Raw genomic sequence first — 288,358 nt, 5'->3', positions numbered from 1 at the left:
GGGGCAGGGGGGGACTGGTGTCACATTTGTGAAGTGCCATGGTGGTGTGGAGTGTTTTTGGGGCATCAGGATAGGCTTGGGATGCGAAAACTCGAATCAAAGGGATTTGAAGATGTAATATTTAATACGAAATGCCTGAAAAATGTCTTTAGGGAGATGTAGCGATGTCAGAGAGGAAGTCAAGTAACGTCAATCTGGTAAGCATTGTCATTGACTAGTATACTCTAGAGCTTAAAAGCTAAGGTAGAGACATTAAAGAATTTTTACCGTGGAGGGGTGGGGAAATCTAAAAATTACTCAAAAAACGCTGCATTTCATTAAAAGTCATTCAAAGATATTACCCTTTCCCACCTGACGTGACCTTTATGTCACGCAACTTTAGGAATTTTTCTTTTTTTTTCTACTAAAGACATCTAGCCAAATTTGGTATCATTAAATTTGCTGTTTCAAGAGCTGCAAGATGGTGGGTCGCACGATGGTGGTTGACCATCCTAGACTCATTCTTGCCGGAGAGCATCCAGTAAAACTGAAATAGTCAAATCTGAAATAGTCGCCTATGGTGAGCTTGTAACTTGAGGTAAGGGATTGTATAATAGCTCATTAGAATTCTTATTGTCTGTAGAACATTTTGATGTAAATTTCAAATTGTTTTGTTTTCTCAGTTGACTACAAAAAGCAAAAAACAGCTGTGACAGATATGTCACGTCAGCATCTGCTGATTTCTGACCCGTGACATACATGTCACGTCAGCAAGTGCCGTTTTTTCATCCGTGACATTTACGACCCATCAGCAGGTACTGTTTAGCTACTAGTGGTTAAATATGGTTTTCTTTTTTATTGCTAATCTTGTTAATGTTAATCTTGTTAATCTTGTTAACCCTAGAGGCTTTCTTGGGCCTGGTTACAATAATCTGGACATCAAATCTCTTCTTTCAGGTTACCATGACGAAACGAAGGAACCTTACTGACTCACAAATCTTGGCATACCTTGGCGAGGATATATCTGAAGATAATGGAGGGGACACTGACGTTGACGAGCAATACGACCAAGCAGACAGGGGTCCTGAGCTATTTGCGGAAGACCCTCTCGAAAATCGTTCCTTTCTCAACAGTTACGTAGAGCTACAACCACTGTGTATCAACGAATTCGCTGAAATCGACACATCTGATGTTGTCGTCTCTGACGTATATATAGCAAGAACATCAAGCTCCTGTATTCCTGACAGCGGTTTCGAAATGGCTGAAGATATCCTTGATTCAGTTCCCCCAGAAGTCACTGCTTTACAGGACCAGGGTCTTCTCAACGAAGTTAGTATTGATCCTCCTGTAGGAGATCTTCTAGACGATGCTGATGCGGAGACTTCGTCGTCAAATGACAGTGATGTTGGTGATACTGAATCCCATTCGGACGAACCGCTATCAAACTTGCTGTGGGCTAGAACTAAATGCAAGACACAAGTGAGTGACTTCTCGGAGCCAACTGGAGTTAACGTCGATTTTTTTCAAGATTGCGAGACCTGTTCAGACTACTTTGTCCATATACTTGGGGATGAATTCCTTAACCTTGTGGTTTTTCAGTCAAACCTATATGCAACGCAGCATGGGAAAACCCTGAGGCTGACAAAAGAAGAGCTCCTGACGTTCATCGCCATCAACCTTTTCATGGGCTATCATCAGCTTCCATCGATTCGATCTTACTGGCAGAGCGATCCTGATCTTAATGTCGCCTTCGTTGCTACAGCAATGCCTCGCGATCGTTTCCTGGAAATACTCAGATTATTGCATTGTAGTAATAATAGCAAGCGCCTTAAGGACTGCCAAGACAAACTGTACCTGCTTCGAGAAGTAATAGAACTGCTAAATATGCAGTTCAGCAAAGCAAACCATGAGACTCACGAGCAAAGCATCGATGAATCAATGATCCTCTTCAAAGGGAGGTCATCATTAAAGCAGTACTATCCTCAAAAGCCTATCAAGAGAGGATATAAAATAGAGCAAGCAGCACTGGATTCATTCATCAATTTGAGGTATATCAAGGCAGCAAGGTCGACGCAGACCAAACATTTGCGCGATTTGGTTTAGGAGGCAGAGTGGTTTGTGAAATGACAGCTAGCCTCAAAGGGAAAGGCTATATTGTTATGTTTGACAACTTCTTTACCTCGTTGCCACTTTTGGAGTACCTCTACACAGAAACGATACATGCGTGCGGAACGATACGAGGAAACAGAAAAGGCCTCCCGGTACTAAAAGAAGACAAAATGCTTCTTCGAGGACAGTTTGATTTCAAGGCCAGCTCGAAAAACACGAGAGTATTTAGGTGGAACGATAATCGTACAGTTATGATGGCTTCGAACTACCACGGTAATGAAGGAGGGGAAGTTAGCAGAAAGCAGAAAGATGGAAAACCCATGCTAATAAAGTGCCCTCTCATTATTAAGGACTACAATCGGTATATGGGTGGGGACGACGAGGCAGATATGCTGAGAGCAGTCTACGATCATGAGCATAAATCCATGAAGTGGTGGCATCGTCTTTTCTTTGGCTTCGTCGACATGGCAGTCTGCAATGCTTACGTTTCGTACCGCGAGAACCACTCGATGTCACTTCTAGATTTCAAAAGGCACGTTGTGCAGGCCCTTGTACTTTCAGTTTCTGCGAAGCCATCTAGGAACGGTAGGTCTCCCAGGAGTCCCAGGACGGTTTCGAACACAAAACGTAGAAAGACGATGGAAAGTGTGAGTGCCGACATACGGCTGAAAAACCATGACATTCATTGGCCTCGTCTTAGAGAGAAACGACAAAGGTGTGAGATTTGTTCTCTTAAAGGAATAGAGCGGAAGCCTTTAACTTATTGCCAAGCTTGCAGTGTGACCCTATGTATTAGCAAGGAGACCAACTGTTCCCTGGAGTACCATGAAATCGAGTGAAATGAATCCTTATGGTTAACTTGAAGACTTTCTTTTCTTTTCTTATCCACTTTTTGTACTTTTGAACGCTTTCTTCATTAATATTTGAGTATTTGAATATTTTTTTGGTAAGCAGTAGGCGCTGACAGGCTAGTTATGTCAAGGACTGAAAAGCTTCACTAGCTGAAGGGTCATATCTGTCACAGATCGAAAAACCGCAGTCACTGACGTTCCATCTATGTTACAGTAGAAAATCTCATACTTTGAGTTGAGTGACGTCTTTTTAAACATCAGATTCGTGATCAGGAGCATCAGATTAGTTGAAAATGTGTCTTTGATCATTCTGGTCTTGCAAAAACAAGGTCCTCGGCGCAAAAGGGGACCTTTCGCGCCGGGGGACCTTCTTTAAATGTATCAGTAATATCAGCTTGCCCAGGGGCGAGAAGGTGGGACTCGTGCCAAATGGATTATGGAGGGGGGCGATGCCACGGCAGTGTGGAGTGTTTTGTGGCGCATCATGATAGGCTTGGGATGAGAAACTCGAATCACAGGGATTTAAAGGTGTAATTTTTAATAGGAAATGCCTGAAAAATGTCTTGGGGAGATGTAGCGATGTTAGGGGGTGTAGTATATCATCCATAATTTACCAAGCGGGTATGCATTTTCATTGCCTATTATACTCTAGAGCTTAAAGATAAGGTGGGAGTCGTTGATGAATTTTTCCCTGGGGGAGCGTGAAAAATCTAACAATTACTAAAAACGCTATGTTTCGTTAAAAGTCCTTCAAAGATATCTATTAATATGATTTAAATGTATCAGTAATATTAGCTCACCCAGGGGCGGGGGGACTGGTCTCACATGGGTGGAATGTCATGGTGGTGTGGAGTGTTTGGAAGATTATTATGATAAGTTTGGTTTGCAAAAGCTTGAATCACCCGATTGACGCATAATTTTTAAGAATAAATGTCTTGAATAATCGTCTTGGAGGTGATGATGTGGTGTCAGGGTGGGCAGGGGGGTGGGCAGTCAAGTAATGTCATTGTGGGGTGAACTACAGCTTAAAAGTTAGGGTGGAGGCATTAAGGAATTTTTCCATGGAGGAGATGAAAATCAAACAAGTACTTAAAGAAATGGATATTTTCCTTAAAAGCTTTTAATATGACTTAAATTTGCATCTAATATCAACTTTATTCCTCTGGTATTGCATGCTAGAGGGGGGAAGGGAGCGTATTGTCACGATACTATGAAATCTAATATCCCACGCAAAAAAACGATACATCTTCGTTTTATCGTTATAAATATCTTTCCAGCGATTTTCTCTGAAAAATCAATACCCCCCGCTTCGTGTCAAATGTTGCAGGTGAATGGAAAAACATCGCTTGCTAGGGAACACCAGCGACAACAAGGGGTTGTGTTATTTACTGAAAGTATTTCTTGGAACGGAATATTGGAGAGGGTTTCATGGACGAGTTTATTAAGGCGCAGTTCTATTGGAAGGAAATTGACCTTTCGAGTCCTGGCGGGGTCAAGAACTATAGAAAAAAAAAAAACTAAAGAAAGAAAAACGCGCTGAGCATTTCGGGCGAAAATTAAAATGCCATTAAGTTAAAAGGAGGGAAAAATATGGTTCTCGCGGTACGAAACGTAAGCATGGCAGACTGCCATGTCGACGAAGCCGAAGAAAAGACGATGCCACCACTTCATGGATTTACGCTCATGACCGTAGATTGCTCTCAGCATATCCGTCTTGTCGACCTCACCCATAAACCGATTGTAGTCCTTAATAATGACAGGACACTTTATTAGCATGGTTGTTCCATCTTTCTTTTTTTCTGCTAACTTCCCCTCCTTCATTACCGTGGTAGTTCGAAGCCATCATAACTGTACGATTATCCTTCCACTTAAATACTCTCGTGTTTTTCGAGCTGGCCTTGAAGTCAAACTGTCCTCTAAGAAGTATTTTGTCTGCTTTTAGTACCAGGAGGCCTTTTCTGTTTCCTCGTATCGTTCCGCACGCATGTATCGTTTCTGTGTAGAGGTACTCCAAAAGTGGCAACGAGGTAAAGAAGTTGTCAAACATAACAATATAGCCTTTCCCTTTGAGGCTAGCTGTCATTTCACAAACCACTCTGCCTCCTAAACCAAATCGCGCAAATGTTTGGTCTGCGTCGACCTTGCTGCCTTGATATACCTCAAATTGATGAATGAATCCAGTGCTGCTTGCTCTATTTTATATCCTCTCTTGATAGGCTTTTGAGGATTGTACTGCTTTAATGATGACCTCCCTTTGAAGAGGATAATTGATTCATCGATGCTTTGCTCACAAGTCCCATGGTTTTCTTTGCTGAACTGCATATTTAGCAGTTCTATTGCTTCTCAAAGCTTGTACAGTTTGTCTTGGCAGTCCTTAAGGCGCTAAGTATTATCACTACAATGCAAGAATCTGAGGATTTGAGGAAACGATCGTGAGGCATTGCTGTAGCAATGATGGCGACATGAAGATCAGGATCGCACTGCCAGTAAGATCGAATCGATGGAAGCTGATGATAGCCCATGAGAAGGTTGATGGCGATGAACGTCAGGAGCTCTTCTTTTGTCAGCCTCAGGGTTTTCCTATGCTGCGTTGCATATAGGTTTGACTGAAAAACCACAAGGTCAAGGAATTCATCCCCAAGTATCTTGACAAAGTAGTCTGAACAGGTCTCGCAATCTTAAAAGAAATCGAGGTTAACTCCAGATGTCTCCGAGAAGTCACTCACTTGTGTCTTGCATTTCGTTCTAGTCCACAGCAAGTTCGATAGCGGTTCGTCCGAATCGGATTCAGTATCACCAATATTACTGTCATTTGACGACGAAGTCTCCGCATCAGTATCGTTTAAAAGATCTCCTACAAGAGGATCAATACTAACTTCGTTGAGAAGACCCTGGTCCTTTAAAGCAATGACTTATGGGGAAGCTGAATCAAGGATATATTCAGCCATTTCGAAACTGCTGTCAGGAATACAAGAGCTTGATGTTCCTGCTAAATATACGTCAGAGACGACAACATCAGACGTGTCGATTTCAGCGAAATCGTTGATACACAAGGGTTGTAGCTCTACGTAACTGTTGAGAAAGGAACGATTTTCGAGAGGATCTTCCGCAAATAGCTCAGGACCCCTGTCTGCTTGGTTGTATTGCTCGTCAACGTCAGTGTCCCCTCCATTATCCTCTGATATATCCTCGTCAAGGTATGCCAAGATTTGTGAGTCAGTAAGGTTCCTTCGTTTTATCATGGCAACCTGAAACAAGAGATTTGATGTGCAGGTTATTGTAACCAGGCTCAAGAAAGCCTGTAGGGTTAACAAGATTAACAAGATTAACATTAACAAGAATAGCAATTAAAAAGAAAACAATATTTAGCCACTAGTAGCTAAACAGTGCCTGCTGATGGGTCATAAATGTCATGGATGAAAAAACGGCACTCGCTGATGTGATATGTATGTCAAGGGTCAGAAATCAGCAGATGCTGACGTGACATATCTGTCACAGCTGTTTTTTTTGCTTTTTGTAGTCCACTGAGAAAACAAAACAATTTGAAATTTACATCAAAATGTTCTACAGACAATATGAATTCAAACGAGCTATTACACAATCCCTTACCTCAAGTTACCAGCTCACCATAGGCGAAATAAACAAGGTTATTTGAATATTTCAGTTTTACTGTAGGCCTATGCTCTCCGGCAAGAATGAGTCTGATAGCCCCTAGAATGGTCAACCACCATCGTGCGACCCACCATCTTGCAGCTCCTGAAACAGCAAATTTAATGATACCAAATTTGACTAGGTGCCTTTAGTAGAAAAAAAAGAAAAATTCCTAAAGTTGCGTGACATAAAGGTCACGTCAGGCGCAAAAGGGTAATATCTTTGAATGACTTTTAACGAAATACAGCGTTTTTTGAGTAATTGTTAGATTCCCCCACCCCTCCACGGTAAAAATTCTATAATGTCTCTACCTTAACTTTTAAGCTCTAGAGTATACTAGTCAATGACAATGCTTACCATATTGATGTTACTTGACTTCCTCTCTGACATCGCTACATCTCCCACAAGACATTTTTCAGGCATTTCCTATTAAAAATTACATCTTTAAATCCCTGTGATTCGAGTTTTTGTAACCCAAGCCTATCCTGATGCCCCAAAAAACACTCCACACCACCATGGCATTTCACCTATGTGACACCATCCCCCCCCCCCTGCCCCTGGGTAAGCTGAATTTTACTGATACATTTAAAGCATATTAAGAGATATCTTTGAAGGACTTTTAACGAAATACAGCGTTTTTGAGTAGTTTTTAGATTTTCACTCTCCTCAATGGAAAAATTCATCTAACGCCTCCCGCCTTATCTTTTAAGGTCTAGAGTATACTAGTCAATGACAATGCATACCAAAGTAACATTACTTGAGTTCCCCTCTGACTTCACTACATCTCCCCCTAGACATTTTTAGGAATTTCCTATTAAAAATTACACCTTTAAATCCCAGTGATTTAAGGTTTTCCAACCTAAGCTTATCATGATGCCCAACAAAACACTCCACACCACCATGGCATTCCACCCATGTGACACCAGTCCCCCCAACCCCCTGAGCGCGCTGATATTACTGATACATTTAAAGCATATTAAGGGATATCTTTGAAAGACTTTTAACGAAATACAGCTTTTTTGAGTAATTGTTAGATTTTCCCCCTCCTCCATGGAAAAATTCATTTAACACCTCCCGCCTTATCTTTAATCTCTAGAGTATAGTAGTCAATGACAATGCATACCAACTTGGTAAATTAAAAGATGGTAAACATCACACCTCTGACATGGCCCCCTCTCCCCAAGACACTTTTCCGACATTTCTTGCTAAAATTTTTTACTTCAACCCATTCATTCGAGTTTTCACAAACATTTCACGCCACAGTACCACACTAAAACTACTCTCTAACATCTTTACGACACCCGCCATAATCACTTTGAGTGTCTTCTAACGTTTGAAACACACACACACACAACAAAAAACACACACACACAAAACACAAACACACACAAAACACACACACACACACAAACACACAAACACACACACAAAAAAACACACAAACACAAAAACACGCACAGGTGTAATTTTTAATAGGAAATGCCTGAAAAATGTCTTGGGGGAGATGTAGCAATGTCAGAGGGGAATTCAAGTAATGTCACTCTGGTATGCATTGTCATTGACTAGTGTTCTCTACTGCTTAAAAGATAAGACGGGAGGTGTTAAAAGAATTTTCCCATGGAGGAGGGTGAAAATCTAACAATTACTCAAAATGCTCTATTTCGTTAAGAATCCTTCAAAGATATCTCTTAATATGCTTTAAATGTATCAGCAATATCAGCTCGATAAGGGGCGGGGGGACTAGTGCCAAATGGATTATGGGGGGGTGGTGATGCTATGGCGATGTGGAGTGTTTTGTGGGGCATCATGATAGGCTTGAGTTGCAAAACTCGAATCACAGGGATTTAAAAGGTGTAATTTTTAATGAGAAATGCCTGAGTAATGTCTTGGGGGACATGTAGTGATGTCAGGGGGGTGATGTATACCATCCATAATTTACCAAGGTGGTATGCATTGTCATTGACTAATATACTCTAGAGCTTGAAGACAAGGCGGGAGGCGTTAAATGAATTTTTCATGGAGGAGGATGAAAATCTAACAATTACTCAAAAACGCGGTATTTCGTTAAAAGTCCTTCAAAGGTATCTCCTAATAGGTTTTAAATGTATCAGTAATATCAGGTCGCCCAGGGGCGGGGGACTGGTGCCACATGGGTGAAATGCCATGGTGGTGTGGAGTGTTTTGAGGGTTTTTATGATAAGTTTAGTTTGCAAAAACTTGAATCACCCGATTGACGCATAATTTTTAACATGAAATGTCTAGAAGAATCATCTTAGAGGTGATGATGTGTTGTAAGGGTGGGGGGAGGGGCAGTCAAGTAATGTCATTGTGGGGTGAACTACAGCTTAAAAGTTAGGGTGGAGGCATTAAGAATTTTATTCCATGGAGGAGGTGAAAATCTAACGAGTACTCAAAGAAATGTTTGTTTTCCTTAAAAGCTCTTAATATGTCTTAAATTTGCATCTAGTATCATTCTTATCCCTCCGGTATTGCATGCTAGAGGGGGGGGGGGAGTGTATTGTCACGAGAGTGTGAAATCTAATATCTCACACAAAGAAACGATATATTTTCGTTTTATCGTTATAAATATCTTTCCAGCGATTTTCTCTGAAAAATCAATACCCCCCGCTTCGTGTCAAATATTGCAGGTGCGTGAAAAAACAATGTCGCTTGCTAGAGAACACCTGTGACGTCAAGAAGGTTGTGTTATTTACTGAAAGTTTTTCTTGGAACGAAATATTGGAAAGGGTTCCATGGACGAGCGGATTAAGACGCAGTTCTAATGGAAGGTAATTGACCTTTTGAGTCCTGGCGGGGACAAGAACTATAGAAAAAAGAAACAACTAAAGAAAGAAAAAATGTGTTGAGCATTTTGGGCAAACACTAAAATGCCATTAAGTTAAAAGGAGGAAAAAATGTGTTGAGGGTTTCGGGCTAAAAATATCAAAAAATGTATTATCTGCTAGCGATGGTTGCACAATCATTATGTGTTCTTACGTAAAGTGTGTGCCGCCATTGTGTTACAGAAAGAAAAAAAACGTTGTACGTTTCGGGCGAAAAATAAAATGGCAAAAAAAAGTATTACGTGACAGTTTTGCACAATCATTACATAAGATGTTAGCTGTCGTTACGTTACAAGTGGGGATTTCCCCATGGGTTCCTGACGCAGGGTTATATAAAGTTGCGTCAAGCATATTAGACTTAAACGTTTGAAACGGGGTAAGTCTTGTGACGTCATTGGAGTCCAGAGGAGTGTGTCGTGACCTACATTGAGTAGGCGTGGTGGCTTGAGGGGTTGGTAGATCCACTTCTCTAACACTTTAAGTCGTGAGGGTGTTTGGTGTGACGTCAGAGGGCATGACTTCAAAATCCAATGCTATCTTTCCAATTGCTGCCGTGATGTCAGAGGGCTGTCACAGAAATAGACAGGGCTGTGTCGCGTGACCTAACATGCGTTTGAAACGGGGCTGTGTCGTGTGACGTCATTTAAGTCCAGAGGGGTGTGTCTTGGGAGTCTTGTGTAGGTCTGACAGCTTGAGGGGTTGGTAGCTCTACTTATATGAGCCTTTAGAATCCCATGTTAATTTCTTACTATTATTACTTGTGTATTTTCCAGATCACACTCCAATTAATCATATGTATACACGTGGAATTCCGGGAAGCCGGCCAGGGGTGGGAATCTTGCCAGGGACTGTCATGGGAATCTTGCCAGGGGTGGGAATCTTGCCAGCCGACCGGTAGAAACAGGGCATATTGTAGAAACAGGACATGTTGTGACGTCAGAGGGCATGTTGTAGAAATCCTATGGGAAAAGGGAGGGCATGTTGTAGAATAGATTGACCCCCCCCACTACTTCCTTTATGCTTTATTAATGTCAAAGCCGGACCATTCTCGACTGTATTCGGTATAATATACAAGTTTAATTTAAACAGTGTAGTAAGGTCCCCCAACCCAACCCAAAAGGGTCCCCCGGGCCCCCAAAGGCCCCCAGGCCCCCAAAGAGCCTCCTCCCCTCCCTCCCCTCCTCTTCCTCACCCATCCCCACCCTCCATCCCCCTCCTCTAATCCTCCCCTCCCCCTCCCCCCACTTTCTTTTAAATACTTTTTTGAATTATTTTTTTACATAGTATTTTTTTTCAACCCCTTCTCTAGTTTAGAGGTTTAGTTTGATATTAGCTTACAGTTTTAGTTAGAGTTATAGTTTAGTTTAGTTGTAGTTCAGAGTCTAGAGTTTCAAGTTGGAGTTTCAGAACTTAGAGTTTTAGTTAGAGTTATATTTTATTTTAGGTTTAGTTAAGTGTTTTTGGACTTGTAGTTTAGCTTTAGCTAAACATTTTAGTCTAGAATTTTAGCCTAGAGTCTTAGCTTAAAGTTTTTTCCTTGCACTTTTAGTTTAGTATAGTATTAGGTAAAAGTTTTAGTTTATAGATGTAGTTTAGTTTTAGTAAAGTATTAGTTAAGAGTTTTAGTTTAGAACTGTAGTTTAGTTTTAGTAAAGAGTTTTAGTTTAGAGTTGTAGTTTAGTTTTAGTTTAGAGTCTAGAGTTTTAGCTTAGAGTCTTAGCTTAGAGTTTTAGTTAGAGTTATAGTGTAGTTTAATTTTAGTTAAGAGTTTAGACTTTTAGCCTAGAGTCTTAGCATAGAGTTTTAGTTAGAGTTGAAGTTTAGGTTAGTTATAGTAGGCTTTTTTTTATATCTTTTCAGAACAAGTTCCTTTCTTAATGTCCCTCTTAAACCAATTTTACAACTTGTAGTACTCATCCTTTTCACGCACAACTTGACGTTATGGCTTTTTTAATACCCCAACACCAAGCAATGCGTTTTAAGGCTTTTTTATATCTTTTCAGAACAAGTTCTTTTCTTAATACCTCCCCTAAACCAATTTTACAACTTGAAGTACTCATTCCTTTCATCCACAACTCTACTTTATGGCTTTTTGAATACCCCAACACCAAGTAATACTTTCAAAAGGCTTTTTTATATCTTTTCAGTACAAGTTCTTGTCTTAATGTCCCCCCTAAACCAATTTTACAAGTTGAAGTACTCATTCTTTTCACCCACAACTCTATTTTATGGCTTTTTGAATACCCCAACACCAAGCAATACTTTCAAAAGGCTTTTTTATATCTTTTCAGAACAAGTTCTTTCCTTAATATCCCCCCTAAACCAATTTTACAACTTGAAGTACTCATTCCTTTCACCCACAACTCTACATTATGGATTTTTGAATATCCCAACACCAAGCAATACTTTCAAAAGGCTTTTTTTTATATCTTTTCAGAACATGTTCTTTTCTTAATGTCCCCCCAAACCAATTTTACAACTTGAAGTACTCATTCTTTTCACACACAACTCTACTTTATGGCTTTATGAATACCCCAACACCAAGCAATACTTTCAAAAGACTTTTTTATATTTTTTCAGAACAAGTTATTTTCTTATGTCCCTTCCAACACAATTATACTACTTGAAGCTCACATCTTTCTCAGCCACAACTTTACTATTTTATGACTTTATGAATACCTCAACGCAAACCAATACATTCAAAAGGCTTTTTATATTTTTTCAGGACAAGTTCTTTACTTAATGACCCCCCTAAACTAATTTTACAACTTGAAGTACTCATCCTTTTCACCCACAACTTTACTTTATGGCTTTTCAAATATTATTAATAAAATCACATGTATTTTAAACATGAGCGTTCTTATTTCTGAAAACTAAAACCCAACTTTATTAAAAAATCAAATATTGTTAATAAAATCACATGTATTTTAAATGTGGGCATCAAAGTAACAACATTCTTCTTTAATGCCACTAAATGTTTACTGAACACATACAATTTTCTCTTAGAAATAATATTTTTCATCAGTGAAAACAAATTCTCAATTCGAACTAGCAAGTTTTCTACCAAAGATATCAAATTTTTTCTTAGAAGTAAAATTTTTTTGTTTCTGATAACAGCTTTTCTGTCAGAAGTAGCAAGTTCTGCTTAACACTAACAAACCTTCTAATCAAAGTAACAACATTTTACCTTAAAACTAACATACTTTTACTGAACACACACAAATTTCGCTTAGAAATAATGTTTTTCATGAGTGATAACACTTTTTCTGTTCGAACTAGCAAGTTTTCTACCAAAGATACCAAATTTTTCCTTTGAAGTACCATTTTTTTTATTGTGATAACAACTTTTCTATCAGAGGTATTAAGTTTTGATTAAAACTAACAAATTTTCTCATCAAACTTAGAAATAATATTTTTCATCAGTGATAACTCTTTTTCGGTTCGAACTAGCAAGTTTTCTACCAAAGATACCAAATTTTTTCTTAAGAGTAACAATTTTTGATTGTGATAATAACTTTTCTGTCAGAAGTAGCAAGTTTTGCTTAACACTAACAAATTTTCTTATCAAAGTAACAGTATTTTACCTTAAAACTAACATACTCATACTTAAGAGACACAAATTTCTCTTCATCTAATAATATTTTTAAAATATTATAATATTATATGAAAAATAATATTTTTCATCAGTGATAACACGTTTTCTGATCGAACTAGCAAGTTTTCTGTCAAAGATACCAAGTTTTTTCAGAGAAGTAACTTTTCTATGATTGTGATAACAACTTTTCTGTCAGAAGTAGCAAGTTTTGATTAACACTAACAAATCTTCTCATCAAAGTAACAACATTCTTCATTAATACTACCAAACGTTTACTTAACACTAACAGATTTTCTCTTCAATTCATCAACTTTTCCTTAATACTAACATACTTTTACTTAAACACTCAAATTTCTCTTAGAAATAACACTTTTCGTCAGCGATAACATGTTTTCTGTTTGAAGTAGCAACTTTTCTGTCAGAAGTAGCAAGTTTTGCTTAACATTAACAAATTTTCTCATCAAACTTAGAAATAATATTTTTCATCAGTGATAACACTTTTTCGGTTCGAACTAGCAAGTTTTCTACCAAAGATACCAAATTTTTTCTTAGAAGTAACAAGTTTTGATTGTGATAACAATTTTTCTGTCAGAAGTAGCAAGTTTTGCTTAACACTAACAAATTTTCTCATCAAAGTAACAATATTTTACCTTATCTTCTTTTCAAAGTAACAACATTCTTCATTAATACTACCACACGTTTACTTAACACTAACAGATTTTCTCTTCGAATCATCAACTTTTCCTTAATACTAACATACTTTTACTTAAGCACTCAAATTTCTCTTAGAAATAACATTTTTCGTCAGCGATAACATGTTTTCTGTTTGAAGTAGCAAGTTTTCTGTCAAAGATACTTTTTTTCTTAGACGTAACAATTTTTTTTCGTTATGATAAGAAGTTTTCTGTTCGAACTAGCAAGTTTACTACCAAAGATGCCAAATTTTTTCTTAGAAGTAACAACTTTTGACTGTGATAACAACTTTTCTATCAGAAGTAGCAAGTTTTGCTTAACACTAACAAATTTTCTCATCAAAGTAACAATTTTTTAACCTTAAAACCGACATACTCTTACTTAACACACAGTAATTTCTCTTAGAAATAATATTTTTCGTCAGTGATAACACGTTTTCTGTTCGAACTAGCAAGTTTTCTGTCACAGATACAAAAATTTTTTCTTAGAAGTAACTTTTTCTGATTGTGATAACAAGTTTTCTGTCAGAAGTAGCAAGTTTTGATTAACACTTACAAATCTTCTCTTCAAAGTAACAACATTCTTCCTTAATACTACCAAATGTTTACTTCACACTAAAAGATTTTCTCTTCGAATCATCAACTTTTCCTTAATACTAACATACTTTTACTTAAACACTCAAAATTCTCTTAGAAATAACACTTTTCGTCAGCGATAACACGTTTTCTGTTTGAAGTAGCAAGTTTTCTGCCAAAGATACTTTTTTTTAGAAGTGACAATTTTTTCGTTATGATAACACGTTTTCTGTTCGAACTAACAAGTTTTCTGCCAAAGATACCAAATTTTTTCTTAGAAGTAAAAATTTTGTTTGTGATAACAACTTTTCTGTCATATGTAGCCAGTTCTTAGTAACACAAAAAAACCTTCTCGTCGAAGTAACGACATTTTACTTTAAAAATTACATACTTTTAATGAACACACGCAAATTTATCTTAGAAATAATATTTTTCATCAGTAATAACACTTTTTGTGTTGGAACTAGCAAGTTTTCTACCAAAGATACCAAATTTTTTCTTAGAAGTAAAAATTTTTTGATTGTGATAACAACTTTTCTGTCAGAAGTAGCAAGTTTTGCTTAACACTAACAAACCTTCTCATCAAAGTAACAATATTTTACCTTAAAACTAACATACTCTTACTTAACACACACAAATTCCTCTTATAAATAATCAGTGATAAGTTTTCTGCCAAAGATACCAAATTTTTTCTTAGAAGTAACAATTGTTGATTGTGATAACAACTTTTCTGTCAGAAGTAGCAAGTTTTGCTTAACACTAACAAATTTTCTCATCAAAGTAACAAAATTTTACCTTAAAACTAACATACTCTTACTTAACACACACAAATTTCTCTTAGAAATAATATTTTTCGTCAGTGATAACACGATTTCTGTTCGAACTAGCAAGTTTTCTACCAAAGATACCAAATTTTTTCTTAGAAGTAACTTTTCTTTGATTGTGATAACAACTTTTCTGTCAGAAGTAGCAAGTTTTGATTAACACTAACAAATCTTCTCTTCAAAGTAACAACATTCTTCCTTAATACTACCAAATGTTTACTTAACACTAAAAGATTTTCTCTTCGAATCGTCAACTTTTCCTTAATACCAACATACTTTTACTTAAACACTCAAATTTCTCTTAGAAATAACACTTTTCGTCAGCGATAACAAGTTTTCTGCTTGAGGTAGCAAGTTTTCTGTCAATGAAATTTTTTTTTAGAAGTAACAATTTTTCGTTATGATAACACGTTTTCTGTTCGAACTAACAAGTTTTCTGCCAAAGATACCAAATTTTTTCTTAGAAGTAAAAATTTTGATTGTGATAACAGCTTTTCTGTCAGAAGTAGCAAGTTTTGCTTAACACTAACAAACCTTCTCATCAAAGTAACAACATTTTACCTTAAAACTAACATACTTTTACTGAACACACACACAAATTTATCTTAGAAATAATATTTTTCATCAGTGATAAAACTTTTTCTGTTCGAACTAGCAGATTTTCTACCAAAGATACAAAATTTTTTCTTAGAAGTAACAATTTTTTTATTGTGATAACAACTTTTCTGTCTAAGAAAAAATTTGATATCCTTGGTAGAAAACTTGCTAGTTCGAACAGAAAAAGTGTTATCACTGATAAAAAATCTTATTTCTAAGAGAAATTTGTGTGTGTTCAGTAAAAGTATGTTACTTTTAAGGTAAAATGTTGCTACTTTGATGAGAAGGTTTGTTAGTGTTAAGCAAAACTTGCTACTTCTGAGAGAAAAGTTGTTATCACAATCAAAAAATTGCTACTTCTAAGAAAAAATTTGGCATCTTTGGCAGAATACTTGCTAGTTCAAACAGAAAACTTTTTATCATAACGATAAAAAATTGTTACGTCTAAGAAAAAAAGTATCTTTGACAGAAAACTTGCTACTTCAAACAGAAAACATGTTATCGCCGAGGAAAAGTGTTATTTCTAAGAGAAATTTGAGTGTTTAAGTAAAAGAATTTTAGTATTAAGGAAAAGTTGATGACTCGAAGAGAAAATCTGTTAGTGTTAAGTAACCGTTTGGTAGTATTAATGAAGAATGTTGTTACTTTGAAGAGAAGATGAGGAAAAATATTGTTACTTTGATGAGAAAATTCGTTAGTGTTAAGCAAAACTTGCTACTTCTGACAGAAAAGTTGTTATCACAATCAAAAATTGTTACTTCTAAGAAAAAATTTTGTATCTTTGGTAGAAAAATTACTAGTTCGAACCGAAAAAGTGTTATCACTAATGAAAAATATTATTTCTGAGCTTGATGAGAAAATTTGTTAGTGTTAAGCAAAACTTGCTACTTCTGACAGAAAAGTTGCTACTTCAAACAGAAAACATGTTATCGCTGACGAAAAGTGTTATTTCTAAGAGAAATTGGAGTGTTTAAGTAAGAGTATGTTAGTATTAATGAAAAGTTGATGCTTCGAAGAGAAAACCTGTTAGTGTTAAGTAAAAGTTTGGTAGTATTAATGAAGAATGTTGTTACTTTGAAGAGAAGATTTGTTAGTTTTAATCAAAACTTGCTACTTCTGACAGAAAAGTTGTTATCACAATCAAAGAAAAGTTACTTCTATGAAAAAATTTGGTATCTTTGACAGAAAACTTGCTAGTTCGATCAGAAAACGTGTTATCACTGATGAAAAATATCATTTCTAAGAGAAATTTGTTTGTGTTAAGTAAGGGTATGTTAGTTTTAAGGTAAAATATTGTTACTTTGATGAGAAAATTTGTTAGTGTTAAGCAAAACTTGCTACTTCTGACAGAAAAGTTGTTATCACAATCAAAAATTGTTCTAAGAGAAAATTTGGTATCTTTGGTAGAAAACTTGCTAGTTCGAACCGAAAAAGTGTGTTATGACTGATGAAAAATATTATTTCTAAGTTTGATGATAAAATTTGTTAGTTTCAAGCAAAACTTGCTACTTCTGACAGAAAAGTTGTTATCACAATCAAAAAATTGTTATGTCTAGGAAAAAATTTGGTATCTTTGGTAGAAAAGTTACTAATTAGAATAGAAAATGTGTTATCACTGATGAAAATTATTATTTCTAAGAGAAATTTGTGTGTGTTCAGTAAAAGTATGCCAGTTTTAAGGTAAAATGTTGTTACTTTGAGTAGAAGGTTTGTTTTTGTTAAGCAGAACTTGCTACATCTGACAGAAATGTTGTTAAACAAACAAAAAAATGTTACTTCTAAGAACAAATTTGGTATCTTTGGCAGAAAACTTGCTAGTTCGAACTGAAAATGTGTTATCACTGATGAAAAATATTATTTCTAACAAAAAATTGTGTGCGTTCAGTAAACATTTAGTGGTATAGTGGTTTAGTGGTAAGAAGAATGTTGTTACTTTGATGCCCACATTTAAAATACATGTGATTTTATTAATAATATTTGAAAAACCATAAAGTAAAGTTGTGTGTGAAAAGGATGAGTACTTCAAGTTGTAAAATTGGTTTAGGAGGGATATTAAGAAAAGAACTTGTTCTGAAAAGATATAAAAAAAGCCTTTTGAAAGTATTGCTTGGTGTTGGGGTATTTAAAAAGCCATAAAGTAGAGTTTTGGGTGAAAAGAATGAGTACTTCAAGTTGTAAAATTGGTTTAGGGGGGACATTAAGAAAAGAACATGTTCTGAAAAGATAAAAAAAAGCCTTTTGAAAGTAATGCTTGGTGTTGGGGTATTCAAAAAGCCATAAAGTAGAGTTGTGGGTGAAAGGAATGAGTACTTCAAGTTGTAAAAGTGGTTCAGGGGGGATATTAAGAAAATAACTTGTTTTGAAAAGATATAATAAAGCCTTTTGAAAGTATTGCTTGGTGTTGGGGTATTCAAAAAGCCATAAAGTAAAGTTGTGGGTGAAAAGGATGAGTACTTCAAGTTGTAAAATTGGTTTATGAGGGACATTAAGATAGGAACATGTTCTGAAAAGATATAAAAAAGCCTACTATAACTAAACTAAACTTCAACTCTAACTAAGACTCTGGGCTAAAAGTCTAAACTCTTAACTAAAACTAAACTAAACTATAATTCTAACTAAAACTCTAAGCTAACACTCTAATTTAAAACTCTAAACTCTAAACTAAAACTAAACAAAAACTCTAAGCTAAAACTCTTTACTAAAACTAAACTACAGCTCTAAACTAAAACTCTTAACTAATACTTTACTAAAACTAAACTACATCTCTAAACTAAAACTCTTAACTAACACTATACTAAACTAAAAGTGCAAGGAAAAAACTCTAAGCTAAGACTCTAGGCTAAAATTCTAAACTAAAATGTTTAGCTAAAACTAAACTACAAGTCCAAAAACACTTAACTAAAACTAAAATGAAATATAACTCAAACTAAAACTTTAAGTGCTGAGAGTCTAAGGAGGGGAGGGGAGGGGAAGGAAGTGGAAGGGAGAAGAGGAGGCTCTTTGGGGGCCCGGGGGCCTTTGGGGACCAGGGGACCCTTTGGGGTTGGGGTAGGGGACCTTAAAACACTGTTGAAATGGAACTTGTATATTATACCGAATACAGTCGAGATTAGTCCAAATCATCTTATAAAATGTCTCAAACTGTTTCGCCCAAATCATCTTCTAAAATTTCTCAAACGGTTTCGTCAAAATAATCCCTTAAAAAGTAATTTCTGCGTGTTCCTTTGTTTCGACATCCCTGCGCTGTCACATTTGAAATTCCCAGGAAACCATTTCCCGCCGTTAAATATATTCAATCTGTCTTGAATTTCTGAAAAAAATATCTAAGGTGTTCCTACTCACACTATTATGGCTTCGATTGAATATTAATTCCCGAATTTATCACTAAGCCTAAAGATCAGAGAAGCAATATTTAAAAATAGAATATTAATTTATCTCTGTCACTAAAGACCATTTATCTCTCAGACCTAAAGACCAAAGAAGCCATATTGTTTCTTAATTCCCCTTCGTTGATCAATAATTCCCCGCCGATTATGCAAATCAATTTCTCAGAAATCTACTTCCCCTCTAGCGGATCAATAATCCAGCAATTGTTGATGTGAACTTTTGTTGACATCCAAGAAAACAACAAATAAATTGACCAACACACATAACCTTCAAACAACCATCAACAAACAGATGTCTACATCCAAGTTGATGTTGACATCCAAGATATCAACCAATAAATTGACCAACACACATAATCATCAAACAATAACCAGATGCCAACATCCATCAATTGTTGATGTGAACTTATGTTTACATCCATGAACACAACAAACAAACTGACTAACACTCATAACCATCCAAGAAACATCAACAAACAGATGTCTACATACATCAACAGTGAGAAAAACCATGAAAAAACATCCTCAATGAGAAAAACCATAAAAACATGCATAAATTACGTCCCGTTCGGTACTCATGATAGGTCCCTACTAAAATTTTACACTGGCGGTATTTCCCAAAATTCTTATACTAAAACTTTTAGTACTTTCTCTTTGTCGATTCAATTTTACATGTGGAGATGATAAGCTGAATTGTCCGATGGAAAATTTTACCGTGTTGGAACTGCCAAGAGCAGGCCTTCCTAAACTTTGGGTCGCGACCCCAAATGGGGTCGCGTAGCAAAATCATTTGGTCGCAAGACACCTTAAAGTCAAATATTTAAATATTAAAGTCAAATATTTATAACATACTACAGGAAAAGAAAAATATTTTAAAGTTGATGAATTTTTAAAGACTAAAGGTCTAGAAGGGAAAAATTGCTGTGGAATATGCACAGATCGTGCAAGAGCGATGACTGGCAAAAACATTGGTTTTAAAACTTTTTTCAAGCTACTCATTATAACCATATGACTTTTACTCACTGCCTTGTTCACCGGGAGGCCCTTGCAGCAAAAAAAAATTGCACGATGTGCTTCAGAATACTGTTAAGATTATAAATTTTGTAAGAGCCATGCCCTTGACAGTTACTTATTTTCAAATCTTTGTAAGGATATGGATTCTGCCTAAACAACTTTATTATTACATACAAAAGTAGGATGGTTGTCACGAGGTCAAAGTTTAACAAGATTATCATTATTAAAAGACGGAATTTGAACATTCTTAACCGAACGAAAATGTTAACTTGCTGCTTTTCTTCAAATCGACTTGTGGCTGTGCAAGCTGTGTTATTTGTCGGATATCTTTGTGAAATTAATCGATCTCAACTTGTCTCTTCAAGAAAAAAATTACGATATATTTACTTCTAAAAATAAAATTGAAAGTTTTATCAAAAAGAATAAAACTTGGAAAGATAAGATAGAAAATATCGTTCGAAACATTTTCTAGTGTTGACAATTTTATAATCGAGAAATATCATTGTCAGACTTTCAAAGGTGCTAGAAACATGGTTTCGTACATATTTTATATGAAATATTGATTTTAAAAAGGTGACTTGAATTCTAAATCTGTTTTTTACTGATCTAACTGAGATTGACCACATACCAGTTAAAGCTCAAGAGGAATTTTCTGAGCTTTCGAGGGATTCAAACTTAAAACTACAATTTCCAATAAAGACCTCTACTGAATCCTGGATCATAAGTAGAACTGAATTTTTCGCAGTCGTAGATACGGCATTATATGTTTTTCTGCCATTCAACACGACATACTTATGTGAAGTTACTTTCTGAGCTTTAACACATATCAAACCCCTATATCGTTCATCCCTAAAAAATGTCGAAGAGCTTCAACATTTTTTTAATTTCTTCTTATCATCTGAAAGTAGTTGGCCCAACTTTGATAGCTCACTTTCAGCTACTGTTTCAGATGTTTTTATCTACTTCTAAAGTTCCCGACAGTTTTCTCTGTGGTACAGTCATCTCGGTTTTGAAGCCTAGAAAAACGTCGTTAGAGTGTTGTTCATATCGAACAATTACTATTTCGTGTAATCTAAACAAAAATTTTTGAATATATTCTTCTACCTTTTATTTAAGAAAATTTTAATTTTGGTCAAAACCAGTTTGGCTTTCAAAAGTGGGTGGGATGTCAGCACGCCCATTGTGTTCTAGCTTCCTTCCTGTTGCAATTTGCTAATAATAAATCTTCTCTTCATATCAGTGGTCTTGATACTGTCGATAGCATAGTCCACTCACACGTACTCTATTCACTTTTTTCTAATAATTTTAACCTTTCTATCGTTATTTTGTTACGGTACTGCCATTCTAACCCTTTTATTCGGGTAAAATGTAATGGAGTAGTTTCTGATTCAAAGATTTTTCTTCGGCGTGGGGTCCATCAAGGTGGTGTGCTTTCTCGAACTATTTTTAGGTTATGTATTGCTCCTATCCTTTCATCTTTGCCTTCGACTTTCATTTCTGATGGAATTGATGTCTCGTATCTCGTTTGTGCGGACGATGTGCTCCTTGTCATTCGTTCTAGGGCTGGGCTCTCAAATTCCATCAGCTGGATTTCAGACCAGTTCAGACGGATTGGGGTTATGTTGAACGTTGATAAGAGTAGGGAAGCCATAACGACTCCTGGACGAGATGGCTGCGTCATCTATAATTGAGTCTAACGCTGACAGGCTATAATTTATTCAAAGATTATTGATCGAGTCTAATGGGGTCAATGCCCCCCTTTTCAAGGTCGATTTATTTGTTGTTTCTAGGCGTAATGACTCCGGGGCGAAGTTTGCACATGCGCATTAAGGGGACAATGCATTGATCGATTCGAGGGGAACTGGATGAAGAATATTGAGAATACATAATCTGACGGTGAATTATTGATCCACTCGAGGGGAACTGGATTTCTTCGGAAATTGATTGCATAATCGACTAAGACAAGAGGGGAAGTAGATTTCTGGGAAATTGATTACATAATCGGCTGGGAATTATTGATCCACTAACAGAATTAGAAATGACATCACTTGTTTCCTAGGAATTATGCGGGACTCTAAAGAGATAGAAATTCTATTTTTAAATATGGCTTCTCTGGTCTTTAGGTCTGGGAGATAAATTAATATTCTATCGAAACCATAATAGTGTAGCTAGGAACACTTTCGAGATGAAGAGATTAACGCGGGAAATGGTTTCCTAGGAATTTCAAATGTGACAGCGCAGGGATGCCGAAACAAAGGAACAAACAGAAATTACTTTTAAGGGATTATTTGGGTGAAACCGTTTGAGATATTTTAGAAGATGACTTGGGCGAAACAGTTTGAGACATTTTAGAAGATAATTTGGAGTGAAACTCTATGGTCGTTATAATACACAAGTTACATTTGAAAAATGTTGTGAGGTCCCCTACCCCAACCCCAAAGGGCCCCATCCCCCGGGGCCCCTCGAGCCTCCCAAAGAGGCCCCCTTTCCCTGGGACCCCAAAAGGGTCCCCTGGGGCCCCAGGGCCCCCCCCATCCAATTTTTTAATACTTTTTTTTGCACACTTGAGACACAGAAGGGCCCCTCTCACCCTCAACTTTTTGGCTCCCCCCCCCCCCCCCGAATATATTTTTCACAACAAGTTCTTTTCTTAATGTCCCTCCTAAACCAATTTTACAACTTGAAGTACTCATCTTTTTCATCCACAACTTTACGACTTTTTGCAAACCCCAACACCAAGCAATACTTTTCAAAAGGCTTCTTTATATATTTTCAGAACAAGTTCTTTACGTAATGCCCTTCCTAAACCAATTTTACAACTTGAAGTACTCATCCTTTTTCACCCACAACTTTACTTTACGACTTTTTGAACACCCCAACACCATGCAATACATTCAAAAGGCTTTTTTATATTTTTTCAGAACAAGTTCTTTTCTTAATATCCCTCCTAAACCAATTTTACAAGTTGAACTCGACCTTTTTACCACAACTTTACTTTACCACTTTTTGCATACCCCAACACCAAGCAATACTTTCAAAAGGTTTTTTTATATCTTTTCAGAACAAGTTCTTTACGTAATGTCCCTCCTAAGCCAATTTTACAACTTCAAGTACTTATCTTTTTCACCCACAACTTTACTTTACGACTTTTTGAACACCCCAACACCATGCAGTACATTCAAAAGGCTTTATTATATCTTTTCAGAACAAGTTCTTTACGTAATGTCCTTCCTAAACCAATTTTACAACTTGAAGTACTCATCCTTTTCATCCTCAACTTTACGACTTTTGCATACCCCAACACCAAGCAATACTTTTCAAAGGCTTCATTATATCTTTTCAGAACAAGTTCTTAACGTAATGTCCTCCTAAACCAGTGTTACAACTTGAAGTACTCATCCTTTTCACCCACAACTTTACTTTAAGACTTTTTGCATACCCCAAAACCAAGCAATACATTCAAAGGCTTTATTATATCTTTTCAGAACAAGTTCTTTACGTAATGTCCCTCATAAACCAATTTTACAAGTTGAAGTACTCATCATTTTCACCCACAACTTTACTTTACGACTTTTTGCATACCCCAACACCAAGCAATACTTTTGAAAAGGCTTTATTATATCTTTTCAGAACAAGTTCTTTACGTAATGTCCTTTCTAAACTAATTTTACAACTTGAAGTTCTTATCCTTTTTACCCACGACTTTACTTTAAGGCTTTTTGAATACCCCAACACAAAGGAATACTTTTCAAAAGGCTTTTTTTATATCTTTTCAGAACAAGTTCTTTACGTAATGTCCTTCCTAAACAAATTTTACAACTTGAAATACTCATCCTTTTTACCACAAGTTTACTTTACGACTTTTTGAACACCCCAACACCAAACAATACTCTTCAAAAGGCTTTTTATATTTTTTCAGAACAAGTTCTTTACTTAATGTCCTTCCTAAACAAATTTTACAACTTGAAGTACTCATCTTTTTCACCACAACTTTACTTTACTACTTTTTTCATACCCCAACATCAAGCAATACTTTTCAAAAGGCTTTTTTATATATTTTCAGAACAAGTTCTTTGCGTAATGTCCTTCCTAAACCAATTTTACAACTTGAAGTACTCATCCTCTTTACCCACAACTTTACTTTACGACTTTTTGAATACCCCAACACCAAACAATACTCTTCAAAAGGTTTTTTATATTTTTTCAGAACAAGTTCTTTACTTAATCTCCTTCCTAAACAAATTTTACAACTTGAAGTACTCATCTTTTTCACCACAACTTTACTTTACGACTTTTTGCATACCCCAACATCAAGCAACACTTTTCAAAAGGCTTTATTATATCTTTCAGAACAAGTTCGTTACGTAATGTCCTTCCTAAACCAGTTTTACAACTTGAAGTAGTCATCCTTTTCACCCACAACTTTACTTTATGGCTTTTTGCATACACCAACATCAAGCAATACTTTCAAAGGCTTTATTATATCTTTTCAAAACAAGTTCTTTTCGTAATTTCCGTCCTAAACCAATTTTACAACTTGAAGTACTCATCCTTTTCACCCACAACTTTACTTTATGGCTTTTTGCATACCCCAACACCAAGCAATGCTTTTCAAAAGGCTTTATCATTTATTTTCAGAAAAAGTTCTTTTCTTAATGTCCATCCTAAGCCAATTTTAAAACTTTAAGTACTCATCCTTTTCACCCAAAACTTTACTTTATGTCTTTTTGAACACCCCAACACCAAGCAATACTTCCAAAAGGCTTTTCTATATCTTTTTAGAACATGTTCCTTTCTTATTGTCCTTCTTAAACCAATTTTACAACTTGAAGTGCTCATCCTTTTCACCAACAACATTACTTTATGGTTTTTCAAATACCCCAACACCAAGCAATACTTTCAAAAGGCTTTTTTAAATCTTTTCAGAACAAGTTCTTTTCTTAATGTCCCCCCTAAACCAATTTTACATAACCAAGTGTATTATACAGAACACAGCCACGAAGTAAAGCTAAATCAATTCAAATGTCTCACTCCGTTTCGCCCAAATCATCCTCTAAAATGTCTCAAACTGTATCACCCTTTCTGAAAACTAAAACCCAATTTTATTAAAAAATCAAATATTATTAATAATATCAATGTATTTTAAACATGAGCGTTCTTATTTCCGAAAACTAAATCCCAACATTATTAAAAAAATCAATTATTATTAATAAAATCACATGTATTTTAAATGTGGGCATCAAAGTAACAACATTCTTCTTTAATACCACTAAATGTTGTCTTAACACACACAATTTTCTCTTAGAAATAATATTTTGGTCAGTGATAACACGTTTTCAGTTCGAACTAGCAAGTTTTCTGCCAAAGATACCAAATTTTTTCTTAGAAGTAACAATTTTATGATTATGATAACAACTTTTCTGTCAGAAGTAGCAAGTTTTGCTTAACACTAACAAACCTTCTCATGAACGTAACACCATTCTTCTTTAATACTACCAAACGTTTACTTATTACTAACAGATTTTCTCTTCAAATCATCAATTTTTCCTTAATACTAACATAGTTTTACTTAACACACTCAAATTTATCTTAGAAATAACACTTTTCGTCAGCGATGTTTTCTGCTTGAAGTAGCAAGTTTTCTGTCAAAGATACTTTTTTTCTTAGACGTAACAATTTTTTATCGTTATGATAAAAAGTTTTCTGTTCGAACTAGCAAGTATTCTGCAAAAGATGCCAATTTTTTTCTTAGAAGTAGCAATTTTTTGATTATGATAACAACTTTTCTGTCAGAAGTAGCAAGTTTTACTTAACACACACAATTTTTTCCTAGAAATAATATTTTTCATCAGTGATATCACGCTTTTTGTTCGAACTAGCAAGTTTTCTACCAAAGATACAAAAATTTTTCTTAGCGGTAACAATTTTTTGATTGTGATAACAACTTTTTTTTCTTAGAAGTAACAATTTTTTCGTTATGATAACAAGTTTTCTTATCGAACTAGCAAGTTTTGTGTCAAAGATATCAAATTTTTTCTTAGAAGTAACAATTTTTGATTGTGGTGACAAGTTTTCTGTAAGAAGTAGCAAGTTTTGCTTAACACTAGCATATTTTCTCATTAGGTAACAACAATTTACCTTAAAACTAACATACTCATACTTAACGCACACAAATTTCTCTTAGAAATAATATTTTTCATCAGTGATAACACGTTTTCTGTTCGAACTAGCAAGTTTTCTGTCAAATATACCAAATTTTTTCTCAGAAGTAACTTTTCTATAATTGTGTTAACAACTTTTCTGTCAGAAGTAGCAAGTTTTGATTAACACTAACAAATCTTCTCTTCAACGTAACAACACTCTTAGTTAATACTACCAAACGTTTACTTAACAGTAACAGATTTTCACTTCGAATCATCAACTTTTCCCTAATACTAACATACTTTTACTTAACACACTCAAATTTCTCTTAGAAATAACACTTTTTGTCAGCGATAACACGTTTTTTGCTTGAAGTAGCAAGTTTTCTGTCAAAGATATTTTTTTCTTAGAAGTAACAATTTTTTCGTTATGATAACAACTTTTCTGTTCGAACTAGCAAGTTTTTTCCCAAAGATACCAATTTTTTTCTTCGAAGTAACAATTTTTGATTGTAATAACAACTTTTCTGTCAGAAGTAGCAAGTTTTGTTTAACACTAAAAAATTGTCTCATCAAAGTAACAACATTTTACCATAAAACTAACATAGTCTTACTTAAAACACTCAAATTTCTCTTAGAAATAATATTTTTCGTCAGTGAGAACACGTTTTCTGTTCGAACTAGCAAGTTTTTTGCCAAAGATACCAAATTTTTTCTCATTTTTTTCTTAGAAGTAACTTTTCTTTGATTGTGATAACAACTTTTCTGTCAGAAGTAGCATGTTTTCTGTCAAAGATACCAAATTTTTTCTCATTTTATCTTCGAAGTAACTTTTCTTTGATTGTGATAACAACTTTTCTGTCAGAAGTAGCAAGTTTTGATTAACACTAACAAATCTTTTCTTCAAAGTAACCACATTCTTCATTAATACTACCAAATGTTACTTAACGCTAACAGATTTTCTCTTCGAATCATCAACTTTTCCTTAATACTAACATACTTTTACTGAAACACTCAAATTTCTCCTAGAAAAAACACTTTTCGTCAGCGATAACACGTTTTCTGCTTGAAGTAGCTAGTTTTCTGTCAATGATACTTTTTTTCTTAGAAGTAACAATTTTTTCGTTATAACAAGTTTTCTGTTCGAACTAGCATGTTTTCTGCCAAAGATACCAAATTTTTTCTTAGAAGTAACAATTTTTTATTGTGATAACAGCTTTTTTGTCAGAAGTAGCAAGTTTTGCCTAACACTAACAAATTTTCTCACCAAAGTAACAACATTTTACCTTAATACTGACCTACTTTTACTTAACACACAAAAATTTGTCTTAAAAATAATATTTTTCGTCAGTGGTAACATGTTTTCTGTTCGAACTAGCAAGTTTTCAGCCAAAGATACCTAATTTTTTCTTAGAAGTAACTTTTCTTTGATTGTGATAACAACTTTTTCTCTCAGTAGTAGCAGGTTTTGATTAACACTAACAAATCTTCTCTTCAAAGTAACAACAGTCTTCATTAATACTACCAAACGTTTACTTAACACTAACAGATTTTCACTTCGAATCATCAACTTTTATTTAATACTAACATACTTTAACTTAACACACTCAAATTTCTCTTAGAAATAACACTTTTCGTCAGTGATAACACGTTTTCTACTTGAAGTACAAGTTTTCTGTCAAAGATACTTTTTTTTCTTAGAAGTAAAAATATTTTCGTTATGATAACAAGTGTTCTGTTCGAACTAGCAAGTTTTCTGTCAAAGATACCAATTTTTTCTTAAAAGTAACAATTTTTCGTCACTGATAATACGGTTTCTGCTAGAACTAGCAAGTTGTCCAGCAAAGATAACAAATTTTTCTTAGAAGTAACGAATTTCTTCTAACAGCACCAAGTTTTTCCATCAAAGATAGCAAATCTTGTCTTCGAGGTAACAACTTTTTCTTTAATACTAAGAAAGCTTTACTTAACACACCCCAATTTCTCTTGGAAGTCACATTTTTTTCATCAGTGTTTACAAGTTTTCTGCTTGAGCTTGCAAGTTTTCTCTCAAAGATACCAAATTTTTTCTTAGAAGTAGCAATTTTCGTAATGATGATAACTTATCTGTTAGAAATAACAAGTTTTAAGTCAAACATACCAAATTTTTTCTTGGAATTAACAATTTTTTCGTTGATGATAACAATTTTCTGTCAGAAGTAGCAAACTATCCCTAACACTAACAAATCTTCGCATCGAAGTAACAACTTTTTCTTTATACTAACAAACTTTTACTTAACACTATCAAATTTCTCTTAGAAGTAACAGGTTTTTAACAAGTTTTATTTCAAAGTTAGGTTTCTCTACGTTTAAATTAGTTTCATCTAACCTCCAAAACCATAGGTTAGGTTAGGTTAGGTATAAACGAATATTAATAAATAAATAGAAACATTTCTCCATGTTTAAGTTAGGTTAGGTTAGCTTATCATGGGCGCTAATGATAAGCCAACCTAACCTAACTTAAACATGGAGAAATGTTTCTATGTATTTATTAATTTTTATTTGTACCTAACCTATCCTAACCTATGGTTTTGGAGGTTAGATGAATCTAACTTAAACGTAGAGAAACATAACTTTGAAAGAAAACTTGTTAAAAACCTGTTACTTCTAAGAGAAATTTGAAAGTGTTAAGTAAAAGTTTATTAGTTTTAAGAAAAAGTTATTACTTCGATGCGAAGATTTGTTAGCGGTAGGGATAGTTTGCTACTTCTGACAGAAAATTGTTATCATCAACGAGAAAATTGTTAATTCCAAGAAAAAATTTGATATGTTTGACTTAAAACTTGTTATTTCTAACAGATAAGTTGTCATCATAACAAAAATAACTACTTCTAAGAAAAAATTTGGTATCTTTGAGAGAAAACTTGCAAGCTCAAGCAGAAAAAGTGTTAACACTGATGAAAAAAATGTGACTTCCAAGAGAAATTTGAGTGTGTTAAGTAAAATTATGTTAGTATTAAGGAAAAGTTGATGCTTCGAAGTGAAAATCTGTTAAGTGTTAAGTAAACGTTTGGTAGTATTAAGGAAGAATGTTGTTACTTTGGAGAGAAGATTTGTTAGTGTTAATCAAAACTTGCTACGGCTGTCAGAAAAGTTGTTATCACAATCAAAGAAAAGTTACTTCTAAGAAAATATTAGGTATCTTTGACAGAAAACTTGCTAGTTCGAACAGAAAACGTGTTATCACTGAAGAAAAATATTATTTTTAAGAGAAATCTATGTTTTTTAAGTAAGAGTATGTTAGTTTTACGGTAAATTGTTGTTACTTTGATGAGAAAATTTGTTAGTGTTAAGCAAAACTTGCTACTTCTTACAGAAAAGATGTTATCACAGTCAAAAATTGTTACTTCTAAGAAAAAATTTGATATCTTTGACAGAAAACTTGCTAGTTCGAACAGAAAACTTAATATCATAACGAAAAAATTGTTACTTCTAAGAAAAAAAAGTATCTTTGACAGAAAACTTGCTACTTCAAGCAGAAAATATGTTATCTTTGACGAAAAGTGTTATTTCTAAGAGAAATTTGAGTGTGTTAAGTAAAAGTATGTTAGTATTAAGGAAAAATTGATGATTCGAAGAGAAAATCTGTTAGTGTTAAGTAAACGTTTGGTAGTATTAAAGAAGAATGTTGTTACGTTGATGAGAAGATTTGTTAGTGTTAAGCAAAACTTGTTACTTCTGACAGAAAAGTTGTTATCACAATCAAAGAAAAGTTACTTCTGAGAAAATATTTGGTATCTTTGGTAGAAAATTTTCTAGTTTGAACAGAAAGCGTGTTATCGCTGATGAAAAATATTACTTCTAAGAGAAAATTGTGTGTGTTAGGTAAACGTTTGGCAGTATTAAAGAAGAATGTTGTTACTTTTATGAGTTGTTTTTTTAGTCTACCGAACAACGATAAAAGAAGCACAGAAAAGTTGTTAACACAATCAAAAATGTTACTTCTAAGAAAAAATTTGGTATCCTTGACAGAAAACTTGCTAGTTCGAACTGAAAACGTGTTATCACTGACCAAAATATTATTTCTAAGAGAAATTTGTGTGTGTTAAGTAAACATTTGGTAGTATTAAAGAAGAATGTTGTTACTTTGATGCCCACATTTAAAATACATGTGATTTAATTAATAATATTTGATTTTTTTAAATAATGTTGGGTTTCAGTTTTCGGAAATAAGAACGCTCATGTTTAAAATACATTGATTTTATTAATAATATTTGATTTTTTAATAAAGTTGGGTTTTAGTTTTCAGAAAGGGTGATACAGTTTGAGACATTTTGGAGGACGATTTGGTCGAAACGGAGTGAGACATTTGAATTGACTTAGCTTTACTTCGTGGCTGTGTTCTATATGATACACTTGGTTTGTTAAATTGGTTTAGGGGGTACATTAAGAAAAGAACTTGTTCTGAAAAGATATAAAAAAACCTTTTGAAAGTATTGCTTGGTGTTGAGGTATTCAAAAAGCCATAAAGTAATGTTGTGGGTGAAAAGGATGAGTACTTCAAGTTGTAAAATTGGTTCAGGAGAGACATTAAGAAAGGAACTTGTTCTGAAAAGATATAAAAAAGCCTTTTGAAAGTATTGCTTGGTGTTGGGGTATGCAAAAAGTCGTAAAGTAAAGTTGTGGATGAAAAAAATAAGTATTTCAAGTTGTAAAACTGGTTTAGGAGGGATATTAAGTAAAGAACTTGTTCTTAGAAAATCTAAAAAGCCTTTTGAAAGTATTTCCTGATGGTGGGGTATGCAAAAAGCCATAAAGTAGTAAAGTTTTGTGTGAAAAAGATAAGTACTTCAACTTCTAAAATTGGTTTAGGAGGGACATTACTTAAAGAACTTGTTCTGAAAAAATATAAAAAAGCCTTTTGAATGTATTGTATGGTGTTGGGGTGTTCAAAAAGTCGTAAAGTAAAGTTGTGGGTGAAAAAGATGAGTACTTCAAGTTGTAAAATTGGTTTAGGAAGGGCATTACGTAAAGAACTTGTTCTGAAAATATATAAAGAAGCCTTTTGAAAAGTATTGCTTGGTGTTGGGGTAAGCAAAAAGTCGGAAAGTAAAGTTGTGGATGAAAAAGATGAGTACTTCAAGTTGAAAAATTGGCCTAGGAGGGACAATAAGAAAAGAACTTGTTCTGAAAAATATATTCGGGGGGAGCCAAAAAGTTGAGGGCGAGAGGGGCCCTTCTGTGTCTCAAGTTTGCAAAAATAAGTATTAAAAAAATGGGATTGGGGGGGTCCGGGGGCGCCAGGGGTTCTTTGGGGGCCCCGGGGGAGGCGGCCTCTTTGGGAGGCTCGGGGGGACCCGGGGGTGGGGGGCCCCAGTTTGGGGTTGGGGTAGGGGACCTCACAACATTGTTCAAATGGAACTTGTGTATTATAACGACCGTAGAGTTTCACCCCAAATCACCTTCTAAAATGTCTCAAACTGTTTCGCGCAAATAATCCCTTAAAAGTAATTTCTGTGTGTTCCTTTGTTTCGGCATCCCTGTGCTGTCACATTTGAAACTCCTAGGAAACCATTTCCCGCGTTAATCTCTTCATCTCCAAGGTGTTCCTAGCTACACTATTATAGTTTCGATAGAATATTAATTTATCTCCCAGACCTAAAGACCAGAGAAACCATATTTAAAAACAGAATTTCTATCTCTTTAGAAACCCGCATAATTCCTAGGAAACAATTGATGTCATTTCTAATTCCGTTGTGGATGAACAATTCCCCGCTGATTATGTAATCAATTTCCCAGAAGTCTACTTCCCCTCTTGTCCTAGTCGATTATGCAATCAATTTCTCAGAAATCCAGTTCCCCTCGTGTGGATCAATAATTCACCGTCAGATTATGTATTCTCAATATTCTTCATCCAGTTCCCCTCGAGTCGATCAATACATAGTCCCCTTAATGCGCATGTGCAAACTTCGCCTTGGAGTCATTACATCTAGAAACAACAAATAAATCGTAAATCGACCTTGAAATTGACCCCATCATACTCGATCAATAATCCTTGAATAAATTATAGCGTTTCAGCGTTAGACTCAATTATAGATGGCAGCAGCCATCTCGTCCAGGAGTCGTTATGGCTTCCCTACTGATAAGTGCGAGTAAATTTCGTTTAATTTGAGCGCGAGTGCCCCTTAATCCTGTGCCCCCTTCATAGAAATTTCCCTTCCCCAATGAAAATATTCTCCCACGTTAACCCCCCCCCCTCTGACACCACTCCCCCCCCTACCAGAAACAATCCTTCCTGAAAACGTCTGTATATTTCCCAATAACCAATACTATATGTAAACAATCAGCAGAGTTCATAACTTGTAGCCCTTTCCCTGGGAACTCTGGGGGATTAAGTCATCCTCAAAGACATATTTATTAGATTTTCGACTATGCTGAACAAAATGGCTATAAAAAAATTTGATTGGGTGACTTCAAGAAACAAATTAGCGTGGGAGAGGAGCCAAGTTGCCCTCCAATTTTTGGTCACTTAAAAAGGGTATTAGAACTTTAAATTTTCGTTCGAATGAGCCCTCTCATCATATTCTAGGACTACTGGATCGATACGATCACCCCTGGAAAAACAAACGCATCCGTGATTTTTCTTCTGGCCAAAAATACATAATTCCACATTTTTGCAGATAGGAGCTTCAAACATCTACAGTGGGGTTCTTTGCTACGCTGAATCTGATGGTTTTATTTTCATTAAAATTCTATCACTTTTAGTGGATGTTTTCTCCTTTTTTCGAAAATCAGGTAAATTTTTCCGGCTCGTAACTTTTGATGGGTATAACTAAACCTAAGAAACTTATGTATTTGAGATCAGCATAAAAATAAGATTCTTTTGATGTATCTGCTGGTATCCAAATTCCTTTTTTTTACAGTTTCGGTTACAATTGAGCCAGATCGCTCCCTACTTACAGTTCGTCACCACGAACTGTTTGATTACAGCATTTTGGATGTAATTAAGCTGTGAGTTTAACTTATTTGTTTCTTTCTTTTATTTATTTATATCTATATGATGCGTTTCATTTAATTTAAATTTTTTTTCCGTTGATAAAAGCTCCTGGAAGTGGAGTCGAAATATTCAAAAAAAATTTTTTTAAGTTGGTTGTTGTTTTTGTTTTGTTTTTTTCTACTGCTTTATTTTGTTTATACCTGTTGTTTTCTCTCTTATATTCTGCAAATGACTGGCACCTATGAGAAAATTAAATAAAAAAAACAGTTTTTTAAACTGAAAGTAAGGAGCGACATTAAAACTTAAAAAGAACAGAAATTATTCCGTATATGAAAGGGGCTGTACCCTCCTCAACGCCTCGCTCTTTACGCTAAAGCTTTTTATTGTTTTAAAAAATAAAGTTGTGAGACAGAGTCAAACTTTAGCGTGAAGAGCGAGGCGTTGAGGAGGGGACAGCCCCTTTCATATACGGAATAATTTCTGTTCTTTTTAAGTTTTAATGTCGCTCCTTACTTTCAGTTTAAAAATCTTGTTTTTTTTATTTAATTTCTGATCGGTTTTTAGTTAATGCAGCTTTTATTTTGGCTCACCGTTATTGAATAAGCAAACAAAATTTGCATAAAAATTTTACTTTTCTTTTGCTAGATGGCTGTCTCCAAATTTAGTTCTGATGTAATTTACAAATTAACTTGCGTAACGAACTTCTATATTCCTATATTTTGCTTCTGGCAAAAAATACAAAGTTGCAGATTTTGGCAGATATGAGCTTGAAACCTATGTAATACGGTTTTCTGATACGCTGAATCTGACGGTGTGATTTTCATTAAAGTTCTTTCACTTGTAGGGGATGTTTCCCCCCTCTTTAAAAAATCAGGTAAATTATCTCAGGCTCGTAGCCTTTGATGAGTAATACTAAACCTAATAAAATTTATATATTTAGAATCGGCATTATAAGCCCATTCTTTTGATACATTTATTGACATCAAAATTCCGTTTTTAAAAGTTTCGATTACTATTGAGCCGTATCACTTGTTTTTTGAATTGTGTGTTTTATTACGTATATGTTATTACGTATTTGAGGGGGTTCGACCCTTAGTAAATAACAAGCAATTTAAGTTAAAAGTTAAAAAAAAAATTAATTCACAAACCCCTGAATCACAAAGGCCGTTTAATTAGAATAGACAGCTCTTTTGAAAACACTAAAAAAAACTGTAGCGTAAAGAGCGAGGTATTGACTTGGGGGAGACCCCCCTCATATACGTAATAATTTCTGTTCATTTTAAGTTCTAATGTTGCTTCTTACTTTCAGTTAAAAAAAACTTGTTTGTTTTGTATTTAATTTCTGATCGTTTTTTAAATAATGCTTGGAAATCCGGAGCCCCGTTCATAGAAATGTCCCTTACCCAAAAGAAACATCCTCCACGGAAAGATTCTTCTGAGTAACCCCCCCCCCCCTTCCAGCCCCCCGCCCCCACCAGAAAAAAATCCTTCCTGAAAATGTCTGTATAGGCCTACTCCCCAATAACCAATACAATATGTAAGGAATGGGCAAAGTTCATAACTTAAAGCCCTTCCCCTGGGAACTGTGGGGGATTAAGTCATCCTAAAAGACATATCTATTAGATTTTCAACTATGCTGAACAAAATGGCTATCTCAAAATTTTATTCGGGTGACTTTGGGAAAAATGAGTGTGGGAGGGGGCCTAGTTGCCCTCCAATTTTCTTGTCACTTAAAAATGGCATTAGAACTTTTAGAACTTTTCGTTCCAATGATTCCTCCTACGATATTCTATGACCACTGGGTCAACATGATTACCCCTGGGAAAAATAAAAAAAAACAAAAAAAAACAAAAAATCAAATAAACACGCATCCGCATCACGCATCACGCGTAACTTTTGATGGGTAAGACTAAACTTGATGAAACTTATATATTTGAAATCAGAATAAAAATTTGATTCTTTTGATGTATCTATTGTCATCAAAATTCCGTTTTTTAGAGTTTCGGTTACCACTGAGCCGTCTCGCTCCTTACTTACAGTTCGTTACCACGAACTGTTTGATCAAGAGATCTTATGTTCACACAGATTTTAAAAATATTCAACTTGGATAATCTGAGAAAAAGCTCAGAGGAAGGGGGATCGAGATAAACTCTCACTAAATGTGAGGGAACCAGGGGTCTTTAAGTATTGTATTATAGGAAGAAGTGAAGGGGGGATTAACGGTGTTTATTTAATGTAGGCATAAAATTTAGGCCTAATCTGTTGTTAGATAAGACTGTAATTAGTTTTTTTTTTAGTGGGAAGAAGTAATGGGAAGGCTAATATTATTTATTTTTGTATGAGCCTAAAGGGTTTCTACTGCAATCCCTTTTTTACAGTTCAGAATAAAAGTGAATTGAAAGGTATATGCTCTTATTTACAAAATACTTTATCTGCCACGTCTTGAGAACTAATCTGATAATCAAATTGTAACTATAGGAGGTTCAATGGCTCTGAGAGCCTCAAACTCTAATTCCGAGGTTGGTTGGAGTAGGGGGTTGGAAAAATCAAATAATCTACAAATGAAATAATTGGAAAAAATAATTTTTTCCCATTGCAAAATATTTGGTTGGATGAAAATTCTTTGAAAAAATTCTCCCAATCGCGTTTGTTTATGTCGGAGTCAGTCTTAACATTTTCTCCGAATTTTAAAGAATTAAATTCGAAAAAGCTCTTTTAATGTAATATTTTGCCAATATTCTCTTTGAAGTATTTTTTGAAAACATTTTATACAATTTCAATCAACTACTTAAAATGATAAAATAGATAATTCTTGAAGTGGCATAATTTTTTTAAAGACAAACAAACTTATTATAGATTTTTCGTTTAAATTATTATATCCCAAAGGCCAGATATTAAAATTAAATTTGAATATAAAAACAAGCAATTTTGAAATGTTGATAGGTTGGAAATGGATACTCTTTTCTTGATTCGATACAACTATTCTCAATCTGTGTTGGCACCAGCGTTGCCACTCGGGCCATTTGGGATTTACTTGTTTTGTTTTGGGCGAAGAAATTTACTGATTCGGTCTCCGTTTTACTAGATGTTGCCAAAAAAGATCACGCGTGTCACCGCGACACGTGCATTGGCGTGAGAAAGCTAATAAATACTTTTTGTCATGAAAAAGAAAACAAAACTAAAAAGTAGCTAGGGCGTATTTTTTTTCTGCTTTTGCGACATCTTAATATGATTTCTTTTTTCTTTCTTTTTTTCTGAATATAACTTTTCAAAAATAGTCGAAAGGTCCCATGAAGATGCTTCCAGGGGTAACAACAACGGTGGCCGGCATTTACCCCAACAGAAAATACCCCTCCCACGGAAAATCCCCCCTCCGGAGAATAAGGCTTTCCAAATTTGAGAATTTTATTTCAATTTTTTTTTCATTTTACGTAATGGGAAGTACTTTTGGTACTCTTTTTTTTTCGCCACTTACTCAAGTTAAAGCTTTGTAAAACTCGAGAACAAACTGGTTTCTTCGTTAGTTTCTTTAAGCTTAGCACGAAACAACATAAAGACCAGTGACAAAATAGGTGAGAAATATATAATTTGGCCTATATATTCGCATATAAAGGGTGGGGGTAAAGTGTTTGAACAGTTTGAAGTCAGAAAACAATTCTTACTTCATAATATACAGAAAAATTGTACTTACATCATTTTGTATGCAGGCCCATTATACTTTACCTATCCCCTTAATGTGTAAATATGTAGTCCAATTTTTTTTTTTAAGTAATGGTGAAACCGGTTTGTACTCGAGTTTTACATATAGAGTGAGTGGCGTATAATACACGAGTACCGGAATTTTCCATAGAGAGAGGCGGATCTCCCGGTATTGTTTAAAAACGATTGAAGCAGAAAACGTGTTATCACCGGTGGAAAAATGTTACTTCTAAGAGAAATTTGATAATGTTAGGTAAAAGTTTGTTAGTATTAATGAAAAGTTGATACTTTGAAGAAAAAATTTGTTAGTGTTAAGGAAAGCTTTCTACTCGTGGCAGAAAACTTGAAATCACAACGAAAAAATGTTACTTCTAAGGAAACTTCGGTATCTTTGACTGAAAACTTGTTACTTCTAACAGATGACTTGTTATCATTGACGAAAAATTATTACTTTTAAGAGAAATTTGTTATCATTGACGGCAAGGTTGGTGCTATTAGAAAAAAATTGTTACTGTTAAGAAAATGCCTGTTAATTCTAAGAGAAATTTGAGTGTTTAAATAAAAGTTTGTTAGTATTAAGGAAAAAGCTATTACGTCGATGAGAAAATTCGTTAGTGTTAAGAAAAACTTGCTACTTCTGACAGAAAACTTGTTATCATAAACGAAAAAATTGTTACTTCTAAGAAAAATTTGGTATCTTTGACAGAAAACCTTCTACTTCTAACAGAAAAGTTATTATCATTGACAAAAATAATTACTTTTAAAACAAATTTGTTTTCTTTGACGGAAAAGTTGGTGCTATTAGAAAAATTTGGTACTGTTAAGAAAAACTTGCTAGTTCTGAGAAAAAAGTTGTTATCATAAACATGAAATTGTTACTTCTCACTAATCGCCTAACTACCGTAATTATAAAATGAAAAATTGAGATCCGATAAGCCCAGATCTTGATTCAAAAAACATATTTTAAAAGTGTTGAAGTTCACGCCAATGGACTTAAGCAGTTTGTCGTGTTTTGGGACCACAGGATAAATGTCACAGAATAAATGACAACAGTCAACCGCCTCCGGTACGTTTTCCCAACAAAATGCTTTCTGATGAGAGGGCAAAAAAATTTACTAGATTTTGGCAAATATTTACTAGATTTGATAGATTTTACTAGATCTTACCCCCATTTTACTAGATTTACAAGGTGGATGTGCTTTTTACTAGATTTAGTAAAAACGGACCCGAGTTTGTAAATCGAGGTCAAATTAAGTAAATTTTTGAATATTTGGAAATTTAGTAAGTTTTTTAGTAAATTTGCAAAAAATATGACAAAAAAATGTTTTGATTTTTGTGCCAAGTTTCATTCTGTTGACCCAATTTTGAACATTTTCTCTGTCTGAATTGATATTTTTTGCTCTAGGGCTTCAGTTTCAGTCCTTTCCACCTCTTCATCAACATTAGTGTATCGCGTGAAGCTATGAAAATCTGAAGCATAGATACAACCAACAAATTTCGTTTTTTCAGGAATCAATTCCACAGTCAGTAATTTATTTTTAATCACAGTTTTGTATACAATAATAGGTGTTTTCAAAGCACAAGGATGCATGGTTAGTTTTCGCTCGAAAGGGGTGAAAAACTGAACAAAAAACGATGTACAGAACCCACTGGTGTGGTAAATCTTCATGGGGGAGTAAAAACTGACCCATGAAGTGTTTTGTGCTTTTTTCTAATGGGCCGCAAACTATTGAGTCCTCCAGGCAAATTTTGACGGGTTTGTCTAATGGCTGTTTCCTCCCAATGTTGGTAAAACATACACTAGACCTATTATTGTGATTTACATGGAAAAATGGTTCAAACATAGGGAATGAAGATAGCCTATAGTCCAGTTGCCAATTGACAAAAATATATTTGTTTTCAGGTCCTCTGTCGTCATGACACATTTATTTAATGCTATTTGGAAGCCGTTTCTAGTCATATTGAACCTGCTGATTGCAATAATACCCAGGAATAGGTAGCTCTTAGGGGGGCTTTACCCTTAAAAATGACTTTAAAGGTTAGAAAATACTACCTGGAGAGTTTTCTATACAGTTTTTTTTTTCAAGTTTGTATTGCTACCTGTTACATGGCTCCTGCAAGGCATGCAATTTTTAGAAGAAAAAGAAATTATTGGCAATAGTTTTTAACTTATTGTGAAAAACTTGACCTTAGGCTGTTCTAATCATTCCTCAGCACTGTGCTCTTCTCACGCTTCAAAATTCTTATCTAAAAGCGTGGGAAGAATTTATTAGAGACCTAGTGAACTATAACGGTGCTAGTCCACAACCTGTCAAGGAGAATGAACAGTTTCAAGAGCTTACAAATACTGTCAAACACAGGCTGCTGTCCATCAGTGCAACACGATGGCTGTCTCTTGAAGCAGTGGTTTACAGGATTTTAGAAAAGTAGAGTACCTTTGTTTTACTCCTGGGTGGTCAATCTAACAACGCTGAGACTGATAGGCTAGTAGGGAAAAGGCAAAACTGATTTACCGTTTCATGAACGATCCCTTCTGCAAAGCATATCTATAGCTTCTTTCTTTCACGCTGAAGAAGATCAATGTGTTCAATTTGGCGTTTCAGAGCAGAGCAGTTCACGTTCAAAGTGTTCTGAATAGCACCAGGACTGCATGTACCTCGCTATTGAAGTACTTTATGAAGCCAAGTGTGATAGAAAGGGCTGCACATGAGAAAGTTTTGAAACTCTCCCTTGAGGATCAGACGCTCCAGAGTATAGTTCTTCCCCTGAGCGAGTTGAACCTCGGACCCAACACTGAGTGTCATTTGTTACCGTCGTTTTATGCTGGAGCTCACAGATTTCCGAAAAAACTGAAGGTCACATTATGTAGAGCTCTGAAGGCAGATCGATCAGAGGTTCGACAAAGAAGATGAAACGCTTAAGAACTTCGAGTGCATTGATCCTGCCGTTGCTTTGAGTGGTTCGGTCAGAACTAGGGATATTGACCAAAAGAGGCTTTGGAAACCTCTTTCAAAATGGCCACTTAACATCAAATATAATGACAAAAATCATTTAATACAAGCTCAAAACTCATAAAAAAGTAAACACTAAAAAAGTCGTTTGTAACACTAAAAGTAAACACTAAAAAACTTTAAAAGTCGACAACTAGTCGTTTGCATTAGAAGACAATTGCGTAATTTGGTCTTGATGTTACCAAGTAGCGTAAATTGTCTTTCAGCAGCTGCTGAAGAGTGTGGCAGGTGACATAACGCCAGTAGGAGAAGGATCCCACTTCGATACGTAGTGACGTCACAGCCACAAGCCCTTTTTCTGGACAAATCAGTGGGCTAAAAATACGACTGGGAATGACATCAAACCAAACTTCTGGGAATTTACCTTGAATTTACACAATATACTTTGTCGAAATCAAACTAATTAATATCTGTTCTGATGCAATTTCACCTTGGAACATTGTATATGTTGTTTGCGCTTTAAGCCTAAGGTATCAGTTCCTTTGAAGCATAGTTGCCAAAAATATGGAACCGTCAGAGATTAATTGACATTTTAGGGTGTTATTTGGATTGGAAAGAATTAGAATTTCTAGCTTGTGGTCGCTATAATACACAAGTTCCAATTTCCAATATAGAGGCTCCATTATGAGTTGTAAATGTGTAAGAAAAAAATTATCAGAACATCTTTCAGAACTCATCTTTTGAGAGTTGGACACGCGAACAGATTAAATGTTCAATTCTAACACCTTTTTGCTTAACATTATCAAATATGACAATTTATAATGATATCTTTTTAAAAGTTCCCCATGACCTAAATGATTCCTGATTACGACTTCTAAAAATTAATAGAATTTGATACTTCCATTTCAGCTGTTCATGCAAACATCCAGCAATAAAATAAATATTAAAAGAATATTAAGGAAAAAGTTAGAATTTCTAGGTTGTGGTCGCTATAATACAAAAGTTTCAAATTTCAATATAGAGGCTCCATGAAGAGTAATAAATGTGTAAGAAAAAGGTTATCAGAACGACAAATCAGACTTCATCTTTCGGGAGTTAGACAAGCGAATGGGATGAACATACAATTCTGACACTTTCTTGCTAAACATTATCTTTTTAATAGTTCCCCATGACCTAAATGATTTCTGATTACGACTTCAAAAATTTACTAACCTTAGACACTTCCATTTCAACTGTTCATGCAAATATCCAGCAATAAAATCAACATTAAAAGAAAATTAATGAAAAAGTTAGAATTTCTAAGTTGTGGTCGCTATAAGACACAAGTTTCAATTTTCAATATAGAGGCTCCATTAAGAGCTATAAATGTGTAAGAAAAAAGTTACCAAAAAGCCTTATCAGACCTCACCTTTCAGGAGTTAGACAAGCGAACGGATTGAACATTCAATTCTGACACTTTCTTGCTTAACATTATCTTTTTAAAAGTTCCCCACAACCTAAATGATTCCTGATTAAGACATTTATAAATTACTAACCATAGACACTTCCACTTCAACTGTTCTTGCTGACATCAAGCTATAAATATTAACATTTAAAACAAAATTATCACCATTTTCACAAATCACGCACATCTAAAACACCTATTTTCAAACATATTTTTGAATGACTAATTTAAATGGCTAGATACAGTTTGAACACGTTCATGCAACGTTGAATAGTTCTTTGTTCCTAAGTAATGGGCGAACTTTAGACGCTGAAATTAAATTTTAGATGAATCTACAGAGTTTAAACTTTGTTAATTTTAAGCCTTTTTTCTCATAGTTTTTATTATTTTGCGGATCGAGTTTAGAGGGACATTTGAGGTGAAGTTTTATTTTTAAGGTGGATTTGATAAAATAAAATAAAGTTATTAATTGAAATGAGAACCACTCATGTAAATTTGGGGTAATATTATTTCCTTTCAGGTAGACGAGGAAAGGTAGGGTGTTCTTAGGAATTATCTGTCTATAGACTACAAGTGGTGAAAGACAAGCTTTATTTTTAAATTATTCTTCTTGCAGTTTGGAAAAAAATATTAGCATATTTAACCCTTTATTATTTCCTTTCAGTTAGACATGGAAAGGTAGGGTGTTTTTAGGAATTGTCTGTATATAGACTACAAGTGGTAAAGGACAAACTTTATTTTTAAATTATTATTTTTGTATTTTGGAAAAAATATTAGCATATTTAACCCTTTATTATTTATTTTCAGTTAGACATGGAAAGGTAGGATGTTCTTAGGAATTATCTGTGTATAAAATACAAGTGGTAAAAGACGAAATTCATTTTTAAATTATTCTTTTTGTATGTTGGAAAAAAATATTAGAATATTTAACCCTTTATTCTTTCCTTTCAGTTAGACATGGAAAAGTAGGGTGTTGGGTGTTCTTAGGAATTATCTGTCTATAGAATACAAGTGGTAAAAGACAAAATTTATTTTTAAATTATTCGTTTCGTATTTTGGAACAAAATATTAGCATATTTAACCCTTTATTATTTCCTTTCAGTTAGACATTGAAAGGTAGGGTGTGCTTAGGAATAATCTGTGTATAGACTACAAGTGGTTAAAGACAAACTTTATTTTTAAATTATTCGTTTTGTATTTTGGAAGAAAATATTAGCATATTTAACCCTTTATTATTTCCTTTCAGTTAGACAAAGAAAGGTAGGGTGTTCTTAGGAATTATCTGTCTATGGACTACAAGTGGTAAAAGACAAACTTTATTTTTAAAATATTCTTTCTGTATTTGGGAAAAAATAATAGAATATTTAACCCTTTATTATTTCCTTTCAATTAGATATGGAAAGGTAGGGTGTTCTTAGAAATGATCTGTCCATAGAATATAAGTGGTAAAAGACAAACTTTATTTTTAAATTATTCATTTTGTATTTTGAAAAAAAATATTAGCATTTTTAACCGTTTATCATATCCTTTCAGTTAGATAAGGAAAGGTAGGGTCTTCTTAGGAATTATCTGTGTTTAGACTACAAGTGGTGAGAGACAAACTTTATTTTTAAATTATTTGTTTTGTATTTTGGAAAAAATGTTAGAATATTTAACCCTTTATTATTTTCTTTCAGTTAAACGTGGAAAGGTAAGGTGTTCATAGGAATTATCTGTCTGTAGACTACAAGTGGTAAAAGACAAACTTTATTTTTAAGTTTTTCTTTTTTTATTTTAGAAAAAATTAGCATATTTAACCTTTTATTATTTTCTTTTAGTTAAACATGGAAAGGTTGGGTGTTCTTAGGAATTATCTGTTTCTAGACTACAAGTGGTAAAAGACAAACTTAATTTTAAATTATCCATTTTTTGTATTTTGAAAAAATATTAGTATATTTAACCATTTATTATTTCCTCTCAGTTAGACAAGGAAAGGTAGGATGTTCCTAGAAATTATCTGTGTATAGACTACAAGTTGTAAAAGACAAACTTTGTTTTAAAATTTACTTAACACACTCAAATTTCTCTTAGAAGTAATAGGTATTTTCTTAAAACTAGCAAATATTTTCTAAAAGCATCTACCTTTCCGTCAATGATAATAAATTTCTCTTAAAAGTAACAATTTTTCGTCAATGACAACTAGTTATCAGTTAGAAGTAACAAGTTTTCTGTCAAAGATATCAACTTTTTTTAAAGTAACAATTTTTTCGTTTATGATAACAAGTTTTTTGACAGAAGTAGTAAGCTTTCCTTTACACTAACAAATTTTCTCTTCGAAGTACCACCATTTTCCTTTAATAGTAACACACTTTCACTTAACACAGTCAAGTTTCTCTTAGACGTAATAGATATATTCTTAGCAGTAACAAATTTCTTCTTATAGCACAAATTCTTCCGTCAAAGATAACAAATCTCTCTTACAAGTAACAGTTTTTCGTTACTGATAACAAGTTATCTGTTAGAAGTAAAAAGTTTTCTGTGAATGATACCAAATTTTTCTTAGAAGTAACAATTTTTTCGGTATGATAACAAATTTTCTGTCAGAAGAAGCAAGTTTTTTTTATCACTAACAAATTTTCTCCGTCGAAGTAACAAATTATTCCTCAATACTAATAAAATTTTACTTAACACACTTAAATTTTTTTTGCAGTAACAAATTTCTTCCAATAGCACCAAATTTTCCATCAAAGATAATAAATTTCTCTTGAAAGTGACAGTTTTTGTCAATGATAATAACTTTTCTGTTAGAAGTAGAAGGTTTTCTGCCAAAGATACCAATTTTTTCATAGAAGTGACAATTTTTGTCGTTTATGTTAACTAGTTGTCTGTCACAAGTAGCAAGTTTTCCTTAAGACTAACAAATTTTCTCATAGAAGTAACAAATTTTTCTTTAGTATTAACAAACTTTTACTTAACACACTCAAATTTCTCTTAGAAGTAATAGGTATTTTCTTAATAGTACCAAATTTTTTCTAAAAGCATCAACCTTTCCGTCAATGATAATAAATTTCTCTTAAAAGTAACAATTTTTCGTCAATGATAACTAGTTATCAGTTAGAAGTAACAATTTTTCTGTCAAAGATATCGAATTTTTATTAGAAGTTACAATTTTTTCGTTATGATAACAAGTTTTCTGACAGAAGTAGCAAGATTTCCTTAACACTGACAAATTTACTCTTCGAAGTATCATCATTTTCCATTAGTACTAACAAACTTTTACTTAACACACTCATATTTCTCTTAGAAGGGACAGATATTTTCTTAACAGTAACAAATTTCTTCTAATAGCACCAAGTTTTCCGTCAAAGGTAAAAAATTTCTCATAGAAGTAACAATTTTTGTCACTGATAACAAGTTATCTGTTAGAATTAACAAGGTTTCAGACAATGAAAAAAAAAATTCTTAGAAGTTACAACTTTTTCGTTACGATAACAAGATTTTCTGTCAGAGGTAGCAGGTTTTCCTTATCACTAACAAATTTTCTCCATCGAAGTAACAACTTACTCCTTAATACTAATAAACATTTCCTTAACACACTTAAATTTTCTTTGCAGTAACAAATTTCTTCTAATAGCACCAAGTTTTCCATCAAAGATAACAAATTTCTCTTAAAAGTGACAATTCTTGTCAATGATAACAACTTTTCTGTTAGAAGTAGAAGGTTTTCTGTCAAAGATACCAAATTTTCATAGAAGTAACAATTTTTTCGTTATGTTAACAAATTTTCTGTCAGAAGCAGCAGGGTTTCCTTTAAACTAACAAAGTTTCTCATCTGAGTAACAATTTTTTCCTTAATACTAACAAACTTTTACTTAACACACTCAAATTTCTTTTAGAAGTAATAGGTATTTTCTTAACAGTAACGAAATATTTCTAATAACATCAACCTTTATTTTCGTCAAGGATAACAAGTTATCTGTTAGAAAAAACAAGTTTTCTTAAAATGATGCAAAATTTTTCTTAGAAGTAACATTTTTTTCATTAGGATAACAAGTTTTCTGACATAAGTAGCAAGATTACCTGAACACTAACAAATTTTCTCTTCGAAGTATCAACATTTTCCCTTAATACTAACAAACTCAAATTTCTCAAAGAAGTAATAGGTATTTTCTTAACAGTAACAAATTTTTTCCAATAACACAAACTTTTATTTTTCGTCAATGATAACAAGTTATCTGTTAGAAATAACTATTTACCTGTCAATGATTCCAAATTTTCTTAGAAGTAACAATTTTTTCATTATGATAACAAAATTTTGACAGAAGTAGCAAGATTTCTGTAAAACTAAAAAATTTTCTCTTCGAAGTATCAACATTTTCCCTTAATATTAACAAACTTTTACATAAGACACTCAAATTTCTCCTAGAAGCAATAGGTATTTTCTTAACAGTGACATATTTTTTCTAAGAGCACCAACCTTTCCGTCAATGATAATAAATTTCTCTTAAAAGTAACAATTTTTCGTCAATGATAACTAGTTATAGGTTAGATGTAACAAGTTTTCTGTCAATGATACCTCATTTTTCTTAGAATTAACAATTTTTCCGTTATGATAACAAGTTTTCTGCCAGAAGTAGCAAGATTCCCTTAACACTAACGAATTTTCTCTTCGAAGTATCAACATGTTCCATTAATACTGACAAACTTTACTTAACACCCTCAAAAGTCTCTTAGAAGTAACAGGTATTTTCTTAACAGTAAAAAATTTCTTCTAATAGCACCAAGTTTTCCGTAAAAGCAATTTTTTGTTATGATAACAAGTTTTCTGCCAGAAATAGCAAGATTTCGTTAACATTAATAAGTTTTCTCTTCGAAGTATTAACACTTTCCAATAATACTAATAAGCTTTTACTTAACACACTCAAATTTCTCTTAGAAGTACCAGATATTTTCTTAACAGTAACAAACTTCTTCTAATAGTCCCAAGTTTTCCGTCAAAGCAATTTTTTCGTTATGATAACAAGTTTTCTGCAAGAAGTAGCAAGATATCCTTAACACTAACAAATTTTCTCTTCGAAGTATAAACATTTTCCATTAATACTGACAAACTTTTACTTAACACACTCAAATTTTTCCTAGAAGTAACAGGTCTTTTCTTAAAAGTAACAAAGTTCTTCTAATAGCACCAATTGTTCCATCAAAGATAACAAATTTCTCATAGAAGTAACAATTTTTTATCACTGATAACAAGTTATCTGTTAGAATTAACAAGTTTTCTGTCAATGATACCAAATTTTTCTTAGAAGTAACAATTTTTTCGTTATGATAACAATTTTTCTGTCAGAAGCAGCAAATTTTCCTTATCACTAACAAGTTTTCTCCATCGAAGTAACAACTTATTCTTTAATACTGATAAACTTCTACTTAAAGCACTTAAATTTTCTTTGCAGTAACAAATATCTTCTAATAGCACCAAGTTTTCCATCAAAGATAATAAATGTCTCTTAAAAGTGACGATTTTTGTCAATGATACCAAATTTGTCTTAGAAGTAAAAATTTTTTCGTTATGATAACAAGTTTTCTGTCAGAAATGGCAAGTTTTCTTATCAATAACAAATTTTTTAGAAGGTTTTGAGTCAAAACCTTGTACTTCCATCAGAACAATTTTTAAAAAATTTTGAAAATTGTGAAAAATTGTTATCATAACGAAAAAATTGTTACTTCTCAGAAAAATTCGGTATAATTGACAGAAAACTTATTAATTCTAACAGATAACTTGTTATCAGCGACGAAATATTGTTACTTCTATGAGAAATTAGTTATCTTTGATGGAAAACTTGGTGCTATTAGAAGAAATTTGTTACTGTTAAGAATATATCTATTACGTCTAAGAGAAATTTGAGTGTGTTAAATAAAAGTTTGTTAGTATTAATGGAAAATGTTGGTACTTCGAAGAGAAAATTTGTTAGTGTTAAGGAAAACTTGCTACTTCTGTCCTAAAACTTGTTTATTATCTTTGATGGAACACTTGGTGCTATTAGAAGATATTTGTTATTGCAAAGAAAATTTAAGTGCGTTAAGTAAAAGTTTATTAGTATTAAGAAATAAGTTGTTGCTTTGATGGAGAAAACTTGATAGTGATAAGGAAAATTTGCTACTTCTGACAGAAAAATTTTTATCATAACGAAAAAATTGTTACTTCTAAGAAAAATGTGGTATCATTGACAGAAAACTTGTAATTCTAACAGATAACTTGTTATCAGTTATAAAAATTGTTAATTCTATGAGAAATGTGTTATCTTTGACGGAACATTTGGTGCTATTAGAAGAACTTTGTTACTTTTAAGAAAAGACCTGTTACTTCTAGGAGAAATTTGAGTGTGTTAAGTAAAAGTTTGTCAGTATTAATGGAAAATGTTGATACTTCGAAGAAAAAATTTGTTATGTAACTAGTAACTAGTTGTCATTGACGAAGAATTATAACTTCTAAGAGAAATTTATTATCATTGACGGAAAGGTTGATGGTTTTAGAAAAAATTCGTTACTGTTAAGAATATACCTACTACTTCTAAGAGAAATTTGAGCGTGTTAAGTAAAAGTTTGTTAGTATTAACGAAAAAGTTGTTACTCCGATGAGAAAATTTGTTAGTGTTCGGGAAAACTTGCTATATGTGATAGAAAACTAGTTAACATAAACGAAAAAAAAATTTACTTCTATGAAAAAATTGGTATCTTTGACTGAAAACCTACTTCTAACAGAAAAATTGTTATCATTGACAAAAATTGTCACTTTTAAGAGAAATTTATTATGCTTGATGGAAGACTTGGAGCTATTAGAAGAAATCTGTTACTGCAAAGAAAATTTAAGTGTGTTAAGTTAAAGTTAATTAGTATTAAGAAATAAGTTGTTACTTCGACGGAAAAAATTTGTTAGGGATAAGAAGGACTTGCTTCTTCTGACAGAAAACTTGTTATCACAACGAAAATGTTGGTACTTCTAAGAAAAATGTGGTATCATTGACAGAAAACTTGTTACATCTAACAGATAGCTTGTTATCAGTGACGAAAAATTGTTACTTCTATGAGAAATTTGTTATCTTTGACGGACAACTTGGCGCTATTAGAAGAAATTTACTACTGTTATGAAAATATATGTTACTTGTAAGAGAAATTTGAGTGTGATAATTAAAAAGTTTATTAGTATTAATGGAAAATGTTGATACTTCGAAGAGAAAATTTGTTAGTATTAAGGAAATGTTACAACTTCTGTCAAAAAACTTGTTATCATAACAAAAAATTGCCACTTCTAAGAAAAATTTGATATCTTTGACAGAAAACTTGTTACTTCTAACTTATAATTAAATAGAAAAAACAAGTTTTTTAAACTGAAACTAAGGAGCGACCTTAAAACTTAAAACGAACAGAAATTATTCCGTATATGAAAGGGGCTGTCCCCTTCTCAACGCCTCGATCTTTACACTAAAGTTTTGTATTGTTTTAAAAAATAAAGTTGTGAGACAGAGTTAAACTTTAGTGTAAAGAGCGAAGCGTTGAGGAGGGGACAGCCCCTTTCATATACGGAATAATTTCTGTTCGTTTTAAGTTTTAATGTCGCTCGTTACTTTCAGTTTAAAAAACTTGTTTTTTTTATTTAATTTCTGATCGTTTTTTAGTTAATGCAGCTTTTATTTGCATAAAAATTTTACTTTTCTTTTGCTAAATGGATGTCTTTACAAATTAACTTACGTAACTAACTTCTATATTCGTATATTTTTCTTCTGGCAAAAAATACAAAGTTGCAGATTTTTGCAGATATGAGCTTGAAACCTATGTAATAGGGTTTTCTGATACGCTGAATCTGACGGTGTGATTTTCATTAAAATTCTTTCACTTGTAGGGGATGTTTCCCCCCTTTAAAAAATCGGGTAAATTTTCTCAGGCTCGTAGCCTTTGATGAGTAATACTAAACTTAATAAAATTTATATATTTAGAATCAGCACTATAAACACATTCTTTTGATACATTTATTGACATCAAAATTCCGTTTTTAAAAGTTTCGATTACTATTGAGCCGTATCGCTTGTTTTTTTATTGTTTTTTTTATTACGTATATGTTATTACGCATACGAAGGGGTTCTCCCCGTATTCAAGACCACGCACTATAAGTTAAAAGTTAAAAAAAAAATTTTGTTAACAAACCCAAGAATCACAAATGCTGTTTCATTATAATATATAGCTCTTTTGAAAGCACTAAAAAAAACTGTAGCGTAAAGAGCGAGGTATTGACTTGGGGGAGAACAACCTCACATACGTTATAATTTCTGTTCGTTTTAAGTTCTAAAAACTTGTTTTTTTTTTATTTAATTTCTGATCGTTTTTTAAATTATTCTTGGAAATCCGGCGCCCCCTTCATAGAAATGTCCCTTACCCCAAAGAAACATCCTCCACGGAAATATTCTCCAGAGTAACCCCCTCCTCTAGCCCCCCCCTCCAGAAAAAATCCTTCCTGAAAATGGTTGTATACTTCCCAATAACCAATAAATGATGCTGGTAAGTCTGGCGCCCCCTTCATGGCAATTTCCCTTCCCCCATGAAAACTTCCTTCATGAACAGATCCTCCAACATAACCACCGACCCACCCTTCCCTCCCACTGCGAGAAAAAAAAACCTCCTGAAAACTTCTGTATACTTCCCAATAACCAATACTATATGTTAACATTGGGTAAAGTTCATAACTTTTAGCCCTCCCTCTGGGAACTTCGGGGGATTAAGTCATCCTAAAAGACATATTTATTATATTTTCGACCATGCTGAACAAAATGGGCTATCTCAAAATTTTGATCGGGTGACTTTTGGAAATAAAAAAAAAACGTGGGAGGGGGCCTAGTTGCCTTTTGCCACTTAAAAGGACACTAGAACTTTTAATTTCCGTTCCAATGAGCCCTCCCACGATATTCTAGGACCACTGGGTCGATACGATCACTCCTGGGGAAAAAAAAACAAACAAATAAACACGCATCCGTGATCTTTCTTCTGGTAAAAAATGTAAAATTCCACATTTTTCTAGATAGGAGCTTGAAACCTCTACAGTAGGGTTCTCTGATACGCTGAAAATGATGGTGTGATTTTCATTGAGGTTCTATAACTTTTAGGGGGTCTTTCCCCCTTTTTTTGAAAATCAGCCAAATTTTCTCAGGCGCGTAACTTTTGATGGGTAAGATTAACTTGATGAAACGTATATATTTGAAATCAGAACTAAAATCTGATTCTTTTGATGTATCTATTGGTATCAAAAACCCGTTTTCTAGAGTTTCGGTTACCATTGAGCCGGGTCGCTCCTTACTTACAGTTCGTTACCACGAACTGTTTGACTAGTTATCATTGACGACAAATTGTTACTTTTAAGAGAAATTTATTATCATTGAGAGAAAGGTTGATACTTTTAGAAAAAATTTGTTACTGGTAAGAAAATACTTATTACTTCTAAGAGAAATTTGAGTTTTTTTAAGAAAATTTAAAAAATAAAGTTTGTCTTTTACCACTTGTAGTCTATAAACAGATAATTCCTAGGAACACCTATCTTTCCTTATCTAACTGAAACGAAATAATAAAAGGTTAAATGTGCTAACATTTTTTCCAAAATACAAAAAAGAATAATTTAAAATAAAGTTTGTCTTTAACCACTTGTAGTCTAGAGACAGATAATTCCTATGAACACCTTACCTTTACATGTCTCATTGAAAGGAAATAATAAAGTGTTAAATATGCTAGTATTTTTTTCCAAAATACAAAAAGAATAAGTTAAAAATAAATTTTGTCTTTTACCACTTGCAGTATATAGAAATATAATTCCTAAGAACACCCTACCTTTCCGTGTCTAACTGAAAGGATATAATAAAGGTTTAAATATGCTAATATTTTTTCAAAATACAAAAAGAATAATTTAAAATAAAGTTTTTCTTTTACCATTTGTAGTCTAAACACAGATAATTCCTAAAAACACCCTACCTTTCCATGTCTAACTAAAATGAAACAGTAAAGGGTTAAATATGCTAATATTTTTTCCAAAATACAAAAAAGAATAATTTAAAATAATGTTTGTCTTTAACCACCTGTAGTCTAGAGACAGATAATTCCTATGAACACCTTACCTTTACATGTCTCATTGAAAGGAAATAATAAAGTGTTAAATATGCTAGTATTTTTTTCCAAAATACAAAAAGCATAAGTTAAAAATAAATTTTGTCTTTTACCACTTGTAGTATATAGAAATATAATTCCTAAGAACACCCTACCTTTCCGTGTCTAACTGAAAGGAAATAATAAAGGTTTAAATATGCTAATATTTTTTCAAAATACAAAAAGAATAATTTAAAATAAAGTTTTTCTTTTAGCATTTGTAGTCTAAACACAGATAATTCCTAAAAACACCCTACCTTTCCATGTCTAACTAAAATGAAACAGTAAAGGGTTAAATATGCTAATATTTTTTCCAAAATACAAAAAGAATAATTTAAAAATAAAGAATGTCTTTCATCACTTGTACTCTACAGACAGATAATTCCTAAGAACACCCTACCTTTCCATGTCTAACTGAAAGGAAACAATAAAGGGTCAAATATGCTAATATTTTTTTCCAAAATACAAAACAAATAATTTAAAAATAAAGTTTGTCTTTTACCACTTGTAGTCTATACACAGATAATTCCTAAGAACACCTTACCTTTCCATGTCTAACTGAAAGGAAATAATAAAGGGTTAAATATGCTAATTCTTTTTTCTAAATACAAAAAGAATAACTTAAAAATCAAGTTTGTTTTTTAATACTTGTAGTCAATAGACAGATAATTCCTAAGACCACCCAGCCTTTCCATGTCTAACTGAAAAGAAATAATAAAGGGTTAAATATTCTCATACTTTTCTCCAAAATATATAAAGAAATAATTTGAAAATAACGTTTGTCTTTTACCACTTGTAGGCTATACACAAATAATTCCTAAGAACACCCTACCTTTCCATGTCTAACTGAAAGGAAACAATAAAGGGTTAAACATGGTAATATTTTTTTTCCAAAACAGAATAAGAATAATTAAAAATAAAGTTTGTCTTTTACCACTTGTAGTCTACAGAAAGATAGTTCCTAAGAACACACTACCTTTCCATGTCTAACTGAAAGTTAATAATAAAGGGTTAAATATGCTAATATTTTTTTCCAAAATACAAAAAGAATAATTTAAAAACAAAGTATGTCTTTTACCACTTGTAGTCTGTAGACAGATAATTTCTAAGAACACCCTACCTTTCCATGTCTAACTGAAAGGTAATAATAAAGGGTTAAATGTGCTAATATTTTTTCCAAAATACAAAAAGAATAATTTTAGAATAAAGTATGTCTTTCACCACTTGTAGTCTACAAACAGATAATTCCTAAGAACACCCTACCTTTCCATATCTAACTGAAAGGAAATAATGAAGGGTTAAATAGGCTAATATTTTTTTCCAAAATACAAAAAGAATAATTTAAAAATAAAGTTTGTCTTTTACCACTTGTAGTCTATACACAGATAATTCCTAAGAACACCCTACCTTTCCATGTCTAACTGAAAGGAAATAATAAAGGGTTAAATATGCTAATATTTTTTTCCAAAATACAAAACAAATAATTTAAAAATAAAGTTTGTCTTTTACCACTTGTGGTCTGAAGACAAAAAATTCCTGAAAGGAAATAATAAAGGGTTAAATATGCAAAAATTTTTTCCAAAATACGAAAAGAATAATTTAAAAATCAAGTTTGTCTTTTAATACTTGCAGTCTATATACAGATAATTCCTAAGAACACCCTACCTTTCCGTGTCTAACTGATAGGAAATAATAAAGGGTTTAATATTCTAATATTTTTTTCCAAAATATAAAAAGAAATAATTTAAAATAAAGTTTGTCTTTTACCACTTGTAGTCTATACACAGATAATTCCTAAGAACACCCTACCTATCCATGTCTAACTGAAAAGAAATAATAAAGGTTTAAATATGGTAATATTTTTTTCCAAAATACAATGAGAATAATTAAAAATAAATTTTGTCTCTTACCACTTGTAGCCTATAGACAGATAATTCCCAAGAACACCCTACTATCCATGTCTAACTGAAAGGAAATAATATTACTCCAAATTTACATGAGTTGCTCTCATTTCAATTAATAACTTTATTTAATTTTTCAAATCCACCTTAAAAATAAAACTTCACCTCAAATGTCCTTCTGAACTCGATCCGCAAAAATAATAAAAAATATGAGAAAAAAGGCTTAAAAAGAAACAAAGTTTAAATTCTGTAGATTCATCCAAAATTTAATTTCTGTGTCTAAATTTCGCGCATTACTTATGAACAAAGAACAAGTGAACGTTTCATGAATGTCTTCAAACTGTATCTAGCCGTTTAAAGTAGTCAGTAGAGAAGCAAATCAGAGAACTGTAAGGTAGAGGTTGTCAAGCTTCTATCTGCAAAAACGTTCGTAAATAAAATGAAACAACTTTTGAAAAACTATTTAGCCAAAAAAAGTAAAATTAATATGCAAATTATTTAATTATTCATGTACGGTGAGCCAAATCAAACCCTGCATTAACTTAAGAGTAGGGAGCCAGGTATCACCGCGGAAGGGACCGTCTGCTGCCAACTATAATGGAGTTTAACGGTACAAGATGACATGCCTGTCTATTGGCCAATCAGAGACTTAGAATACTGGACGAGATTTACATCATTGCCAGATAAGAGTTTGGTGGTTATAATGTTTGTAGGTTATATGGTTTGATGGTTCTGTTTGTTGATGGTTATATGGTTTGATGGTTATATGGTTATATGATTTGATGGTTATGGGATTTGATGTTGTTTCATGGTTCTGTTTGTTGATGGTTATATGGTTTTATGGTTATATGATTTGATGTTGTTTCATAGTTCTGTTCTGTTTGTTGGTCAACTTGTTTGACGTTTCTAAGCCTATTACTCCGGGACGAGATTGACATCATTGCCAGATAAGAGCTAGTCTAACTGTACCTAACCACATAGACAATGCTACTGATCTACGAAGGGGACAAGACCAGACTAGATTTCTGGGAAATTGATTTGCATAATCGACGGGGAATTCTAATGTATCATAAGGGGAAATAAGAAACTAAAAGGCTTCTCTGGTCTTTGGTCTGAGAGATAAATATTCATATTCTTTCGAAGCCTTAATAGTGTAACTAGGATCACCTTAGATATATTTTCAGAAATTCAAACAAGATCAAGACAAATTGAATATATTTAACGCGGGAAATGGGTTCCTGAGACTTTCGAATATGACAGTACAGGGATGCCAAAACAAAAGGAACATTCAGAAATTACATTTAGATGATTATTTGAGCGAAACAAGTTAATCGACATTTTAGGGACTATTTGGGTGAAACAGTTCGAGACATTTTAGAGGATGATTTGGGGTGAAACTCTGTGGCCATTATAATATATAAGTTCCATTTGAACAGTGTTGTATGGTCCCCTACCCCAACCCCCAAGGACCCCCCCATACTCTTTGCACCCCGCCACTTTTTGCCCCCCCCCATTTTTTATACTTTTTTGCGCGCTTGAGACATAGAAATTAACAAACAGAAAAGGTTTTTCAGCTAAAGAAGGGAACAAGTTTAAAACTTTTCCAACAACACACACACGATATGAGAAGAAACCTAGCAAAGAAAGCAAGAAACAACAGAGTTTCGAACAAGTAAAATCATGAACCAGCATAATTAAAAATACCAAATCACAAGTTAAGAGTTTTAGTTTAGAGTTTATAGTTTTATTTTAGAGTTTAAGTTAGAGTTTTAGTTAGAGTTATAGTTTTATATAAGTTTTAGTTATGAGTTTAGAGTTTTAGTTTAGAGTCTTAGCTTAGAGTTTTAGTTAGAGTTCTAGTTTAGTTTAGTTTTAGTTAGGAGTTTTAGTTTAGAGCTGTAGTTTAGTTTTAGTTAAAAATTTTAGTTTATAGTTTATAGTTTTGGTTTAGAGTTTTAGTTAGAGTTGTAGTTTTAGTTTAGTTATAGTTAAGAGTTTTAGTTTCGAGTCTTAGCTTAGAGTTTTAGCTATAGTTATAGTTTGGGTTAGTTTTAGTTAAGAGTTTTAGTTTAGAGTTTTAGTTAGAGTTATAGTTTAGTTTAGTTTTAGTTTGAAGTTTTAGTTTAGTAAATATTTTTAGAGTTCAGAGTTTTAGCCTAGAGTCTTAGCTTAGAGTTTTAGTTAGAGTTATAGTTTAGTTTAGTTTTAGTTAAGAGTTTTAGTTTAGAGTTGTAGTTTAGTTTTAGTTAAAAGTTTAGAGTTTAGTGTTTTACTTTAGAGTCTTAGCTTAGAGTTTTAGTTAGATTTTTAGTTTAAAGTTGTATTTTAGATATAATTAAGATATTTAGATTTTAAAGTTTTATTTTAGAGTCATAGCTTAGAGTTTTAGTTAGAGTTATAGTTTAGTCTAGTTAAGAGTTTTAGTTTAGAGTTTTAGCTTAGAGTCTTAGCTTAGAGTTTTTAGTTAGACTTATGGTTTAGTTTAGTTTTAGTTAAGAGTTTTAGTTTAGATTTGCAGTTAGTTTTAGTTAAGAGTTTTAGTTTAGAATTTAGAGTTTTAGTTTCGAGTCTTAGCTTAGAGTTTTAGTCAGAGTTATAGTTTAGTTTAGTTTTGGTTAAGAGATTTAGTTTATATTCTTAGCTTAGAGTTTTAGATACAGTTATAGTTTAGAGTGTTAGTTTAGTTTTGGTTTAGAGTTTTAACCTGAAGTTTTAGTTTAAAGTGTAGTTTAGTTATAGTTAAGAGTTTTAGAGTTTAGAGTTTTAGTTTAGAGTCTTAGCTTAGAGTTTTAGTTAGAGTTATAGTTTACTTTAGTTTTATTTAAGAGTTTTAGCTTAGAATTGTAGTTTGGTTACAGTTAAGAGTTTTAGAGTTTAGAGTTTTACCTTAGAGTCTTAGCTTAGAGTTTTAGTTAGAGTTTAGTTTTAGTTAAGAGGTTTAGTTTAGAGTTGCTGTTTAGTTTTAGATAAGAGTTTTAGTTTAGAGTTTTACTTTGGTATTAAGTTACAGTTTTAGTTAGAGCTATAGTTTAGTTTAGTTGTAGTTTGGAATCTAGAGTTTTAAGTTAGAGTCTCAGTTCTTAGAGTTTTAGTTAGAGTTATATTTTATTTTAGTTTCAGTTAAGAGTTTTTTGGACTTGTAGTTTAGTTTTAGTTAAGAGTTTTAGTTTAGAGTTTTAACCTAGAGTCTTAGCTTAGAGTTTTTATATACGCTTATAGTTTAGTTTAGTATTAGTTAAGAGTTTTGGTTTAGTTTTAGTTAAGAGTTTTAGTTTAGAGTTTTAGTTTAGACTTTAGAGTTTTAGCTTAGAGTCTTATCTGAAAGTTTTAGTTAGACTTATAGTTTAGTTTAGTTTTAGTTAAGAGTTTTAGTTTAGAGTTGAAGTTTAGTTTTAGTTAAGAGTTTTAGCTTAGAGTTTAGAGTTTTAGTTTAGGGTTTTAGCTTATAGTTTTAGTTAGAGCTATAGTTTAGTTAATTTTAGTTTAGAGTTATAGTTTAGTTTAAGTTAAGAGTTTTAGTTTAGAGCTTAGAGTTTTAGTTTAGAGTCTTAGCTTAGAGTTTTATTAGAGTTATACTTTATTTTACTTTTAGTTAAGAGTTTTAGCTTAGAACTGTAGTTTAGTTTTAGTTAAGAGTTTTAGTTTAGAGCTTTTTTTAGTTTAGAGTCTTAGCTTACAGTTTTAGTTAGAGTTATAGTTTGGTTTAGTTTTAGTTAAGAGTTTTGTTTAGAGTTTAGAGTTTTGGTTTAGAGTCTTAGCTTAGAGTTTTAGTTAGTTATAGATTAGTTTAGTTTTAGTTAAGAGTTTAGTTAGAATTATAGTTTAGTTTAGTTTTAGTTAAGAGTTGTTGTTTAGTTTTAGTTTAGAGTTTAGAGTATTAGCTTAGAGTCATAGCTTAGAGTTTTAGGTAGAGTTATAGGTTAGTTTAGTTTTAGTTTAGAGTCTAGAGTTTTAAGTTACAGTTTCAGCTCTTAAAATTTTTATTAGAGTTATATTTTATTTTAGTTTTAGTTAAGAGTTTTAGTTTAGACTTGTAGTTTAGTTTTACTTAACAGCTTTAGCTTAGAGTTTTAGCCTAGATTCTTATCTTAGAGTTTTTAGTTACACTTATAGTTTAGTTTTAGTTTTAGTTGAGAGTTTTAGTTTAGAGCTGTAGTTTAGTTTTAGTTAAGAGTTTTAGTTTAGAGTTTAGAGTTATAGCTTAGAGTCTTATCTTAGAGTTGTAGTTTAGTTTTAATTAAGAGTTTTACTTTAGATTTTAGAGTTTTAGCTTACAGTCTTAGTTTACAGTTTTAGTTAGAGTTGTAGTTTAGTTTTAGTTAAGAGTTTTAGTTTATAGTTTAAAGTTTTAGTTTAGAGTATTAGCGTAAAGTTTTAGTTAGACTTATAGTTTAGTTTAGTTTTAGTCAATATTTTTAGTTTAGAGTTGTAGTTTATTTGTAGTTATGAGTTTTAGTTTAGAGTTTAGAGTTTTAGTTTAGATTCAGAGCTTAGAGTTTTGGTTAGAGTTATATTTTAGTCTGGTTAAGAGTTTTAGTTTAGAGTTTTAGCTTAGAGTCTTAGCTTAAAGTTTTTAGTTAGACTTGTGGTTTAGTTTAGTTAAGAGTTTTAGTTTAGATTTGTAGTTTAGTTTTAGTTAAGAGTTTTAGTTTATAGTTTAGAGTTTTAGTTTCGAGTCTTAGCTTAGAGTTGTAGTTAGAGTTATAGTTGAGTTTAGTTTTGGTTAAGAGATTTAGTTTATATTCTTAGCTTAGAGATTTAGTTAGAGTTATAGTTTAGAGTGTTAGTTTAGTTTTAGTATAGAGTTTTAGTTAGAGTTATAGTTTACTTTAGTTTTATATAAGAGTTTTAGTTTAGAGTTTCAGTTTAGTTATAGTTAAGAGTTTTAGAGTTTAGAGTTTTACCTTAGAGTTTAGCTTAGAGTTTTAGTTAGAGTTATAGTTTAGTTTAGTTTTAGTTTTGAGTTGCTGTTTAGTTTTAGATAAGAGTTTTAGTTTGGTATTAAGTTACAGTTCTAGTTAGAGTTATAGTTTAGTTTAGTTGTAGTTTAGAGTCTAGAGTTTTAAGTTAGAGTCTCAGCTCTTAGAGTTTTAGTTAGAGTTATATTTTAGTTTAGTTTCAGTTAAGAGTTTTTTGGATTTGTAGTTTAGTTTTAGTTAAGAGTTTTAGTTTAGAGTTTTAACCTAGAGTCTTAGCTTAGAGTTTTTAGTTACACTTATAGTTTAGTTTAGCATTAGCTAAGAGTTTTAGTTTAGAGTTTTAGTTTAGTTTTAGTTAAGAGTTCTACTTTAGAGTTGTAGTTTAGTTTTAGTTAAGAGTTTTAGTTTAGACTTTAGAGTTTTAGCTTAGAGTCTTATATTAGAGTTTTAGTTAGACTTATAGTTTAGTTTAGTTTTAATTAAGAGTTTTAGTTTAGAGCTGAAGTTTAGTTTTAGTTAAGAGTTTTAGTTTAGAATTTAGAGTTTTAGTTTATGGTTTTAGCTTAGAGTTTTAGTGGAGCTATAGTTTAGTTAATTTTAGTTTAGAGTTATAGTTTAGTTTTAGTTAAGAGTTATAGCTTAGAGTTTAGAGTTTTAGTTTAGAGTCTTAGCTTAGAGTTTTAATTAGAGTTATACTTTAGTTTAGTTTTAGTTAAGAGTTTTAGCTTAGAGTTGTAGTTTAGTTTTAGTTAAGGGTTTTAGTTTAGAGTTTATTTTAGTTTAGAAGTCTTAGCTTAGAGTTTTAGTTAGAGTTATAGTTTAGTTTAGTGTTAGTTAAGAGTTGTTGTTTAGATTTTAGAGTTTTAGTTTAGAGTCTTAGCTTAGAGTTTTAGTTAGATATAGAATAGTTTTGTTTTAGTTAAGAGTTTAGCTAGAGTTATAGTTTAGTTTAGTTTTAGATAATTTCGGAGACCACACTGCCTTTCCATGACGATAAATAAAAGTTCAAATAGGGATAAAATCCTTTTAATAGACAGTGTTTTTTATAACAGTGATAGAAATTCACAAAAATATCAGATATTTCGGTCACATATACAGTGACCGTCATCAGTAGTAAAACTCCTGATTACTGATGTTTTACCACTGATGACGGTCACTGTATATGGGACCCAAATATCTGGTATTTTTGTGAATTTCTATCACTTTTATAAAAAACACTGTCGATTAAAAGGATTTTATCCCTATTTGAACTTTTATTTATAGTTTAGTTTTAGTTAATAGTTTTAGTTTATAGTTGTTGTTTATTTTTAGCTTAGAGTTTTAGTTAGAGTTATAGTTTAGTTTAGTTTTAGTTTAGAGTCTAGAGTTTTAAGTTAGAGTTTCAGCTCTTAAAGTTTTTGTTAGAGTTATATTTTATTTTAGTCTTAGTTAAGAGTTTTAGTTTAGACTTGTAGTCTAGTTTTACTTAACAGCTTTAGTTTAGAGTTTTAGCCTAGATTCTTAGCTTAGAGTTTTTAGTTACACTTATAGTTTAGTTTAGTTTTAGTTGAGAGTTTTAGTTTAGAGCTGTAGTTTAGTTTTAGTTAAGAGTTTTAGTTTAGAGTTTAGAGTTATAGCTTAGAGTCTTATCTTAGAGTTGTAGTTTAGTTTTAATTAAGAGTTTTACTTTAGAGTTTAGAGTTTTAGCTTACAGTCTTAGTTTAGAGTTTTAGTTTAGAGTTGTAGTTTAGTTTTAGTTAAGAGTTTTAGTTTAGAGTTTAGAGTTTTAGTTTAGAGTCTTAGCTTAGAATTTCAGTTAGAGTTCTAATTTAGTTTCGTTTTAGTCAAGAGTTTTAGTTTAGATTTATAGTTTAGTTTTAGTTAAGAGTTTTAGTTTAGAGTTTAGAGCTTCAGTTTAGAGTCAGAGCTTAGAGTTTTGGTTAGAGTTATAGTTTAGTCTAGTTAAGAGTTTTAGTTTAGAGTTTTAGATTATATTCTTAGCTTAAAGTTTTTAGTTAGAATTGTGGTTTAGTTTAGTTAAGAGTTTTAGTTTAGATTTGTAGTTTAGTTTTAGTTAAGAGTTTTAGTTTAGAATTTAGAGTTTTAGTTTCGAGTCTTAGCTTAGAGTTTTAGTCAGAGTTATAGTTTAGTTTAGTTTTGGTTAAGAGATTTAGTTTATATTCTTAGCTTAGATTTTTAGTTAGAGTTATAGTTTAGAGTGTTAGTTTAGTTTTAGTATAGAGTTTTACACTAAAGTTTTAGTTTAAAATGTACGTAGTTTAGTTTAAGTTAAGAGTTTTAGAGTTTAGAGTTTTAGTATAGAGTCTTAGCTTAGAGTTTTAGTTAGAGTTATAGTTTACTTTAGTTTTATATAAGAGTTTTAGTTTAGAGTTGTAGTTTAGTTATAGTTAAGAGTTTTAGCGTTTAGAGTTTTTCCTTAGAGTCTTAGCTTAGAGTTTTAGTTAGAGTTATAGTTTAGTTTAGTTTTAGTTAAGAGGTTTAGTTTAGAGTTGCTGTTTAGTTTTAGATAAGAGTTTTAGTTTGGTATTAACTTACAGTTTTAGTTAGAGTTATAGTTAATTTTAGTTTTAGTTTAGAGTCTAGAATTTTAAGTTAGAGGGTCAGCTCTTAGAGTTTTAGTTAGAGTTATATTTTATTTTAGTTTTAGTTAAGAGTTTTTTGGACTTGTAGTTTAGTTTTGGTTAAGAGATTTAGTTTAGAGTTTTAACCTAGAGTCTTAGCTTAGAGTTTTTAGTTACACTTATAGTTTCGTTTAGTATTAGTTAAGAGTTTTAGTTAAGAGGTTTAGTTTAGTTTTAGTTAAGAGTTCTAGTTTAGAGTTGTAGTTTAGTTTTAGTTAAGAGTTTTGGTTTAGACTTTAGAGTTTTAGCTTAGAGTCTTATATTAGAGGTTTAGTTAGACTTATAGTTTAGTTTAGTTTTAATTAAGAGTTTTAATTTAGAGTTGAAGTTTAGTTTTAGTTAAGAGTTTTAGTTTATGGTTTTAGCTTAGAGTTTAAGTGGAGCTATAGTTTAGTTAATTTTAGTTTAGAGTTATAGTTTAGTTTTAGTTAAGAGTTATAGCTTAGAGTTTAGAGTTTTAGTTTAGAGTCTTAGCTTAGAGTTTTAGTTATAGTTATAGTTTAGTTTAGTTTTAGTTAAGAGTTTTAGCTTAGAGTTGTAGTTTAGTTTTAGTTAAGGGTTTTAGTTTAGAGTTTATTTTAGTTTAGAAGTATTAGCTTAGAGTTTTAGTTAGAGTTATAGTTTAGTTTAGTTTTACTTAAGATTTTTTGTATAGAGTTTAGAGTTTTAGTTTAGAGTCTTAGCTTAGAGTTTTAGTTAGTTATAGATTAGTTTTGTTTTAGTTAAGAGTTTAGTTAGAGTTGTAGTTTAGTTTAGTTTTAATTAAGAGTTTTAGTTTAGAGTTGTTGTTTAGTTTTAGTTTAGAGTTTTAGTTTAGAGTTTAGAGTATTAGCTTAGAGTCATAGCTTAGAGTTTTAGGTAGAGTTATAGGTTAGTTTAGTTTTAGTTTAGAATCTAGAGTTTTAAGTTAGAGTTTCAGCTCTTAAAGTTTTTGTTAGAGTTATATTTTACTTTAGTCTTAGTTAAGAGTTTTAGTTTAGACTTGTAGTTTAGTTTTACTTAACAGCTTTAGTTTAGAGTTTTAGCCTAGATTCTTAGCTTAGAGTTTTTTGTTACACTTACAGTTTAGTTTAGTTTTAGTTGAGAGTTTTAGTTTAGAGCTGTAGTTTAGTTTTAGTTAAGAGTTTTATATTAGAGTTTAGAGTTATAGCTTAGAGTCTTATCTTAGAGTTGTAGTTTAGTTTTAATTAAGAGTTTTACTTTAGAGTTTAGAGTTTTATCTTACAGTCTTAGTTTACAGTTTTAGTTAGAGTTGTAGTTTAGTTTTAGTTAAGAGTTTAGTTTAGAGTTTAGAGTTTTAGTTTAGAGTCTTAGCGTATAGTTTTAGTTAGGGTTATAATTTTGTTTAGTTAAGATTTTTAGTTTAAAGTTGTAGTTTAGTTTTTAGTTAAGAGTTTTAGTTTAGAGTTTAGAGCTTTAGTTTAGAGTCTTAGCTTAAAGTTTTAGTTAGAGTTATATTTTAGTCTAGTTAAGAGTTTTAGTTTAGAGTTTTAGCTTAGAGTCTTAGCTTAAAGTTTTTAGTTAGACTTGTTGTTTAGTTTAGTTAAGAGTTTTAGTTTAGATTTGTAGTTTAGTTTTAGTTAAGAGTTTTAGTTTAGAGTTTTAGTTTCGAGTCTTAGCTTAGAGTTTTAGTTAGAGTTATAGTTTAGTTTAGTTTTGGTTAAGAGATTTAGTTTATATTCTTAGCTTAGAGTTTTAGTTAGAGTTATAGTTTAGAGTGTTAGTTTAGTTTTAGTATAGAGTTTTACCCTAAAGTTTTAGTTTAAGTTAAGAGTTTTAGAGTTTAGAGTTTTAGTTTAGAGTGTTAGCTTAGAGTTTTAGTTAGAGTTATAGTTTACTTTAGTTTTATTTAAGAGTTTTAGCTTAGAATTGTAGTTTGGTTACATTTAAGAGTTTTAGAGTTTAGAGTTTTAACTTAGAGTCTTAGCTTAGAGTTTTAGTTAGAGTTATAGTTTAGTTTAGTTTTAGTTAAGAGGTTTACTTTAGAGTTGCTGTTTAGTTTTAGATAAGAGTTTTAGTTTGGTATTAAGTTACCTTTCTAGTTAGAGTTATAGTTAAGTTTAGTTGTAGTTTGGAATCTAGAGTTTTAAGTTAACGTCTCAGTTCTTAGAGTTTTAGTTAGAGTTATATTTTATTTTAGTTTTAGTTAAGAGTTTTTTGGACTTGTAGTTTAGTTTTAGTTAAGAGTTTTAGTTTAGAGTTTTAACCTAGTCTTAGTTTAGAGTTTAGAGTTTCAGTTTAGAGTCTTATCTTGGAGTGTCAGTTAGAGTTATAGTTTAGTTTAGTTTAGTTATAGTTTAGTTTAGAGTTATAGTTTAATTTTAGTTTAGGTTTTTAGTTTATAGTTAGTGTTTCAGTTTAGAGTCTTAGCTCAGAGTTTTAGCTTAGAATTTTAGCTTAGAGTTTTAGTTAGAGTTATAGTTTAGTTTTAGTTAAGAGTTTTAGTTTAGAGTCTTAGCTTAGAGTTTTAGTTAAAGTTATAGTTTAGTTTAGTTTTAGTTGAGAATTTAGAATTTTAGTTTAGAGTCTTATCTTAGAGTTTCAGTTAGAGTTATAGTTTGGTTTTGGTTAAGAGGTTTAGTTTAGAGTTGCTGTTTAGTTTTAGATAAGAGTTATAGTTTAGAGTTTTAGTTTGGTATTAACTTACAGTTTTAGTTAGAGTTATATTTTAGTTTAGTTGTAGTATACAGTCGAGAGTTTAAAGTTAGAGTCTCAGCGATTAGAATTTTAGTTAGAGTTATATCTTATTTTAGTTTTAGTTAAGAGTTTTTTGGATTTGTAGTTTAGTTATAGCTAAGAGTTTTAGTTTAGAGTTTTAGCCTACAGTCTTAGTTTAGAGTTTGGCGTTTTAGTTTAGAGTCTTAGCTTAGAGTGTTAGTTAGAGTTATAGTTTAGTTTAGTTATAGTTTAGTTTAGAGTTGTAGTTTAGTTTTAGTTAAGAGTTTTAGTTTAGAGTTAGAGTTTCACTTTAGAGTCATAGCTTACAGTTTTAGTTTAGAGTCTTAGCTTATAGTTTTAGTTAGAGTTATAGTTTAGTTTTAGTTAAGAGTTTTAGTTTAGAGTCTTAGCTTAGATTTCTAGTTATAATTATAGTTTAGTTTAGTTTTAGTTGAGAATTTAGAGTTTTAGTTTAGAGTCTTATCTTAGAGTTTCAGTTAGAGTTATAGTTTAGTTTAGTTTTAGTTAGGAGCTTTAGTTTAGATCTTTAGTTTAGTTTTAGTTAAGAGTTTCAGTTTAGAGTTTATAGTTTTAGATTAGAGTTTTATTTTAGAGTTTTAGTTAGAGTTATAGTTTAGTTTAGTTTTAGTTAGGAGCTTTAGTTTAGATCTCTAGTTTAGTTTTAGTTAAGAGTTTCAGTTTAGAGTTTATAGTTTTAGCTTAGAGTCTTAGCTTAGAGTTTTAGTTAGAGTTATTCCCTCTTCATGTGCAGTGTAGATTTTTCGGCTGCCTTTGACTCGGTTGTGCAGTCCCAGGTACTTCTAAAGTAACTTGAATGTGGGGTTAGAGCACATGTTGTAGTACTTCTGTCGTATTGGTATTCGAGGAGTTTTGTGAAAGTTAAACTGTCCGGGGGTCTTCTGAGTAGACCGATCAGACTCTTCCGAGGTCTTCGAAAAGGATGTGTTTTAAGCCCTATCCTGTTTAACACCCTGACATTTGGAATAACAAAAAATATTGCCGGAGGGTTTAGCATCAATCTCTGCGACCTTAGCCTGCTTTCGTACGCGGAGGACCTGCTAATGCTAAGTTTCAACCTATTTTCTCTGCAAGAGAATATTGACCGCCTGATTACTGGATATGAAAGTATCGGTTTACGAGTTAACGCACTTAAGACTGAGGTTCTTGAATTTACTTCTTCGGCAAGAAAGCAACTATGGAGTGAAAATACATATGTAAAGGTAGGACGAACGAAAATTTTTCCGGGAAACTCTATGAAGTATCTGGGAATAACGTACGGTCAATATATAAGAAGTTCACGTTTATTGATAATAGATAAAATATCCAAAAGTATTCGATCAAGTTAAGGAAAACTTATCTCTTTGAAGTTTAGCCTGAACAGGAAGATTCTTGCAAAGCTTTATGCAGCAGTTGCTCTCCCTCACCTGCTCTATGTATCGCCATTGTGGGATTGGTCCACCCAAACTGATAGACTAAACTCCAGTCAATCTATTTCAAGTATCTAAAGTTTTTACTTAGATATCCGCTCCGTGAAAGAAACACATTCATCCTGCGTTCACAAAATAAGGTTGACCCCACTGACATTATATCATCCTCCGAAAGAAACGCTGAAAAAAGGGCAATGGAAGCTTTTTGCGAATTTCTGCCCCTACATCTTATCTACGAGTGCGAATGAAGAAGTTGTTGTTTGAGTTTATTCTTTGGTGTTGAAGTGTTTTTGTTTTTCTTTTCTCATTTTCCTCACTCCGCTTTCCTGTTTTTTGTATGAGCGGGCACAAATAAATTATGATTATTATTATTATTATTATAGTTTAGTTTAGTTTTAATTCAGAGTTTTAGTTTAGAGTCTTAGCTTAGAGTTTTAGTTACAGTTATAGTTAGGTTTAGTTTTAGTTAGGAATTTTAGTTTAGAGTTGTTGTTTAGTTGTAGATAAGAGTTTTAGTTTAGAGTTTAGAGTTTTAGTAAGAGTTATAGTTTAGTATAGTTTTAGTTTAGAGTATAGAGTTTTAATTTAGAGTGTTAGCTTAGAGTTTTAGTTAGAGTTATATTTTAGTTTAGTTTTAGTTAAGAGTTTTAGTTTAGACTTAAAGTTTAGTTTTAGTTAAGAGTTTTAGTTTAGAGTTGTATTTTAGTTTTAGTCAAGAGTTTTAGTTTAGAGTTTAGAGTATTAACTTAGAGTCTTAGCTCAGAGTTTTAGTTAGAGTTATAGTTTAGTTTAGTTTCAATTGGGAGTTTTAGTTTAGAGCTGTAGTTTAGTTTTAGTTAAGAGTTTTAGTTTAGAGTTTAGAGTTTTAGTTTAGGGTTTTAGCTTAGATTTTTAGTTAGAGTTATAGTTTAGTTTTAGTTTAGATTTGTAGTTTAGTTAAGAGTTCTAGTTTAGAGTTTTAGTTAGAGCTATAGTTTACTTTAGTTTTAGTTAAGAGTTTTAGTTTAGAGCTTTACTTTAGTTTTTAGTTAAGAGTTTTAGTTTAGAGTTTAGAGTATTAGCTTAGAGTCTTAGCTTAGAGTTTTAGTTAGAGTTATGGTTTAGTTTAGTTTTATTCAAGAGTTTTAGTTTAGAGTTTTTGTTTAGTTTTAGATAATAATTTTAGTTTAGAATTTAGAGTTTTAGTTTAGAGTCTTAGCTTAGAGTTTTAGTTAGATGTACAGTTTAGTTTAGTTTTAGTTAAGAGTTGTATTTTTGGGTTTTAGCTTAGAGTTTTAGTTTAGAGTCTTAGCTTAGAGTTTCAGTAAGAGTTAGAGTTTTAATTTAGAGTTTATGTTTAGTTAAGAGTTTTAGTTTAGAGTTTAGACTTTTAGTTTAACCTCTTAACTTATAGCTTTGGTTAGAGTTATAGTTTAGTTTAGTTTCATTTTAGAGTTTTAGTTTAGATATTTGAGTTTTAGTTTCGAATCTTATCTTAAAGTTTTAGTTAGAGTTATAGTTTCGTTTATTTTTAGTTCAGAAATATATCTCATAGCCTTTGCATAGAGTTTTGTTTAGATTTATAGTTTAGTTTAGATTTAGTTAATAGTTTTGTTTTATATGTGTTTTTTAGTTTTAGACAATAGTTTTAGTTTAGAGTTTGGATTGTTAGTTAGAGTTATAGTTTATTTTAGTTTTAGTTTAGAGTATAGAGTTTTATTTTAGAGTGTTAGCTTAGAGTTTTAGTTAGAGTTATAGTTTAGTTTAGTTTTCATTTAGAGTTTTAATTTAGACTTGTAGTTTGATTTTAGTTAAGAGTTTTAGTTTTAGTTAAGCTGTAGTTTAGTTTTAGTTAAGAGTTTTAGTTTAGAGTTTAGAGTTTTAGTTTACCGTCTTAACTTAGAGTGGATTTTATTTATTTTTAAAGTTAAATTAGGCTAGGTTACGCACGCGTGCGTAACCTAAAATTCTAAACTCTAAGCTAAAACCCTAAAGTAAAACTCTTAACTAAAACTAAACTACAACTCTAAACTAAAACTCTTAAGTAAAACTAAACTACAGGTCTAAATTAAAACTCTTAACGAAAACTAAACTAAATTATAACTCTAACTAAAACTCCAAGCTAATACTCTAAACTAAAACTCTCGACTCTAAACTAAAACTAAACTAAACTCTAATTAAAACTCAAAACTCTAAACTAAAACTCTTATCTAAAACTAAACAACAACTCTAAACTAAAATTCTTAACTAAAACTAAACTTAACTATAACTCTAAGTAAAACTCTAAGCTAAGACTCTAAACTAAAACTCTGAATTAAAACTAGATTAAACTATAACTCTAACTAAAACTCTAAGCTAAAACTCCAATCTCTAAACTAAAACTCTTAACTAAAACTAAACTAAAACTATAACTCTAACTAAAACTCTAAGCTAAGACTCTAAACTAAAACTCTTAACTAAAACAAAACTAAACTATAACTCTAACTAAAACTATAAGTTAATACTTTAAACTAAAAGTCTAAACTCTAAACTAAAACTCTTAACTAAACCATAACTCTAAACTAAAACTATTAACTAAAACTAAACTAAAAATATAACTCTAACTAAAACTCTAAGCTAAGACTCTAAACAAAAACTCTAAGCTAAAACCCTAAACTAAAACTCTTAACTAAAACTAAAATAAACTATAACTCTTACTAAAACTCTAAGCTAAGACTCTAAGCTAATACTCTAAACTCTAAACAAAAACTCTTAACTAAAACTAAACTACGGCTCTAAACTAAAACTCTTAACTAAAACTAAAGTAAACTATAGCTCTAACTAAAACTCTAAACTAGAACTCTTAACTAAACTGCAACTCTAAACTAAAACTAAACCAAACTATAACTCTAACTAAAACTCTAAGCTAAGACCCTAAACTAAAACTCTAAACTCTTAACTAAAACTCTTAACTAAAACTAAACTACAGCTCTAAACTAAAATTCTTAACTGAAACAAAACTAAACTATAACTCTAACTAAACTCTAAGCTAAGACTCTAAGCTAATACTCTAAAGTCTAAGCTAAAACTCTTAACTAAAACTAAACTACAAGTCTAAACTAAAACTCTTAACTAAAACTAAGCTAAACTATAACACTAGCTAAAACTCTTAGCTAATACTCTAAATTAAAACTCTAGACTCTAAACCAAAACTAAACTAAACTATAACTCCTACTAAAACTCTAAACTCTAAACTAAAACTCTTATCTAAAACTAAACAAAAAATCTAAACTAAAATTCTAAACTATAACTAAACTAAAGTATAACTCTAACTAAAACTCTAAGCTAAGACTCTAAACTGAAACTCTTAACCAAAAATAAACGAAACTATAACTCTAACTAAAACTCTGAACCATGAATCGAAGATACAAATCCAATATCTAAACTAAAACTCTATACTAAAACTAAAACTATAACTCTAACTAAAACTAAACTAAACTATAACTCTAACTAAAACTATTCACTGGCGTATAAACAAAATCGAATGTTTATATTGATTGGAACACGCCTTCTCACATAATCAATACAAACATTCGATTTTGTTTATACGCCAGTGAATGGATTTGTTTATTTATTATATTTCCATTTATATTCTGTGAGAAGGCGTGTTTCAATCAATATAAACATTCGATTTTGCTTATACGCCAGTGAATGGAATTGTTTATTTAATATATTTCCATTTATATTCTGTGAGAAGGCGTGTTCCAATCAATATAAATATTCGATTTTGTTTATACGCCAGTGAATGGAATTGTTTATTTAATATGCGACTTTTCTTTTCCTATTTATTTATATTTTTTCTTTTGTTTATTTTTGTATGTTTTTTGTGTTGATGTAAGAAAATTTTGTTTGTTTTTTTCCGTTGAGAAAGGCTCCCGGATGTGGGGCCGAAATATTCGGAGTATTTTTGTTTGATTGTTTGTATTCACTGCTTTATGGATATTAAAACCCGTTTTTCTTGTTTAATTTTTTTGTAAATGGAAAAGCAGTGTGGTCTAAGAAATTATTTACTTAACTATAACTAAACTACACTTTAAACTAAAATTTTAGGTTAAAACTCTAAACTAAAACTAAACTAACACTCTAAACTATAACTCTAACTAAAACTCTAAGCTAAGAATATAAACTAAATCTCTTAACCAAAACTAAACTAAACTATAACTCTGACTAAAACTCTAAGCTAAGACTCGAAACTAAAACTCTAAATTCTAAACTAAAGCTCTTAGCTGAAACTAAACTACAACTCTAAATAAAACTCTTAACTAAAACTAAACTAAACTATAAGTCTAACTAAAAACTCTAAGTTAAGACTCTAAGCTAAAACTCTAAACTAAAACTCCTAACTAGACTAAACTATAACTCTAACTAAAACTCTAAGCTATGACTCTAAAATAAAACTCTAAAATCTAAATTTCTTAATTAAAACTAAACTACAGCTTTAAACTAAAACTCTAACTAAAACTCTAATATAAGGCTCTAAATTAAACCAATAAACTCTAAACTTTTACCTAAAACTAAAATACAACTCTAAACTAAAACTCTTAACTAAAACTAAACTAAACTATAACCCTAACAAAAACTCTAAGCTAAGGCTCTAAGCTAAAACTCTGAACTCTAAAAACCTTAACTAAACTAAAACTTTAAACTAAAACTAGACTAAACTATAACTCTAACTAAAACTCTAAACTAAAGCTCTTAACTAAAACTAAACCAAACTATAACTCTAACTAAAACTCTAAGCTAAGACTCTAAACTAAAACTCTTAACTATAACTAAACTATAGCTATAACTCTAACTAAAACTCTAAACTAAAACTCTAAACTAAAACTATAAACTATAAACTTTTAACTAACACTAAACTGCAGCTCTAAACTAAAACTCCTAACTAAAATTAAACTAAACTAGAACTCTAACTAAAACTCTAAGCTAAGACTCTAAACTAAAACTCGAAACTCATAACTAAAACTTATCTAAAACTATAGCTCTAACTAAAACTTTAACTTAAACTCTAAACTAGAACTATAAACTCTAAACTAAAACTCTTAACTTATGATTTGGTATTTTTACTTATGATGGTTCATGATTTTATTTGTGTGAACGTCTGTTGTTTCTTGCTTCCTTTGCTAGGTTTCTTCTCATGTCATGGGTGTTGTTGGAAAAGTTTTAAACTTGTTCCCTGCATTAGATGAAAAACCTTCTTTTGTTTGTTAATTTCTATGTCTCAAGAACTCAAAAAAGTATTAAAAATGTGGGGAGGGGCCCAAAATGTTTGGGGGGATGGGGGTGCCCTTCTGTGTCTCAAGAACGCAAAAAAAAATTGAAAAATGGGGGGGGGGGGGTAAAAAAGTTTAGGGGGCACCTTGGGGGGCCCTTCTGTGTCTCAAGCGCGTAAAAAAAGTAGAAAAATGGGGGGGGGGTGGAAATTTGGGGTTTGGGGTTGGGGACCATACAACACTTTTCAAATGGAACTTGTGCATTATAGCGACCACAGAGTTTCACCCCAAATTATACTCTAAAATGTCTCAAACTGTTTCACCCAAATAGTCCCTAAAATGTCGATTAACTTGTTTTGCTCAAATAATCCTCTAAAAGTAATTTCTGAATGTTCCTTTTGTTTTGGCATCCCTGTGTGTCACACTTAAAATTCTCAGGAAACCATTTCCCGCGTTAAATATATTCAATCTGTCTTGATCTCTTTTGAGTTTCTGAAAATATATCTAAGGTGATCCTAGTTACACTATTAAGGCTTCGAAAGAATATTAATATTTATCTCTCAGACCAAATACCAGAGAAGCCTTTTAGTTTCTTAATTCCCCTCATGATACATCAGAATTCCGCGTTGATTATGCAAATCAATTTTCCAGAAATCTAGTGTGATCTTGTCCCCTTCGTAGATCAATAACATTGTCTATGTGGTTAGGTACAGTTAGACTCACTCTTATCTGGCAATGATGTAAATCTCGTCCCGGAGTAATAGGCTTAGAAACATCAAACACGTTGACCAACAAACAGAACAGAACTATGAAACAACATCAAATCATTTAACCATCAAACCATATAACCATCAACAAACAGAACTATGAAACAACATCAAATCACACAACCATCAAATCATATAACCATCAAACCTTATAACCATCAAACCATATAACAAATCAACAAACATAACCATCAAACCATATACCCAACAAACAATATAACCATCAGACACGCTCTTATCTGGCAATGCTGTAAACCCCCGTCTATATTCTAAGTCTCTGGTTGGCCTAGAAAGAGGCACATGATCTTGTACCGTTAGACTCGATTATAGACGGCAGCAGAGGTCCCTTCCGCTGTAATACCTGGCTCCCTACTCTTAAGAACGTTCAGAAATTAAATAAAAAAGAAGTTTTTTTAACTGAAAGTAAGGAGCGACATTAAAACTTGAAACGAACAGAAATTATTCCGTATATGAAAGGGGTTGTCCCCTCCTCAACGCCTCGCTCTTAACACTAAAGTTTGACTCTCTCACAACTCTATTTTTTAAAACAATAAAAAACTTTAGCGTAAAGAGCGAGGCGTTGAGAATCAATTTTAATTGAGGAATATCGTGCACAGCTGTCTTGGCGGCTTGGTGCTGCAGTGAGTTGTTAGTATTATTACTATTAGTAGCAGTATGCTTATTCAAAAATTGTGTTATTAACAAATATATCTTAAAAACAGTCTAAAATGTTTATTCTCGTATTGAATATTTTTTCATCTGTGAAATTACAAATAGTGAATCATACATGTAAAAGACCCTTAATGCTCCCTTCCAAACGAAAATTTATTTGACCCCCCCCCCCGAACAAAATTCTTTATGTTGTCCTGCCTAATATTATGGGCAATAGGATAATTGCTAGTGGTCATAATCAGGGTCGTCGGTTGGGGGTGGCAAGGGGGCAGTTGCCCCCCCCCCAATAATGTGAAGAAAAAATTATTATACATCCCACGCCCTTTGACTATCCGGATATGGACCCCTCTTGCCCCCCCCCCCAAAAAAAAAATGTTGGAGATTCGCCCCTGGTCATAATGAATGGTCCTGCCAACTTACTTTTAAATACTTTAAAATAAACAATATGAATATTAGTTATACGAGCACAGCCGGTAGTCATTTTCACTTCCAAACAAAGGAATATGTTCATAACAATCAGGTATCATTAGAAATTTTAGCCTGGTGTAATTTACATATATAGGTGTGATAGAGTAACCAAACCCACCTTCTATAAAGCTAATGTTGAAGTGTACCAGCAAGCTTTTGTGATGTGTATCGCCTATGGCAGCCATGGGTACATCGGTAAATAGTTTAAATCAAAAACTCGTCAGTTAATTCAGTCGGTATTCTGCTTTGATAAGTTGAGTAGCTGATTATCTACTGTGAGAGTGATACTGATGTAGATGGATCATGGTGGTGACCTCGGATAATCTTTTTGTTTCTTCCCAAGCAACTTGGGAAGATTCCAGTGTTTATTTAAAGGATTTAAATACTAAAGATTTACCAACAGTTGCCCGGATCGTTAAAGGGCAATATATGGGGCTAGGAGTTCCTTCCTTGCCGAGTCCTAGTTTATCACAAGTTGTTTTGCTGTCCACTCAAGGGCAAAGATGCTACCTATCTGCGCAATGTGTCAAGTTCAAAGAAAAATCACGGCATGCCTTAATTGGGCCGAAGATGGCTATTCCTGAAACGTTTGATGGATATTTTGAAATACTGAATGAGAATGGCCATGCTGTAAAATGTATAGAGTCAGTCGCAGAATTATACAGACGTTTTCCGTACAGTTGTCTTGTCCGAGAAAACACAAAAGGATATTGTGATCCTTCGTGGTCTGAGGGAAGACCTGCCATAGTATCAGCTGATCTAGCCCGGATTTTGTATCCTGGGGAAGTACTGATCTTATGTGGTGAAGTGACTGGTCCTTCAAGGAATTACAGGCAGGAAGGTGCAAAATATTTGCGGTGTTTGGACTCCAAAAATGAAAGTGTGTTTTTACCCCTAGAAATGAGGGGAAAATTCAGTGCCATAGCTAAAGAAGAAAATATAAGTGGTGTACATACTATTAAAACGTTACTTAGTAAACGCCTGCCGTTGATGGTTCGACTTGTTCATGGACGGCCACCTATAACTTCAGGAGTTAAAAACATGCTCCAAAATTTTTGTCCAGAAATGCGGCTGCTTACAGTAGTAAAGGTAAGCACATGATCGATTTACACATCCCTACACTTAGGGAGCAGGGTGAAGTTCACCATATAATCAGTCAAAGGTCCTATAAAACCAATGGTTTGAAACAACCTTTTTCAATGTTTTGACCCTTCCCCCGCCCTGAACAAGAAAAATACTCCCGTCCTCTCCTAGAGACCAGCAATTCTGGAGCCCGTATTTTTTGTAGGCTACTCTTAGGGGTAAAATTGGAAAACAGTAACTTTTTCCAGCGCAAAAAATAAATCACAAAAATAGTTCTCTGATCCTCGCAAAATGTGAATTTCTGGGCACGTTTTATTCAAATTAAAAAATCGAGCTTATTTGTTAACAATGGCCCCCAGCCCAGAAAAAAATTCTTGCGTGCGTTCCTGTGCACTATGAACACCTCTCATGGTGATTAAAGGATAGATATGTGACTATAGGTACTGATCTTTTAGCCAGTACACACTCGAGAATTTGAATCTATAAAATCAGATCATAACCGGTTTATTGCGGTTTTTATACGGAGACAATTAGCTTCGGTTCTGTGGAAAACTACATTGTAACTATATTTCAATAAATATTTAGTTGGTTATTTTTGTTAGGTTAGGTAACATTTTGCATGCAGTCCTGCTATACTTACCCCCTCCCCTAATGTGCAAATATACAGCCCAAATTACATGTATCCTATCTATTCCCGAAGCGTCTCAGCTGTTCCAATTCCGTATCCAAATTCTCGAGTGTGTACTGGCTAACTGATAAGTACACAACTATCTGCTAAAACCGCAGAACAGTAACTTTCGTTAGCTTAAAAAATTGCCGAGATAGGTATATGGAACTTACAGGGATAGGTTTGATAATTTTGGTCCAAGACCCTTTGCTTGTCTCCACTTGGGGAAATGAACTTATTTATTGTTCTATAATTCATCTTTGAAATAAACTTGTCTTCCTCTGGCTAAACTAGCTACAAAAACAGCAAAAGGTAATCCTTTAGGGTTTTTGCTCTTCAAAAGGAAACACCATAATGACAAAAAGCTATTACCATTCGGTTCCCGAGTCAACATTTATTTCCAAATATAATAGTTAATAGTTGCTGTCAGGGGCGGATCCGGGATGTTTTTTAGGGGAGGGGGCAAAATAGGTTGATCCGATAAAAAACTTTTTAGGGGGGCGCAAAATAGGTTGATCCGATAAAAAACTTTTTAGGGGGGGGGGGGGAATAGGTTCGTCCGATAAAAAACTTTTTAGGGGGGGGGGCAGAATAGGTTGATCCGATAAACTTGCGTTAGGAGCAAGTTTAATTAACGCAAATTTGGGTTAATTAAGTAAATTGCACTACTTTAGAATACGCTAGGTGTGGGCGCCCCTCGCCCTCCGGATCCGCCACTGGTTGCTGTCGTGTCAGTGCGCACAATCCTTCGTATGGGGCCCGATACGGCCCTAAGCTACATACAAAACTACAAGATATCTATAATGAAAAGCTTGTATTTTATAACGGGCAGGAAATTTCTGTTAATTGAGTTTTCATGTCTCCTTCGACTTTATTGGCGTTTGAAAATCATTCTAAATTATATTTTATCCAACTGTTCTTACTTCACAATGGTGTGATATAATTAACCAGGTTATGAACACAGATGTGTGTTAACGAACAGATGTGCGATAATTCAAGCAATGAAAAGCAATGAATAAACATATCATTTAGGTCCATATCTTGCACCATTGGGGGAGAGTGTGATTTCACGCTGGAAAGTACGTAATATTTTTTTCGGACGGGGGAGGAGGAATAATAACGTTTTTTATCTGATATTTTGAATTAAAAATACTCTGAAGTTCGGAAAAATCTTATATTTTGGGTTGGAGGGGGGGGGGGTATATTACCAATTTGTAAAAAAACATATTCTCTAATTGTTAAATTCTATATTCTCTTAAACCATTTAACGACAGAGAAAGAGAGGGAATATTTTTGAAAAAACTTATGATTCTAAAACTTTTCGTTGTTTTTACCGGGTCAAATTTTGAACTGGAGAACAAGTCAAGGGGAAGTTAAATTTTTTATTTTTAGTCACTTAAAATTTTTCCCACAGACTTCAAAACTTCCAAAAATATAAAGTTATGAATACTAGGCCTAATCCTAAAAGAACCAAACCTCTACAAGTATCTCTAAAAGTAAGAAACTATGTGATTGGCCTACAAAAATGCGTCACAGATATAAACAAATGAAATTAAAACATATTTTTTACCATGAGATGATATAAAAGCAGTCGGCTAGTAGTTTTTCTGTTTGACTTAACACAACTAAGACTATTTATAAGATAAAACTATAGGTATTAATTAACGAGCCCTAAGGAATTATTCACTAGTGGCGAACTTATTGAGTGACGAATTAACTTAAGTTCCCGGATGATACTTTTTTTTATGATATCTTTACCGGAACTTGACGAATATTTAGATGACTATAAACCTTGCTATTATCAATATACACCTTGCCACCCCCACACTTTGCACCTGTACACATCGGTTGACATCTTTTTCAACTCGGTTTCGAATTTTTTTCGCCTAAACCTAAAATCTGATGTTAAAGCGTACTAAATTACTCTAGATACGAGATACTAGATACGAGATTTCTCCCTCAACTCCTTGCTTATAATATTGAAGTCTAATCTTGTAGGGCCTATATATGATTGGGAAACGATATGCTCCCAAGAGACAGTATATCCTCAAAAACAAATGTGCTATATACAGAACACAGTAGACAGAATATAGATAGAATAAAGAATAAACTGAATAAATAAGACAGAATAAGACAGAATAAACTGTGATACAGGACCTATTGAATGTTTGTACCATTTTGGCTTCTCACATTGTTTATACGTGCTGTTTTGTGGCACAGCATGACCAAAAACAGAATTGTTTTATGGTAGGAACACTTGCTGCATTAAAAGGGCACTTGTACTTCAAATTTCTGTCGAATGAGGATTGTCCCAATTTTTTAAGATTAATGACTACCACTGAAAAATGAAACAAACCAAAGGAATAATACCTTTGGTTTTCCTTAGGAATAATACGGAATTCCACCTTTTCTTAAATTAGAGAGCTGAGACCTTCAATCTATGGTTTTCAATTTGATGGTGGAATTTTACTTCATTGATGTTAACATCACATTAACATCACACATGTACTAAAGAAGCAAAAATTGAAATGATTAGAAAGGGGTTTGGAAAGACTTTGTCAACACAAACTTGCTCACAAATGTTGTGTACTAACACTGTGTCTTTTGTCATTTCTTTTCTTTTTTTTTTTTTTTTTTTTTTTTTTTTTTGATCATCCAGATGGGAAAACTACTGCTACAAGTTTTAAGACCGATTGTATCAAAGCTCTTTTTAAAAGTATCTTTTCTAGTTTCTAGTTTAATCTTTTCTATTTTAAAAATTATGTTGTCTTAAACCTTCACTCTGTTTGGTCAATCAGAAAAATTGCGTTCGGAACTTGAACATCGCTGATATATTATTGACACTATAGCCGTTAATCCTATTTATTTGACATTTTTCTTCGGACTTCACCCATTCCTTTGCGGGAGAGGCCTTGGAGTAACTTTACTCATGGCATTTTTTGTGACCTAAGGATTTTCCCCGCACTCCCCGTCTAGTTTCAGTACCAACGATAATGAGAATTTGAGGTGGAAAACCCGGTTTATTTGTTCTCCCCCCTGTCATTAGTTAAATTTACCGGTTTTTGAGAAATGGCTCAACAAAATTATCCAGAAAATGGTTTTGTAATCCAAAAAAAAGACGGACAGTTTTCCATGTCTTCTTTTGCAAATTGGAGAGAAAAGTTAATTCTTAGGAAATATTCCTAAAGAAAACATTCCATAAAAATTGAGAATTTGACATTTATATGCAAACTTGACCGTCCATACCCCAGTGTGAATGGCATTGCGGTTAATTTTTAGCCATGTAGTTTTTTCTTTCTTATTGGGAAATGACTCACTTGAAAATATCCTGTGAAGAATTCGTGTAAACCAAGTCGCGTGACTGAATTCTGTTCAAATGGTTGATAAAAACCTCGAAGGACTGCTGGAGTAAACCAAGTTAAATAATTAAAACATGATCTTAAAAAGTGCCCTATAATTTGTCTCAACAAGTTTGTGGTTCACTTATAACCCCTGCAGACAATCCAGAATAAGGTAGTAGAAATTCTTGGCTCTTTTTTGTCCTCGCCCTTCTAAACTGCAACATCTATCAGAAATCCAACGCCATTTTATTTCTGGATATTCTCGATCTCAAACAGCTAAAAGAATTACAAACAGCAATTTGGTTTTTTGATGCTCCATCTCCAATAAACTATTTTCATGATAAGGCTAATGGCGGATTTCCCGCTTTTTTCTGTCCATGTTCCGTCCTTAAGCTTCATTTTCCTCTATTTAAATCAGATAGGGCTTAATTTTCTTTAAGGTACCAGATCCCCTATATTGCAAATAAATTTATTCTGGCTGAAGTGATTCCAAAGAATCGTTCATCAATGAAGAAATTTGCTTTGAGGTATGTTCCTTGTCGAGATTCGGGGACTTGCGAATGTTAGATTCATCTTTAATTTTAGTTTAGCTTATAATCGTGCTGGGACGGCCTCTACTTTTTTTCTCTGTTTTTTCGTCTTCTTCTATTTTTGACTTCTGCTGCTTGTTTTCTCGACCCGTTCTTAATTTTTTATGAAGATGTATTGCTTTGAAGTGTTAATCTCTTTATGTTCTATGTATTAAGCTGACACATCAAGCTGTGCTCTTCGTTGGCTAAAGTTGAAATTTTGTTATAACTATTGTATTAATAAAGATTAACCGGTAGTGTTGTAGTAGCCGGAAAACACGCGAGATAGCCACTCGAGAAAAGCAAACATCAAATAGGCATTCCCCGGTGAATCCTATCTGACGCTGTATAAACAAGGGGTTTCTCACTCCGGGAACTATATTTAAACTTTATTTTTTGGGGGTTTTAGGGAGAAAAAAGGTACCTAGGTTAGGTTATGTTGCTTATTTCATATATGCTATGCTTACTCCCACCCCCTAATCTGCAAATATATAGCCGAAATTTGTTTATAAACTATTATATTTTTATCCTATTTTGTTTTATTTCAGTAGCGTTAACCAAACTTCACTTCTCGCGTGTTTTCCGGCTAATAGAACAGTACCGATTAGCCAAACCATTGCATTTTTCGATACATTTTGAGAATGGTTAAGTTTCGTGCTTGAAATTAAAACTCAAATATGACAATTTTCTTTTATTCTTTTCTATTATAATTCTAATTTGACCTTTCGTAAATTATGGTATGGGTGAAATAATTGGACTATAATTTGATATAATTTGAATATGCCTTTTATGTTTATTCCCCAAATATCTTAATAGCCTGTATTAAAAAGACTATAAGTTTTTTTTTTTTTATTCTTGGATTAATACTTAAAATTAACCTAATGCAAATAAACTCAGTAAATAATTAGCACTCTGCTTCAGAAATAACATTAGCTGACCTAGCATGTACTCCTAATTCTTTTCCGGGGGAGGCAATAACAAAATAAAATTTAAATAAGGAATTCTCACAAAACCGGTAAAATTTAGAATTGACGGGGGGAGGTGGCATGTTAAGTTCTTTAATATTTCATCAACCAATGAAAATCTAAAATGTTTTTTTTTCTTTTTTTAGTAGCCTTATCGTAAGGTATTTCATGCTAGGGGTAATTTTTGCCAAGGCTGCCTTTTAAGGTCCCCATCCAGCTGTTCTGTCAATCACGAAAATGTAGGAGGAGGCAAAAATACATTTCTCAAAATACAGTAGGGGGGATTTAGTTTTTTTCATTTCTTTCAAAAAAGTGATTTTCAATGAAGATACCAAAAAATGGACAAAAAAACCTATGCTGGGATGTCCCTATCCCTCTACAATTGATACTACTGCCATTCAGCATATTTGTGTATACTCTGTGGAGGAGGTTTTGTGGAGTATGTTTAGTCTAAAAAACCCGCACATTATGTGAAGGTCAGCATATACTATGGGGCCTGAAACTTGGATATTTGTTGGGATGATCAAATCCCTCTGTTCTTCAAAGGACCGTAAAAGATAGATTTATAGGCATTATAAGGGTAAACTAAATTCTTCCTGGTGTATATTGGGAGACATTCTTTGTTATACAACCGCAAGATCAATATGTCTCATTTTTCTTTATCACCCTAAGAATCTACTCTTTAGTAATCAGATGAAATGTCAAATTCCTCTTCAACGAATTATCTTTTCAAAATTGAATTCATTAAGGTGCTTAAAAGGGGTTTCGCGCTATTTGTCAGAGCTATACCCTGGGTTCACATATATACGATTTTTTTTTTGGTGTAGCAACAATCATTTGGCAAGAAATGTGATAGTTCTGGCTTTGTCTGATTTTATGACCAAATCTACAAAAAAGTATATGATTTTCTGAATTATCGTCTAAGTCAATCAATCCCGACTTCTCCAACAAATCATATCTGAATTACTGGGAAGCTAAAAAGTTAGGATATTGAAAAAATATTTTAACAGTAAGACAGCATTCATTTTGCATGTAGGACAGTTCTAACTGTTTTAACGTTGGCAAAATGGGTGTTGCCTTAATTTTAGTTCGATTCTACGTTTCTTTGCCTGTAGGTTTTGAAAACTAATACCAATGAGTTGTGTATGATATTCAGCCTTTTTCAAATTTGAAGCATATTTTGGTACTTATGCATTGTGCGGTACCCACCTCTATAGACTGTACAAGCAAATACTAATGGAAACCCGTCAAACGGGTATTTGCAAGAGATAAATTGATCGCAAAGCGTGGTTTCTTATTGAGTTTACAATATTTAAACTGTTGTTTTTTGGGGTTTAGGGGGAGGGAGAAGGTACCTAGGTTAGGTTACGTATTTAATATAGGCTATGCTATACGTTACCCCCACCCCACCCCCTAATGTGCAAAGATATAACCCAAATTTGTTACTAAACTATTATATATTCATCGTATTTTATTTTATTTCATTGGCATTAACCAAACTTGACTTCTTTCGTGGGTACCGTATAATGCATAATTACCCAATTTTCTTTTTATTTCTTTAAACGCTACAGGCTGCATTGAATTTTGCCCAAGTTCATCAAAGGTCAGTGTCCCGTAGAGGAGGAAGGGGTGCAGGTAGATACTTGAAGAAACCTTTCCAGGTCATACTTTTCCCCCTTGCAGCAATGATCCCAACCTAGTAAATAGATTGGGGATCCATTACTAAAAGTTTCATTCACTGTATTTGTTTTTTATTGCAACTTAGAAGCACAATTTCCCTATTTTAAAATTTGTGCCACATGAAATGAGATGCGAATAACACTTCAGAGGGAGCCCTTCAATGGTGTCCATTATGCAAATGGAAAATGAGAAGTTTTGTTCTTTCGATTTTTCAATGAAATTACTGACCAAAGGAATTTTTCGAAATATAGGGAGGGGCCATTTACAATTAAATTCGCTTGCATTCTCGTTTTCCGAATTTGCCCCCCCCCCTTAAAAAATGAGTGCATAGCATGGACACATGCAGGGGGCCTTGGACCGTGAGTCTTACCCCCCAAAATTTGTTTCTGAATTTCTTGGTACTTATTCAAATGATAAAATGAGTATTTTTTTAATGTTGCACATCTCTTGAAAAAAATCTTTCGTACGTTTCTGGAGCTTGGAACAGTTTTCTCCTAATTTAAGCGGAGAGGTCTAAGACAACAACTAATGTTGCATTCTTGATCAAAATTACCATATTCCAGTTCTGCACTGTGATGCGCGTAATTTCTGTTACACCCCTTTTCACTCACTTTCACCATTGGTTACGCAACTTGTATAGTTATATGGCATGATAGTAATAAACTTTTACGGATGAAGCATAAAAAAACTGATTGTGTTCATGAAAAATATATTTCTTCGATTTATCAATTTAAAAACACTTAGGCCAAACTTTATTCTAAATGTGTTACGATTCTTGGTGATTGCAACAACATATGGGACGGCTCCAAAATACCCTCTTATCCTCTGCAGGGTTAGAGACAGGGCCGTTTATTAGTGGCCACGGAATTATTAGTGGCCACAGTTTATTAGTGGCCACGGAATTCCTCTATTGTTTTAAAATCACTTTTCTCTGAATAGGCAGCGCAGCGGCAGAGTAATCCTGGGACTGACGATAGATCATATCAGTCTAGTTTTGATTAAGAATAAAATTGCTCGGTGATAATTTTTTGCGTCCCCTGAAATTGTGCACCCCTAGGCCCGGGCCTAGTAGGCCAAATTGGTAAATCCGGGCCTGGTCACACAGCCTATACGAGAAGGCAGATTAGCCTTCCTCCTCACCTATTTCGTTACCATCATAGGCTAAGTGATTGCAGGATTTTAAATCAGAATGTTTACTTTATTAACGAGAGTTAAATTGGTTTACGGTAAAAAAAGCTAGATGCTTATTATTAATTTGTCTTTCATCATATGAATTAATACTGGTGCGCCAGGTTACACGTATGTAGAATAGGGGCAAACATTTTTATCAATCCTCTTAATGAAGATACAAAAAAAGTTAGTTTCCAATTCAATTTGTTTTGGGGGGGGGGCACTTAAACTAATAATATAAGTTATGAAACCAACAATGGGGGTGATGAAAAGAGGGACAGATCAAAATTAGTTTGAATAGTGGTGCAGAACCGTAATACGGCCGTATTTTCAGTTTAATGCCGCTGTGTAGGTTAGTTCCCATTAGTCGATTTATTCCATTAGTCGCAGTGTGGGTTAGCTCCATGCTGTATTTTATCCAATCTTGTTGATAAAACTAAATTAAGCAAAAGTAAAGCGCTAATAATATATCCTGTGCGTAATTTTGGTGAGTTGGGCAATGTTCAGCCTTCAAGCATAATACTTTATGAATGACCAATCATAGAAAAGACTTAGGTTGCAACTTTTTAAATTAAAAATAAATAGAAGCTAGAAGAGCTGTTTTTATCTATATACAAGGCCGTGTCCAGGGGGCTAGGGGGGTTGACCCCCTCCTCCCGAAATGTTTCTCTGACTCGTAAAAACGTAATAAAAATGAATATAAACAAATTTTTGATGTGTTTTTAAAGTTTCTTTTTTAAAGTTTCATCCATCCTCCCCCTCACTGAAAACAAATCCTGGTTATGTGTTTGTCTAAATAAGACAAGATAAGAAATATTTAAAACTTAAACAATGGCCGTTTACACAAAAAGCCCAAATAATGCAAACTTACTTCAGCGATCTCTACTCACCAAATAGAAAATGCATAAGCTAATTTAGAAAACACATGTGTAGAATATCTCATAGAAAACACATAAAATGAATTGCATAGATGGGACATTTTTTTTTTTTTTTTTTTTTTTTTTTCCAAACAACCTAAGATTGCCTTTTAATATACAAATTGTATCTATAATAAATCCACCAAAAATACTAAACATTAGTAAGATATTTCTGCAAACCAAGATTAGAATATTGTTAGCTACAGTAATGACAGTGGTCAAATATGGTTCTGAAGCAAGGGTGCTCCAAAAAACGGATGAAGATTTTCTAGATGTTTTCCAGAGAAATTGCCTACAGATTGATCTGTGTACCCAGCTGACTGACCGCATTTCAAACAGTAGGCTGTACGAAGTGTGGTTCAGTCCCACTTTTGAGGGCTATAATAAGCGAAAGGTTGAGATGGCTAGGGCGTATTCTGCGTATGAAGGATGACAGATTGCCGAAGATTGTCCTTTTTGACCAACCGGTTAGGGCTAAACGGAAGGCAGGTCGTCCGCGGTTGGGGTGGGAGGATGTCATAAAGATGGATTTATGGGAAATAAGAACATCTTGGGAGGGTGTAAATTGGGAGGCTTTGAATAGATTGGGATGAACGAGGGGTGTGCGTTGCTCTGTTGACCTCAGGCGGCTTGGTGCTGCAGTTAGTTGTTAGTAGTAGTAGCTTATGTATCAGAAGGCAGGCGTTAAATCAGAGAAGAATAAAAACTATTCGTAAATCATGTTTTTTTTTACACAAGTGTGACTATAATGTGGCTCGAGTTATCATTTCATTGTTTGTCGCAAAGCGCAAGATTTTCCAGTAAGTATTTACCCTAAGGATTGTAAGCGTAGCAATGTAATTGGAGGTAGAGCGGGGGTGGGCTAATCCAAATTAAAATTCTATTGACGCTTAGCTTGCCTCGGTCGAATGAATTAAGTGAAAATCAATGCCATCTACTCAAAAAAAGTGATAAACTTATTGATTGGCTTTACTAATGCTTAGAATTTCTGTTTACGGTCTTTGCTTCAGATTGAGCCTCCAAACCTGTATTTTTGACATTAATATATTCTCTGAGCTAGTACCTAACCCCTTGGGTATCTGAAAACCTTCAACCTTTTAGTACCTTCATCCTGATTTTTTCTGTCAAACTCCCTCCTACCAAGTAACAAAGGACTTTAAGGAACCCCTGGTGAAATCGGACGTCTATTGTTGAAAAATACTTGATCGTTAACCAACCAGACAAAGAGCAAAAAGTTGGAGTCATTTATCAAATGAGATATTAGTATGCTGCTTTGCAACCACTTTTTATGTCTCCAAAGTCTAGGGAGTTTTTTCGCTGGAATTTTAACGCAAAACTACAGTTTTGTGAAAACCTGTCTGGTATGCGAGTCATTTGATTTATGCTGTGATATTAATGCTGCCAAGAGTCACTTCTCCAATGGCGTCAATTCACGAAAATAGGGGAGGAGGCAAAACCTATTTTCGCAATCTGGGGGAAGATTTGTCGTTGTTTAATTTTTCAATGAAAATAACAAAAAAGGCATTTTTCATAATTTTCACAAAACACCAAAAATTTTACAGAATCTAGAAGGAGGTAGGGGACAAAATCAATGGAGGGTCTTGCCCCCGCCCCTAATCGACGATACTGTACGTCTCTTAAAGAAGAATTTAACGAGAAACATAAACTATAATAAACAAGAGGGTGGGGGCAAGAACGTACATTAGTGGGTTTCGGGGTCCCAGTACCCCGATACCCTATTTCTAAAATTTCTCAAAGTATTTAATAGTTTATTTTTACTCCCCCGTCCTAAAAACTCCCTTTGTAGGCTACATACCTGAGTAGCGTTACTACTTCCTTCAGTAAACATGGCAGGATATGTTCGTCTATTAACTAAATAATAACAGATTTAAAATAAAAAACAGTTATTTTTTCAAGAATATTTTGTTAAAATTCTAAAAGAGCTTTTTCAAAACATGGCAATCCCTTGCCTGGACTACCATCCCCTCATCCCTAGCTTTTATACCTCTTTTGACTTGCGATTATTCAGGCATTGTTCAAGGATTATTTTTTTTCAGTTCAGTTCAATATGGGTTTTAATTCAAAAAAATATATATAAAAATACACTTAACTTAGTTCCTTGTGCATTGATGCAAGTTTGGGCCCGCAATAATTGCACACTCTAAATACAGCGTGACCTCCTGTCCTCTCCAATTTCCACCCCGACCCACCATCAAATAACAATAAATTTAACACAACTTCTCCTCCGCTCACACCCCTTGAAGTATCAAACTAAAATATGATAATTAATAATAATATCGAAAAATTATAAACATAATTATAATAAAATAAATCTAGTAAAAAAATATTTAATCTTTTAGATATTTTTTCACATTCTTTTTAAAGGAGCCGAGAGACCTATATGACCTCAACTTTTGCGGAAGTGCATTCCACTCTCTAGCACACGCAATTCTAGGAGAAAATTCCGACCTAGCTGTCGGTGTCGGGGGTATGTAAATGTCTGATGAAGATCGTGTATTTAAACTATGGATTTTTGATGCTAGTGTGAATAAGCCTCTAAATGGTGATGGGAATGTTCCTGAAAAATATTTAAAACAAAAAACGGTGCAAGATAGTTTGTAAAGTGATGCCATTGATAGCCTGTTCGGTGCTGGGCCTAAAATTTGAAGTGCTTTATTGTGAACTGAGTTTAGTCTCTGTAAATGTGTCTTGAAATTAGATTGCCAAACCGTAGAACAATATTGAATGTGAGGCTTTATAACTGCATTGTAAATCAGGATCAGTATTTTTTTAGGGAAATGGTGACTAACTTTTCTCAAGATTCCAAGGTTCCTTGAAAGCTTTCGTCTCGACACTTGCTTTGTGGTATCTGAATGAGAGGTTTTCGTCAATTAAAACCCCTAGGTAGCGAATATGTCCTTTTTCTGGTCTCTTGATAAGTCGATGAGAGGTTTCAATACCAATCACATCAGGAGCCAGCGAATCTATGCGTGAAAAAAAATAAAACACTCGATTTGTCAATGTTGATGACTAGACGATTTGCGTCCATCCAGAGGTACGTTTCTTCAAGAATGTCTTGTAGCTTCGTTTTGAGAGACTTGATGTTCCATTCTGAGCTTGCCATAAGTGAGTCATCCGCAAATGCCGTTAGTTCTTCCTCGGTTTCTACTTTAGACCCTGGCGTCGTTTGTGGGTGACATAGTTTGCAGCAATAATGACTATGACTTGCAGGAGTCAGTACTTGCTGAAGATCATTTACGTGAACAAGAAACAAGACCGGTCCCTATTTAGAGTCCTCTGGCACCCCGCAATTAACTACGACATCATTTGTATGGTCCTTTCCTGTGTAAATTCGAAGATTTTCCAGGTAAGATTTAAACCAATCTAGGACTTGGCCACGAACTCCAATATGATCCAGCTTTCCTAGTAATATTTCATGGTGCATGCTGTCAAACGCTTTCTTAATATCTAGAAGCACAGCTGCAGGTAAAGCACCCGAATCTAGGATTTTGTTTACAAATAAACGTAGTGAAGTAAGGGCGTCTTCGATTGAATAGCGAGCCCTAAACCCGAATTGGCGGCTGTTAAAAAAGCCTTTGGCCTCTAAATATTGGTAAAGCTGGTTTTTCATTGGCGTTTCAAAGACTTTCGAGAAAACTGATAAGATTGAGATTGGTCTATAATTTTTTGTGTCTGTATGACTTCCACCTTTGTGAAGAGGTATTATCTTTGTCTTTTTTAACATTTCAGGAAAGACCCCTTTATCTAATGAAAGATTTACAAGGTAAGTTAGCGGCTCAGCAATGGTCTTCATCACTGCTTTCAGTGCCTTTGTGTGGACCAGGTCAAAACCTGAAGCAGAAGAGCCCTTAAAATTTTTTACGAGTAATTTGAGCTCACCTGGTGTTACAGGACTCACTGCCATTGATTTCATACACTTTGGGCCAAGGTATTCTTTGTATGACTTAGATGGTATCCCGACGGAATTTGCTATGGTATCGCCAATATTTGCGAAAAATGTACTCAGCGATGCGGCAACCTGTGTAGGTTCTGTAATTTCTTCATCATTAACGACCAATTTCGCTGGTAATGAGGAAGACTTAGTGGTTGGCCGTAGAACCGAGTTGATAATTTGCCAAACTTTTCGACCAATCCTTAAAAAATTGCCAATCCTTAAAAGTAATTAAATAAATTGTAGCATAATCATCCAAAATCAAAAGAGTACGGTAAGTAGGTACTGGTGCGTTAGGGACAATCCCGTTTTATGGGCCTCTCGGCTTAATCACTATAGACTGGCAATGATAAAACCCGTTTTGTGACGTCTTAACTGCTGTAGAGCAGGCAATGATAGCAAGGCTTCCATTGCGTATACGATATTAAACTGTTTTTTTTAATTGTAGGGGGGGGGGCGGTACCTAGGTTAGGTTAGGTTACGTATTTAGCATATGCAATGCTTTACCCCCAACCCCCTTAATGTGCAAATATATATCCCAAATTTGTTTATAAACTATTATATATTCATCCTATTTCATTTTATTTCATTAGCATTAACCAAACTTGACTTTTTAGAGAGGCCCATAAAATGGGATTGTACCGTGCGTTATATGGCACTTCTAAAGAAGTCGAGTTTGGTTCATGCAAATGAAATAAAATAGGATGAATATGTAATAGTTTGTAAACAAATTTGGGCTATATATTTGCACATTAGGGGGGGGGGGGTAAGCATAGCAGGCACGTACGCAGGAATTTGTTTCGGGGGGGGGGGGGCAAATCCTTCAAACCCATTATTCTGTGAAAAAAAAAATCAGAAAATAATAGGAAAATGAAAAAAAATCGAGATATTTTTTTTGGGGGGGGAGCCCCCCCCCCTGCGTACGTCCCGGAAGCATAGCATATATTAAATACGTAACCTAACCTAGGTACCTTTTTCGCCCTTAAACCCGAAAAACAATCGTTTAAATATTGTAATTCATTGAGGAACCACGGCTTTGCAGTCATTTATGTATAGCGGTCTCTTGAGAATAACCTGTTTGACGGCTCTTTCGTGACTGGTTTCCTTGTATAATATACAAAAGTGTCTATATAACGCACCAGTACCGGTAAGTATTTTACAAATAATACTGCATGCCCACAAAACTTGGCATTGAAGACTTTCCGACCTTATTGATGATTAGGTTGTGCATTATATCCTACACGCCGCTATAGACTGTACCAGAAAGTACTACAGTAAACCAGTCAAACAGGTATTTGCAATGGGTAAAGGTAGTGTAAACCGTGATTTCTTTTTGCGTTTATTATATTTAAACTGTTGTTTTTGGGGTTTAGGGGGGGGGGGTACTTAGGTTAGGTTACGTATTTAATATGTGCTATGCTTTTCCCCCCCCCACCCTAAAGTGCAAATATATAGTCCAAATTTTTTTCTAAACTATTTTATTTTAAATTTCATTTTATTTTATTAGTATCAACCAACTTGACTTCTTTCGTGTGTAAGATATAATGCACAAGTACCGATTATTATAAATCAGAGGTTAATACTGCAAGATAAAAGTCCGAAATCAAAAGCATGTATTTCACAGATAGTGTGTGGTTCTCACCACTGCTGGAATTTAAGAATTTTGTTTTCTCGTATCTTGTTTTGTTCTCAAAATTTATAGAAGTTTTACTTTTTTTCACAAAATTTTGCTATATTGTCTTTTTACCTCATATAAATAGTTGGAGAAAAGGGCTTTCGATATCTTCATTATTTCTATCTTATTCTAGATACCAAAATCTATAGCCTACTGTGTAATATACCGCCTTTTGAATTTTCGCTGTCGAGGTACCAACATCACACGATTAACGTTTTTGATGTATGACGAAAGTCTACTAATCTCAGTTTTCGTTTTACCAATTAAATTCAACTACGTTTTCCAATGCTAATTTGTTGCCTAGCGGGTGGATCCAAGGGGCTTTAAGCTTCCAGATCAGTATCCCCATCGTGCGCTAGGCATACAGCGAGGAGAACGAGGCAACAACATGTTTCTGCAGAACTCAATGCTGTGAAGGATTAGAACTATGACAGTGTTTCATAACAATTAACCCGCCCTCCTCCCTTGTTTTTAATTCATAGGCCCCGAGATAATCTAATGGACGGACATACCTTCTCTGCTCAAGACTGAGTTCTAGTTATCTTCTTAGGCATTTCTTCCTATCTACAACAATGACATTTTTTTTTGTAAAACTTAGACATGTAATCTGCTCAAACTAAGCAGGTTAAAGAGAAATACAGAGGCCCCCCCCTCTTGAAAGCGAACGGGTATTACGGGAATAAAATCCACTTGGAAATATTTTTAGGAATCTTTAAAGCAATTAATCCCTCTAGCTCCAACAGAGGGCCATGGAATACCCCCCTGCAGAGAAATATTGTCATATTCTATTTTTTAAGTAAAAATATTGTGCCTGCATAAAGATCATCCCCTTATAGCAGGACCCTTTTCTTAGTTAGCTATGACTGTACCATTGCGTTTTACTTGCAATCAGCTTTCTTACAACCCCCCCCCCCCACGTCTTTCAAAGCCCTTAAACGTATGCCATCAGACCTTAGCTAGATGCAACATCCTCTTTCCTAACTCACATAATTATTTGGAAAATGAACGCGATCAAAATTGGGTGGTATCTTAGATGCGTAAAAAGATTTATTGTACAAACAACTCGGCCTTAAAAGTGGTCAGAGGCCAGACAAACTCAAATTTCCCCGTTCTTGATAAAATTCATGGTATGAACATTCTTTCGAATTACTAGCCCTGCTGCAACTTCTAAATGAATGGAATAAAGGAGATGTTACGAAAATTTTATATTAATTTTTTCGGGGGGGGCGGGTACCTGTATATTGGTCTTTGATTCGTGAATTACCTTTCTTATAGCTCGTTCAAGTTCCAAGGAGTAGTCTTGGAGGATACTGGAAACAGGAACGTTAGCGGGGTGGGGAGGAGCACTAAACCTCCTCAAAGTCCTAGGTGGTCCTGAATATATAGGCCCTTCTTATTCAATTTTTGTACTCATTTATTATATAAAACACAGCGCTATAGACTGTACAAGGAAATACAAATGGAAACCCGTCAAACAGATATTTGAAAGAGAGAATGGATTGCAAAGCGTAATTTCTTATCATGTTTACAATATTTAAACTGTTAATTTTGGGGGTTTTGGGGCGGGGGGAGGTAACTAGGTTAGTTTATGTATTTAATATACGCTATGCTTTACCCCCCCCCCCTCCACTCCCCCTAATGTGCAAATATATAGCCCAAATTTGTTTCTAAACTATTAATTTTCATCCTATTTTATTCTATTTCATTAGCATTAAACAAACTTGAATTCTTTCGTGTGTTATATATAAAGCATAAGTACCTCAATTTTTTAATATTCCCCCAACCGAAAAACTTCCTACTTATGTGACTGGTTGGAAAGTATATGAACTCCAGACCTATGAATACGGAAGTAACGCATCGCTTCATTAATTATTTCTTTAAAAAGAAAGATAAAAAAAATTGGATTCAATAGTTGTATCATGCCTGTTATACAACATTCTTAGCACCGCCTTTTTTTTACACGACTTTCAGCAGAGCTTGAAACTGACCGGACAAGGACGAACATGTAGGGGATTATGCGGTTTGTATTTACTTGTTTCATTTTTTGTCTGATAAAGTCAGTGATCCCAATATTGTGGCTTAGTAACTATCTTTCACTATAGATTTTGCGGTATTATGAATGTGAAAATTTAACTGTTAAATCCTTCTTAATTTGGATATTAATATCGGTCGAAATTTTTTAGAAAGGAACTGGATTTTCTTTAAAGAATTTTTCTCAAGTACGAACTTCAAATATTTATAACTATATCCATCCTTTAAGGAAACCATAAAACATTAATAAAATAAAAAGTAAGAGAGTCAATTGTTTGTAAAGTTAAGGGGGGGGGGGTCCAAATGTATTTTTCATGGTCTAGAGGAGTAATTTTGTTGTTTTTTTCGATTGTTCAATGAGCATAATTAAAGAAACGCATTTTAGAAATCAAGGGGGAAAATACCACCCCCCTCTCACCCGCCAATGATACCCCTGATAAAAGTCGACGGCAGACATCAAAGGCTCTCATAGAATGGGATTTGGGCGCGGGCGCATATTATATGATAAGCAGGGTAACGCACAAAACAGGTGGCAGATCAATTCTGATCAGGGTTGCCAGCTGGACATATTTTATGTCCAAAGGACATATTTCTATGTGCCTGGACATAATGACATAATATGGCAAAAAATGGACACATTTTAGACATTTGGGACATAAAGTGGACACATTCCAAATATATGACGTAAAACAAATTACTTTCATAAAAAAATGTCACTCATCACCAAATGAGTGCTAAGACTTATATCTACTTATTTTTTAAGCTTTGTATTTATTTTCCGGGGTTGCCTGATCTTCCCCGAAGCAGACTTTCTGAAAATGCTTTCTAAGTTTTTTCACCTCTAAATGGTATTATTAGCCCTGATTTTTACACGCCACGGTCAAGATAAAGGACAAACTGCCGCCTTTTTCATATAAAATTACTTCCGGCTTCCGAACGTCACACAAAAAGCTCAATGAAAAGTTAACAAAATGAAACCTTTCGATTGTTGATGGTCTGAAATCAAAACTAAAGCCAAGTTGTCAAACACCCGGGGTAAATTCCTTCCGTAGGAAAATTTTCATCACGGGAAAGGAGCTGAGAGAAATTTAAGTAAGTAAAAATTTAATTTTGGGTGATATAGCTCAATTATATATATATATATATATATATATATATATATATATATATATATATATATATATATATATATATATATATATATATATATATATATATATATATATATATATATATATATATATATATATATATATATATATATATATATATATATATATGTATACATATATATATATATATATATATTTGAGCAGGGGACAGCCCTTTTCATATACGGAATAATTTCTGTTTTAAGTTTTAATATCGCTCCTTACTTTCAGTTAAAAAAAAAATTTTTTTTTAAATTTAATTTCTGAACGTTTTTGAATTAATGCAGCTTTTATGTTGGCTCACCGTACATGAATAATTAAAACAAAATTTGCGTAATAATTTTACTTTTTTGGCTAAATGGCTATCGCGTACTTTTGATTTGACGTAACTTACGAATTAACTTACGTAACCCCTAGTCAACAACTCGCTCTTTACGCCAAAGTTCAAATTTTCTTCCAGTTTCTTAAGAATGGCCCCTTAATCACAAATGCCTTTAATTAGAATAAATAGCTCTGATGAAACTAAAAAAAAAATTAGCGCAAAGAGCGAGGTAATGATTAGGGGGCGAACCCAATCATGTACGTATTAATTTCTGTTTGTTTTAAGTTTTGGTGTTGCTCCTTACTTTCAGTTGAAAAATTGTTTGTTTATTTAATTTCTTATTGTTTTTTAAATAATGCTGGGAAATCCGACGCCCCCTTTATAGCAATGTCCCTTCCTCCACGGAAAGCTCCTCCCACGTAAAACCCGACCATCCTCCCCAATTACCAGATAAAATTTGCCCTGAAAACTTCTGTATACTTCCCAATAACCAATATTATATGTAAACATTGGACATAGGGGGTCATCCTCAAAGACATAGTTATTGTATTTTTCGAACATGCTGAAGAAAATGGCTATCTAAAAATTATGATCCGGTGACTTTGGAAAAAAAGTGAGCGTGGGATGGGGCTTAGTTGCCCTCCATTCTTTTTGGTAACTGAAAAAGGGCACTAGAACTTTTAATTTACGTTCAGAATAAGCAAATCCATCAGTTTTCTGGTCTGCCCTAAGATGTAAGGATGCCAAGAATAAAGAAAAATACAAGGATCTTTGTGATTTTATGCTAACGTTATGTGGCCTACCACACTCTTCAGCAGCTGCTGAAAGACAGATTACGCTACTTGGTAGCATCAAAACCAAATTAAGGAATGGTCTTCTAATGCAAACGACTAGTTGTATGTCAAGCAACTTATTTGGCGTTCTGGAATGTTGCTGGAATCCTGGATTATACATTTTGAAATGCGCAAGAAATACTCCGATTGGCAAATAGCTAGCAAAGGAAGAAATAAGGCTGACTCTCATGCTGAACATAATTTTCAAGATGAATTCTCGCTAGAAGACTAATCTTAAGCCCCACAAATTATTTTTAGTGTTTACTTGTTTTTATGAGTATTGTGCTTGTATTAAATGTTTTTTTTTTGTTTTCAATATATTTGATGTTGACTGGCCGCTTTGAAAGATGTTTCCAAAGCGTCTTTTGGTCAATATCCCAATTGATAAGAAAAATAACCTCTAGGTTCTGAGATTTCAAGATGGACATATTTAAGTCGTAATATGGACATATTTTGGCTAAAAATGACATAATTTTGGATACTCAAGGGACATTTTTATGGACCGAAAAGTTGGCAACCCTGATTCTGATCCAAGGAAAAAATTAGGGACTTTGTAGTATCTAAGAAACCGCGAATTATATAAGGAACATAGGAAATACGGATAAACTATGGGAAATTTGACATTCCAGGAGAGGTGTGGACTATACCTCGCCTCCTGAATACGTACCTACTTTCCCCCGTAAACGTTTTTAAAATGTATCTAGACTAAAATGATATCGAATGCAACACAATGCAGTTTGAATTTGTAGGGTTTTTTTTCCTTTTAAAGAGTGGGAGACATTGAGTTATCAAAAAATATTATAGATAGTTCTAAGGTTTACAGAAGACGTATTTTGAAAATGAATGGATGTAATGGGAATTTAATTAACTTGAATAATTTCTTTTGATTTGTTGGTCGTGGAAGTGCGCTAGAAAAAAAGGGACATGGAGTCTTCATGCTCCTGCAGTCTTACTGAATTTAGCATCTTTGAACCTGTTAAATGTTACAGAAATAATTTACGGTCCTATTGAACGTAAAAAGTATAAGTACCTACGTAAAGATCTTTCGCTTAGATAGACCTTTTCTTTACGTAGTTTTAGCTATAAAACTCGTTGCTTTTTTTGGGCGGGGGAGGTTAAAAGTATATGGAGTATGCTTCTTCCCAACCTTGCCCCCTCCCACCCCCACAAATATTTGATAAGTGCTTGAACTTTGTGCCACCAGCCCATTGGTAGGGGATGAGACCTCAGTTGTTGTTTTTAAGATACGGGATGGTACAAAAAAAGGTGATTTACCAATATCCGTGGATTTTTCCCTTTTTGGCAAATTTTGCAGGATTTTAATGTTTGACGAGCATAATCCTCGTGTCATTTGAAAGGGTTACCTCAGTTTCATGCGAGTACGTGGGTTACATGCAGTTACCTCGGGAATTTTAGCAGCTGAGACTCTTTCGAGAAATAAAAATCACGGAATCATGGTTTAAGTTGTGGGCAAAAAATGTTCTTTGAAGACTGGAATTATATTTTGGTATTTGGAGCTATAAATAGAAGTCAGGAGCATCATAACTGCACTCAGGAGTCAATGTCAGGAGGCGGTGGAAATAGTCGTACTGCTTGGTTTAATCCTCGATGAGTGAAATCTTCAAGTAATATGCGCGTACAGAGGGAGGGGGTAATTCTAGGGTATTTGTTGGGGGGATGTATTGAAAAAATAATCCTGAGAATAGGCATATTGTATGAAAATTTTAAGAAACTTCTGTAGTTCCTGACTCACCTTCCGCTTGGTTCATTCAAGCCTGTTCGGGAACCAGCAGATGACGTTTGCAGTACTCCGGTTTTGGTTTTAGTATGGATGATCTATCATGTGCTTGGCTGCTACTTTTTCCTGCTTAAGAAAAAATAGTGGCAAAATGTCAGCATTCCACATGAAAAAAAAGTCAAGGGCAAGTTTCAGATAAACCACTGGTGGTCAAGGGATGACATTTCCTCCCTATTGTGTAGGAAGCCGTACCATGTCGTTAGTAAATAAGATGCTCACTCTGGCGTGTCCGATAAAACACGAAAGTTCAATGAGCTATAGTGTTGGGTTATTGCTTCTTGTTTCTGTTTTTGCACAAAATTAGAATATTTTGCTATTTATTTAGAAATTTTATCATGCTACTCTACAATACTGTCATAAAACATTTTACATCAGATTGATTTTATAGAACAACAATCCCTGTTTAGTTTACAAATACAAATGCACATTGCAAGACTTTCAAAAGAGCCCATCAGATCCTAGAAGTTCAGAAAGTTCGCTCAAAGAGAAACAGAGGGATTATTAACAAAAAAAAAAAAAATCTTGTGACACTCATAAGGTTTCGATCATTTTATTGGTTTAAAATTTCACACAACAGTACCAATCTGATGCAATATAAAATTCTGTTGTTTTTATCTCTTCTTCTTTTTGGCTTAACCAAGTCTAATGAACAAACAAGGGAGGAAATTCTAAAACTGAATTTTTCTATTGTTATTACTTTAGTGCACCACTATCTGGTGCAAATAACTTCCAGGATTTGTCGATGTTTGCTTTCCTTGTTTAAGGTTTACGTTTCATATGAAACTAGTGATTTAGCGACGAGCCTATAGCTGTAACTTGCACTGATGGGGTAAAATTTTTGTCACTGGATTATTAAAGTCATATCTACCCATTCACCGAGCCCTATGATATATATATATATATATATATATATATATATATATATATATATATATATATATATATATATATATATATATATATATATATATATATATATATATATATGTATATGTATATGTATATATTTGAACGTGAAAAAACAATTAAATCATATTTAAAAAAAAATGCAATTCGGAGGATGGATAGAACTGCATCTCGGCTATCGAATTATATTAAGATTGTCGTCTTACGTCAAAGCATTAAAATCGTAGTTTCGCCAAAAAACAGCATACAGAAAAAGTGCAGTAGGAACATGAACCTTAAAGAACATGTTCTTGAGTAACTATTAGTCCAAGGGCGCCGGCAGAAAATTTTCCAGGAGGGGGTATACCAGATACTAACTATGTCTCTAGGGATATTGGGGATGTCAACCCCGTAAAGTTTCGGTAAAACTTTACCTAAAAAAATGACTGTGGATTGTCAGTTTAAGATACATATACTGATATTTATTCCTTAAAGTTTTATTAATTTTTTATTTATTAAAGTAAAAAACGTGAAAACACTTAAAACATAATTTTTTTTCAGTAAAGGGCAAATTATGTTCTGTTCTTGACAAGGCATGGGGGTTGTCAACCCTACTCATGTGAGTCTTCTCGTTTTGAGTTTGACTCGGTTATTTATTATAATTTCTGTTCGTTTTGGGTTTCATTCATTTATTGATAGTGATTTGTGAGAGTTTTACCCTTAGAAGATCATTTGACTTTATGAAATATCTTAAGCCGAACTGGCCAGTCATGACAAAAAAACAACAAAGAGAAAAATCTCAATGAAAAAAACAACCAACAGACAAGACTGCGGTCAGTGGAGAGAAAAGAACGAAAAATGTAAAACAACACGGGTGTATCACCTGTATCAAAACAAGACGTCTTTAGGACGAAAGAAACACAAGAAGAACAAGATATAAAAACAAGTTAAAGCTAAAAAACCAATAAAACCACCACCAAATATATATATATATATATATATATATATATATATATATATATATATATATATATATATATATATATATATATATATATATATATATATATATATATATATATATATATATATATATATATATATATATATATATACAATTGGCGCAAACTGATCCACGTAGGGAAAAGATGCTACCATAGAGTTACTTCAGTGAAAACACCAGAGTAACTGAGGAAAAAAAAATGGAATTTAATTTAATTTTTCTGTTGCGAAATAACCCTTTTATTGGCTATTCTTGAAGCAAATCGTTTAGGTCTAGTAGGTAAAATAGTCCTCTGGTGACTATTTAAAATCTTAATTCCCTTATTGACTGTTGATTCACTCTTTAGAAGATTATCATAAATTGGGTCAATATTTAAACTACCTGTGTCCATATTTATCGACAGATTAGCAAACTTATGTTTTTTTTAATTTCTATGGCTTCTTTCCCCATTGTGTGTAACCCTTATTATTTGAAATAGCTACGGCCTCATCAAATTTTACAAAGTGATCTGGTTGAAACCAAATATGTTCTGCTGAGGCTGAAACATAAACTTCCGGAAGCTTGCTTAGTTGTAGGGTTTTTTCTATCGAATTTTGATGTTAAATAAATCTTTCAACAAATTGATGGTGCGTCCCGGCAGTACAGGGCTTCACACAAGAACACGGAATTTTATACAACCCACTTACTAAATTTACCCGGGTTAAATCCTTACCAGAACTAAAGAACTACCCATTGGCCTCAACGATTGGAAACGTGTATCAATGTTAAATTTACGCAAAGTTCGTGGAAGTTTCTCACCCAAACAAGGTACATATGGCAATGAAAGGAAACTTTTTGATATATTTAGATCTAAAGACTGAGAAACCTCAATAACCCTACTTTCATGTTTAACACGTCTATTTTCAATTATTTTGTCAATGAAATTAATTGGATAATTGCTACAGAACAAAACATTCCTCAAGTATAGCACTTCCGTATCCAGAAATTCCTTGGAATAAATTCTAATAACTCTGTCCACTAGTGAAATTACAACCCCCCGTTTCACCGACATAGGGTGACATAGGGTGCAAGAATGACAATTCAAATACCTATCATTGTACGTAGGTTTTTTATAAATTGAGAAAAGTAAATGGAGATCCCTTTTAATTAATAAAATATCCAAAAAAGGTAATTTATTATTTTCCTCAAACTCAATTGTAAACTTAATATTGTTATCAAAACTATTTAAATGCTTAAAAAATAGGTCTAAGGAATTCCAATCCATGTTTCCAAACGCAAACCACATTATCTATGAACCTACCGCAGAAACAAGGGGAGATTCGAAAACTGTGTATAGCGGAGGTTTCAATAGAATCTATGAAAATATTTGCCAATAAAGGAGAGAGAGAAGCCCCCATAGGTAACCCAAAAATTTTTCTATAAAACTCCTCTCTAAAAACAAAATAAAAAGAAAATTCATTTACTAGGATAATTAGTTTCTGACTTCAATATCCAAACTGGCTAATGTCATATCTTGGATTAAACCATAATGTTTTTCTAATTTACTTTTTGAAATTCCCTCGCACCTTTTTCAATTACAATTTGAATCCGTGGACACAAAATCAAAGGCACGGAGAACTGAATTTCTCTCCAGCGTGAAACTTCTCAATTTATTAGTAAGATCAGTCGAATTTTTCAAATATGATCTATGTGTTCCCGAAAGTGGACGTAATGCTACCGAGAACCATTTTCCTAATTTCGAAACAGGTGACGGAAAGTTCAATGGGGCGGAGGGGGACTCCAGTCTTATGAATCTTGAGCTGACCATAGATCTTGGATGGAGTTCACTCCCTAAGATAGAGCTTGCCATACATTTGGGTGGAAATACAGAAATTGTTTTTCAATAATTCCAGTTTCCCTCTTGTTGATTTTACTTATTTGTTTCTATGAACAAAATCCAGTTTTTGTAAAAAACAATGTAAGAAATAAATATTTTTGTTTGATTAGTAGTCATCTATTTTCATAATTACAATCGTGTTTTCTTTATCGGCTCTGGTGATGGTAAGGAATTTATCCTTTTTCAAATCAGACAAAAATATTATCAGTGTAAACGATAATTCACATTTCTCAAAAATTTGTCTTAAGGATAATTTAAACGTTTAATATTAAATGGGTGAAAATGTATGGATAATTTCATACTATAAAAAAATGACGTTTTGTTTGAATTCTAAAAAAACTACATGGATATTTTTAAACCAGCTTCGAGGTACTTTTAGGGTAGACTATATGGCAAACCCAAGCTGAACATCATATTGAAGATTTTATTTGGTAAAACTGGAATAAAACACTGTTATATTTCTTCATTTAACAGTTGTTTATTGTCTATTTGCAGGTATACGGTCGTAGATATTTATTTTTAACAGAGAAGGAATTTTATCAAACAAGCCCAGAATAAGTGGAATAAATAATAATTATGGAAACTATTGTGAAAGCCTTAGGATTAAGTTAAGGGATGGAAATTTCATATGATGTGGTTGAGAGTCTTTTAAGTAGTTACCCTACAAAGGCTGTCCTCAACGGCTTTGTGTCCCATGACCAACTGCTGAATTTTTGGGGCTCCTCAGGGTACCAACTCCGATCCCATTCTTCTTTTTTTTGAAAATTAACAAATGGAGAAAAACTTCATGAACCCTTTACCCTAATTTGCCAACAGCACAATGGCTTATACAGTAGTCTCAAAGAACGAGATCCCTGTTAAAGGTTTTTTATTCCTTTGCGGCAACATCCTGGAGATTGAGAAATAGTTTGATGGTTGAAGAGCCAAATTTAGCGCATCTCATGTAAAGGAACTGCTTAAAAAACTAAGGAACCTCCAAATTCATTGTCCCGCACAGCTTTATCCTTTCCAACTTTCAAAATCAAGGTAGCTCTTACCTAACCGATCAACGACCATGATATGCTGGAAGTTGCCATTTAGCCTCAAAAGTCCTTACCCTTAAAAACGAGGTTTTATGCCCCTGACTTTCTTCTAAAGGTATTTCCTAATGTATGTGTGCGTATTTTAAAGCTGGTAAAGCCATATACATTTTCTTCTGCATGTATATCCTAATATATCACTCCGAGGAGCTTTCTCTCCTTGTGCGTTAAGCCCGGATTAACTGACGGAGAAAACATATAGGATAGGGTGCTCGAAGAACAGTGATATATTGTGCAGAACATCCACTTGTAAGTTGCTTCATCGGAATATTATTCTATTAAAGTGATTGGCTCCCTCGGGCGTGGGTTCATATCCGGGCAAACTACTATCGATATATCGTGTGCTATTGATCAGCGTGGTGCAGAAAAGTATAGTGTAAGAAATGTGTATTTTTTTGCCATAAAATATATTTATTAGGTATCTAACACCCACCCCAGCCCTGAAAAATTTAAAGGTAATTTGACTGAAAAGGGTCAACAAAAAATTCGTTTTAAGCAAAGGATTTTCTCTTCATCATTGTCTTATTGTCAGTTTAATATGTTTTGGTTCTTAACGACTATGTATTATCTCTCTCTTGGTTGTTGAAGTCAGATGAGTGCCATTCTATAGAGACTTCACCTCTCCATGATATCTCCGGAAAGATACGACTCTCAGAAAAGGGTTGCATAAACTGAAGGTAAAAATGAAATGGAATTCCTGATAACCAAAACAGATTGAAATTTTAATTTAATATGATATCTTTTACCAAGTCAAAGCTTTTCCTGTTTTCGAAATTTTATTTATTTCTATGATCCTTCGCTGAAGTTAATCAAACTTTGAAATGGTTTTACTGTATTGAAAATGGTTTCCATAACTGCAAATGCTGTATTTCATCCAAGCATACGCCATGCAGGGATTGCCTTATTTGAAAAATCGACCTTGAATAATTATTGAGATTGATGGACTATTTAATGGTTACCTCCAAGCCTTGAGGTCACTCGCTAAATGGAATTTTAACATCTTTTCCTGTTAAATGTAGTGTCAAGAAAATATGGACATATTTAGATGCTATTCTGACTGTGCAACACAAGAATCTGGTGCAACAATTGTAGTAGCTGACACTGGACGAGGTCTTTAAGGGGTTATCCACTTTCCGCTGTTAGTGTAGATGTCCCTGGCCCTGTCTGTACTGGTCCTTCGAAGTTGCATTTTGTTTTACATCAATAGCTCAAACAAGAGAGGCATGCATCCTTGTTCCCATGTTCAATCTACGTGTGACCTGGCTACTAGCCCTTTGACGTTGCATTTTGTTGTCGTCACGCCTGTAGGTCGTATCTGACATTTTTTAAACTTTTGAGATAATTACCAAAGCCTTTTTCTAAGTTGTTCTCAAATGGATTATTAGCTGGACAATGTAGATCTGGATGATCAGAGGGTGACTGAACATGAATTGTCATTCCGGGCCTTCCTTTTAGACCGGCTTAGCAAACGTCTTATGAGAATTATCTTAAAAGAAAGTTTTCACATGCTGACCAATGGTCTGCGTAGCACAGGTAGTGATTTCCTGATTTTATTGCCATCAGCCGCAATTGCAATGCGTGGTTGGGAGCAAATAATCTGGCACTTCTCATCTTTTTCCCCGAGATTTCTCCAGGTATGCATTTAGAGCTGGGTTGACTCTGGCTGAGCTTGCAGAAACACAACCTTGACCTCAGTTCCATTCTAAATAACCAGCTACGCAAGGACTCACACCCCTGTCCTCAGGGTTTTATGTCTAGCGTGCTAACCACTCGGCTATGATGGCTGACAATTGCCGCAGTATTCTAAAATGTTAGATACGACCTTTAGGTGCACAGCGATGGTTTAGTCCAGCCCCAATCAGAATCAAAAATTTAGCAAGTCAGGCGTGATATAAACTGGACAATTTAACTTTACTAGAGAATGAAAAATAGTGGAAGCAAAATATTTGCTGCTCAGCAAAAAGTGGTTCTGGAAGCGAACGTCGGACTCGAGAGCTTGAGAAACATTCTTAAAAGCTACTTTTTGAGCAAAAAAATGTATTCTCGCATTACTATTTGATTAATAAAAAGGCTTAATGCTTCAGTATGAATGTTTAAGTTACCACAAAGCGTGCTGGATTTTCAACTCTTCATGGCTTGAAGGCTTACACTTTTTCTTCTTTTTTTCCACGATAATATGATGTTTTATCACACAAAACCCTCCGACCTCCGCATAACGGAAATATGTTATCACTTATAATGCCTCAGAGACATTACATGCAAATTACTCCTATAACACTTTGAGGATTATATTATCCAGCTACGAGTAAGGGTTAGAGTAAACTTTTAAGACTTCTTTGATAAGATTATCATAATTGATGTAATAAGGGTAATAAGGATTCAGCTCCTTAAGAAGCTTTTGTGGAACTTGTTGGGAGGGCAATCTGCCTTGTCTTGACTTATGTATAAGATTTGGAGAAATCACGCCTTCTTCTTCTTTGGAATCAATAACCATTCCAAACCTGTGATCAAGTATTGCTCGTTGCTTCAATGCCACGGCGAAAAAAAAATTGAACGATATTCTTCTCAGTTACTGGCGCTGTTTGTCTGATTCGTGTCTTTATACAAAAATAAAGCCTACCCAATTAAGAATACCCATTACACAAATCAAGTTGGATTGCGAAAAAAAGGAGTGAAAAAATTATTGGGGTCCTCTTTGCTTGATCAGTCTTTCAAGAGCTTTTTCTATAGACTATGAACAGAATTCAATCGTCTCCCTTAAAAGGGCTTGTTAGGCTATGACTTCCACAGTCAATGGCAGTTGCGTCAAGTCACGAAAATTTAGGGGGGCAAAATGTATTTTCAATATCTAGAGAGGGGGAGAAATTTGTCTTTTTTAATTTTTCAATGAAAATACCCTAAAAAGGCCTTTTTAAATTCAGGAGGACATGAACCGTAGTGGGACAGAGGTCCCCTCAATTGAAGCCACTGATCTGTGGCATGGTGTAAGCTGTACCTTCCTCTTGGAAGACTCAAATAGGAGAAAAAAATATTCAGTTTTGCAATATTCAGAAACGAAATTGCATCGTTCTGGCAACAAACTTCCCAATGTTTTGTTCTGGTGTATACTCATATTTTTGTTGCGTTTTACAAGATAATGTTCCCCAAATAGCACAGATTTCTCTGAGAACTCACATTCTGTTAGCTTGAAATGAATTCTAAAATGATGCATTTGGAGATAGCCATGTTAAAATACTTAAGCACAACCATCAAACTGTCATAATGCTTAAACTTGTGTCAATAGAAATAATAACAAAAATTTAAACGCTTTAGTCTAGAAATAGCCTACAAGTGTTTTTCCTGCTACTTGGAATTTTTTTTTGGAGGGGGGGGGGGGATAAAGTCTAAAAAATGTGATATTTATGTCTTTATTTTACTCAGAGTAGTTTTGTCAAATGCTTCAGAAGGGAAAAGTTAATTATATGATATTTCATCTCAACAATTCACATTCATTCTTTTAACCATCACCGGCAAAATATGATTTTATGACCACGCCTACCTCTCGTTCAAATAACCAATAGTCACTGCTTGTATATGATTTAATGCCTTCTTTTCATTATTTTCAGTCTGTTGGTTTATATTAAAAATTACTTTGTTCATTCTTAAATTTGATGGCTAATATTTTGTCCTTAATTTTCTAGGAGGAGTGTATACTGGGTCTTCCCCTTAGTCGAGAAGGACCTCTTGTGATTCTGCCTCCTACTTTACCTATCAAATTCCATCTTGCTTCTAATTTAAAGGCACTGCAGACAAAAGAATTGACCCGAATCGAGGAGAAGACTAAGCTTTTGTATTGTCAGATTAAGGACAGAATTCAGGTAAGAACAAACGTTTGTCAAGCTAAAACGAATTTTCGAATTTTTTAAATTTGATAAACTGTCATTTTTAGTAGCTATCAAGAGCAAATAATGCCAAATTTATGTCTTTTGTCAACCGTAAAAAACAAAAACAAAAAAAACGCAGAACCACAAAAAGGAAGCTCTAAAAAGTCTATCAATTAAAAACAATAGAATGAAAAAAAAATCTGTGCATTATGCGTATAGGAAAAAACTAAGTATATTTTAAAAATCAGCCAAAGGAAAAAAATAGTCGATGATAAAAACATTTTAACAAAAATTGATTTATTCAAAAGGAGGTAAAACAATTTAATGAGCTGTGGAATTTTAGTTCTAAAAGTAAGGTCAGAAAAAAAGCTCTTCTTATACCTTTCAGCTACGGAGTAAATTGGAGGAATTGTAGGTGCGTTTTAGCCTTTCTCCCTTGGGGGTGGGGACCTTTTGATTGGGCTGCGGTGCCGAGAACAGCTCCTGCATCGGGAAATTAAATAGCAACCGAAATCTTCGTTTTAATTTATTATTTTGATGACATTGACCCTAATGAATACAGCGAAAGCAATGGGAGAACACGGTACCAAATGGAACTATAAAACTCTGCTAAACTTAAAAAATCCAATATTTGAATTTACTTTAATTGGAAAAAAGGAAGGGGTATAATTGCCCCACCGAAATTTGAAAAAAAAACTTTGTAGGTAATTTCATTACAAAAATAAAAAATGATCAGTGTCCCCCCCCCTTTAGATTGAAAAATATTTGTATCGTCATTTAAATAACAAAAGAAAGTTTCTTGACCCGCTTCTTGTATATTTGTGAATTAGCAGCCTTGCTAGTGCATATCTTTAGTTACTTGAGCAGCCTCAAACAGTTCATCGTAACGAATTGTAAGGGAGAAGCAACTCGGGCCAATGGTAACTGGAACTCCAAAAAATTAAATTTTGATAATAATTATAAAAGAATTGTATTTTTACACTGATTCCAAATATATAAGACCAGTTAAGTTTAATATTACCCATCAAAAGCTACGAGCCTTGAGAAATTTTTTCTGATTTAAAAAAGGGAAATAACTCTAAAAAGTCAAGCAATCTCAATGAAAATCACCCCATCAGATACACCCTGTCAGAGAACCGTACTATAGAGCTGGCAAGCTTCTATCTATAAAAATGTGGATGCATGAATGCGTGTTTATTTTTCTTTTTTCCCAGATGTGACCGTATCCAACTAACGGTCCTAAGAAATCTGGAGAGAGATCATTCGGACGGAAATCAAAAGTTCTAGTGCCCTTTTTATGTGACTAAAAAGATTAGAGGGCAACTAGCCATCCTCCCACACCCCTTTTTCATAAGAATTTGATTCAGCATAGTTTGGTCTAATGATTACAGGTCTGGGAGTGACGTGACCCCGACCCCCCCCCCCCCCACAGCTCCTGGGGAAAATTCTGCAATGTATGCAATTTGCCCATTGTTTACATATAGTATTTGTTATTGGGAAATAAAAAGGAATTTTTCGGGAAGTGGGGGGGGATTTTTTTTGCAGGGGCACTTTCCTGTGAGATAATTTTATGTGGAGAGGGAGGTTTCCGGGAATATTTTATGCGGAGGGAAAGCAATTTTCTGGCGTGATTTAAAACTGTCAGAAATTAAATAAAAATGTTTTTTAACTGAAAGTAAGGAGCAATATTATAGCTTGAAACGAACAAAAATAAATCCGTATACGACAGGAGCAGCCCCTTCCTCATCCTTCACTCTTTGCGCAAAAGCTTGACTTTTTGTCGCAATTCTTTAAAAAAAAAAGCTCAAACACAAGGGTCGCTGAATTTGAATGAGAATTATTCTTAAACAACTTGAAGACTTTAGTGTAAAGAGAAGGGAATGAGGAAGAGGCAGTCCCTCTCACGGAAAAAATAAATTCTGTTCATTTTAAGTTCTAATGCTGCTCCTTACTTTTATATGAAAAAGTTTTTTTTAGGTTTAATTATTGGTAAAGATGATGGCCGTAGGGCATAGTAAAAAGTAGAATTGCCAAAATGCAGGTTGTTTTTTCGCAGTTGAAAAAGTTGGAAGAATAGAAAGATGAGTATTAGTGGAATATCGAAAACACGGTGCAACAGTAGTGAAGCATAACTCTGAAATGCAGTTGTATCTAAAATGTCAGAGAAAATATATTAGATATTTTCGAGAATATCCGTGGCGTCATTTGGTGGAGGGGGAGCATTTACCCCCAGAGAATCACCCCATAGACTTTAAAAATACTTTTTATGATATTTTCATTGAAAATAGGTCTTATTGCTATTATGGTAGAAACCCCCTCCCTAGACTTTGAAAAAATATATTTGTCTTCGTCCTGATTTCTGTAAATTGGGAGTGACCCTAAGTGACCCCACTGGGTGCTACCATTTCATCCACTGTATAGCCTATAGATATAATACAGTACGATCATTCCCTATCTCAACCATTCTACAAACCCGGACCGAGATGCAAGTGCTCTGGAGAACATTTAAACAACTATAAACATAAGCGACATTCGATTTTTTCACGGGTAGGAATTCAGATTTCTCTTGAACGCGAAACTTGGCTTCAACACTGTACACTGATCCACTAATGATAGATTAAATGGGAGGAGCTGTTTGTACACGCCGAAGATGTAGTGCCAAAAATCACTCACCCGTGATCTTACTGTTATATTATTTATATACAGTGATTTCATCTAACCGTCTCAAGCACTAAACGTCATTTCGTCGACAAGGAAAATCCGTCAGAACCACTAACAGTCAGAACGTCGAAAGTCATAACATCGACACGTCGGGACTGTTGATGACTGTCGATGAACTGACGTGTCGATGTTATGACTGTCGATGTCCTGACGGTTAGTGGTTCTGACGGAATTTTTTTCGGTGTTATGACGGATTTTATCGATGTCCTGACGGTAGTGGTCGTGACGCGTTATGTCCTGACGCCTTCCCACCCCACTGCCAAAGAATTGTCCAAGGATAGTTATAGATACTTGACTGACTATATCAAGCAATAGGCTGAACAAAGAATGTGGTTTGTTCCCACTTTCTTAGGTGATAATGACAGAAAGGTTGGAATGGCAGACCATCCCCGAATGGGGCGAGAAAAGGTCAACGAAAAATTTAAAGAGAATTTTACTTCATGCAAGGAGATAAATATTGAAACTTTTAATAGATCGAGGTAGAGATGGAGCATATGCAGTTGTGAGTTTAGCAGTAATAATAGTATATGTGACTAAAACTGATGTAACCAGCTCACGTCTTTCGTTTAGTGCGGCCAAATGTGCCTCCTTCAATAGATGACGGTAAGTCCCGTGTGCTTTAAAAATTAGAAGCGTAATAAGACACATGGACATGTGGGGTTCATAGTTTGAAGCCGAATAAAACTCTTGACGTTATTTACTAGTGTTATTAGGGTTAATAGGGTTACTCTTTGTAGCCGCCTGAGGTTGATATGCTGGCTAACACTTCTTCTTAACCACTTCATGCTTAAAGTTAATTGATATTATTGCTTCTCAGATTTTCTATGTAAAAAATGTCATACACATTAGGGTGTTCATAAAGCTTTCTCTTGCAATGATAGGCTACTGAGGTGACATGCTTTTCGGTTTCCCCAAAATGAAAAAATGTTAAGATTAATAGCTGCAGATTCAGTGTACAGCTTGCCCATTGACACACTAATTATAGATTGGGGAACTCTCATGTTAAAGCTCGTTTTCCAGTAATGATTAGTTCCTCCATGCTTTGGGCTCATCTCTAGATTCTCATACTAAGGGAGTTTGTCAGAAAATAAGACATTCACCAGGTTTTGCTCCAGCCACTTTGAAATTTTTGGCATATTTAGTTAATAGTCTTTAATTTCACCAACGGTCTGCTTTCGGAGCCTCAAGTTTTATTTTTCACAACATAAAATGTTCAATTAAGGCTGTTTTCATTTCTTTTAAGGGAGAAAAAAAAATTATATTGCTAATTCTGTTTATGAATATGCAAGGGTATTCGCGGGGTACTGTCCCTAGATAATTCGTTCACTCTAGATGAATAAAAATGTACACAAAAGTGGTGGAACTTCGCAAAATTTTGAAAAAACATGAGACTTTTCCGAATTTTCATCCAAGCCTTATTCACCCCCTTTAAATATCCCCTTGAAAAACTTAGGCTATTTTAGAAAACCATGCCATCTATGCAAAAATATGGGTTGCAGGCCAATTCCCTCACCCCTCATGGCCGATTTTCCCCTGGAAAAATCTCCCCGCTGTAAATTTACCTCGTACTTCCTCTCCAAAACAATTAACCCCTCCCCCTTGAAAATTACTCAGGTAAACTTGAGCGCCCAACCGCTTGGGGGATTGATGTGAGTGGGGCTGTAAATATTAGCCATAATTAACTTTAGAGTTACCAACAAGAAGAAATCGTTGCCATTCATACCAACTGATGAAACATTGCTCTGCTGTGTACTTTTTGAATAAAAATACAAAATTTTGAATTATATTTTTTGAAAATCTGGAATTATGCTGGAAATCTGTTCCAAGTGTTAGTTCCCATAAAAAAAAATTAACCATAGCCCTCTCCCTTTGGTAAATTTATGGGAGTGACATTGTAAAAAATAACCACAATAAAGTTCGAGAAGAAGAAATAGAGAAGTCCAAATCCATGAAAGAAATCAATACACTAGAAGAAACTTGTGTTGTTTATACTAACTGATGATAAACTTTTTATAACTAATTCCTTTATAGTTCACACCATGTGAATAACCGCTGATCGCTTGATGACTAACTTTATCAGAAAACAGAAATAAATAAAAACGACTTGAATTGCTACTTTAATCTATTTTTACAACTTTATAAATAAAATCCCAATTTTTTGGAAAAGAATGAAAGATGGAATTGACTGATCAATAATTTCAACGTCTAATTTTTATTTCTTTTTTCTTGTGAAGTTCATTGGCTTCATCGTGTTAATTTAAAGGCCCGCTGCTCTGTATTGGCTGAAAGCCGAGAAAAATTGGTAATTGCACTTCCTTTAATAGGACAATTTTTTTGTAATTATATTGGTATTCGGTAGCTCAAAACGAAAGAATTCCGTGAAAACACCTCACTCTTTTTTTTTTGTTATTCATAAATTAAGCACCGTTAGGATATTTTTTTTCTTTTTATGGAAGCCAAAATTGTACGGTAATAATAAACCAAAAATAGAATACAAGAATTAAATAAAAAGTTTAATTGAAGCTTAAGTAAAAGAGTTTTTTTTAATCGAAGATTTCGAGAGATGGATGTTATAGATGAGCAGAAATAAAATGATGTATTTGGTCAAACTCGAGACAAACTGAGAAATTGTTATTGTAAGAGTAAAGAATCCAAATATTATTCTTTGTATGTGTAACAACTTAGTATGATCTGAAAGAACAATTCAAGAAACAAATTTAATATAGTATGCCATTTATGACATATTAAAAAAAGCAAAAAAAAAACACAACACCCAGCGTTATCATCTCTAGCTTGGATGGTGAAATTTTGCAGACATGCTACTGGGCTTGCTACTTTTGCTATGAGCTCACTACATCATCAAGCCCCCTGAGGCCAACCCCGATGCTTATCCTCTAACCAAATCTATTCTTAGCTTCACGCTTTACCCCCTCCCACAAAGCACAATTTTCTTTAAATCGTTACTCATAAAATCTTCCTTCTCAAATTGGAGACAACTCACTTCTCGATACCAAATTAAACGTAAAAAAATAAAGCACCAATCCTAAAATGGATTGTTGCTTTATCTTAAAAGGGATTCATAATATTTTTATTCTGTAAAAAGTGTCCTTAATTGGTTTGCTTTTACTTTACCAAAACTCGTATTTTTCCTTAAGTGGATGGCCAAAATGCACAACATTTGGCAATCTGCGATCCTTCGCCAGCGAATCGTGGTTTATTTACAATTTTTGGAAAGCTGTTAATTCGAGAGATGGTGAAAATATAAATTAAAATAAAGACCAATAGTAGAATATGTAATATGACCAGGGCCGTATCCAGGATTTTTTCGGGGGAAAGGGGCAGGGAGTAACAAAAGATTTTTTTTTTTTTGGGGGGGGGGGGGGGTCACCAAAAACTTTAAAAAACGCATCAAAAATTCGTTTATATTCATTTTTGTTACGTTTTTGCGAGTCGGACAAACATTTCAGGGGGGGGGGGCAAACCCCCTAACCCATCCCCCTAGATACGGCCCTGATATGACCTAGAAGGTTCCCTTGCAACTGATCCCTTGTTTAACTTAACCGCATTCATGTTAACTCATTTAACTAAATCCTCGTTCAACCTTAACCCTGTTTAACTCAACGATCGTTTAATTCAACCCCCATTTAACTCAACGACCGTTTAGCTTTACCCTCGTCCAACTCTATCCTGGTTTAAATCGACCTCTGTCTAACTCAAAGTCCTTTAAGTCAACCTCCATGCAACTTAACCCTCATGTAGTTCAAATTTCATTTAGCTCAACTACCCTGCAACCCAATCCCCGTTTACCTCAACCTCCATTCAACTAACTCAACCTCCTTTAACTCAACCCCCATTCACCTTAAACCCCATCGAACTTAACCCTCATTTAGTTCAAACCTCATTTAGCTCAACTACCCTGCAACCCAATCCCCGTTTAACTCAACCTCCATTTAACTCAATCCCCGCTCCTCCTGTAATTTGACCCCCATGTAACTCCACCCCCGTTTAACCCAGCTATGTTTTACTCAACCCATATTCAGCTCCACCCTCCTTAAATCAAGAATATAACTAGAAAATATAATTCAGCCCGTTTTGTTAGAGGGGATAAAAGTTTACTCGATTGAAATAGTCTTTATCCACTGGCTAATTCTTATGTTTTTTTTTTTAATTTTATGTTGCTTTAATGCATAACTATCCCTCTCCCCTTATATATTTGAAATTTCATGCCAAGGACTCGAACATCACCTAAATGTTACCAATTGCACGTATTTGGGATATTTTTCCAACTTATATCTAAGCAATATTACAGCTATTGGGAACTTATTAGAAAAATTTTTGTTTTGTTTTCCCTTTTCTAAAAAAAGGGGAATTGAAACGGTAAAAGTGTCTTCAAGATAAGATAATAAATTTATTTAGGTGAAACACACACGTTTTTTAAGCATATTACATATATATAAGCACAACATCCCATAACCCCCACAAAGTTAGATGGCAGGGAAAGTAGGCAGAAAAAAAACACTAAAGAGGAAAAATGAAAATCACAAGCAGCCGCAGATGAGTTGAGGCAGTTGAGGCTTATGGGTCTTCTGTTAGGGTTATTGCCAAGCCGATCATTTTACCTAAGCCTGAGTGAAGGGGTGGGGTAAATTCTTAATGTTATAAAATGGACATGGCTTAAAACAAATGTCTGACGCTTATTACCTAATACTCTGTACAGGGCCGTATCCAGGAATTTTTTTCGGGGGTGGAGGGGGGTACAAGAGGATTTTTGGGGTGGGGGTTAAAAAAATAACTTTAAAATACGCATTAGAATTTGTTTATATTCATTTCTATTACGTTTTTTACGAGTCGAACAAACATTTCGGAGGGGGGGGGAAAGGTCACTTAAAATTGCGCTTATTTGTGATATTTTCCCACCTTAAATCTAAGCAATAATATTGATGTTGGGTACTTGTTAGAAAAAAAATTGTTTTCCATTTTCTAAAAAAAGGGGAATCTAACCGGTAAAAGCGTCTTCAAGATAAGATAATTCATTTATTTAGATGAAACACACATATTATTAAGCATATTGCTCATTTATAAGCAAAACATCCCATACTCCCACAAACCTAGATGGCAGGAAAGCAGGCAGAAAAAAAAACACTAAAGAGGAAACTTGAAATTGACAGGCAGCCGAAGTCGAGTTGAGGCTGTATGGGTCTTCTAGGCTTATTGCCAAGCTGATCATTTTATCTAAACCTGAGTGAGGGGTGCGGTATTCTTAATGTTATAAAGTGGACATGGCTTAAAGCAAAAGTCTGACACTTATTACCTAATCCTATGTTCAGGGCCGTATCAAGGATTTTTTATTGGGGGGGGGGGGAGTGGGGTTGCAAAAAATAATTTTAAAAAGCGCATCAAAAATTTGTTTATATTCATTTTGCTACATTTTTACGAGTCAGACAAATATTTTGGGGGAGGGGCTCAAGCTCCTTAGCTCCCTAATCCTCCCCCTGGATGTGGCCTTGACTCTGTAGTAACTGGAAATACATGCTTAAAATATGGAGTATAATTGCTAATTCAGGCAAAAGTTTTGTGAAAACCAGCCATTTCGGAGCTTTGGACACAAAATAATGACAAAATACAAAGTAGGCAAGGATTTTTTTGATTAAGTGCAATTTGCTACCAGTTACTATGTGTAGATGTCACTATCCTAATTGCTTTGCTTCATAGATTTGGAAGCATTCGGTATACTAAAGTTTCTCATTGCTAATTTGTCTTTTCGTGATTTTTAGTAGGCTACATGAAAGTGGTGTTTCTCGCTTTCGATGCACAACCCTAACAATATCTATTTAAGTCAAAATATAATCACGTACGGAACAAGTACTGACAAAACCTATCCTCTCCACACAAAAAAAGTGACCCTTTGTCCGCGTCTCCGGAGACGATTCCATACCTATGCGAGCCTGGCAACTAAATACCATAGTTACACAATTCAATACAACTTTCCCGGTCACTCGTCGCCTGAATCACGCTCTGAAATTTATTGGCTCGTAGCAAAGTACTTTGGCTTGGAGCGATTAAGTAGTACAGCACTTAGTGTCTAGAGGCGCTGAGGTACGCGGGGTCACTTTTGGAGAGTTTTGTCAGTACTTGTTCCGTAGGTGATTATACTTTGATTTAAGTCAACTGTCCCAGTGTCCCTCGAAGTAAAAGCTTCCAAATTTATATAAAAGTATGTTTGTATTCGTATATATTAAAGCAATTTGCAATTTGTTTGACGTAGATTGTAATATCATTTTTGACAAATATTAAAATCAAAAATAAGATTTTAAGGTACAAAATCTTTCTCGAATTACAGAATTGCCATTTACAGCATATTATGGTATTAAAATATATTAAAACATATATTTTAAAACCTTTTAAGCCGAAACGATTAGCTGTAACATATATGAAGTGCGTAAAGCTACTGCAAAGATATTATACAAAATGTTTTTTTTCTAATTTTACGTGGTTGGCAGAGCAAGCAGTGGCGTAATTTCTTCAAAATCCTGGGGGTGGGGGCAAAGTTGGAACCAGCTTTCCAAAATCAAGTGAAAATGACAGTAAAAACTAAAAAATAAGCCATTTGATACTATAAAGGTAAATATATATTAAAAAAAAAACTGATCTATTTCTGTTGATGCTTGAATATTGTAGGTTTATCATAGTTTTGACAAGATTTTGGAAGAAACTAAATTTCAGCTGAAGGGGCAAACTGAGATCTTAGGGTGAGGGGCAAATCGAGGTCTAGGAGGGGCAGTTGCCCCCCTGCTCCATAGAAAATTACGCCCTCAGAGCAAGGTCTGTGAAAATGGTAAAATTGATGACCAAAAATTGTTTTGGATGTCAACTCCATTTATCAAAAAAGGGATTTCAGATCTACGAAAGTATCCACACTACCGATGGCATTGTGGTTCAGGGTCTCTGTTCTGTCAAAACCTCCTTCCTTCTTCCCTATAAGGGGGGGGGGGGAGATCCAGGAGGTAGTTTTAGAGGCACATGCCCCCACCTCTGACCCCGCAGGTCAAAAATTGCACTAATTAGAGGGTCAGAGGGGCGAAAACCCCGCGGGGAGCCAAATTTGTCGGTCTCCCCATAACATTGATTGTGTATCCTTCACCTGGTCCCTATCTTCTTATAAGAGACCCAGTTTAGGTGGCCCAATAGTAGGACTGGTGTCAGGAGTCAATCTAGAACAATATCTTGGGAGGGAGGGCAATGTGACAAGGGTGCCAATAATTGACGAATTTACTCTGAAAAAAGAGTGAAAAAAACAAGGAATGATTCCAGAAAAAACATTGGGGGTGCAGATTCCCCCCCTCTCCGTCCCCCGGCATACCCCTGGATCTTCCAGGGGGAGTCCACCCTGATTGGGGTGGACTTTCGACGAATTTGCGTAGCCCGAACCGTGCCTGCAAACAGTAACTAACGGTGACCTTCAGGAGTGACTCCTTTTGAGGAAATTGTAGGCTAATAAATGACACATTATTGCAACTGCGATTTCGATTTTTAATTTTTTTTTGGGTGGGGGGGTAATTAACATCTATTTAGTTATGCCATTAAAATAACTTTTAAAAACGTCTTCTACAAAAGAGCTCTTTCAAAGAAGAATAAAGTATTATATTAAAGCTAATTCGAGCTTAAATAAAGTCATAATAATGCAAGTTCAAACGAAAAGAAATTAACATCGATGGTTAGATGAGACTCAAAACGAACGAAAATTTAAACAAATAAACATATCAAATATAAAGGTATAAGGTGCTGCTTTAAAACATTAAAGACGCCAAGGCAGGGGAACCAATTTGCAAAATTAGGGGGGCAGGTTTTACTTCATTTATTTTAGGGAAGAAACAAAAGAGTATTTTTCAAGATCTAGAGGACAGCTTTACTGTTTTGTTTTTGGTCAATTTTTCAGTGAAAATACCAAATAAGGGAAATTTCTCAAAATATAGGGAAGGCGGGTAATAACTCTTCGATTATGCCTCTGTGTCATGGAAACGGCCAAAAATTTTCGAGCTCTTTAAACGCATTAGTAGGTGATGAGGCCTTCATTAAAATGGTTATTTTTTTTTTTAAATTAATCGGACTTAGGTTTATAAACTCAAGGGCTTATGCCTCAAAGGAAAGTCTGCATTCACTTATTTTTCTTTGCTCCCCTCTCTTCGGCCTCTTTCTGTTAACACCCTTGCCTTTTATACATTTTTTTCTTTGTGAGTAGTATTTTTTGTTAAAATTGAATTACTTATTATTAAAAGGGAAATGTCTATATTTTACAAAATTATTGTTCTGATGATATTAGTCTGCTTGAGCGTAATTCAATACCTTGTTTAACTCAACCCATTTAACTCAAACCTCGTTTCCCCTATCTAATCAAAGCCAGATTATCTCAACATCAAGCAGCTCAACCCCCGTTTAACCTAAACCGTTTTATTCAGAGGTAATTCAAATTGACCTAGTAATAAGCTTGAACTAGCGCTGATTAGAAGCTCAACATTTGCTTCTCGCTTCGCTTGCAGCTTCCAGCTTATATTACACTGCCCTAAACTTGGAGATCTGATGTTTTAATAATTTATCAGGATTTAAGCGAAATGAAGGTTTTTGTGGTAATAAAAGTTTTGGCGGTAAATTATAAAAGTTTTGGCGGTAAATTTCTCAAAGTTAGAGTTAATTTTCTAGATGAAAAATAAACATATCGTTCGAATTACCATCCAACACTTTCTGAATATAATAATGGCTACTGTGTAATTTCGTCCCACCTCTTCTGATGACTGAATAGCCCTAGGCTATACGCGAAACGGTGCAGTTTTTTTTATTGGTATTATTGGCAATATGAAGCAAATGTCGATGAGAAATAATTACAAAAAAGTGCAAACCGAAAAAAATAACATCAAAGTTTTGTATATACATATACTGGGGCTATATAAAGGTATTAGGCCTATCACCAATTCAAGATTTTTTTTTTAAAAATTCCTATTAGTTCGTTCCCAAGATTAGCATTAACAGCAAATTTCTTACGAGACAGTTGTCCTTTTTAACGTGTTTTAAGTATATGTTAATATGACCCGTGGTTTGCTCAGTACTAAGTTTTAGCTATTCTTGCAGCCATAAAACTCAAGTGTGTTCGAGCCCAGGAGATAAAAGGTTTTGTTAATTTCAAATATACAAGGGAAAAGGATAAATCATTGTTTTTTATATAAATGAAGGGGGTGAGTAGTTATGTGTTTAAACAACATTAAACAAAAACAAATAAATAAGGATTAGCCAATGAATAAGGACCATCTAATTCGAGTTAAACTTTATCCCTTTCAACACATTGGGCTGAGTTACATTTTCTAGTTGTACTTTTTATTTAAGGGGGGATGAGCTGAATGAGCTTGATTTGAATCAGTGGCGGATCCAGGGGACGCGCCAGGGAGGGCCCTAACGTTGTCTAAAGTAGTGTAATTTACTTAGTTAACGCAAGTTTGCGTTAATTAAACTTGATCCCTAATGCAAGTATATCGGATCAACCTCTTTTGCGCCCCCCCCCCCCTAAAAAATCCTGGACCTGCCACTGATTTGAATAACGGTTGAGTTGAATCGGTGTTGTGTTGAAACGAGGGCTGAGCTAACTGGGATGAGTTGAACATGGTTAAACGAGGAGTCAGTTCAAGGGGGACCGGTATAATCTTATCCCCAATGAGTTCTGACAGGCTCGTACTTAACTCAATTCTAAGCAGAGTTTCTGTCGAATCCAATTGTCAAGTGTTGGCTGAGAGCCATGTTCGGAATATTAATCTTTTGGCCTCCCTGGTACCCTCCCCCCAAACCCTGAATTTATTCCTGATAATAGTAAAACGCAGTCTGCAAGATATCACAAAAAAAAAACAAATTAAAAGTAAAATAAACTTCAATAAAAACACAAAAAAAATTAAATGAATAAGACACTAAACGGAGGCGCATTTACTTCATAGGCGCTGAAAATCACCATCGTTCGGTTTTCTTATAGCCTATATTTTTTTTTGTTTCGGTCGAACGCTGCCATGTATAGTGTGGTTTTAGAATGTACTGAGAACAGGGTCGCCACCCAGTAAAAACAAATCACCAGATTTTAGTAATATTTTAGAAGATTTAGTGATTTTATGTGCTGATTTAGTGACTTTTTTCTGTCAGCAATATAAAAAAATCACTAGAAATAGTGATAAATTACTGGGGGGTGGTAACCCTGACTGATGAACAAAGAATTATATAAAAAATATAAAAAAAATACTAGAAATAGTGATAAATCACTAGGGGTGGCAACCCTGACTAAGGAAAAGAGAATCAAATGCTAAAAGTTGATTTCTTCGACAGTGTTGCATCTGTAAACAGACAGAACAGCTAATCTTGATTGTAAAAGAAGAAAAAAAAACTAATAGCAGAATATAGCATTTTTACATGGCGTTTAATTTGCCAAAAAGAGAAAAACAATATTGCATTCCCAAAGAAAATCACTTGTCCGACAAAAAAAATTATATAGTAAAATATAAAGAACAAAAAAGGGAAACAGCTCAACTGTTTTTTTTTTTTTTTTTTTTTTTGTTCCCTTCAAAGATTGTTTTTTTTTACTTTGTTAATTAAGCTGTATGGTCCGGGTGATCCTTGAGATTTTAATTTATTTCTACCTCATTATATCTTCTTACTATTTACCTTGCATTTTAAAGGTTAATTACATCTTAAATAGTTTTAACTATGATTGATGTAAATAGAAACTATAGATAGTCTGCATTTAATTATATACCACTTGTGATGCTCAATGACTCGAAGACTCTGATTTTAAGCAACATATTAAAGACAATTTTATTTACATAATATGGTTTCACTTGAATAGATGACTAGCTAGGTGGAACGAAAAGTGTAAACACAAGGACATTTTTTTCCGTCCCAACGAAACTAAAGAAAACTGAATAAAACGTTTGGTTTTACAGTATCGGCATTTTTTTCAACCTGAAAAACGGAAAGTTTCTACTTTTGAAGGAACAAAGATATTTAAGGGGGATTGTCTTGGTATTTTAATTGGTATTCGGTAGGAATACTTTTCGTTCCATTTGTTTTGACACAAAAAACATAATTGAAATGAGAATCGAGGGGTTGAACACCAAGGTATATCAAATAAAAATCGAGGCGTTCTATGTCTTAAAATATTGTATATGACCTGTGGTGACGGCCAAGTCATGTGAAAGTAAGTCGTACGTAATGTGTTTCTAAGGAAAAGGGCTGCTCTTTACTGAGTGGCAGAGACTGGGTAATCCCTAGGTAAAATCACTCGTAAAATTTTAGGAGGGCCGTGAAATATTGTTTCCGATTATTTTTTTTTTCATTTTAAGTGAGATAAATGATAAATTGTCCAGTAGCTATGGTAATTTTCTTTCAAATGGACCCTCTCCCAATGTTCCACGACCACTGGTTTGGACCGACTGCCCCTGGTGATAGAAAATAAAAGAGACACCACTGCTTTTCATGCGAAAAGTGATTTTCTTGCTACTTAAGATGGGGACTAATTTCCTAAATAGAGTTCTCAGCCACCATAATTTCAAAGGTGCAGTTTTGTTTTTTTAATCCAATGTCATATCCGAGGGCTTTCATGCCTCTTTTCGGAATACTCATAAATTTGATTTGAAAGAAATTCGGAAAAAAACTCACAATAAATTCGACAAAATCCCGAGGGATTCAAAGAATATGTAAGTACTGAGTGGGAAATTAAGGGAAAACTTTTATAAATTATTTGAGTCGCAAGATATACATGTTTCCCCAACGGTCGGCACACCCTTTTCAGGGGAAATCTCAGCTCCTGCCCCCAATGGTTATTTTAAAATGAAATATTTCATCTCGAGTTCAAACGTACGATGGGTGGCTGAGGTCTCAGCCCAGAATGGCCGTACTCACAAAGATATTTCTGTGTAGGTACCTCCTCTACTGTTACAGCGTATCTCTCGCTCAAATACGCGCTCAGTACGGTGAAGCCTAAATAAAATAAAAATAAATATATCTGCTTAAGTGCCTATCGTTGGACATCGATACTAGGTATAGTTTACCTCGTATACTTTACAAGATTTGATAGTGTAACAAGAAAGTAACTCATTCACCCCTTAACTTTAACGACTTAAACAAGTAGAAATAGGGGTCCGTTTTCTTAGTCCTGTGTTGATATATATATATATATATATATATATATATATATATATATATATATATATATATATATATATATATATATATATATATATATATATATATATATATATATATATATATATATATATATATATAAATATATACATATATATATATATATATATATATATATATATATATATATATATATATATATATATATATATATATATATATATATATATATACGTATATATACATACTATATATTTATATATATATATATATATATATATATATATATATATATATATATATATATATATATATATATATATATATATATATATATATATATATATATATATATATATATATATATATATATATATATATATATATATATATATATATATATATATATATATATACATATATATACATATATACATATATATATATATATATATATATATATATATATATATATATATATATATATATATATATATATATATATATATATATATATATATATATATATATATATATATATATGTGTGTGTGTGTATATGTATATATATATATATATATATATATGTATATATATATATATACATACATTATATATATATATATATATATATATATATATATATATATATATATATATATATATATATATATATATATATATATATATATACATACATATATATATATATATATATATATATATATATATATATATATATATATATATATATATATATATATATATATATATATATATATATATATATATATATATATATATATATATATATATATATATATATATATATATATATATATATATATATATATATATATATATATATATATATATATATATATATATATATATATATATATATATATATATATATATATATATATATATATATATATATATATATATATATATATATATATATATATATATATATATATATATATATATATATATATATATATATATATATATATATATATATATATATATATATATATATATATATATAGATAAGATTATTCCAAACTTTGTTATATTTGTTATAATTATTGAACTGCTGATTAGTCCTGGAAGACGGTAATTCTGAAATCGGGACTATTAGAATCCTAAGGCCTTTACTAAAATTGTTCAATCCACGTAAGATCGGGCTAGTGGTGAACAGGGTTGACACCATGATCAGTTCTTAAAGTTCAATTGTTGCCCGAATGACCGTGAGATACAGCGATTTTTGGTGTATGTAGGGACACGCGCATGGTCTATTTAAGGGTAAATAGACTGGGTTTTAGGTCAATTTTTAATTTTAATGTGAAATGAAAATTTACCGAGCTGACAAGAGCACTGAATGGGAAAATGTACGCTTACACGCATATCCCTTATTTAAATGTATTTAGATTATTGTCATGCATAAATAAAGTTCTGACATATATTTGGATGTGAGACACATCATGTATTTACATTTTATATGTCTATATTTTCTATTTGGTCATATAAGAGAAAATGTGCTACATTCAATATAGCACGTGTTACAGTGCAACACATGATGAAATTGTGCTAAGATAATACTTTAGTGCTAAAATAGCACTTTAGTGCTACAGGTGGCAACCCTGGCGATAGACGATGATTCGATTAGCTAGTACGTTAATTTGTGATATCGATACTTACGATCAGGTTTTTTATCGGATTAGTGTTGGGTGATAATTTGATTAATCGATATTTTCGATCAAGTTTTGCTCATGTGAACTTCTGGTTTTGCCAAAGTTTAATAGCAAAAATTACAATTAAAGAGTATTTTGCATAATTTGTTTTTCTAAGTTCGAACAATATAGAATAAAAAAGTATAAAGAAACTTCGGTTCCGTAAATAAATATCGCCAAAACCCAGAGTTGAAATTACTCGAACTCAGAACAGAAAGAAAATATACTACTGGCTGTGATAATTGGCTGTTAAAACACCAACATGTCAATATTTTCCTTGATGGTTGGTTCCATTTTCCAGTGACTAACTTACCAACCTTAAAGAACACTCTCAGAAGGGATACTGGTGACGGGCATGGACATTAATTTCGGGGCAACCTCACCATATTACGAGACTTAAGTGGATCAGTTTTTCTTAAATTAAATAAAAAAAAACAAGTTTTTTTTAACTGAAAGTAAGGAACGACGTTAAAACTTAAAACAAACAGAAATTATTCCGCATATGAAAGGGGCTGTGCCCTCCTCAACGCCTCGCTCTTTACGCTAAAGTTTTTTATTGTTTAAAAAGAATAGAGTTGTGAGAAAGTCAAACTTTAGCGTAAAGAGCGAGGCTTTGAGGAGGGCACAGCCCCTTTCATATACGGAATAATTTCTATTCGTTTTAAGTTTTAACGTCGTTCCTTACTTTCAGTTAAAAAAAAACTTTTTTTTATTTAATTTTTGAGCGTTTTTTAATTAATGTAGGTTTTGATTTTGGCTCACCGTACATGACTAATCAAAACAAAATTTGCACATTAATTTTTCCTTTTTTTTGGTTAAATGGCTTTCTCGAAACTTGTTTAATTTTATTTACGAAAGTTTTTATTAGTAATAAATATACGTAACTTACGAATTAACTTACGTAACGAACTTCTATATTATCGGACTTTTAATACGTATATTAGAGGTTTCGCCCCCTAGTCAATACCTTGCTCTTTAAGCTAAAGTTCGAATTTTGTTCTAATTCTTTCAAAATGACCTCTTAATCACAAAGGCCGTTAATTAGAATAAATAGCTCTTATGAAAGTACTAAAAAATCTTTGGCTTAAAGAGCGAGGTATTGACTAGGGGGTGAACCGAATCATATATGTAATATTTTCTGTTCGTTTTAAGTTTTGATGCTGCTCCTTAGTTTCAGTTGAAAAAATTTTTTTTTTTATTTAATTTCTGATCTTTTTCTTTAATAATGCTGTGAAATCTGGCGCCCCCATCATAGCAATGTCTCTTCCCCCATGAAAACTTCCTTCATGGAAGGATCCTCCCATATAACCCCCAGACCTCCCCCCACCTACCAGAAAAAATCCCCCCTGAAAACGTCTGTATACTTCCCAATAACCAATACTATATGTTAACATTGGGTAAAGTTCATAACTGTCAGCCCCCCCCCCGGGGACTTCGGGTGATTAAGTCATCCTGAAAGACATAGTTATTCTATTTTTGACCATGCTGAACAAAATGGCTATCTCAAAATTTTGATCGGATGACTTTGGGGAAAAAATGGGCGTGGGAGGGGGCCTAGTTGCCCTCCATTTTTCGGTCACTTAAAAAGTGAACTAGAACTTTTAATTTCCGTTCCAATGAGCCCTCCCACGATATTCTAGGACCACTGGGTTGATACGATCGCCCCTGGGGGAAAAAACAAAACAAAAAAACACGCATCCGTGATCTTCCTTCTGGCAAAAAAAAAGCAAAATTCCACATTTTTGTAGATAGGTGCTTGAAAGCTCTACAGTAGGGTTCTCTGATACGCTGAATATGATGGTGTGATTTTCATTAAGGTTTTAAAACTTTTAGGGGGTCATTACCCCTTTTTTCTAAAATCAGCCAAATTTTCTCAGGCACGTAACTTTTGATAGGTAAAACTAAACCTTATGAAACTTATATATTTGAAATCAGAATTGAAATCTGATTCTTCTGATGTTTCTATTTGTACCAAAATTCCGTTTTTTACAGTTTCGGTTACCATTGAGCCGGGTCGCTCCTTACTTACAGTTCGTTACCACGAACTGTTTGAAATATAGACCCTCTTTTAAAAAACTGTAGAGCCGTGATGGATTTAGCTACTGGTGAAGTTTTCCTGGCATTGACTATTAAAACGTCGCTGTGTGAACCCCATAAACTCGATTGATTCGGCTGTGGCTGAATCACAAAGCTTGCCACATACCCTTTATTTATTGATTGGGATGGAGCAGCCAGCAAGGTCAAGCCCCTTTCTCTTGCTATTTTACTCTCAACTTAGAGAAGATCGTCAGGGGAAATACGAATTTTCTTCAAATTCGTAGATCCAGGTATGTGGCAATCATGACATCGTGACGGGCGTGACTTAACTAAGGCTTATAAACTTGGAGAGCATTTTATTCCGCAAATCCTTTGGGACTTCATTAGCAAAATTTGAGAGTCCAATCTGACTAAACGTAGCTTAAGTTAGAAAACAGGCTTTGTCAAGTTATGGGCACAATATACATTCTGTGCATCAGTCAATGGATTGAATACGTTGTTATTCTTCTTTTCGGCCATTTGCAGAATCATTTTGTATACTACTACAACAACTCGCCGCAGCGCCAAGCTGCCTAAAGCCAAAACTTCTAGAAGTGCTCCTCATCCATCCCAATATATTCAAAGCCTCCCCCTTTACACCCTCCCAAGAAATTATAATTTTTCTTAAATTTTTCCTTGTGGCATCCTCCATCCCATTCAGAGACGACCCACTTTTCGACATTAGCACAAGCGCGATGATGACAATGACGATCTTTGGCAGTCTATCATCTTTCATAAACTGGATTTGTCATAGCCATCTCAACCTTTCTCTTATTTTAGCCCTAGGAAGTAGGATTGAACCACATTTTCCCTACAGCTTGCTTTTTGAGGTACGGTCAGACAGTTGGTTAACCAAACCAATCAGTCTACAATTTCTCTGGAAACATCAAGGAGCAGCAGCCCCTTAGAACCATATTTGACCACTGTCATCACTGTATCTTCCGATATTATAAATCTTGGTTCGCATACTTATCTTCCTATTCTTCCAAACTTTTTCAACTGTGAAAAAATCCCTTGGCCTTGGTGCCCACCGTCTTTACTAGTAAATAAAAAAAAAAAAATTTTAACTGAAAGTAAGGAACGACGTTAAAACTTAAAACGAACAGAAATTATTCCGCATATGAAAGGGGCTGTCCCCTCCTCAACGCCTCGCTCTTTACGCTAAAGTTTTTCATTGTTTAAAAAAATAGAGTTGTGAGAAAGTCCAAACTTTAGCGTAAAGAGCGAGGCGCTGAGGAGGGGACATCCCCTTCCATATACGGAGTAATTTCTGTTCGTTTTAAGTTTTAATGTCGCTCCTTACTTTCAGTTAAAAAAAAAAAAAAATTATTTCATTTTTGAACGTTTTTGGAATTAATGCAGGTTTTGATATTGGCTCAAGGAACATGAATAATTAAAAAAAAATTGCATATTAATTTTACTTTTATTTGGTTAAATGGCTTTCTCAAAACCTGTTCAATTTTATTTACTAACGTTTTTATTAGTAATAAATATACGTAACTTACGAATTAATTTAGGTAACGAACCTCTATATTCTTATATTTTTAATTAGTTTATTAGAGGGTTCGCCCCCTAGTCAATACCTTGCCCTTTAAGCTAAAGTTCGAATTTTGTTCCAATTCTTTAAAAATCACCCCTTAATCACAAATGCCGTTAATTAGAATAAATAGCTCTTATGAAAGTACTAAATAATCCTTGGCTTAAAGAGCGAGTATTGACTAAAGAGCGAGGTGATGAACGAAATCATATACGTAATTTTTTCTGTCGTGTTAAGTTTTGATGTTGCTCCTTACTTTCAGTTAAAAAACTTGTTGTTTTTTATATTTAATTTCTGATCTTTTTTTAAATAATGCTGGGAAATCCGGCGCCCCCTTCATAGCAATTTCTCTTCCCCCATGAAAACTTCCTTCATGTTAAGATCCTCCCACATAACCCCCGACCCACCCCCCGCCCCCACTCCCCGCCCCCACTACCAGAAAAAATCCCCCCTGAAAACGTCTGTATACTTCCCAATAAGCAATGCTATATGTTAACATTGGGTAAAGTTCATAACTTTCAGCCCTCCTTCCGGAGACTTTGGGGGATTAAGTCATCCTAAAAGACATTTATTATATTTTCGACCATGTTGAACTAAATGGCTATCTCAAAATTTTGATCGGGAGACATTGAGAAAAAAATGAGCGTGGGAGGGGGCCTAGTTGCTCTCCATTCTTTTTGTTCACTTAAAAAGGACACTAGAATTATTAATTTCCGTTCGAATGAGCCCTCCCACGATATTCTAGAACTACTGGGTCGATACGATCACCCCTGGAAAAAACAACAACAAAAAAACAAATAAACACGCATCCGTGATCTTTCTTCTTGCAAAAAATGAAGATATCAACATTTTTGCAGATGCTTGGAACCTCCACATTAGGGTTCTCTGATATGCTGAATCTGATGGTGCGATTTTCATTAAGGTTCAATAAATTTTAGGGGTCTTTTCCCCTTTTTTTGAAAATCAGCCAAATTTTCTCTGGTGCGTAACTTTTAATAGGTAGGACTAAATTTGATGAAACGTATATATTTGAAATCAGTATAAAAATCTAATTCTTTTGATGTATCTATTGGTATCAAAATTTCGTTTTCTACAGTTTCGGTTACCATTGAGCCGGGTCGCTCCTTACTTACAGTTCGTTACCACGAACTTTTTGATACTACCTGGGTAAGTAAAGCTATCCACCTCATCGACGTTCTTGTTACCCAATTCTACTTTCCCTTATTCCTATGCTTAGTGACTTGGTCTTCTTAACATTCATTTCAATCTATTCTTGTTTGGGTCCTGAACTCTCAAAACATCCTAAAGTCATTCATTTTGGTAGCATTTTCATCTATGATGCTCAAATCATCAGTTGTTACTTTCCCAATCGATTCCGTGTTCTTTCATTCCCTTCGTTGTGCTCTTTAGGATAAAGTACATCAAAATGATCGATATAAATAGAGACAGAACGCAACCCTACTATACAAGAAGAAAAGGTTCCGTAAAGTTCTTTCATCTGCCAAATAAAACGCTTAACCGTAATCCAGAAAGCTGAGGCCTAAAGGGATTTGATGAATCAATCATTTAATAAATTCAATCAATTCATTCAACCAATAAATTCAAAACAAAGCAAGTCAACAATGGCCAGGAAAAAAAAACAGAGAGAAACAAAATGAAACAAATACATTAAAAAAAAATTCAACATAATACACTTACACCATTCAGAGACTCAACACAAGAGATAAAGAAAAATTAAAAAAAAGAAGAAAAAAATACAGTGTTTAAGAGACTTAAACATTAAGAGACCTTAACAAACCCCCTCCTAAAAAAAAAGAATAAAATACCCCTAATAAAACCTAAAACCAAAAAAAAAGAAATCGGACTATCGCATGAATCAAAGATATTTCCAATTATATATTTGAAACCAAGCCACGAGAAATTCTAAGCACAAGTCAAAACACCCCTCATAACAATAATTTCTAACTCAGGTAAGAGTCAACCGTCCCCACCCCCCCCCCCAAAAAAAAAACTGAATAAACTCATGTAATAAAGACATTAAAAAATTTCTTAAGATTCTTTTGAAAGTACCAAACGAGTGACATTCTTAAGCTGACTCAGCTAGGGTATTCAAAACGATATGACAAGCAGTTAATGGATTAATTAATTTGAACACTTGGTTTGGTATTCTAAACCAGGCACTTCTCACTTATATTAATCTAGAAGTGAAAATTTGGTCGACGCATCCTCTCCTTTCCCTAAAACCACACTGTTCTTCCTTTAAAACTTTATCTACAGCATCTTCAAGTCTAAAAAGCATCATCACACTAAGTGATTTGCTTCCTACGGAAACTAAGGTAATATCTCTATAATTAACACACTCACTCTTAACACATTTCTAACTTTACTACTACTACTACTACTAACAACTAACTGTAGCACTAAGCCACCAAAGGCCAACACAGCTACACACGCTCCTCGTCCATCCCAATCTATTATCTCACTTATAACCTTCCAGGAAGTACCGATTTTCCTCAAGTTGTCGCTTGCAACATCCTCCCACCCCATAATTTGGGCGATTATACTTGATTTCGAACAGAATCTGCACTGAATTGTCTCTTCTTCTTGAAGTATTTCTGTGCGGAAGCTAAATTTTTATTCAGAGTTAGGTTTTAGGGATGTTAGCCCACCTCGCTTTTAGAGTATCCCTATGAAAACCCCAGGGTCTGCTATAAAAATCGAACATAAATTAATAGATGTGACCTTAGTTGGTTTTGCGGATGACATCTTGAATTTTTCTCGGCAAATAACTTCCCTAGAAAGTAATTTTAATATCCTGTCATCTCTGTATGGTGATATTGGCCTTAGTTTTAATGTATCAAAATCGGAAGTAATGCTGTTTAATTGGAATAAATCTGTCCTACCTCACATTCAACTAGGATCTCTGTCTATTGAGCCTGTAAAGTCACTAGTATACTTAGGACTGCCCATCGGTGACACACTGTCATCTACCCGTTCGCTAATCCTCACACACGTAGAGTATAAAATTCGAACTGCTAATAGGACCACAGTTTCTTCAAAGGGAAGTCTTAAAAGGTTTTCGCTGGCTAGAATTTATAATGCTGTCGCGCTGCCACAAATATTATTTATAACACCATTTTGGAAACTTCTGCGTAAAGAAGATAAATTTCGTAGAATTTTCTTCAGATATTTGAAGTTTTTGCTGCAAGTTCCATTGAGAACGAGTAATTCGTACCTGATCCGGCTATACGCAATAAATGATCCATTTTCTGCAGTTGATCAGTTGCTTGACAAGTATTTTACTAAGTTGGAGGGTAGCAGCCATCCTTGACTACCTCTACTCTCATCACTTTGATTGATGTGTATGTGTATTTGCTTTGTCTGTACCATCAAGTGTATGTTTTTTTTCTCTCTCTTTTCTGTTGTTGTTTTTTTCTTTTCTATCAATTTCTGTATTTATGATGGGTTTAAAAAATAAATTCAAAAATTCAAATAAAAAAAAACTGCCGTTCTCTCCAAGAAAGTGAACAGCAACATTAAAGCTTAAAACGAGTTAAAATTATTTAGTGCCGGGGGAATTTTTTTAAGAAGAACTGCACAAAGACAAGGGCCATTGAATTGGACAAGGGAGAATTTTTGTAGCACCAAAAAACTTTGCAATGCCTCTCCTGCTATTGGTACTCGGGGAAAAATATAAGAAATTATGAGAAAAATCGTAAGGATATTTCAATTTTGATGGGTAGATAATTTCGGAGACCACACTGCCTTTCCATGACTATAAAATAAAAGTTCAAAATAGGGATAAAATCCTTTTTAATAGACAGTGTATAGAAATTCACAAAAATACCAGATATTTCGGTCACATATACAGTGACCGTCATCAGTAGTTTATCCCTATTTTGAACTTCTATTTTATCATAATTTTGATGGGCATGGCCATGGCGTCTTACCTCCAGCCTGTGAACCTGGCCATCTATGGTTTTCCTCCGCAATATTTACTTGTAAGGACTGTTGTGACAAAAAAAACTTGTAAAAACTGTGGCAACGAAGAATAAAATGATAGGCTTATCTGTCGATTAATGAGTAATGTGATAGGCTAATTTAAATAGTGGTGATACAAACCAAAAAATAATCCAATAGAATACAACTACTCAAAAAATGGGGTCATCTGGCGCCTATGAAATAATGTGATCGGCTAAAAAAAAAGAGTGGCAATTGAGGCCATAAAAATAAATCGGTACTTATTTAGTAGCCGGGCAACATGCGAGAAGTGAAGTTTGGTTACTGCTACTGAAATAAAACAAAGTATGATAAAAATATAACAGTTTAGAAACAAATTTGGGCTATATATTTGCACATTGGGGGGGGGAGGGTAAAGCATAGTATATATTAAATACGTAACCTAACCTAGGTGCCTTTTTTTGCCCCTTTAACCCCCAAAAAATTAAAGTTTAAATATTTTTCACAGAGTAAGCAATACCTCACTATACAGCGGAAACCTGTTTTTCAATATGATCTTTGAGATTCTATATTTGGCTCTTCTCGCATGTTGCCCGGCTACTAAACAAGTACCAATAATTCTATTGAATACAACAAGGACTAGAAAGGTAGGGCTAGCGCGTTATTAAGGAAGAGTGTGATAGGCTAAAAATTGTTTTGGCGATTGATGCCACAAAAGTAAAACAATAGAATAAAACAAGAACTGAAAATGTAGGGTTATCTGATATCTGGCGCTGAAGAATAATGTGATTGGCTTAAAAAAAGAAAAAATTATGGTGATTGATGCCACAAAAAAATAAGCCAATAGAATTGCGGCAAAAGAATTACGGCGATTTTGGCCACAAAAATAAAACAACAAAATACTGCAGCAACTAAAAAGGTATGGTTATCTGGCCCTTAAGGAATAATGTGATTGGCCAAAAAACAACGTGGCGATTAATGCCAAAAAAAAAAACAAATCAATAGAGTTTAAAGTACAGTTTTAACGCAAAAGTTTTGCACAATAATCTCTCTTTTCTACATGGCAGAACTGTGCAGGGGCTTTATATAGGTTGATAACCCCTGAGCAGTCAGTATTGCCGTAGTACCCGACTGTTGGACGAAAGGATATTACCAGTAACTGTTATTATAATACGACCCTTTTTAGTCTCCCTTTGTTTCTTATCTAATCGCTAAACTTCTTGTTCAATTATATTTGGAACCACTTTAGCTTTGAACCAATTCAAATAACCAGGTTTCTTTAAGTACATAATTGTAATTGCATATGTTGTTGTACAACGGTGCAATTCTTTTCATAGAGAAAATATCAGGTCCGTTATATTAACAAGTATATCTTGCTATTATCTTTTTATAAATTGGATTTCTAATTATATTCGTGTTTTTCCTATTCTATCCGAAGCCAAATGTCTAGAAAATCTAAGGAAGCCGTTAGGGTCAAAGTCGAAGAGGAAAGTTATCCCCCAAGGGTCTAAGATCCTTTATATGCACACTATAAAGAGGAACGAGTCCCAAATATAAGGGAAATTAGTTTCCTCAGCTTTCACCACCCCCCGCCCCCCCAAAAAAAAATTAGGCTGCCGGTAAGCCCTTGCACAGGCATTTTTTTTAAAATCAGGGGTCCAAGTTCATTGAGACTCAAAAAACAGGTGACCTATAAGGTAGTTTAGGGAAAATGTGCTAGTTTTATGAGAACCGCCATGCTTTAGTAGATGGAACTTTTTCCGTGCATGCGTACGTGGCCCTTGGTTCCGGTTGACATCGAAATCCCGAGAATACTTAATGGATACATTGAATTCATACGAAAAAATTGTTCCTAATGATTTTTTTTTAATATCTACCCTCCCGTTAAAAGCTATCCATTTATTATATTTACCTACTTTAAAATCTTAATACTATAGTACTTTAATACTATAGTACTGAAATGAACTTCAATATCCAGAGGGGCCGCAACGAAAGCGGAATATCAGAACATTGTCCTCCCTTCATACAGGCTAGAAATATGAAATTTAAGGTCTTTATGTTCGATGAATTGGGACAAAAATTCCAAGATTCTGTCAGTTCCACATGTTTTACTTTTGATGTGGTACTAGGGTAGTATTAGTCACAATCCAAGGGGACTGACCACATTAGAAGGGATTCAAATTAAGTTTGAAAGACCCTAAGAAAGAAATGATTTGGTAAATAAATTTGTAGAGATGAAATTTGATTTTCCAGAGAACGATGATTAACATCCAAAGACCTAACAACCAGATTATATCGTCTTTTAAATCGCTATTGTTTTTGAACATGTCTTTTTGATGCACAGCTCCAGCAAATGCATAAATATAATTCAAGGGAAATTCCAAAAAGATAATTGTTCTTCCACGAACGCCATAAGACGTGAAATCAAATAGCACCTACGCTAAAAATACAGACGAAAACAACAAGTCACATCTTTGGTATTGTAAGAGACATATGGCTAAAACGGATCCGTTGGAGGCAATTCATTTCTTTTCAACTATAAATTTCGTTGACAGAAGATTCGTCATCAGACTGACGTCTGGATAAGCAGAAAACCCAACAACCGCTCTTATTTTGCATGAAAAATGTTGTTGGCTCATCCTTGCTACTTAAAAATTTGGGTGTAAAGGGACACAACGTTTTTTCCTACGTACCACAGATAGGTATAAAAGCAGGACAAGATAAGTACCTGAGAAAGAACTGGAGACAAAGAATATAGGGCTAGAGGTCCAGTCCTCAAAGAGGATTGGCTCGGGTAAACCAAGCTATTTGCATCTGTTACAGAGAGTGTACAGCTCCTTAATTGTATATGCTTGAAATTCCGTGACTGTTCTAAATAATGACTGCTTATAGTGTGTTCCATTTCTGATCTATTATTCCTCTGAGTACAGATTATGACGTAACCGTTGGAGATTATCTTAATTGTTACTTGGAAGACAAATTGGTAAATAAAAGATCAAGCAGAACTGGCGAACCATAACAAAACCAAAGAAGTAATTGTTGAAAACAACGGGTCTCTGGCCAGTGGGAAGCAAAAGAAGAAGAACAATCAAACAGATATTTCGCCCATGTCACAACAAGACATCCTTAGCAATGAAAAACAGAAAGAATTGAAAGTCTACTTAGTAAAAACGACTTACTTAGCAAAAAAAAAGAATATTGAAAGAGAACAACAAAAAATCCAGCCATTAGCTTTTCTTGGTTTCTACATTGGGTAGCTATTGTACTTGCTGGATTGATTTTAATTATTGTTCACTTTAGATTGGAAAATTATACCTTTTTATGATCTCATTGTTTCCTTTTCAAATATATTCCTTTTCAAAATTGAGGGTGCCTTTAAGTTATTGTAAATATTTGTTGAATTTTTATTTTTGATATTTTATTGGTATAAATTGTAACGGTGGTCCTTCTGTTAAAACTTTTGAAATGGGTCCATGTTTGACTCAGAACGAGAGATCAACTAGAGTTGAAAATTTTCGTTTAAAACATGACATATAACAGAATAAGAGTAACACAGAATAAGAGTATATAAAAACAGTAACAGAATAATATATATAGTAACGGAATAATATATAGTAACAGAATAAGAGTGAATAAAAACAGAATAAGAGTAAATCACGGTATAATTTTGGCAAACTGCGGTAAAATTATGCATAAACTTCTCCCCCACTCCCCCTTCTTGTTTGTAAGAGGTTGGGATGCCCTGGTAGTAAAATAGTTTGCTCAGGCATTTCCTCCGGATGTAATTAGACCAAATCCTAAACATTTTACTTAGTGGTTTTTAAGAAAAAGAAAATCTGGATGGGACAAGAATGACGTAAGTTTATAATTTTATAGCAAGTAAAACTTATGTAGGAATGTTCGTTTTAAATGTGTCTAGTATTCTGGTCTAAGGTGTTAATTTGACTAGTATATAGTGGCAGGAGGTAAATTTACTTTAACAGAATAATTGTGTGCAATATTTGGGTGTCCGTAATGAAGAGGTGCTAATTTACGAAAACACAGGAGGTGAAAAATTGTACATTTCCCAATTAGGGAGGGGAGCGAATTTGCGTTTTCAATTTTTCAATGAAAATGCGAATAAAGGTATTTTTCAAAAATAGTGACGAGGAGGCAAAAACACAGGAAGTTCGATTGCCTCCAGCATGGCAACTTTCCCTCTGAAGTGGTTTTCTACCGCCAAGAGAAAAAAAATAGGTTACTCCCTCAACGTTCTGTGGTAGAAAGGGTGCTTCAGTTTTATTCATTTATGTCTGTGATGTATTTTCGTCGCCCTGTCACATTATTCCTCAAACGTATGCCAAGAGGAAAATCAAATGACCAATCCTTTTTAAAATTTCACCGGTTCTCCTGTGTTTCTTTGTCAATTTTTGAGCCAATAGAAAGATGAGTCACAAGTTTTCACAACCAAAAGTTAAGCAGCATAGTAAAGTACCTTTTGCATCATCAATACTAAGGTCAAAATTTTTTGTTGGAAAAAATATGGCTCGTGTCGGATTTTTTCATAATTGGAATACTATCAGTTTTAAAGAAAGGGGCAGAGAAAGAATTTGGTAACGTAATGAAATGGGATCAGTATTCCAAGTTGAATAATAAAATTAAGGGATAATGAAATGCCTCAGCATTGTCTGTGTTGCAAGATTTTCAGTACGCAAACTCTCTGTTTCTCTGTAACATTCTTTTGCAATCATGATTGACAAGAGCTATGATATGTCAATGGTTGGACATGCTTCTTGGGTCTTTTTCAGTCCGTAAATCGCGCACATATTTGGGGAGCTATATGCAGTCATGAACCTCTTACATTTGCCATTCCTGTAAGGAATCTCCTGATAGTGGTTGATTCCTAGGTCGTTGTTGTAAGTAATTTCTATATAATTAACTGTTTCCTGGAATAATAACTTATATCTTCCTGTAATTTATGTCAGGGTTAAATTTGTAGAAGTCCATAATTTCTGAAATTTACTTGATAAAAACAAAATTGAGATTGTTAATCGTAATTTAAGTACAACTAACGTAAAGTTTTTTTTAATAGGTATTTGACAGCTCGTTCACCAAAAGCCCCAAAAGCGAAACTCCTCAATGGCGTTTTCCACCTTTGCTAAAAAGAAGCAGTACAGAGATCCAAATCGTGCATCATCGCCAGAAATCTACTTCACTTACACCACTGCCAGATTTACCCCCGCCACAAGAAGAAAATGAAGAGTGTCTAAAAGAGTATGATGATATTGACCAAATCTATGATTATGTCAGAGGTTTCGCTCCCCTTCCAAGGCACGTAAAGTAAGTAAAGACAAATAAATCTTGACTATCTATAGAATCTATACGACTGTGTCAAAATTAGCGAAAAATTGCTTAGCTCATTCCCTCCCTAATAAAAACTGGAGTATATATCTATGTGTGTATTTATAAAAAGGAACGGGTTTTCTGTGAATAGGGGTTCCATAGGGTTACAAACATTTATAAGTTAGCCTACATCAGTAGAGTATATATCTATATGTGTATTTATAAAAAGGGACGGGTTTTCTGTGAATAGGGGTTCCTTAGAGTTACAAACATTTGTAAATTAGCCTACATCAGTATAGTATATATCTATGTGTGTATTTATAAAAAGGAACGGTTTTTCTGTGAATAGGGGTTCCTTAGGGTTACAAACATTTATAAATTAGCCTACATCAGTATATATATATATATATATATATATATATATATATATATATATATATATATATATATATATATATATATATATATATATATATATATATATATATATATATATATATATATATATATATATATATATATATATATATGTGCGTGTGTGTGTGTATGTATATGCATATATAGAGATAACGGGAAGCATTACCAGATTTAATACAAAACATCCCCCCCCCCCGCAGTTGTACGGCATCCTCAATTGAACAGAAAATTAAGTGTAAAAAAAAGTTTCGTTAATACTCAATATTGTTTTTTTCTTTTAAAAAAATTAGGTGATAATATACTCTCTTCTGATTTTCTCGTTACACATCATCACCTCTTCACCTTCACTACGACTGAGTCTTCTTAACATTAATTTAGCTAATATTTTCATCTAAGATGCTTAAATCATCAGCATAATCTAAATCTAGGAGTTCTATTTCCCTTTGATTCCATGTTCTCCCATTGCCTTTGCTGTGCTCTTTAGGACGAAGTTCATCAAAATATATTTCATCACTATAACAAGTTGACTGAAAACCTGTTTCTTCGATAAACTGGCCAATATACACTGCTGAAAGTTTTATAGCCCACTTTGGGGCTTGGGGATGGCCTTAGATATATCCAAGAAAAAGTACCAAATCTTCTGATTAATTTATCTTTTTAGCCTATCTTTTCCTGTATCTTCAAACATGCAAAATTCCTTCACGCGTGCAAAAATAATATGCCTAATCATGGGCGTAGGGAAGGGGGGAAGGGAAGGGTAGCTACCCCCCTGGAACTTCAAATTTAGACTAGATATTAACGAGAAAATTTCGTATGTTTGAACTTTTCTGTTCGTTATTTTATTCCCAGCAGTAATGCGTTCTTTTAAAGGGGTGCTAATGAGCACTTCTGACTTTTTCGTATTTCTTTCCTGTTGATTTTTCGTGTTGAGCCTTTCTCAACACGTGTTGAGCTTTCGTGTTGAGAAATACTTTTTCGTATTTCTTTCCTGTTGATTTTTCGTGTTGAGCCCTTTTTTGGAAAAGGGTTTGCATGAACGATCTCTTTTAACAAATCATCTGCTGACCTTTGCTTCTCATTAGAGACGGAACCTATGCTGCGTCTGTTTCGGGGTCTATGTTAAGGAAGGAGTCTAAATGTCGCAAAGGACTTGCGCTTAGCATAGAAACCTCCCTGGTAAGTGCTTTACTAGATTTGGTAGGCATTCTGTCTGAGACATATGATGAGAAGAACTCATAATCCTTGAACACGTCTCTGTTGGTGTAGGCCCCACTTGCTTTGATTCCACTAATTATATTCTCAGGAGTGAAAGCCTTTGGAAATGCTTTCCCCAGCAGCTCAGCAATGTTATACACTGATATAGTTTTACATTTACGGATAGTCATAAAACTTGCATCTTTCTGGTTGTAGTAGGCCTTAAGGCACCCATGACTATCCTCTCTAGAAGCTGTAGTTTGTGAGTATTGCGGGGAGGGACTGCTAAAAGTACAATGCCATTATATTTAGCTTGATCTAGTAATTCAATGGTATATCGGCTGATCTGGTCGTTTGTTTTCAGAAGTACAGGTGATTTTTTGGAGGCTTTGACTTGGTTGATAGAATGCTGTAAGTAAAGCAAGAAATGAAAGGCAGTCATCCAGACAGAGGTATTTTCTGATCCGATCTTGCTGGTTCCTGGTATAGTTCCCTTTAGTAAAATTTCCGGACGCTGTTTCCCTGGGAAAATATGTAGAGGAGGGACTGTGTTCACAATGCATTAACACCAGCACAAATCGTGGTCAACTGACATCTTTCAGCTGACGTGACCTTGCCTACTTACTTCTGGCCTCGCTGTGCAATGATCTTACCAGGCTTGTGGACGTTTTCAGAAATGATTCGTCAACATTCCAAATGTCTCGTGGTCTGGACATGTTTTTTTCTAGACCTCGCTCCAGGTTTCTAAAGAAATCTAAAGAGAGCCTGATTTCCCGGTATTATTTAAAAACGGTCAAAAATTAAATTAAAAAAAAACAGTTTTTTTCAACCGAAACCAAGGAGCAACATCAAAAATTAAGACAAACAGAAATTTTTACGTATATGAAAGGGGTTGCCTCCTCCTCAAGACCTCGCTCTTTACGCTAAAGTTTTTTTTAGAACTCTAAAACAAAGCTTATTATCATAGGCAGAACAGTAGCGCTGCCTAAGTAAAGAACGATGTTGACACAATGTATTATTTTATTTTTTTTTTGTTTTTTTCTTTAGACCAGGGCACTTCGTATCGAAGGAGCTGTCGTAGAAACTACGAAAAGAGCTCATTCGGTTGGGAATAGGAAGGGCTGGTACCCTTTCAAGCTAGGTCAAGGGCTAGGTCTTTGAGGATGACACTCCCTCACAGCCCTCAGGGCAAGGGTTGTAGGTTTTACCCTGGGAGCATATAATGTTTTGATATAAGGTGGTTTCCTAGAAACTTCAAAAAGGGCTCATTCGATTGGAAATTGAGATGGCCAGTGCCCATTTTAATAGTCAAAAGTGATGGGAGGGTATCTAACCGCCTCTCACGCCCACCATTTCCCCAAACACATCCATTCAAAATTTTGAGATAGGCGTTCTTTTCAACGTAGTTGAAAGGGGGTATTACCATTTCATCCAACTGTCACAAGCACTAAACGTCATTTTGTCGACAAAAAAAATCCATCAGAACCACTAACCGTCAGAATGTCGACAGTCATAATATCGACACGTCAGGACATCGACAAAATCCGTTAGGACATCGACAAAAAATATATAAGTTCTTATAAAATTAATTTTATAAAACATTTCGGCTATATATTAGCACATCAGGGGGGGGGGGGGGTAAAGCACAGCATATATTAAATAAGTAACCAACCTAACCTAGGTACCTATTCCCCCCTAAACCCCGAAAAACTAAATTTTTAAAATTTTAGATGTTATGACGGATATTGTCGTATAAATTGTACAAACAATACATAATTTGTACTGTTGTACGGAAAAAATCTTTTAAATGCTTTCACTTTTATAACTTTAAGAAATCAAAAATTAATTAAAATTTTAAGGAATAATTATGAGCGTATGTATATTAAACTGACAATACACATTTTTTCTAATAAATTCATTTGACTTTTTTCAGTTAAGTACAAATTATTTTCTGGCCTTTAGAAAACATAGAGATTTCGAACCCAACTCATATTAATTTTTACTCGTTTTGGGTTTTTACTCTTATTTTGTTTTAATTTCTGTTTGTTTTGGGTTTCATTTATTTATTGATACTGATTTGTGGTAGTTGTATTGATTCTATTTTGTTCATTTTGGTTTAATGGAGTTCTTTACTTTTTTTAAAAACTTATTTTGTTGAAATTTTTTTAAATTAATATTATTAAAAGTTTCCTAATGAAGGAGCATTTAAAGATCAAGAGCCCTTAAAAAAAAAGAATACCAAAAGGAAATTGTCACATTTAAGCATTTTGGCATGATCAATTGTTGTTGTTGTTTGGGGTTAGACGCGTTCTTTACTTTTTTTTTTGAAAAACTTATTTTGTGGAAAGTTTTTTAATTAATTTTAATTAAACGGCCGTTGTGTTACAGGAATCGTTCTTAAGGAATTAGAACAAAAAGTCAAAACTTTAGCGTAAAGAGCAAGGTCTTGTGGAAGGGGCATACACGTATATTCCTCTCATACACGTAATAATTTCATTTCGTTTTAAGTTTTGATGTTGCTCCTTACTAGTTGATAAAAATTGTTTTTTTTTTAATTTAATTTCTGATCGTTTTTAAATAATACCGGGAAATCCGGCTCTCTCTCTCCATGAAAAATGAGAAAATCTCTCTCCATGAAAAATTCCGGTACTTGTGTATTATATGCCACTGGCTCAATCCCCCCCCCCCTTTATGTGCAAATATATAGCCCAAATTATATATTTCCCATCTATTCTGTCACCTGTCTATCTTGTCTCACGCTAAGCTGAAAGAAACTAACGAAGAAACCGGTTTGTTCTCGAGTTTTACACAGCGTCAACTTGAGTGAGTCGCGTATAATACACAAGTACCGAAGTTCCTTCCCCCTACGGAAAATAAAAAAAGAAACTCAAATAAAGTTCTCGAATTTGGAAAGCCTTATTTTCCACTGGGGGGGGGGTATTTTCCATGGGGTATTTTCCACGGGGAGGTATTTTCCGGGGGAGTATTTTCCACGGGCAGGTATTTTCCACGGGGGTATTTTTCGGGGGGAGGGGGGTATTTTCCGAGGGGAAACGCCGACCACCACTTGATTAGCTGGGCTAACGAAATTTATGCCGAGCTCTCTGGCTGATCACGCAATTTTCGTTTAGTTTTTATCTCGTTTTCCTAAACTGATCGACTTTCTTGTTTGTTTATTGTTTGTTTTTTTTTGTTTTTTTTTTTTTTTCGTCAAAATTACAGGACTTCATAGCGAAGCGTGACGGGCACTTTGCAGTCGCCGTAGAAACTTAGGCTCGAATCAAACAGTTCGTGGTAACGAACTGTAAGTAAGGAGCGACCTGGCTCAATAGTAACCGAAACTCTAAAAAACAGAATATTTATACCAATAGACAAATCACAGGAATTAGATTTTTATGCTAATTTCAAATATATATACTTCATCAAATTAAATCTTACCTATCAAAAGTTACGTGATAAAATTTGCCTGATTTTCGAAGAAAAGGGAAAGACCCCCTAAAAGTTATAGAACCTTAATGAAAATCAAACCATTATATTCAGCGTATCAGAGAACCCTACTGTAGAGGTTTCAAGCTCCTATCTACAAAAATGTGGAATTTTGCATTTTTTGCTAGAAGAAAGATCACGGGTGCGTGTTTACCAATCAATTTCAATTCAATCAATCAATTTTTATTCAATTAATAAACACAACAAAATACACTTCAATATAAACTCCCCCGTAAGGCTCTATGGCCAGGAAAAAACAGGAGAGAAACAAAAATGAAACAAATACAAGTATTTTAAATATAATGCATTGAATTTCAACCTTTCAAAGACTCAACACACACACACACAAAACAAAACAAAAAGAGAGAAAAAAAATAATTAAAAACCCAAACAAACAGCGATTTTATGAGACCCCCCCCCCCAAAAAAAAAAAAAAAAGGATGTAGGACACTCCAATAAAATAAACCAAATTCCAAATATATAATTGAAACCAAACCACAAAAAAAAAATATTATACAAACTCAAAACCCCTCACAAAAAATGTTTCCAACCCAGGCTCGTGTCACCCCCCCCCCCCCCAAATAATAATAATAAAAATTAACAAAAATATATTTAAACATGAAAAATCAAGACATTAAAAAATTTCTTAAAATTCTTTTGAAAGTTCCAAACGAGTGACATTCTTTAGCTGACTCAGGTAGGCTATTCCAAACGATATGACAAGCAGTTAATGGATTAAAGTCAGACCTCACCGATGGAGTAAATAGAATATTAATATTCCTTGAATTGCGAAGATGATGCGAAGGCCTATCAGTGACGAAAGAAGGAGTACTTTCAAGGGCTGCGAGAATATCATAATGAATTTGATGAAAAGTGAAAGACGCGTACGAAAGAAGGTAGAGAGACTGCAATTCATGTAATGGGCTAGTTGTGTTAGATGTAGAATAATTTTCTTCCTGTATAAGAATTCTTGCCTTATCATAAGACTTACAAAGCGGTTTCAAAAAAGAAAAGAAAGTTGACATCCATATTGTAGGGCAATAAAAGATATAGGTCTCAACAAAGCAATAGAACATAAATTTTTGAACTGATGCAGGAAACATGTGCTTTAGCTTTCGCAAAATTCCAAGACTCCTTGAGATCCTCATATTAATTAGTCCAATATGATTCTTGAATGAAAGGTTTTCATCGAGAAGAATACCGAGAAATCAGACATATCGTTCCTTAGGTCTACTGAGAGAGCCCCTTGAAAGCTGGATTTTAGATAACTCAGGGCACGCCAGAGAAATACGGCAAAAAATTAAAAAACTTGACTTAGAAAAATTTAGGGCAAGGAAATTTGCAAAAAACCAGAGAATGACTCTCTCAAAAAGGTCAACTAATTTGGGAAGTATCTCAGGCTCAGTTCCCACTACAGTACCAATGTTATTGTCATCAGCGAAAGCAACGAGTATCCACATCCTGCTAAAACGATGGATTTTTTTAACATTGAAAGATTCAGGTTGACATAAGTGACTTCACACTGTAGGTTTTTGATTCATAACCACCACTATAAGGTCGTTAATCTAAATCAAAAATAAAAGTAGCCCAAGAAAAGACCCTTGAGGAACACCAAAATAAACTTCAAACGAATAGTGGGAAAGGGAATCTAAGGAGGTGGTTCTACCTGATAAATAAAAATCAAACCAAGCATGAACACGCCCCTTTACACCATTGTGTGATAGCTTATACAGCAGAATCTCATGAGTTAAAGAGTCAAAAGCCTTACGGACATCTAGGAATATAGCTGCAGGAATGAAACTAGAGTCAAGTGCAGTGCGGAGAAAATTTAAAAGAGCTACGCACGCATGTTCCGTAGAATGTTTTGCTCGGAACCCAAACTGAAAATCATGAAAAAATCTTTTAGCCTCTAGGAAAGCTAGTAGACGGGAAAGCATGGTCTTTTCAAAAATGTGTCTAAGAACAGACAGCAAAAATATAGGGCGATATTGGCTGGGTTACTTCTTGGTCCACCTTTAAATAAAACAATTACTCTAGCTCGCTTAAGAGAACTGGGGAAAATCCCATTTTCAAAAGAAAGATTTATAAGCTTTGTCAATAGAGAAATAATTGAAGGAAGAATGAACTTAACTACCATAGTTGGAAATTTGTTTGTTTTTTTTGTTTTTTTTCCAGGGGTAATCGTATTGACCCAGTGGTCCTAGAATATCGTAAGAGGGCTCATTGGAACGGAAATTAAAAGTTTTAGTGCCCTTTTTAAGTGACCAAAAAAAATGGAGGGCAACTAGGCCCCCTCCCACGCTCATTTTTCTCAAAGTCACCCAATTAAAATTTTGAGATAGCCATTTTGTTCAGTATAGTCGAAAATCTAATAAATATATCTTTTACGATGACTTAATCCCCCACAGTTCCCAGGGGAAGGGCTGCAGGCTGTGAACTTTGCCCATTGCTTAAATTTTTCATTGGTTATTGGAAAGTATACAGACATTTTCAGGAAAAAAAAATTTTCTGGTGGGGGGGGGCTGGAAGAGGGGGTTACTCAGGAGACTATTTCCGTGGGGGATGTTTCATTGGGGTACGGGACATTTCTATGAAGGGGGCGCCGGATTTCCAAGCATTATTTAAAAAAACGATCAGAAATTAAATTAAAAAAAACGAGTTTTTTCAACTGAAAGTAAGAAGCAACATTAGAACTTAAAATAAACAGAAATTATTAAGTATATGAGGGGGTTCTCCGCCAAGTCATTACCTCGCTCTTTACGCAACAATTTTTTAGTTCTTTCAAAAGAGCTATCTATTCTAATTAAACGGCCTTTGTGATTCAGGGTTTTTTTAATTAACATTTTTTTTAAATTTTAACTCAAAATGGGTGTTATTTAATAAGGGTATAACCCAATAATATAATTAATAACATATACGTAATAAAAAAAAAACAATAAAAAAAAAAAAAGCGATGCGGCTCAAAATTAATCGAAAATTTTAAAAACGGAAAATTGATGTAAATAAATTTATCAAAAGAATGGGCTTATAATGCTGATTCTAAATATATGAATTTTATTAAGTTTAGTATTACTCATCAAAGGCTACAAGCCTGAGAAAATTTACCTGATTTTCTAAAAGAGGGAAACATCCCCTAAAAGTGAAAGAATTTTAATAAAAATCACACCGTCAGATTCAGCGTATCAGAAAACCCTACAACATAGGTTTCAAGCTCATGTCTGCAAAAATCTGCAACTTTGTATTTTTTGCCAGACGAAAAATATACGAATATAGAAGTTCGTTACGTAAGTTAATTTGTAAATTACGTCAGAACCAAATTTAGAGACAGCCATTTTGCAAAAGAAAAGTAAAATTTCTATGCAAATTTTGTTTACTTATTCAATGACGGCGAGCCAAAACAAAAGCTGCATCAAATAAAAAAACGATCAGAAATGAAATAAAAAAACAATTTTTTTAAAATAAAAGTACGGAGCGACAATAAAACTTAAAGGGAACAGAAAATATTCCATATATAAAAGGAGGTATCCCATCCTCAACACCTCGCTCTTTGAGCTAAAGTTTGGCTCTGTCACACAAATTTACTTTTTTTAAACAATAAAAAACTTTAGCATAAAGAGCGAGGCGTTGCGGCGGGGACAGCCCTTTTCATATACGGAATAATTTCTGTTCGTTTTAAGTTTTAATGTCGCTCCTTACTTTCAGTTTAAAAAACTTGTTTTTTTTATTTGATCTTAGATGAGACCATGTTTTTTTTTATAAACAAGCTTACAAGGAAGATATCTCACAACGAGGATGAAATAGAGGAAATTAAAGTAAAATAATACAGTCTCATATTTGTAAATTCGGAATACAAAAAGGTCAAAAATAATAAATAAACAAGAATGATTTCTTTTAAACTCTTTTTCAAAATAGACTAAAGGACACCCTAGTAGAGGGGGGGGTAACAGTCGCGATCACGCAACACTGCTGCCACCTAAAACTTTTTTTAACATACGCGCGGGGCCCGAGAACCTCATTGTGTAGTGTTTTTGTAATTTATACATGATAAAAAAGGAATTTGTAACAGGTAGTTATGTGTTCTATTCTTGTTCTGTGTGGGGTGCGTGGTCTTTTTTTTTTTTAAGTTATTTTTATTTTATTTTTTAATTGAGAATTTTAAAATCAGGGACTTTGTCACATTTATGGATGTCAACAGCAATTCATGTCTGTTTTATGGTTTTCTCACTGAGAATGAAAAACAGGAATTTTCTCACTTGGATTTACATAATCGCTAGGGGAAATTATTGATTCACGATGGGGGAATTAAGAAACAAACATGGCTTCATTGTTGTTTGGTTAGCCTAACCTGAGAAATTGATTTACATAATCGCTAGGGGGAATTATTGATTCACGAAGAGGGACTTACGAAACATTAAGGTTTCTTTAATCTTTAGGCCTGAGGGATTTATTTATTATTATTGTTTTGGACAAGTGCATGCTAGGGGTGAATGTCAAGGTGTCCAGGAACAGGAAACAGTTAGATCACGTGTTTCCTTCTCAGCCAATCATCGAGTCGGTTACATCCCCCTTCTCAGCCAATCAGAGACGTGCTTACATATTAGTGGTGGTGGGAATATTGGATTCAATGTAGATGGCTCCCCCCATCATTCGATAGAGGTAACGTCACAGAGTTACTCCTCTCCCCCCCATTTCCCTCTACCTTGAATTTATCGAACGAAGAGGATCAGCTACGTTTTAGCTGTGAGTGAGTTGACATTGGAAACCGAAAAATGTTCTATATATGTCCATTGTGCATGTACACTCTTGGCAGTTGGAATCAATGTGAGACTTGTACAATTATTGATGACTATAGTGAAAAGTGTAAATTATGTAATCCTTGTAAATTACATAGAGGCTATGCAGTACAAATTAAAGGATGTAATTCATGTCTTGAGGAGGTGTGTGACTCACATCCTAGAGGGCACCTGTGCTCCAATTGTCACTATGATAAATGTGATCAGTGGGAAAATACTTACCCCGCTATGATTGGAAAGAATCCCAAACGTGAGTTTAGTTTATTTCTACGAGATTGGTATCGTCGTGGATTTAAATTATTCTGGGAGGAGGAACCGGGTAAACGATTCAACTGTTGGGGTAACAAGACAATCTGGTTTCTAAGTCATCGCTGTGATGATACCACCTACTATGACTATAAACCAAGTGATTTTTATTTGGCTGTGACGGAATGTGATTCACTATTTGAAAACACTGTATGTGATATTGCTTCAAATAGACAGATTGAAACTCTTGAATTTCATAATATGAATGCAATAGTATCATTGACTATACAAAGAGATATGACAAGAGTGAAGTTACATTATACTGTAGAAAATGTGACCCTGACTTTGCAGTCAATCAAGATCAATATACAGTGAATCCAAATGATTTACCAGCATTAGTGGTTCACGACAGTTGCCTATACATCGAAGATGAAGAAATCTAAAGTGAAGATTTAAAGACATTGTAGTATATATATATGCATTTTATTAATAAACAAATTTACAAACAATCTATGTTCAAATATTTATTCCTTTGTAATATCCATATTTATCACTGTTTTTATGTATACTACCTCAGGAGGTTCTATTATTTGAACCTCATCCTCCTCCACTGATATAGTATTTATGGGAGAGGGTATCTCCTCAGCAAATAAATCCTCGGACCCACTCCTCAACAGATCCCCCTCCACTGGCACAATATTTATGAGAGAGGGTATCTCCTCCGCAAATAAATCTTCACGCACTCGAACTTGCGGGATATGTACTCGAACCGAGGACTCACTCCTCAAGAGATCCACCGCTCTACATGTACAGAGAAGTTCTTCCTCCTCCTCAGGGGTGATCTCGATGTTCTCGTTCTCTGCACATGTAGCTAGAAGATTCTCCTCCTCCTCGATAGTGAGCCCCCACTCGCTCCATACATCCTAAAAAGGTTGAGAACACTATGGTCAAAAGCTCTGTGGAAAGGTATAGTCTTCATGAATATACTGAGGGGTGTTCTATAAATGTAATAAACAGGGTTACTTATTTTTTTAATTTTATCTATAATTTTGTATGTCTAAAATTCATCAATTAGCCAGATGTGGGTTTTTTTTAAATTATTTTTTACATACGGAGCGAGATTTAATGTCATTGATAGAAACCTGTATTAGATTTAATGTCTGTGATAAAACCAGGAAAAAAAAATTTTCCAAGAACTATGTTTTTCAATGAAAAGTAAAGAGCTACGACATTAAATCAAAGAGAGCAGAAATAAAGTTGAATAATTGCTTAAACGTAAATTTTCTGTAAACATACTTCTAATTAATCACTCCTAAAAAGGTAAGTATTATTCTTATACTTTAGTTCCATGAAGAAAAAGCAAGTTACTATTAAAGAATAAATGAAACCAAAACGAACAGCTATGACTGAGTTTATATTTTAGTTTCAAGAAGCAAAAGTAGTTAATACTTCCCTGGAAACGTAAAGTGAGATTTATGAAAATGCACAAATGTAATTTTTATTTTCTACGATAAATACGATAAAGAGATAAAGAGAGCAAAGAGAGCAGAAATAAAGTTGAATAATTGCTTAAACGTAAATTTTCTGTAAACATACTTCTAATTAATCACTCATAAAAAGGTAAGTATAGACCGCTCATCCTCTATGGTGGGGGAGCATGCACAGCTGGCTAAAGCAGTTAACATTATTTTGCCTGGAAGCTCGAAATATAAAGTGAGATTTTGGAAAATGCAGAAATTTAATAATGGTTCTTGGAAATTTTCGGTTTGATTATGAAATAAGAAATTTTTAAAAACATGAAATTTTTTGCAATTAAAAACGAACAAAAATTAATTAAAAAACTTTCCGAAAAATACGTTTTCAAAAGAAAAGTAAAGGTCATTTTAAACTTAAGCTCAGCAGATGCAAATACCATTTAAAATTTAAACTCGAAACAATCAGAAATTACTATTAAAGAATAGATGAAACCAAAACGAACGGCTATGACTGAGTTTATATTTTAGTTTCAAGAAGCAAAAGTAGTTAATACTTCCTTGGATTTGACTTATAAAGCTGGAAACGTAAAGTGTGATTTATGAAAATGCACAAATATAATTTTTATTTTCTACGATAAATACGATAAAGAGATAAAGAGAGCAAAGAGAGCAGAAATAAAGTTGAATAATTGCTTAAACGTAAATTTTCTGTAAACATAGTTCTAATTAATCACTCCTAAAAAGGTAAGTATAGACTGCTCATCCTCTATGGTGGGGGAGCATGCACCGCTGGCTAAAGCAGTTAACACTTGCCTGGAAGCTCGAAATGTAGAGTGATATTTTGGAAAATGCAGAAATTTAATAATGGTTCTTGTAAATGTTTTAAATATGAACCATTCTATCGCGAAAACACAAAAGTTAGAAAAAATGAAATATTATCGCGTATTATCTCTTCAATACGGCTAAAATTCTTGAATTTATACACATTTTCAACTAGCTATAGGGTAAATATTTTAAATATGAGCCTTTCTATTGCGTAAAAACACAAAAGTTCGAACAAATTCAAAATGTTAATTTAGTAGATATGAAATACTTAAAAAATTTAATATTAAATAAACTTATACAAATTGATCATGGTAATTTTTTAATAATATTTACATTAAATTTATACAAAACACAATACTTAGAAAAAATGCAAAATTTTCATTTATTACCTCTGCTGAGCAATACAGCTAAAAATGAAGAATTCATACACATTTTCAACTAGCTAGAGGGTAAATGTTTTAATTATGAACCATTAGATTGAAATAACAAAAAAAAGTTAGACACAATGAATTCATTTACTTGATTACAAATGCTATTAGTCTAAAAATTTAGTAATAATTAAAATTTTCATAAATAGCAAGGGAAAATGTTTTAATTATGAGACTAAATCTTGCGTAAACACACAAAAGTTAGAAAAAATGAAAATTGATCCTTTCTTACCTCTGCAATACGGCTAAACATGAAACTTTAAGCTGGAAACGTAAAGTGAGATTTTTGAAAATGTATAAATATGATCTTTATTTTTGAAGAGACATTCTGAATTCTATTCGAGTCATGCGATCGTGTTCAAAGAGTTCGTGTTAACGAATTGTAAGTAAGGAGCGTCCCGGCTCAATGGTAACCTAAACTCTTGAAAACAGGTTTTTAGCTCCATGAATGTAAAGCAAGTTGAAATTTACTTTAAATAATCAGATTTCTATTCTGATTTTATATATTTAGGCTACTACGACACATAGAAAGAGCAGCGAATGAGAAATAATGCTTAGGTTTGGACATTTTTGGGCAGAAAAACTAAAATGTCTAAATAATTATTGAACATCTTCACATCAGATTAATCGTTCAAAATAACACTCCTCTAGAGGTTTCAAGCTCATATCTACAAAAAATGTGGACTTTTGCTTTTTTACCAGAAGAAAGATCACGGATGCGTGTTTATTTTTATTTATTTTTTTTTTTTTGTTCCAGGGGTTTTCGTATCGACCCAATGGTCATATAATATCGTTGGAGGACTTATTGAAACGGAAATTCAAAGTTCTAGTTCTCTTTTTAAGTGATCAAAAATGGAGGGCAAATAGACCCCCTCCCACGCTCATTTTTTTCCAAAAGTCACCTGATCAAAATTATGATTTTCAGGGTCGAGTATTTCTAGCAAAAAATATAGTTAATTCTAATTATTGGTATGCAAAATGTGGCTTACAGATACCTAATTTACAGATCTTGATATTCCAAATCGTCACGTTTTTGTAAGAAAAATTATAGAAATAAAATATATTTATATGGTTCAAATATGTAAAATCCATAGGGGAAAATATAAATTAAAATTTAAACATACATTAACCATCGAAGGACCGGTGACTTCATTTGAACTATTCATTACTTTATATATATATATCTTTATTTCAATATGCACTGAGGTTGATGTCATCTAAACACTAAATAATATGCGGTAATAACGGTATATTTCCTTTCCATAATCAAATTAATAAATGTTGACCTATAGATTCATGGAAAACAAGTTCATTTTATGTCTTCTTTTCATTTGCATAAGTCCCCCAATGACATAAGCCATTCTTTGAATTGTTTTTCAGAAATAATGTTATTTTTTTTATGTGAGCAAAGTAACTCCTGATATTTGAAAGTTCTCGTCATAATGTGAATATTTTTCCAAAATCGTCTAATCAATTTTTAGATGGATCTTTTCTTCAACATAATTAAAAGCCACAATAACTATGTCTTTAGAGATAAAATGGACTCTTCAGCACCGGGGGGATAGGTTTTTAAGTTATGAAATTTATAAATAAACCGATAAAAGTTGGGGGTTGAAAAGATTTGTACTCCAACTCGAAACACAACAGTCGAGAGAGGGATCATTCTAATTGAAAAAGATTCTAGTGATCCTTTTAAGTAACAAAAATAATTGGAAGGGTAACTAGCGTCACCCTCTCGCATCAGTTTTGTCCTAAATCGTCTACTGGGAGCCACGGATCCGAAGGATGACCACAGACGGACACCACCCCCCCCGGGAACCCTCACTGAAGACCCCCCGCAGGTGGGCTGCCGCCACCCCCAGACTCATAACCTACAGGTCAACCGATGGTGGGACCCCCCCCCCCACCCTTGGGGTCACAGACCAAAGACCACCACGGACCAGAATCCCCCCGGGGTCACAGGCCGAAGGCCGACTGCAAACGATCGGAGCCCCAGTGGGACCCCCCCCCCCGGACTCATAAGCCAAAGTGGTCGATCCCCACCCCAGGGGCCACAGGCTGAAGGCGGCACAGTCTGGGTCTCCATCCCCAGGATAGGTTAGGTTAAGTGGTCTTAACCTAACCCAGGTTAGGTTAGGTTACCTAACCTAACTAGGGTTAGGATTAGGTTAGGTTAGGTTAAGTGGCCGGCCACTAGGTTAGGTTAAGTGGTCTTAACCTAACCCAGGTTAGGTTAGGTTACCTAACCTAACTAGGGTTAGGTTAGGTTAGGTTAGGTTCGGTTAAGTGGCCGGCCACTTAACCTAACCTAACCTAACCTAACCTAACCCTAGTTAGGTTAGGTAACCTAACCTAACCTAGGTTAGGTTAAGACCACTTAACCTAACCTAGTGGCCGACCACTTAACCTAACCTAACCTAACCTAACCTAACCCTAGTTAGGTTAGGTAACCTAACCTAACCTGGGTTAGGTTAAGACCACTTAACCTAACCTATCCTGGGGATGGAGACCCAGACTGTGCCGCCCTCAGCCTGTGGCCCCGGGGGTGGGGCTCGACCACTGTGGCTTATGAGTCCGGGGGGGGGGGGGGGAGGGTCCCACTGGGGCTCCGATCGTTTGCAGTCGGCCTTCGGCCTGTGACCCCTGGCGGATCCTGTTCCGTGGTGGCCTTTGGTCTGTGACCCCGAGGGTGGGGGGGGGGTCCCACCATCGGTGGACCTTTAGCTTATGAGTCCGGGGGTGGGGGACCCACCTGCGGTGGGCCTTCAGTCTGTGATCCCGGGTGGTGTGGTGTCCGTCCGTGGTCAGCCTTCGGATCCGTGGCTCCCATTAGACGATTTAGGAAAAAGGTGATGCGGGAGGGTGAAGCTAGTTACCCTTCCAATTATTTTTGTTACTTAAAAGGATCACTAGAATCTTTTTCAATTAGAATGATCCCTCTCTCGACTGTTGTGTTTCGAGTTGGAGCACAAATCTTTTCAACCCCCAACTTTTATCGGTTTATTTATAAATTTCATAACTTAAAAACCTATCCCCCCGTTGCTGAAGAGTTCATTTTATCTCTAAAGACATAGTTATTGTTGCTTTTAATTATGTTGAAGAAAAGATCCATCTAAAAAATTTATTATACGATTTTGGAAAAATAATCACATTATGACGAGAACTTTCAAATATCAGGAGTTACTTTGTTCACATAAAAAAAATAACTTTATTTCTGAAAAACAATTCATAGAATGGCTTATGTCATTGGGGGACTTATGCAAATGAAAAGAAGACATAAAATGAACTTGTTTTCCATGAACCTATAGGTCAACATTTATTAATTTGATTATGGAAAGGAAATATACCGTTATTACCGCATATTATTTAGTGTTTAGATGACATCAACCTCAGTGCATATTGAAATAAAGATATATATATATATAAAGTAATGAATAGTTCAAATGAAGTCACCGGTCCTTCGATGGTTAATGTCTGTTTAAATTTTAATTTATATTTTCCCCTATGGATTTTACATATTTGAACCATAGAAATATATTTTATTTCTATAATTTTTCTTACAAAAACGTGACGATTTGGAATATCCAGATCTGTAAATTAGGTATCTGTAAGCCACATTTTGCATACCACTAATTAGAATTAACTATATTTTTTGCTAGAAATACTCGACTCTGAAAGTCATAATTTTGATCAGGTGACTTTTGGAAAAAAATGAGCGTGGGAGGGGGTCTATTTGCCCTCCATTTTTGATCACTTAAAAAGAGAACTAGAACTTTTAATTTCCGTTTCAATAAGTCCTCCAATGATATTATATGACCATTGGGTCGATACGAAAACCCCTGGAACAAAAAAAAAAAAATAAATAAAAATAAACACGCATCCGTGATCTTTCTTCTGGTAAAAAAGCAAAATTCCACATTTTTTGTAGATATGAGCTTGAAACCTCTATAGTAGGGTTCTGTGATACGATGAATATGATGATGTGATTTTCATTAAGGTTTTATAACTTTTAGGGGTATTTCTCCCATTTTCCGAAAATCAGCCATATTTTCTCAGGCGCGTAACTTTTGATGGGTAGGAGTAAACTATATATTTAAAATCAGCAGTGAAATCTGATTCTTTAAAGGAAATGTCAACTTGCTTTACCTTCATGGAGCTAAAAACCTGTTTTCAAGAGTTTTGGTTACCATTGAGCCGGGACGCTCCTTACTTACAATTCGTTAACACTAACTCTTTTAAAACGATCGCATGACTCGAATAGAATTCAGAATGTCTCTTCAAAAATAAAGATCATATTTATACATTTTCAAAAATCTTACTTTACGTTTCCAGCTTAAAGTTTCATGTTTAGCCGTATTGCAGAGGTAAAAAAGTTTCAAGGTGCAATAATTCTTACTTTTGTGTTTTAAAGCTAATTAAAGTCAAATAAACAAAAAAATTACCCAATATCTTTATTAAAATTTTATGTATTAATAAATTTTTATACGACTAGCATTTTAACTAAAGTTAACTTTGTAATATTGTCTATCATGTGATTTTTTTTACCAAATACTGATTCAAAATTAAAAAATTTACCCTTTCGCTAGTTGATAATGTGTATGAATTCTTCATTTTTAGCCGTATTGCAGATATAATAAAGGAACATTTTGCATTCTTTTTAACTTTTGTGTGTTTACGCAATAGAATGGCTCATATTTAAAACATTTAACGTTTAGATCTTTGAAATTGTTTATTACTTATTAATTTTAAGCCTTATTGAATAGGAATAACATTACCAGTTTTAGATTTTTCATACTTTTGTGTGTTAACTCATTATAATTGCACTATAAATAAAAATTTACCATTATATTTAAGTAATATATAATTTATTCTACATTTTTATCCGTTAGGCATTTGCAAAAAATGTTAATTTTGCATGTAGTTTAACTTTTGTGTGTTTACTCTAATTTCAGGCTCATATATGGTTAAAAATCACATTATATATATGAAATTTGGAATTAATAATAAATTTTTATACTTATGGAATTTGACTAAAAGTACAATTTTGCATTTTTTCTATGTTTTGTGTGTTTTCACAATAGAATGGCTCATATTTAAAACATTTACCCTTAAGCTAGTTGAAAATGTGTATGAATTCTTCATTTTTATCCGTATTTCAGAGGTCATAATTTAACATTTTGAATATTTTCTAACTTTTGTTTTTTTACTATTATTGTTTCATAAGAAAAAATAATGTTACCATTATCATTTTGAAAAATATTATTAATTAAAAAATTTTTTAAGAAAATAATATGTAAAAAATGACCATTTTTCATATTTTCGAACTTTTGTGTGTTTTAGCATTATAAAGGCTCATATTTAAAATATGTACCCAATAGATTGTTGAATATTTTTATGAATTATTCATTTTTACCCTTATTGCAGTGATAATACCGGATAATTTTGCATTATTTCTAACTTTTGTGTGTTTTCGCTATAGAATGTATCATATTTAAAACATTTACAAGAACCATTATTAAATTTCTGCATTTTCCAAAATCTCACTCTACATTTCGAGCTTCCAGGCACGTTTTAACTGCTTTAGCCAGCGGTGCATGCTCCCCCACCATAGAGGATGAGCGGTCTATACTTACCTTTTTAGGAGTGATTAATTAGAACTATGTTTACAGAAAATTTACGTTTAAGCAATTATTTAACTTTATTTCTGCTCTCTTTGCTCTCTTTATCTCTTTATCGTAATTATCGTAGAAAATGAAAATTACATTTGTCCATTTTCATAAATCACACTATACGTTTCCAGCTTTATAAGTCAAATCCAGGGAAGTATTAACTACTTTTGCTTCTTGAAACTAAAATATAAACTCAGTCATAGCTGTTCGTTTTGGTTTCATCTATTCTTTAATAGTAATTTCTGATTGTTTCGAGTTTAAATTTTAAATGGTATTTGCATCTGCTGAGCTTAAGTTTAAAATGACCTTTACTTTTCTTTTGAAAACGTATTTTTCGGAAAGTTTTTTAATTAATTTTTGTTCGTTTTTAATTGAAAAAAATTTCATGTTTTTAAAAATTTCTTATTTCATAATCAAACCGAAAATTTCCAAGAACCATTATTAAATTTCTGCATTTTCCAAAATCTCACTTTACATTTCGAGCTTCCAGGCAAGTGTTAACTGCTTTAGCCAGCTGTGCATGCTCCTCCACCATATAGGATGAGCGGTCTATACTTACCTTCTTATGAGTGATTAATTAGAAGTATGTTTACAGAAAATTTACGTTTCAGCAATTATTCAACTTTATTTCAGCTCTCTTTGATCTCTTTATGTCTGTATAGAATTTATCTTAGAAAATAAAAATTACATTTGTGCATTTTCATAAATCTCAATTTACGTTTCCAGCTTTATAAGTCAAATCCAGGGAAGTATTAACTACTTTTGCTTCTTGAAACTAAAATATAAATTCAGTCATAGCTGTTCGTTTTGGTTTCATTTATTCTTTAATAGTAACTTGCTTTTTCTTCATGGAACTAAAGTATAAGAATAATACTTACCTTTTTAGGAGTGATTAATTAGAAGTATGTTTACAGAAAATTTACGTTTAAGCAATTATTCAACTTTATTTCTGCTCTCTTTGATTTAATGTCGTAGCTCTTTACTTTTCATTGAAAAACATAGTTCTTGGAAAAGTTTTTTTTCCTGGTTTTATCACAGACATTAAATCTCATACAGGCTTCTATCAATGACATTAAATATCGCTCCGTATGTAAAAAATAATAAAAAAAAAAACCCACAACTGGCTAATTGATGAATTTTAGACAAACAAAATTATATATAAAATGAAAAAAATAAGTAACCCTGTTTATTACATTTATAGAACACCCCTCAGTATATTCATGAAGACTATACCTTTCCACAGAGCTTTTGACCATAGTGTTCTCGACCTTTTTAGGATGTATGGAGCGAGTGGGGGCTCACTATCGAGGTAGAGGAGAATCTTCTAGCTACATGTGCAGAGAACGAGAGCATCGAGATCACCCCTGAGGAGGAGGAAGAACGTCTCTGTACATGTAGAGCGGTGGATCTCTTGAGGAGTGGGTCCTCGGTTCGAATGCATAACCCGCGAGTTCGAGTGCGTGAAGATTTATTTGCGGAGGAGATACCCTCTCTCATAAATATTGTGCCAGTGGAGGGGGATCTGTTGAGGAGTGGGTCCGAGGATTTATTTGCTGAGGAGATACCCTCTCCCATAAATACTATATCAGTGGAGGAGGATGAGGTTCAAATAATAGAACCTCCTGAGGTAGTATACATAAAAACAGTGATAAATATGGATATTACAAAGGAATAAATATTTGAACATAGATTGTTTGTAAATTTGTTTATTAATAAAATGCATATATATATACAACAATGTCTTTAAATCTTCACTTTAGATTTCATCATCTTCGATGTATAGGCAACTGTCGTGAACCACTAATGCTGGTAAATCATTTGGATTCACTGTATATTGATCTTGATTGACTGCAAAGTCAGGGTCACATTTTCTACAGTAAAATGTAACTTCACTCTTGTCATATCTCTTTGTATAGTAAATTATAATATTTTCATTCATATTATGAAATTCAAGAGTTTCAATCCTTCGATTTGAAGAAATATCAAAAAAAGTGTTTTCAAATGGTGAATCACCGTCCTTCACAGAAGCATAAATATCACTTTGCTTATAGTCAGAGCTTTAGGTGTCGTCACAGCGATTACGTATAAACCCGAGGGTACGTTTACCCAAACAGTTGACTCTTAGACCAGGTTCATCTTCAAAGACTAATTTAAATTCACGACGATACCAATATCGTAGAAATAAACTAAAATCACGTTTAGGATTCTTTCCAATCATAGCGGGGTAAGTATTCTCCCACTGATCACATTTTTCATAGTGACAATTGGAGCACAGTTGCCCTCTAGGATGTGAGTCACACACCTCCTCAAGACATGAATTACATCCTTTAATTTGTACTGCATAGCCTCTATGTAATTTACAAGGATTACATAATTTACACTTTTAACTATAGTCATCAATAATTGTACAATTCTCACATTGATTCCAACTGCCAAGAGTGTACATGCACAATGGACATATATAGAACATTTTTCGGTTTCCAATGTCAACTCACTCACAGCTAAAACGTAGCTGATCCTCTTCGTTCGATAAATTCAAGGTAGAGGGAAATGGGGGGGAGAGGAGTAACTCTGTGACGTTACCTCTATCGAATGATGGGGGGAGCCATCTACATTGAAGCCAATATTCCCACCACCACTAATATGTAAGCACGTCTCTGATTGGCTGAGAAGGGGGATGTAACCGACTCGATGATTGGCTGAGAAGGAAACACGTGATCTAACTGTTTCCTGTTCCTGGACACCTTGACATTCACCCCTAGCATGCACTTGTCCAAAACAACAATAATAAATAAATCCCTCAGGCCTAAAGATTAAAGAAACCTTAATGTTTCGTAATTCCCTCTTCGTGAATCAATAATTCACCCTAGCGATTATGTAAATCAATTTCTCAGGTTAGGCTAACCAAACAACAATGAAGCCATGTTTGTTTCTTAATTCCCCCATCGTGAATCAATAATTTCCCCTAGCGATTCATTATGTAAATCCAAGTGAGAAAATTCCTGTTTTTTCATTCTCAGTGAGAAAACCATAAAACAGACATGAATTGCTGTTGACATCCATAAATGTGACAAAGTCCCTGTTTTTCAAATTCTCACTGACAAAAACAATTAAACATCCATGAAAAACATCAAATAACTCGACCAACACACATAACCATCCAAGAAAACATACATAAATGTGACAAAATTCATGTTTTTCAAATTCTCACTGACAAAAACCATAAACCACGTGGTTCTCGTGTCAATATATGGTGTTAAAAAAGTTGTAGGTGGCAGCAGGGGTGCGTGACACGACTGGTACCCCCTCCTCTACTCACCCTAGACGGACTTTCATTTTGATCAAAAGCTTCCGTCAATCAATTGATTAAAGCATAATGACCGCCAAGGAACCGATTGAGGCATTCAAACTTACTATTAATCACCGTCAACGCTTTATTCACGTGTCTAACAGGTTCCTAGATGGTCAATCATGCTTTAATCAATTGATTGACGGAAGCTTTTGATCAAAATGATTGACTGTCTAGGGTGTCCTTAAGAAGTAGAAATTTTTTTTTCTCGAGAATATATGAATATAAGTAAAAATGTGGGGCGAGAAACAGACTAGGCCTTATATAATTTTATATTTACAACTTAGTTTTCCCAACTCACTGACGTTTTATTTATTTATCAATAACTTATGCCAATTATTTTATTATCTATGTTATATTAAATAAAAAAGTAAGGAACAACATTAAAACTTAAAACGAACAGAAACTATTACGTATATGAGGGGGGTTGCTCTTCCTCAACACCTCGCTCTTTACGCTAAAATTCTTTAGTAATTAAAAAAAAAACTTCTTATTGTTCTAATTAAACAAACCTTGTCTTTCAGGAGTCGTTCTTAAGGAATTGGGACAAAATTCAAACTTTAACGTAAAGGGTAAGGTGTTGAAGAGGGACAATCCCCCTCATATGCGTAATAATTTCTCTTCGTTTTAAGCTTTAATGTTGCTCCTTACTTTCAGTTGAAAAAAATATTGTTTTTTTTTTCATTTGATTTCTGATCGTTTTTCTAAGTAACGCCTGGAAATCTGGCTCCACCTTCACGGAAAACTTACCCCGGAAAACTGCTCTTAACATCTCCATGCGTAAAATTGAGTCGGCAAAGAGAAAACAAGGCAAGAAGAATTTCGTATGGGAATTCTGGCAAATTCCCCCAGTAGCCTATAATATTTCCCCCAAAAATTTACCTCCTGGAAACTTCCCTCCCCGTGGAAAATTCTATCCGTGGAAAATACCCCCAACAGAAAATTTGTCCCCTCCCCGAAAAATGTATGCCTACTTCCCAATAACAAATACTTTTAAACAATGGGCAAATTTTATAACTTAAAGACCTTTCTCCAGGGGCTGTGGGGGGTCATGATGTTTCCAAATACATAGTCCATTCGGCCTTTCAACTTTGCTGAACAAAATGGCTACCTCAAAATTTTGATCAGACGATTTTGAGAAGCAAGGGGCGTGGAAGAGGGCCTAGTAGCCCTCCAATCTTTTTGGTCGCTTAAAAAGGGCACTAGAACTTTTAGTTTCCGTTCGAATGAGCCCTATTCCGATATTCTAGGACCACTAGGCGATACGATCACCCTGAGATATATAACAGAAAAACAACAAAAAAACAAATAAACACGCATCCGTGATCTTTCTTCTGGCAAAAAAAACAACAACAAAATACTGCGTTTTTGCAGATAGGAGCTTGAAACCTCTACAACAGGGTTCTCTGATACGCTGAATTTGATGGTTTGATTTTTATCAAGATTATATCACTTTTAGGGGGTGTTCCTCCTTTTTCAAAAATCAGGTAACTTTTCTCAGGCTCGTAACCTTTGATGGGTTAGATTTACTTACACTTCGTTATCGCGAACTGTTTGATAATACCGAATCTGTTTTTCGCCCTTGTTTTCAATTATATTCAATGATTCTCAAGAAAAAAATTATTTGCCTTTTTAGATTAATTCGAAAACGAGTTTTAAGAAAAAACTATGTTTATATTAAATGAATCATTTAGATGTTTTTAATTCAATTTACATGAAACTGTTTTTTTTCTTCTTTGTTTATTTTTTCCTTTTCTTTATTTTTTAGAATAATGTTTGGTATTTCAGTATTATACGAGAAACATTCGAGAAGTGAAGTTTGGTTAATCCTAATGAAATATACCTAAGTAAGATAAAAATATAATAGTTTAGAAACAAATTTAGGCTATATATTTGCACATTAGAGGGGGTGAGGACTGGGGGTAAAGCATAGCATATATTAAATACGTAACCTAAACAAACCTATTCTTACCTAACCTAACCGAAATACCAACTAAATATTTAATTAGAATATATTTATTCATGGTCAGATACATTGCATATCAATATACACTGAAAACTAACCGGGATGAAAACTGGGTAATGTCTTAAGTGTTTCTCGTATAATACGTAAGTACCTAATGCTTTAACAGAGCATATAGTATTGATTGTTGTGTTCCAATTTTATTTGAAATCGATGCAATCTGGTATTGATGCATCTATCCTAACGAGTCCCATGTCGGCCTCTGTAGCTGTTCTCGCAATTTTGTTTTGTATTTAAAGGAACTGCTTAAATATCTTTAATTAAATGTAAATATTTTTTTTCTTTTTATAATAATGCTTTAAGAGAGTAAATTTGTTTTATTGTTTTTTATGTGTCTATTTACAGTTAAAATTTACAAGTAAATTTGTGTTTCTGTTAAATTAAGCGCCTGATCAGCTGACCTATAGATTTCCCCTTTGGCTGATCAAATAATTTGTTTATTTGTATTTTTTTTATGTAAACCAATCTAATTTGAAAATTCTCGCTTTTTAGGTCACCCTACGACTGGTCTGACTCAGTTTCAGCTGAGATATATCAGCGTCAACAGTCCGCAGACTTCAGAACTAGACCTTCTCGAACAAATGTGGTCAAACTCCGGCAGAGGAAGGGAGATGAAGCAGTCGACTTTGCATCGAATTCAAATATTGCGTATTTAGAGCCAGACCCGGTACGAAGTACAGGAAAACGAACTCGAAGGGCTCTTGATAAAGACCCCTCGCGAGTTAAAGAATTTTCTAGGCAAATTAGCACACAAGCATGTATAGCTGAAGACGCTACAAGCAATATTAGCGCTGGAAAGATTTACTCAAAATCAAATAAACGTAGCGCTGTCCATAGGATTTTGAAGACAAAGCCAGCCAAAGAAAATGTATACGTATCTCAGCCCACTCTTCAAGCAAACGTAGGAAGGTCTCCCCTGTTCCGAATTAGATATAAATCCTTGACAAATTTGCTGCAAGGTGTAGACTCGGATACGCTCAATTCAAGTAACAGTGGAGGTAATGGCAGTAAGAACTCAGCTGGTGGACTTCCTGAGAAAAGACTCAGAAGACTTAGTCGGCCAAGGTCCCTAACTGACCTCGTCTGGGACCTGAAGAATCAACATGTTCATCAGGTAAACTATTATATGACTCTAACTTTTATGCAACCATTGCCATCTCTCTTGACGGGTGTTGTCTTAACGGGGTTTTTCTAGGATATTTTCGGCTACGATATTCAAAAGGCGTTATGTTATACGGGTGGATGGTTTGCAGGATGGCAGGAAAATAAAAAGAAACTTATGTTTTTGTCTTTGTTTTTACATTAACCTGTTACTTGTACAATTAATGTTTTCTTATGCGTTGCTGATACAGCAAAAATTGCTTTGATATCATAAGCCCTGTTTACTTTTTTGAATATGGTAAGGGTATATCAGTTAATTTGAGGATAAAACTTATATTTTTGAGAACTAAACTTTATATTTTGAGAACTAAACAAGATACGGGAATACCGTATCGGACAAACTCTAGAGCTTGCTAAGCTTAGGAGGTTTGACCAAAAATGTAAGTTTGGCAAAATATTGAAATGACGCCTCTTGAAATACCACGCCTCATATCCTGCCTCCACATTCCTAATATAGTGTCATTACAATAGACGTATCTTACTTTATATAATTTGTAAGTTTTTGTAGCTCTAGAGAAACACCATGTATTGGAAACCCGTTTATTTGCGTATATAAATACATCAAAGACGTGAAACCCTATAGCTCAGATGGAGGAGCAGCATACTCCAAATGTGAGGTTATGAGATCTTGTCTGATGTTAAAATCCAAATCAAAATAATTTGTGTGATACAAGCTGTCGTAGTAAAGCATAAATTCCTATTAGATGGCATCCATACTTCAACAAAAAAGAGACGAAAAAAGCAAACGCTCAGCTAGTACTTATGTAACAATGACGCATAGACATAGACATATTTTATTAAACTTAATCGTTTTAGCGCTAAAAACACTAATACCGAGGGTTTTACAAATACGACAAAGTTAAATAATAAATACGACAACAAAAATGAATAAAACCATATTACTTTTCTTAGGATTTGTTGACCATGTCTGTAAAAAAGGGGACAAAGGAATGCTGGTAGCGAGTCGTACGGCATGTCACTGGGTTGTTCTCCAGATACGGGACGTAACGGGGGCTAGCGGGGGCAGGATCATCCTGTGTTTGCTGCTACGGAGCAGGAAATGGCCGAACTGGCAAATAAGTCTCTGACGGCGGTTCAAGAAACAAGAGTTTTTTTTTCAGTCGGCAACAAGTGAAATACTGAGAATAAATTTGTTTCGGGTAAAAGTTTCATTTATAGAGAAAATTCGATATTGACTATTTCAGGTGTGCAGAAGGATAAAGAGTTTAATTTAAGACAGGGGAGGTATCTTTTTTCCTCCTAAATTAATGTTTCCAAAGTTATAGTTTGGTTTAGCCCACCCTCTTTTTGCCTCATAAGTGGGGGTTGAAATAATATTTTCAGGGATAGTCGAAGGGGGAAAGGAGGGTACGGCAAATTTGAATTTTTTAGGTTGGGGGTGGGAGTTTTCTCCGATCCTTACAAAAGCACACGCTACAGTTTTATATCTGTTTTAGAGACCACAGACACACGACTGTGGTCCGACAGCAGTGGCGGTTCTGGCCTCTCTTGCCTTCGGGCAAAACCTGACTAGCGCCTCCTTCCTCTGCCTCCTAAAAATCTCAGTCTAAATTTTAACAAAGTTTCATTCATTAACAGAATTAGAACACAAATATTACGAAAAAATAGAAATTAATTAAATTCGTTCTACTTTCTTTTATTTTCAAGGAATGGTGGTGAAGATATGGGGAAAATGAAACTATCCGATTGAATTTTCTTATACTTTTTGCCAACTCTGCTCTCTGCTTTAGCTTAATAAAAATGAAATTTCAAAAATTACAAAATGGTTGTAACAGATAGATCATTTATTTGAAATTTTTGTACCCCAAAAATTTCAGCGCCCGGGGCAAGTGCTCCCTTTGCCCCCCCCCCTAAAACTACCTCTGTCCGACAGGCCTTGGCGCTAATTAATGTATAATAAGTATTCTAAATTAACTAATGAATAAATGGTACAATCCCTTTATATGGGCCTCTCTAAAAAGTCAAGTTTGGTTGATACTAATGAAATAAAATAAAATAGGATGACTATCTAATAGTTTAGAAACAAATTTGGGCTATATATTTGCACATTAGGGGGGTTAAAGCATTGCATATATTAAATACGTAACCTAACCTAACCTAGGTACCTTGTTCCCCATCTAAACTCCAAAAAACAACACTTTATATTTAAAGTGTTGTTTTTTGGATTTTAGATGGGGAAAAGGTACCTAGGTTAGGTTAGGTTTCCCCCCCCCTAATGTGCAAATATATAGCCCAAATTTGTTTCTAAATTATTATATAGTCATCCTCTTTTATTTTATTTCATTAGCATCAACCAAACTTGACTTTTTAGAGAGGCCCATATAAAGGGATTGTACCATTTATTCATTAGTTAATTTAGAATACTTATTATAAAAAAGCGTCTTAAAACCACGCTATACAATGTATTTCTCTACAGTAGTGTCTTGAATCATCTTGTAAAAACGGGTTTTTCAACGCATCTCTCCCTTTTGACTGTAGCATCTCTTGTTGGACTTCTTTAGAGAGGCCCATATAAAGGGATTGCACCGAATAAATTAACTAAGTTTATCATGTTAACCAATAAGCTAAATAGCATCTGTTTTGGTGAACTCCCTTGCCCCTTTTTCTTCCATGCAACCACTAAAGGCTTCATAAGGAGTATGAAGCGGGCAGAACCAGTTATTTAGGCCTCTCGCTCTATAACCATAATTAATTTCCACCTTTTTTATTATATGCCTAGTATTTGTTTCACTACTCGAGTATTTTAGTGATTTTTCTATATTATCTGAAAATATACTCAAAAATTAATGATGGTAAGTACCTGTTCCCTAAATATCTTCATCAAAGGATCGTGTAAGGCCCATTTTAATTATTCTAGTTAAACAAACTATCCTCTGTTTATTCTCCTGTTTTTCTTGATTGTATTGTATGTTTCTTAATCCGGCACCTGTTATAAATAAACAAACATTACAATTATTTACAGTAATTTCGATTTGTCACTTCCTTTATGTTTACAATAATAGCGTGTGAATATTGTGTTAGCTGCAAGTCAGAAAGGTCATTCGCATGAACTAGACAAATAATGCGAGTAAAGTAATCAAACCAAAACATCACCATATTTACTCTTTTTTATTAATCCGGACTTTTATAAAAACCCCTTAGGTCTGGTTCTTCAACCTTAGCTCTGCCCGGTCTTTACCCTCTATTGACTTTTAAAAGATACTTGCTGCTGACTGGGGCTGATTTGAATACTGGAGTATTGTCCTTAGCAGCCTCTGCGCTAGTATCATCATTACCAATAATTACGCGACAACAATATAGCCTATGATACTAGCAACTGCAAGAAAATATTTACATTTTTGTCAGTTTTCTAGCCATATTGTGTTTTTACGCGGCAAGATCTTGTTCATGTTCTGTACCTTGCTTAAGTGTCAACAGCTTAAAAATATAGCGATATTTAATTGAGCTACGTAATGATGATCTACTTGAAGCTGCTATACTTTCAGTCTCATCAAAGTGTATGATCCTTTTTAAGTAATTTTTATTATTGAACTTAATAAATTAATCCCGTTTCATGATATTCCCTAGCTCTCTCTCTCTCTGTCTCTCTCCCTCTCTCTCTTTCTCCCTCTCTTTCTCTCTCTCTCTTGCCCTTTTTCCCTTTCTTCCTCTGTCTTGAGCAATGACAGTATTACAACAATTTAAAGAACGACACGAGTTGAGCCATATTTTTCTTTTTTTGGGGGAGGGGGGAATTATTAAAAATGGATCTCGTTTCATAATTCTAATAAAAAGTGCCCAGTAATTCAGGAGAATTTTGGGTTGTGAGCCATAGCTTCGCGGCCTCCCTGCGTGTGCCCCTGATTCAAACGCTATTTCATTATGCTGAATTAATTCAGATCAAGGGAATGCGGTAGCCAAGGATCCAAGCCTTAGAAATTAATCATGTTTTTAAGCAAAATACCCTAGAAATAGAAGATTCATATATGAATTGGACGACAAAGCTCCACCTTGACAGACAGTATTCTAAAATGAAAACATGTTTTGAGAGGCTTCGAGTTCAAAATTAATAAAAAAAAGTACAAATTATTTGAAAATATATATAAAAAAAATTGGCTGGTTTTAATAGTCTTGGAGTTTCAATCTGAAAAGGGGTTGCCCTTATTCATACGGGCCTGTGATATTGCAAATTTTGCTGAAATGAAGTTCTTATCCTGGGTCATTGAAATGTATAAGGCCATCAACGATAGCGCTAGACGATTGCTTTCATTTATTAGCGAAAATAGATTGGGTATCAGAATTTTTGAAAAAGAAACAAAAGTTTAGTTACAAAAATATGAAGAAGCTCCAATGAAACTCTGTAAAGAACAAGATATTGCATTCCTAATGCATGGGTTATATTTGAGGAGTTAAGAGGAGTAACAAATTCCTCCATAATGTTGGAAATACAAGAAATAGGCTTTTAACAATATATGCCAAATACGGAGAAATCTCTAGAAAATGTATCAATAATAAGGTATTTAGAGTTTTGGAAAGCATTTTCTCCTCCCTATGTGGAATGCTCTTGGCTCTTGCCATTAGGATCAAATCCATTTTTTTTTTTTTTTTTTTTTTTTTTTTTTTTTTTTTTTTTTTTTTTTTAAGGATTATTGAGGATTAATGATTCTTGCTACCAGGAGAAAGTTCTGGGATAAGATCTGAAAGGGCGAAGCTGCCAAGCCAGAGGCTGGTAGAATATAACAACCAGCGAGCTTTGAGGGGGATCAAATAAAAAATAAAAGAACGAGCTCAAGTTTGACTTTTCATTCCAATTCAATGGCTCATGGCACACATGAGCCATCGTCATTCCAATTCAGCCAGGACTTGAAGTTCCTGGTTGTGAAGTAAGGATGCTGGAACTGTTTAAAAAAAAATCATTTTAGTTTTGATTGGTCGTATGTTGGTGTAAATTTTTCTTCTTTTATGTATATATGTTCTGCTGAGGACGGCCCATGGAAATAGGGCCGAAATATTCATTCAAAAAAAAATTTCCACTGTCTAAAGAAAAGAATTCCCTATTAGTTGTGTACATAAGCGTCAGTGTGCATTTTATGGTACAAGCATGAAATTTGGCAGACATTTATTTATTTATTTATTTTATTCAATAAAGGACATGTGCTTCCTTAATGACATGTGCAGAAAAATATGAAGAGTCTAACTGGGGGCACAACCATATTTTCAGACGTAAATATCGCTCCGTTTTGCGTTTTTCCAGGCGGAAAAAATAGCTGACTTCCAGAGGAGGAAATTTTTCCGATCAGAGGGTCGTTTCTGACTAATTTGTCTCTCCTGATCCCCAAAAAATGTGCTTACTTTTTTCGTCCGACGCAAGGTTACTGAGTTATCATCATTTTCATCACTACACTCCATGCACTTCTGAGTAATTTCTGCTTTCTGGCTGGTATTTTTTCATCGTAGTCGCATAGAAACTGGTGAACGTGTTACGTAAAATGTGAAGAATTTGCAGAGAACTTGTACTTGTTTCTTTGGTCTGCCTGAACTCATCCAGCATTCGACTTAGCTCCGGTGAGATCAGCAGAAGCCTTTGAAGAGCTTGAGGATTGTTGACCAGCCCACTTAGTCCATTTTTAATTTCTTGATTTGAAACTCGTTCTGATGATCGAGATCGATGTTGGAAAAAGGTATCCCAGTTGATGAAGTGGCGAAGTTGCCATTCATAAATTCTTCTTTAAGGGATGGCGAGATATTTTCGCGATTCTTCAAGTCTTGTGTATGGATTGTCAGGTATCTTGCATAATTTGGCTGATCAAAAGCAATAAAGAAAGGCGTCATAATTTGCAGTGTCGCTTCATATGTGAGAAAGTTTTTTAAACGAAGTGAAGCCACCATGCTCTGCAGAAGACGTATGAGTTTACAAACCAGTTCCCAGTAGGCAAACTGTGGGGACTTCTCTTTTCGTGTTATTACCCATTGTTCAAATTCAGTGTTTTGGCAGTTTCCATTTTCGCATGCTCTCTCAAAAGCACGTGCCTTCATTTCCTCGAATGCTACAAGTGTAACTTCGTACACATACCGACTTCTGTTAACATTTGAACCTGTTCCAATAGCTAAAGCGAAACGGAATCATGTTGACTAATTTCATCGAACGTTCCACTGAACTCAAAGGTTTTGTTAAATAGATTTTGGTGAAGGATACGTGAAACCCTCGCCAAGACATCAATTTCATCCTTACTGATATCTCCACCGTTGACATAGTGAAAAGCAGCGTCAATATTGTGCTTGAAAGCTAGAGTAACATCTTTGTTGTTCTTTTTGTTTCCATTAAATCGTCAACCGACTGCAGAAGTCTTTCTTTAAATCGTATTAAAAAGAAAGACTTCTTTTTGAAAAAAAAAGATAACACAAAAGACTTCGTGTTAAAAAGAATTTATCTTACCTTCGCTCCTAACCCAAGGCTGAGAAGTTTGGTTTCGTATGCAGTAGCCAGATCTGTACGTTTGAAGCTAAGGCTCTCGTGCCGGCTTTCTTCTAATATATTCAATAACTCTGCAAAAGCCAAATCTTCTTTATTCCGGTCGTGGCTTTTGGATGGCGTAGGATTTTGAAAAGGTCTCAAATGCTTGTAAAATTTTACTAGATAACGAGCATGATACTTGCACTCACGAGCCACCATATCGCCTTCTGCCAACTTTACGAGTATTCTTTTGTCCTTTAGGGTCATTGCCACTTCTTTGACCTTGTGGTGGACATTTATAGTCATGACGGCATGAAGCCCACGTTCTTCTGTTACGTCACAAAAAACGTCTCTTCCTGCTGTCGGTTTCGTCCGTATCTGTGTCCTTTTTTCGCTTCGGAACCACTTTACAGCGTTCAATTTTAGTGGCGTTATACTGAGTTGTGCATGACTTATGCCAGAAAGCACTTCGAAGTTCAAGTGTTTCACTGATTGAGAGAGGACCTTCTTTAAGTCAGCTCAAACTGAGCTACTTCGGTAGTTACCGCAGTGAACTAAACTGCGTCAACTTCCGCTCAAGATTTTCATAGCTCATCTTGGTCTGCCAAAGATAATGGAATGGACGAACGATGTCTGTAGACTTCCCAGATTCTTGGTAAAGACCAAACAATGTCCAGTCCGTAGAGAGCCTTTGGCTGTCCAGTAGCACAGGTGTTGTTACACGATCGAACTTAAGCATACTGCCTGAAAAAATGGTAGTTGCAAACAGTGGAAAACACTTGCGTAAACATGAATTGCAAAAAGAAGGAAGTGGGAGGGGGAAGTGAGAGGGCAGAAAGAGTCATGGAGAGAGAGAGAGAGAGCGAGAGAGAGAGAGACAGAGACTGACAGACAGAAAGAGAGAGATTTCAGTCGAAAGCTTAATGATTCAGTTTCTATTCTTCTCCAGTGGTTTTCAGCAACCGGTGAAAAGACGATATTCGTGGTTTCGTAGATCAAACTTCTTGTTGTTCCATAGTTTGCGTCTAATAGACCCGAACGCATGGTGGTTGAAAGCCAAAAGCGGGAACAGGAGCCTTCCTTGTTGCTAATAGTTACTGCTTTGCTTCAACAGTTCTACTGGTTTTTAAAACTTCTTCCTTCAAAGCAAAAATATTATAAGAAATTTTATCTGTGCGCAAAGTTTCAAGAAAATTGTTTGTGCGTGACTCAAATGCCTCATATCGCTTTTATACTTAAGGCAGAAAAGATTATTAGTCACGTGGTGAGACTTGAAACAACATAAAAAAATCACAGGAGCGGCAAAAACATAGTCTTCTGAAAACAACACTTATTAAAGGTAAATTGTACGTTCCTTGTTCTCTTCTCATATGCTTTCTCTGTAAAAAGTACGTGCCACGTGGATTTTCTTCTTTTCTTTGTTAAACCTGCCAGTGATGTGGAGTATATCAAATCGCGTTTTAAATCCGCAAATGCTCGGTTCAGTCAGACCAAAGCCATCCGATGCACATTAAGGTGAACCAGAGTTTGTAATGTAGAAGTATGAAAGACAGTCTACACCCGGTGATGATGAAACAGATGATAACTCAGTAAATGATGGTTGGATATTAAAAGTATGCACATTTTCAGACTCAGCATAGGCTCATAGGATCAGTGCCTTGTATTTGTTGTGCCATTTGGTTTTTCTAGTTGTGAGAATTTTTTTATCCAGAAAGAAGTTGGAACTTTGAAAAATGTTTGAATTATTTGCCTGGGATTGATTGCTTGAAATCGGTAATCTATATGACATCTTACTGGAGAAGTGAACAAAAATTTTAAGTGCTGAAATCTGCTGGACAGATACTAAGCGCCAAGGAAGCTCCTCCGTCCCCCTGAATTTTTTGCCCGACTCCTAAAGAAGTAGCAGAAATGGATATAAACAATTTTGATGTATTTAAAAATGTTTTTAGCCCTTCTCCGAGCAAAAGCTCTGGATACGCCCTTGCCCTCAGAAATAATCAGGGGGGGATATAAAAATTGATTATACGGTCATCATTTTCATTTCTATGGTTTTCCATGGTAAGTTAAATCTTGTTGGTGACCTTTCCTCCTTTTACAATGTATTTCCGTAATAAGAGAACTGCTATCTCCCGCAACCATATAACATGCTTAGGCAATAACTATTTTCACTAATGAAGGGAGATTAAAATTTAATCAATAATAAGTCAACTTAGTTAAATGAAGCTGCATACGAATTATAAAAATATATTTATAAAAATTATAAAAATAATTATAAAAATTATTTATTCTATATGGACTACGTGCATCTTCAGAAATGATTAGATCACAACGCGGCATTCCTGGCCCTGAAACTGAGGAGCCGAAAAAATAGTTCTTCGATAATTATAAATTGATTATTTTCTGAGAATTTTCACTGGACAGCTTTTTTGGTCCTATTTTGTCCAAAAAGCCATTGCCGTAGCCTTGAATCAATCCTTGAAAAATGGACTGTTCCTGAATTGTGGTCCTAAAGCTTGCAAGTAATTTTATTAATGTATCTTTTGGATAATTTTTTTGGTAATTAAGAACTTGTAAAAAAAAACGGAAAATTAACTGCTCTTTTTTCGTATTCATGGCTGTGCAGTTGTTTGGAAATGGAATCAAGATAAAATTGCTATTATTTTGTTATAATTGTTATATATTTTTCCGTTATATAGGGTATATTTGTTATATATATACACACACATATATATATATATATATATATATATATATATATATATATATATATATATATATATATATATATATATATATAAATATGTATATATATATGTATAATTTTTGCTTATTTTTTATTTTTAATTTTTATTTAATTATAGCCTACCTAGTTTTTTATTAATTATTTTTTTATTTTTAATTAATTTTATAACTTATATACAATATTTTATATATATAATTGTTATTATTTTGTTATAATTGTTATTAGAATTATAGTGTATGATTGTTATAAAATTATTAGTAATTGTTATTATTGAAAATTGTTATTAGTTGCTTTCTTATCACTAGTGTTGGCTACTTAAGGATGGATTTTTTCATATTCTAGCTCTATACTAGAATATAATTCATGACTATAAGACATTGACCAATAAAACAGCTCCACGAGTAAAATTCGAAATTACTTTAAAGCGACTTTCACCTTGCATTCGCAATTTTCTACGCTAAGTTATGCTAGTGTAAAGTGTTCAGCTGCGTAGTGTGAATGCGCCATTAGACCTTACATACTGAAACATATGGATTCAATCTTTTATTAAATCGGACCATAGTTAGTAACCGCACAGTTTTCAAATTACTGAAGCGTGATACCTATATACGGCTTCCGTATAAGTGTGCCCATTACATACTTGATTTTCCATGCTGATATTTGAGAAATCTGATTTAAGTTCATTACATACTCAACAAGCATGACTGTGAAGAAATGTCGCGCGCTTGCGTTGAGCAGGAATGTGAAAGTTAGTGAGAAGCCTTAAGAGCGTTTAAAAGACCCTATGGGTCCTGCTGCATAGTTTTCTGCTTCATTCGTAGGCTAGTATAATAGATAAGCGTGAAGCAGGCATTTTGTTCTCAGAACAATAGGGGACGATTAACTTTCAAAAATTTCTAAGTGTGGTCAAATTAACAGGGATGGAACCATATTATCATACATCAATCTTAAGGGAGGTAGGGTAATGTATATGAGGGAAAATTCAGCAACCAATGTAAGAGCAATGTAAATGTTGATGAGGCAAAACTATGAGGAAGAAATCGAAAGGGAGGTAGAGCATTTTTTTTTTTTATTCTTTTTTTTTCGAAATTAACCTTCCTAAATCAGTACAATACTGTGTGTATGTTTCACAGTTGTGGGCTTGTTGAAGAATCGGGTGATAAACTCTAAGTAGGCCTCTTTTATGTTTATTTTTTGGTACTTGTCTGTTATAGCGCCTATCGGGTACTTGTGTATTATACACCACTCAAGCTTACGTTGTGTAAAACTCGAGAACAAACCGGTTTCTTCGTTAGTTTATTTCAGCTTAGCGTGAGACAAGACAAAGAGAAGTGGCAGAATAGATGGGAAATATATAATTTGGGAGTATTGGGGTAACGTATTTGGACAGTGTGAAGTTGGAAAACAATTCTTACTTCATAATATGTAGAATAATTGTACCTAACACATTTTGCAGTTTTGTCAATAAACTCACAAAATTTTACATTTTTGTAGTTAGGTTCTTGAAACTCAGAAATATACATTACATTACATAGTTTTTGTTTTTTACAGTTTCGGCTGCTATTAACACGTATTGCCTCTTACTTCAGTTCATTGCCATGAACTGTAAGTATATTTCAGCTTAGCGTGAGACAAGACAAAGAGAAGTGGCAGAATAGATGGGAAATATATAATTTGGGAGTATTGGGGTAACGTATTTGGACAGTGTGAAGTTGGAAAACAATTCTTACTTCATAATATGTAGAATAATTGTACCTAACACATTTTGCAGTTTTGTCAATAAACTCACAAAATTTTACATTTTTGTAGTTAGGTTCTTGAAACTCAGAAATATACATTACATTACATAGTTTTTGTTTTTTACAGTTTCGGCTGCTATTAACACGTATTGCCTCTTACTTCAGTTCATTGCCATGAACTGTAAGTAGCGACATACACATAAGGTTTTATATATTGATTAAAACTTTTATGGATTGATCCTAAAAACAACAATATAGTCTTTACTACTACTAGCAACCCATAGTTGAGCCAAGTCCTCAGCGTTAAACATAGCTGCGAAGGCTCCCCCTCCACTCCAGTATTTTCAAAACTTCACTCTTTACCTCCTCCCCTGAAGTTCTAGTTTTCTTTAAATCCTTTCTTACAAACTATTCTGACTCCATTGGATGGCCTCGCATGGTTTTTTTTTTCACATGGAAAAGCAGATAGCAAAGCTTTGAGATTGTTATCAGCCATTAAATAAAAAAAAAACAAGTTTTTCAACTGAAAGTAAGGAGCAACATCAAAACTTAAAACAAACAGAAATTATTATAAAGTCCCCTAGTTAATACCTCGCTCTTTTCGCTAAAGTTCAAATTTTGTTTCAATTCTTTAAGAATGACCCTTGAATACCAAAGGCCGTTTAATTAGAATAGGTAGCTCTTTTGAAAGTAATAAAAAAACTTTAGCGTAAATAGCGAGGTATTGACTAGGGGAAAACCCCCTCATATATGTAATAATTTCTATTCGTTTTAAGTTTAAATGTGGCTGCTTACTTTCAGTAGAAAAAACTTGCTTTTTATGTAATTTCTTGCCGTATTTTAAATAATGCTTAGAAATCTGGCACTTCATAGAAATGTCCCTTCCTCCATGAAAACATCCTCCATGGAAAGATCCTCCCACAAAGTCCCCTTCCCCCGACCCCCCACTTGAAAAATCCCTTGTGAAAACGTTTGTATACTACCCAATAACCAATGCTATATGTAAACAATGGGCAAAGTTCATAACTTGCAGTCCTTCCCCCGGAGGCTGTGGGGGATTGAGTCATCTTCAAAGACGCAACTATTAGATTTTCGACTATGTTGAACAAATTGGCTATCTCAGAATTTTGATCGGGTGACTTTGAGAAAAAATGAGCATGGGAGGGGGCCTAGTTGCCCTCCAATTTTTTGGTCACTTAAAAAAGGCACTAGAAATTTTCATTTTCGTTCGAATGAGCCCTCTTGCGATATGCTAGAACCACTGGATCGATACGGTCACCCCTGGCAAAAAAAAATAAACACGCATCCGTGATATTTCTTCTGGTGAAAAATACAAAATTCCACATTTTTGCAGATAGAAGCTTGAAACCTCTACAGTAGAGTTTTCTGATGGACTGAATCTGATGGTGCAATTTTCATTAAGATTCTATCACTTTTAGGGGATGTTCCCCCTTTTTTAAAATAAGGCAATTTTTTCAGGTTCGTAACTTTTGATGGTTAAGATTAAACTTGATGAAACCTATATATTTTAAATGAACATAAAAATCTGATTCTTATGATGTATCTATTGGTATCAAAATTCTGTTTTTTAGAGTTTTGGTTACTATTGAGACGGGTTGCTCCTTACTTACAGTTCGTTACCACGAACTGTTTGATAGTACTAGGCCTAGTGTTCTTAATCTTTCTATAGGGTGGTCAAATTAACAGGGATGGAACCATATTATCCACACAATATTATCATACATCAATCTTAAGGGAGGTAGGGTAATGTATATGAGGGAAAATTCAGCAACCAATGTAAGAGCAATGTAAATGTTGATGAGGCAAAACTATGAGGAAGAAATCGAAAGGGAGGTAGAGCATTTTTTTGTTTTTTTATTCTTTTTTTTTTAAATTAAGGATCCCATTTTGTTCATAGTTACTAGTGTTTAACAAAAAGGATGAGGGTGAGTGGAGGGCTGAGCAAAATAATTATGGTCAGAAAAATACCTCGCCTTTCGGAAGGTTTCTACAAGAAAGTTTCGGTCGATCTCTTGGAGTATTTTCCAAATAATGTAATGCTTTTTGTCCGAAAAAAGTGCATGCAATGCTAGAATGTCCAGGATAAAACATATTAAACAACGAAAAAATTCATTCGTTAAAAAGAGGAAAAAAATAAAAACAATTAAGAAAAGCAAATTTTATTTATTTAAAAAAAAGGTACTTGTCTGTCACAACGCCTGTGTTATAGCGCCTGTCAAACAGTTCGTGGTAACGAACTGTAAGTAAGAAGTAACACGACTCAATAGTCTCCGAAACTCTAAAAAACAGAATTTTGACACCAGTGCATGCATCAAGAGAATCGGATTTTTATTCACGTCTCAAATATATAAGTTTCATCAAGTTTAGTCCTACGCGCCTGAGAAAATGCGTCTTCTTTTCGAAAAAAGGGGGAAACAACCCCTAAAAGTCATGGAACTTAAATAAATATCACAACATCAGATTAAGCATATCAGAGAACCCTACTATTGAAGTTTCAAGCTCCTATCTGCAAAAATGTGGAATTTTGTATTTTTTGCCAGAAGAAAGACCACGGATGCGTGTTTGTTTGTTTGTTTTTTTTTCCAGGGGTGATCGTATCGATCCAGTAGTCCTAGAATATGGTGAGAGTGCTCATTCGAACGGAAATTAAAAGTTCCTGTGCCCTTTTTAAGTGACCAAAAAAATTGGAGGGCAGCTGGGCCCCCTCCCAAGCTCATTTTCTTCTCAGTCATGCTTGTTGAGTATGTAATGAACTTAAATCAGATTTCTCAAATATCAGCATGGAAAATCAAGTACTTAATGGGCACACTTATACGGAAGCCGTATATAGGTATCACGCTTCAGCAATTTGAAAACTGTGCGGTTACTAACTATGGTCCGATTTAATCAAAGATTGAATACATCTGCATGCGGGTCTCGCGTGCAGACCCTCTATACTTTACCCCCCCCCTTAATGTGTAAATATATAACCCAAATTTGTTTCTAAAGTATTATATTTTAATACTATTTTGTAATAGTCAATTGGGATTAGTCAGAGAAACAGATTCTACTTAGCTTCTGTATACATAGGCGTTATGACAGACAAGTGGCCTACCTTTTTTTTAAATAAATAAAATTTGCTTGTCTTTTTTGCTCTTTTTAATGAATTAATTTTTTCGTTGTTTAATATGTTTTATCCTGGACATTCTAGCATTACATGCACTTTTTCGGACAAAAAGCCTTACATTAGAAACTACTCCGAAAGATCGACCGAGAATTTCTTGTAGAAACCTTCCGAAACGCGAGGTATTTTGCTGACCATAATTATTTTGCTGAGCCCCCCCCCCCCCCGCTCACCCTCATCTTTTGTATTAAACCCTAGTAACTATGAACAAAATGGAATCCTTAAATTTGAAAAAAAAAGAATGAAAAAATATAAAAATGCTCTAAGATTGATGTATGATAATATTGTGTGAATAATATGGTTCTATACCTGTTAATTTGACCACACTGAAAGAAAGATTAAGAAGACTAGGCCTAGTGCAATGGCTGATAAGAATCTCAAAGCTTGTGCTGTCTGCTTTTCCATGTGAGGCCCAAAAAAAATCATCTGAGGCCATCCAATGGAGTCGAAATAGTTTGTAAGAAAGGATTTAAAGAAAGTTAGAACTTCAGACGAGGAAGTAAAGAGTGAAGTTTTGAAAAGACCGGAGTGGATGGGGAGCGTCCGAGGCTATGTTGGCTTGGCTGAGGGCTTGGCTCTACTATTAGTTGCTAGTAATAGTAAAGATTATATTATTGTTTTTAGGATCAATCCATAAGAGTTAGAAGCAATATATACAACCTTATGTGTCTGTCGCTACTTACAGTTCATGGGGCAATGAACTGAAGAGGTGATACGTGCTAATAGTAGCCGACACTGTAAAAAACAAAAACTATGTAATATATATATATATATATATATATATATATATATATATATATGTATATTTCTGAGTTTCATTAGCCAAAATATTGTAACAAAGCAAAGTAGCGGTTTATGCTACTATATGACAGTACACCATCTTTTACCAAAAGGGTGCCAAAAACCTACGAAGCCAGAATTCTGAGGCAATCAATCGATTTAAAATTATTGAAAACTGTATATTGAGCTTTACAGTTAACAGAGGCAGTAATGCCACGCGGTGGCATATTCGTCCCAAAACAGGTACAAAGCCCATGCTAAACAAACGGTACATATTGAAACTTATTTTAAAACATCATTTAACCTTAACAAAACCTTAAATGTGATTCATTTGAGATTGTGTAATACTAGGCTATGTTAATTTGCATAAAATTGCGCATAATTCATTATAAAGGAAAGCCGGTGGGTTTTTGTGCAGGAGAGGGGGAAGAGTGGTTAAGTCTCAAAAATTACATTTTTATGCCTAGAATTTATTCCTCTCCATGAAAGTAAAAATAATTGTTAAAATATCTTTGGATGGGCAAGTAGAAATTAAACTGTAATTCCCCTTGATTCCCAGGAGTTTTTAGACTTCGCTGGATATGGATGCAGCAGGGTGATACTGCCCCTCCTATTACAGACAACCCTTTGTTCTATATCTGAAAAAATCACATTGGTATGCTTCATCAGGAAAGCTGGGGAGAAATTATGAGCGCTGGTAAAAAAAAAAATTATGTGCGCTGTCAAACTTCTGAGAAGGAGGGAGTGTGTTCGAAGATCCCGACTTGAAAACTGTGAAAATGATGGGCAAATAAGTAACGTTTGACATTTCAGCACCCGCCCCTCTGAGTAAATATTTGGAGGGGTTAATTTTCTCAGGAATAACTCAAAGCATTGTTATACGAACATTCAGTTTGAATACGTAAAAAGGGATTGAAGCAGGGAGTAGTAGCTTCTATCACATTTAGAAGGGCCATGGATCAATCACCTTGAGGAAATAAGCCGTAAGTAAAGAGAAATCTGTGTCGAAAGCAACCTAAACTCTGAAAATCAAAGTTTGATTATAATAAATTCAGCTTTTCTCAGAAATAACCCAAAGCATTATTATACGAACGTTCAGTTTGAATAATATTAGCACATGAAAAATTGGTACAATTTTGGAAATTGGATATAGGTTTAATAATGATGGAAATTATGTATTGAAATTCAACGCGTGAAATTCAGGCTGAAGTCACAATCTACAAAATGCGAATTTTCTAATTTTTCCTACGAATTTTGAAGCACTTATGCAGTTACTTATTCTGTACATAAGTAACTTTAATATTTAGTCATGTTTGAGGGGGTGGTAGCTCTCCTATTATTTATAATTACACTGGGTATGGTATTAAAAATGAACATAAATTAAATTACAGAAAAAAGTTTTTTTTTAAGTGAAAGTAAAGAGACACATTAGAGCTCCAAACAAGCAGAGATTATACTGTGTATGAGGGTGGCTTCCCCCTCCTCAAGCCCCGCTCTTTCCGCTAAAGTTGGGCTTTTTTCCCAATTCCTTGCGAAAAACTGCTCAAAATAAAGGCCGTCTGAATTGGAACCATAACTATTTCTAATGCACTATAAAACGTTAGTGTAAACAGTGAAAGGTTGAGGAAGAGGTAGCCAGTCTCATATATTATATAATTTTGGCTCATTTTAGATTTTAGTGTTACTTTAACTTTCAGTGGAACAAACCTATTTTTTCACCTAATTTTAATTCTATATCCGCAAATAAATTTCGCTTTTCAGAGATGCGGAGGAATTAGGAATATGAAATTCTTCCGTTGGGAGATTTCTGGGTAGTCATATTTGAATTTCCGGGTATTTTCAAATAGACAAATTTTGGTGTATTTTGGTATTTGCTAGCTGATATCTAATGCATAGTAATGTAAGCCATGCATATATTTTGGAATATTTTGCATGTTTTTGGTACTGTTTTCTTCATCCTTGCCTTTAAGTTTCCTTTTTTGACTTTTTGACAGGTTTTGACTTTTTGGGAGCTTTTTTTATTAATTTTCGTGCAGTTTTCTTGGTACTCCTTCATATAGCTTTGTTGAGCTTAATAAACTATATCAGTAAAACAAAGACTTGCCTTAATAAATATAAGCAATTTGATTGATCGACTTTGGCAATTTTCATGCAGTTAAATGGAAAGGAAACCGCCATTGTATAAGTCAAATGCTAATGAATAATTATCGAGGATGGTGAGATAGGGGGAAAACAAGTTATTACCATTTATAAATACTAGTATTGAAAACAGTTTCACGAAAACCCATGAAAAAATTACAATAAACTCCTTTGAGCTTCCATAAATTTGCCAAAATGCGCCTTGGTTTTCCAGCTCAATAAACCAATCCTAATTTGCGTTTGACATTAATTGCTTTTGAAACGCAACCCGAAATTTCGAAAAGTAGGATTAGACTGTTACTTCCTGGGTTTGTTGTTTAGTTTTTTGCCACATCCTGGGCATTTTTCTGAAAAGTGAAGTCCAAGATGAGTCAGCAATTATTTATTGAATAAGTAGGACATCAATAATTTCAGTTTCAGATTGCGTGTCCTATTAAAATATAATTGTAAACGAGTTGTGAAATTTGGGCAATGACAGGTAAAATTTTAAAGAGATGAATTTCAGATTTTGACAATTAGGTGCTTCGATTGAAGCTTTTCCTTGGAACAAAATATTGGATGCCAAGTTACATCTTTCCGTGAATGACGACTGAATTGGGTTGTATTACATTTTATTCTGGGGTTTTGCAAAAGCTCAAATTTTTCTGACATGCAGCAAATCTATTACATTTTATTCTGGGGTTTTGCAAAAGCTCAAATTTTTCTGACATGCAGCAAACTTATTACATTTTATTCTGGGGTTTTGCAAAAGCTCAAATTTTTCTGACATGCAGCAAATCTATTACATTTTATTCTGGGGTTTCGCAAAAGCTCAAATTTTTCTGACATACAGCAAATCTATTACATTTTATTCTGGGGTTTTGCAAAAGATAAAATTTTTCTGACATGCAGCAAATCTATTACATTTTATTCTAGGGTTTTGCAAAAGCTCAAATTTTTCTGGCATGCAGCAAATCTATTACATTTTATTCTGGGGCTTTGCAAAAGCTCAAATTTTTCTGACTTGCAGCAAATCTATTACATTTTATTTTGGGGTTTCGCAAAAGCTCAAATTTTTCTGACATGCAGCAAATCTATTACATTTTATTCTGGGGTTTTGCAAAAGCTCAAATTTTTCTGACATGCAGCAAATCTTGTCCGAGAAGTGAAGCATGTGTCTGTCACCTTAATTAGAAAAAATGGTACTTGTGTATTATACCTACCACACCCAAGAAGTGAAGTTAGGTTAATCCTAATGCAATGCACCAAAATATGATGAAAATATAATAGTTTAGAAACAAAATTATGGAAACTACAACAGAGAATTATGGGAAGAAGGCGGCCCAGAACGCATTATATTAAATACCTAACCTGATCAACTCTACATAACGAATATTTAAAAGATATACCTGCATAGTAATGTATCTCGCTCAGGCTAAGCTGATAATTTCCGAGTGCACACAGAGAAACTGGTTGTAAACAGATCGAGAACAACAGTCTGGTCGGTGTAATACACAAGTATCAAAAATATTATCTGAAATTCCTGCACAGTTTCGATCTATAAATCACCCCCACAAAATACACAAGTTCTATAGATCTGTCCAGTCCTTCCATTCCATTTCACTCCGCTTCCTAGATGTGTAAAAAATTCTGCATTTTCGAAGATATGGAATATTCCCTTTACTTGCCGTTGTATTTTAAACAGCAACCAAAGTGGAACGTCAATGCAAGCAAGACAACCCTTGACACTCCATTGTGAGCCAAGTGTTACTTTACAACCTTCGAAATTTGTAAGAGACAAACTCGTAACTGGTGGAGCATTAATTTGAATTATTTTTTTTCACCATTTTTATGCAAAGCATTCATAAATGAATTGTGGACTTTAAAATTTTATATTTATTTTAAAATTTATAATATTCATTTATAAGAATCTCTGGTAATGATAGTGTTTCGAAGGGAGATCATTTTTATTTTTTAAAACTTGTCTTTGGTCATTTATGTTGATTGCGAGGGACTTTTCCCTCCTCCATCTGATATACAACTCTGAATACCATATGGTCCGCGACATCTAGCACTTCCACTCCGCAACGCTTTTTGGCATCATGAACAGTAACAGTACACTTTGTACTATGTTAGACTCATTTCCACCACGTGTTCACCTACAAAACTTTGTGTAGATGTTTCTTTGAAAGGCGCCAACCCCTCAATTAGTTATAAAAATGCTGTCACCAGCGAAAATAGCGAGGAAAGGGAGAGTAATATAAATCATTCTGGACGGTGACGTTAAGCTGGAATTTGATAGACGGATTTTCATGTGGACATAATCGAGAAAACCCTAGACAACCCCTCTCCGTCTGTCTTTTCTTGTCTCTTTTTTTTTATCATCTCTCATCGTGAAGTATTAATACAAACTGATCGGCATGGTGGCGCTGAACTAGAAGTTTAATTGAGATGCTGCAGATATAACCAGAACAATCTGGGAACCACTCCCGCAACTTTTTTCTTCTGATTAGGAGAGCAAACAACTGAGCAAAAGTGAATCACTTTTGGTTGCGCTATCTTAAATCAGGCATTTGATACGCACTGCTGCTGTTTCATCATGTTTGATCCGTCCAAAATGCACGTAAATTATTTATCTATCTACGAATTCGTATTCCCCCAGCTTTGTAATTTCAGAATTCGTGCTTTAAAATGAATGCATAAATTTACGCTACCGTCTACAAGCTGTTATCTTGCTTGAAGAAATGCCGATATCTTTTGGCATATTTTCGAGGTTGTCCCAGATAAATAAGATCATTTACAAGATTCAAATCTCAAGTCGTGAGAATATACACACCTTAGAAAATATTGCATGATAATTTATTTTTAAATAGAATCATTAGCACAATAATTATTAAGTAGCTACTGAACAATTTCGTGGGTAAGTAGCTGACAAATCTGCAGTTATTTCAATACTTAGTCATGAATGGTTACTACAGCCAGTTTCATTCCTTGAAATCAGTATACCATGCATTTAACATGTGACTATTGGGCTATAGAATATGAACTTCTGGTTGTTGACATTCTGTTTAGGATAGTCAAGGTTCATAACTTTGCGAGGTTACACAACTTACTTACACAACCATTTATATCCAGAGAAATTGGGAATTCAAGAGGCTAAGAAAAGAATGTACCCAGAAAGAAAAGTGTTTTTTTATGTTATTGGTAGTGTAAATATTTATGCATGATCTTAAATCTGTGTTCCAGCAACAGTAAGAGTTCCTTTCCGAATCCTTGTTTTAGGTCGCTAAACAATAAAGTCTACCTGGACGGATATTCAGTTCGCTAGGATCAGAATTGAATTTTTTTGATTTGAAAAATTTTGTTTCAATAAATTTAAACTTCCTGTTTGTTGGTTCGTTAAAATGCATCACTCTTATTCTTTTTTGGATAGACTTGTCAGGACTCTGCTTATGGCTTACACATATGCCAGTTCTGAAAATTTCATACTCTAACTTACCAAGCTCTTAAATACTTGAGAGTCTAAATTGCAGTACAGGGTTTCCGCCCGTTGAAAAAAAACTTTACTAGATTCTAGTGATTTTTGGTTGATCTAGTGATTTTCTCCAACAATCTAGTGATTTATGCGCTGACTTAGTATATCTTTTTTTTTTGCTCAGGCAATATAAAGAATCACTCGAAATAGTGATAAAACACTAGGGACTGGTAGAAACTCTATTGCAGCACCAATGCATTCAATAGAACCCGTAAGGCACGAGCAAAACTTAGCAAACTTTGAAATCCTCCGGTGACAAGTTCAACGCTACATATACCGGTATTAAATAAAGGTTTCTGTTTGTCTATTGGTTACAGTTGTACATTTCCCATTCGAGAAATATCAAACAGTTCGTGGCAACGAACTGTAAGTAACGAGCGACCCGGCTCAATGGTAACCGAAACTCTAGAAAACGGGTTTTTGATAGCAATAGGTACATCAGAAGAATTAGATTTCAATGCTGAATTCAAATATATAACTTTCATCCAGTTTAGTCCTACCCATCAAAAGTTACGCGCCTGAGAAAATTTGGCTGATTTTCGAAAAAAGGGGGAAAGACAAGGGCGGATCCAGGAATTTTTTTTTTGGGGGGGGGGTTTACTAATTTTTTACTTTTTCGGGGGGGGGGTTACTAATTTTTGACTCAGTTTTCGACTAATTATACTGATTTTTACCTAGGTTTTACTTATTTTCGACTCGGTCAAAAATTTCGGGGGGGGGGGTCCAAACCGGGTCACCCCCCCTGGATACGGCCTTGGGGAAAGACCCCCTAAAATTTATAGAATCTTAATGAAAATCACACCATCATATTCAGCGTATTAAAGAACCCTACTGTAGAGGTTTCAAGCTTCTATCTACAAAAATGTGGAATTTTGCATTTTTTGCCAGAAGAAAGATCACGGATGCGTGTTTATTTGTTGTTTTTTTTCCAGGGGTGATCGTATCGACCCAGTGGTCCTAGAATATCGTGGGAGGACTCATTGGAACGGACATTAAAAGTTCTAGTGCTCTTTTTAAGTGACCAAAAAAATAGAGGGCAACTAGGCCCCTTCCCACGCTCATTTTTTTCCCAAAGTCACCTGATCAAAATATTGAGATATCCATTTTGTTTAGCATGGTTAAAAATATGAGAAGTATGTCCTTTAGGTTGACTTAACCCCCCGAAGTCCCCGGGGGGAGGGCTGAAAGTTATGAACTTTACCCAATGTTAACAAATAGTATTGGTTATTAGGAAGTACACGGACGTTTTCAGGGGGAATTTTTTCTGGTAGTAGGGGGGTGGGTGGGTCGGGGGTTATTTGGGAAAATCTTTCCATGAAGGAAGTTTTCATGGGGGAAAGGACATTGCTATGAAGGGGGCGCCGGATTTCCCAGCATTATTTAAAAAAAGATCAGAAATTAAATATAAAAAAAACAAGTTTTCCAACTGAAAATAAGGAGTAGCATCAAAACTTAGAACGAACAGAAAATATTACGTGTATGATTGGGTTCACCCTCTAGTCAATACCTTGCTCTGTAAGCCAAAGAATTTTTTGTACTTTCATAAGAGCTATTTATTCTAAATAACGGCCTTTGTGATTAAGGGGTCATTTTTAAAGAATTGGAACAAAATTCGAACTTCACCTTAAAGAGCGAGGTATTGACTTGGGGACGAGCCCCCTAATATACGTATTAAAAATACATGAATATGGAAGTTCAGTCAATCATCAATCAACCAATTTATTCAATCAATAAACTTAACAAAATACGCTTCAATATAAACTCCCCCGGAAGGCTCTATGGCCAGGGAAAAAACAGGGGAGAAGTTCGTTACGTAAGTTAATTCGTAAGTTACGTATATTTATTACTAATAAAAACGTTAGTAAATAAAATTAAACAAGTTTCGAGAAAGCCCTTTAACCAAATAAAAGTAAAATTAATATGCAAATTGTTTTTTAATTATTCATGTACGGGGAGCCAAAATCGAAACCTGCATAAATTCAAAAACGTTCAAAAATTAAATAAAAAAAACAAGTTTTTTTTAACTGAAAGTCAGGAACGACGTTAAAACTTAAAACGAACAGAAATTATTCCGTATATGAAAGGGGCAACACTTCACAAGCTTTGCTTTCAGGTAGATAGATAAATTTCGGTAGGTAGACTTCGTTGACAAAGCGACGGCGCTCAGGTGTTTTTACTTGACCAAAAACCAGATTTAGCACATATACATTATGCGAGGTATGAAAATCTCACAGGTTGACTAAAGGTTATCCGAAGTTATAAATCCTTGTGAATCTGTATTAACTATACAAGCTATGTGAAGTTGACATCCTCCGGGAGTGGTTGTGATGTGACTAGTGGCATATTAGGTTCATACGGTTTAATTCTATTCGTCTCTCTTTCACTCTAATAATAATTTCAGTATGTTTCAATCTCATTGTAATACTGATGATAATAATAATGCAGATTTATTTCACTAAAGATGGCAGTTAAATGTTTTTAGCAAAAGCTCCTACAGAGTAAATTTTAAGCTATTTATCTGTCGTTCCAGTTATTACGACAAAGCCAGCTGGAACAAAAAAGTTAGTTTTAGTAACTCTTTGTCGAACCTGGAAGTCGCCCTTGGTCAAGTTTTTATGTACCCAATTCCGGTGGCGTTTACGAATTGGTGAGATTCGCAAGGTCTTGGAATTAAGACGGAACTTTTAGTATATTAAAATTAACACGAGTTCGGGATATGACACTAAGGAGCCTCACTCATCAATGTCAACCATTCTCATGTTCAGCCTTCTTCAAGAACGATATATTATATATAGGCCAAACAAACAACATGTTAACTGCTACAATTTTCTTTAACGTTCTTTCTGGCTTTGTTTTTTTTTCTAAGCATTGGTGTAGTTGAGATCTCGCCAATTTTAGAGGGAGAAAGATAATGCAGAAACTTTTGCCACATCAACCAGACATCAAAGCCCAGGTCCAGAATGCCCCCCCCCTAATGTTAAGGTATGACGTTATAACAAGGTGTGGTTTCCTTAACAAAGAGCTTTTGTTGTGGAGTGACCTTCAGAATACTGAGTAGGCATGTATTTGAACAGGGATGAGAGATTCAAGATCTATTCAAAGAATTCTCCTGTGGAAAATATCTCTTAAAGTATGTTTTATTCCAACTCGTCACAGTAACAAAGGGCAATAGCATGACGACTGACAATTCACACTTTGCGACTTCCAATTCCATTTTTTACTGAACTTGTTTAAAATCTTGAGCAATTAGGACCCGTTCCAGGGAAACAACTATTTTATTTATGAATGTATTTGATTTTATAATTTTAGATACGCTTTCTCTTTGTTTGAACGTTTTGCCACATCGACCATATAATCGTTGTCAGTTTTGCAAACCACATTCAGCATCTTTTGAAATTATTCAAGCTTACCATAATAGTGTTTCATTTATTTTTTGGGGTTAGGTATCAGCAGGAAAGCTGTTGAGTGCATTTAGTAATTTAAATAAGGCCTGGTAGCTATCATTAATGTAGCAATTGTACTTGACTTGTGATAAATTTTCTTGACAATACTTAATTATTTGCTTGATTTATTCTTTGAAGAAAAGAGAAAATGTTGAAATAACTTTAGTCCTTTAAAACCGTCAATTATTTTTATTAGTTTATTCATTGAAGAAGTAGCTATCCCAAAGCTTGTTAAAAATATTATTTTTTTCAGTTGGGGGGATTTCAAAACTTTATTGAAGTGTTTTTGCAAAAAAAATGATTTTGAGACAGTGTGCTAAATCTTATTTTAAATTTTAAAAACGTATTATTTAAATAGAAACCGACCCACTCTCCGTATTACGAAGAATTGTGTAAGAACACGAAAAGATTTTACAAAGGCGGCAACCATATATTTTTAATAAATGGCCTCCTCCTCAATGAAAAAATCAAACCCCTCCCCCTGTCAAAAAAGGTTTCTTGCTAAATCCCTGACTAAGTGCCTTGTGCATTAAATAGAAACATCATTTACTATAACCTCTGCGCAGTCGTTTTTTTTTGTGTGGGTGGGTGGGGGGGGCAAGGGGGTAGTTGCTACCCCCCCCCCCCCAATAATTTGTAGAAAAGTATTATATAGCCCATGCCCTTTGACACTCCGAATGTGGACCCCCTCCCCCCATAAAAATGCTGGAGCTACGGCCCTGCCTCTACACTTAAAAAGAAATCTTTAAACAGTTTCTGAATATGAATATCAAGCAATTTAAACTTACCAGACAATATGATAAACTGCTTCGCCAACACTGGCTGTTTTGGTGCAAACTCTGTTTTATTTTGAATATTTAGTTTTTGCAAGGGTGTGTTTAATGGGGAAATGGTGCAAACACCCCAAGTCGTTTGAGCAGAGATTAAATTAATTGCGAAAAATATGCAACCAACTGTTAGTTATGGCTTCTGATTAATAGATCATAACATAATCCTAATCCCTCCCCTCTCCGGGGGCAGATCAATGATTTATTTTTAGGGGGGGGGGGCAAAATAGGTTGATCCCATAAACTTGCGTTAGGAGCAAGTTTAATTAACGCAAACTTGCGTTAATTAGGTAAATTACACGACTTTAGACTACGTTAGGAGGGGGAGCACGCCCCCTCGCCCCTACCTGGATCCGGAGCTGCCCCCTCTAATATTTTATGACGTTGAGGTTTTTGTTGTTAGATTCACATTGACACCCACACAATTTTTCCTCTGATTCAGGCCAGCGTGCAAAAAGTTTTCTTGAGAGAGAGAGGACGATAGTTTTCAGATAGCGAGGTACCTACGCAGGAGGTCCATCTCCCCCAGTCTTAAAAATATTAATTTTTTTATTCCTTCAGTATTTTTTGTTTGTTTCTTAGTTTGTCATTTTTATATTTTTAGGACTGTTTTGGGAGAGGATTGATTTCCCGGTATGTGCTGGCGGCTTCGCCGCCGGGCGCCGGCACTCGGCAGGCTTCTACATATAGATTCTCGTTGTCGCTTGTCTTCTAAACGCAGACAATTTGAGCCTTTTCTTGATGTCATGACGTCCAAATGGACCTTAAATTAGAAGTGATGCCTTTGTAAAATTACATTTTTTTTATTGGACCCTTAACTTTTGCCTCGGCTTGTCTTTTGTCATTATTAAAGACATATCGGCGAACCTTTGTTTCTTTTATTTGTTCAAGTGTTGGGACAAAAACTTCTTTTTCTTCCAACGATTGATCTAGTCCAGGTTTTTGATTTTACAAGGTATGGAAGGCATTGTATTTTTAATTGTTCAGGTGGTGGGACAAAATCTTCTTCTTTTGCCTTGGCTTGTCTTTTATCTTTATGAAAGACATAACGCCCAATTTTTGTTTCTTTTTAATTAATTAAAAAAAAATCTTTCCGAAAAATAAGTTTTTCAAAGAAAAGTAAAGACCATTTTAAACTTAAGCTCAGCAGTTAAAATTCAAACTAAAAAAAAACTGTTAAAATTCAAACTCAAAACGCCAAGTAAAGCGCCAATGACGCAGTAGGTTTTAGAAGTTTCAAGTTTTTAAAAATTCCTTATTTCAAAATCAAACTTAATAAAAAAATCAAATGTTCATCAAAGTATCAAAACTGGTATCAAAGTAACAATATCAAAGTGAAAAAATGAGTTTTTGTCAACTTTGGATTTTTTCTTATCTGATGTTTGAACTATTTTTTAATAAAATGGCTTTCTCAAAATTTCTCAAAAGTTAGTGCCTATTGATCACTTTTGACTCTTGAAAAACAACTAGATGTATCAATTTTCAATCAAATGAGCACCCTCCAAAGTTGATACGACCAACCCTTCCGCAAGAACCTTATATTCTAATAATAGGCAACTTATATAAGTTACAATCCTTGCCCCGGGGGCTATGGAGGATTTGTCAACCCCTAAGTTATAGTAATTTGAATTTTGAACAAAATAGCAAGGCCGTATCCAGGGGGGGGGGTTACCCGGTTTGAACCCCCCCCGAAATTTTTGACCGACTCAAAAATAAGTCGAAAATTAGTAAAACCTAGGTAAAAATCAGTAAAAGTAGTCGAAAACTGAGTCAAAAATTAGTAACCCCCCCCCCCCCCACAAAAAGTCAAAAATTGGTAAAACCCCCCCTGAACAAAAATCCTGGATACGGCCCTGCAAAATAGCTGTTTCAAAATTTTGATAAGATGCATTTGGGGGGAAAATGCACAAGGCGGGGGGGGGGGCATGTTACTTTTTGATCACTTTTGATTCTGAAAAAAGGGCATAATAAGTTTAATTTTCCGGTTGAATGAACTTCCTCTAAAGCATATACAACCACGCTTTCCATAGAAGCTTTACATGTTAACGATGGCCTGCTAATATAACTTACAGCCCTTTCCCCCAGGGCTTGGCGGGATTCAAACCGGGACCGTAGCTGTTTGACATTTAGATGATCTTGAACAAAATGGCTAACTCCAAGTTTTGATCGGAAGCATTTAGAAAAAAAATGTCGTGAGGGAGGGATTGCTTACTGTCCAATTATTCTTTATCTTTAAAAACGGAGCTAGAACTTTCGATTTAAATCGAATAAGCCTTTTCCACAGTCTACACGATTACCTCTTCGATAAAAACCTTACATATGAACAATGTGCGGCATGCATAACTCACATCCTTTGTCCTGGGGGCAGTAGGAGGTTTTGTAAACCCCCACGCATAGTTATTTTAATTACTTAAACTTTTGATTATTTTCGACTTAATGGCCATCTAAAATTTTTGATTGGCTGCATTTGGGAAAGAGAGGGAATGACGAGGGGGGGGGGGGCTTGATGCCCTCCTATTACATTTTACTCTTAAAAAGGGCATTACAAATTATTATTTCCAATCTAGTGAGCCCCTCCGAATATTATAACACCACCCCATGCATATAAAGCACCTCTGGGGGGAAAATAATAAAAAAATATTGAAGGTATATAAAATTTGTTCAGTCATTTATGTTTGCACCTGTTATCTTTATGTTTGTAAGATAGCTAGTTTTAATTTCTATTCGTTTGGGGTTTTGTTTATTGTTCAACAGTAATTTGTGGTCTTTTTTAGTTTTAATTATAATAGAAATTAATTTCTGTTGTACCCGAGTTCAATATGGCTCTTTGATTATCTTAGAAAACGTCTTGTATGCAAGTTTTTTTTTTTAAATTAATAATAATAAGAAAACACTGAAGCCTTATGGCCTTTGCTATAGACAATTTAAGTGCATGCCTCTAATAAATCATACGTGATTCATTGACACGAGAATGAATGGATCGAAGAAAAACTTCAAAAGTTGGTGGCTTGGCTATATCGTTTCATTGTATAATCTGACAGATCAGGATTGGTTTGATTTGAACTGTATTAGACTTTGTGTGCCACGACAATTTTGTACCTATCGTAAAGTATGTATTTTAACCTTGTTTTAAGTTTGGCAGTAATTTTAAGTTTTTTAGCATTTTCAGTTTGAGAAAATTTCTGGGAGTAATTCGATAGCCAATTCTTTATCTAGTTCTAATTAGTGTATTTTGATGTGTCTTAACTTCCTCTCAAAATTTCTTTGAAACTTTTAACTTTTGTCCCGTACAAAACTTTACCTTATTAAAGTCTTTAGGGAGGGGGGGGGAGGGTGGTAAATTTTTGGCAGTTCATATTATTGACTTACAAATAAAGTGAACATACCACTCGATGCCTTTTTTATGCTCTTTACGAATATAATAATAATTTCTATCGGAAATTAAAATTTACCCACCCCCACCCGCCTAATGTGCAAATACGTTTTCAGTGAAGCGCCAATGACGCAGAAGGCTTTTGGTTTTTATTTACAGTTAAGGAAGGAGGCAGAACCCAAACTCTAGTTTGTTGTGAAACTATATTCGTCTTGAACAACTTTAGAAAGAGCTAATAAATTAAACTGAATATTTGATGTATAATGATATTAGTTGCTGAAAGCTGATCACTTCAAAATTGTACAATAATTTTAATGTTTATTTTCAATATTGAGTGCAAAAGATAATATTTGTAATAAAATTAGTTTTCACTAAAGCTCCAATGACGCAGTAGGTTTTAGACTTTTACAGTGAGAGAATGGGATGATACCCAAACTCTTGTTGTAGTTATTTTTTTTCATTTCAAGCTTGATTTGAATATTCAACTTGAGTTTCACTCGTTTTAAGATTTACAAAGTTTCACTGTCTCAAAAATTTTATCTGATGCAATGGCTACCTCAAATTTTCCATCAGATATATTTATCGAAAAACGGCTTGGGGGAGGGGGCTAGTTGCCGTCCGATCACCTTTGACTCTTAAATAGGGCACTAGAAATTTTGATTTCAAATCGAATGAGCCCCCTTTGAAGTTTATACGACAACTGCTTCTATATGAAGTGACTCTAGGGAAAAAAATAATGGAGTGTGGGGGAGGCTAGCTGCCCTCCGTTCACTTTTTACTCTGAAAAATGAATTAAAACTTTCAATTTCCAATCAAATGAGCCCTCTATGAAGTTTACACGAGTATCCCTTCCATAACGACCATATATGCCCTCAGGGCATAACTTACAACGCTTGCCCCCGGCCTCTGGGGGGGGGGCTGTGTCGAAACCGGAGTTTTTTTTTTATCTGAACTTTGAACTAGTTTTAACTAAATGTGTATCTCAAAATTTATATCTGATGCATTTAGGGCGGGGAGGGGGGGGGGGCTATTTGCCTTCCAATCTCTTTTGACTCTTAAAAAGTGAACGAGAACTTTCAATTTCCAATCAAACGAACCCTCTCCGAAGTTTATGCAAACATCCCTTCCATAAGAACCATATATGCCCCCAGTGTTACTTACAACGCCTGCCTCCGGGCCCTGGGGGTTAGCGTTGACACAGGTGTTTTTCTTGTCTGACCTTTGAACTATTTTTAACGAAATGGCCATTTTAAAAGTTTTATCTCATAGGCTTGGGTAAAAAAGGGTGTGTTGGGGGGGGGGGGGGGCTAGTTGCCCTCAGATATCTTTTGACTCTTAAAAAAAGAACTAGAAGTTTCAATTTCCAATCAAATGAGCCCTCTCTGAGGTTTATACAAGCATTCATTTCATAAGAGCCATAAACACCCCCAGGACAACACTTACAACGCCTACCCCCGGGCCCTGGGGGGTTGTGTTGACACCCGAGTTTTTGTTATCTAACTTTTGGGCAATTTTTAAAAAAACTGGCTATCTCAAAAATTGTAGTGAATGGGTTTGGGGGAAAAAGGGCGTGGAGGGGGGGGGGCTAGTTGCCCTTAAAGCTCTTGACTCTTATAAAGTGAACTAGAACTTTCAATTTCCAATCACATAAGCCCTCTATGAAGTTTATAAGGGCATCCCTTTCATAAGAACCATACATACCTTTAGGGCATAACTTAGAACGCCTTCCCCCGGGCCCTGGGGGGTTGTATTGACAACGGAGTTTCTCTTATCTAACCTTTGAACTATTTTTGTTAACAAATTGTCTATCTCAAAGTTTTCATCAGATGGGTTTGGAAAAAGAAGGCGTGGGGGTGGGGGGCTAGTTGCCCTCGGATCTCTTTTGACTAAAAAAAAGCGAACTCGAACTATAAGTTTCCAACAGAGTGATCCCTCTCTCGAAGTTATACGAGTACCTCTTCCATTAGAACCGTAGGTTCTCCAGGGCATAGCTTAAAGCGCCGGCCCCCGGGCCCGGAGGGGATTCGGCGGCACCTGAGTTATTGTTCTCTGACATTTGAACAATTTTTAAGTTAATGGCTATTTTAAAATTTTTATCAGATGAATTTGGGGAAAAATGGGAGCGGAGGGGGGCTAGTTGCCCTCCAATCTCTTTTGACTCTCAAAAGCTGAACTAGAACTATTAATTTCCAATCAAATGAGCCCTCTCTGAAGTTTTTACGAGCATCCCTTCCATAAGAACTATATATTCTACCAGAGCATAACTTACAACGCCTACCCTCGGGCCCTGGGGGGCTGTGTTGACCCCAGAACTTTCGTTATATGTTCTTTGAACTATTTAAAAAAATGACTATCTCAAAGTTCTTATCAGATGGGTTTGAGAAAAAAGGGTGTGGAAGGGGGAGGGCTAGGTGCCCTCCCATTTCTTTTGACTCTAAAAAGTGAACTAGAACCCTCGATTTCCAATCGAATGAGCCCCCTTTGAAGTTTACACGACCACCCCTTCCATACAGTAGCGTATCCAGGGGGGGCCCGGCCCCCTCCCTCCCCCCCCCCCCCGAAATTTCTTTTCTTCTTTTTTTTAAATGCCAATATAGTAAGTTCCGAAATATTCAAACTTTTAAGTTATTTGCAACACCCGTTCCTTTTTTCATTTCTTGTTAAATGGCTATCCATTTCTCCGGCAAGCTTATATCATTATTTTATCATCAAACGTGCAATCGCCTCCTGTAATCACACAAGATGTCAAGAAATTTTTCTCACTATTTAACCCTCGGAGCTATAAGCACTAGCTTCTCTGCAATGAAGGAATTGCGATAAGGAATCAGACTAAGAGGCGATAATTCATTCAAACGGTGCTCAGGGGTTAAACATCGGGGCCTGTATGCCCCGGGTATTTCAGTGGTGAATAAAACGGTAAGTTTTAATTGAATGATCAACAATCGCTACCGGGTTTTTACGTGGTTAAATTTTTTTTACGCTTTTGAATAATGAGCAAGTTTCACATTTTCTGAGTAGGCTATTTTTTCCCCACCGTAAGAAAATCCACTGTTCCCATTTTAATTACACTGACATGGTTATCGATATTCTTTCACATCGCGGTCATTTAATCTTATCACACAATCACTCAGTTATTAGGATGAGAAAATACCCACTTCGCTTACTCACATAGTAAGTTAAGATGACATTCTCTCTCATGAGCATAAGATTATCATTTGTTTAGTGACAATAGTCAGTTAGTCACCTAACCAACTTTTAATTTCATCAATGTTGAGTTTGAAGTTTGTTCCGTCAACAGTCATACTGAAATTGAAATTATATAGAGAAGGAGTTAGCTGAAGTCAGGAAGTAAAATGTATAATAAAAACAGGTAAATAATAATAAAAGCTAATTTTTTTGTAAATAAGTGATCATAAGATTATATGGTACTTGTCAATTAACTGGTACACCCGCGAGAAGTCAGGTTATATACAAAACTCGCTCTTTTTATATGGGATTATGAACAGCTGATATTGACAAAATATATGAAACTGTAAAAATGAGCCATTTTTTGCTTATATCTAAGCATTAAGGAGGGGAGGGGGGCTTGGTTTAGTTGAGCCGGAATTTTAGATTTTATGCTAGACTTTTTACAAATATCATCGTCACTTTTATGACATTATACCCCCCTCCCCATCTGAGGTCCCATATATAACTGTATAAATTATTTTCATCGTTGTGTCAAATCTTGTGATGACATTCTTTCTTGTTATATTCTTTCGTGTTCTTTCCTATTGTAAAGTAAGAATCTTATTGATTGATTGTTTTAATATACTCCTAGGGCTATATCCCAGGCCATCAGGGTGGTGGGTGTATTTTCAGAAAAGGGGCCATGATATTTCGAAATAGTATAAAATAAAGAATTTAATAGTTTTGCTTGTGTGTTTAGCATGTTTTCTTCAGGAAATGACAATCACTAAATAATACGCTTTAGGAAAAGATAACTAGACTAATGCCCGTTTTTATGAAGAAGATAAACAGTCTTGTATCTGTATAGGGTAGGCTTACAGTTTACTTAAAAACTGGTTCATAGGGACTACGCAGGCTGGACCGGGGCTCCAACACCCTGAAATTTAAATTTCTCGGCGTTTCTTTATTAAATTATAGGTTTCTTATTATCCCCCCTAACTTTTTTTCAATTAAATCATTTCCAATTCGTTTTTATTAACTCACTGATCTTTTTGTTACATCTGCCATTTATTTCTTTGTCACACAATTTTTTTTAATTTGTGAACTATTTTTCAACCACTTCCGAATGTTTCGCTACTTCCCACTTTTATCAGTATAGCACAACGGTAAGAGCACTTCTCGAGGCTGTGCTAACTTAAGTTGTAATCTTGGATGAGACAATATATTTTTTTTTCATTGGAAAATTTAAATATTGAAAATATTTTTTTTCCAGAATCTATAAATATAAGTGAAAATTCAGGGCAAAAAATTGATTCGTTTTGGCATAATTTGATCTTTTTATTTTTTTCCCTCGACTCATCGACTTTTTCCGTTTATGCATTTAAAACCTAAGTAAATTTGGTGTTTATGTTTTGTAAAACCCATGCTTTTTGTGCCCCTTATGTTCGATTATATTCATATATTCTTGAGTTTGGTTGGGAGATACGATTCAAATTACAAACTGAAAATGACATTTTATGTAAAATAACTGGTGTTTCGTATAAGAACTGGAGACAACGATTGAAATATTTTTTATTCGATAAAATAAAAACAGAACAAAAACTCTGTCACTCGGAATTGCTCAAATCTTCATGTTGGAGTAATGCAAATTTGAAGCTTGAGGAAGTGAGACTGAGACCGAGCCAATCTAAAATATCAGACGGGAAGGGAGTGATCAAAATGATTTTTGGGTGTTTTTAACAAGCTGGATTTATTAAGATTGTTTTTATTGAAATTTAACAAAAAAAATCTAGTTGGTTATCTTCCTCTCTGAAAAACTCTAAATTGTCCTGTGTTTGTTGATTTGCCTTTTATCTTGTACGTATAACTCATCAACTTTTGGTTTAAAACACCAATAATAGCAATTAAAAACAACAGCAGCAACAACAAAATAAGCAAAATAGTAGCCTAGGGTTATATACACGAAACGGGGGGGGGGGGGGGGTGTCTTTGTTTTGCAAGTAAACTGGAAGCAGCACTTACAGTTGAATAAATGGGAATTTGCTGAAGGTAAAGAAGCATGAATTGTTATTATTGTATACTTTTTAGGCACCTTTTAAAAGTTGAAGGGAGGACTTTTAATGAGATTACGTAACAACATATTTTTCAAATTATACAGGCTAAAAATGTACCCTTCCCCCTTTAAGTACCGCTCTTGATAGCAAAACTAAGGCACCCTGCCTTGAAAAGAGACTTTCCTATCAAAAGTTACGAAAAAGTTACGTTTTAAGAATTTGGACGTTACGAAATTTTTTGGTCTGGCGGCAACCCTGACGGTGCTATAATTCCAGTGTACGCAAATCATTGAAACGGAAAGGTCACGTGAGAGGAAATAAAGAAAAGGAAGCGACACCAGCCCAGCATTAATCATTTCTTAAAGCTTGCAAAAACCAGCAATGACGGTAAGGAGTTTACTAATATTCTGACAATAGTTTGTATTTAATGGGTTTTGAAGCACGCATGTGTCACTTGTAATTAAATGCAATTCCCAATTTAGATTGAAGACGACCAAATCTAAAATTGGAAAATCTAAATTTGGAATTTTTCTTAGCTATGATCAATTAAAGGAAACAGTAAAAATGATAATTATTTGGGTGGGATCAAACTTTTTTAAAATTAATATTTTTCTAGAGCCCAAAATGGGATTCTCTTCTCTTCTATTTAACAGCAAACAGGGATTTAACAGGGATTATTATTTAACAGGGATTATTAATAGTTCATTCATTTTATATTCTATTTCTTGGGTAACTATGAGCATGGTTAATGTTGGAATACCTTCATATTCCCGTATTTCCAGAAACAAAAAGTAGAATCCCGCAAAAACGGTAATTTTACCGTGTGAATTGATCATTTAGAGCCGTTTCAGAATTTTTAGCCTTGTCTCTAAAATTCAATACTTTTGAGGGGGGGGGGGGCTGGGCAAAATTTGACCTACCAAACAAGTCATGTACGCAAATAATTTAATTAACACAAGTTAATTGTTTTCAGTTTTACGAGGAAAACGAGTTTTTGCGACCATTAGTAAAATCGGGGAAAAAAATGTTCCGATTATGATTTAATTGCCAAAATTGATGTTTGTCCAGGAACAGCGAGATAAGTAATAAAATGAGTAATTTGACGATTCAAGGGCAATGTTTCAAGCCTTGGAACAGTCGGGTAGAGAGCATTTTCTTGGTACTTTAATGTTAAGGTCACACTACATGATGCTCCAACCGAGGGGGGAATAACTGACCGTCGCAGGTGTCCCTTCCTTCGTGCCTCCGGCTGCGCCTCCGTGCCTCCGGCACACCTGAAACAGCGTGTTACTGGAAGCGAAGGAACACGGTTTTATCTTTGGCTTATGGAAAGCGTACGGCGCGTTTTTTACGACGCAAACTTTCTCCTCTTGAGAGGTTATCTTTACTTGGTCGTGTTGTTTACTGCGTTCAACATTGGAGATCCTGGGTCCTAAAAAGTGGACATTATGCTTTGAACGAGAATTTTATTACCACAAACCTTTACCATTGCCTAGAGATAAATATGCATTCCCTAGTGCTTCTCATTCGTCGATTCAAATGGCTTGGGCTCGAACGTCTTTTCAAACTCTCCGACATGAATAGCCAACCGTGTGAATTTTTTTTTAGGAAGATGCGGTCTCAAACCAGCACTTACAGTAGTATAGTCCTTCTTTTGAATTCTACGACGCCCCCGTACCAAACAGGTTTTTCTGGTAGGTAAACAGGTCATTACACCTTTGCCGAGAGGAACGAGTACAATACATCTTTCAAAGAGGAACGAGTACTCAATACCGGGTCCTAGCGTGATTGATTTTTTGGACAATTACCTTTTGTCAAGACTAGTTTTTTGGGAATGTGTCGCTTCTAAAGCTAACTCTCATTGGAAAAAGGGGTCAAAAGCTTTTTGGTTTTGATAAGAATTGCACAATGAATGTATCGTTTGACGTGGGCATTTCTTATGAGCCAATCAGAGGTTGTTCAATATATGATAACTTGATTTGTGGTTGGGATTTGAATAAAAGAAATGGTTACGTTATTTGCTTGCAAGTATAGGAATTCCCATGTTATTTGCTTGCGTGTATAGGAATTCCCATGTTATTTGCTTGCAGGTATAGTAAATCCCTTGTTATTTGCTTGCTTGTATAGGAATTCCCAAGTTATTTGCTTGCATGTATAGGAATTCCCTTGTTATTTGCTTGCGTGTATAGGAATTCCCATGTTTTTTGCTTTCATGTATATGAAATCTCATTGTATTTGCGTGCATTTATATAAATTTCCAAGTTATTTTAACTGCGTTTATAGGAATTCCCAGGTTATTTGCTTGCATGTATAGGAAGTCCATTGTTATTTGCTTGATTGTATAGGAATACCCATGTTATTTGCTTGCGTGTATAGGAATTCCCAGGTTATTTGCTTGCATGTATAGTAATTCACAAGTTATTTACTTGAATGTATAGGAATTCCCATGTTATTTGCTTGCTTGTATAGGAATTCCCATGTGATGTGCTTGCAGGGATAGGAAGTCCACGGCTATGTGCTTGCGTGAAGAGTTATTCCCATGTTATTTGCTTTCATGTATATGATTTCACATGTTATTTGATTGCACGTATAGGAAATAACATGTTATTTGCTTGCTTTTATAGGACATCATATGTTATTTTCATTCGTGTATAGGAATTCCCAGGTGATTTGCTTGCTTGTATAGGAATTCCCATGTTATGTGCTTGCATGTATAGGAATTCCCATGTTATTTGCTTGCGTGTATAGGAATTCCCCTGTCATTGGCTTGCGTGTATAGGAATTCCCATGTTATTTGCTTGCATATATAGGAAATCCCATGTTATTCGCTTTCATGTATATGTATTGCCAAGTTATTTTGCCTGCGTGTATAGGAATTCCCGTGTTATTTCCGTGCATGTATAGGAATTCCCATGTTATTTGCTTGCATATATAGGAATTCTCGTGATATTTAAAGGGCTTATGCCCCCCAAGCTATTATAAGAGTTTATACCCCCTTCATATGCTATTCCTGGAGCTTATGTTCCTTCCTATGCTATTATAAGGGCTTTTCCGTGTGGTTTTTCTTTACTTGGTACCCATTAAAAACAAAAATTTTGTGTTAAATAAGTAGTTCTTATATCTTTTAAAAGAGCTTTACGGGGTTTGAGACACTCTGTTGACTGATTCCGTTTGATTTTTCTTTACTTAGTGCTCATTAAAAACGAAATTTTTGTGTTAAATAAGTAGTTCTTGTATCTTTTAAAAGAGCTTTACGGGGTTTGAGAGACTCGGTTGTCTGATTCCGTGTGATTTTTCTTTAATTGGTGCCCAATAAAAAAGTTGCTAGCGAAAACCCCGTGTGGATGAGTTGAAATAAAAATTTTTAACAAGAAATGGCTGAAAAGTGTTTTGGGGGAGATGAGTTGATTGGCAGAAGGATGTATTAGCGAATTTAAAGTGGAGGGCGAGTTGCTAGCGAAAAAATCTAAGCTAATAGGGGTTTTTGACCGTAAACGGTAGTTTCTTGTAAGAAATTTATGGAAAATACAATTCGTTGGTTCATAGGTGAAACGTAAGTCCAGGTATGGATCGAGAAATATACTATTTCTGTAGAATCTGAGCTAATAAGGATTTTTGACCATAAACTCTAGTTTCCTGTAAGAAAATTATGTAAAATACAATTCTCTCGTTCAAATGTGAAACTTAGGTCCAGTGTCTGGTTCAAATGTGGAAAAACCCGTGTGTATGAGTTAAAATAGAAATTGTTTAACAAGAAATGACTGAAAATTGTTTTTGAGTAGATGGGTTTAGTGGCAAAAGGATTTAAGTGCGAATTTATAGAGGTGGCAAACATTCAAGCTAAAAACCCTTGGTGATGAATTGAAATAAAAAAAATTAACAAGAGATGCCCGAAAGGTGTGTTTTAAAAGATGGGGTTATTGGCAGAAGGATGTTTTAGTGAATTTAAAGTGGAGGGCAAGTTGCTAGTGAAAAATCTAAGCTAATAAGGGTTTTTGACCGTAAACTCTAGTTTTTTGTAAGAAAATTATGGAAAATACAATTTGTTGGTTCATAGGTGTAACTTAAGTCCAGGTATGGATTGAAAAATAAACTATTTCTGTAGAATCTGAGATACTAAGGGTTTTTGACCATAAACTCTATTTTCCTGTAAGAAAATTATGGAAAATACAATTCTCTCGTTCAAATGTGAAACTTAGGTCAATTCTCTGGTTCAAATGTGAAACTTAAGTCCAGTTTCGGATGCTCATAATAATGAGGACTGATGGTTCTAATTCAATTTTTTTTTTTCATAAAAGCAAACTATTTTTTTTAAAACTTCGAAATTATTCAACTTTTTTTTTGTACGTATCTTAAAATGACAAAATATGCTTACGGCTCTAACAATTGTACTCTGTGATTGGTCAGAGACACAATGTGGCTTTCCCACTGGTAGTCTATGTCCGGATATCGACACTACCTAGTCTATTGCATGTATTCAATCAGTATTTTTTACGCAGTAGTACGATAAACACATAAGTCATATCTTTTAAAAAAGTGAAGATGGAGCATTTTAATAAAGTGTGTCCACATGTCAATGTTATTGTAGCATTGAATGCTGACAAGGAGAAGTATTTAAACTATGAAACAAGTAAAAATGGTAGCACTATTGGAAATGTATGTGTGCATTGTCATGACAGTAAGGAATTTAATTTCTTTGGAGTACCAAAAAATTCAACTCTTTTTATGGTGGATATGCAAGAGTGAGATATCCAGAGATGGTAGCACTCAAAGAAAATGCCAACATAAAAATAATAGTTGATGAAGAGGGACATCTTCTTGCCAGTGCTTGTGGTAACATGCTACCTATTGTTACACCCCATCGTCAACTTTCGGGTATTTGCATTCAACGGAAGATCAAAAGAAGACATGCATAGTCTTCTACTAATATCATAAACCATATCTTGTCAACGTGCAGGAACTATTACCTGTGTAAAAATAATGTGTTAATAGACAGTGAAATTGCCGGAAAAATAAAAAGGGTATTGGCAGAAAATATCACTAAGGAATATAAAGATGAATCGATGAAAAAAAAAGAGCCAACAAACTTCACTACCATTAATCAAACAATTAATGAACCAAATAATAGCAAAGATGAAGTGCATATGGAACATGTGGATGACCCCCCAGTAAAAAAGTGTTCACATGATAGTGTTATTGTAGCATTGAATGCTGACAAGGAGAAGTATTTGAACTATGAAACAAGTACAAGTGGTAGCACTATCTGAAACGTATGCGTGTGTTGTCATGACACTATGGAATTACATTTCCTCGGAGTACCAAAAAAATTCGATTATACAAATGGTGGATATGGGAAAGTATCATTTCCAGAGATGTTAGTACTCAAAGAGAATGCCAACATAAAAATAATAGTTGATGAAGAGGGGTATCTTCATGCTAGTGCTATAGGTAACATGCTACGTATTGATAGAACCTTTCGTCGGCTCTTAGGTATTAGCATTCAAATGAAAGCAAAGATGAAAAGAAAGGCCTACTCTGCTACTAATATCATAAACCATACCGTCTCTACGTGCCTAAACTGTTACCTGTGTAAAAATAATGTTATAATAGACATTGAAATTGCCAGAAAAATAAAATGGGTCTTGTCAGAAAATATCACTATGGAATATAAAGATGAAACGATAAAAAACAAAGCACCAGCAAACGTTACTGGCATTGATCAAACAGTAATTTAATCAAATAATACCAAAGACGAAAAACATATTGAACCTGTTCATGAGACACCAGTAAAAACTGTGTATGATTCAAAATGGAATAATGATTATTCCACTGATAATGAACTAAGAGAAGACAATAACTTCAATATCAAGAGAGAATATGGTGAACCATTTTATTGAAAAGATTCAAAATGTCCAAAGTTAATCATTGATATTAATAATTTATCATAATATATTTTTGTATTAATATTCTAAATAACACTATTTCATTAAAAACATTACATTTTTTTGTTTTCATTATTTTTTAGAGGAAGCTAGCACGTCAAGCTTTTAGAATGTCTATTAAAACATCGACGATGTAAGAAAAGGAATTTGCATACATCTATTGTCAAACACATGGGATAACATTGTCCGAATCTAGGTACCAGAATGAAAAATTGTAGGTAAGTAAGTAAGCAAGTAAGTAAGTAAGTAAGGAAGTAAGTAAGTAAGTAACAAACTCTTTCTTGAATTCACCTCATGGATACACAATGCAGAAATTTCATTTAAGAAATTATGAAAAAATTGTAAGTAAGTAACAAAAAATTGTAAGCAAGTAACAAACACTTTCCTGAAGTCACCTCTCAGATCAAACTCTTTATTGATTCCACCTCTTGGATATACAGTACAGATACTTAATTAAAGAAATTATGAAAAAAATCGCAAGTAAGTAACTTTTTTTCTCTTTATCACAAACAATTTTCACTTAGCTCCATGATGTAGAAATTTAATTCAATAAATTATGAAAAAATTCTCAGTAAGTAACAATTTCTTTCTTGAAGTCAACTCTTAGATACACAATACGGAAATTTCATTCTAGAAATTATGAAAGTATTTGTAGTTAAGTAACAATCTCTTTATTGATCTCACCTCTTGAATATACAGTGCAGATACTTCATTCAAGAAACGTGATTAAACACGTTTTTTGAAACTACATGCTATTTGCATGCCTTTCCTTGGCACCTTTCCAAATGAGCGGGGATTCCCCACTGCTTCCTACACATTGCAAAAAGTGAGCAGTACGAAAAACTCCACGTTTTCAACCAGACTGGTTTTTTGGTTTTTTAGACAACACGAGAGACATGCAAAGTCGACATAGCTTTATTTCATTTTTTAAAATTCAAGAAATTATGAAAAAATTCTCAGCAAGTAAAAATTTCTTTCTTGAAGTCAACTCATGTGTAGAAATTATTAAAAAATTCTCAGTAAGTAACAATTTTTTTCTTGAAGTCAACTCTTGAATACGCAATACGGGAATTTCAATCAAGAAATTATGAAAAAATTGTAACGAAGTAGAAAATTTTTTCTTGAACTCACTTGTTGAATAAACAAAAAGAAATTCCATTAAAGAAATTATGACAAAATTCTAAGTAAGTAACAAACTCTTTATTGTTTTCACGAGTTAGATATACGATGTAGAAATTAAATTCAAGAAATTATGAAAAAATTGTAACTAAGAAGTAAATTCTTTCTTGAATTCACCTGTTGGATAAACAAAAAGACATTTCGTTCAAGAAATTACGACAAAATTCTAAGTAAGTAACAAACTCTTTATTGTTTTCACGAGTTAGATAAACGATGTAGAAATTAATTTCAAGAAATTATGAAAAAATTCTCAGTAAGTAACCATTTCTTTCTTGAAGTCAACTCTCGGATACACAGTACGGAAATTTCATTCAAGAAATTATGAAAATATTTGTAAGTAAGTAACAAACTATTTATTGATTCCACCTCTTTTATATACATTACATATACTTCATTCAATAAATTATGAAAAAAATCTAAAGTAAGTAAGTAACATTTTTTTTTCTATATTTCAAATCTTAGATAAACAAAATAGAAATTAAATTAAAGAAATTATTAAATTATTTGTAAGTAAGTAACAGTCTCTTTATTGATTTCTTCTCCTGAATATACAGTACAGATACTTCATTCAAGAAACGTGATTAAACACGTTTTGAAACTACATGCTATTTGCATGCCTTTTCTTGGCACCTTTCCAAATGAGCGGGGATTCCCCACTGCTTCCTACACATTGCAAAAAGTGAGCAGTACGAAAACTCCACGTTTTCAGCCATACTTGTTTTTTAGACAACACACCCACAGATATGACACACACTACTTACATTTCATTCCATATATTAAAAACAAAATATTTGTAAGTAAGTAACAAGCTCTTTATTGATTTCACATCTTGAATATACAGTACAGATACTTCATTCAAGAAAAACGTGATTAAACACGTTTTTGAAACTACATGCTATGTGTATGCCTTTCCTTGGCACCTTTCCAAACGAGCGGGGATTCCCCACTGGTTCCTACACAATGCAAAAAAAGTGAGCAGTACGAAAACTCCACATTTTCAACCAGACTGGTTTTTTAGGGACCAATCAGGAGAGATATGCAAAGTCGAAATAGCTTTATTTCATTTTTTTAAGGTTCATTTAGACGGGGTTACGTGTGCGCACGTAACCCCGTCTAAATGAACCTTAAAAAATGAAATAAAGCTATGTCGACTTTGCATATCTCTCCTGATTGGTCCCTAAAAAACCAGTCTGATTGAAAACGTGGAGTTTTCGTACTGCTCACTTTTTTTTGAAATGTGTAGGAACCAGTGGGGAATCCCCGCTCGTTTGGAAAGGTGCCAAGGAAAGGCATACAAATAGCATGTAGTTTCAAAACTTGTTTAATCACGTTTTCTTGAATGAAGTATCTGTACTGTATATTCAAGAGGTGAAATCAATAAAGAGCTTGGAACTTACTTACAAATATTTTTTTATAATTTCTTGACTGAAATTTCCGTATTGTGTGTGTCATCTCTGTGGGTGTGTTGTCTAAAAAAACAGTCCGGTTGAAAACGTGGAGTTTTCGTACTGCTCACTTTTTGCAATGTGTAGGAAGCAGTGGGGAATTCCCGCTCATTTGGAAAGGTGCCAAGAAAAGGCATGCAAATAGCATGTAGTTTCAAAACGTGTTTAATCACGTTTCTTGAATGAAGTATCTGTACTGTATATTCAAGAGAATAAATCAATAAAGAGACTGTTACTTACTTACAACTACTTTCATAATTTCTTTAATTTAATTTCCGTATTGTGTATCTAAGAGTTGACAGAGAAAAAAAAAATGTTACTTACTTACTTTCGATTTTTTTCATAATTTCTTGAATGAAGTATCTGTACTGTATATCCAAGAGGTGGAATCAATAAAGAGTTTGTTACTTACTTACAAATATTTTCATAATTTCTTGAATGAAATTTCCGTACTGTGTATCCGAGAGTTGACTTCAAGAAAGAAATGGTTACTTACTGAGAATTTTTTCATAATTTCTTGAAATTAATTTCTACATCGTTTATCTAACTCGTGAAAACAATAAAGAGTTTGTTACTTACTTAGAATTTTGTCGTAATTTCTTGAACGAAATGTCTTTTTGTTTATACGACAGGTGAATTCAAGAAAGAATTTAATACTTAGTTACAATTTTCTCATAATTTATTGAATTTAATTTCTACATCGTATATATAACTCGTGAAAACAATAAAGAGTTTGTTACTTAATTAGAATTTTGTCATAATTTCTTGAATGAAATGTCTTTTTGTTTATTCAACAAGTGAATTCAAGAAAGAATTTGCTACTTAGTTACAATTTTTTCATAATTTCTTGAATGAAATTCCCGTATGGTGTATCCAAGAGTTGACTTCAAGAAAGAAATTGTTACTTACTGAGAATTTTTTCATAATTTCTACACATGAGTTGACTTCAAGAAAGAAATTGTTACTTGCTGAGAATTTTTTCATAATTTCTAGAATTTTAAAAAATGAAATAAAGCTATGTCGAATTTGCATGTCTCTCGTGCTGTCTAAAAAACCAAAACACCAGTCTGGTTGAAAACGTGGAGTTTTCGTACTGCTCACTTTTTGCAATGGGTAGGAAGCAGTGGGGAATCCCCGCTCATCTGGAAAGGTGCCAAGGAAAGGCATGCAAATAGCATGTAGTTTCAAAAAACGTGTTTAATCACGTTTCTTGAATGAAGTATCTGCACTGTATATTCAAGAGGTGAAATCAATAAAGAGATTGTTACTTACCTACAAATACTTTCATAATTTCTTGAATGAAATTTCCGTATTGTGTATCTAAGAGTTGACTTCAAGAAATAAATTGTTACTTACTGAGAATTTTTTCATAATTTCTTTAATTAAATTTCTACATCATGGAGCTAAGTGAAAATTGTTTGTGATAAAGAGAAAAAAAGTAACTTACTTGCGATTTTTTTAATAATTTCTTTAATGGAGTATCTGTAATGTATATACAAGATGTGGAATCAATAAAGCGTTTGATCTGAGAGGTGACTTCAGGAAAGGGTTTGTTACTTGCTTACAATTTTTTGTTACTTTCTTACAATTTTTTTCATAATTTCTTAAATGAAATTTCTGCATTGTGTATCCATGAGGTGAATTCCAGAAAGAGTTTGTTACTTACTTACTTACTTACTTACTTACTTACTTCCTTACTTACTTACTTACTTGCTTACTTACTTACCTACAATTTTTCATTCTGATAGCTATATTTCGACAATATTATCCCATGTGTTTGACAATAGATGTACGCAAATTCCTTTTTTTACATCGTCGATGTTTTAATAGACATTCTAAACGCTTGATGTGCTAGCTTACTCTAAAAAATAATTAAAACATAACAATGTAATGTTTTTAATGAAATAGTGTTATGTAGAATATTAATACAAAAATATATTATTATACATTATTAATATAAATGATTAACTTTGGACATTTTGAATCTGTTCCATAAAATGGTTCACCATGTTCTCTCTTTATATCGTAGTTATTGTCTTCTCTTAGTTCATAATCAGTGGAATAATCATTATTCCATTTTGAATCATACACAATTTTTACTGGTGTCTCATGAACAGGTTCAATATGCTTTTCGTCTTTGGTATTATTTGATTCATTGACTGTTTGATCAATGCCAGTAACGTTTGCTGGTGCTTTTTTTTTCATCGTTTCATCTTTATATTCCATAGTGATATTTTCTGACAATACCCATTTTATTTTTCTGGCAATTTTACTGTCTATTATCACATTATTTTTACACAGGTAACAGTTTAGGCACGTAGACACGATATGGTTTATGATATTAGTAGCAGAGTAGGCCTGTCTTTTCCTCTTTGCTTTCATTTGAATGCTAATACCTAAGAGTCTACGAAAGGTTCGATCAATAGGTAGTATGTTACCTATTGCACTAGCATGAAGAGATACCTCTTCATCAACTATTATTTTTATGTTGACATTCTCTTTGAGTACTAACATCTCTGGAAATGATACTTTCCCATATCCACCATTTGTATAATTGAATTTTTTTGGTACTCCAAAGAAATTTAATTCCTTAGTGTCATGACAACGCACGCATACGTTTCCGATAGTGCTACCACTTGTACTTGTTTCATAGTTCAAATACTTCTCCTTGTCAGAATTCAATGCTACAATAACACTAACATGTGAACACATTTCTAATGGAGGGTCATCCACATTTTCAATATGCATTTCATCTTTGCTATTATTTGGTTCATTAATTGTTTGATTAATGGTAGTGACGTTTGCTGGTACTTTGTTTTTCGTCGATTCATCTTTATATTCCTTAGTGATATTTTCTGCCAATGCCCTTTTTATTTTTCCGGCAATTTCACTGTCTATTACAACATTATTTTTACAAAAGTAACAGTTTCGGCACGTCGACAAGATATGGTTTATGATATTAGTAGAAGACTATGCATGTCTTCTTTTGATCTTCCGTTGAATACTAATACCCGAAAGTTGACGATGGGGTGTAACAATAAGTAGCATTTTACCACAAGCACTGGCAAGAAGATGTCCCTCTTCATCAACTATTATTTTTATGTTGGCATTTTCTTCGAGCGCTACCATCTCTGGATATCTCACTCTTGCATATCCACCATAAAAAGAGTTGAATTTTTTTGGTACTCCAAAGAAATTAAATTCCTTACTGTCATGACAATGCACACATACATTTCCAATAGTGCTAATATTCTTACTTGTTTCATAGTTTAAATACTTCTCCTTGTCAGCATTCAATGCTACAATAACATTGACATGTGAACACACTTTATTAAAATGCTCCATCCTCACTTTTTTAAAAGATATGACTTATGTGTTTATCGTACTACTGCGTAAAAGATACTGATTTAATACATGTGATAGACTAGGTAGTGTCGATATCCTGACGTAGAATATCAGTGGGAAAGTAACATTGTGTCTCTGACCAATCACAGAGTACAATCGTTAGAGCCGTAAGAATATTTTTTCATTTTAATATACGTAAAAAAAAAAAAAAGTTTAATAATTTCGAAGTTTAAAAAAATAGTTTTCTTTTATGAAAAAAAATATTTAATTAGAACCATCAGTCCTCATTATTATGAGTATCCGAAACTTGACTTAAGTTTCACATTTGAACCAGAGAATTGACCTAAGTTTCACATTTGAACGAGAGAATTGTATTTTCCATAATTTTCTTACAGGAAACTAGAGTTTATGGTCAAAAACCCTTATTATCTCAGATTTTACAGAAATAGTTTATTTTTCAATCCATACCTGGACTTAAGTTTCACCTATGAACCAACAAATTGTATTTTCCATAATTTTCTTACAAAAAACTAGAGTTTACGGTCAAAAACCCTTATTAGCTTAGATTTTTCACTAGCAGCTTGCCCTCAACTATAACTTCGCTAATACATCCTTCTGCCAGTCAACCCATCTCCCCCAAAACACTTTTCAGCCATTTCTTGTTAAAAATTTTTATTTCAACTCATCCACACGGGTTTTTCGCTAGCAACTCGGCCTCCACTATAACTACGCTAATAAATCCTTCTGCCAATTAACCCATCTCCTCAAAAACACTTTTCAGTCATTTCTTGTTAAACAATTTCTATTTTAACTCATTCACACGGGTTTTTTCCACATTTGAAGCAGAGAATGGACCTAAGTTTCACATTTGAACGAGAGAATTGTATTTTGCATAATTTTCTTACAGGAAACTAGAGTTTATGGTAAAAAATCCTTATTAGATCATATTATACAGAATTTTTTTATTTTTAGATCCATACCTGGACTTAAGTTTCACATATGAACCAACGAATTGTATTTTCCATAATTTTCTTACAAAAAACTAGAGTTTACGGTCAAAAACCCCTATTAGCTTAGATTTTTTCGCTAGCAACTCGCCCTCCACTTTAAATTCGCTAATACATCCTTCTGCCAATCAACTCATCTCCCCCAAAACACTTTTCAGCCATTTCTTGTTAAATTTTATTATTTCAACTCATCCACACGGGGTTTTCGCTAGAAACTTATTTAATGGGCACCAAGTAAAGAAAAATCACACGGAATCAGACAACCGAGTCTCTCAAACCCCGTAAAGCTCTTTTAAAATATACAAGAACTACTTATTTAACACACAAATTTAGTTTTTAATGAACACTAAGTAAAGAAAAATCAAACGGAATCAGGCAAAAGAGTGTCTCAAATCCCGTAAAGCTCTTTTAAAAGATATAAGAACTACTTATTTAACACAAAATTTTTGTTTTTAATGTTTACCAATTACAGAAAAACCAACCTGAAAATCCCCTAGAAGCGCATAGTAAGTAACATCCGCTCCTTGAATAGCATAGGAGTGGACGTAACCTCTTAAAAGAGCATGGGGGGGGGACATCAGCCCTTCAAATAACATGGGAAGTAAGAGTAACTCACTAAAATAACCTTGTGTGGCATTGTCCTTCAATACAATACAAAGGTAATTACGATAACTGTTATAGCAGACCCTTGGTATTACTTTGACTGAAAGCACATAAAAGATTGAAGTCCAAAAACACACCCAACTAAACCATGTGGATAATCTGCGAGAAAGAAAATAACTAGGTAATTCATATACACGTAAGCAAGTAACATGGGAATTCCTATACAAGCAAGCAAATAACTTGGGAATTCCTATACATGCAAGCAAATAACATGGGAATTCCTATACACGCAAGCAAATAACATGGGAATTCCTATACACGCAAGCAAATAACCTAGGAATTCCTATACAAGCAAGCAAATAAGATGGGAATTCCTATACACGCACGCAAATAACCAGGGAATTCCTATACATGCAAGCAAATAACATGGGAATTCCTATACACGCAAGCAAATAACATGGGAATTCATATACAAGCAAGCAAATAACATTGGAATTCCTATACACGCAATCAAATAACATGGGAATTCCTATACATGCAAGCAAATAACGAGGGAATAGCTATACATGCAAGCACATAACATGTGAATTCCTATACAAGCAAGCAAATAACATGGGTATTCCTATACACGCAAGCAAATAACAAGGGAATTCCTATAAATGCAAGCAAATAACAAGGGAATTCCTATACACGCAAGCAAATAACTTGGGAATTCCTATACATGCAAGCAAATAGCATGGGAATTCCTATACACTCAAGCAAATAACAAGGGAGTTCCTATACATGCAAGCAAATAACAAGGGAATTTCTAGTCAGACAAGGAAATAACATAGGAATTCATATACAGGAAATCAAATAACATAACTATATATTTTATTTAAATCCAAACCACAAATAACGGTATCGTATATTGAACAACATCTGATTGGCTCATAAAAAATTCCCACGTCAAACAATACATTCAATGTGCGATTCTTATCAAAAAAATAAAGCTTTATACCCCCTTTTCCAATGAGAGTTAGCTTTAGCAGCGACACATTCCCAAAAAACTAGTCTTGACAAAAGGTAATTGTCCAAAAAATCAATCACGCTAGGACCCGGTATTGAGTACTCGTTCCTCTTTGAAAGATGTATTGTACTCGTTTCTCTCGGCAAAGGTGTAATGACATGTTTACCTACCAGAAAAACCTGTTTGGTACGGGGGCGTCTTAGAATTCAAAAGAAGGACTATACTTACAGTACTGTAATAAACTTTTCGTTCCTCCAACTTCTACATCGAATTCGTCGATATGAAAGTATAACGGATTTTGAAGCTCAATATTCTAATGAACAGTTGTCCTTGCCCAAGGCCAAGCGACTTAGATCCATTGGTGTTGTGTCTGCCAGTTCCGGTTTTCTTTGCCCGGGGACGATGAAATCAAGCTCGAGCTAGGGCGTGCTCGTATTGAAAGCCAGCGAATAATGAAACCCTTGATACCCGACGACGTACTTTCTGCTTTCGGTCACCAAGTACCGAATGTTCGTCTTTCTGCACTTCACGACAGTGACTCAGACGATGACTCAGAGGAAAATACTCTGTCCGATAAGCAGGAAAAGGCTTCCGCGACTGACACTGAATCGGGCTTGGAAAGTGACGGCATCTTTGAAGATTTGCCAGTAATTGCTCACTGTGTGAAACACCAAGTTGAGAAAAAATGGGTTAGTGAGCCTGTGACGAAAAGAAAGAATTCTAGGTTTTGTCTTCTCAAGACTTCTGACGGCTCCATAACACCAATAAAAAAATCCACGCTGTTGTGGCTTCTGAGGGAAAGCTCTGAGAAGCTGAGTAGTGACCGATTAAAACGGGTGATGGTCCAGGGCCAACGAGTAGGACTACGTGAGTCGCCACAAACCAATGCAGAGGTCGGTGTGAAATCGGACAGTAAATATCTGAGAAACTAGTTATTTTTTTAGCTGGTTGCTTTATTTAGTGTTTTTTACTAATTACTCGGTAGTAACAGTTTTTCTGACTGTTGCTTTACAGTTTTCTCTTCATTGCGTTCGGCTTAAAAATGGAGACATTTGTGGGGGTTGGTTTTGATTGGGCCAGCAACATGTCAGGCTGCTATTCTGGTGCACAAGCAGAAATTAGGAAAAAAATATCCGTATTTGATCTACACCCACTGTGCATCGCACAGCTTAAATTTGGCTTTATGTAAAACTAGTAGGGTAGGACTTGTTAGGTCAACCTTGGCTACTATACAGCGGATTATATCATTTTTATCATCTTCGCCAAAAAGAACGAATATGTTTGTAGAAGCGGTCGTTTTCGTTTGTCCTGATAGTCCCATGAGAAAGCTTGTGAACTTGTGCGAAACGAGATGGGTGGAGCGCCACGATTGCATTTTAGTTTTTATGTCTTGGTATTGTGCGATTATTTCCGTACTTGAGGAAATAGTTGGTAGCATACGGTGCGATACATAAGTTATTTCAAAAGCGAATGCGTTGGTTTCAGCAGCAACCGAATTTAGTTTTATGTTCACGTTGGCTATGCTAGAGTTTGTTAGTGCCATAATGCTCTCTGTCTCTAAGGCACTGCAAGCCGAAGATTTAGACTTAGTTGAGTGCTGTCGGCATATTAAGCTATGTTCTGATACTTTACTGCAGTAAAAACAAAATGATTTTGAAACAATTTTTCAGAAAGCCTATGAGCTTGCACAAGAGGTAAATGTGGCTCCGGCTGTTCCAAGGTCTATCCGCCGAACGTCCATCAACGATAATGAGTCCATCAAGGTTTTTTATCGCGATTCATTGTTCGAACCTTACTTTTCTGCACTTACTGAAGAACTTGATCAAAGATTTTTGCGCCATCAGGAGGCATCTTTCAAAATCGGAAGGCTTTTGCCAGCTAACAACGAGTCATTAAATATTAATGAATTTGTGAACGCTGTTGCTGTTTACGTGGGATTTCACGGGGTAGACGTGCGCTCGAATGTGAGTTAGTCCCTTGGAAACAGAAGTGGCTCGGAAAGTCTGAGAAACCATCAGCTGTTGCTTCGACTTTTGCGTTATGCGATGCAAGATTTTTTCCATGCATTCGAGGGCTTTTGACGATTTTTCAGACATTATCAGTGACTACCGCTTCCGCTGAGAGGAGCTTTAGCTGTCTTAAGCGATTAAAAACCTATCTGCGGAGCTCCACGGGCGAGGAGAGTCTGAACGGACTAGCTCACATGACCCTGAACCACGATATCCAGGTTGATGCTGACCAAGCTTTTTATCGATTTGCAGCCAAAAAAGACCGGCGGCTGTTACTGTGAGAGGTTAGGTCGTCTTTCGTTGCTCGTTTCTCTAAGTGCAGTTGATTCTGTTTTTTAAATTTTAATTGTGCTTTATTCTCTGTAAACAATGTTAATATCAATACATTTCTTGCTTTCATGGCTGTTATAATAGGTAGACTGAGGCCCTACCCCTCCGAAACCAAATTCTGGGCAATTGTCTTTGATATAATATTTTTTATTTATTTGGTTCTCTAAAACAAGGGTCCTATAGGCAAATATAAGGAATAATGCACTTCTTTATTTTATATTTTCTAAATTCTGCTGCTTCGTGGCAGTTCCAAAACAACTAATAGCCAAAATAGAAACTCTCACTGCTTCTAACTTTTTTTTTAAATTCTGACTTTGTTGGCAAAATATTGTCATCCATTCTCAAACAAAAAGTCTACAACTAGAAATACTCATGACAAGTGTGTACTTTTAATTTCTTTACCTAGCTACCCCCCTACCTCCCGCCTGAAATCTTGCACTATGATAGATAATTTTCTTGCTCACATGACTGCTATAAAAATTTAGACTGACGGCCCCCCCCCCCCCGAAACAAAATCCTGGATACGCCACTGCTTCCATATGAAGTGCCTCTGGGGAAAACAAAATAATAAATAAATAAATAATAAAACATTGGATCCGTATGGCTTTTACTATAGGCAACGCTACTACGTTGCCTCTGATTGTTCAGGTGGTGGGATAAAAACTTTATTCCAACGATTTATCCAGTCCATATTTTTGAGTTTCAAAGGTATTGTAGGTAATGATGGCCTTATCCATGTCAAAATCCAAAATCCAATCATCATCGCTATCACTTTCAATTCGTTCGGTTCGTTACACCTCGGCTTATCTTTCGTGATTATGCAATGCATATAGCCGAATCTTTGTTGTTATTTTTTTAAAAACGTATGGTACGTATTGGCGACCTTATCCTTATCATTTTCAATTTGACACGTTTTGATTCTCGCTGTCCAGGTTGATTTTCATTGACTCGCTGCTCTTCATTTTCATTTTTGACATATGTCTTCTAACCACGTGTGTCTTTGCTTTTCATTTTTAGCACGCTCTAGTTGTCGCTATCGAAAATCTTCTAACCGCCTCTGTCTTTGTTTTTCATTTTTTACACTTGGACCTTTAACTTTTGCCTCGGATTGTCTTCTGTCATTATGAAAGACATGTCGTCGAACTTTTGTTTCTTCTAATTGTTCAGGTGGTGGGATAAAAAGTTCTTTTTTTTTCAACGATTTATCTAGTCTAGGCTTTTGATTTTACTTGGTATGGAAGGTATTGACGACCGCCTTTGTATCTTTTAATTGTTCAGGTTGTGGGACAAAAACTTATTTTTCTTCCAACGATTTACCCAGTCTATATTTTTGATTTTCAAAGGTACGGTATGTATTGATGACCTTATCCATGTCAAAAATCTTGGGAAAAAATTTATATTTGTATAATATATATATATATATATATATATATATATATATATATATATATATATATATATATATATATATATATATATATATATATATAGTTTTTTGAGCTTGAAACCCATCTAAGGCGTACAGTGTCAAAGAAGACTGTTTTTGATGCCGTGTATATTTTTTTATGATAACACCGTGACCTTTGTCGTCAGAAATATCGTAAATCCTGAAACAAAATGCTATGGGTTCTGAAAGGAAGAAAATTGTACTCCAGTATTGACAAATTTATTTTATGTAACTGTCCAATGACTAATGAATATTTTAAATTATTTCATATACTCACGGTATTCAATACTTCCGCAGATAAAATGGCTGTCATTGAATGTTTTTGAAAATTAATGTATCTGAATTGAATGATTGTGAGTAGTCAGGGTTGTATCCAGTATTTTTTTTCGGGGGAGGGGTGGGGGGGGTGTATGGGCTTACAAAAGTATTTTTTTCGGTGGAGGGCGGGTACAAAAAAAAAACTTAAAAAAACTCAGCAAAAACTTTATTATATTCATTTTTGTTACGGGGGGGGGGGAGGTTCCAAACCCCCCTGTATGAATACGGCCTTGAGAGTAGTTCATATTGAACCCTATAACTTCCATCAGGTATGTACTCACGGTGGGAGTGCCTCGGAGCGAGTTACCCCTCTTTGTAATGTTTTGGTTCTTCAGTTTTTTTTTTTGTAAACATTGACAAGACTAGATTTTTTTCGTAGAAAATGGTATAGGCCTATAAACAGGGTTGCCACCAGCTCAAAAATAAAATCCTAATTTTTTTCCTAAAGAAATCCCGAAAAATCCCGGATCACGGTTTTTAGACTATACAACATAGGGCTGCACAGTGATGACGTAAAAATCAAAGCGCGTAATTCGAAGTACGGTGAAACGTGGTTTCTAGTTGTAACTAACAACTGATTGTCAATATTCCTAGTATTATTTCTGTGAAAACGTTCTGGTGGATTGTTAGGATCTACGACAAATATTTTAGGCCAAAGCAATTCACCAAAGTTCCGAGAAAACGTGTTGACGTGTCCACGTTCATCGTTATTTGAATTTCCCGCCCAAGAATTAACGTCACGCTTCGCAGCCATATAGCGTCTCTAGACTATCCAATATCTGGAAAATGGGACGGAAATCTGGAAAAATGAATAGTCGTCCAGACTAGGCAGTTTTTTTTCAAAAACTTGGTGGTTTTTTCGATATCTGTACAAATTTATCGGCGCTATCCTCATCAAATCTGTTCTTCTGAGCCAAAACCTATAGAAAACAAATCTAGAGCCTCAGTTAGACAATTTACCTTTTTTGTATTCAAAACCATCTTAGACAACTATTTTTAGCAAAAAATCTCGTTTTTTTTAAAAAAAATCCCGGACACAAAAAAATCCCGGACTACAAAAAAATCCCAGAAAACCGGGATTAATCCCGGACGGTGGCAACCCCGAATGTGCATGAAACAATGCCAAATAATCTTTCGCTTTTTGAATTATCGCAGTCGTATTATCTTTTTTTTTGGAATATAGTCAATCATGGTGTAGGCTACAACTTCGCTGTTGCTTAATATTCTTCGAGTACCCTCAGGTGATTTTTTTATGTTTCTTTCTCATTAAAGGAATTTGCCACCCGACCATCAAGAGATAACCCCCCCCCCCCTCTGCTTATGTCGCTGAATCTAAATAGATTTTTTTAAACAATAATTTTTCTTTTGGATTTTAGGCTCCTCCCATTGAAGTTCATGAACACGAACCTGTGATAGCTGATATGCCACCAAGATTTAGCCCCATTCCTGCCTCTCCTCTGGCATCTTCTTCACCTAATGGGAAAACTAAGATCAAATCAACTTACTCCTATTTAACATTGCTTTCGCCTGGCAACCGCATTTATGATATGAAGAAGAAGCAGAAAACCTATTATTCGCCCGGAAAACCAACAAAATCTGGCTTAGCATTTATATAAAAAGGGTAGGCTAAGTTTTACTATTTTTTTTAATCATCTTTTATGGTCAGAATTTTTTCAGTTTACGTTCTCGTAACAATAGTATTTTTTGCAACAGTGGTTTTACAATTATCATACCTATCACAGAGAAACAGAGAGTTTTCTTGTGAAAAATCTTTCTTTTGTTTTTGCTTAAAATTTTATATTTTCCGATCAGGTTTATGCTTCTTTTTCTGCCTCAAAATGTGGCATAGAAATAACAGGAATAAGCAACAGCGTGAAATATGGATGAATGGCTTTCCTTTTCGACATTCGCTTAAGGAAGAGTGTGACTGGCTAAGGAATAAAAATATAATCATTGACGTCACAAAAATGAGCCAATGCAATTAGAATTATTTTTTTAACACGAAACTGTTGGACATTTATCTCTCTTCTTTCTTCTTTTCTGCAATTGTGCTGTTCTTTGTAATTCACAACGTCGTATACTTTTAATAGCAATTTTGATGACAATAAGATAGGTTCAAATTGAATCCATAGAGAGTTAAAGAGGTTTCCTTCTAATTTTTTTCAGAATTTTAATCTGGTGATTTTCAGCAACACCTAATCCAAATCATGTATATTCAAACCTTAGTTTCATTCTTATGGTAATAACAATAAGCTTATTGTAAGCCAAATATGAGCATATAAAAAAGTATTCAATAGAATAACAAAAAAGACAACCATCGGTATTAATCCCCCCCCCCCAGAAAAAAACTTAAAGTGCTAACTTTATTTCACCATTTCATTAGAATATTGACATACCTGAACGGCGGTCCTTTTTAAGTTGTCTGCAGAGTTTTCCGAGAACTCAAGGGTATCACCCTAAAAATGCTTCTTTAAGGAGAAAACTGATGGAACTCTGCCAGACCGTGGGCCGCATTTTTGGGTTGAGTCCATGCAGACAGAAAAAGGAGATTACTTTCCCATAATTTTGCAGGAAAAAAACGTGCGTTGGTTTCAATGGTTCACATCTACGACAGATTTCGTGAGCTCGCACTATCCCTTATTTCCGGAGAGACAAAAGATCCTTCTGTTTCAAGATCTGATTGATTTTAAAATTTACTATGTAAAAGTTTTAGCTAGTGAAAAAACAATGTTTATTACAGGTAGTTCCTCTGTTTGTCTGTGGTGCAGATGTTATGTCTCTGGTGCAGATCTTGTTTGAAAAACCGATCTTTTAGTAGTTTCTAATTTTCTTCTATTGAAAATTTGAAGGTGACTTAGGTGGCACCCTGCGGTGTCATTGACACTTCAAATTAAGCTTCCACCTCCGTGCAGGAAATGAAACAAAAAAACAGATCACTCATATTAGACATTTCTATTCCTAAATGGGTTTATAAAGCCCAAATTTAACATCAATTACTCCTTACCCAATTAAAGGTAGAAGCTTCATGCTGTGATCAGTAATAGCAGTAATCATAGGCTGCATCAGGCTGAGTAGCAAAAAAAAGGAAGTATGTGCAGAGAAAGATCTTGCCATTATAATTGCACGAAAGGTATCTTTTTGTCTGTTAAGGGCATCAGTGACAAAGTGACTCATGAATTAGCTTGAACTATAGTTTATTCCAGGACGGGGGCTGCTAAGTAATAATCCTTACTCTCCAGCGTCTTATACAATCCAGCACTAGATGTCCTGTAAATTTATTTAGAGAAAGTAAGCAGGGGTTTGAATTCACAAAATGTTGATGAGGGCAAGGATTTTTTTTTAATGAGGGAGATTATTTCCCCTGATGAGTGGTGAATCCAGGGGGACCTGATCCCCCCCTCCCGAGATTTTTTGACACCCTCATTTCTTGTTTTTTTCTGTTTTCTAATCTTTTTTTAAAATAAATTTGTCAATTTGTTCAGTTATTGGCACCCTTGTCACATTGCCCCCCAAGATTTCACTTATTGGCGCCCTTGCCACATTGCCCCCCCTCCCCAAGCTTTTACTGTAGATCCACTCCTGTTCCGATGTACCTTATTTCGAGCCCCTGGAAGTTTGTGTTTATAAGGCTGCTTGAAAATGCAAATTTTATTTTTGATGTGCATCTGTCGAGAAAATTTTTTAACAAGGTTTTTCTCTGAATTTCTGTAGTTGAAGCCCCCTGATTATCCTTGGGCATAGTCTAGCGTTTCTTCTTGTTTTTGACTCAAATCTTTATCCCCTTAAGTATAATCATCGTAATTTTAGTTCAATACAATTTTTCCTATGCCACAAAAATTCTAACATTAATTGTGATTATAGCGACGTTTAGCTTTTTTCTGATAATTTCTTACTAATTAGCAAATTTGGGTTTCACCTTTTTTACATTTTCTTTTTAATTTGAACCTGGTTAAAATTTAAAGAAAACGGTTCTGTAATGCGTCAATGAATGAACAACTTGAGCAGTAGGACGTTTGTCATAGAAGTGCCGTTGAAATAGGCGGAATACAGTGGCTGGAACAGATTTTTTGTTCCAGGAACAAAATGGCAGGAGTAAAATTTTGGCATTGAAGTGAAACTCAGTTACCACTTTAAATCCGCAATGTCACTTCTTTAAGCGAGGCTCTTACGGCGTCAATAAAGCTAATGAAGTTTGTCATGAAAGTATGAACCATAAAGTTTGTCCCGCTCACACAAGGATTTCATCTCTTTGACTTAACAGCAATTTTTCATAGAAAGTAACTAAAATACTGAGACATGGAGCTGAGGAAACTATCTTTCTAAGCATTTTTTTCTTTCAATAATAAATGAAATAATGTTTTGTTTATTTTACCAAGATAAATATTTTAACAAGCTTGCACGATGATGCTCATAGGAAGTTATTTGTAAGCTGATCAAATAAAACTTTTATTATTTCTTCTACTCTTGCCTGAACCTGGCGGACTTTTTTCAAAAAGTTAAATAACGTTTAACGTCTTTCCGGCTTCAGTAAAGTCAACAAAGTTATGCGAGGAAAACGGTTTATTAACTTTGTGGACAGCTTTATTAACTTTATTGACGCCGTGGGAGCCCCGCTTTAGTCGTATCAGGTGACACTTCTTTTGAAGGAGTGAGCCAACACTTTTTCCTGGGAGGATTTCCCTAGACAATCTAGGACGTGCACCAAGTGTTTCCGATTTTGGAATATACACTTCACTAGGGTTTTTTGGTTCATATTGAGGATAAAATTTTAGTTTTAAGATTAAAACTCTTGAGAGTGAGCTCTCACCTGAGATGTCTCATTGGTATCACCATTGCAAATCTAAGCGTCTCCAATGACTCGAAAATCTCGAAAGCGTCCACTATGGAAATTGTACAGAATTGCTTATCAAACAATTCGTGGTAACGAACTGTAAGTAAGGAGCGACCCGGCTCAATAGTAACCAAAACTCTAAAAACCGTCATTTTGAAACCAATAGATGCTTCAATAGAATCAGATTTTTATGCTGATTTCAAATATATAAGTTTTATCAAGTTTAATCTTACCCATTAAAAGTTACGCGTCTGAAAAAATTTGCCTTATTTTCAAAAAAATGACAAACAACCCCTAGAAGTCAAGAAACTTTAAAGAAAATCACACCATCAGATCTAACGTAATAGAGAACCCTACTATAGCGGTTTAAAGCTCTTATATGGAAAAATTAAAACTTTTGTATTTTTTGCCAGAAGAAAGATCACGGATGCGTGCTTATTTGTTTTTTTTTGTGGAGAGTCAATGTAGCACTGCAAGTAGCCACACCAGATTCATTTTCTGCCACACAAACTATCTTGCCACTATGAAAAATTTCAGCTGTCAATATTGCAAAGGTGTGTTTATCTCTATCCTTTGATACAGAAACTTCTGGATATTCCTCTGCTGGTCGATCTTTGAAAAGCCACATCACAATAGGCTCAGGCATACCACTTGTTATGCACTGAAATGCTATTGGAGTTCCTTTGTGTACACGGCTATCCGAAATTTTTTTTCAAATTGAGGAGGAAGAGTAATTTTATTGTTTTTTGTCTTATTTTTACCCCAGGGATAATTGTATCAATCCAGTTGTCCTAGAATACCATGAGAGGCTAATTTGAACAAAAAGTAAAAATTTTAGTGGTGTTTTTAAGCGACCGAAACAATTGGAAGACAACATGCCCTCTTCCGACGCTCATTTTTTCCGAAGTGACCCAATCGAAATTTTGAAATAGCCATTTTGTACAGCATTGTCGAAAATCGAATGAATATGTCTTTGAGGATGACTTAATCCCCCACAGTTCCCGTGGGAAGGGCTGCAAGTTGTGAACTTTGCCCAGTGTTTACATATAGTAGGCCTATTGGTAAATGGAAGAATACAGTCGTGTCAGGAGGGATTTTTTTCTGGGGGGGGGGGGCTGGGGGAAGATCTTTCCATGGAGGATGTTTCCGTGGGAGAAAGGACATTTTTATGAAGGGGGTGCTGGATTTCCCCTCATTATTTAAAAAACGATCAGAAGTTAAAGAAAAAAAAACAAGTTTTCAACTGAAAGTAAGGAGCAGTATTAAAACTCCAAAAGAACAGAAATTATTACGTATATGAAGGGTTCGCCCCCTAGTCAATACCTCATTCTTTACGCTAAATTTTTTTAGTACTATCCAAAGAGCTTTCTACTCTAATTAACTGGCCTTTTCGATTCAGGGATTTATCATTCTAACAAAATTCGAACTTTAGCGTAAAGAGCGAGGTATTGACTAGGGTCAAACTCCCTAATATACGTAATACAAACATACAAATATAGAAGTTCGCAGAAGCGCATCCAGGATTTTTGTTTGGGGGGAGGGGGGTTACTAATTTTTTTGTTAGGGGGGGCGGGGTGTTGCACAAAAAACCTCAAAAACGCATACGAAATTTGTTTATGTCCATTTTTGATACGTTTTTACGAGTCAAACAAGCATTTCGGGGGGGGGGGGGTCAAACCGGGTACCCCCCCCCCCCCTGGATACGGCCTTGGAAGTTCGTTACGTAAGTTAATTCGTAAGTTACGTCATAACAAAATTTCGAGAAAGCCATTTAGCCAAAACAATAAAATTAATATGCAAATTTCGTTCTAATTATTTATGTACGTTGAGCCAAAATCAAAGCTGCATTAATTTAAAAACGTTCAGAAATTAAATAAAAAAACAAATTATTTTAACTGAAAGTAAGGAGCGACATTAAAACTTAAAACGAACAGAAATTATTCCGTATATGAAAGGGGCTGTCCCCTCCTCAACGCCTCGCTCTTTACGCTAAAGTTTGACTCTGTCACACAACTTTATTTTTTTAAACAATAAAAAATTTAGCGTAAAGAGCGAGACGTTGCGGAGGGGACAGCCCCTTTCATATACGGAATAATTTCTGTTTGTTTTAAATTTTAATGTCGCCCCTTACTTTCAGTTAACACTTTTTTTCCGGACCCCCTCAACTACGTTTAAAAAATTATTATATAAAAATGCTGATTGGAAGTGTTTTGGGGAAATGATTCGTGAGGGGGGGGGGTATTCGCCTTCCGATCTCTTTTGACTATTAATAATGGCACTAGCCCTCTCAATTCCCAATTGAATGAGCCCTTTTTTAAGTTTCTATGACAACACTTTCTATAAAAATATTAGAGGCTCCCAGGGCATAACTTAAAACCTTTGCCCCGGGTTCTGTGGGGGGTTTTCATCATCAAAGACATAATTTCCGGACCTTACAACTACGTTGAACAGAATGGCTATCTCAAAATTTCGATTGGATGTGCTCGAGGAAATGGTGGACGTGAGAGGGGGGTTAGTTGCCCTCTAATCACTTTCAACTATTATCACTTACAACGCTTTCTATAAAATCCTTATATATCCCCAGGATATAACTTAGAATCCTTGCTTTGAGGGCTGTGGCGGGAGTGTCATTCTCAAAGACATAGTTCTGTACCTTTAAACTACGTTGAAATAAATGGCTGTCTCAAAATTTTGATTGGATATGTTTGGGGAAATGGTGGGCGTGAGAGGGGGTTAGTTGCCCTCCAATCACTTTTGACTATTAAAAATGGCACTTGCCCTTTCAATTTCCAATCGAATGAGCCCTTGTTGAAGTTTCCACGACAGCTTTTTCTATAAAAACCTTATATGCCCCCAGGGTATAACTTACAACTCTGGCCCTGAGGGCTGTTGGGAGAGTGTCATCCTCAAAGACATGATTTCCGGACCTTTCTACTACGTTGAACAAAATGCCTATCTCAAAATTTTGATTGTATGTGTTTGGGGAAATGGTGGGCGTGAGAAGGGAGGTTAGTTGCCCTCCAATCACTCTCAACTATTAAAAAGGGCACTATCCCTTTTAATTTTCAATCGAATGAGCTCTTTTTGAAGTTATTGCGGCAACGCTTTCCAGCTGGGGGCTGTGGCGGGGGGGGGTTGTCATACTCAAAGACCTAATGTCCAGAACTATCAACTACGTTAAACAAAATGGCTATCTCAAAATTTTGATTGGATGTGTTTGCGGAAATGATGGGCTTAAGAGGGGGGTTAGTTACCCTTCAATTTCCAATTGAATGAGCCTCTTTGGAAGTTTCTACGACAACGCTTCGTATGAAAACCTTATGTGCCCCCTGGGCAGAACTTACAACCCTCGCCCTGAGGGCTCGGGGAAAGTGACATCCTCAAAGACATATTTGCCGGATCTTTCAACTACGTCGAACAAAATGGCTATCTAAAATTTTGATTAGATGTATTTGGGGAAATGGAGGGTGTGAGAGGTTTTTCTTTTTCTCCAATCGCAATGAGCCCTTTTCGAAGTGTCTGCGATAACTCCTTCGATACGAACTGCCCTGGTCTAAAAGATAAAGAATACATAGTGCCCACATCGTTCTTCGTTAGGCAGAGCTATTGCGCTACCTGTGATAGAAAGGTGAGCATGTGGTTTACACTGTGGTTTACAAGGGTTACACTGTCTTGAAGTCGAGAATTTTTAAGTTTTTGTGATTGAAGGACCTACAGTGAGGTCCATGTGTGCAAGCCAAATTAGGATAGCTATTTTAGTCAGAACGATCCAAAGATCCAAAATATCCCTTCAGAGGTAACATAAGTGCAACCTAAGGGATAAGGGCCTCACATTAGGCCTGTATAAAACGAATCCTTTGTAAATTAATTAAAAAAACAAAGTTTTCCGAGGGAAGTAAAGAGCGAAATTGAAACTTAAAACGGACAATAATTATTACTTCACAGCCTATTTAATATATTAATATAACTAGTGTAAAAAAAAAACAACTAATTATATTTCCCTATGCTTTTATGATTACAGAAAACTAGCGCTTTACTGAAAACACAAAGGTCAAGTATAAAAAGCAGGATTATTGATTTAAGAGTCAAAAGTGAGTATTTAGCCTGACACCACTACACCAATCTATAAGGCTTTTCATAGTCTTACACCAGTTTCGACATTAGTAACTTTCAGTATACAATTACAATTATCTTAAAAACACTTTAATTAAAAACACTTTAATTAATTATTAATATTTTTTAATAACCGCGAATTAATTGAACAGCATACAGAAATATTGGATTGATTTATCAAGCAGCATTTTGCTCTCACCAGTTATAATACCAATTGTGGGTAATATACAGTCTTAAATTATAAGAAATATGCTTTAGTATCACTTGGAATGAAGATCAAATAAGACGTAATATGAACTCTGGAAATCCGATTATTTCTCTCTATACAAGAGTGAATTTCAAGCTATGATAGGAATTCTAAAGCTAGTCTATAGTCCTAATACTAGCAAGATGGCCTTACTTGGAAATTGTGTATAAACTAATAATGACATGTCCTTTTCAGAACCAACCTAAGAGCTACTTACTAGTATTAACTATTTTAAAGAAGTACTACCAAATCAAACGTAAAAAAATAAAGAAAATTGTAAAATTGAATATTGTTTTATTCTAAATCGAATTGATAATATTTTGATTCTGTGAAAAGTGTCCTTAATTGGTTTGTTTTAACTGCACCAAAACTCCTGGAGTATTTTGTGTTTTCCGTAAAGCGCTGGTTTTGTATAATCCTAAAAGCATAGGGAAACACAATTAGTTGGTTATTTATACTAGTTATATTAATATATATATTAAATAGGTTGTTAAGTAATAATTTATACCCGTTTTAAGTTTCAACTTCGCTCTTTACTTCCCTCGGAAAAACTTTGTTTTCTTAAAATTAATCTTTGTTCGTTTTTGATTAAAATTTAATGCAGAAACAGCGCTCTTTTTTATTTATACGGAATAGCGTTTGCTCATTATATATCCATATTTCACTAAATACGTTATATATATCCATACTTCACAAAACAATACATGTTTTTCAGGAACAAAAACATAATGAACATTTTTTCGATGAGCAAAAAGCTGTTTTTACTCGGCCGACTTCGCCTGAAAAAGCCATAATGAAGACAGGGCTTTATGAATCACCTACTGACTAGCAGAAACTAGAAGGCTTCTGTAACAAAAGAAAGCTGTATAAGGGCTCATTTAAAAGTTTACATTTATACTTGATCGCTTTTTTATAAATTCGACTTGATAGAACATTCCCACAAAGTGCACTTTCGGTTGTTTCCCCAACTTTTTTAAATGAAACAAGTGCCTTTTCCGATGAAATGACCGACAAAAGGTGACTTCAAAACCCAGGCCGGAGCAAAAACTAAGGGGGAAATGACGTTCCGTCTCTTAAATTACCACCGTTAGAACTAGCACACAGGCTTCATCACAGAGTGAAGTTTGAAGGTTCAATTCAAAACTTTTGATCAATCAAGCTTAATTTTTGGTAGATGTTTAGTTGCAAAGTTTTTAGTTTTAGTTAATTTGCTTTCGCAATAATCTTTTTCTTTTAGTATTGACTAGTTGATTCATGAAACTTACTAAGAGGGTGTGAATGGGGAGTATATGTGAGGAAAACTTATAAGCCTCCCGTAAAGTGCTTTGGACAATAATTATTGCACTGGTACAGTTTTATGCTTCCAAACTTTTCCACTTAAGAAGTGGTACCAAAAGTGCTGTTTTTAGCGCTATATGGCACGTTTGGATAGTAAAATTGATAAAAAGCACGTAGATATGAGTAATATGTTTAAAATCTGCCTTCCCAGGATATGCCTTAAAAATGAGTGCCATTAAACATCACTTTTTAAAGTTCTGCTAGCCCAATACACAGAACTGAATCTAAAAATTTTTTAGATTCAACTAAAATTGTTTGTAATGTTTATCAACAACAAAATTTGAATTTCAACAGCTGAAATTGAATATTGGAGACCATTTTTGAATTCCATGGTCATTATTGAATTTCCAATTTGCTGAGAAACAAAATGTTGAACTCCCATACCCAAATTCAATTTTCAGTTTGTTGACAAAACAACATGTTGGATTTTAAGATCCTTATTGAATTTCCATTTTGTTTGCTGGATTTCTAGTTCTTTTATTGGATTTCCATCACTAGCGTTGTTCAATTTCCTAGGTCTGCAGTCTAATATCCTAGTTATCAGGATTCAGTTTCCCTTTTTTCTTTCTGAAGCATCAATAAATAAATAAAAAATAATCTCATTTATTTTACAAGAACAGAAAATTACTACAAAAAATTTCTCCCAGATAATATGACACTTCTTAACGGCTGCATTTTTTCATGGTGGAAATCAGTAAATCAATGGCGTAGTTCACAACTTTGCTCAATCCCAATTTATAAGATTTTAAAGATATGGAAATACATTTCCTAAATTTTGAAGAAAAAAAAACATTGATATGACTTAAAATTCTACTCAAATAACAGGAATTGCATTTTTCGAACTAAACCTTGAGAAAAAGAAACTGATAACTGAAAATTAATGTAAAATGTTGTTTTGTCAAAATTTCAATAAGTATAGACCTGTCATTTAGGCAAATTTAAGGACCCTCTAGAGGGAGAGGGAGAAGGAGTGGAAGTAGGCACTTCAAAATATCTTTCCGTGACATACTTTAATACTTCTGTACTATCTGGAACACATGCGCTATATTATATAGGGAAGATGCGGGTTTCTTTCGAAACGGATTTCTTTCAATAGAGAAATGGATTGTAAAGCATGGTTTGTTATTGGGTTTGCAATATTTAAACTACTGTTCTATGGGGCTTAGGGAAAAAAAGGTACGTAGGTTTGGTTAGGTTAGGTATTTAATATATGCTATGCTTTACCCCCCACCCCCCTTAATGTGCAAATATATAGCGGATATTTGTTTCTAAACTATTATATTTTATCCTATTTTGTTTTACTTCATTAGCATCAACCAAACTTCGTTTTTCGCGTGTGTTCCAGATAGTACATAAGTACCCATACATTAGCCTGTACACCCATCCCTGAAAGCATCATTTTATTAACCTACCACCTTTCTAGGAGAGTCAAAAGTAGCTAAAGTGGAAGTGGTAATGCTCTATTAGCTGTATGCTAAACAAGATAGATGCAAAAAGAAATTAGTTACACAGGATTTCTCAACCGAGAATTGGATTTCCTACAGTGGTTTCTAACTGCGTTTACAATATTTAAACTTTAGTTTTTTGGGGTTTAAGGGGGGAAGGTACCTAGGTTGGGTTACGTATTTAATATATGATAGGCTTTACCCCCCACCCCCCTAATGTACAAATATATAACCGAATTTTGTTTCTCTACTTCTGTATTATACGTTTGTCCGGTAGTTGAAGGAGATGATTTTTTTTTGTCAAATTGACCTTAAATCATAACATTCGAAAACAAAATAAGAGACAAATTAGGTCTTGGGAGGAGGTTTAGTTGCCCTCCAATTTTTACGGTCTCTTAAAAAGGACACTAGGACAAAAAAAAACAAATAGAAACGCATCCGTGATCAGTCTTCTGGCAAAAACATACATTCCACTTTTGTGCAGATAGGAGATCATAACCCCCACAACAACATTTTCTGATACGCTGAATCTGAAGGTCTGATTTACATTAAGATTTATTGACTTACGGTCTCTTAAAAAGGTTAAAAAGCCCACAATAACATTTTCTGATACGCTGAATCTGAAGGTCTGATTTACATTAAGATTTATGGACTTTTTGGGGGGTGTTTCTCCCTTTTTCGAAAATCAGGGTCCCTGTTTTCAAAATCTCTTTTTCCTCTGAGGCTTGGAGCCTTTGGCGGGTAGATATTAAACTTAGCGAAATTTATATATTTGCAATCTGCATAAAAACGCAATTCTTATTAATTGTTATCAAAATTCCATTTTTGAATTTCGGTTAGAATTGAGCTGAGTCGTTCCTTAATTACAGTTTAACACTATGAACTGTTTGATAAAACTTATTGGGCTAACATCCTATTTTTTAATTAATCCTGTAACAAACCGGAGTTTTTGAAACACGATTCATGCTATTAAAGTGTAGTATTTCTGAGTCCAGTTGAAATGTGCATCAATTTAGAAAATTTCCTTTTTGGGGAAAGCTTTTGGTTCCTTTACTTGTACGTAAAGGACTGAAATACCCTTACAGGCGTCTTCTTTTCTTCGATATATTTGCTTACTTAGTTATTCAGCGTAAGCAGCAAATTTATGGCAAATCCAGGGAAGAATTTTTTTCTGAAATGCTTTTTGGGTCTCATTACAAAAATGAGGTTCATCGCAAAAATATAAGTTGTTATCAGAATCATCTATCAATCTGCGCGACTTGTTTTTCAATCTGCGCGATTTGACACCCCTGAGCACAGTTCGTATAATTATCCAGTATGATCAGTCCCTATCTCACCCATTAAAAAAACCCGGACTGAAGTGCAAGTGCTCCAGAGAACATAGAAACATAAGTGGCATCAGATCTTTTCACGGGTAGACAAGTCAGACGCGAAACAATTGGAAACAAGTGGAAACCCGCTATTACGAATAATGCACTTTACGCGAAACAATCGGAAACAAGTGGAAACCCGCTATTAATAACTGCACGAAGAAGTGGGAGGAGCTTTTTGTTCGCACCGAGAACGAAGACCAGAAATGATCTGCGATAAGCTTACTGGATAATTATATGAACTGTGCCCCTGAGTAAGGGCCTGGGGTTCACCTCTTCTCCCCCTCGCAGATGTGTTGTACCTCTTTCGGCTTGTGATCATTCGTGGTATATTAGCGAATCATCCTTAATAATTTACATACTTCTAACTGAAAATGTTGTTAAATGATTACACTTATTTATTCTGGAAAATTATGGGACACACTTTAACCGAAGGATGTGAGGATATACAGGTTAGCAAGAAAAATATAAGCTATACTTTGGGTAAGAGTATTATACGGATTTATCGTAACATCTTTTTTGCTTCAGTGGGTCTATCGGAGCTCAAAGATATCCAGATGAACAAATCAAACAAGTGACAGGATTTTTAGACGCTGCATGGATCTAATTCATCCACCACAGTTTTGACAGTTCTGTGTCAGTCACGTTTCAAAATAATTTCAACCGTTATCAAATATACGCCTTTAACTGCATAACATCTGCTGTTACTAAAATACCAAGTTTGGTATCATCTCTGTCCTAATTAGATTTGTGTCTTCTATTGCCCTTTAGGGACACAATGAAGGACATATTTATCTTTTCCATCCTAATTGGTTTTTTTTATTGTCCGGTCATTACCATGGACGGTAAATTTTGGGTATGTATCTTTTGTATCCTTAATAGACATTCCCTTTTTTCTGGTCATACAGAAAAAGGGTACCGACATAAGCCTAAGGAAGAGTAAAAAGTGAAAGGGTACCTATGAAAAGGGGCAACGCACTGTGTGTCAGGGGTATACACGATTATAAGGCATGTATTCAGGGATGGGGGCTGATGTAAGGCCGTATCCAGGAGGATTAAGGGGGGTTTAAACCCGCCCGAAATGTTTGTACTGCTCATAAAAACGGAATAAAACACACATAAACACATTTTGATGCGTTTTTTAAACTTTTTTTTTGCAAAATCTTCGAGAAAAAAACTTCCGATCAAACCTTCGGGTTCATTTCTAGCCAGCTATAAACACACAGTGACCTAGAACGTAACCCTCTGACCTGCAAAATAGTGTGGACAGCTAAACTTACAGGGACAGACAGTGAATTTCTAGTTATTTTTATGAATTTTATAACATATTTACGTTTTTGTGTTACAATCTTTCAATATTTTTATTTCCCACGGAGGAGTAAGGAGCTCAAACACCCTCCCTAAATACCCTTGCCAGGAAACGCTGCTTTATATGAATGTGATTTTCATATTCCTTCTTTCATATTCTTTTCCTTCTCAAATTAAAAAAAAATAATTATGGGCCTGAAGAAAAATTCATTTTTGGCCCTTCGATCCCGAAAGATCCTTGTATCCAATCCCCAATGGATACTCTGGTTTCAACAAGTTGGGACGTTCCGTTATTTGTGAAATATGTTCTTGACGATTTTTTAACTTTAGTCTGTTACTTTGATCCAAGGCCGTATCCAGGGGGGAGCTACCAGGTTTAACCCCCCTTCCCCCTGGAATTTATTTCCCATTCGTAAAAAAGTAACAAAGATACATATTAAAAAATTTCCCTTGAAAAGTGTTATCTTTTTATATTACAGTCTTTCAATAGGCTATCTCTGTTTCCCACGAAGAAATGGGGGCTCAAACGCCATCCTCCTATGCCAAGAAAAAACTTGTGATTCCCAAATTAGAACCGTGAATCTGATGGAATTTTGATTTTTGGGGTAAATAAACATGTTTTTTCTTACTTGCCAGCTTCACTTAAATTTTTCAAGGGGGACTCCCTTTCTAGATCGAGTGAAAACTTGATTTTTGATAGTTGTTGAAAATCTGGTTCTAATTGTCTATCTAAAAAATAAAATAATTTAGTTTAGAAGGGACAACCACTTTTTTAGGATGAACACTATTCTCCAGGGCATGTCCCCTTGCTCTAAGGTCAGAGTCACTTGTATGAAAGTTTTTTGTTTATATCCTTTTTCTTCTCAAATATACAAAAAATCATTTTGCACAGGCCTGAAGAAAACATAGTTAGGGCTTTTCGATCCCAAAAACCTTGTCTGGCTATGATTTCAACACGGGATGCGTCGATTACTTATGAAATATGCACTTGACGATCCTTGAGTATCAGTCTGCTATTTTGATCCAAAGCCGTATCCAGGGGGGGGGTTGACCCCCCGAAATTTTTGTCCGACTTGTAAAGAAGTAATAAAAATAGGTATAAACAAAATTCTGTACCCCCCCCCCCCCCCTCAAAAAAGACCCCTATCCCAGAACAAAGCTCCTCAATACGCCTTTGGTTTCATGTTAATGTTTCTCGATATTGAAACAACTAAATTCATTGAAAAAACATATATAATACAACGATTAGACGCTTAACAAGTAGCCATCTGAAAAGAAACGAAGCTCTGAAAAAGTATCTAGACTATGGGCTATATAATAGCTTTTTTCAATTTATTGGGGGGGCTACTGCCCCCCCCCCTTGCCCCCCCCAAACCACGCCACTGTCAATCTCCCTTGTTAAAAACAAGACCATACGAGCTATTGTTTCATTTTATTCATGGTTTTAACCAAATCATTTTGACCATTTAATGAATTATCACCGAATGATCCTGGTTCAAAATATCTAGACTATGTCTAAATAATTTTTATAGGGATCGGGGGAGCAGTTGAGGGAATTGGCTCGAGGATCTCAATTTGGGACGATTTTCAAAATCGTTGTATGGCCTTGATGCAACAAGTTGCAACATGTCCGCCTTTCTTTTAAAATTAATAGCTATTCCAAATCAGAGACATCAGATTAGCCTTTTCTGTTTCTCTGTAAAAAAAAAATGAAGATATTTAGCACCAGTGAAAACCAATTCTTCAGTATCAACACCATTTAAGGAGCCAGCGTAAAAACGCTTGCTGCGTTGCTTAAAATTACTAGGAGAAAGTGATTGTACAATCAGGTCAAGTTTAAGGACCGTAGGTTAGCCCAACAAAACCGGACGTAACATCAGTAACAAACAGTAAGGAAATGAAAGGTATATCTTTCACGCATGCGAATCACCATGTGTAAATATAATTAAGCGAAAGCTGGCCATTGTGAGTATTTTGCTGCAAGCCTGCTCGTAAATTTGGCTTGAGAGTTGAAACCCTGGTTAGGTTTTAAAATCAATATTTCTTGTTATTATTACAGGCGGATTCACAAAACCAAGACGAGGTTCAGGTCGCAAAGACTCATTGCCTCCGCGCCAAACAATATAACAATTATAATAGTAATATAGTAATAAAGCATGTAGTATAATATATTATATAGTAGTAACAACAACTGGGCTATTGCTTGGTGCCACTTTGAACATGGAACTTTATGATAGGACTTACCTATACCCCCCCCCCTTTGTATAAGAGTCTTCTTTAATAGTGTCAAGGTGTCCACCATTGTTTTAATGAACATATATGCTTATCTTTCAATTTCCTTTTAAACCTTGACATGTATTGTGAGTCAATCTAGTGACATTGTTAAATTTCCAGTTGGGCCCCAGGTCGCGGCCCTTCTCAACAATAACCTTTCCCATAGTTACTATACAAAATGTTTAATACAACTAAAACTAATAGCAAAACATTTTGGGATCAGTCGCTACATAGAGGGGGGGAGGGGGTCTTGACCCACTAATGGAAAAAACTGATTCGTACACTACTTTTCCCTTTTGAAAAATAGTTAATAGCACAATGAGTTATTGCATATTGCTGTAGAACCAATTTTAACGATATGGGACCATGGGTTTTGTGCTATATCTTGGGGCAATGAAACCTGAAGAAAAATATTTTACACCTGCAGTTGGGACTGCACTTATCCGTCGAAGTTTACTTACAAACTGTTCAACACTCAAGCCACTGATAAAACGAGCACAGGTTGGGGCATTCGAGTAATAGTTTGGAACTTCAATAGAGGCCAAGGGCGGATCCAGTATTTTTTTCGGGGGGGGGGTTTACTAATTTTTGACTTTTTCCGGGGGGGGGGGTTACTAATTTTTGACTCATTTTTCGACTAATTATACTGATTTTTACCTAGGTTTTACTAATTTTTGACTTATTTTCGACTCGGTCAAAAATTTCGGGGGGGGGGTTCAAACCGGGTACCCCCCCCCCCCCGGATACAGCCTTGATAGAGGCTTAGACTATCTAAACCACTTGATTAGTTGGTAAAACGCTCCGAAACTCTAATGGTGACTAGTTAAGCCCTCTTGACATGTACACTCTAAGTATCAGGATATAACGGTAGCCTCGATATAAGGATCACCAATAATTATAATCGGCGAAATATTTGACAGGACAGGTAGGACCACACAATCTGTTAAAACTATTCTATTGTTCAAGCATAGAAACGAGGTCCAAAGAATACTGGATATTTTTTCAGAAGCAGATTGCCGCAGTGAAACCAAAATTTGGAAAATACCTTTGTTTCATCTTCATTTAAAGATAGATAAAAATATTAAAATTAACATATTTTGTGAATTTGCGCCACTGTCAATAATAAATTTTAACCATTCCCCAGGCCCTCATAGACCAAAAACTATTTAGTAACAACAGATAGATAGACAGATTTATTCAACAATTGTGTCGACAATCAAAGACACCAATGATTACCCTCCTAGATTGGAAAAATGTATTCTTTTTTTTTTATCTTCATTTAAAGATTGAAACTAATATTTGTATCTCTATCCCTAAAGCTTACGAATTTCCGCTATTGTCGAAAATAAATCTAAACCCTAGAAGACAAATAACGTCATTATAGTCCCCCCCCCCCCCCAAGGCTCAAGGACTGGGAATGCAAAGAGAAAGGAAAAACAATCAGGATGGATAAACACTAAGGGTTTCAGTTGAGGAGGGGGCGGTAATTGACCCACTTTACTTTATTCATTTTCTGCCTAAATTTAAAAAAGAGTATCTGCTTCCATTAAAAAAATATAATGCAATTTTTATTGACAAATAAAAAATTACCTCCTTAGATTTCGAAAATCCATTTTCACCCTTCCCACCTGACTCGTGAATTGACGCCCCTGTAAATGCCTGTGTGTCAAGATTATGAGAATTTGCACTTGAATTTATACCCCATCCTCAAAATCCCCTGATCTCTCCTAAAACATTAGTTGCCTGTCAATTGTGTGTGGATTGTCAATAAATTCTAGAAATGTTTAGAAGCATTAAAATAAAACGTTCCGTCCCTATCCAGAGGTCAATGGCATCTCTCCCAGTTTTACATTAATTAAACACACATTTACATTTAATTTTTATAATGGACCAACAACTTATGTAAATCTAGGAAGGGAACTTCGCCCATCTCAAATGACTTAGACATCCTGTAAAAAGGACCACCATTAACGAAACACAACTACCCATAAACTACCCTGTATAAAATTTAACATGAGTGGTGCATGGGAACGAATAGAGTCCGATCTTTTTACGCTGTACCTACACGCAAAAGGTTAATAGTGTTTGGTTCGGTGTCACTTTTAAACATAGGTATTTCTTAATTACAATGAATTTTGTTTATAATGAATTTTTCTGACATGAATATGGCAATTATTTTATAAACTAAATTGATTAATATTATCCCTAATGTGTAATTAGCTAATATAAGTTTCAAAAAATTAATTTAACACATTGAGGGTGAAAGTTTAGAAGAGCCTAGCTAATTCCTTGAAATGTCGAGAAGATGCATGTGCATAATAATTGATTTTTGAGAGGCTGGCGTTGGAGAGAGGGGGGGGGGATCTCAGCTTTTATAGGAGCACAAAGTGTAGGCAAATTTTGTCGTCGGAAATATAAGAAATATAAGTCAAAATCGAGATCTAAAGGAGGGATGGACCCGAAGCCTCCTCCTCCCCTGTATGGAGAGTATAATGTGTTTTGAACCTACATTCAATAAGCTTATTGCAATTGATTTTTGTATTTTTCGGCGTTTGATAGGCGGTTGCCATTAATAAATTGTGTTCAAAAATTCTCAGTGAAACCAATTACATTATTTTTTTTGTATATTTTGCTTCAGAGATCAATAATCTACAATTTCTCCTTTTAAAGATTCGATGATTTTTTCGAATAACTGATGATTGAGATAGCTAAGAATTAGACATACTATTAGAATCAGGATTTCATCCTGAATCCAAATACAGCATTTATTGGCGTTGCAAATTTAATTTTCACCCCCCCCCCCGTATTCCCAAATATATATCCTGAACTGCATATACGCTTCAATTTGATGCTTCAGGTCAATTGGAAGAAAAAAGTGACGCATGAAAAATTCAGTGTAGGTATACAATTCAGGGTAAATAATTAACCATTCGGGGGAGAGGCGGGGTAAAGCAAATTTGTAACGCAAATGAATGCTATATTTGGATTCAGGATGGGATTTTGGTAACAAAGATTTTTATAGTTTTAGCTATCTCAATTGTCAGTTAGTCGACAAATTTACCGAAAATTCTTGGTATATTTTTGTATCAGCATAACCTTACAATATTATTTATTTGTTTCATTTTTTATTTTATTTTATTTGTTCAATTTTTTTTTATTTGTTCAATTTTTTATTTGTTTCATGGGATTGCATTATTATTTTGATTTTTTTTTTCTGCTTTTTGCAAGAAATAAATTTTGATGCTCAAACTGCGCTCAAGAGAGCACACTAAGGCAGGGCGTCGTTTAGGGGGGGGGGGGGCAAGCGTTGTTATGCAGACAATCAAAACTGCTTGTGTTTTTTTGTGATAAAATGATACCGTTTTTATTGTTTATGGGATCTCTTTGATCAAACCATAAGATAGCCATGAAAAATCTGTTGGCTGAACACATATACTTGGTTTTGGTTGAATTTAAAAATTCTTTTCACAGTTTAGTTGCACATCTTGATTCAAATCATATCTGGAACTCATAATCCGTAGCAAATATATTAAAGATATTACTTAATTTAACCTGTCCTAATACGAGTAAAATCCTTACAGACAATACACATTTTTATCTGTTCTTACTACATAAGTAGACCTGCATGGTTAAGAAATGTTCTACTACCTAAGTCTGGTCTGAAATATCCTATTATAAAGTTTGTGGAGCCTTGGAAAGCCAGATTTTTTTTCCCCAGAAAGCAATTATCATTCAGGGTAACTAATGGAATTAATGTTTATTCCGTAGCTGACGTATGGACAAGGTGAACACACTACTCGATTCTCTTTTAATTTTTTCTTAAATATAATTATCAATGCACTTGCGAGATCATCCCCCCCTCCTTATGAACCCATATATATCCAAAAGAATATATAAACACCAACACGCACATAACACAAAAACAATGAAATTTTTAATTTATAATAGCCTGTGCAAGACAGGGACGTACGCAGGGGGGGGCCTCCGGGCCCGCCCCCCCACCCCAAAATCTCACGATTTTTTTTCATTTTCCCATAATTTTCTGATTTTTCTCACAGAATAATGGGTTTGAAGGATTTGGCCCCCCCCCGAAACAAATTCCTGCGTGTGTGCCTGGTGAAAGATGTTTCTATTAATTAGATTATCATATTTCTTTCATTATCATCCTGTTTTAAAAATCATTTCAAATAATTTTTTGGTAAATTTTCCTTTCTGTCACACAGGGATACCCAATTAGATTGAAGTACCAGAGAAATTCATTATTAGGGCCGTATATACGACCATCAGGGGGGGAATGCATTTGCGAGTCAATTGACTAATACATTTGGAAAGATCATAAAAAATCAAATTGAGTAGTATTCACTTTGTCCCTACGTCAGCTGAAGAATCTTGTATATATCCACCCACAAAAATTGTGGTTGTTCAATAAGATACTGCAATTAATCGCCATTAGCTCTACTGAACGCGGGTAGGATACCCAAACGTGCGTGCCTAGTCAGGGGAGAGCCTAAATTTAATTCTCGAAAGCTTCATAATACTGAGTTGATTCGTTTGAGGTTTTATTAATTTGTCAGTAGTGCAAGCTTTCAAACTGACATATGGGAAACGTCACTGTATATTTCCATTGTAGGGGAGGGGCAACCAGGTTTTTTTCAATGACACCACCCCTCCCCCACCCACGAAAAAACCATTTTTCAATATCTAGGTGGATGGGGTTGAATCTTCATTTAATCCTTGAAGTCCTGACTTTAAAATTAGTAAATCTATATGATACTAGATCAGTTCATTAGAAATATTTTTAACTCGAAGACCAAGGACCCATTATTTGCCTTTAAATTTTGGACTGACATTTGAATATTCTTTTGTCTTACACATAATAAATTATTCTTGCCATTGATTATGAAAAAATCCTAAATAAAAAATTATATAAATTAAAAGGATTAAATAAACAAAATTAAAATATATTAATAAATATAATAAATTAATTAATTTTAATTAATTACATAAATTAAATAAAAACATATTTTCTTAGATGCAAGTTAGGAATAGTGACAGCCAAAATTGACTATAAACCATTCCCGTCCCCTCCTGTGCAAGCATCTACCTTCCGGTAATGTCTTTGAGTCGTTATGGTCGGTGCTAGTGTTGCTTGAAGTTCAGAATTGTTTCAGGTTTATCTTTATGATTATTCAGTAAGAAAAATTTCGTTAGTGGATAATTCATAAGTGAATATTTTTCATATAAAAGTGTTTTTAAACTGCTTGAACCACACTTACCATAATTTTTTTTTTTTTTTTTTTTAATACCATATGATCTGTCCTTGCAAGGACTTATTCTAAAAAAAAAATAATAATTGTTATCAATAGAACTCTACTTAAAAGACACATATAAAAAAAGTATTTAAACGGTCTCAAAGTATTTATAACTATGGGAACTATTTGACAACCTTGAGCATTTGACTTGTACTTGCCGAGATGGGTTCATTCTTCCTTTTTTGTTGTACAGGACAATATATAATTATCTATACTTACATTATGTTTCTATGGTAATATTGTTCTCCAGTAGAAAAATCAGGCCATATACAGGCGCAATAGAATAACTAAAACAAAGATATATGGATATTAGAAGAGCGCCAAGATTTGCCAAATAGTTTTTGAGGCTGTGTTTTACTAATAGTGAATGATTGTTTAAATACCTATAATAGTTATAATGGTTAAGCAATTAAGTAATAAAAAGCTACTGCTCAATTTGAGGGGCCTTGAAACCTCTGACCTGACCAGGGTCGAACAATCTATGCTCTCCAAAACTTCGGGAGGTACTAATTTTTTCTTTGCTCCAGAATGCAGTTGTGACTTAGTTATTGTTTCTGTAAAAATGTATAGAGATAAAACGCTATTTCTTGAAAAACTAACAGTCATTTTAAATAGCGGAAAATTAGAAGCACAATTTTAGTTGGACTGGGATGTTTTTTTATTTAGTGAAAACTCTGCTCAGAAGTCATGTTAGCTAATATACACAAAACGTACATATACGCCTTTCACTGTAGTTCTGTCTTGTAGTCACTGTTAGTCATCTTGTAGTCACATGACAACTTATTTGTGTGTCTGCATATTTACTTTCTAAATAGGTCTACATGTAAAAATAGCACATGCGTTTTGTGTGTAGTAACAGTTACAGTCTGAAATATTTAGACTTTTGCATTCAACGCTCACTAAGTAAACACAATCTGTAAGAAGGAAACCCGATTGGATTTACTTCGTAAATTGCGGATATCTAATGCTTCGAAAGACACTAAAAGAGACCATATAAAAACCTTCCAAGGAAAATTCAAACATCAGTCAGTATCCCATATTGCGAAAAATGGAAAATCATTCTAACTTGACAAGCACACGAGCAGACTGGAATAATCCAGTAACAGCATTCTATTAACACTTCCTGAATTGCAGTCGTGGCACAGTTCTGCTCGAATCGAAGGTTCTGAGTGGCTCAACTAAGTTTGGCTCAATATTTTGTGATCTTTGCTCAGAGCTCTCAATTAAAGAAAATGCTGATGAAAGGAGTTGGGAAAATATGTTTTTTAAGATCGGGGAAGGGGGCAAACTTATCGTTTTTATATGTTCAATTAAAATACCAAAAAGACTATTCTTCAACGAAAATACCCCAAAAAGGTGTGATTTAAAATCTAGAAGGGTAGGAAACTTCAATCCCCCCCCGTAATTGACGAATCTTTGTTTTCAGTGGCTTCATGTAGTCAGCAGTACATGGACTAGAATTAATTAACGTGAGTTTGAATGGAAGCGTTGACAAAAATGATCGAGGAATATATGTTGAATATTAGCTCTCCTAAACAATAAAGGGTATTTTTTGTTGTTTTTTTTGGGGGGGGGGGCACTTCGTTTATACATATGTATTTTAAGGGGGTTAAACTTAAAAGGGGAAACTGAAGGGAATTGTATAGAATATTAACAAAAAAAAACATCAAGAAAAATTTCGAGATCTTGAAGTTTCAGATAGGCATAAGGTCAGAAACCCTCTTGTGTACGTCACCGGGGCTCCCTCATTCAGACATGGTATTTACAAAATCTTGAAAGCATGAATAAAATTACTTTCTGCGTATATAAAGCATAATTGTATGTATATAAACAAAATATATAAATACAATTTCTTCTGTTTCAGATGTCGCGGTATTGCGTATCGTTCTACACTTGTGATATTATGAAGAGTTTGAATTGCAGATTGTATATAGACGCTCGGAATTCAGTGATGCTTTTTCTACTGTGGCTAAGTTTTTTTGTGAAAGTTTACGAATACATTAATATAGATTTTTTTTTCCTCTTTGGCTAATGGTGTTTGATCTTGTAAGCCTAAAAACACGACATGCTCTATATAACGGTTAAACTAGCTATACAAACTAATAATTGCATACCGTAATTAAATGTTGACGGCTAATTCTATCATTTGCTCATAAGGCACAAATAATGAGGCTACCACAGGAACAAGTTTAGCAATAGGAGGACACCCTTCCTCTCCCCGGAAGACCAAAAATATGAATGAAGTAATTAATAAGTATTAAGTAAATGACATATTTTTCGCAAGCTTCTCGTCAACCCTTAACCCCCCCCCCCCCGCCTACACCTCGAGCCTGAACATTTTCGCAGGATATTTTAAATCCTGATTTTTTGATTACCGCTTTTTAAAATCTTACTTCATTTACAGATGTGTATTAATTGGCTAACCAGAGGAGGGTAGCGTTGTGGTAGAGGTGAAAGTAAACATCGGCTTTTAAGACCCAAATTATATACATGCGTTATTGTACGAACCTGAAATAAGAAAATTGTATGGTAACTGGAAATCTGAGCATTAATCACTTTAGTATGTTAATAAAGCCATGAAAATCACGCTTTATAAAGCATAATAGCCAAAGAGCTTTTCAAACGATACATTGTTGCTAATTGGGGGGGGGGCGTTTACCTCCCTAGGCTTCACTCCAAATTCCAAAACACACCTTTCAGTATTTTTATTGAAAAATAACCTTCTTTATTTCCTTAAACCCATTGCTTATAATAACCAGACATATCTTTATTTCAAACAATACAAAAAAAATCCCTAGATTTTGAAAAGACATTTTGTCCCACTCTCCACTCTACTCGTCCAGTTTTAGTTAAAGCTTCTGACTGTATACAACCTTCGAAATGCATTCAATAATTGCTTGCCTTCAGGCACTTCTATTATTAGAAACCAAGTTATACATTAAAACTACTTGAGAGATATACAAAATTCAAATAGATAATAGATAGATCACATCATGGCCTACAGAATAGGGATTGAAGGCATGTTACGAACGCATACCATTAAATATTTTAAGTTTCTGCCATCTTTAGGTTTTACAGTAACGTCACCCCTGGAAACGGAAATGGCGTATTAGGCACTTTTAAGTGAAATTGAGTTATCAGTGCCAATTAGTGTGAAATTTTGTGCTCTTTCTGAATCTGGGCTCCATTTTAGAGTGTCGCACTCCCATGCAATTCTAGGAGTCGAAACCGTTTTGACGTAACTTGCATTTTTTTTTCAGCTTTTTGGAAGCGTAATTGACGTATCAGTTATGCGCGTTTAACATAGGCCTTTTTGACGTATCTGTGCACTCACCTGTACTTTTTAGAACAGGAGATTGAGTAGAAAATTGTTTACTCCTGCCATAAATGTGGAGAAGCTTCTGGAAGATGCTGGAAGGTACGCATGATATCAGAAGTTTCAAGTTTGGGCTAAATATTCTGTAGAACTCCCAACTGAATCACCTCTCAGTTTAGCCTAGATCTAGAGTAGGCGATTTTATGAAATCTTGTAAAGTGAATTCAGGCACGCAAACATAAATAAGCAGCACTTTTTGTGCAAGAATTCTTGATGTTGCACACTAAAGAAGTTAACCTTATATAATAATAAAACATGATAATGCTAAGGAAATGCGTTTCCGGGGCATTTGCCTAGAGAACTAACTGAAGACAAGGAAATATTAAGAAAACAATTCTTACTCCATAATATGTAGAATAATCATAATTAACACATTTTGTATACAGCCTTGCTACTCTTTATCCCCCCCCCCCCTCCAATTTGCAAATATATAGCCCGAATTATATATTTTATATTTTCAGATAACAATTTGTACTTCATAATATGCAGAATATTCATAGTTAATACGTTTTGAATACAGCACCGCTTTTTATACCCCCAACCCCTCCAGATGTGCAAATATATAGCCCATTGGGCCATTTTCTTGTGTTTTCTTAATCGGCATTATGTTTCTATGTTTTGATATCAAGAGGTCATTTAAAAGTGCCAATGCCTTTTTCTTGCCTGCTAGCTATACCTACCAATCATATTTATTAATAATTTGATATATACATTTCTTTTAGATCAGACGATTTGTCTTCTTTTTCTGGAAGCGATGAAGATCCTGCAAGCTTTGCAAGCAAGAGCGATGATAGTCCTATCTCAACAGTTCCTGTTTATGCCACTTTTCAGCCAGTGATATTTGAAATGTTGGCCTAGCGTGGCCATTCGCATAATGAAACTAATGAAATTGTGGAAGACATGTCCTTAGACAAAGAAATTTCAGTCCGTCCGGCTCAGTAGAATAGCCAGAGGATGTTTCACCCTTACAAGTTATAGATACCCAGTAACAGTTGAGCCACTTGTAGGGCCATTGTCAAACAGTCCGACTGTGCAGACAAAAAGGACCAGAAAAAGAGTCAAGAGAGAAAGTGAATGGGTCAAGATTAAAATCAAAGTGGCAGTTAATTCTGGAACAGTTTATGCTGACCCTATTAACAGTAAGAAGCTTGGAAAAGAACGTCAGATAAAAGCGAGCAAGTGCAGTTCAACATGTCCCTACTCCTAGCAAACAATTAACCAAGAAGGGCGACTAGAGATATTTGAAGCGTTGTGGGCTTTGTCAAAAGAGATGAAAAAAATGTTTTATCTTAAGACTACTAAATGCCTGCGAAAGAAAAGAAACAAGAATAAGAAACTAGGAAAGAGAACATCCTGGTTTGTTATGTGACAGCCAGGGAAGAAACATACCGCGTCCGCAAAGACTTTTACCTGTCAACATTGGACATCGACCAGAAACGGATTTATTATGCACATAAGACCAAGACTTCTGATGATTTACCTAGTCCCGAATAAACTCCATCACCTGCAAACACAATAAGCTCTGATGCTTTAAATTGCGTTCGCAAACACATTTTGTCTTTTCCAAAAGTGGAGTCTCATTACCGTCGGTCCAAAACCTCTCGTGAATATCTTGGCAGCAGCTTAAATTTGCAAAAAATGTTTGAAATTTATGAGGAAAAATGTCGATTTGACTCTGAAAAGCCTGTGGAATAGACAGTTTATCGCAGAGTGTTTAATACAGAATTTAACTTGGCTTTTCATTTACCCAAAAGCGATAGATCTGACACATGTGAGGAAGTAAAGGTTGCTAGTAGGATCGACGTTGATTTACCAGAATCAGTTCGTTTGAACTACGAGAAGCAACTGATAGGAAAATCAGAGAGTAGAGAGGAGCGTGATAAGGACCGTTCAAATCATTCAGTGGTAGTTCTCTGTATTGACCTAGAAAATGTTTTTTCGCTACCCAAGGGATATGTCTCTGCTTTCTTTTACAAGCGAAAGATTACAGTATACATCCTCACAGCTAAACTAGATTTTACGAGAAACTCAGGGGAGTCTATCAGCAAAGTTTACTGTGCCATTTGGTCTGAGATGCAAGGTGGTAGAAGCGGAAATGACATTGCAAGTGCTTTGGCAGCTATTCTCGATAAAGTGTTTAAGACATTTCCTGATATTAGGAAGATAATAGCATAGTCAGATTCATGAGTTCCGCAAAATAGAAACTCCATCATGAGCTACAATATGGAGAACATCCTGTTCAAAATTCCAAAGGTTGAGAGAATTATTATGAAATATTGTGAGCCAGGACATTCTCTTATTAAAGAAGTAGATCCAATACATAGTGTCATTGAGGGGGCACTTAAGAACCAGGAAGTGTACTCGCTTCTAGACCTAGTAAAAAAATTCATCAAAGTAAAGCGTCAAAATCCGTACGTGATCATTCAGTTTCAACCATCGCATTTTCTGAATTTCCAGGTATGCTCAAAAACCTATAAAACATATTCAGCAGTGCCTTTCTCAAAGGTGAAATGGCTCGAATTCCGCTTGAATTTCTGTAAAAGAGTAGGGTACAAAGATGGTTTTGCAGATGATTATTGTAAGTTTGTCCAAATTGCACCAGAAATAAACTTTCAGGGAGTGAAGAGGATAGGTATGTCAAAGGTAAGGATAGTTGAGAATCTCGAGGTTCCAAATCATATCATTTTGGTCATGAGCTTTTCAGACGACAAGATAAAAAATATAGAGTCTGTCATGCGATTTATGCGATTGTTGATGCAAATTACAACCGAGCATTCTTCAAAAGGAACTTACCAGGGCTTCCTTCAAGGAAGGGTCGTGAAGGAAGGGGCCCAAGATGTTTCAAGTAAAACCACCCAGTTCCACGAGTGCTAGAGTTGAGAGCTGTCCCGAAGAGAAAGCTGTCACACATCAAGACAGGAAAAAAAGACATAATTATGACACTTAAGTGTACCCTTTTCTTGACATTCCTTTGCATCCATTCGTTAATATATTATATCTGAATTTCTTTTAAAGTTTTACTCAGTTTTTACTCACACCTTACAGGTGAGTTTTACCGTAAGTCGCATGTCTGGTGTTTAACACGCTTGAACCGGTTTTGACGTATCTGACAAGTTTGCCAACTGTTAAAACCCAATTGACATAACAGTATTTTGGCAATTAATTGTGCCGGAACTGTTTGATAATAATTAAAAAAACTTTTTCACAAAATAAGTTTTTCAAAGAAAAGTGAAGAACTCCATTAAACAAAAAATGAGCAAAACTAAAATCAAATAATCTACCAAGCCTGAAACTACCACAAATCAGCATCGATAAATAAATGAAACCCAAAACGAACAGAAATTACAATAAATAACCGAGTCAAACTCAAAACGAGCAGAAATTAACAAAAGTTGGGCTCAAAACCCCTATGCTTTCCCAAGGCCAAAACATAATTTGCACTTCACTGAAAAAAATACAAATGTTTTTACTTTTATTACTTTAATAAATCAAATAATATTAACATTTTGATTACTAAATATCAGTATATGTATATTAGACTGACAATGCACGTTCTTTTGTATTTTTTTCTGTAAAGGGCAAATTATGGTCTGGCCTTGGGAAGGCATAGGGATTTTGAGCCCAACTTATGTTAATTTCTGCTCGTTTTGAGTTTTATTGTAATTTCTGTTCGTTTTGGGTTTCATTTATTCATCGATGCTGATTTGTAGTAGTTTCACGCTTGGTAGATTATTTGGTTTTATTTTTGCTCATTTTTTGTTTAATGGAGTTCTTTATCTTTCTTTGAAAAACTTATTTTGTGAAAAAGTTTTTTTTAATTGATTTCTGTTCGTTTTCTATTGACATAGTCTTTTCAGGGGAAATGAAAATAATACTTTAAATCTTTTCGTTTTTTTAAGAATTTATAGTTTGGCCTCTTATTTGTATGCTAGAGAAATATTTTCAGCAATTTTGAACAACATAAACCCTTTTAAAAATCTGGACACAAGCAGTAGTGTTTAATTTAGTTTCCTACCTCCTCTAGTTGACCTGAAATGGAAAACTTGATACCATTCGCAAAAAAATCTGTTTACTTTCTTTGATTGCTTGGATACAATTAAGCTATTTTTATATGGTTGAATTTTAAGAGCAGAAGTTGCCCCCGAAACTTTCAACATAATACCCTCAGTCGTTCTTGGGATACTGCTGAGATGCCTTATTGGGAATTAGAATTAACACAGTGCATTTTGATTTAATCTTAAGGCAACATTTAGTTTTTAAAGATAAAGGCAAATGGGAGGATGGGCGTGGGAGGGGGTTTAGTTTCCCTCCAATCACTTTCGACTATTGAAAAAGGCATCAGCCCTTTCTATTTCCAATCTAATGAGCCCTTTTCGAAATTCCTACGACAACTCCTTCGATACGAAGTGCCCTGGTCTAAACAACAACAACAACAAAAATATATAATACATTATACCCGCATCGATCTTTACTATAAAGATGTCAATGTTTCCAATAACTTTCGACTATTAAAAAGGGCACAAGGTCTTTCAATTCCCAATCGAATGAGCCCTTTTTGAGTTTCTACGACAACGCTTTCTATAAACGCCTTATATACCCCCAGGGCATAAATTACAACCTTTACCCTAAGGGCTGTGAGGGTGGTTGACATCCTCAAGACCTAATTTCCAGGACTTTCAACTACGCTAAACAAAATGGCTATCTCAAAATTTTGATTGGATGTGTCTGGGAAAATGGTGGGCGCGAGAGGGATGTTAGTCCCTCCCATCACTTTCAACTATTAAAAAAGGCACTAGCCCTTTCAATTTCCAATCAAATGAGCCCCTTTGAAGTTTCTACGACAACGCTTTCTATAAAAACCTTATATGCCCCCAGGGCATAACTTACAACCCTTGCCCTTAGGGCTGGGCGGGAGGGTGTTATCCTCAAAGACCTAATTTCCAGAACTTCCTGCAACGTTGAACAAAATAGCCATCTGAAATTTTTGATTGGGTGTGTTTGGGGATTTGGTGGGCGTGAGAGGGGGGTTAGTGGCCCTCCAATCACTTTCAACTATTAAAAAGGGCACTAGCCCTCTCAATCTCAAATTTAATGAGCCCCTTTTGAAGTTTTTACGACAACTCAATCTATACAAACCTTATATGCCCCCAGGGCATAACTAACAACCTTTGCCCTTGGGGCTCTTGGTGGTTAGTCATCTCTAAATACATAATTTCCAGAACTTTCAACTACGTTGAACAAAATGGCTATCTCTAAACTTTGATTGACCGTGTTTAGGGAAATGGTGGGCGTGAGAGTGGGGTTAATTACTCTCCACTCACTTTCGACTATTGAAAAGGGCAATTTCGTTCCTACAACAACTTTCTATATAAACCTTATGTGCCCCCAGGGCGTAACTTACAACCATTGCACTGAGGGCTCTGAGGGGGTGACCATACTAAAAGACCTAATTTCCAGAATTTTTAACTACGTTGAACAAAATGGATAATTCTAAGCTTTTATTGGATGTGTTTGGGCAAAAGGTGGGCATAAGAGGGGGGTTAGTTGTTCTTCAATCAATTTTGGCTGTTAAAATGGCACTAGCCCTTTCAATTTCCGATTGAAAGAGCCCTTTTTGAAGTTTCTACAGCATTGCTTTCTATAAAAAACCTTATATACCCCCAGGGCATAACTTAAGACCCTTGCCCTGAGGGCCGTTGGGGTGGAGGTGTTGTCATCTTTAAATACCTAATTTCCAAACTTTCAACTACGGTGAATAAAATGGGTATAAAAAATTTTTGATTGGATGTGTTCGGGAAAAAGTTGGGCGAGAGAGGGGGGTTAGTTGCCCTCAAATCACTTTCGAGACTATTAAAAAGCGCACTAGCCCTTTGAATTTACAATCGAATGAGCCCTTCTTCAAGTTTCTACGACAAAGATTTCAATAAAAACTTATATGCCCCCAGGGCATAACTTATAACCCTTGCCCTGAAGACTGTTGAGGGAGTGTTCTAATCAATCTATAATCTCCTGAACTTTAGACTGCGTGGAAAAAAAATAGCTATCTCAAAATTTCGATTGGATGTTTTTGGGGAAATGGTGGGCGTGGAAGGGGTGTTAGTTGCCTTCCAATCACTTTCGACTATTAAAAAGGGCGCTAGCCATTTCAATTTCCAATCGATTGAGCGTTTTTTGGAGTTTCTACGACAACGCGTTCTATAGAAACCTTATATGCCCCAAGGACCTAACTAACAACCCTTGCTTTCAGGGCTTTGGGGAGGGGGGGGGGGCTGTCATACTCAAAGCCCTATTTTCCAGAACTTTCACCTACGTTGAACAAAATGGCTATCTTAAAATTTTGATTGGATGTGTTTGGGGAAAAGGTGGGCGTGAGAGGGGGTTGGCTGCCCTCCTATCAATTTCGACTATTAAAAGGGGCACCAGCCCTTTTAATTTCCAGTCGAATGAGGCTTTTTTGAAGTTTCTATGACAACACTTTCTGTAAATCCTTATATGCCCCCAGGGCATAACTTACAACCCTTGCTCTGAGGGCTGTGGGGGAGTGTCCTCCTCAAAAACATAATTTCTGTATGGAAATCAACGACGCTGAACAAAATGGCTGTCTAAAAATTTTGATTAGATGTGTTGGGGGAAAGGTGGGCGTGAGAGGGGGGGGGGGTTAGTTGCCCTCAAATCACTTTCGACTATTGAAATGGGCACTAGACCTTTGAATTTCCAATCGAATGAGCCCTTTTTCAAGTTTCTAGGACAAAGATTTCAATAAAAACTTATATGCACTCAGGGCACAACTTATAACCCTTGCCCTGAAGACTGCGGGGGGAGCGTCCTGCTCAAAGGTATAATTTCCTGAACTTTAAACTGCTTGGAACAAAAAGGCTATCTCAAAATTTTGATTTGGATGAGTTTGGGGAAATGGTGGGCGTGGAAGGGGTGCTAGTTGCCTCCCAATCACTTTTGACTATTAAAAAGGGCAATAGCCATTTCAATTTCCAATCGAATGAGCCCTTTTTGAAGTTTCTACGACAAATCTATAAAAACCTTATATGCTCCCAGGGCATAACTTACAACCCTTGCCCTGAGGGCTGTGGGGGGTTGTAATCCTGAAAGGGCTAATTTCCAGAACTTTCAACAACGTTCAAACAAATGGGTATTTCAGAATTTAGATTGTATGGACCTGTGGGAATGATAGGCGTGAGAGGAGTATTAGTTGCCCTCCCCTCACTTTCGACTATTAAAAAGGGAACTAGCCCTTTGAATTTCCAATCGAATGAGGCTTTTTTGAAGTTTCTACGACAACACGTTCTATAAAAAACCTTATTTGCCCCCAGGGCATAACTTACAACCCTTGTCCTGAGGGCTTGGGGGGAGTGTTCTCCTCAAAAACACAATTTCTATCTGGAAATCAACTACGCTGAACAAAATGGCTATCTTAAATTTTGATTGGATGTGTTTCGGGAAATGGTGGGCGTGGAAAGGGTGTTAGTTGCCTTCCAATCACTTTCGACTATTAAAAAGGGCGCAAACCACTCCAATTTCCAATTGAATGAGCCCTTTTCGAAGTTTCTACGACAACTTCTTCGACACGAAGTGCCCTGGTCTAAAGGAAAAAAAAAATTAAATAATACATCGTGCCAACATCGTTCTTATATGCCCCCAGGGCATAACTTAAAACCCTTTCCCTGAGGATTGTGGGCGAGTGACCTCCTCAAAAACATATTTTCTATCTGGAAATCAACTACACTGAACAAAATGGACATCTCAAAATTTTGATTGGATGTGTTTCGGGAAATGGTGGGCGTGAAAGGGGTGTTAGCTGCCTTCCAATCACTTTCGACTGTTAAAAAGGGCAAAAGCCACTCCAATTTCCAATCGAATGAGCCCTTTTTTAAGTTTCCACGACAACTTCTTCGATACGAAGTGCCCTGGTCTAAAGGAAAAAAAATAATAATAATATGTTGTGCCGACATCGTTCTTATATGCCCCCAGGGCATAACTTAAAACCCTTGCCTTGGGCTAGTTGCCCTCCAATCACTTTTGACTATTAAAAAGGGCACTAGCCACTCCAGTTTCCAATCGAATGAGGCCTTTTCGAAGTTTCTACGACAACTCCTTCGATCCGAAGTGCCCTGGTCTAAGACCAAGAAATAAACATTACATTGTCCACACATCGTTCTTTACTTAGGCAGCGCTATTGCGGTGCCTATAATTTTGCTTGGAAATTCTCACCATCTCTTTATAATGCCATGCTGTTTAGCATGTAATTTTTTAGAATTTTTTTTCCTCTAACCATTTCTTTTCTGCAAGGTTGCAAACATTCAAACGCGTTTTTTTCGAAATTTTGTGTTCTTCGCTTACGCCAATTCCGCTTCTAGGTGACGACGTGTGTATTCATACAACAGTGTAAGATACGTGAAGTAATTAAAGGGGACAACAAATTTACGAAGCATTTTGCAATCGATCATGATGGATTCGCTGAATTCCAGACCCCCCACACGTTAAAACTCTACGCTTGTGTTTTTTTTTATTTGCTGGAGGAAGAACAGTCTTCTTAAAAAAAAAAAAAATCTGCTTTGACCAAAATTTAGCCGTTTCCTCGGGCCGAAAAATAGTTGTGCCCTTGGTTCTTTCCTACTGTCTATCAACAGGGGAAATTACATCATCTTTATACAATTCTGAAAAGAGGTTATGCCAGTTTTGCCCCTCACTGAGACTATCTGTCTTGGCTTTACTCCAATTAGCCATGGCTATCAAGTCTTCTATTACTTTCACCAAGTTGATTTTAATTAATTTTAATAGGTTTGTGCTTTTTATTTATAAACAGAAAAACAATTTTTACAAAATACAAACGCTGCATTTATGAAAAAAAAAACTGACAATTTTGTTAGCTTGCAACAGAATGAATAAGTTGGTTTATATACTTAAATAAAAAAAAAAAAAAAAAAATACTTTAAAAATGTAAGTATTTCCCGAAAATCTTCATTGAAGAGGATTTTGGCTATAATATTGTGTTTTAAGGCTCTTTGTTTTCTCAAAAATTCTTGCAGTGAGGTGGTTGAACGGAACCATGGAAGCATTATTATGTCTGCGACGCGGCACAATACTAGCCGAAACTCTAAAAAACGGAATTTTGATACCAATAGATACATCAAAAGAATCACATTTTAATGCTAATTTTAAATATACAAATTTCATCAAATTTAGTCCTATCCATCAAAAGTTACGCACCTGAGAAAATTTGCCTGATTTTCGAAAAAAGGGGAAAACACCCCCTAAAAGTTATAGAACCTTAATGAAAATCATACCATCAGATTCAGCGTATTAGAACACCCTACTTTAGAAGTTTCAAGCTCCTATCTGTTTTTTTTTTTCAAGGGTGATTGCATCGGCCCAGGGGTCCTAGATTATCGTGGGAGGGCTCATTGGAACAGAAATTAAAAGTTCTAGTGCCCTTTTTAAGTGACAAAAAGAAATGGTGGGCAACTAGGTCCCCTCCCACGCTCATTTTTTCCCCAAAGTCACCCGATCCATAGTTTGAGATAGCCATTTTGCTCAGCATGCTAAAAAATATAATAATTATGTCTTTGAGGATGACTTAATCACCCAAAGTCCCTGGGGGGAGGGGTGAAAGATATGAACTTTACCCAATGTTTACATATAGTATTGGTTATTGGGAAGTATACACACGTTTTCAGTGGGGGTTCTCTGGTAGTGAGGGAGGAGGGGCGGGGGTTAAAAACGATCAGAAATTAAATAAAAAAAAAAAAATTTCAACTGAAAGTAAGGAGCAACATCAAAACTTGAAAGGAACAGAAATTATTACGTATATCATTTGATTCGCCCCCTCGTCAATGCCTCACTCTTTAAGCCGAATATTTTTTAGTACTTTCATAAGAGCTATTTATTCTAATTAACGGCCTTTGTGATTAATGGGTCACTTTTAAAGAATTGGAACAAAAATAGAACATAAGCGTAAAGAGCGAGTTATTGACTAGGGGGCGAATCCCCCTAATATACGTATTAAAAATATATGAATGTAAAAATTCGTTAGGTATGTTAATTCGTTTTTACGTATATTTATTACTAATAAAAACGTTCGTAAATAAAATTAAACCACTTCCGAGAAAGCTATTTAACCATATATTAGTAAAATGAATATGCAAATTTTGTTTTAATTATTCATGTACTGTGAGCCAAAATCAAAACCTGCATTAATTCAAAAACGTTCAAAAATTAAATAAAAAAAACAAGTTATTTTAACTGAAAGTAAGGAGAGACATTGAAACTTAAAAAGAACAGAAATTATTCCGTATATGAAATGCAATCTCCCCTCCTCAATGCCTCGCTCTTTACGCTAAAGTTAGACTCTTTCTCACATTTTTTTTTTAACAATAAAAAACTTTAGCGCAAAGAGCCGGCCCCTGAGGAGGGGACAGCCCCTTTCATATACGGAATAATTTCTGTTCGTTTTAAGTTTTAATGTCGCTCCTTAATTTCAGTTAAAAAAAACTTCTTTTTTTTATTTAATATCCAAAGAAACCCCATTTTCTTGTTATAGATGCAACGGTAAAGGAATAAATAAGCAAGGAACGTTCCTTCTGTATTTCTATTATTTAAGCTGTTGCAGGTAAGACTTCTTTGCTTGATCTTTTGTAACTTTGAGGTCAGGTCCTTGAAATTCACAAAAGTACGGAAACTGTTACCAACATACCAACAAACCGAGCACTTTTACTTTTTCTAAATAAATAGATTCTGAGTTTCTATTATCTGAGCTATTAATTGTGAGTCTTTTCTGATCTTTCACGACTGTAAGGTCAGAATTTGTTTAACCCTGAAAATCACAAAAGCACGGATACTGTTACCAACATGCCAGATTGGGAGGAAACAGCACTTTTACTTTTTCTTGTTCGCAAGTATCGAATAGCAGTTTTCTTTATTATTGGGGGGTCGTAAAGCCATTTTAATGATACCAAAAGTTTAAAAATAAGCTTGATACTATCCTCTTATATTCTTTGTCATTTGAACTGCCATTCGTAACTTAAAAGGAGTACCTTTATTAATATATTTTTGTCTGTTTCTCTTCTTGCTAAACCCTTTAGTAGAAAAGTCAGATTATGATTGCAGCACCAGCTGCACCCAAGTAAAGAGAGAACCTGGCCCGTAGTAACCAAAAACTAAAAAGCCTTGTTGAATTACGAATCAGTTTTTGTAAATTATATTCACATTTATATTATTTCTAATTGTAAAATCAGCAAGTATGTCAGACGACAGGCTAAATAAAAAAAAAAAACCATAGTGTATAGTCTATTTTGAGGTTTTTAGAGATAAGTCCCTCTCCCTACCCTAAAAAAACAGATCCTGGAAGTTTGAACTCGATCTCTAAGCCGTGAGACAAAATAGGGTACACTTACCAAACTACCTATAAAATTTCTTGCCTATTAATGAAGCTTGTTTGTTCTATACTCTTTTTATAACGACAAATACACGCTTGCCTTTATGCTTCTGGCATGTAAGTAAAAACGTATAGTCTCTTGTGAGCATCCAAAAAAATGAGTCTAGTTTGAGAGTTCATACTGCAAACACCTTTTTTTGCATATAATCTCATTCATACAGTAAAACTGTTAATACAGTAAGACATTTGTGATTCCCTAAGCTCTTTTATTGAATTAATAAAAAAAAAAATTTTCCACAAAATAATTTTTTCAAAGAAAAGTAAAGAACTCCATTAAACTAAAAATAAGCTAAGATAAAATCAAATAATCTACAAGGCGCGAAACTACAAAAAATCAGCATTGATGAATAAATGAAACCGAAAACGAACAGAAATTACATTAATTAACCGAGTCAAACTCAAAACGAGAAGAAATTAACATAAGCTGCGCACAAAACGCCTAAGCCTTCTCAGGGCTAGAACAAAATTTACACTTTACTGAAAAAATACAAATGAATGTGCATTGTCAGTTTAACATACATATACTGATATTTAGTAATCAAAATGTTAATATTTTTTGATTTATTAAAGTTATAAAAGTAAAAACATGTGTATTTTATAAAATCTAAAATCTATTCTATAAATCATATACAACAACTTTCTATATAAACCTTATATGCCTTCAGGGCATAACTTACAACCCTTGCACTGAGGGCTCTGAGGGGGTTATCATCCTAAAAGACCTAATTTCCAGAATTTTCAACTACGTTGAACAAAATAGATATATCAAAATTTTGATTGGATGTGTTTGGGAAAATGGTGGGCGTGAGATGGGCGTTAGTCGCTATCCAATCACTTTCAAATATTAAAAAAGGCACTAGCCCTTTCAATTTCCAATTGAATGAGCCCTTTTGAAATTTCTACGACAACGCTTTCAATAAAAAACTTTATATGCCCCCAGGGCATAACTTACAAACCCTGCCCTGAGGGCTGTGGGGGGAGGGGTTGTCATCCTTAAAGACCCAATTTCCAAAACTTTCAACTACGTTGAATAAAATGGCTATCTAAAAATTTGGATGTGTTTTGGGAAAAGGTGGGCGAGAGAGGGGGGTTAGTTGCCCTCAAATCACTTTTGACTATTAAAAATGGGACTAGTTCTTTGAATTTCCAATCGAATGAGCCCTTTTTCAAGTTTCTACAACAAAGATTTCAATAAAAACCTTATATGCCCCCAGGGCATAAATTACAATCCTTGCCCTGAGAGTTGTGGGTGAGTGTCCTTCTTAAAAGTATGTTTTCTATCTGGAAATCAACTACCCTGAACAAATGGCTATCCCAAAATTTTTATTGGATGTATTTCAGGGAATGATGGGTGTGGGGGGGGGGGTAGTTGCCCTCCAATCACTTTCGACTATTAAAAAGGGCACTAGCCCTTTGAATTTCCAGTCAAATGAGCTTTTATTGAAGTTTTACGACAACGCTTTCTTTAAAAACCTTATGTACCTCCAGGGCATAACTTAAAACCCTTGCCCTGAGGGTTGTGGGGGAGTGTCCTCCTCAAAAATATATTTTCTCTCTGGAAATCAACTACGCTGAACAAAATGGCTATCTCAAAATTTTGATTGGATGTGTATGGGGGAATAAAGGGCGTGAGGGGGGGGGGGGGCTAGTTGAACTCAAATCACTTTTGACTATTAAAAAGGGTACTAACCCTTTGAATTTCCAATCGAATGAGCCTGTTTTGAAGTTTCTACGACAACGCCTTCTAAAAAAAACTCATATGCCCCCAGGGCATAACTTGAACCCCTTTCCCTGAAGGTTCTGGCGGAGTGCCCTCCTCAAAAACCTATTTGCTATCCGGAAATAAACGACGCTGAACGAAATGGCTATCTAAAATTTTTATTGGATGTTTTTGGAGGAATGATGGGCGTGGGGGAGGGAGGGGGCTAGTTGCCCTTCAATCACTTTCGACTATTAAAAAGGGTACTAGCCCTTTGAATTTCCAATCGAATTAGCCTGTTTTAATGTTTATACGACAACGCCTTCTATAAAAACCTTATATGCCCCCAGGGTATAACTTAAAACCCTTGCCCTGAGGGTTGTGGGGAGTGTCCTCCTCGAAAACATATTTTCTGTAGGGAAATCAACTACGCTGGACAAAATGACTATCTCAAAATTTTGATTGGATGTGCTTGGGGGAAAGAGGGGCGCGGGAGGGGGCTAGTTGCCCTCCATTCACTTTTGACTATTAAAAGGGGCACTAGCCCTTTTAATTTCCAATCGAATGAGCCTTTTTGAAGTTTCTACGACAATACCTTCTATAAATACCGTATATGCCCCCAGGGCATAACTTAAAACCCTTGCCCTGAGGGTTGTGGGGGAGTTTCCTCCTCAAAAAGATATTTTCTATCTGGAAACCAACTACGCTGAACAAAATGGCTATATCAAAATTTTGATTCGATGTGTTTGGGGAAATGTGAACAAAATGGCTTGTACCAAACTGCGTGAAAGTTTCACATTGCGGAAAGTCCCGAGTGTTTAAAGCCTACTTTGTGTTGAAACAAAACCTGGATCAGTTCTTGAAAGTTGGCTACGAAAAGCTTTCTGCAGAAACATGGGTATACCTCCCAAAGCGTTGTTTCTCGTGTCATTAGACTAGGCATCTGGCCTCGTAGTGCTCTAATCGGGCCCTCTGGTCTCGCTGTGGATCATGCGATCACACCTCTAACAGTGCCTGTCCGTGCTCGGAAGGAAAGGTTCTGTCTAGAATGTAAAGTTGCCGGCCATACTTGTTACAGTGTAAAGTGTCCCAATAACAACAGTCAACTAGCAAAGCCCACGGTATGATATGAATCTGTCTACTACTGCGCAAGCTGTACTTGCGTGGAATATTAATGGTGGGCTTTTAGTCAAAACTCCTGCGATAAAAGGTTTGCTTTCGAATTGTGACGTATTGTGCTTGCAAGAACATTTTTTGACGAGTGATAGTTTAGGCCTTCTGAAAATTGACAATAATTTTACTCGCTATTCGGTGCCCGCTAAACGATCCGCTTCCAGTGGCCGACCCTCGGGTGGTATTGCGATGCTTGTTAGGACCTCGTGCAGGTCGAGTATTTTTGATTCATGTATTTTTTTCTTGCTGCCCGTGTAGAAAAGTTATGTTACTGTACAAGTCTATCTCCCGACAGATTACCGCAATGACCGATCGGAATTTTATTTACTTCTGCGTATGACAAACTAGGGTCTTGTCTTTCAAAGATTCGTCTGTTGGGTAAGTAATGGGTTATTATAGGATTATTATATTAACTGTAATTTGACTAACGCCTCGTTATTGCGTACTCCTATTTTGTCTGGTATTTTTGATGATTGGCTTAGGATATTGTCGAAAGATCTCGATTACACTTGCACACACCATTCAAGTCACGTGTCGAACCTCGACCATCTAGTTTCTTCTATAAATCTCCAAGTGTCACCTGTTCACGTCGTTAGTGATTTTCAACTATCAGACCACCTTCCAATATCTGCATCTATTTCTTGTCCCTCTGTTCAGCCTTCTCCCACCACACAACCACATCAGCCTCACGTCCAATTTTACAGGGATTGGATAAACATCCAAGGTATTCTTTTTGCTGTAGTTACTAATTCTGTCCTACATAAGACTCATGTTCCGTTCCAGCTGCTCACGAGAAATCTACAAGTTAGCGCAAATGAAATACGGGTGTTGCTAGATATCTTATGTTCCACAAATTTGCCATACTCTGCAATGCACAGAAAAATCCGCTATACCTCTTAAGCGTATATATCGGGTTGTTACGAAGCATTGGTTTAGTAATCCCAGCCTAGTTGAAGCTATGAGAAAATCCAAATTTTGGTACCAGTTGTGGCTCCAGATTGACCGTCCTTGTTCTGACTGGGTTTCTGACATTCATCTTTCTACCAAAAGAAAGTTTGCAAGAGAACTATCTGTCCACATGATCCAGATAGTTAAAGAGATGTCCCAGGAAGCTTCTCTGTCCAACCTTCCTTATGGAGAAATGTATCCAGAGATCCTCCTAGCGCCTGCCTCTCTGCTCAAGTTATTCCTGATTCCGAATGGAATTCATACTTCTCTGCTGAATTCTCACCACTAGATGCCGCCCTACAGTTCGAATATGAAAATAAGCTTGATAAATTTCTGTCTAGTTGTCTAACCGACAATTTTGTTGTTTCGGTTGATTCTGTACTGCGAGCAATCCAACGCCTAAGGCGTAAGAAATCTTCTGGCATCGATAAAGTGAGCGCTCTTCACATTCTGCATGGACTGCTGGTAAACCATATTGCTCTTTTGATGCAGATGATTGTTATCCAAGGAGTTGTACCTTCTTCTTTCTCAATTGGAGATCTCACTCCAATTCCAAAGAAAGGTAAACTGGCTACCCAGTGCTTGTCCTTCCACCGTATAACGGTGGCTACTACCTTCTGTAAGCTTTTTGAACTTCTGTTCATTGACCATCTGAACGCGAAATGCTATGTTCTACCTTACCAATTTGGATTTCAGCCACGTCTCTGTTGTGCCCACGCTTTGTCGGTGGTCGCGAACGTATTGATCGATGCTGATGCATCAGGTGAAACTCTCGTGTTGGCTGAGCATAATGTTCGTAAAGCGTTTGACTCTCTCATTCACGCCGCTATGTTACTCCATGCGGCAAAACGTGGAGTGAGCCCCTCATACATCAGAGCCCTTCGAGACATGTATTATCGTCTTAAAGTTTGCCTAATACTTCACCCATTAGCTAAAGTTGACGGCTCTCAAGTCTACGCACCAACCCCTAATATTTTTGTCAATGAAGAAAAAGGTACCCGTCAAGATTCTGTTTCTTCTCCTTCATTCTACAATAATGGAGTTCTTGATGCACAGTCAGTGGCTCCCACATCACTGTCCAGCACAATAGCGAGATTTTCGCAACGCTACAATCTGAGTATGCAAAACTAGGTCTTCAGTTCAATGCTGAAAAGTCCGAAGTTGTATTCTTCAACTGGAAGCAAAGCGTCTCCTAGGGATATTCCTGTCGGAAATAGCAGGATTAAGCCAGTAGATCATATTACCTACCTTGGTCTTCCCATTGGTTCGTCAATAATGCACACGCGACAACTATTAATTGCTCACATTGAACGTAGAGTTGGGTAATCACATGCTTCTTTTGTAACTAATAAGTTACGCTTGAACCGCCGTCTTCATTCGAAACTTTTCAACTCTGTCACTCTACCACATTATCTGTACATATCGCCATTTTGGAAAATACTCACAAATTCTGACAAGTCAGAAATTCGTTCAGTTTTCTTCCAGTTCACAAAATATCTTTTACGTTTTCCCTGCTGAGTCACCTTCTCAGTAGGGGCCCTCCCCAGGGCCACTCTGCGCGTCTCCAGGTGGTAGATAGGGGAGTCTCCTACAGATATGTAGGGTACCCTCATAAAGGGAGGTGCGAACCAAGGAGGTACCTAGCTTCTGGGGTCCAAAATTGAAACTGGGGTACCCTCGCCCAGGGGTCATAAATACAGGCGGAGGAGGAAGAAGGCCCCTCTTACGCACACTGAGCAGGGACCATCGGCGTGTCGACACGTCCTGCTAGTTGCGAACCTTCTTCCAGCAATGGGTTAAATTGTATGGTACTGCAGAATACCATCGTGGGAGGATCAAGAGGACAACTGTGAAAGGGAAGAAGATCCAGAATTGGACAACGACCTCTGTAATTACAAGGGTCTGGGGAGCCCTTGTTCAAGTCAATTTCCATGAAACACCAATGGATACTGAAGATCAAATGCAAAGAGATACTACTACTACGGCGTTCGCGGTAGCCGACGCGGACCAGGTCAGGGTGGTGCCTGGCCCGACAAGTATTCAAGCCGCCCGATCAAGAAAACATTTACATATTGGCGCGTGGAATGTTCTCAGCTGCAAGCCAGAATCCACGCAACTGCTCCTTGCAAGAGAGCTACAGAAGTATAAAATCAACGTTTGTTGTCTTTTGGAAACGAGACTGAATGATGTTCATCATTCAGCAATATTTCATCATGCCAGCAAGGAGTTGGGTTCCTGATAGACGATCGTACTGGACTATGCGTCACCTCTTGAGAGCCAGTGTCACCAAGGATCGCCATGATCAGATTTAGAGGCCATGTTATCCACATAACCATAATTGACCGCATTGAGGCGGTCAAAGATACCTTTTATTATGACTAAAAAAGGGATCATCGACATGACACCAAGGCGTGATGTGCTCTTTGTCGCTGGAGACTAGAACGCCCGGCTTGGCAGAGTAGACCCTGACACAGCAGCAGTTATTGGCCACCACACCGTTGGTAGCATATGCATCAATGGAGAAAGGCTCTTACAGCTAGCCAAATATAACAACCTATGCGTCACAAACACTCTCTTTGAGCACAAGAGCACTCCACCTCGTAATATGGCGTTTGAACGACGGCGTAACAACAGCTCAAATTGACCACATCTTAGTCAGCAGAAGATGGAGGGGCTCCTGCACCGATGCCCGGGTATACAGAGGAGCTGACATAGGATCTTTAGATGGATCTGATCACCATCTCCTCACTTACAAAGTCCGTCACTGCCTTAGTAGACAGAAGTGACAGAAGGCAGGAAAGCGCCTCGATATGTCAAAGCAAAGATGCCCAGAAATTAAAAGCCAACTACTGGCTCTCAACCAACCTGCTCCTTGCCAGGTTACCCTCGACGGCGAGCCAATAGAAAACGTCAAGGAATTCAAGTATCTTGGCTCTATCATAACACCAGATGGCAGAGCTGAAAGGGATATCTTTGCAAAGGCCTGGGGAGTCTTTACTAGTCTCAAAAAAGCACTATGGACCAGACGGGAGATCTCAACCAAAACAAAAGTCAGATTCTATATTGCAACTGTTCGACCAGTGCTACTTTATGCTTGCGAGACATGACCGATCAAGGCTGAAGACGCGATAACTTTGGACGTGTTCAAACACCGCTGCCTTCGTTATATTCTACGCATTAAGGGACGGCACAGGATTTCCAATAGTGGAGTAAGGAGTTGCTGTGGCCAATCAGAAGAGCTATCGCTTATCATTAAAAGACGTCGTTTGAAGCTCCTCGGCCACACATTGCACCGTCCTGAAGGCACAATATGTCGAGAGGTCCTCGTCTGCGAACCAGCCCCCTCCTGAAAACGTAAACGAGGAGGACAAAAGAAGAACCTGTGTCAAAAATTCAAGGAGGACCTGGAACCATGGGGAGGATTCAGGAGAGACGGTCGGAGATGAGACGAAGACTGGATGAAGATCGTCGGAGAAGCTGCAGCCGAAAGGTCCAGGTGGTCGTCGGAAGTCATCCCAAGATCCTTTGGTGCCGGGCAGGACAGTTCATCATCTGGTTCCCGCCGAAAGTAAAAGTAAGTAAGTAAAGTCTTGGACCCGCAATTCTTATCTAATTAGAAAATTCAGCATTGCTGACTCCATTATAGCTGTTGAAAAGCAAATTCGTACTTATAATTCCCGTTTAACGAAGTTGAACCATCCTTGGTCGTCAGTACTGGCCCAGTGGTTAAGATGTATTTGTTGTGTTTTTTTATAAGTGTTTGTTTTCGCGCTTAGTGTAATTGTTGCAATTTTAAACTGATTGATGATTTAGTCTCTTTTCGTATGAGTCCAATTTAAGTGACGCTGGTAATATATTTCTCTGATAATATATTGTTTATAATACTAATAAGATAATTGTTTATTAATTATTGGTTCTTTTAAGCATTTTCCTTTATGTAAAGATGTAAAAGGATCCGTGATTGAATAATTTCCTTGCTTCTGATATCTATGTATATCAGAGTAAATGAATCATTTGTTGAGAGTGATCTGAGTTCAAGACCAGCGGGCAAAAGTGTCGTTTAATTGTTTAGCCGTTTCTTGTCATCTTTACACTAGTTGATATAATTATCTACTGTATATTTTTAATTCTCTGATGATTACTTGGTTTATTTTTTTTTCCAATTGCGGCTTGATGCATTGATGTTCATATTGCTTATGTTTGTTCAGTATTTAGGAGCCTAAAAAAAGAAACACGTCTTGTACCTGCAGTACAGTGTATAATTGAGTTTTTCTTTCTCGTTTTTGTAGTTTGTTCTAAGAGCTGATTTAGATCTTAGCTCCAGCGTTCGTCACTAAAAACCACATGTATAACTACTATGTTTATGTGTATTTCTTCTTCTTCTTTTTTTCGCTTATTGCACCGTCTTTTCCTTTTTTTATGACGGGTTTTCCAATAAATAATAATAATAGTAAATCTACCAAATGTGATTGCAATTAAATAAAAAAATACAGGATTTTCTTGACTGAAAAGAAAGACCAACATTAAAATTTAAAACGAACCGAAGTTATTCAATATATGAGGAGGGCTTCCCCCTCCTTAATGCCTCGTTCTTTGTGCTGAAGTTTTTTAGTACTTTTTTAAAAGCTTCAAGTGATGTTGGGAAATCTGCCCCCCCCCTACATGGAAAATCCCCTTTGAAAAATTCTCCATGGATGATTCCTCTTGCTTAAAATCCTCCCCTTCGATCCTCCTGGACAATTCCATCCTAGTTGAAAATATTCACCGGAAACTTCTTTGCGAACGATTCCCCCAGAAAAGTTATCCTTCGAATGCTTTATTAAAAAAAAGACTTGCTTTTTATTTTATTTCTGATCATTTTTCAAATAATGCTGGAAATACCCCCCCCCCCTCTCCTTGGAACCTCCCCCATCCAATTGGAACATTTTCCCTCGGAATATCCAGCTTAGGAAAGATCCCCCAGACAATTTCTACCCCGCTGAAAATTTGCCCCGGAACATCTAAAAAATTTAAACTTAAGTCACCAAAGAAAAAGTCAGACAAATAAAATACTTTCGCATGGGAATTCTAGCAAATTTCTCCGTGTGAAATTTTCTTTGAAAGATCACCGCCAGAAACTTCCCTCCCCACAGGAATCCCCGCCAGAATGTTCTATACTTCCCAATAACAAATCATACGCAAACAATGGGCAAATTTGACGCCCTTTAACTTGAAGCCCTTTTCTCGGGGGCGATATGGTGGCTATATCATTCCAAAAGACATAGCTATTGGATTTTTCAGCTATGATGAACAAAATGGCTGTCTCAAAATTCCGATCAGACGACTTTGGGAGAAAAGGAGGCATGAGAGGGGGCTTGTTGCTCTCCAATCTTTTGGACACTTAAAGGGCACTAGAGCTTTTAATTTGTGTTCAATCGAGTTCTCTCCCGATCTTCTATAATCTCTGGTTCGTTACTGTCTTCCCCAGGGGGAAACAAAACAACGAAAAACAAGATCACGCATCCGTGATCTTTCATCTGGCAAAAAAATCCACGTTTTTGTGGATGGGAGCTTGAAACGTTTATAATAGGCAGAGGCGTCATTTAGGGGGGGGGGCTGGCCGGGGCTATACCCCCACCCTGATTTTATGAGTGGCCCCAAATCAATTGTCACAATCTCTGTCAATTGTATTTGAAGTGGGAAAATAAATTGCGCAAAAAAGTGTTCTTAATTAAAACAAATCTGTTTCTAATATAACTGTACTCCACAACAATAAACTGTGGGCTTCCTTCCAAAACATATTTATTTAATATTCCTTTTAGTATATCGCGACTTATTTTTATTGCATTTACAGCCACGATGACCAACTTTCATTACAATAAAGTAATTGACTCAGGAACCGTATTAAAATTACAAATCACAATTATGATGGAGCAATGACCATATACGTATACGGTCATCAATCATATACGTATTATGTACTCTATATTTCTTTGGGACTGTTTGTGAATCTGTTCGTACTCTTTCTTGAGTCGCATGTGACTCGGGTCTTCCTATTTCTGGACCTGGTGAATAAAACACTATTTTGTACAACAGCGGACTTTTTGCGTTCCTAGTAGCCATAGACGTATTATTATTGATAGAAGCCAGACTTTATGAAATTTTGAAAGTTCCTTGTGCTTTTTCTTCTCTGCCTACAGTCAACATGTTAAATTTGAAAACTAATTTCATTCAAAATAACTATTTCATGAATTTTTTTTCTCGAATTTTCTTGAAATTTAGCTTCTTGAATTTTGGAAAAATCAAAGTGGGAATTTCCGAAAAGTAGTTTTTTTTAGATTTCAGGAAATATGACAGAGACAAGAAAAATGTATTATATAAAAGGACAATTCAAAGAATCAATAGAGATCATGAAGAACAATACTTAATCTGACACACCAAAGATCATAACAAAACGAGAATATGAAATAGGAAAAGATTTGTTAATAAAGCAGTTAAAAAGAAATTGTACCAGCAATAAAAGACCAAATATTTCGACTTCACAAAGGAAAGGCTTTATCAGCGGGGGTGGGGGCTTAACTTGAAACAACTTTTAAAAAAAATGAGAAAATATGAGAAATTTAACAAATAAGAGCTATACATAAACAACCTAAGTATTAAAAGAAAAACTCAGAACTATAAATTGGTGTCAGTTCAAGAAAATTTACGATCGATGGGAGAGGGGACTTTACTTTTGGCAAACCCGTATTATATCAATTGCACCGTATTTAATTCACATTAACTGCCATCCGCATAAGACTCAACCTTGTGTTGGGTGATTCCATTCAGAGCTTGAAAAGAATGGTCTCTTTTTTTCTACTCTTCAAGAGCAGTACTGTTTATTCGAGAATAGCAGTACAACCTACCAACTGTTTGTTAATGATCTGACGGCCACTGTCGTAACTGGTCTTCAGCTGGAGAAATCCTCTACTACAAGATGGGCATACTGGAATAGATCGGTGAACAAAACACTGAATAGATATAACTGTATTTTGGCCGTTTTATCAATTACCATAGTGACGGGGAATCTGCAGCTCAGGCCCACGGACTCGTAACCATACATCAAACATTTGAATTTATATTTATACTCAATCTAGCCGAACAAAAATTTGCGCCACAAACTCTTTGTGAGCAGTTGCAGAAATTAGACCTAGTTTTATCTAGTAGCTACTGGTCTTATTGTAGGTACGCGAGATAAAATTATAGACAAACGAACTGTAGATAGTTTTGATGAAATCTTTCATAAAACAGAATAATTTTTTTGTAAGAACAGTCTCACTGAAGACCTTTTCCAAAATTCTCAGAATTCTGATTCTTCATATAAAAGACCAAAGCGTGCACAGCAAGTAACTTCTGGTTTTTGTGATTTCGTAATCATGTCAACTTTGGGAAAAAGCAATCTTGCTGAAGTGAAAGAATCAACTGAAAATGCTTTCATAAGGGATTATTTTTTTTGTGACAGGCAGACTGTGCTCCAAGTTTGACAGGCTCTTTGAATGCTCCGCGCATTTTACCAATACTAGGCGACTAGCTAGGTAGCATTGCATTACAAAGAAGCTTACATTGACACAACTCTGTTGGTCTCGCAAATGAAACTTGTGAGAAGATGTACACACATTGGCTAATACGCCAAAAGATTTCTTTGAGCTTCGTGATTGTCTGAAAGCAATGTCAATAGCGTATTTCAAAGTTTTGAAAATTATGCTAATTTTTAATACTCTGTCTATCACAATCGCAAGTACTGATTGATTCTTGTCTATACTAAGCTTGATTAAAAATAAATATAAAAAAAACAAGTTTTTTTAACTGAAGGTAAGGAGCGACATTAAAACTGAAAACAAACGGAAATTATTCAGTATATGAAAGGGACTGTCCCCTCCTCAATGCCTCGCTCTTTACGCTAACGTTTTTTATTGTTTTAAAAAATAGAGTTGTGACAAAGAGTCTAACTTTCTAACTGAAGAGTCTAATAGTCTAACGCTGAATCTGATGATGCAATTTTCATTTCTTGACTTTTTAGGGGCGTTTCCCCGCTTTTTCGAAAATCAACCAAATTTTGTGAGGCTTGTAGAATTGATGGGTAGCATTAGACCTAATGAATCTTATTGAGGGGGGCTTAGAATAGATTCGGATGGAGGAGGAGCGTAGGTAGCTATTTTGGCCTCGGGCGGTTTGTTGCTGCGGTAATTTGTTAGTAGTAGTAGCATAAAAAGTGAATTCTTTTTATGTGTTTATTGTTATAAAAATTCGGTTTTTCAGAGTATCAATTATTCTTAGGCCGAATCATTCCTTACATATAGTTCGTTGCCACGAACTGTTTGAAAATACTCCGTAAAATGCTCACTTCAATAATCTGTTGTATAATATTTCATGGTTGTTTTTCAGTTTAATGATCGGCTTGATGATGCGGACACTCATTATATATATATATATATATATATATATATATATATATATATATATATATATATATATATATATATATATATATATATATATATATATATATATATATAAAGTACCAATCGTTGTCTTGGCGAAGTAAAATTTTCTCTGATAGGCAATATGACGCCCAGGGCTCGTTCCCATCTGCAGCAAAGTTGGGTGACAGGCTTGCTACCTGTCCCTGTAAAAAATCCTGGCAACTGAAACGTCAAAAATTGTCTGAGCTGAGTTGCGTTGAACAGACTGCATCTTATCTCAAATACAAAGTAAGTGCATAAAATAATGTTGATGTACATCTCCTGAAATGACTTCCTGATGTACCTCTCACACCATGTAAAAAGTGACAATCATGCAGCTAATCTTTGTTTTCTCCAAACAAAAGCAAATTTGGCTATTTTACTATTTTTTAAGCAAGGGACAGGCCTGAAAAATTGATTAATTGTCTTCAGAAAAGTCTTTGAATTGTAGAAATTTACGGTTCAAAAAATTTGGAAAAAACATGAATTTACTTACGTTTCTATTCAGTTTCGCTAACGAACAGAAAAATTGTCTTTTTCATGGTCAGGTATAGTGGCAACATAGCGGGCTGCTTCTGATAACGGTTTGTTCTCTTCTTCTTTAAAGTATAATTTAAAAAAAGTTTTATGATGAAAGTAATGAGCAATTTTAATACTTTGAACGAACAAAAATGACTACTTCGTGGTTAATGCATTATATTTTTGAAAATTGGTTTAAAACAAACAGGCTTATGAGATATCCCTGGATTTATAAATTTTTAAAAACTGATTGTTCTATTGAAACCAAGCTTTCTTGAGTTTTTTTTTTATAGTTAAAACCGTGTCGTAAAATTAATTGGTTTCATGGCCGACAAAAGACTAATGAGAGCTTTATGAATTATTCTTCTACTGTCTGCAAGTCAATTAACTTTTTCAAGATTCTGCAAATATTGGGAAATATCATGGGGAAATTTTTTCGAAGTAGCTTTTCAAGAAATATCTTACTATAGAACGAGAGATAGAAATATCTCTCGAGTAATACTTGTGTTCAAGGTTCAAGGCTTTATTATTAGTACCATATTTATACACCCTATTTAATTCCCGATACAGAGAAAACTCGATAGAGTCAGGAACAAAACATACTTAACACATAAATTTAAATCAATGGTACCTCTACTATTATTCCACATACGTAGATTTAAACCAAAATAAATTTCTGTAATTTTCTATTTGAAACTACCCTAAAAAATCAAATAGATAATAAAAAAAAAACAGTAAGCAACTCACCTTTCCAGAATCGTCAACCCACCAAAACAACCGAAATTCTAAATTTTATGACATTTTATTCAACTTATCAATAAAGGAAAAAGGACCAACTCCCCCAAACACGTCACACAAAAAAGGCATACAGATATATATATATATATAAGCACATACACATACGTATACCAATATACACATACATATATGTACACATACATAAACTTATTAACTAATTGCATCTTCGTTAGGCGCTCCTTAATTTTATTTTTTTTTAGTGTTGATAGAGGAAGAGATAAATTATAGTTTTTTATTAAACTTATTCCGTACTGTAACTAAACTACTTCTAAGTGAAAAACGCGATCTCTCGGATTTAATTAACGGCTGAAGGACCATCCACTGCCTCTCGGACTGTTGATATGAATCCACCTCATCTAATACCTACAACAACTGAGTTTCATGAAAATATGCAGGCAATGCCTTCTTACGATACTGAACAACAAACAGAACGGACTAATTACAAACTAGTTAACTGGAAGGATATTCAATATAACTAGACCCCGGCGCCACGCCGGCGCATCGACCGAACGCCGTCAACGAGAGGCCCGGTTGACCGCCACTGAAGTGTCGCAACGCCGCCGGCGCGCCGCACGCAAGCCACTGCCAGCAGAGGCGGCGGCGTTCAGCTGACTTTGAATAGACAGGGAGTAGGGCTCATGATGAATAAGGAAGCTGCTAAGTCTTGTTTAGGCCGGGAAGGTATTAATAATAGAATATTAATTGCTCATTTTATGACTAGAAAGTTCAGGGTATCAGTTATAGTAGTATACGCCCCTGTAGAACCGACTGACGGATATACTAGTGACTCAGATGAATTTTACTTACAGTTACAGGAGCAAATAGACAAGGTCCCAGGTAGAAATATGATGTTATTACTGGGAGATTTTAATGCCCAGGTTGGTAGAAATAGGGATAGATGGTATCCTAGCCTAGGTAAATTTGGTGTAGGAAAAGAAAACACTAATGGATACAGACTTTTGCAATTTTGTAGGTATAACAATCTAGTTATAACCAATACGGTGTCTGGTCATAAGTTAACATGGTATTCACTTGATGGTAAGACAGCAAACCTTATTGATTATGTTATAGTAAACCGAAGACTGGCAGGATCAATACAAGATACTAGGGTATATAGGAGTGCTAAAAGTAAAGATCACCATCTAGTAGTGTCAAGGGTTAACTGGAAGCTGAAGTATCGGAAGGGTAACTACCTCCCAGGAAGTTATGAAGATGGAAGACTTCAGGATGAGAATTTGAGAGAAAATTTCCAAGAACTGTTGAACACTAAACTTAAGAGTTTAAAAGTTGATAATGTGGAATATGGTGGGAATAATTTTAGAAAAATAATTTGTGAATTTGCTGAAGGTGTATTAGGGAAGAAAGCTAGAACTGCAGCTAAGAATATTAGTGAAAAAGCTTTATGTTTAATAGAAAGGAGAAAGGACTTGTACAAGAATTATCTGAGTGATAGATCGTATGAACACAAAAGAAATGTAAAGAAAGTGGAGAAAGCATTAAAATATGAACTAAGGAGGTGTGAAGTGGACGCCATGGATAAAATTGCCAAGGATCTGGAAGATGCAGCTAAACGGCATAATAGAAATATATTGTACTGGCATGTTAATAAATTGAGAGGGCGTAGTCAATCCAGACTTGTACCACTTAAAGATAGGAATGGGCCCACAATTAGCGATAAGGAAAAACTAAAGAGAGATGGGCCGAACATTTTGAGAACTTGCTTAACCGAGATAGAGTTACAGGAAAAAATATAGAGGAAAATGAAAAAGTTGGTGATACCTTGGATGTGAAGGAAGATTTGTTTTGTGAGGAGGAATTAGCAACAGTACTAAAAGGAATAAAGAATAATAAGGCTCCAGGTGCTGATAGGGTGGTAAATGAGTTTCGTAAATAAGGTGGCTCTGAGGTTAGAAATAAGTTATTGAAGATTATGAATATGATTTTTGAAAAAGGGGAAGTACCTAACGATTTTAGGAAAACCTTAATTAAGCCACTTTATAAGAAAGGTGATAAAAGTGAGTGTGGTAATTATCGAGGCATTAGTCTGGTCTCTGTAGGTGGCAAATTACCTAGTATTATGATACTTTTTAGACTGAGAGATGCCGTATACAGAGTTTTAAGAGAAGAGCAGTGCGGTTTTAGAAAAGGTAGAGGATGTGTCGACCAAATTTTCACTCTCAGGTTAATAATTGAGAAGCGCACGAGTTTTCAAACACGTTTGGTCCTCAGTTTTATAGATTATGAGCAAGCGTTCGATTCTGTTGATAGAAGAGCTTTAGTAAAGGTCTTATCCTTGTATGGTATACCAGACAAATACATTAAAGTGATTATTGCTATGTACGAGAATAACACTGCTGCGGTTAAGGTAGGAAATGAGGTTAGCAGCTGATTTTTTATTAAATCAGGAGTTAAGCAGGGCTGTGTTCTATCCACCTCTATATGGATTATTTTGATGGACTTTGTTTTAAGGAGCACAGGAAAGGCAATGGGAGACCACGGAATCAAATGGGGAGGAAAAAGTTTCCTTGACTTGGATTATGCTGATGATTTAAGCATCCTAGATGAAAGTGTGAGCAAAATGAATGAAGTTTTAGAGGTTTTGCGAGTTCAGGGTGCTAGAATTGGTTTGAAAATTAATGTTAGGAAGACTAGGTCACTGAGGCTAGGAATAAGTGAAGATGAAAAGGTGACGTTGGGTAATGAAAAGATTGATCAGGTGGGCAGCTTCACTTACCTTGGTAGTATTATTAGTAAAGATGGTGGGAGCAGTGGAGATGTTAAATGTAGAATAGCCAAGGCTCTGGGTGTTTTTTTACAGTTAAAAAAAGTTTGGAAGAATAGGAAGATAAGTTTGTATACCATGATTAGAATATTAGTAGCTACAGTGATGTCAGTGGTCAAATATGGCTCTAAAGCATGGACGCTCCGAAAAGCGGACGAATATTGTCTAAATATTTTCCAGAGAAATTGCTTAAGGATTGTTCTGGGTACCCGGCTAACCGGCCGTATTTCAAAAAATAGGCTATACGAAAAATGTGGTTCAATACTGCTCTCTAGGGCTATGATTAAAGAAAAGTTGAGGTGGCTAGGGCACGTTGTGCGGATGAAGGATGACAGATTGTCGAAGGTTTTTCTTTTCAGCCAACCGTCCAGGACTAAATGGAAAGCGGGTTGTCCTCGTCTGGAGTGGGAATACGTCATAAAGGAAGATTTAAAGGAAATGGAAACTTCGTGGGCGGGTGTAAAAAGGGAGACTTTGAATAGATTGGGGTGGAGGAGGAGCGTGCGTAGCTGTGTTGGCCCCCCAGCGGCTTGGTGCTGCGGTGATTTGTTAATAGTAGTAGTAGTAGTTTCTAATCACCTCTAATCTAGGAGAAAGTATTGTCGTTTCTTTTTGTATTTTTTTTTTAAGAAGAAATAGTATTTTAATTCTTTTTTTTTTAAATAAATTTAGCAGCACTTAAGAAAATAGCTCCAGGTGAGTAGCTTCGGCAAAAAAGGTTAACTAAGCGGACAGGTTTGCACATCGGCATGCTCGTGGTAAATTTTGCTAGCTCTACAGAAATGTGCCTTTAGGCTTAGGGACTTATTTGACCTGCCCTAAATAGAAAAGCCATTCGTGACTTACAAATGAATCGAAACTTCAAAAAAGATCATTTCTTGCGTAGGTACGATAAATGATATTATAAACTAAATTTGTTTTCATTTCAAAAATTTTGGGAAGTATTACCTAAATTCTCCTACAGAACTCTTTTCATTTGTTTTTCTTTCTCTTTAGATGCACAATATTGCGTATGGAGAGAATATTACAGCGGAATTGTCAAGTAAATAATTTGAATAAGTAAGTATAACAATAAATTATCCTTCTTTTAATATACAACTTTGAGTGGCTCCAGAACCACATGCCTACGCTTCTCCAGCCACTAAGTGCCAAGGGGTTGGGTTGAGGAGCGTAATTTCCTATGGGACAGAGGGAGCAACGGCCAGTAGTAAGCGCCCAATTAGTTAAAAATATACATGCAAATATACGCCTGAGGCATGGATATGTGTGTATATTTTCAAGTAATTGGGTTACCAGGGTCATTTGCCTATTACAATGAACGATACTTACCTTACCAGACGGGTTTTCTATTATGACACCCATTTTTGGAGGACAACCAGAGAGAGAGAGCGACGGTCACACTAACTACTTGATTAGTAGTTGGATTCGGATATAAGGTGTAATTTTAATTGTAGTTAATATTAGTAATATAATTGAATTCAAAGATAATAGTTTATTTGCAAGTATATTAGTGAAAAAAAAAAAATTATTTGTAAATTTAAACTTTTTAAGATTAATTATGTAAACTAAAGCAGCAACACCAATGATATACGAGTACATAATGTAGCTGTGGAAATAACTGCTGGTTGTAGACTATGTCTTGAGTGGGACATTATATATGCGAGATACGTGATATCATTAAGCAAGTTTAAGCAGGAGGAGCAACTATGTTTTGCTGGAAAAGTGATTATTCTCCATATAAATAAACTCCGGTCAGCATTAGATGTCAAATCGAAATATATTGATGAGAACAAAATGTATCAGTGCATATTATTATTGTAATTATGTTCAATAAAAATGTTTCTTAATCAACGATATTTTTCTTTCTTTCTATATTAGACTAGGATATATTTCCTATATTAAAAAAATAAATTCTTTTTTTTCATTATTTTTTAGTGTTTTTTATTGGACTAAAAAAAAATAAAAAAAATTAGTAGATTAGAGAATGAGCGAATAATGAGGAAACTATTTATTATAGAAAAATGTTTGAGTATATATTAGAATTTTAAAGATCTTTATATTCAAAATAGGATATTTTATCGAGGAATGCTTGTCGATATAATGAAAACTGATTCTCCATCATTAGACTATTGTATGAAGCTTCTACATCGTGGTCCAAATGCATTTACACAATTCATTTATATATTTATCACGACACTGCAAAATTATAATGTAGATATGCTTTTAAACATTATTTTAGAAATTTAAGACTTTTTTCATAATCAAGATGATACTCAATTATTATTTACTCCTCTCTCTCTCTCTCATTCAATTTTTTTTGTTGCGAGCTCATTTCAGGTGTGGTATTGGGATCATCAAAGAATGACGGGCTTTTCAAATAAAGCTCGTACTTCCATTATAAACCATAAAGCGTGTCAAAAATGTAGACGTGCAAACGGAGTTAGGCTTATGATGAAAAGTGTAGATTCTGCAACCCGTGTAAATTGCATAGAGGATATGCTATACAAATTAAAGGATGTAATTCCTGTCTTGAATAGGTGTGTGACTCTCATCCTAGAGGCCACCTATGCTCCAATTGTCATTATGATAAATGCAAGAAGTGGGAGAGTACACATCCCGGTCTGATTGGAAAGAATCCCAACCGTGATTTTAGTTTATTGCTACGAGATTGGTATCGTCATGGTTTTAGATTGTTCTGGGAGGAGGAAACGGGTCAAAGATTCGACTTTTGGAACAACAAAATAATATGGTTTCTACGTCATCGTTGTGAATACAATGGGTGTTATGATTATAAGCCCACTGATTTTTATTTGGCTGTGACGGAATGTGATTCGCCACTTGAGGACACTGTTTGTGAAATTGCTTCAAATAGGCAAATTGAAACATGTGAATTATATAGAATGAATGAGAATATTATCATTGACTGTACAAAGAGATATGACAAGAGTGAAGTTACTCTCTACTGGAGAAAATGTGATCCTGATAGTGCAATACATCATGATCAGTAAACTGCGAATTCAGATACTCGACCTGCACTCGTGGTTGTTGACAAATACCTAGCAGTGGATGAGATCTAAAGAGTAGAAAAGACGTTTTATCAAGTATATAAATTTTTATTAATAAGAAAATTAAAATAAAACTTTATAAAATTTAATTCTTAGTGCACAAAAAAAAAAATTAAATAAAATTGTAAGTATATTATCCACTAGAAAGTCGTTCAATTGAGGTAAGTCAACGTAGATGTTGAGAAACTGCTTGTAGGTGTAGCCACGACATCTGAACATGAAAAAGAGTAGTGCATGAAAGCCACATGTCTTAGTCGTTAAATCCTGTATTCTTCGTTGATTTTGAATAGTGGTTTTCCCACTGCTTTCAATAAAGTTGCTGATGTGTGGAACATAGAATTTATACGATAGGCCAAGAGGATCAAAAAATTCAATATTCTTCGCTGTTTGGAAGATGGATAGCCAATGACTTGTCTTCAAAGTTGATGGACTGCTATTAACAATGATTAAGGTATTGTTCACACTTCGAATTTTTTCAATGAAGTCCGAAGGTATGCAATAGGACTTGTACTGGGACATGTATGAATCCATACTAAATACGTTGATTATTTGGTTTGTGTTCATCGTGCTAGGTCTAGTAGAACACTGCCGTCGGGCGTGATTTCCCAATAGGTTTCAAATTGAATCAGTGGTATTAGCGTGATACTCTCAGTCAGAGCATTGGCAAATGTACACTCTAAACGTACATTCCCTGTTCGTACTATGGTCATATCCTGTGTGCCTGACAAATCCAAAACAATTACCTCATGATTTTTTGAAAATATTGAATCGGTTATTCCATTTTCAAATAGTTGAGAATCATGATCTAGGGATTGCATGATCAACTCGTACATAGTTCTATAGTATTTTTTGTCAAATGATAGAGGGGACAGTGGAATACTTTTCACTTCGCACAGAAGTCTAGATATATCAAAAAAATTTTAATCGTTGAGGGATTTATTTCAGGATCCAATGGCGCTACCACTCTTTACAGAGGCTAATGCAAATTTCTAGTGAATTTCTCCATTGATAAATGGTGAATTACTATAGCTACGAGAACCGGTGGCAATGTGACATTGATTGGTGATCGTATGGGGAACAAGAAGTTTAATGTTGTTACCATTGGCTCTTAGCTTTTCCACTGCCAATGCAACAGAGCTCATAACTTGTTGTTTTCAGAAGTGGAGAATTGCCAATGTGATAATAACATTGGCAGTGGGAGCTGCAGGAAGTGATTTTCTCAAAATGAAATTCGATGGTGACATCTGCAGTTATATTTCAATACAGACATTGGGGGGGTAACTATACGGATATATTGAATATCTCATGATTTAATTTTCCAACTAGATGATACTCCTGGGTCACTGCAGTAGTCAACTCACCGTCAGTATCAACACCTGTTCGATATTCATAGCCCAATGATTGTCCTCTCAACTCCTTGTACGCCTTTGGCGTCATCATCATAAATTGTATATAGCTTGCATAGTTTGATAAATTATTGCTAGTACTCACCAATGACCCCTTAATAAATACATTATTTTGTTTGAATAGGTTATGTAGAATACATTTTTCATAGGAGAGACCATCACCAGCATCTTGAGTTGTATTATCTGACATTTTTTTCATCGTGACATTTAGATAAATAAATTTTGATAACAAATCAATGACAGAGTCTTAATTTGAACATATGTGACCGTGTGTAGTTTCAGAAAGGGGCTGGGGGGGGTGAACTGGTTCATAGTAGCACTACTTGACACTGACATCAACATTTTCAGCATTGAATAGATTCAATGAGGAACTGATTGATGGATATAATTCCTTGTGGGGGAGATAAGTCATCTTAAGAGAAGAAATCCTTCTTTGATCTAACAATCTTTTTCTTTTTCTTCTTCTTCTTCTGTTGCTTATTGGACTTCGTTGTTTTATTTCTCAAAGTCCTTGTTGATGTCCTTTGCTTCCTACCTGGGTGGACACTGATGATTGAATGAAGTGAACGCATCCTTTTCAATCACTCCCCATTTTGTCGAGATTTTAATTGTTCACCAACGGCTCTTGCTGAAGATCTAATATTTTCCTTAACACTCTCCTTGAAATTCTTGCCCGACCCCCAGTCCTGTAGTGTGGAGGCAGCAAAATTCGACGCAGCAGGTATAAGATATTTCCTGGAAAGGGGTAGTGCAGAACGAAATAGCCTAGCTAACCAGCAACCAAGACCATAGCCAGACATTGTAGTACGCCCCTTGTAGTAGTCCAATCCAGTGCATATTTGACGTGGACTCAAAGCACCAAGATAACAATCGATATCAGGACAGACAAATGGAATTCTTCTATTGTTCATTTTTTTAGGTTATTGTACCGTCGTCGTTGACAATGGGTCGAAAATGACATGTAATCACTGCTAAGCCTTTTGAAATTGCTAGAGAATCACCTAATTCGGTTCTTAGTGTTAACTGACAGAGTTCCAAATAGGAAGTGTTTACGGGAATATACTGAAGATGCTTTATATTGTAGTGGTGAACATGTTCTTGGTTGGTTTTTCGTTCAAGAACTCGTAGGAGGGGAACATTTGAATTACCAACCCGAGATGTTTCCAAAAATGAAGCGTAGAGAAATATACAAGTGTCCGTGGAAAAGGCAGGTGGGTAGTCAGCAAAAATGAAATTAGTGTTTTCAGCACTTCTACCATTGGTTATATTGAGCTTAAAGCCAAGAACGTCCTTTAGGTTATCATTGAGAATAACCTTTTCATTGGCAATAGGTGAACTAATGTAGATCTTGCCCTCCTCCTTTGAATAGTTGAAATGAAAAGCTCCTTTTTTGCGAGCAGAAATTCTTTTATTGATAGTACGACATAAATCATTCATGCAGGTGAGCTCCTCGTAGGGTAATTCAATATATGGATAATCCATCCAATTGATTTTTTGACTTTGTTCTTGATCACCTGGTGGTGGTTGCCAATCATAGGGTATAATTTTTATTTCATATTTACGATCCTTTCTCAGGATGTCATAGGTATTTTTGAGAATAAAGTCGACAAAAGCCACTTCATTTGCACCGTCAAATTTGACAGCTGGTGAGAGTTTTGTCCAAAAATCACTTGTTGTATTCAAGTCGTTGTAGAGAGGATTGAAAACGTTGGAAAAAATGTTACATAGAAGCCATGGTGCATTTTCAATATCTTCAACACCGATCCAAGAATCAAAATTAGAGTTGTATCCTAGCCACCGAACGAGTAACTGTTTCTTACCCCTGTGATTAAGTCTCTTTAATATCTTTTCAATTTGATAGATTTCACTTGCATTTTTAACTTTTTGTAGTTCATAGTCATAAAAGCCGCCGAGAATCTCCTCATCTTTGGTATCACGCAAGCGATAAGTTATCGGTTTAGTGTCTAGGATCTTTGCCACCTTAAAAAGTTCTGTGGACCACAAGTAATTCCCCTTTTCAAAAACATTAGTTGTTCTATTAATTCGAACGGTATCACCAACATTGAATTTATTTTTCTTCTTCTTGACAGCCGACGATTCATTGGAATACTGTTTAAGAAAGGTGTCAATTGTATCATCATCAGAATGATGAACTTCCGTTGGCGTAGAGTTGGACAATGATCGATGAGGTCGTTGATTATAAATCAACATGATTTTATCAAGATCACGAATAAAAGCCGATGTATTTTTCAATGTACAATATCTTGAAACTAAAAGTCGAATAGTTCTTATCAATCGTTCGGCCAATGCAGCCTTTATAGGACTGTGACTATGATAGAGCAGTGTACTATATTTCTCTAGTACTTTTGCAACATGGGGATTAACAAATTCACTACCGCGATCCGTTTGAATTTTTTTATACGAATCCTGTTGGAGAATACTTTCAATGGCCTGAGCAACTTCAACACCTCTCTTTGATAGCAATGGAATTGCATATGCATAGCGACTATAAACACATATTGCAAGTAGGATGTACTTGTACTGTGTATTGTGACTTCTTTGAAGATCATCTAGTGTCAGGAGATCTGCTTGAATTATATGCAATGAGTGAAAGGCTTTAGTTTTTCAATATTGATTGGCACGAAGTCTATGATTTCTATGCAGAGTGTAACTTGATTCATTTTGTCGATAGTCTTGTACATTTTTAGTGTGAACACCAGTGACTTTGGAAAGAGTGGTGGGGGTGTTTAAATTCCCCGCTTCACCAATATTTTCATAAGCAACTCTCAGAACTTCAACCATTTTGAACGTAAACACGTTGTGTAACTACCACTACCCTTTTGTATACTGGCCATTGGTGGTGATGATGACTTGATGCGTCTTCGCTTTTGTCTAGCTATCAGTGGTGTGCTAGTATTTTCCAAAAGTGATTTAAAATCTTCTTCTTCAAGTTCATTTTTTTATTGGGGTCAATGGTGTTGTTGTTGTTGTTTTTGTTGTTGATGACGATGATGCTTGTTCATTAATTTTTTTTAGAATTCTTCTATTTCCAATAATACTTTTGGGGAAGTTTACTGTATTTAGAAAGTTGTATAGATGAGTGTCAAATGTTACTAGTCCTTTACGATTTGTAACCATATCATAGATTAAATCAATCAGATTATATCTCTTGCCCTGAATTATAATCACTGTCCCATTGCTCTCAACTTGAATGTGATCACTTTCCAAGAGATAGGCTAGGAGTCGTTTAGGTTGTTCACACAAAGTTTGGGGGATTAGATTTCAAATTTTCATTACGATCGAATCCATGTCCCCCTTCTTCAATTGTGTCCCAGCAGCAGCAGAATCCTGAGGGGATGATTCCTTTTGAGTGTCAGCAGCAGCAGCAGTGGGACTTGAGCAATTTGACCTGTTTTTTTCCTCTCGGCGAAGTTCTTCTTGAAGCAAAAGCAGTTTCTTATCATCCTCAATATTTTCATTGTCAAGGAATTTACTGAGATTGTTCTCAAAGTGCTCGACGGGCGAGAAAGTGAGTTCTATTGGCGTCAATTAATAGGGTTTTGCCATTCTCTCTCTCTCTCTCTCTTTAGAGAAAACTGTTTACAAGTCCTGCAATTATTGGCAGTAAGAGTGTGAAAAATCTACCGCCCGCCTGAAGAAGTCGTGTACTTTTAAAATTATTTACTTTCTTTTTAGAGGCCACTGTAAGTACAATGGAACGATGTTGCTTTGCCTGCTGCTTAACTACTTCTGGCACTTGAACATTACCCTCGATCAAATTTAAACAAAGTTCGGATGTTAGATTATTGAAATCATTGTCAATACCATGTTTGAGCATTGCTTTCCTGGATGAAGGTTTGGAAGGTTTTAGAAACGAAAACAGGGGTCTATGTTTAGATAATCTCTTTAGTGTTGTGATGGCACCTAATAAGTCTTTTGGCTATTCACGGGCAGATACACTGTAATTTAATTTTCGAGAATATCTGTTAATGAATGCAAATCCTTGGGTTTATTTTTATTAAGCTCCAATAGTTTAATTCCATATTTTTTTTTAGGGTAAGTTTTTCATGTATAGAGCAGTAATTTGGGTTCGTCTTGGGTTAGCTGCTGATTGAGAGTCGTGAATGACCGAGAGTTAATAACTGCTGCGTATACGAGCTAGTGATGACGGTTCAATGCAAAATTTTAAATTCACGTGCTCTGGTGAAAGAGACTAATTACAGCTATTGCATCGAATCTATGCTCGTAATTACAACAAATACCGAAAATATCCAGCATTTTCTTGGACCAATGTTCAATAGATTCAGCTAGATCGTCAATAATCAACCAAGAGTTTGGTTCAATAGTGCTGAAAACATCAAGTCCCTGTATGAATTGTATCTGCACCAACCCCATGCTGGTGGTGGCAATCGCTTTTATTTTATCATATGACTCCTGCCAAACACTATAACAATAGTAGATTTTTTTCGGCTTTTCCACAAACATTTTATCACAATTTTTAATTATTTTAGTTAAGAGTGTTGTTTTGCCCGAAATTGACGGTCCACACAGAAACGATCTGAATGGTGTTTTAAATTGATACATGTTCACCTCAACAGTTCACCTAGACAACTAACTGTAGACTATGCCTGTCTGATGAATAAATAATTTCCCTATTACTACTACTCCGCTCAAGAATAATAATAATAATAACGAGAAGAAGAAGAAGACGAATAAAGAATAACATTTTCTTTTATTATATACATAAAAAAAGTAACAATACTTTAAAAAAATACAAAACTACATTGAAAAAGGCACATTAAACATGAATAAAAAAAATACTTTTTTTTTTAATTTATTTATAATAAAAAAAAAAAAAACATTTACATAGCCACTAGAAAAAAAAAACCAAAAAAACACTTAAATAAATACACTTTTTTTTCTGTTTATTTATTTAAAAAAAAATACAACAGTTATTGGCCTAATGTGCACACACACACACACTTGTGAAATTATAACCTACACTGTTACGACCACTCTTTGTACGTAGTGGGTCCCCCCTCCCCCCCGGGGGGGCGGGCCAGAGTGCATGCGGGGGTGGGAACTACCGGGCCCGGGGGTCCCGCGGCGGCGGGCCCCGGCCCGGGCTCGCCTTAAAAACTGGGAATTTATCTGCCTTGCAAACACACACACACATTGAAAATTGATTGTGATAGAAAAAAAAAAGAATTAAAAAAAACCTAATTACCCAAAAAAAAAAAACCACCCACCCAATTTATACTTTTTTTTTTTGTTAATTTAATTTTATTTTTTTATACCGAGTTTTTTTATGTACTATGTACATTCAACTCGGTCTGAAATTAATAATGACCGTGTGCTAATACCTTCACACCATCCTCAAGTACATAGACTTTGTCCGATATGGCAGACATGGCATTTTTCTCAACTCTAACTGTGTAGTTTTTAAATTGTAAAGATTGAAACGCCATGACTTTCACCCTTGACACTAAACTACATTCCACACAGTTTCTATACACACTCATGTCGAAATTATTTTTTACAAAGTGTGTAGGTACCCCCTTGCAAACTTGTTTGATATCCTTGCCGTGCGTTTCCACACAGTATACCTTCGGTTCACGAAACACACCACTGGATATCAGATCGCTACCCGTTTCAGATTTTAGCATTAACAATTGATTTGGGGTCTGGTGTTTCACTAGCTCTGGGTAGAGGGATTCATCCCAGTTGGTGTAGTCCATTCGTGAGCTAATGTACTCACCATTTTCCAAATCATTCAAAAGATTTTCAGTTTTTACTTTTAACAGGAGTGAATCAGTGTCCCCGTAGTACGCTTGAACTTGTCCCTCAATCGGCCACTGTACCTTGCATACATTATAATAAAATGACAACATGAGTTTCTTGGATATTTCAGTTATTGCACTTCCGCCTGCAATATTTTTATTTAATACAATGTTCCTTTTCTTGCGATGTAGGAGCACCATATTAGAGTCTATGATTGTGAACGATGTTAAGTTTGGATCCGTAATGATTCAAGCACAATCTTTGGGGTTGGTTACGATGTCACATCAACTTCTGTGTCGTACGCTCTCAAACATTTTACCGAAAGATGAGTTCAAAATGAACTTAGATACTTCTTTTTCAACTTTCTTTTTCGATTTTAAACACTCACTGACAAATGTGTCAATAAAAATATCCATATTAAGATTTTTAACAAATTGGAGGGCTCTGTAAATCTTTGTGACCTTGAAACCATTGTACACCATCCATATAAATAGCACGTGATGAGCAACGATATTCCATTTCGGGTTGAGATCGGCAATTAGTTTTTGTTTTGAAGGTACCCAGTGCATACTCCCATCCTCTACTAAAGATAAATTGTAGGGGCTCAGAGAGTCCCTACCCACCGGTCTATTTATGCACGGAAAAACAAAGTCTTTTACCGAGTCATGGATTTCCATGGGTATTTCACCGTCAATTTCAAAAACCATCCCTGTGCCCCATTCTCCTGAACACTGGCAATGTCGGGGAAATTCGAAGCACAGGAATTATTAAGCCATTTATAATTGCCACACAGCAAACAGTAGTGAGACATTGCCGATGGGTAAAGGGAATTCATATAAAAAAAAACTGCATCCGGGTTTTCATCTGTGTGCTGTCCACTCGGATCAGTTTTCATGATACGATCCCCGTGAAAAACATAACCCCCCCACAATTATATATCTAAAAAAATATTCTTATACACATCCGTGATAAGAACTATTTATTATTTTCTGATTTTAATTATAAATTCCATAACCAAATTGCGAGTGGAAAAATAATAACCTAAATACAACCCAAATTCCCCATAGATTTTATCCGTATTTTTACACACAATATCCAGAAGAGTGAGTACGTCACTGGCCAAGTAAAGTTTACAATAATCCCACCCATTTTTACATCCGCCCTTTGTCCAAACCCTCTTAGCAAATTCGTAGTCGATAGTGGTGCACTTACTCTCAGTAAGAGAATTTTAAAAAGCTTCAATGGGCGGTAGTGACATCTCATCTAGACTCGAGCAAGAGTTGTAATAATCATATCGATATATACCCTTACACGTTAATAAATCATACATTTTATCATCGAGGAAGCGCTGTTTGAGGAGGGGGAAGCTATCAAAATTGTCACTTTTCTGCACCTGAATCAATTGACTTAAAGATTTGGGGAAGAAGCTTAAAGAGTCTAAAAAACGGATTTTATTCAGGCCCGTGTTACCCTTTTCAAATGTTTTCAACATGAATTCTAGCAGCAGTAGCTTCTCCGATGATTTGTGTATGATATTATATGAAAAAGAACCATCTATCCATGCGTCATCTACAACTCCTCCCTTGGCAATGCGGGCCAACGCCGGAAGAACAAACTTTAAGTCATAATTGGAATTGAGTATAAAAACAGGTACGAAATATTGTTGTCTAACGTTTAAATTGCATGACTGGTGTGCTACCCCTCTAAAGTTACTCCCTCCCGATGTAATTTCCTGCCACAAATGATCATGGTCGATCACCTTCCTCCTCCCCCATTCCCAACACCATCATCAAATTCTCCCTTGCAAACCCAACACATTTTACGATTTTTAATGGCCACTATGTCATCTGGTGATAGGAGCATAGGATAGTTTGTATAACGAAGGTGCGAAATTGCACCGTTCGCTGTTTTGATTAGACTGACTAATGCCGAGCGCATGCAGTCTTCACCGTCACACAATATCTCAACTACCTCCAACACTTGCATGGTATTATTGGAATCTCGTTGCGCGTGAGCGTAAGAGACCCCTATGGCTTCATGTATTTTAACACGATTTGAATTTGACGGATCGCAAACATCTGTCAGCTTAGCCTCGCAGTCCAAAGCGATCTTATTGCTCTGCTGGAGCGTGTTTTGAAATCTTTTAAAACGTAAGATCGCTCTATCTCCGCTTACCGTCTCCACAGCCTGGTATCCATGACGTTTACAGTGTTTCATGTGATTCTTTAACTTTAAATCAGAGCGAAATCTTGAGAGGCATTTTGGACAGTAATAACACACACCCCCACGCCCCCACGCCCCCTCACAAAAAACCCTACTAAAATCCGTAAACGGATTGAAATAAACAAATGAATAGGAATCTGTGGGTGGGGTGTATAGAAGCCATACCCAATGTTCCAATGATTCAATTGAAGGAGCCCGCACTGGAAAAAATATACCCTTCTTATCGGAACACTGGCCCTCTTCAAATTCTGTTTCATACTGTAACACCGTGACACCAATCTTTAAATGTGTATTAGCCCGCTCAAAAATATCTATTACTTTTAGTGTCACGGGATATTGACTATTTAAACAATTAAAATTTACTTTGGGGAACTTTGAACCCTCCCTACCATTAACTGTCATTTTATCCAACTTTTTCCTAGTGGCATCATCGCGAAGAGGTCTGTATGCTGCAATCAAAAACGCATACTTGAAACACTGCAGCCTCGTATCGAAACAGATTCGTTGTATCCCCCTACGCTGCTCTAATTCTGAGTGATATTTTAATGCAATTGCCCTCTCCCCATGCCCACCTCTTACAATAAATTCTTTTTTAAATCTACAAATTTTAACATTTAAAATTTCAATAAATAAGACCACCGATCCACGACCTCCCTCGTGGCAACTTTACCACGTAATTTGAATACGATTTGCCCAATTTAGAAAAACCTCCCCATAATTTTATAAAAGCGGGTGTATTGCCAACATCTCTGTGTGCAAGTATTTCGAATACATCTCACCCGCACTTTCATTTAAAAAAAATATTTTTAGTGCTATTGATGCTTTTACACTGACCCCCACTCCCCACACCCCCCTTTGTTGTTCAAGAATGGCTCGAGTCGTATCAGTGTATGAATGTGTAATGACCAGGGAAGCTGTTATTATATCCCCCGACACTAGAGAGTTGAAATAGTCACCGAATTTGGCGCTGTAGACCAATGTGTGATGCAAGGCAGAGTTGGAGAGAAAAAAATCCGGACGAGGGGGTACTATTGCTGTTGTATTACTACTTCTATCTATAGCATTAAGTGGAATGGTGGCGGATGAGAGGGAATTGTCAATAACACCACTCCCAGTCTGTTCAATCACATTGGGGGGATGTGGCATGAGGTCTCCTAGTTCATATTCCACTGTGTTTGGGGATAATTGGTCCAGCCAGCCTGTGTTGTCCTCTGATAGAATTTCGTTATGAGGACCCGGTTCAGATTTACTTGTAGCATCATCTAAATATTCACGCATGAAACTATCTGTCCACCCCGGATCCTCAAGCATGTCAATATCACAGCTTAAGTCATCCAGGCTGGCCATTTCCCCAAAACATCGTTAAGGAGCCCTCTTTGCAACTCCAAATTCTTTAGAACCAGTGTAGCTTCATCCCTGAACTTTGCTGGTGGTGAAAGAATTGGTCCAGTAAATATACTCGCTTCATCACCCGATGGTGTTGCTGGTGGTGATATATTTTTAATTTGTAGAAAAAAAAGTTTAATTTTGTATGTCAATTTTTTATAGTTAATAAACTTTGTCAATTTCTCATAGTCATTGTCCCACTACCACTCCCACCAACACCTGAACAATTAAAAGAAGAATAAGCAAATTTAAATTGCCTTTTTTATTTAATAATTTATACTTAACATGTTAAAAAATATATATTTTTTTTTTTTTTTTTTTTTTTAGTCAGGAAAATTTAGACTTTTTCTTAGAAGGGTAATATTTAAAAAGTGAATGATAAAAAAACTAATTTTTTTATCACAGAAATTTTTTTAAAATAAAAAAGCAAAATATGGGTCCAATTCGATTGTTTGAGCCTCTTCATTATAATTCTCAATGAAATTTGACCATCGTTCAAACGCTTGTTAATAATTAAATAAAAAAACAAATTTTTTTTTCAACTGAAAGTAAGGAGAAACACTAAAACTTAAAATGAACCAAAATTATTACATATATGAGGGGGGTTCCCTCCTCCTCAAGACCTCGCCTTTCACGCTAAGTTCAAATTTTGTTCCAATTCTTTAAAAATGACCCCTGAATCAAGAAGCTCGCTTAATTAGAATAAATAGCTCTTTTGAAAGCAATAAACAAACTTTAGCCTAAAGAGTGAAGTATTGACGAAGGGGCGAACCCCCACATATACTAAATAATTTCTGTTTTTTTTAAGTTTTAAAGTTGCTCCTTACTTTCAGTTGAAAAACTTTCAACTGAAAGTTTTATTTATTTAAACTAGTTTCTATTTTAAATTTTAGTTTAAAATCTAGTTTCTTATCGATTTTAAATAGTGCTGGGAAATCTGACACCACCTCCATAGAAAATTTCTCTTCCCCCATTAAAAATTCCTCCAGGGAGAGATCCTCCCACTTAAATCCCGCTCCCAACCCCTCCCACGACCACAAAAATAAACAGAACAAGTATGTATACTTCCCAATAACCAAAGCAATATGAAAACAATGGACAAAGCTCATAACTTGCAGTCCTCCTCCCAGGCTTGTGAGGGATTAAATCATCCTCAAAGACGTAGTTATTAAATTTTTTTGAATAAATATGGTAATTTCAAACTTTTAATCCGGTGACTTTGGGAAAAAATGATCCTAGGAGGGGGCTTAGTTGCCGTCCAAATCCTTAGGTCACTGAAAAAGAACACTAGAACTTATAATTTATATTTGAATGAGACCTATCTAAATATTTTAGGACCTCTTGGTCGATACGCTCAACCCTGAAAAAAAAAACAAATAAAAACGCATCCTGATAAAAAAAAAACTAATGGTTCTATTCCGAAATTCTTTTTGAATAAAAATGTAAAATATTAATCTAATTTGATTGTTTGAGCCTCTTCATTATAATTCTCAATGAAATTTGACCATCGTTCAACTGACGCGGTATGCTCTATGAACACTTGCTCCTCGGCTTCAGTTAACGGACAAGAACTTCATATGTCGGCGGTTGATGGTGCTACCTTCTCAATACTCCGTATTTTCCTGTGTCTTTTGCCAACGGATTTGTTTGAAGTTGACCTGGGCTAAATAAATGTTTGTAAGAGAGAAGAACTTTTTTCTCCATCCATATCAACAATTAAAGTGCAAATAAAATGTTGGATGGTCCTTTCTTAGAACCCTCCTCCCCTCCCCTCTCCCTCCCCTCCCCCCCTCCCCCTCTCCCGGGGGGGACCCTTGGGAACCGGGAGCTTCCTTCGATGTAGGAGGATCGATACCCTTTCGAGTTGGGGGTATCGGACTTCACAACACTGTTCAAATAGAACACCCTCAAATTCTTTCTCGAAAACACCTAAGTGTTTCAATGAAATGACCAAAAACAGGTTCGCCCAAATAATGTTTCTTGACATCGCTGCGAAGATATATTTAGAAATTATTAAAAAACCTTTTTACAGGGGTAAATTGCTTATCGAAGATGGAAATACGGCTATTTAAAGTCCACTTGCAAGAGACCCACTTAGAATTCAAATTGGATTAAAAAGCGATGGGAGATCTGATAAGTAGCGGATGCGTGCAAATGCCTTAGCGAAAAAATACCAGTTTAAAAGTGGGTGTCAAATTTTAAGTATCAAATTGTTTTATTTTTTTTTTTAAAGTACTTATTTTTTTTATAAAATTTATATTTTAATTTTTGTATTATAATTCATATTTGTTATAAGTTAAAAGGTAAGGTTTTTTTTTTGTTATATAAATTAATTAAAATCATTACTTTATATATAACAGATAATTTTGATAATTAAATAAAATAAAATAGTTTTTAGAAAAAAATTCTAAGTTTTACTCATCAAAATCTATGGGCCTTAGAAAATTAAACATATTTTTTAAAATATGGATAGAAAAAAAAAAATGTCGTATGCACTAACAAATTCTGAATGGTACTTTATATATAAAATGGTAGAAGAATCATGAAGGATGTCAAGCTTACAAAATTCATTAGCCTGGTTTGAGGTTGGATACGAAGCAGCCCATTCCCTTTTCAAGTTCCTTCCAACTAACATGGAGATAACACTGGTGTCAGAGGACCTTGTCATTAAAAGATTTATGGCCATTGGCTGGTCCAGGTCAAGGGTAGTTCTAGCAGCGAATTTGATAATTGATGGTCTTGCAGCTTGCATTAATATACCTTCGCTATATCTTGCTTTCTTTCCAGAAGGGGGGTATTTCATGTGTCCACTTCCTTGAAAAAAAAAGGTTAGAATTTAGAATGAAAAAAGAAATACATTGTTAGTTTGGAAAATAATTAAGGTTATTTAATGAATTTAAAGTAGCTTAAAACATTTTTTTTTAATATTTATAATAACTTTTTTCAAAAACATACCTAAAAAGGTTAACTGATAATGATAAAAAACACACCGTAAATGCAGACTGGCCTTGAAGTTTTTTAAAAAAAACCCCTAAAAAAAAAAAAAAAAAAAAAAAAGCCGCCGTAATTTTAAGCAAAAAAGATAATTATTTATTGTTTTAAACTCAAAAAAAAAATAGGCTTATAATTATAAAAGTAGCCTTAGTTATATTGTATGGAAATAATTTATTCCTTGACTTAATGACAAGACAATTGCTTTTTTTATTATAATAATAAGAAAATTTCTACTCACCAGAAATTGCTTAGAATTATCCATTTTCAATGTAAATGTTTACAAAAAATGTCAGTTCTGTTATGTTCAATAAACTATTCAAAACTGTTGAAGAATCTAATTTGAAACTTGAATATATACAAAAAATAATTGGCATCTAAAAAGATACACCGGTTTTTCCGACACGGATTTAACCTAAAAAAAAACTTGTATATCATGAAATAGAAATTCAGTTAATTGTGTCAGAAAAAACTTGAACCAAAACAGATTATACCCAACCTGTTTGGTACGGGCGCGTACGCAAAGTATATAGCTTCAAGCAAATTCCATATGATATTTCAAATTGTTATAGCTTCTATAGAAATGGTACCTCTTTGCAAATGACCCTGGTAACCCAATTACTTGAAAATATACACACATATTCATGCCTCAGGCGTATATTTGCATGTATATTTTTAACTAATTGGGCGCTTACTACTACTGCCTCTCCCAGATCACAGTTTTTCCCCAGGCCCCAGTCCCCCCAAGTAAAATTTAGTTTCTCTAAAAACGTTGTTAAAACTAAGTTAAGCCTACATAATTCAAGCATCCACTGAAATAGGTCAGTTTTCTTACCTGTTTTATTACTATATGGCTTGTTTTGAAGTTTTCTCTGTCATTTTCACTTGATTTGGGAAAATTGGCTCTAGTTTTAACAAACACCCCCCACACATGGTTTTGAAAAAATTATGCCATACGTTGGGGTATGGATTTAGTGATCTACTAAGAATGTCATTGAAACCATGAACTGGATGACCTTTGTTCCGTTTTGAATCAAAATGCTTGACAAAATACCTTCCCGGGATAAGCATTAAAAAAATGAGTGCATCACATTTATAAAAACAGTAAAATTACGTGAAAATAATCATATAAAAGGGGACAAACCCGTGATTGAAAAAAAAATTAAGAATCGAACCCAAGACACTTAAAGTCTGTACGATAGTTGACTGATTTTGGATTACGGAAAAGGCTTTGACTCGCAAGTGACTTTTGCGTTAGGAGAGAAGAATCGTATGAGAGAGTGAGTGATTGATTATGACAATATACAATACGGCAAATTAAATATAATTACGGCAAAAAAACTATAACTTTCAGAAAGTCTACTAAAACTTTATTGACCTAGCTGATTCAACTGAATTGATCTCACGCAACTAAATGAAACATTCCAGAAAATTATTGTTTATCATTTGTTTTATTACATTAACCCTTGCGAACTACCACGTCTATTATGATTTAAGTGGGTTTTTTGTTAAGCAGAAATTTGAAAGAATATTCATTCAGCATTCAAGCAGTAAACATCAAAGGGAGTATAGTTATTGCAATAGCCTCAAGGTAGGGCAGTAATTTTGCTTTGAAACGACCGAAAGATAGTGGATTGATTTTGGATTACGAAAAAGACTCATTCAGTGCGGAGCTTGTACGCTTGCAGTGGATTTCTTTCAAGAATTGCTGATTTTGTGCTGTTTTAAAACGGGCCCCTCTGGATAATAATCAGTAATACGGGGCCCTTGCCAGTAAGTCTTCGTTTCGTGGAATTTTGATTTAATTTAATAAGCGATCGCGGGAGATTATTGATTAGGGTTAAGATTTCTCTCACGTTGGCTCATTTTGAACAAAAGCACAGAGAACTCATGGATAAAATTCTCAGCCTTGAGAATGAAATTTCTGCTCTACGTAAAGAAAACTCGGATCTAAAGCAAGAGAATTCTGAACTTAAATCAGAAGTAATTAACTTGAAAAAGTTGTGTCTTCAAGCGGAATTGGTTTAAAAGAGGCAGAACATTATTTTACACGGTATACCGATTGTTCAAGGTGTAGATCCTGAGACTGCTGCTCGTAAACTGTTCACTGAGATTGGAGTACCAAATGCAAATTCGCTACAGTTTGTTAAGTGCTATCGATTCAATGCAAATAAGTAATCTGGTGTTAACACTAGAGCAACCAAACCTGCGAGCAAACCGGGGTTAATTTTCGTGTCATTAGCGAACTTGTTGGATAAAGATGAGATTATGAAAAACTGTGGAAAACTGAAAGGTTCCGGAAAGAGTGTTAGTTCTGACCTTCCGCGAGATTTGGCACGACACCAAAAAGAGCTCCTTGCCTACGGCTTTAGTCTCCGCACCTCGTCTGACCATTCAGTGAAGGTTGCTGAAACGCGAATAATGGTGAAAGGCATTAATATGTGGTTTTAAGTGAAAAAGACGCCCAAATCAAAAAAATAGTCCAGTCTTGACGATTCTTGCTATGATCCCTGTAGTTTGTCGGCTTCTATCTCTAGTGCTTTACCTCCATCTGTGGTGCTATTTGGTGATGATGACGAAAAATTATTTGTTTTTTCTTTTCATCTTGATTTTGTCTTGTGATCGATTTTTTTTTCTCCCGTAATTGTTCTTCTGTCATCATGTTTCCTCTTTTTTTCGTCATTTTTGTTTTTCTTGAGTTTTATAATTGTTGGCCTTTGTTTCTTTTTCAGTTTTCGCAATCTCAAAAGTTGAGTTCGTTCAGTTTGCCAAGCTGCTGTCCACTTATCATTGTTTCGCCGATTCCGGGCTGGGGGAGTTGTGGCACAGGTTTGATTAACCATCTCTGTAAGTATTATGAATTTTTCTAACTCAGGCTCCGGGGATGTCTGCTCCCTTGATAGGCGTTTACTTCAATTGCAAAGTAACCCAATTGATGTTTTGAGTATTGTTAATAATTCTGTAGGTCAAGATAAAAGAAATTCTGTAAATTTTTCGCCTTCTGTTAGTAGTAAGTATGTTTCTAAATTAAAGGAGGACTCCAAACGAGATGATCATTTTTCGGTGCTTCATCTCAACACTCAGGGTTTATGTTCGTCAATTGATCAGTTGAGACAGATAGTTTCTGATGGGCGACCGGATATTATTGGATTATGTGAGACTTTCTTGGACTCACATAATGAAATTCTTCTAGATATACCTGGTTACAAAATGGAGTGACTTAATCGTCGAATGTTAGCAAAAGGTGGTCTCGCATTGTATATATCTGGTGATCTTCCCTAGTCCGTTCGATCTGATTTAGCAAGGAATGAAGAAGGTGTCTTTGAATCCTTGTCTATTGATATTAAATTACATAGCAAGGATCTGATCGTAGGTAATGTTTATTGATCTCCTAGTGGATCCATCCCTTCTTGTCTTCAGATCCGTGATGAACTTCTGAATTTGATACGGAGACGTCCATGTGAACTTATATTAATGGGAGACTTCAACCTGGACCTTAATAATATGGCATCCTCTACGACAGTGGATTTTATTTCAACAATGCTTGCTGCCGGAACTCTTCCAACTTCCTGCATCCCGACATATTTAACTGAGACTACAGAATCTTTTATCGATAATATTTTCTTCTCTATCAATTTGATTAAGAGCTCAGTAGTTGTGAGTGACATTTCAGATCATTTTCCTGTGTTTTCTACTTTCGGTTTTGTAGAGTTGATGAGTAGGAATACCCCAGCTTCTGGTTCGTCTTTTTTTAGGTTTGGTCCAAATGAGCTGACCCTCCTCAGATCTCGGTTAGCTGATAACTCATGGAATATTATTGATGAGGAGTTAGATTTTTGTTCAAAGTTTAATTCTTTTTATGAGTTTCTGAAAATGTCTATTATTGAGGTATGTGCTGCGTCCCCTTCTACTTCTAGGTCAAAAAGATCTATTCCTCTAAACCAATGGATGACCCCTGGCCTTCTTAGGAGTTGGAGAAGGAAAAATAAACTTTGGAAAGCTTATAAGTCAGCAAAGCCATCTTCAAGTGCTGCACGTCTTCAGCTATTCAAACTCTACAGGAATGTTTATAACTCTTTGTGCCGGAAAGCTAAATCCCTCTATTATTCAAATAAATTTTCGAAATGTGGAAAGGATATTTGAAAAACCTGGCAGGTGATCAATTCTGTCCTTAAGCCTTCTTCTCGTACTTCTTCTGTCCCTTCATCTCTTTTGGTTGATGGTGTCGTTGTTGAGGGTGAGCTGTCTGTTCAAGAAGCATTTACTTCATACTTTGCTAATATTGGGAAAACTACTGCTTCTTCAGTTAGTTCTTCGCCGTCACAACCCGATTATAAATCTTATCCTGGTCCGCCGTGTCTCAAGTCAATGGCGTTGGATCCTGTTTCTGAGGTTGAAATAGCAAGGATTGTTAATAGGTTGAAAGGTTCATCGTCGTCTGGCCCTGATTGCATTTCTACGAAGGTAGTCAAGTTCATTCTTCCTTCGATTATTTCTCCTTTGACAAAGCTTGTGAATCTATCTTATGAAAATGGGGTTTCCCCAGTTCTCTCAAGCGAGCTAGAGTCATCGTTTTATATAAAGGTGGACCAAGGAATGATCCAGCTAATTATCGGCCTATATCGTTGCTGTCTGTTTTTAGCAAGATTTTTGAAAAGGCCATGCTTTCCCGTCTACTTTCTTTTTTAGAGGCAAACAATTTCTTTCATGACTTTAAGTTTGGTTTCCGAGCGAAGCAGTCAACCGAGCATACATGTGCAACTCTATTAAACTTTCTGCACTTGGCCCTTGACCCTGGTTTGATTCATGCTGCTATATTTCTTGACGTCCGTAAAGCTCTCAATTCTTTAACCCATGGGATTCTGCTTTTCAAGCTATCGCATTATGGTGTAAGAGGCCATACTCATGCCTGGTTTGATTCTTACTTGTTAGGTAGAACTATTTCCGTAGATTCTCTTTTCCGTTCTTCGTCTGAAGTTGAGTTTGGTGTCCCTCAAGGTTCTGTTCTTGGGCCGCTTTTATTTTTGATTTATGTTAATGACCTTATAGTGGTGGTTACGAGACAGAAACCTACAGTCTGCTGTCGGCTATGTCATACTGAATTTTTTAATAATCAACAGTCAAAATCGCCTTCACAGGATGCGGACGCTCTCGTCACATTCGCAGATGACAGTACCCTTGGTCCTGCAGTAAGAACGGAGCCAGAGATGCATCCCAAACTAGAGGACCTTTTTGATAGTTATACTTTGGTTTGGTGCTAACTGCCTGGCCCTAAATGTTGCTAAGTCGAGTTTTCTAATTTTCTCACGTATTTCTCAGGCTTGCCCTCAGTTATCTGAAATCCATCTGTCTAGGGGTTCTCTTAGCAGACCTAGGGATCGGTCCATCTAATTTCTAGGTATTCTTCTGGATGAAAATCTTTCTTTAAACAATCATATTGGTCTAATTAAAATGAAGATCTCCAGGAGCCTTGGAATTTTGAGGAAGCTTAAACATATCTTTTCTGGATCGATTCTAAGAGTTCTGTTTCATTGCTTAGTCCAGTCTTACGTCTCTTATTGCCCTACGATATGGATGTCAACTTTTTCTTCTCTTTTGAAACCACTTTCTAAGATATATGATAAAGCAAGGAGCCTTATACAGGAAACAAATTATTCTGCACCTAAGCCTTTACTTGATTTGCAGTCACTTTACATTTTGTTGTGTGCGTCTTTCAATTTTGTTCAACTCCATGGGGATGTTTCTATGGTCATAAGAGCTAGTCTATCTTTCGTTACTGATCAGTCTACGTATCCTCTTCGTAATTCAAACAACATTACCATTCTGTTTACTCCGTCAGTGAGGTCAGATTTTAATCCGCTGACCGCATGTCATATGGTATGGAATACCCTAACTGAATCAGCTCGAAAATGTCACTCGTTTGGTACCTTCAGAAGAACTGTAAAAGATATTTTACTGTCTAGATGATTTATGTTTAATATAGTTTTTTTTCCCTTTTTAAAGTTGTTTATAGTAACATTATTATTTTTATTATGTTAAAATCTTTTTTTTTTCTTTTTCTTTTTTTTTGGGGGGGGGGGGTTATGATGGGGTGGCCGTCTCTGGGCCGAGTTGGATATTTTGTTATGAGTGGTGTTTACCATGTGTGCAGCATCTCGCCTGGCTTGCTTTCGGCAGATTTTGTGTGGTGGGCGACAGTTTGTCATCAGTATTAGTGATATTTAGGTATGTTTTTTTTTCTTTTTTTCTCTCTGCTTTTCCGGGCCATGGAGCCCTGCGGGGGGAATATGTTGTAGCGTTTTTTTTTCCTTTCTTCTCTTTATTGTGTTTAATTGTATGTAGAAGGTTTTTTTCCTTTTATTGTGTTCGTTTATTGTTTAATAAAATGAACTCTGAACTCTGAACTCTAAAGTCCAATGCTGTACTAACAGAACCACACCTCTAATAATCTGATTTCTTATATTGTTTTTTTTGTACCTTAATTGCGTAGCTTATTAAAGGGGCTTGGAGGAGGAACATACGGGAGATGTTCTTGCAAACCTCCAGTTAAGGATTTTGGACCATAATTATTAAAATGATGATTACGTTTAATACTTCCAAGCTTTCAAACAGTTCGTGGTAACGAACTGTATGTAAGAGGCAACCTGGCTCAATAGTAACCGAAAATCTAAAAAATGGAATTTTGATATCAGTAGATACGTCGAAGGAATTGGATTTTCATGCTGATTTTAGATATATAAGTTTCGTCAAGTTTTGTCTTACCCATCAAAGGTTACTAGCTTGAGAAAATTTGCTTCATTTTCCGAAAAAGGGTGAAACACCCCCTAAAAGTCATAGAATCTTAATGAAAACCACAACATCAGATTCAGTGTATCAGAGAACCTTACCGTAGAGGTTTCAAGCTCATATCGGCAAAAATGTGGAATTTGTATTTTTTTTAGCCAGAAGAAAGATCACGGGTGCATGTTTATTTGTTTTTTCTTTTCCCCAGGCGTGATTTTATCGACCCAGTGGTCCTAGAATGTCACGAGAGGGCTCATTTGAACGGAAAGTAAAATTTATAGTGCCCTTATTAAGTGACCAAAAAATTGGAGGGCAACTAGTATCCCTTTTTACAAAGAAAAAACTGCATTTTCATGTACAAGCTAGGCTCACCTTTGAACCATCGGAGACTCTTGACCGTTCTGCAGTAGCCATAGTAAAAAGGGCAACTTCATTTCTCGAGGGTGTACCGAATAATGAACAAGTACCACTTCATTATAAATTTATTGTGGGTGAAATTTATCGTTCTCCGTCAGGGTCAACGTCTCAGTTTATGGAACATATGGCTCAAGTTCTGGAGCTAGCCCACTGTAAAAAAAATGAGCTTATTCTCATGGGAGATTTTAATATTAACCTCAGTATTCCGCTAACGGCCGAAGGAGCAGATTTTCTAAATAATATGGCAGGTTCAGGCCTATATCCTGCTTTTACGATTCCGACACGGGTTACTGAGAGTACGCATTCACTTATCGACAACATATTCAGCTCCTTGCTCCCAGAGTCGGTGGCAGTCCTCGTCAGCGACACATCAGACCACTTCCCCATTCATGCAACACTCGGCCTTTCAAAACCAGCTAAGATAAGGTCCCGAATCAACCCTATGTTACCGATTATATGTTTAACAGAGGAAAACTTGAAGAATTTAAAACAGGAACTAGAGCAATTAAACTGGGATAACGTAATGGAGATTCAAGATGTAAACGAAGCATTTGGGTCATTTCACTAGACGTTCATGGATGTATACAGTAGATGTTGCATGAGAAACCCGAGAACTAATAAACGACAAAAATACCAGCCAACTAGCCCCTGGATGACGAATGGCCTTCTGGCCTGTGTGAATAAGAAAAACCACCTTTGGGGAGAGTATAGACGCTCTCCGAGCTTAGTGTGGCTAGAGGAGTATGAGCAATACAAGAAAGTCTTTCGGACTGTATTACGAAGAGCAAAGTGTGGCTACCTGCACCAAAGGCTGACGGAAAGCGGGAAGAATGGTCGAAAAGTTTGGCAAATTATCAACTCGGTTCTACGGCCAACCACTAAGTCTTCCACATTACCAGCGAAATTGGTCGTGAATGATGAAGAAATTACAGAACCTACACAGGTTGCCGCATCGCTAAGTACATTTTTCGCAAATATCGGCAATACCACAGCAAATTTCGTCGGGATACCATCTAAATCATACAAAGAATACCTTGGCCCAAAGTACAAGAAATCAATGGCAGTGAGTCCTGTAACACCAGGTGAGTTTGAATTATTCGTAAGAAATTTGAAGGGCTCTTCTGCTTCAGGTTTCGACCTGGTCCACACAAAGGCACTGAAAGCAGTAGTGACGACCA

At 34.9% G+C, this 288,358-nt stretch overlaps 1 protein-coding gene across 1 annotated transcript; it reads left to right on the top strand.

Moving 5' to 3' along the window:
• The first annotated feature begins 72,404 nt into the window (after positions 1-72,404).
• Positions 72,405-233,927, top strand: sano (CABIT domain-containing protein serrano). Its single transcript, XM_089098384.1, has 6 exons — positions 72,405-73,259; positions 102,848-103,024; positions 132,298-132,545; positions 156,946-157,567; positions 211,043-211,287; positions 233,769-233,927. Exons 1-5 carry the CDS (start codon positions 72,474-72,476, stop codon positions 211,280-211,282), a joined length of 2,073 nt encoding a protein of 690 aa, XP_088954510.1. The 5' UTR covers positions 72,405-72,473; the 3' UTR covers positions 211,283-211,287; positions 233,769-233,927.
• Positions 233,928-288,358: the final 54,431 nt, after the last annotated feature.

This window comes from Artemia sp. Qi Xiang Cuo, chromosome 12, assembly GCF_049724085.1.
Source record: "Artemia sp. Qi Xiang Cuo chromosome 12, ASM4972408v1, whole genome shotgun sequence".
In the NCBI taxonomy this organism is placed as follows: Eukaryota; Metazoa; Arthropoda; class Branchiopoda; order Anostraca; family Artemiidae; genus Artemia; species Artemia sp. Qi Xiang Cuo.
This window is presented reverse-complemented; position numbering and strand designations above follow the sequence as displayed.

Coding starts and splice junctions, on each gene's coding strand:
- sano (XM_089098384.1), top strand. CDS start 72,474: ATGGTGGTGACCTCGGATAATCTTTTTGTTTCTTCCCAAGCAACTTGG. Junction 103,025..132,297: donor AGATTAAGGACAGAATTCAG/GTAAGAACAAAC, acceptor TTTTTTTAATAG/GTATTTGACAGCTCGTTCAC. Junction 157,568..211,042: donor AGAATCAACATGTTCATCAG/GTAAACTATTAT, acceptor TTTGGATTTTAG/GCTCCTCCCATTGAAGTTCA.